The following is a 239,311-nucleotide window of genomic DNA, read 5'->3' as shown; positions in this document are numbered from 1 at the left end:
GGGGCATAATAAATTTAAAGATGACATGAAGAGAAATTATTTATATCTGTCCCGGTGCCTATTAACAGTAAAATGTTTTAGAGATTGTACCAATAACTCCGTTTTACAGGTCAATTCCTGTGCCTAACTTCCATTAGACCTCACCAAAGTCACCTAGACTAGTAACAATCAGATAACAAACTTCATGTTGCAAGAGGAAAGGGCATAATTGATTGATGATATATATTGACAATACCATGTTAATTATTAGGAGATATATTCAATTGGTGATTTAATTATGTTGGTGAATTAATAATACATAGACATTATAGGTGGTACAGCTCCACATTTAGATGCAATTAATGGGAATTTTAATTTTGTGGAGGTTAATTAAGTTCTACATTAATTCCATGTATAGAAATTTGATATGCACAATATGACATCTGTATGCAAAGGCCCAACTACCAGTCTTACCCATCTATCACGGGTGGACCTTAATTTTGTGACTCCCCTAAATACTTGACCTTAGGTTTGTCTATTTTATCTCCATAATGGACCACTTGTATAGTATGGTTAGTGTAGATGATGGAATTCCATACATCAAAACAAACTTGTCTGCTACATTGATCAATCAAAAATTTAAGATTTTTGCCTTTTTTTGACCACCGAATTAGAAATTGACCTCGTGCAAAAAGGGTATAGTTTGAGAGGGTTGTCAAAAATACAGTAAACTAAAGGAAAAAATGCAAGTCGGACAGACATAAAGTCAGCAAGAATAAATGCAATTAGACTGGAGCAAGAATGTAATAATTTTGGGGCATATAAATAATCTTCATTCTTATTCTTATATTAAGCATGTAGATGTCTTGAGCGAACAGTTTTGATTAAAATATGAAATTTTGAATTGAATATCATCTCTCTCATCAAATATTTCTATTCTATATGTAAATGTTTTTGATGTTTTTTACGTGTAAAGGTTTTAATTTATTTATACACGTACCCGCCACACGTACTCGCCACATGCAATTTGTATCATCTTTCTGATTGGTCCTGATTTCTTTCTATTTTTTATTTCATTTAAGGAATATTATTTGTCGTTTTATATGTCAAAAATTATCAAATTAATATATATGTCATTTAAAAAAAATATATATTTACGTGTAGATATCTTTTAATATGTCATTTAAGAAATACTATTTGTTATTTAGTCTAATTATTTTTATATAAATATGAGATTTGTTTTGTTATCTTATAATATGTCTTTATTGCAACGCATAGGTACAATACTAGTTAAATATTGTGTATGCTGTCTATGTAAATGACAATTACATAGAAAATTCATACCAATATTACTAGACTATCAGAGATGAAGAAGAATGTCACATGTACTATATAGCAACGGAAGCAAAAGAAAAATAACTAATATTGTAAATGAAATAATTGTTCATCATCTAATATCCATATATATAAGAACATACAGATTCCTTAGAAAGAATATTATAGAATGGGCATTGGACATGCATGCCATACCAACTATACATAATAAGTAGCATTTACTTAGTGCCAACATTCCCGATTTTTTTATTTATATCCAAAAAAATATATAAATTTAAAAAACTAACCAAACTCCCTGTTAATTTCCAAATCTACCCAAACCGGAAAAAAAATTTCCGGTTTCAATACCAATTTCCGGAAAAAAAATTTCTGGAAATTGGATCCTAAATCCGGAATAATTTTTTCCGGATTTAGGATTTCTTTTTTTTTCCTAAATCCGGAATAATTTTTTCCGGAATTAGGATTTTTTTTTTTTTTAGGAAATTTTTTTTTTCCAAATTTTTTTTTTCATTTTTCAATTTTTATTTATAATTTATTTATTTATTGTATTGAAGTATTACAAATATTTAATATATTTTTTAAAAAATAGATGGAATACTATATAATTTGATTTATTCGAACGACTACTACAAATAATCCGGATCAACATTTTTCATGCCGGATTTTTTACGGCCGTAAGAAAAAATAATATAATATAATATAATATATGTATATGTATATGTATATATATGTATATATATGTATATATATGTATATATAATATAAGAGGAGGGTTCCAATGCCTCATTTTTTTCAGAGTAAAACTAGGGTGTGACGTGCTCACCAAGAGAGTTTGGTCAGCACAACTCCAAAAGTTCATCGGATCGACTTCAAACGCAAAATCCAAACCGTTGAAATCCATGTGCTTCATGAGTGATGCATGTGCATGCAAAATTTTGAATGTTTTGAGTTTATTTGCTACACGGTCAAGCGGTCAAAGAAATAATAAAAATTGACTATATAAAACAACTTATAAATTAACTTAATAAAATGTTCATTTCTTTGACCGCTTGACCATGTAGCAAATGAACTCGAAACTTTCAAAATTTTGCATGCACATGCATCACTCATGAAGCACGTGAATTTCAACGGTTTGGATTCGGCATTTGAATTCGATCCGACGAACTTTTGGAGTTGTGCTCACCAAACTCTCTTGGTGAGCACATCACACCCTAGCTTTACTCTTTTTTTTCATACCTCATCATACCTCATATTTTATATTTTCGTTTTCAAAGTCCAAATTGTCGATCCAAACCGTTCAATAAAATATTTATACTAAAATATGCATGGAGATGAAATTTTATATTTTTTGGATTTTTTTTGCTATTTTTTAAGATAGGTACAAAATCACTGTTTTTGAACCGTTCATAAAACAGTGATTTTCTACCCATCTTAAAAAATATATTATATTATATATACATATACATATATTATATTATATGTATATTTTAAAATGTGCATATTTTAGTATAAATATTTTAAAATAGCAAAAAAAATCCAAAAAATATAAAATTTCATCTCCATGCATATTTTAGTATAAATATTTTATTGAACGGTTCGGATCGACAATTTGGACTTTGAAAATGAAAATATAAAATATGAGGTATGATGAGGTATGAAAAAAATGAGGCATTGGAACCCTCCTCTTATATTATATATACATATATATAAATATATTATATTATATATACATATACATATACATATATTATATTATATTATTTTTTCTTACGGCCGTAAAAAATCCGGCATGAAAAATGTTGATCCGGATTATTTGTAGCAGTCATTCGAATAAATCAAATTATATAGTATTTCATCTATTTTTTTAAAAATATATTAAATATTTGTAATACTTCAATACAATAAATAAATAAATTATAAATAAAAACTGAAAAATGAAAAAAAAAATCCTAATTCCGGAAAAAATTATTCCGGATTTAGAAAAAAAAAAGAAATCCTAAATCCGGAAAAAATTATTCCGGATTTAGGATCCAATTTCCGGAAATTGGTATTGATACCGGAAAAAAAATTTCCGGTTTGGATAGATTTGAAAATTAACAGGCAGTTTGGTTAGTTTTTTAAATTTATATTTTTTTTTTTGGATATAAATAAAAAAATCGGCCAACATTCCATTAGAAGAATATTGGATCCATTGTTTGCTTAATCAAAGAAATAATTGTTGAATTTTACTGGAAATGATGAATAAAAGAGAAATTGATGTTGTTAGTATACATGATATTTGCAACCTCTTTACAAGCCTATTTATATGCCCCACCAAACTAACCGTTGCCTATCTCACTAGCTGCTGCCTAGTGTACAACAACTGCTCTATTTCCAAAAAAAAAAAAGGTAAATTGTAGCCTTTCTGCTGAAACTAGGCTCATTGCTATTTCTGTTACAAGGTAGGGTTATTATTTTTTAATTAGCCGATAATGACAAAATGCCTAATGGCTCTGAGGCTAATCATATTATTTCTTAATCTCTTTTCTCAACACTAATGTACTTGTATCTTTTTGTTGTGAGGATTTGGATTATTAATAATAGATTAAGTTTATAATAGAAAATATTGAAATCTGTCCAAAAAGTTTTTAAAAAAAATAGGATAATATTGGTAGGAAAGTTTTTTTTTTTTTTTGAAGGTTGCCAACAATTGTCGGCAACAAATTATGTGTAGGAATGTTATAAGTGCTAGTCTAATAAAATAATCTGTTTTCTATTAAATTTCATATTTTATTAAACAGTACCATTAAATATGTTATTGCAGATTAAAATCTTTTTGTGAAAAATTAAAAAGTTACATCAAATTTTATTATTTGTTATATTTATAATATCCACAAAGTATTTGCTCATATTTAAATTGTCAAATTTCAAAGTAACACAAGTAAACACGTTAGTGGATGATCTCAAATCCTCTTTGTGATATGTAGTTCTATATTCACAACAAGAATGAGACACTTTTCGCGATGACAAAAAAATGACTTTTTGCGACGGACAACCCTTATTGTTCAGTTTTTTTCTTTTTGCAAAGCACGACTGTCATAAATGCGTTTTCTCTTGCAAAAAGTGTCTACTTTATTGTAATGTACGTACAAATAAAAATATCGTAGCCCAAAATTGCTCATATATATACCTCGCAATTCATATGAAGTAATAATAATTCAAATATCAACTTTATTCATAATCATAGGTTTAGTTTATTCGGCAAAAACAGTACTTTCCGTAGGGATTGAGAGATACAGCTCCAAAACCAGTTCAATGGTTTTCAGTCGGGTATTATTAATTTGAGAACTTTGATCCTTCTCTCATTCTTAGAAAAACTTATATCCTCTTATTCAGTAAAAACTCAAGATACAAGCACTTATTGGAATATTACATAAGGTTTTGATACACTACTACTTAGGTGTGCCTGATGATAACATAGTTATTGTATTTATTTTGGTGAATCATAATCCTCTCACTTGAAGTTAATAGAATACACTGGCTGTTTGTTAGGATAGAACAGGCCCCAGTTCTGCTCTACTCCCGCCGCCTTCTGATTTTCATTAAACATTGCAAAGATGTAAGTCTCCAAGGCTGTTGGTCTCTTAGGTGTGCCTTTACCGACATGATTAATCAAATTCTGGTTGTATTTCTGCGCATTGCTTACTGTCGTGCCAGTTCCACCAGCCGATGGCCAACCACTCTCTGAAATAACAAGACCAACTTTTGATCCTCCAACCTTCTCCATTGCCGAGTAAAGCGCATCCACCATTGCATCAAAGAGATTCTGATACTTGTTCGACCCATCTGTCACCACGGTGCCAGACGAGGTGAACAATGCATAGTCAAGGCTAATCTGTGCTGTGTTGCCGGCATAACTGAAGTATGGGTATACATTTGCTAGGAGGGGTGAATTTATTGAAGCAAGGTACTGTACTATTGATGTCATGTATGAAGCATCCGAAGAGAATGCACCCGCTGAAGGAGGGTACGAGGTACCCAATACACTAGTCGCGACTGAAGTCGAGACCTTGATTGAGTTTTGAAGGCCGGCAGAGGATAGCGCACTGTAGATGTTTTTCATTGCTGGGAGGATTTTTGAGACGTCGCTACCACTAATCTCGTTGCCTACTGCAATGTATCTGTTGAAGGAACATTACATATATTAACATTTGTGTTATTTTACGAGCAATGAAGTGATGAACAAATAATTTTTTATGAATTTTTAGCTAATATTAATTACTAATAAAATATTCTGAGATCTAAATTTTAGGATTTTCTTCTAGGATTTGCACTGAACTTGTAGTAAAATACTCATATTATTAATTTTGAATGGAAAAAAAAATACTCAGATCCGTACTTAAAAGAGACATCAGGGTAATAGGGTTTGACATTGTTGTTCACCCAGGTGGAAGCAGCTGAAGAGCTCGAAGCATCAGAGAGGCCGACATCCATGATGAGATTGATTTTGGTGCCTTTGAGTGCATTCAGAGTGGCACTGTCGGCGTTGTAGATACGCATTCCAGAGATACCATAGGACTGGTACATCTTTACCACATCAGATTTTGATGGAAGGTTGTTACCGAGCATCCCGTTGCATACACCTATTGATTGCGCACCTGCAGAAGTATGACGTATATATGTAATTTTCAGTAGGTTGTTTTCAAGCAATGCATTGTGATGATTCTATAGTCTATATGGGACAAGCTGTGATAACTGAGCTAATTAAAGGATCTGTTTGGTTGATTCTTGAAATTTAAATGGACATTCACGTCTGATGTACAAGGATTTGTAATACCAAGCTAGGAACCGATGCTATAGATATATATATATATATATATATATTTCATAAATTGATATTGTTTTCCAAAATTTAACTATGTAATCAATAATCTATCGATGATATACGCTCTCTAGCAAGTCTAGATGGCACAATAAGTTTGTGTGTGTGTGTGAGCAATAGAGAAAGAAAGAAAGAGGAGAGAGACTCCTGGGGTAGCTAGCAAGGATGCTAACAAGCAATGCGAGTACCGCCACCATGGAAAGAGCATCTGATCTATGTGCCATGGAGAAGATACAATAAGCTCACTCTTGTTCAATTATTTCAATTTCTTAAAATGGAAATCAGTTTGATCCTTGTTATGGATAATCGATTCGTCTGAACTCCTTATATAGACAACCCTGGAAAGAGCAAGAATAATTTCATCTTTATCCATATATTTCAATGCTGGACTAAAAGAGTATAGGACAATACTTAGTTAGCACATCCAGCGCCAATTAAGGTTTGGAAGCATTGTCAATTTGCAATTTTCCAAGAGTCCCATGGATCCTCTACAAACACTAGTTTCCTGTAACCACGGTCTCACTTGATCAAATATAATTACTATTTTCATCAAGGTTCTAAATAGCTAGCTATAGCATCGCTATAGCTACGCTATAGCTTTTTCGGACCATAAACGCTAAGCTATGAGATAAAAGTGCGCTAACTCAGCTACGACCGCTATAGCTATAATAGCTGATTGCTATTACCGCTATATGTGACCCGCTATAGCTACCGCTATGTTACATGATCTTTTTTTTACAATTTATACGGACTTCTATACTTCTATTCTTATTTCTAATGCTACATGGTCTTTTATAATAAGTATGCTAAACCAAACTATGTGTTTTTGTTTATTTGTGATTTATTCTCTCATTCTGTATTGAGAAATATTCAAATATTAATTCTAGCTTCATTTTGATTGCTCTTCACATAGTATTCCTTTATAAAATTATTATCATTTGTTTCAATTGAAAGTTGATTTTGATTATTATTATAATATATAAAATGTTTAAATATGTATATTGACTTCATTTACCTTATAAAATTAATCGCTCTTTGTCTATAATATGTAATACTATGAAGTATGAACTATTAAATAATATTACTTTTTTTATTTTATTTTTTTCTTCTTATTTGGATAATTGATAAAAAGTATAGACTTAGATTAGTTGTCATTTAGTTGTTATATCAATTATCTAATATTAATTATGTTGATAATTAGTAGAAATATAGAATATAAAATTTGAAAAGGGAAAATCGCTATGTATGATAGCTTCTGCTATAGCTACGCTATTCACAATAGCTTTTTTTTTTTTGTCTCTCCGCTATGCCGCTATAATCGCTATTTAGAACCTTGATTTTCATGATGGAGCTGTTTCAGATTCTCGGTTCAGTGCTCATCGGACCACATTTTGGATCTCATGAGCCGCTAGTCAATTAGTTTGAAAGACTGATTAATTTGAGTGCTGTACTAAAATGTTTCTCTGAGATTAATCTGAAAACAGGTCATCTGGCAGCCCAATCAGACTGCAACTGCTTAGTTTTGTAATACCAATTTATTTGATGACATGCAAGTATATATGACACAAGCCAACTAACAGAGTTCATCACTTTAGAAGATGTCATAGTGTATATGTATGATAATTATGTGTACATTTTTTTGTCATAAAAGCATATTATCATATAATAAGAAACAGGGCAGTTACATCACATTAGTTCAATCTATTTATTGTTCATCAATAAATAGAATATTAACACTAGCAACACTCAACAGGATATTAACACTAGACAATCTGATTAGAAAAGGCTGGGGCGAACAGATTTGTATTATGTCAAGTAGACTCTGAAACAGTGCACATATACTCAATGATTGCTCATTTACTCGGGCATTGTATCAAGAATTGAAAGTCAGATTTCACACAAGACAGCCATCACTTGGGGCATTATTAAGCACCGTGTACTATGAAAATGAGAGATCCCTGTTTCTTATAGCACAGTTCATAATTTGGAGGGAACGGTGAGCTAGAATATTCAGAAATTCAACAGCCACAGTGCGAGATTTGAGGGAGTAAATAGCGGTGCAACATCAATATCCACAGATAAAAATTAATGCATGAGATTGCATCGCTACAAGCAAGGAGGTGCACACTGCAATTCTGTTTCAATTTTTCTTTTTTTCTTTCTTTATTTCTTTATTTTTCCATTTTGACCCTTTCTGTTTTACTTTACTTACTGCACCTCTTTTTTCTTTTCTTTTTTAGCTTAAGCTCATCATCATGAGCTACATTGTTTTTCCATTTTTCTTACGGCACCCTGTAACAACCTTTTTATCAATTAAATGGGAGCATGACTCCTATTTTTTCTCAAAAAAAAAAAGTTATGTTCCATATATTTATGTGTAAATAGTATACATTACAATTTGTTGTTGAAGGTCACTCTCATACATGTACAGGATCTAGTACAGAAGAACAACTACCAGTCTGCCTGGTATATCACAGTTAGATTTATCAGAAAATACAAAAACTAATTAAAATCTAGACGGCGACCTCCTACATATATACAAGCAAGGTCAATCCCTTTGCCTAACTTTTACTGTTCCTAACAAAGCCACCGAGACATGGAATGAAGAAGGAAAATAGAAAGTATCATATGTGGCGCTTCTTCAACATGGAAGTGCTGGCAGGTGCATAATTGATCAAAAGATGATATGAAGAGAAATTTTTACATTTGTTCTTGTGCCTATTAGCAATAAATGTTTTAAAGATGCATATGGTATACACATGAGAATGGTAAACATAATTCCATTTCACAGGTCAATTCCTAGACTAAAAAAATTCAAATTACAAACTAGAAAGGGGCATAATTAATGGGTGATTATATTGTCGAGTAGAACTAGGGTGTTCTTAAGTTCACCCAACCCTTTGGTGAACTCAAGTCTAAAATCCATCAAATCGGTTTCAAATGATGAATCTGAACCATTGCAGCCCGCCTACTTTAAGAGTGATGCGTCTACATGTGATAATTTTAAACATTCAAATTAATTTAATATAAAGTCAAGCAGTCAAAATTAGAAGGTTAATAAATTAATTTTAATACATTCATTTTTTGAACGTTTTTTGACCGCTTGTTTTTATACTAAATTAATTCAAATGTTTAAAATTTTCACATGTAGACACATTACTCGTAAGATAGGCGAGTTTTAACAGTTCGGATTCGTCATTTGAAGCCGATTTGATTGGTTTTAGACTTGAGTTCACTAAGGAGCTTGGTGAACTTAAGAACACCCTAGTTCTACTCTATATTGTCAATACAATGTTGTGAGGAATATTTACTTGGTGATATATGTTGGTGAATTAACAATACATACACAATTACACATTAATTACAGGTGGTACAGCTCCAAATTTAGATGCAATTAATGTGAGCAAAAATTCTACATCCCATTTCACATGTATAGAAACTTGATCTGCACGATATAACGTGTGTATGAAGAGGCCCAACTACCAGTCTAGCCCATCTATTACGATTGGACCACAATTTTGTAATCCGTACTTGACCTTAGGCTTGTCTATTTTATATCCATAGTGTACCACTTGTAGTGTTGTCTATTTTATAACCATAGTGGATCACTTCTAGTTAGAAGGTAGAACCCCTTCTCTAACATTCTCTCGTTGTTTTGCAGAAATTCCATGCATAGAAACAAACTTGTATGTTAGGTCGATCGAGTCAAAATTCAAAAATTTTGATGGTTTTTGACCACCGAATTAGATATTAGGAAACAAGAATATGACGCACTATTTTATGGCTATAGACTTGACCTCGTGCAGAAGAATAATTATTTTAGTGCTACAGTACCCGCACAGTACTCGTGCTACAGTATTCACACTTAGAGAAATAATGTATTATGGTTCCCACTAATTATATATATATATATCACTACAACAATGTAGATACTTTTTGCGAGAGAAAAAGTAAATTTATGGCGGTACTCCCTCGCGAAAAGTACCGTCGCAAAAAGAAAAAGCTGAAGAATGAGAGTAGTCCGTCGCAAAAAGTCACTTTTTTATCCTCGCGAAAGGTGTCTCATTCTTGTTGTATATAGTCTCAACTAATTATTATTTTAAAATCTGAGCAGCATCATTTCTCTAGTCCCCACTAATTATATAGTTTACCTTTTACAATCCTCGCACTCGTTCTCGCATCAATCTTTCTCTAACAAAAAAAGTTTACTTCATAGAAATAAATACTTCAAAGCATAGATATAAATACTTTTAGTACTTAGATATTAATACTTTCAGTGTCATATGTAAAAAATACTTAGATATGTATATTTTCGTAGTTATAAATACTTTGATGCATGACTTATTATGATTATTCATTTTCGAGTTCTCCAATTATCCTCGCGTCACCCTTCCTCTAACAAAAATATTTCAATGTATAAGTATAAATAATTTCAATACCTAGATATTAATACTTTCAGTGTCATATGTAAAGAATACTTGCAAGTATAGGTATAAAGACTTGTACAGCGAAGTATAAATACTTGCGGGATGATGAGTCGAAAAGTACATCATCATGGATTTCATTTGAAAGAAAAAATTACGTAGGTGTTAATAATTTGGAAAAAACATAAAATTGTGGAGATTTTGCAGCCCCTGCAAGAAGTTAATTTTCTTCATTTAATTTTCGGTGGTCCCCCCGTGGGTATAGTGTGGGTACAGTGCTGAGGGTACTATTATCTCCGTGCTACAGTACCCGCACAATAAATAATTGTTCACCTCATAGCTATAAATACTTCCGTATATATGTATAAATGCTTATGTGCATAGATATTAATACTTCAGAAGAAAAAAAATTCGAATTGTGGAGTTTTTGCGATCCCCACAAAAAGTTATTTTTCCACATTTAATTTTTGATGGTCTCCTGTGAGTACAGTGCAAGTATTGTACGTAGCGTAGATACTGTTATCAGCTTTCCGTGCAAGAAGAAGGGAATATACGGATAACAACAATACCCATACTGCCGTTTGTGGGGTTGTCAAACATACAGTAAACCTAAAAAAATACAAATATATATATGTAATTAGACTGAGAGCAAGAACTGTGTTTTTGTCAAGCATATATATGTAATTAGGGATAATTAATTCCAGTGTGCTCATATAAATTTTTAAAAGAGTTAGGCTATGGTACACTGAAATCCGAACTAATTATTACATATATTTGATATGTTATAATTTGGGGCATATTGGCCCACGCTATGAATTCAAATCTTTGGTTTGAAAATCCTAACGGTCGATCCAAATCATTCAACATAATATTCATATGAATATGTACTTGTAAAGAATTTTTTTGCTATTTTTTTTAGATAGGTAGAAAATCACTTGATATGAAAATTCCGGACCATCGATCCAACAACAGTGATTTTTTTTCCCATCTAAACAAATAGTAAAAAATTCTAAAAAATGTAAATTTTAGTTAACAAATACATATTAAAATAGAGACCATGTTGAACAGTTCGGATCGACTGTTAGAATTTCAAAACAAAAATATTGATCCGTAGTACGGACCAATCCGCGCTATGTATAGTAACATAGCCTCACTTTTTTTTTTTAAATATCCAATTTTTCCATAAAATCATCATACTAATATAATATTCAATATCTCCACAAGAGCCTTAATATTTTTTTCTTCTATCCTCTTTTATTTATTTAATCTTTTATTTCCAGTGTGCCAAATAGTAACATAGTTCTTCTTTCTTTTGATGAATCATAATCCTCTCAATTGAAGCTAATAGAGTATACCGGCTGTTTGCTTGGATAAAACAGGCCCCAGTTCTGTTCTACTCCCGCTGGCTTCTGATTTTCATTAAACATTGCAAAGATGTAAGTCTCCAAAGCCATCGGTTTCTTAGGCGTACCCTTACTGACATGATTAATCAAATTCTGATTGTATTTCTGCGCATTGCTTACTGTCACAGCGGTCCTGCCAGCTGATGGCCAACCGCTCTCAGAAATAACAATACCAACATTCGACCCGTCAACCTTCTCCATTGCTGAGTAAAGCGCATCCACCATTGCATCAAAAAGATTCTGGTACTTGTTCGACCCATCAGTCACCACGGTGCCAGGCGAGGTGAACAATGCATATTCAAGGCTGATCGATCCTTGGCTGTCGACATGACTGATGTAGCTAGGGGTATATATTTGCCAGGAGTGCTGCATTTATTGTTGCAAGGTATTGTACCACGGATGCCATATATGATGAGGCACTTGGAGAGAATGCACCATGTGAAGGAGGATACGAGGTACCCACTTCACCAAAGGAGATCGAAGTCGAGACCTTGATTGAGTTTTGAAGGCCGGCAGAGGAGAGTGCACTGTAGATGTTTTTCATTGCTGGGAGAATTTTTGAGACATCACTCCCGCTTACCTCGTTGCCTACTGCAATGTATCTGTTATGAGCGACAGGCACATATTAGTAATGATTGATATCGATCATGAAATATAGGAAATTGAGCATCTTCTTCTTGGTTATGCAGTTGTGGTTTTGTAAAGTTTAGTATTTAGCGTTCAAGTGATAGATTCTCCTATATAGTGGAATTCCATCCATTAATTTTTTAGCAAACTGAATTGTTTCATGTTGCAAATTATCAAGCCAATGACCAATCCGTAAAATATTTTAGATTAATTATGCATTAATATAAGATACAGCTAATACAAATAATGTTACCGACTTGAAGCGCTTGAAGCAATGGACATTCTTCATCACTCATGATGCAGCAGTGGAAGCGCTTGAAGCAATGGATGCGAGGTCGGAGTTGGCGACATCCATGATGAGCTTGATATTGGTGCCTTTGAGTGCGATTAGAGTGGCACTGTCGGGGCCGTATATACGCAGACCAGTGATGCCATTGGACTGGTACAGCTTCACCACATCAGCTTGCAAAGGAAGGTTGTTGCCAAGCATCCCATAGCATACGCCTATCGATTGCCCACCGGCTGTGATAATTGAGGAATTTAAGGATCTATTTTTCTTGAAATTGAAATTAAAAGGATTAATAAAATGCAATTGATGTTGTATATTTATGTATGTTATCATGATTGTGTTCATGCTTCCATTATTATCTAAAATCTTTTTTTTTTTTTTTGATGGTTAACTGGCAAGTGCCAGGTTAACAAGTATATTATAAGAAATATCTAAAATCTTTTACTTCATTTGGAGATAGTTAGTGTCACACCAGAACTAGAATTACGATTTAGGCGTGATTAATCCCCGCCACATGGTTACGAACTTTCCTAAACTCGAAAAGCTAAATGAATAAAATCAACAGCGGAAGCATCAATAATACAAATAATAAGTCATCCATCGATACCAACAAAATAAACATTTTTTTTAGACTATGTATGTAAATTTAAAAGAAATAAAGTAATACTTAATATTTTGTTTTAGTTGAAATGAAAAAAAATAAAAATAAAATGCAACTAGCCGATCATGATTTACTTTTAAAAGGAATGTCAACATGCAAAGTTTACCCAAAAAGAAAAATATGAGGATAATATAATAATACGCAATGTTGAAGCATCTGTACGTGTTGTGTAAAGGTGTTAACCTCATTTCGAAGCGTCTTACCTCGCTTATCATTACAAAAAAAAAAATATGAGGACTGCCCAAATTAATATAGTAATTTTATACATTGTTATCGCATAAATTATTTTCAACTTCTCATAAATGTAATTATATTACGTACATCACATAAAATGAGTTGGGTTACTTTCTTTCGCGAAGTAAAGCGAGTGTTTTACTTCACATATATATTTTCAATTCTAAAGTTCAAAACGTTGATCAAAACCGTTTAAGTTGATCTTCATATTAAATTGTACTTGGAGACCAAATTTTACAATTTTTTACTATGTTGTTTAGAATTTTCGAAAATCACTGTTTTTCAGAGAATTCTAGACCATCAAAAACAGAGATTTTCAAAAATTCTAAAAAATAGTAAAAGATTTCCAAAAAATGTAAAATTTGATCTCCAAACACAATTTAATATGGATATCAACTTGAATGGTTTGAATCGACATTTTGAACTTTAAAATCACAAAATATGAGTGTGAAGTAAAATACTCATTTTACTTCTAGAAGCACCATAGCCCATCTCCACATAAAATAATAATTAATGCACAAATTATCACCAATTGTATATCATAAAAAAATCACATATCTAACATCTCATAAAATTTAACTCAAAATTTTCATTTCACAATTCACACCAAAACATTGCATTATTCCATATAACTTGAAATATAAGAACCGGATATATATATATATATATATATATATATATATATAGCTGCTGGTAATCACAAATTTAACATTAAATTTTTGTTGGAGGTACGAAATTTGAGGACAACATATACAATATATATTCAAAATCTCTCAGCACTCACCAAATGCGTATCAGCGTATGTGCATAATACTTTTGTTGAAAGTACATAAAAATAGCGTAGAACTAGGGTATTATTAAGTTTATCAAGTCTAAAACTTATCAAATCGGTTTTAAATGACGAATCCGAAATGTTGAAACCCGACTACCTTACAAGTGATGCGTCTACATATGAAATTTTTAAATATTCGAATTAATTTAGCATAAAGTGAAGCGGTCAAAATTAGAAGGTTAATAAATTAATTTTAATACATTCATTTTTTGAACATTTTTTTATCACTTGACTCTGCAAAATTAATTTCAAAATTAAAAATTTTCACATGTAGATGCATCACTTGTAAGGTAGGCGGGTTTCAACTGTACGGATTTGTCATTTAAAGTCGATTTGACGGGTTTTAGACTTGAGTTCACCAAGAGCTGAAAATTTTAAAAATACCATACCCCAAAAATGAATAAACCAAAATACCACAATTTTGCAGAATTTTGAATTTTGACAAGGCTGCATCTAGGCAGAGCGGACAAGCCACAACTAGGGGAAGCAACCACCCAGTTTTTTTTTTTCAGAATTAGCATATTTTGTTTTGTTTTGATTTTTTGTTTTGAAAATAGTTGTAGTTGTAGTTGTGTATCAGAGCAAACGTAAATTCATATAAGATGCAATAATTTTTTTTTACAAAATTGATTTTCAATGGTTCGTATAAAAAATATACAGATTCAATTAATTTTATGCATAAATATTTTATAATAATTTTTTGACGAAAATTTTAAAGGAAAATTTTATTCTCTATTATGTATCCACATATATATATGTTGATCAAATGTATTTTTATTGGAGATGCAATATGTTGGAGACATTTAACAAAGAGGCATCATGTCATGGATCACATAGGAACTCCTTTTTCATATGTTGGATGTAATACAACTAGTTTGTATGAAATTCTGGTCCAAATTAGATCATAATCAAGAGTTTTGGCAATATAAGTCCAATCCTTGATCACATGGTTACTAAGTTGTAAGGACATAACTTTTAAACAAATGACTTAAAAAAAGATTAATTATGGTACTGTTCGCTGTAATACTAGTATATACATCAAGAGTCCCTAAGGACTACATTTGGTTCCCATACAAACTATTTTTGTACAAATTGTAATCAATTATAAAATATTAGAGAAAATATTTCTATCCACAACCTTTTGTCCACACTTTTTTCACAAATATTTGAATAATGTTTCATAACAATCTTGTAAGTAACTTTCTCTATTTTCTCTCCTTTTCTCATATTTCTCTCCAGGCCCGACCCTAGTCCAGGATACCCAGGGCGATGGCTCCGGACCTCAAAATTCAAGAGGACCCAAAATAGAAATTAGTTGTATATAAGAGTTCAAAATAATATAACATCTCAAAATTCAAGGAGGCCCAGAAAGAATATTAGTTGTATATAAGGGCCAAAATAGTATAACATCTATTGACATATTACTTATCCGAGGAGGGTTCAAATGCACCCAAATTTTTGTGCACCCAAATGCACCCTATCCTTTTTCTCCGTTTTCAAAGTCCGAATAGTCAATCCGAACCGTTAGATGCGATCTATATATTAAGATGTGCTTGGAGACCAAATTTTAATTTTTTTGAAATTTTTTTACTATTTATTAAGCCACTTTGAAAAATCGCTAATCCAATGGTCCAGAAAATGTAAAATCAGCGATTTTCAAAGTGGCTTAATAAATAGTAAAAAAATTCCAAAAAATGTAAAATTTGGTCTCCAAGCACATCTTAATATATAAATCGCATCTAATGGTTCGGATTGACCATTCGGACTTTGAAAACGGAGAAAAAGGATTTGAAATATATGGTGCATTTGGGTGCACAAAAATTTGAGTGCATTTGAACCCTCCTCTAATTATCCAATAGCTAGTACAGCTAGAATTGTCATAGATTGCGTCAGGCGCGTGAATCAAAAGATGTAGTCATGCAGCCATGATCGATGTAATCGATGGATCCCTCTCAACTCATACAAAAGATGTACTCATGCAGCCACATCAGACAAATCAGAAAAATAGAAATCAACTTGGAGCCTCCGCACACAAAAGACTACACATATACATGCACGGAATAATTCGTGATAAGAATAAACTTCTTTATTCTCGCTTGATTAAAATCACCAAGTTTTTTGGCTAAAAAAATCTTCATAAATAAGCTTATGATGAAGATATTTTATTCCCACAACGAAATAGATTTAAAGAATTGAAATCAGTACAATATATACATAAGAAGCTTTGATTATGTTCATGATGTCGATTTGTATACTTGTCATTTATCGTTCATGATATTTAATTTTTTTAATATCATATTAACAATGTTATGTAAAATTATAGTATATCCTGCATATAATCTATTCTGAACAATAGAAGTAAGAAAGTTTATTTGACTTATTTTACATGAAATAATTAAGTAAATAATTGATATTTTCTCTCCGTGTGAAAGTCGTAGAAACCCGAAAAGGCAAAAGAGAAATTTGTTATACTGAGCAATATATACATAGAGGCTGTGGCTACCTGTAGAGTGGAAAAAACGTGTCGTGCGCCGTCACATTACTAACACGCTGTGATTTTGGTCTCATGCCATGTCATACCGTAACCAAGTGAACAGCGACCCGTGCCGTGCCGTGACTATTCGTGTACCGTGTCCAAACGTAACTGGTCACGTTTCTCACGTTTAACTATTTTTTCATAATTTAAGTTAGTTTATTCAAGATTCACCATTTGATTAAGACCTAACGGTCCTAATTACACGTGACTCGCGTGATTATGTGCCGTGCTGTGCTAGCTGCGACCGGATCTTTCACGTGATGTGCCGTGTCAAATTTTCTACAAGCTGGTCACGATGCGCGAATGGTCACGGCACGGAACAGAAACACGTTCCATGTCGTTTCATGCCGTAACCGTGCCGTTCCGTGATGGAGCCGGCTCCGCTGTGCTATTTTTTCCACTCTAGCTACCATACTACATTTTATATATATTTAATGTGGGGGTTGTTAATGGCATAAGGCAACAATATCAAGGTGCGCCACATTTGATCGTGTTATGAATAGAAACTATTGAGTCATCTCCATATCATTGGATCGGATTCAATAAATCTGATCTTTCTATATTTATTGAAAACGAGATACTCTTTCTATTTTCATACTACTGAATTTAATAATTTCTATATATAAAAAATTTGCATCTGAATTATGAAAAAAAATATGTGATGCAAGTTGCAACGTTTTAGTATGACGATAGGAAAAGTGCTTTTATTTTTTCATATTGGATGTTAACTTTCTATTGATTCATTTAGAACTTTTTAACTATTAGTTTACAAATTTAATAATCTATTGGCATATTAATAAAAAAAATTGTGTATATAAGGGCCAAATTTTTTTTTTGCCCCGGGCCTCAAAATCTTCAGGACCGACTCTGTTTCTCTCTCTCTCACCCACACAAAAACAAAACCCTTTTTAGATTGAGAACTCCACCTCTCACGTTGCTTTCTTTTCGGCCGCCTCCGCCACCCACCTCCATCCCTCCGCCTCCCATCTCTGTCCCTCCACCTCTTCTCCACCTCTTCCTCTTCTCCATCTATTCCTCGTGTCATGTGTGTCCTTTCAAGCTGCGCGAGCCGTTGGAATCCGCAACAATTGTCGGCCCAATCATTGCTCTAACCACGTAGATATGAAGAGATCATCTAAGAGAGGTGATCTAGAGGAGAGAGATAAGGGCGGAGGCGATTTGGAGCATTATTGGGTTGTTTTACAGTATTCACTTTGTGGTTTTAGAATATGCATCTTGTGGCAATCTGGACGAGAGAGATAAGAGCGAGGCGATAGGGAGGAGATATGAGGAGACGATCTGAGAGATGCGATATAGAGGAAAGATGAAAGTGAGGCGATCTAGAGTATTGGTCATTTACAGTATTCACCTTGTAGTTTTACAATATGAATCTTGTGATTTTACAGTATTGATCTTGTGAAAATCTGGATGTAAGAGATGATGGAGAGGTGATCTGGAGAAGATAAGAGGAGACGATCTGGAGAAGAGAGATGACATAGAGGCGATATGGAGTATTAATCTTGTTGTTTTATAGTATTCGTCAAAGCTTACCACTTCCCTATCCCCCACACCACCTCTCCAACGCTATTGCGACGTCCGATCAGATTAGGTATGTTGTTTCTTCTAGTTGTTTCTTTCTATTTAGATATGTCTAGATCGTTCTTTTACATCTATTTATTTTCTTCTATTTATATCTATTTATTTTCTTCTATTTACATCTATTTATATCATTTTTTTACATGTTATATGAATTAAATCGAGGATCATATCTATTGTGATCTTAATTAATCTTTATTATGCAATAGTTTACAAGATCTATGCACTAGTTTTCATATCTTTATTTGTTTTCATATCTTTATTTTACATATCTTGATCAATTCATGCATCTTGTTGAGTTAGTATTATAGCTGTTGCAATTGTTTTACAGGATTCTTGTAATTGTTTTATAAGATTCTTGCACTAGTTATACATGATTCTTGAAATAGTTTTACAAAAAAATTGCAATTATTTCTAATATTTATTTAAATTTTCAGTATTTTTCTAATAGATTTACAGGATCTATACAGTATTTTACATGATATATAACTCAGGTTTAAAGGTTATGTAGAGTATTTTACTGGGTATAATTCATAGTTTTACATGATATATGCATTATTTTACAATATCTATTACTATTGATGTTTAAAGGTTTACATTATATAGTTCATAATTTTACAGAATATAGTTTACAGTTTTACATGATATGTAGATTGTTTTATATAATAGTTCACAGTTTTATAACCTTTTTTATTTTTATTTTTTTGCATGATGATATTTCTAAAGAATGCATTGTTCGAGTGATGAGGCTTCTAACTCATCCAAACAATACTAAACAAAGGGTTATGAAGTAAAAGTTTTTGTATGTTGAATAGTATGCTTGTGTGGAATGTATGAATTTGTATTTAGAATGTTATTGTTTGTTTTTGTTAGTATTTAACAGTGATGTTTTCAATAGTAACAGTTTATGCTTGTGAACAGTTACTAATGTTTAACAATGTAGTTGTTAATAGTTGATTTATTAATGTTTTATAGTTTGCATCTGTTAGTTTTATTGTTTATATATTTTAAATTTATAGTATTGAAGTTTGCAGTGTATTTATCTCAATTTTATAGTGTTTTTTAGATTTTAGATTTATAGTTTCATAGTTTACATCTGTTAGTTTTATAGTTTATATTTGAGAATTTTATAGTATTGAAGTTCTATAGTTTGCATATGTATGTTTTACAGTATCTATAGTGTTAATTTATAGGATATAGATGTATATATAAATATTAATAATTGAAGAAAAAATTAAAACTAATTTTAATTTCGGAAAAAAATTTGATTAAAAAAAAAATTTGATGCAAAAAAACTAATTTTGCATAATTTCCGGGATTATATTGAAAAAACTGCAAGTTTGAGTGGTCCGGTTTTAAAATGTTCTAGAAAGTTTTAAATATGTCATTAATTGTAAGTTAGAGAAGTACACCAAGTGGTCTCGCAGCAAATACAGTTAGTTTGACAAGTTGTGCAAGTTGCAAGAACACAAAGTGGTTCCGTTTGATGTTAGAATTTTAAAGGGTGTTTTATATATGATTCATTATATGAGATTACAGTACATAATTGAAAATTTACAGGATTCACGCAAGTTAAATGACAATTTTTTTTTAAAAAACTATGGATAATTAGTTGTGGACTGTTGTACCCGAAAAAGTTGTCATTTAGAAATAAATAAAAATGGCTAAAATAAGAAGAAATGGAGATGACCATTGACCAATTAAATGGAGCAGGTTTGATGGACTCTTCATAAAAAAAATAACAAAAGCATCAATCCTTCAACAAAAGCATCAATCTTTTTCTGTAGCAATCAATGCAACAGTAAAATGATTGTGCATATAAAAATAAGTCCAAAATGCATAAAGATGTCTTTTCTCTCTTTTTTCTTTGTTATAAAAAGAAATATAATAAGTTTTTTCTCTTTGCTGGTCCAATTCAAGAAAAATGTAATATAAGCACGTTCTTCAAAAAATTATATGAATTTCATCTTTTATTCTTTTCTTTTCTTTTGATCTTTTCTTTTCTCCCTCCCCCGATTATTTTTATAACTTGATTAGAGGTAAAGATGAGTGTAGGGAGCCAGCTGGCATCCTTGGTCATCAGACTCTCATGATCTCTTTATAAAAATGATTAATAAAAGGGAAAAAGTGACTTAATCAAAATATAAACACACAAAGACTGTTTAAAGTTGAGTCAGCTAACATCCTTTGGAATTCTCAATCTAATGACCACTTGGAACGACTTATTTGCAAATAAAGAAAGCAAAACAGTGAGATTATACTGCCAAAATGGCTAATTTTACTGTTTTGGAGGGTTTATTTGCAAATAATGAGAAACTGAGGTTCAAGATGTAAAAATGCAGCAGCTATAACTATCATATGCCATTTACATCCTTTGCCTATGAAGTTTCAATGATCTTGTCCTTTGAAATCAAGTGAGAAGGTATAAAAACATGATTTTCAAACAACCAGGGACTTTCCTATAAATTTCAAAGTTCTGACATGTTTCAAATATGTTAAAAAGATGATTTGATGAATTTTAAGCCTTTTGATCTTCATTTCCCTTGTTGCTGGTAAAAAAACAGTGACTTAAGGCTGTTAAAATGTGTTTAAACCATATACTATACCTCTCTATCATGATTCAGATGTTTGAAAGAGTCCCTGGTGCCAAACCAAGCAAGGACTCAGTACCAAATGGCCATATAAACCTAACTGGTACAATGAAATACTTTGAATGCATAAAATGATCCCTGTTGACAGAATGATTAGTGTAGATCAGTACAGGGGCCAAATTGAAAAATGGACTTCACAGCTAGATAGAGGATTCAAAAATACATGAAATGGACACTAATTTCATATTTTTTGGATTTTTTTACAATTAGTTATGATTTTCTGAAATTCAGCCTTTGAAATATAAAACCAGCAAAAATAACAGTGATGTTCCATGTCTGCCCTTTTGTTTAACCTTCTGTCTGGTCCAGCTAGGTAGCTCCAAAATTTATGAAATTTTACCATAATATAGAGCACTCTATCCTGAGAATTTTCATATAAAGAATACGAAATTTGGCTTAGCAGAACTCTTCTAATTAATTTTTAAAGTTGGTTACCAGCATGGTAACAACAACCATTTACCAGCAAATTCCCCTGTACAAAAACAAATGTTTCATATAGCTCTGGATTGATTTTTACAAAACTGTTTTATGTGCATACAGATCATGACTCAAGGAAGATTTTCATGTGAATAACATAAAATTTGGTGTAGTCAATTGACGGGAATTAATCTCCAAATTTTAGCTGTTCAGAAAAATGCTGCTGAACCATTTGTCAGAAAAATGGACATTTGACCCCTGACAGCTGCATTGCCAGTTTGAGACCCCTAAAAGGGTTGAAATATTAAATAAATTGCATATTCAGAAACTAGACTTCAAACCAAGCAGGATAGACACCAAATTTAAATTAATTGAGTTTGTATTCAGCTCTGAATTTAATTTCAAAGTTAATCAAATAAAAAATATAAAAATACAGCAGCACAAGGACATTTCTACCCCTCTTCAGAAACAAAATCCTTAGAAATATAAATAAATTCTCTAAAATCATAAAAATTGGTATACAAGTTCTTGATATATATATCTTTGATCCTGTAAAACAAAAACTACAACTCATGTACAAAATTCATGAGGAAATGGATCAAAAAGGGGCTGAATATATGCTGAATATATGTTTTCATGCTCCTATGTGACCCAAATTCTGATTCAAACCAAATTGAGACTCCTGTCTTGTCCCAATCCCTTCAGGATGGTCTAATTGTCTCTATCCAGTACTTGAATTAAACTCAAAGCTCCTGTACCAGTCATCGGTACCATTCTGGTACCTGTTCATGATGCAAAGTACTCAATCCGAGCTCAAATGTTAATCAAACTTCGAACTGATGCTTCTAACGTCCTTTGTGTCTCCATGTAACTTCAAATGGTTGTTTGATTGAAGAAAACCACAAGGGAATCGATCAAAATCGAGTCAAGAACTTGTTGGTACCGATAGACACTATAGAAGCCGAGGCCGCCGGCCGCCGATAGTAGGTCGAATGGAATCTTAACGTTAAGACAACCTCAATGGTGCCTTTGGTCAGCGCTGCCATGGCCGGAGTCGGCCGGATTTAGTTTGTCAGATATGAACCCTAGCCCGATATTAGCTTAAGCATGAATTTCAAAGCATGTATATCTCAAAGCAAGGGAATGAATCTGATGGTCTATATTCAAACCAATGAAATCAACGGTTCACTGACAACATGGGGCCCTCTCTATCAGTGATTAAAATGAGTTAAATGGATTAACCCGAGCCTAGGTGTCTCATCTCAATGCCCGTTCAACCAAATCATGTCTGCACTAATCTCAAAGCACAATAATTTAAATCTAAGGCCCAATGCACATCTCAAAGGCCCAAGATCCAAATCTTGAAGGCCCAGCACAAATTAAAGGCTAGAAATAATTAAATAAATCCTTTTTGCATGAAAACCCCTTTGTTGATATAAAACTTGCAGAGAAGCCGTTGGAACTTTACAAATCAGTCCCTGGCAGCATAAAATCCTTTCAAACAAGCCCTTGAAAGCTCAATTTACACTCCTACTCTGTAAAAAGCTCAAATTACAGCCTCAAGTCCCTGAAAACTTGCAAATAGGTCCCTAAAAGTACAAAAATTTTACAAAGAGCCATTTTCAGTCCTTTTTTGCCATATTTCTTTGCAATTAAGTCCAAATCGACTCCAACTAGTCCAAAAGGAATCCAAATTCAATTATCTAAACTTCTTATAGAATTCATTTGTGTATCCATCAAGCCCTGGTGCTTTGTTTGCTGGCAATCCATTTATTGTCTGCAATAGCTCCTCCTAGGTAAGCCTCTGTGTGAGATGGGAAGGCCTCTTTGCCTGACTGTCATATAACACAGTATAATCAAACTGCATCTCCTATCTGTGTTGTGTGCCTATGAGACCCACAAAATGGTTGAAGAAAGCCTTTGCTTTATCTGCATGTTGAAGCAACTACACCTCCCCTTCCATTATGACATCAATATAGTTAGGGGTGTTCATTGGATCCGGTTTATTTGGTTTTTAACCGAATCAAAAAACTTTGGACTAATTGGTTCGGTTTTTCGGTTTAAATGGACCGGTTCGGTTCAATTTTTGATATAGTTTGGGTTTCTTTAATTGGTTAATTCGGTTTATAACTTTTCAAAACTGACTGAACCAAACTGACCGAACTAAGTTTTCTTCAATTGGTTTGGTTTTCTTTAGTTGGTCCGGTTTATTTTCCTCTTTAGATCTGTATTGGTTCTCTCTCGATCTGCGGACTTCTCTTTTGCTTTTTTGAAAAATCAATTTGCGTGCTTCACCTAATCTCCGCTCTCTCTCTCTCTCTTTCTCTTTCTCTCCGCTGCATCTATCTCTCTTCGCTCCCTCTCTCACTTTCTGTCCATCTCTTTTATTATATTTTTCTCTCAATCTCGATCTGTTCTCCTTTTTTTTCTGTTTTCTCAAATTCTCCAATACTTACGTGTATTTTATTAAAATAAATTTCAAAGCCCAGCTAGAACTCATGAAACTCAGAATTTTGATTGGTTAATTTTGTATTTGGTTAATACTTGCTAAAGTTAGTGGTGATCTATTGTAAAGTTTTAGATGGTGATCTTGTAAAATTGATTCGGAGTTTTTTCCTCTTCACTGGTCTTAGAATTTTTTGGTTATTTCGGTTTAACCGAATAAACCGAAATTATTCCAGTTCTGTTTTTTTCGGTTTATTAATTTAATTCGGTTGGTTCGGTTATGGTTTTTAAAACTGAACAAAACTTTGGTTGGACTATTTTTGTTCGGTTTTAACCGAACTGAACCGATGAACACTCCTGAATATAGTTGCCCCTTTTCCTAGCTGATGCCATTTGGTGAAAAAACTTGGTGTTTTTATCCCCTGCTTCTATCCAGTTTTGCTTTGCTCTTTGCCTCCATTTTCTCTCCTGGTCCAAGACCAGCTCTGAATGCCTTTGTTTCATGCACTGCTGCAGCAATCTTTTCTTGTAAGTATTTTCAGTGGTACGTACGTACAATTAAAATCAATTGATATTTTCTTGTAAGTATATGTGCCCTCTTATTCATAGTGAATATGCTACATCCTACACATTAATGAACGTTTATTAACTAAAGTTGTGTAATTTTCAGTGGTACGTACAATTAAATATGTTGTCTCGGTTTGTAATCAAAGCGGGGTGAATGGAACTTTTAAAGTTTTTTCGTTTTTAAAATGGTTGTCTTGCTGGCAATAAACTTAATTAATAAATATAGCAGCGGAATCAGTAATTAAAATTAAATAAATAAAGAGATTATTTATATTTTACACTGGTTATGTCTTACTGACAATCAACTATAATAAATATAGCAGTGGAATGCATCACGGGAAATTTGTCTATATGTATATGGTTGTCTTTTTTTTGTGGACAGCAGGACATTATTTGATTAAAAAATACAGCTAGTGAGAAAGTAACATGCACCACTTGGAAATTTGTCTATATGGTGTATTACATTGTAGACATCAATCAATTATTAAGTTTGTTGTAAGACTTGGAAGTATCATATTTAATGAAACGGCCAATGGCCTTTTAAAAAACAAAAAACAAAAATCAATTATTGAGTTCTGATACATACCACCAAATATGCATTATTCTTTTTATTTAAATTTTCCTCGTCAATATCGGATATGCGTTCATATTAAAATATATATATATATATATATATATATATATATATATCCCTACCTTATTAAGGAGCTTAATGTCTAGATCCTGCAAGGGTTCTGATTTACTGTTTTTTTTGTTGATTGAATCTGAGCCATCTAAATCTTTCTTTGATTAAATACATCCTTTATACGTGTAGAAGTTCAAAATTAGTTAAAATTGTACCCGTTACACGTATCGCTACATGTATTACCATAGGTATTTTGATTCTGCATTGTTGGATTTCAATCAAAAATCGTGCAAATTAATCTATGATGTGTAAATTTTTTCGCTGGAGCGCTGCGCCTCTCCCAGCAAATTATCTCTATGCCCCCCTCCCTCCCCGACCCCTTCTTCCAAAGAAAAAAAGAGAGAAAACCTAATCGCCTCAGATCTCTGCCACTCCGTCTCTCTCCCCGATCCCTTCCCCGCTCCCTACACAAACCCGTCTCCCGATCCAAACCCTAGACACCGCCCTCCCCTCCCTCTCCTCTCTGCCTCTCCCTTCGCACTTGTCCCCCTGCACAAGCCCGTCTACCGATCCAAACCCTAGACCCCGCCCTCCCCTGCCTCTCCTATCCGCCTCTCCCTGCGCTCTTGCCCACCCCTTCCCCCGATTCCAAGCAACGAGGCGGACGTTCGCCGAAGACATTTATGGTGCTAATTGTCCTGAGTGGATCATGAGCATGGAGGTACGTTTTTCGTACCTTGGATATGAAATTTAGTTCTTCGTATGAGTGTTATAGTTACAGTACCAAGGAATGGTACTACTGTTCCCAAGCACATTTGTCAGATTTTTTTTTTTTTTGGGTTTGTGGTTTGGGTTTTATGAGTGTATTTGTGTTAATTGAAAGTAGGGACTAAATAATGAAGAATCATACCAGTACAAATTGGCTTGGACAGAGTTTAGTTGATGCTGCTTTTTTCTATTATTGTAGGCTTGAAATGCTCATGGAATTTACTGTGTTCCTTTATACGATACTCTTGGTATATTACCTTACTTTTGTTTATTTTTCAAGTTTTTTATTTTCTGGATGTCTCTGTCACAACACCAAATTAATGATTAATTTTTAAATCGTGTTACCAGGTGCTGGTGCTATAGAGTTCATTTTACGCCATGCAGAAGTTGAAATTGCATTTGCAGAGGGAAAAAAAATCGGAGAGGTACCACTAATCCAAGGATGTCGTCTAATACTGACATATGAAATGTTTGACTAAATTATCGCTTTAAATTTTTCAGTTGCTCATGACATTACCACCTGTAACCGAGTTCCTTAAAAGTAAGTATTCATGCCAAATATCTTAGTTGTTGTAAAGTAATTTAGTGGAATTGGATCCTTTGGTGCCCAATAGTTTTAACATGTCTTGTTTTTTAAAGGTAGCAAGCAGTCACCTACTAATAAAATTTCCTTTAAAAAAAACAAAATATATTTACAACAGCAGTACATCATAAAATTAGGTAAACGTAAATGATCATTAAGTGGGATGAATGTTCGGGTGTAGTTGTTGCCAAACTAGCGATACATAAGAATGAGATACAAATATGTGATTAGTGATAAGTGTATTTTCTTTATGTTTCAGCTATTGTTAGCTTTGGCAAGGTCAAATCTGAAGAAAGAGAAGAGATAGAAAATCATGGCTTGCCAACATATGAACGGAGTGACTTTTTGTTATTGGTATGTTCCAAGTCATTATAATATGTTTCCTTGTCAGTAAATATTTATTTATTCTCATTTTTTATGGTACATAAAACCTGCCAGTGGGATCCCTTAAAATAGCAACTCCCAATTAAAACCCTCTCTTAGCCTTAGTTAAGATCAACAGTGCACTTAGCACTTGACCCAGTATAGTCTTGGTGCTATCGGTGTCAAAAGTGCAAACCTGCACCGTTGCTTGAAATAGAACCCTAACCCTAATCTTGTTTCCTGTTAGACTGCCGCTAACCCCAATTTGAGAAGAAGCCTTAAACTTGAGTTATTTTTTTGTCTAATCTTTGATTTTTTTATCTCTTTTTTTGTTTTCTTGAGGTGAGAAGAAATTGGGAAAGGTCATCATCCAGACAAGTGGAAGGAAGGTGCGAACAACACTACTACAGTGAGGGGTGATCGCAAGATTAATAACAATAAGCTACTCCCTAAGAAGAAAAGGTTTTATCCTTTTTCGAAAGTCTAATTACTTTTTATTTTTATTTTTATTGAATTTTATCTTATGCTAAGATGATAAATCAACTTAAATTAAATATAAATGGAAAATGTTGCAGAAATTTGGACAATTGGTTATGGTTTAATTTACGCGTTCTATTGATGCTGGAATCAAATGGACTGTCATCTTCTGTACAACAAATTCCTTAATTTCATGTTTGTCTTTGCTGTTGTTTTTTTAATTTAAACTGAAACAATGAATTTTTCTGGTACTTATTTGATCTTAAATGTTGAAAGGTTTACTATGCTCTACTTCTATATATTTTCCTTATAACTGACAAAATTTAACCTGGCCCAATTAATAAGCAATTTTAGTTGAATATCATTTAATTAGCTGTCAATTTGTCTGGAGGTATGATGAAATGCAATTTACTGATCAAATATGTGAGTGGAAGTTATTCAATTCTTTTTTAAAGAAAATTCATGAATAACTTCTTATTATCTTTTTTATTTTCTAATGCACCTGCAAACAAAAGTAACATCAGCAAGTCCTAATTAATAGTTTAAAAATCATATGTAAATTTTGTCTTGAAAGAGTAATATGACATGAAAGTTTACGTCGTCTTGAAAGAGTAATATAACATTAATTCTGTTAAAAGAAAATTTTGTTTTCACCAGTATTGATTCAGTAACTCTCTTTATATCGCAGAGATCAATTGGATGGAAATGAATTAAGTGTGAGATCCGGCATCAATTCTAGGGGAACTGCCAGGTCACGGCGGAGGTAGAGGTGTGACAGCTCCTCGATCAGGCCAAGGAGACCTCGCACTTCATCCAGCACATGACCATTCAAGCCAAGTGATCCCTTTCTGGATCCTTCGATGCTGCGGGACAAAGGGGAAGAGCTTGGTGTTGTCGAGGTTTACGACAAGCACGCCAGCTTGTGGGAGTCGGCCGAGCCGATACCAGAAGGATTCGATGGATCGACTTCTGCCACGTGGCTTTCAGCTGCAGCTTCTGATGAGAGGCTTTATTACCATTTCTCTCCTTCTTCTGTTCTTGGAAGTAATTATAGGGTTTACTTTTACTACTTAGTTTATTTAAGTTTTGATGTAATTAGTGTAGTTAATTGTGTTGATTATCTTCTCTCTTGTGTAATGTTAGTAGTTCTGATTATAGAATTATCTGATCTCAGTATAGAGTTATCCTCTCTCTTTTGTGTCGTGGGTCTATTTGTGTCTTTTATTTTTTCCATTCAACCCCAATAATTATTGCAGTTGTTAAAAATTTAAGTTGTCAACATGTCATTGAGAATTTTACAGTCACCTTCAAAATAATGAACTTATTAGTTCATTGCCTTTATCCTTGGTCCACCCCCCAAATCTAAAGGAGCTGTAAGTTATCTTTCGAATTAGTAACTTCGAACTCATGCATCTTCGATTACTTAATAAATAATTTGTAGTAAGTTGCAATTGGAGTGGACATGCATCTTCAATTACACAAGTTGGTATTGCAATTTTCTACAAAGTATAGAACTTACACCATTCATTTTGCATTTGTATTTCAGTTTACAATTGCAATGCTGGCTTGGTTGGCAGACCACAAATTCTATTTTTTGTTGAACAATGATTACTTAGATGCATTTTAATCTTAAAAATTTATTTATGATATAGTTAGTTAATTTCAAAATTTCGGGGCTAGGTTTAGAGGGGAAGCGGATTTCAGACACAGGAGCTCCATTTGTTGTGTGTTAATATGTCATTTAGTTTGAGAATTTTTTTTATGAAAATATGTAAATAAGATAATATATATATATATATATATATATGAGGAGGGTTCAAATGCACCCAAATGCACCTTATCTTTTTTCTCTGTTTTCAAAGTCCGAATAGTCAATCCGAACTGTTAGATGCGATATATATATTAAGATGTGCTTGGAGACCAAATTTTACATTTTTTGGAATTTTTTTACTATTTATTAAGCCACTTTGAAAATCGCTGATCCAATGGTCCAGAAAATGTAAAATCAGCGATTTTCAAAGTGGCTTAATAAATAGTAAAAAAATTCCAAAAAATGTAAAATTTGGTCTCCAGGCACATCTTAATATATAGATCACATCTAACGGTTCGGATTGACTATTAGGACTTTGAAAACGGAAAAAAAGAATTTGAAAGATGGGATGCATTTGGGTGCACAAAAATTTGGGTGCATTTGAACCCTCCTCTATATATATATATAGGCTGTGGCTAAATTGCTGCTGGCAGCATTTCAAGCGGAGGTGCTGCCGGGGCTTTTTTTTATTTTCTGATGTTCAAACAACAAATCCAAACCGTTATATGTTTAATCTATATTATAATCTACTTGGAGACCAAATTTTACATTTTTTGGAATTTTTTTACTATTTATTAAGCTGGTTTGAAAACCGCTGATTTCAATGCTGCAGAAATTTACTGAAATCAGCGGTTTTCAAACCAGCTTAATAAATAGTAAAAAAATTCCAAAAAATGTAAAATTTGGTCTCCAAGTAGATTATAATATAGATTAAACATCTAACGGTTTGAATTTCTTGTTTGGATATCAGAAAATAAAAAATATGGTGGCAGCACCTCCGGCTAAAATGGTGCCGGCAGCAAATTAGCCGGACCCTATATATATATATATATATATATATATATATATATATATATATGATATTTAATATGTTATTTAATGGATGTTAAATAAGAAATATTATTTGTCCTTTAGTCTAATTTTTTTTATGATAATATGTTGTTTTGTGTGAGAATTTTTTTGTTATCTTGTAATATGTTTCCGTTGCAACGCACGGGCACGATACTAGTATATATATATATATATATATATATATATTGGATATGTGTTAGCTCGTCACATCAAGCTTTGAACAAAGGACTACCACATGATTAATTATGGAAATAAATTTGCTACGATCCTAATGGGGATCGTAGGGTCCTACGATTCTAAATCCAACCTTTTATTTGTTTTGAGATTCGTGCATAAAAACAACTTCTACAGAGATTTGTACAACTCAAAAAAAATAAAAGATTGGATTTAGAATCGTAGGACCCTACATTCCCTTAGGATAATAGCATATTTATTTCCCATGATTATACCATGTCTTGCATTCAAAATTGATATTTGTGATTGACATCTGTGTAAGGTGTATTAAATAAGTTGTTCGGACACAGGAAGCAGAATCAGAAAATTTAATTAGATAGTAGGGCAGAAATATAAAATGTATAATGTGTACTGGTAATTGAAACTAATGGCACTTTGTGCAAGCAAGAAAATGATTGCAACTTGCACTGCCCAAAGACGACTACGCATGTCCTTGATGCCTCGGAACTAATGGCACCTTACGCACCACATGCACCTCTTCATTACTCTGAGCATGTTTATTCCGATGGTGGTTAGCAAAATAGAGAAAAATTCAAACTTTATTTTTTCATATTAAGAAAATTTCATTAGAAATAGAAAATAAAACGGAAATATCGAAAAAGTTCTGACAATTTGAAAATATTATTTATTTCAATTCCTAATTTTTAGCTATTTCGTTCTTACACGAGGAAGAACTTGAAGACCTTGTATACTTCTAATGTCGAATCAGGATCAACAAAGACAGAAATCAAGGACATCCACAACTGAAAAAGCTCTTTATATATAAACCCACGAAGAAAAAATAGATTCTAGTAGTATGTGACTATCCTACTGGTCTAAATGTCATGAGTCTCTAAGAAATGAATTTGGTTACCAGAATTATTATTTTAATACAAATTTTAATCTATTATAAAATATTACTGATATGAGTCTATCTTAATTTGCAGAATGGATTCAGAGTACAAAACAAGCAAAGAGTATATTGTAAAATAATATTTTTGAAGAGATGAAAAAGAATATATATCCTATATAGAGGTTGGCTACTCTACTTCCATAAGCATATGAAGGCATTTTTATAAGTTATTTTTGCGTTTTCGATATTCGATCAAATGGTTGATCTGAAGTGCTCAATATGTTTTTCATATCAATGTGTTTGGAAACCAAATTTTACATATTTTTTTGAATTTTTTATTATTTTTCAGAATTTTTCAAAACAAGGTTTTTTCATTTTTTTTATTATTATTTTTAATATTTTTTATGACTGTTTTGAATTTTTTTTTTTTAAATAGTAAAAAATAAAAATCCAAAAAATGTAAAATTTGGTTTTCAAACACATTAATATGGAGAACATGTTGAGCGCTTCAAATCAATCATTTGGACATTGAAAATGCAAAAATGACTTATAAGTATATACCCTAATATGCTTATGGAAGTAAAGTAGTCAACCTCTATATATATTTATATATACTAGTATCGTGCCCGTGCATTGCTACGGATATATATTATAAAGGCATATTTGTTTGTCACGGAATATTATACAATTATTTTGGTTTTGGCTAATATGCTACGGGTAGCTAAGAGGCCTCCGTGCTACGGCTCGGATTTCGAGTTTTCAAAATCCTAACGGTCGATCCGAACCGTTCATCTTGTTCTTCATATTAATATGTGCTTGGAGACCAAATTTTACATTTTTATGAATTTTTTTACTATTTATTAAGCCACTTTGAAAACCGCTGATCCAACGGTAGTTTCTGGTTTTACTGTTGGGTTAAGCCACCGTTGGATCAGGGGTTTTCAAAGTGGCTTAATAAATAGTAAAAAAATTCATAAAAATGTAAAATTTGGTCTCCAAGCACATATTAATATGGAGAACAAGATGAACGGTTCGGATCGACCGTTAGGATTTTGAAAACTCGAAATCGGAGCCGTAGCACGGAGGCCTCTTAGCTACCCATAGCACCGTAGCCACGTCCAATTATTTTTATTAATAAAATTATTAAAAATTAAATTTTTATAAAACTTTATAAAAAATTAATATGTTTTTAAAGTTTTTATGTTTCTTATGTAAGTTGTAATTTTTCATATATTAGTTAAAAATAATTTGTATTAAAAAAATCTATATAGCTTCTCTATTTCAAATGACTCCTGAGTAGGTTTCGCCTTACAATCCAACCCGAAATTTTTATAAATACCCAAAACAAATATAAAATTATGGAATCTACCCACTGTTTGAATAAAATTCGAAAAATACCCAATCCGGTTATCCAATAACCGGATTTGTGACAAATTTCCGGTTAATGGATTCCCGGACTCAAAACAATACATCCGGTTAATGGTTAACTGGAAAGTTGTATTTTTTTTTTTTAAAACAACATATCCGGTTAATGGTTAACCGGAAAGTTGTATTTTTTTTTTTTTTTTTTTTAAAAAAACAACATATCCGTTGGAAATTTGTAATTTTTTTTATTTTTTTTTAAAAAAGAATTTTTTTTATTTTTTGTATTGAAATATTAGAAATGTTGAATATATTTCTTTAAAAATAGATGGAATAAATATAATTTGATTTATTAGAAAGACTGCAACAAATAATCCGGATCAATATTTTTCAGGCTGGATTTTTCGCGGCTGTAAGAAAAATTAATATATTTCTTTATGTGTTATTGGAAAAAAATAAAAATGCTTAGATTCTGAGTTATTGATCCCGGTTCAAAAGTCACTTCTATGTAATCTAGAAAATATTGTGATCCTTCTAGGACATTTAATTTATGAAAAGTTGTATCTATTTTTGAAAAAAACAAAAACTTTAAGTTATTTAATAATTGTTATTCAAAAAGAATTCTCAAAATAAATACAATTTTTTATAAATTAAATGTCCTAGAAGGATCACAATATTTTCTAGATTACATAGAAGTGATTTTTGAACCGGGATCAATAACTCGGAATCTAAGCATTTTTATTTTTTTTCAATAACACATAAACAAATATATTAATTTTTCTTACAGCCGCGAAAAATCCGGCCTGAAAAATATTGATCCGGATTATTTGTTGCAGTCTTTCTAATAAATCAAATTATATTTATTCCATCTATTTTTAAAGAAATATATTCAACATTTCTAATATTTCAATACAAAAAATAAAAAAAATTCTGTTTTAAAATTTTTTTTTACAAATTTCCAATGGATATGTTATTTTTTTTAAAAAAAAATAAAAAAATACAACTTTCCGGTTAACCATTAACCGGATATGTTGTTTTAAAAAAAAATAATACAACTTTCCAGTTAACCATTAACCGGATGTATTGTTTTGAGTCCGGGAATCCATTAACCGGAAATTTATCACAAATCCGGTTATTGGATAACCGGATTGGGTATTTTTCGAATTTCATTCAAACAGTGGGTAGATTCCGTAATTTTATATTTGTTTTGGGTATTTATAAAAATTTCGGCAATCCAACTATATATCAGTAATAAAGATTATATCAAGGTGAGTACTGTTTCAGTTATTTCTTCTTTCTCTTTCTCATATTGGGATTTTTTTACTTTATTAGCAATAAACATACAAGAATGAGATTCGTTTTTAAAATAAAATAAACTATCCTACAATTGGACTTTTGAATCATATTGGAGTATTGGACTCATTGTACCAAAACTAATTATATGGACAATTGCAATTCGATAATCATAATAGTTAACAATCACAACTATATTTTAGAAAAATGAAATTCTGCATTTACTTCTTAAGAACGTCTATTAAATGTCCAACACATATGAATCATCATCTGTATAGCAGACAACAAATTGATTATAATCAAATTTGAACATTTACTTGTTGTATAAAAAGACCAATGGCAGTACATATGTTCTTTTTTTAGCAACAAAATGAAACAAATAAGGTGGTAAATAAATAAATAAATAAATAAATCATTCACATAATTTGTTCGATCAATTCATAAAATTCATATTATTGCAAATCTGGTGGATAAAAAGAGTTGCTATATTTGTAAAATATACAAAATTTGTTTGATGAATTTATAAAATTCATATTATTGCAAATCAGATCTGCCAACGGAAGGTATTTTGATTTCCATTGCCATCGGAAGAAATGGAAAAAAAGAAACAAATTATACAGATAGAGTCGTATCTAATTAGAAAGAGAGAAATAGGGAAAGAAGTAAATAAGGAAACAATACGATTAAAATTAAATTTGAGAATATAATTTTTTGTGTGGCGGTACGTGTGGCGAGTATGTTTTGAGTTAAATTTAGACTTCTACACATTATTCGGATGCATTTAATCAAAAGAAGGCAGATTATGTGATTGAAGGGCTGAGATTGAATCCGAAATTTGAACTTTCAATCGTAGCTGTTGGCGGATCGGACATCCAACGTGCTTAATAATAAAATGGAGATAAAGAGAGAGAGAGAGAGAGAGAGAGATTGGCTAAGATCATAGTGGTATCACTACTACAGAAATGGTCATTGTACACTGCACATTCTACACGGATTTGATAATTTTACCTCAAAACCGTGGAGAAATTATAATTTTTTGGATGCCCGAAATATGTGTGGGATCTCTACACGAATGTTTACTAAAGAATCAATGTAGAAAGCCGTGAGAGAGCTACACAGACGTTTATTAGGAAATGTACACGGATTATTATTTAAATAACAGTGTAGAAAGACTTGAGAGAGCCACACAGATATTTAATTAAAGAACCGTGAAGAAAGGTCGGAATTGTACACGGATGTTTGTTTAAATTAAAGTGTAGAAAGCTTGTGAGAGCTACACGGTCGTTTCATAAAAAGCCGTGTAGAAAGGTGTCCATTATACACGGTTTTTTGTTTAATTAATAGTGTGGATAGCTTTTAGAGAGCTACACGGATGTTTAATAAAAAAAAGCTGTGTAGAAAGGTTATTTTAGGGTTTTGGTTATTAAAGGGCGCGCCTTTTCCATCACCAAGTTGGTTATATAAAATGCCTTCTCCTTCCAGCGCCGATTTGATCAATTCTCTCTCTCTCTATAATCTGATCATTTCAGAGGCGGATGAAAATCATGTTTCAATAAAGAAAGAGCTGATTGAATAAAGAGTCGGATGAAGATTTTCAAAAAAAAAAGGAAGAGGTGAGATGAAGGACCTTTAGAGCCAGATGAAGAGTCGAATGAAGAGTCAGACGACTCTTCATCCGACTCTGAAGGTTCTTCATCCATCTCTTCCCATTTTTTTTGAAGGTCCATCCAACTTTTTATTTTCACCTAGCTCTTTATTTATTAAAACATGTATTTTCATCCTCCAAAAGAAAAGAACCCTAATGGATAATTTCAGAGCCGGCCGAATGAAGAGTTGGAGAAGCACCTTCAAACCGGATGAAGAGGTGGATGACGAAGGACCGTCAGAACCGGATAAAGAGTCGAATGAAGAGTCGGATGGTCCTTCGTTTGGCTCTTTATTTGACTCTTTATCCGGCTCTGACGGTCCTATTGATCAATTTGTACTCTTCCTCTCGCAGTTAACAATTGGGTGGAAATTTAGGTTTATCAATGATTTCGGATCTCAAATCTATAGAGATGAGGTACTATTTTTGGAGCTCATACGATGACCGGTCCGATATAATTGATAACCTACATCTCGAATTCCCATGCGAATTGCTTCATTTCCCCAATTAATTAGTCTGATTTGTGCGCTAAAGTGTTTTTGGAGGATAATTTCAGAGCCAGATGAAGAGTCGGATGAATAATTTTTGGAGGATAATCTTCATATATTCACCTCTTCCAGTCCTTAATAGAATTTTTTAGTTTATATGGATTTAACTTTTGTAATTAATGCTCAATAAGAATTTGTAATTTTTGTATAAATTAGTCTTATTGAAATTTTTGTTCAAATTGCTATATATGTTTTGGAATTCTGGATTTTAAATGTCTCTGTTTTGGAAATTGTTTGTTTTGCCATCTGAAAAACATTAAAAAAAATACAATGCTACACGGACGTTTAATAAAGAGTCGTGTAGAAAGGTAGAATAAAAAAAAGATTTTTTCTTTTAATTAATAGTTAAAAAACAATTATGCACGGCTGTTTATATAAAAGTCCGTGTAGCTCTCTCGACTTTCTACACACATTTTGATTAAATGTCCGTGTAGAAAGGTTTAGGGTTACAAAAAGCTTCTTCCAGCTAGCGCCGTTTTGATCAATTAATACTCTCTCTCTCTCTCTCTGTATTGAATTGGTCTGATTTTTGCGCACAAGGATCGAGACCGGAGCTGAGATCTTTGAAGTTAATTTGCATTTCTCCTCTCTATCCTGCTAGGTTAGTCTTCCTCTTTTCTGTCGCTAATTTTCTGGTACTTATTATTGCTTAATTATTTAGGTCAATTATTTATTAATGCATGCATGCTTGATCTGTTTAGGTAATATAAATAATTAGTATATTGTGGTCCAATAACCGACCTATTGATGCTTTTACGTCCATGCCCGTTCAAAATTAATCCAATAGGGATTAATTTTGGATAGTCCCCCGTTTGGGACTGCTCTTTGAATATTGTGTCTCATTTAGGATGTGAACACGTATTAGTCAGATTTAATTAGTGTTTGAGAAAAGTTCGACAACATTTCTCCTTATTGCTCCTAGGAGTATGTGGTTTTACACATACTTGGGGAGTTAAGGGGAAATGCTGCCGAATTTTTCCCAAGAACTAATTAAATCCCGCTAATTAATGTGTTCACATATGAGGCATAATATTCAAGGAGTGGGTTAGAATTGTAAACCAGCCCCTTTGTAAGCTAAGAAATTGTTCGACCACCATGATTAATTGGAATCATTCATTTAATTTAATTTACAGATGGATCGAAGTTGGATGTACGAATTGCGACGTGATAGTGCAGAATATTTGGCTCGCGTTGATGAGTTCATAAAATGTGCCGAGAGTGATAGAGTGAAGACAAATGATAACGGCATCTTGTGTCCTTGTAGAGATTGTAGCAATTTTAAAAGATTTGGGGACTTAGAAGAAATTAGAACTCATTTGATTTGTTGGGGATTTCAGAAAAGATATACATGTTGGTTTATGCATGGTGAGAAAATTGGGGAATGTAGTATTACCAATAGAAATTTTGTTTTGGAAGACAATGATGATATTAATGTAGAAGTTGTTGATAATTTTGAGCTTTATTCCAACGATGATTTTGAGAATGTTAAAATTTTTGATAATGTTATTGAACTTGATTGCAATGAGGGTGTTTGTGAGATTATTGATGAAAATGTAGAATACGATTTTACTGAAAATCTAGAGGACATGTTACGTGATGTGGAAGATGAAATTAGTGATAAAAATTATAAAAAATTTCAGTATATGTCTAATGAATCCAAAAAGCCGTTATATCCCGTGTGTACCAAATTTTCGAAATTGTCAGCTGTGTTGAAATTGTTGAACTTAAAAGCAGACAATGGTAAGAGCGACAAGAGTTTCACGTCCTTATTAGAGCTTTTACGAGAAATTCTCCCAGATAACAACGAGTTACCCTATACAATATATCAGGCGAAAAAGTTAATCTGTCCAATGGGCTTGAAGGTCGAAAAAATACGTGCATGTCCAAATGACTGTGTATTGTACCGTGGAGAGTACGAGGTCATGCATGTTTGTCCTAAATGCGGTGTTTCACGTTACAAACGTAAGAACCAGGACACTGACGATGGTAACGATGAAGGAAATAGGAGCCGGGCTCCAGCTAAGTCGGTGTGGTATTTTCCGATAATACTGCGAACAATGAAGATGGTAACTTGGTGTTTTTATCCCCTGCTTCTATCCAGTTTTGCTTTGCTCTTTGCCTCCATTTTCTCTCCTGGTCCAAGACCAGCTCTGAATGCCTTTGTTTCATGCACTGCTGCAGCAATCTTTCAATCTCAGTTAAACCCCTTTGTTCAGCCTGCTTTGTTAGCCAGCATACGCAGTCCATACATAGCTTCCTTTGATAATTTGTTCTTTGGTTGAATTCCTACCTAAACTGTGTTATTTTTTTTGTCATTTTTGAAAATTTCTCTGACAAATCACACAGTTGCTCTGCTGTTGGCAGTGATGCCCAAACTTCTTTGACTAACTCCTGGAAGGATTCTTCCTTCAACCATATGTTTTCTATTCTGAATGTATTAGGTGATGGGAATTTCGTTTGACTCTCACAAACAATGGGTGTGTGATCTGACACTGCTGCTATCACAGCCCTTTCCAATGTGTTTGGGAACATGTCTCATGTCTGCCCATTCAGCTGATATTAGGCATCTGCCAATCTAACATAGGTGGGGTCCTCCCTTTCATTACACCATGCATAATTTCTTCCTTGCAGTTACAGATCGATTAGTTGCAGCTGGTCAATGAGCCTTCTGAACTGCATCATGTGCTGTACTGGATATGAGACATTTGATCTGTCCTGTAAATTATGGGTGACATTGAAATCTCCCATTACCAACCATGGCAGTGCCAATTCTAGCTTTGCTTTCTTGAGCTCCTGAAAGAACAATTATTGGAGCATTATTAAAATAAGGAATATTTACAATCCTTTGGCCTTTCAACAGTGCCAAATTTGAAACTAAAACAAATTACAAATATTGGAGCATTATTTAAATAAAGAATATTTACAATTGCTCACCTAGCTAGTGGTCAATATGTTAATTAGACTTGGAATCTTGTATCCTATACAAAATAATATTAATTTCTTTTTTAATTGATTATTGCAAAGCAAAATCAAGATTAAGCCTCAATTATTTAATTCAGTTGGACTTATCCATCTGTTACCTATCCTCCTGTGGGAACATACAAAAAAATCAATAGATATTTTCTTGTAAGTATATCTGCCCTCTTATTCATAGTGAATATGGTACATCCTACACATTAATGAACGTTTATTAGTTAAAGTTGTGTAATTTTCAGTGGTACGTACAATTAAATATGTTGTCTCGGTTTGTGATCAAAGCGGGATGAATGGAACAATTAAAGTTTTTTCGTTTTTAAAATGGTTTTCTTGCTGACAATAAACTTAATTAATAAATATAGCAGCGGAATAAGTAAAATTAAATAAATAAAGAGATTATTTATATTTCACACTGGTTATGTCTTACTGACAATCAACTATAATAAATATAGCAGCGGAATGCATCACGGGAAATTTGTCTATATGTATATGGTTGTCTTTTTTGTGGACAGCAGGGCATTATTTGATTAATTAAGTACAGCTAGTGAGAAAGTAACATGCACCACTTGGAAATTTGTCTATATGGTGTATTATATTGTAGACATCAATCAATTATTAAGTTTGTTGTAAGACTTGGAAGTTTCATATTTGCCAGGCTATGGCCTTTTAAAAAAAAAAAACCAATTATTGAGTTCTGATACATATATACCACCAAATATGCATTATTCTTTTTATTTAAATTTTCGTCGTCAATATCGGATATGCGTTCATATTAAAAAATATATATATTGGATATGTGTTAGCTCGTCACATCAAGCTTTGAACAAAGGACTACCACATGATTCTAATGGGGATCGTAGGGTACTACGATTCTAAATCCAACCTTTCATTTGTTTTGAGATTCGTGCATAAAAACAACTTCTACAGAGATTCGTACAACTCAAAAAAACTAAAAGGTTGAATTTAGAATCGTAGGACCCTACATTCCCTTAGGATCATAGCATATTTATTTCCCATGATTATACCATGTCTTGCGTTCAAAATTGTTATTTGTGATTGACATCTGTGTAAGGTGTATTAAATAAGTTGTTCGGACACAGGAAGCAGAATCAGAAAATTTAATTAGATAGTAGGGCAGAAATATAAAATGCATAATGTGTGGTAATTGAAACTAATGGCACTTTGTGCAAGCAAGAAAATGATTGCGACTTGCACTGCCCAAAGACGACTATTAATATGGAGAACATGTTGAGCGCTTCAGATCAAACATTTGGACACTGAAAATTCAAAAATGACTTATAAGTATATACCCTAATATGTTCATAGAAGTAGAGTAGCCAACCTCTATATATATTTATATATATAAAAAGAGAGAAATTGGCTAAGATCATAGTGGTATGACCAAGACCTTGGTATCTACCAATTCATTTTTGATATTTTTAAAGTTCAAATAGTCGATCAGAAGTGTTTAACATGTTCTCCATATTAAAATGTGCGTGTTGACCAAATTTAAAAAATATTTTAAATAGTAGTTACTAATAAGCACCAACAGAAACTAGACATGAAGCCCGTCTGAGAAGCGCATGGCCAGTATAAATTCCAATTGTTTTAATTTGAAGGATATACAAAAATTAAAGTGGAAGATACAAAGAAAATATGAAATGTTAATTAAGTGTATCATGAGAGATGAATCTAGAACATCATTGTCCTGTGCTTGATCTTTAAGCTGTTTACGGATAAAACATGTATATAATATGTAGGGTTATTATTTTTTAATTAGCCGATAATGACAAAATGCCAAATGGCTCTGAGGCTAATCATATTATTTCTTAATCTCTTTTCTCAACACTAATGTACTTGTATCATAAAATCCACAAAGTATTTGCTCGTATTTAAACTGTCAAATTTCAAAGTTATACAAGTAAACCCGTTATTAGATGGATCTCAATCCTCCTTGTGATATGTAGTTCTATGTACAAACAAAAATATTGTAACCAAAAATTGCTCATATATATATATATACCTCGCAATTCATATGAAGTAATAATAATTCAAATATCAACTTATTCATATGTTTAAGTTATTCGACAAAAACAATACTTTCCGTAGGATTGAAAGATCCATTTCCAAAACCAGTTGAATGGTTTTCAGTCGGGTATTAATAATTTGAGAACTTTGATCCTTATCTCATTCTTAGAAAAACTTATATCCTCTTATTCAGGAAAAACTCAAGATACAAGCACTTATTGGAATATTACATAAGGTTTTGATACACTATCATGGCTTCTCCTATATTTAATTACGGGTATACAATGGATATGCAAAGTTCATTCTGTTTCAGCCAAATAGTGACCAGTATCGGACCAGAATGGCAGAAATTGGACGAAAAATGCCAAATCCGTAGTATCGGACCAGTATCGAATCGGTCAAGGCCGATACCGATACCTATCGGCCGATACTTCCTTCTATGCAAAGAAGTCGATATGTTAATGGAAACAGAGCATGTGGTTCAATCATCTCAGCACCTCTCTAGAAATAGAATATGGTCAAGTGCTCTCCACTCGCATGCCATGACCACCTTCGGAAAAGAATGTCACGGTATGGCACGCAAACTTGCTTGGTCATGGCACGCAGTCGTGTGACCACTATTAATAGTTTTCTTTTTACAACTTTTTAACATTCTTTCTGTTTTTTTTTTCCTTGGAACATTTAAATTTCGAAAAAGTAGTTAAATGTGACTAACTGAGCAGTCACGGCACGTGTGGTCCTGATATGACTAAAGTATCGTGACTATTTTGATAATCTTGGCCACGACACGGCTTGTGAAAACTTAACTTGATTACAGCATGACACATGATCTAAACAACAGCACGTCATGTGATCCAAGCCACGGCACAACATGACAGCACAAACTTTTATCATAGGCATAGGGACGCAAATTGCAACAAAAATATCCAAATTTTATTAACTTCCTCCCAAAGAATAAAACATGCATGCTTGCGTGCACTTATTGAACTATTACATACAATTGGAATAAAGTATTTTGTATGTTCCCATCAACAGCATATATAGTACTCTGTGGCTCTCACGAATGGTAATATTCTCAGTTGAAGGTAATGGAGTACACTGGCGATTGGTCAGGATTGAACAGCCCCCAGTTCTGCTCTATACCTGCCGACTTCTCATTTTCATTAAACATTGCAAAGATGTAAGTCTCCAAGGCTGTTGATCTCTTAGGCGTGCCTTTACCAACATGATTAATCAAATTCTGGTTGTATGTCTGTGCATTACCCATAGTTGTGCCGGTCCCACCAGCAGATGGCCAGCCACTCTCTGAAATAACAAGACCAACATTTGATCCTCCAACCTTCTCCATTGCCGAGTAAAGCGCATCCACCTGTGCATCAAAGAGATTCTGATAATTGTTTGATCCGTCTGTCACCACGGTGCCAGGTGCGGTGAACAATGCATAGTCAAGCCTGATCTGTCCTGTGTTGCTGGCATAACTCAAGTAGGGGTGTATATTTGCCAGGAGGGGGGCATTTATTGATGCAAGGTACTGAACTATGGATGACATGTATGAAGCATCCGAAGAGAATGCACCCGCTGAAGGAGGGTACGAGGTACCCACTACACCAAAGGAGACCGAAGTCGAGACCTGGATTGAGCTAAGGCCGGCAGAGGAGAGCGAGTTGTATATGTTCTGCATTGCTGGGAGGATATTTGACACGTCACCACCACTTACCTCATTGCCTACTGCAATGTATCTGTTAAAGGAACATCAATTTTATTGTGATTTGTGTTATGTTACAAGCAAATAAGTTATATGAATTGTTGGCTAATATTAAATACTAATAAGAGTGAGGCTATATAGTGATATCCATAGCACAGATTGGTCCATACTATGGATCAATATGTTCAATTTCAAACATAATCTTCATACAAAAATGTACTTGCAGACCAAATTTGAAATATTTTTTAGAATTTTTTTTACTTTTTTTATAGATATAAAATCACTACTTTTTATTGGTCTAGAATTTTTAGATCAAGTGATTTTCTACCTTTCTAAAAAAATAGTAAATTTTGATATACAACTAAATTTTCAAATGGAGATCATATTATGAATAGTTCAGATTGACTCTTTGATCTTTCAAAACAGAGAAATTGATCCCTAGTATAGACAAGCCGTGCCACGCAAGTAGTACCATAGCCTCACTCTTACTAATAATATATCCTGGGGAGTAAATTTTAGGATTTTCTTCTAGGATTTTGCACTGAACTTGTAGTAAAAAAATTCAGATCATTATTTCGAATGGAAAAAAAATACTCAGATCCGTACTTGAAAGAGACATCAGGGTAGGGTTTGACATTGTTCTTCACCCAGGTGTCAGCTGCTGAAGGACTCGAAGCTTCAGAGAGGTCGACACCCATGATGAGATTGATATTAGTGCCTTTGAGTGCAGTCAGAGTGGCACTGTCGGCGCCATATATACGCATTCCAGTGATGCCATTGGACTGGTACAGCTTCACCACATCAGCTTGTGAAGGAAGGTTGTTACCATTCAACCCGTAGCATACGCCTATTGATTGCGCACCTGCCAAAGGAAGACATACATACGTACTTTTCAATAGGTTTCTTATTACATGCATACATTAATTTATTGGCTTGGTGGACCAACTGTGGTAATTGAGGAATTAAAGGATCTGTTTGGTTGATTCTTAAAACTAAAATGGACATTCACGTGTGATGTACAAGGATTTGGAATACCTAGCTAGCAACCGATTCCATAGGCATTAAGTGTCTTAAAGGCTAAAGCTTTCTACAACCTAAATATTCAATCAATAAGAGCTATCTTATGATGGTATATGCTCTCTAGCAAGTTTAAACAGAACAAGATGTTTATTGTGTGTGTGAACAAAAGAGATAGAAAGAAAGGAGAGATACTTCTGGGGTAGCTAGCAAGGATGCTAACAAGCAAAGTGAGTACTGCCACCATGGAAAGAGCATTGGATCTATGTGCCATGGAGAAGATGCAATAAGCTTACTCTTATTCAACTATTTTAGTTTCTTAAAAGGGAAATCAGTTCGAAACTTGTCATGGATGATCATGCATATGAACTCCTTATATGGACAACGCCAGAAAGAGAAAAAATAATTTATTCTATATCCATATATTTCATGCTTGACTAATAGAGTTCAAGTCAATTCTTAGTTAGCACGTCCAGCGCCAATTAAGGTTTGGAAGCATTGTCAATTTGCAATCTCCAGCTGTCTCATGGATCCTCTACAAACTATAGTTTCCTGTAACCTCGGTCTCACTTCATTAAATTTTGTTTGCACTAGATGATTACAATTCTGATGATGGAGCCATCTCAGTTCAATGCTACATCAGACCACTTTAAGTTAATGCTACATTGATGAAGATTTCGACACACACATATATATATATGATGGGGTCAAATAACAGAGTATCAATTTTGAAGATGTCATAGTTTATATATAATAATTATGTGTACATTTTCTTTTTTCATGATAAAAGCATATTTATCCAAATAACAAAAAGGCAGGGCAGTGGCAACACCTAAGTTCAATCTATCTATTGTTCATCAAGTTTTTTCAAATATTTAGGTTGATATACATTACAATTTGTTCATGATCATACATGATCTAGTACAGAAGAACAACTACCGGTCTACCCCGTATATCGCGGTGAAATTAATGAGAAAATGCAAAATTAATCAAAATCTAGACGACAACCTCCTACATATATACAAGTGAGGTCAATCCCTGTGCCAAACTTTTATTATTCCGTCCAAACCTACTGAGACGAGGAATGAGGAAGGAAAATAGAAAGTATATCATAATATTATATAAGTCTTCAACTTGGAAGTGATGGCAGGGGCATAATAAATTTAAAGATGACATGAAGAGAAATTCTTTATATCTGTCCCGTTGCCTATTAACAGTAAAATGTTGTAGAGATTGTACCAATAACTCCGTTTTACAGGTCAATTCCTGTGCCTAACTTCCATTAGACCTCACCAAAGTCACCTAGACTAGTAACAATCAGATAACAAACTTCATGTTGCAAGAGGAAAGGGCATAATTAATTGATGATATATATTGACAATACCATGTTAATTATTAGGAGCTATATTCAATTGGTGATTTAATTATGTTGGTGAATTAATAATACATAGACATTATAGGTGGTACAGCTCCACATTTAGATGCAATTAATGGGAATTTTAATTTTTTGGAGGTTAATTAAGTTCTACATTAATTCCATGTATAGAAATTTGATATGCACAATATGACATCTGTATGCAAAGGCCCAACTACCAGTCTAACCCATATCTATCACGGGTGGACCTTAATTTTGTGACTCCTGTATAGTTGACCTTAGGTTTGTCTACTTTATCTCCATAATGGACCACTTGTATAGTATATGTAGATGATGGAATTCCATACATCAAAACAAACTTGTCTGCTACATGGATCAATCAAAAATTTAAGATTTTTGCCTGTTTTTGACCACCGAATTAGAAATTGACCTCGTGCAAAAAGGGCAAAAAGGGTATAGTTTGAGAGGGTTGTCAAAAATACAGTAAACTAAAGGAAAAAATGCAAGTCGGACAGACATAAAATCAGCAAGAATAAATGCAATTAGACTCGAACAAGAATGTAATAATTTTGGGGCATATAAATAATCTTCATTCTTATTCTTAATTATATTAAGTATGTAGATGTCCTGAGCCAACAGTTTTAATTAAAATATGAAATTTTGGATTGAATATCATCTCTCTCATCAAATATGTCTATTCTATATGTAAATGTTTTTGATGTTTTTTACATGTAAAGGTTTAAATTTATTTATACACGTACTCACCACATGCAATTTGTATCATCTTTCTGATTGGTCCTGATTTCTTTCTATTTTTTATATCATTTAAGGAATATTATTTGTCATTTTATATGTCAAAATATATCAAATTAATATATATGTCATTTTAAAAAAAATATGTACGTGTAGATATCTTTTAATATGTCATTTAAGAAATACTATTTGTTATTTAGTCTAATTCTTTTTATAAAAATATTTCATTTTATATGAGATTTGTTTTGTTATCTTATAATGTCTTCGTTCCAATGAATAGGTACAATACTAATTAAATATTGTGTATGCTATCTATGTGAATGACAATTACATAAAATATTCATACCAATATTACTAGACTATCAGAGATGAAGAAGAATGTCACATGTATTGAAGATTTCAGCCAAAAATTATTTTATTGATTAATGATTTGGTCTTATATAGAGCCTTACAAAGCACTATTACAAATAACCCCTAGACTATTGATTAATGGCCTATTTACCGATAGGCCCCCCAAAACTATTCTAATACAATAAACGATAAACATACATAAATCTCAACACTCCCCCTCAAGATGAGCAAAAGATATCCATCAAGCCCGTCTTGTCACAAAACCTATTTAGATCTATTGAGCTAAGTCATTTGGTGAGGCAGTCAGATACTTGATCTCCAGTAGCTACATGACTCAGCTCCAATAGTCCACTTTCTAGCTTTTCCTTTATGAAAAACCTATCGATCTCGACATGCTTGGTTCTATCATGCTGCACAGGATTGTTGGCAATGTTGATCGCTGACTTGCTATCGCACCACAATTTCATTTTAGCTCCATGATTCACCTTGAGCTCTTCCAACAATCTTTTCAGCCACACCATCTCTGCAACTCCCAATGCCATAGCCCTGTACTCGGCTTCTGCTGTTGATCTCGCAACAACTGGCTGCTTCTTGCTCTTCCAAGAGACCAAGTTGCCCCCTACGAACATGCAATAGCCAACTGTTGACCTCCTATCATCTTGGCAACTGGCCCAGTCAGAGTCACAATAGCCCTCAATGTTCATGTACCCATTCTGCCTGAAAATCAAACCCTTCCTCGGTGCACTCTTCAGGTACCTCATAATGTGATACACTGTGTCCATATGGCCCTTCCTAGGGTCATGCATGTAGCGGCTCACTACGTTCACTGCAAATGAGATATCGGGACGAGTATGTGTTAAATAGATCAATCTACCTACCACTCTCTGGTATCTCTCACGATCAACCTGTTCTCCTACCTCTGCACTTATCTTGGCCTTCACATCAATTGGAGAAACTGCAGGCCTGCACCCCAACATGCATGTCTCTGTAAGCAAGTCTAGAACATAGTTCCTTTGGGATAGAACAATCCCTCTGCTTCGCGAGCCACCTCAATCCCAAGAAAGTACCTAAGCTGTCCCAAATCCTTCACCTCGAATTCCTTCCCTAATTTTGCTTTCAACTGTGCAATTTTCCCCTCATCATCCCCGGTAATGATCATATCATCAACATACACAGCCAGCAAAGTAATGTGACCACCATGTTATCGAGAAAACACCGTGTGGTCAGCATTGATTTGCTGATAGCCTATGCCTACCATAGCCTTCCTGAACCTATCAAACCAGGCCCGAGGAGATTGCATCAACCCATAGAGCGACTTCTTGAGCCTGCACACCTTACCCAGTGTCTGGTTTGTGCCAAACCCTGGTGGAACCTCCATGTACACCTCCTCCAACAAATCACCATGAAGAAAGGTATTCTTCACATCGAGTTGGTGTAACTGTCATCCCTCATTCACTGCCATGGAAACCAGTGTCCTCACTGTGCTCATCTTCGCCACGGGTGCAAAGGTCTCATCATAATCAATGCCATAGGTCTGACTGTACCCCTTCGCTACCAGCCGAGCCTTGTAGCGCTCAATCAGACCATCTGGATTCTGTTTTACTGTGAAGACCCACTTGCATCCAACAACCTTCTTGCCTGGTGGTAGTGACACAAGTTCCCAGGTTTTGTTCTTGCAAAGGGCACTGAGCTCTTCTAGCATGGCTGCTTTCCACTTCGGATCTCCTTTAGCAACCTGCCAACACTTAGGGATAGAGACAGTGTCTAATGATGCAATGAATGCTCTATGTACCGGTGATATGTGTGAGTAAGAGACAAACTGAGCAATCTCATGCAGAAAACCATATCGGTCAGGAGGAATGCCCGCATTCTCGCGAGGAGTCCTTCTTACTGAAAGAGGAGTGGGAGGAGTAGAGAGAGGAATCATAGCACCTGTGTATTCTGAGTCTGAGGTGGATGGTGTAAGTGTCTCAGGAGTCGGATTAGACAGGGACAAGGGACTTGGCATAGGTGGCACTGTAGGCACGGCTCCCTCACTCTATTTATTTCTTCTCACATACACCTCACGATATCTCGACTCCCCCTGAGCCTGAGTTCTACCACCTTCGGGCTCATTCCTCTCAACTTCCGGCTCACCCACAGCCGAATCCTCCCTTTGCGGCTCAACCCTGGCCGAATCCTCCTTTTCCGGCTCAACCCTAGCCGAATCCTCCTTTTTCGGCTCAATCCTAGTCGAATCCATCAGTGGGCAAGGAATACCACTCGCACTCACCATCCTCCTCTCACCATCACTACTACTCTCCCCCTCTCGCCTCATACATCCTGTATCGAGTGAGTCTCCAAAGGGTGATGTAGTCTCTGAGGAGTAGTAAGGTTCGAGCTCACGAAATGTAACATCCATACTCACAAACAATCTCCTCTTTACTTGACTCCAGCACACATAACCCTTTTGAGTACCAAAGTAACCCACAAAGATGCATTTCACCGCTCTAGGATCCAACTTTCCCACTGTTAGTCTGTTGTCTTTCACAAAGCACACACAGCCAAATACCTTTGGAGAAATAATACCCCCATTATCTCCTTTCAACATCACACACGGAGTCTACCAGTCCAACACTCTAGATGGCATTCTGTTGATCAATTGTGCGGCTGTCATGACTGCTTGTCCCCACAAATGTTTCGGAACATTCATAGAGATCATCATGCACCGGGCTACCTCCAACAAGTGTCTATTCTTCCTCTCTGCCACTCCATTTTGTGCTGGTGTGTAAGGGCACGTGGTCTGATGATGTATCCCATGAACTGACAAATACTCCTTGAATGCCTTGTTTGTATATTTGGTCCCATTATCGGATCTCAATGCCTTCACCACAGCACCAAATTGAGTCTAAGCTACCTTATGGAAATCCTTGAAGCAAGCAAGTACATCATTCTTGTTCTTCATCAAGTACAACCATGTGACACAAGAATAACAATCGATGAAAGTCACAAAAAATCTATACCCATTCATCAAAGTTGTTGAGCAAGGCCCCCACACATCCGAGTGTACCAGATCAAAGGCATGAGAACTCCTACTTCCTGAGCTTACATACGAACTCCTTGTATGCTTTTCAAACTCACATCCATCACACACAAGTTTCTGTTTGTTAGCTTTCTCATACTTTGATGGAAATAAATATTCCAGTAGGCTGAAGGAAGAGTGTCCCATCCGCCGATGAATAAGAAGCAACTCATCCTCCACACTCACCCCAGATCCTCCTGCCTCCACTCTATCGACCACAGATGCCAGCGTTGTGTCCATACATTTTCTATCCATGTACCACAACTCATCACGCCATGTGCTAGTTCCAAGTATTCGACCTGTCCCCTTCTCCTGAAAGACCATCTTCGGAATATCAAAGGTCACAATGCATTTATGCTCAAGAATAATAGCACTAATGGACACCAGGTTTACGGGAAATGAAGGAGCATGCAACACATTTGTCAGAGTCACTGAATCGGTACATCTCACAGTACCCTTACCAACCACGGGCTGGACAGTACCATCGGCTGTCTCAATGCTATTTGGGACTGCTAGGCGAGTATAGGAAGAAAACTCCCTAACAACACCAGTCACATGGCGAGATGCACCATAGTCTACTATCCAAACTGGTGATCTAGTAGTGGGTTTAGAGGCAAGAGCAAGTGTGTCAGCGACCACACTCTTCCCTTCACTTGCTCCTCTTTGCCTCTCCTGACTATCTCCATGATCAAATCCTCCTCGGATAATCTCACAATAGCTTCTTTCTCTTCCTTTGCAACCATCAGATTTGCCTGGTTGCCTCCTCTTCCACCTCTTCGGCCCCCACAACCGCGTTCACAGTTCCCAGACTGCCCCCTACCACCTGCATCTCTCTCATTTGGTGACTTAGGGAAAACCTTGATCAGATGACCTGTTTCCCCGCAGTTGTAACACCTACGAGTCCCCCCCTGGGCACCTGTCATACCTGATCTCGAGGCAGCCAAAGCTGATTGCGCACCTGGAGGTCCACTTGGCTCAGCATGCATCCTTATGCGACTCTCCTCCTGCATCATCTCAGCAATGGCATCATCATGAGGTGCCAAGGTATTGGTCGAGACAGATCACACACGATTCCTTTCCTTTCTTGATCCGATCACTCGTATCTCTCGTAAAGACCCGATCGTGCTCCCTCAAGACCTGGATCCACCTCATCTCCTCATCTCCCCATCTCCCCCCCTCTTCTTCTTCTTCTTGACCCGATCTTGATCTATCTCATCAAGATTTGAGTTCAAAAAACCCGATCAAACCTCAATCCAAACCCGCTTCTCGGGTACCGTGGGGTAGAGGCCCCCCACGCCGGCTAATTAACACAAAGAGGCCATCTTTGGTGGCCGGCCAACTCTAGAAGAAGAGAAGACCGAGCGGCGGAAGAGAAGATAGGAGCGAGGTGGTACTGTAGCGTCCCGGTACTGTACCTTCGTCGGTTAGTGTAGCGGTGCGGTACTGTAGCAGCTAGGGTTAGGTTTAGGTTTTTTTAAGGCTCTGATACCATGAAGATTTCAGCCAAAAATTACTTTATTGATTAATGATTTGGGCTTATATAGAGTCTTACAAAGCACTATTACAAATAACCCCTAGACTATTGATTAATGGACTATTTACCGATAGGCCCCCCAAAACTATTCTAATACAATAAACGATAAACATACATAAATCTCAACATGTACTATTGCAACGGAAGCAAAAGAAAAATAACTAATATTGTAAATGAAATAATTGTTCATCTAATATCCATATATATAAGAACATACTGATTCCTTAGAAAGAATATTATAGAATGGGCATTGGACATGCATGCCATACTGACTACATAATAAGTAGCATTTACTTTGTGCCAACATTCCATTAGAAGAATATTGGATCCATTGTTTGCTTAATCAAAGAAATAATTGTTGAATTTTACTGGAAATGATGAATAAAAGAGAAATTGATGTTGTTAGTATACATGATATTTGCAACCTCTTTACAAGCCTATTTATATGCCCCACCAAACTAACCGTTGCCTATCTCACTAGCTGCTGCCCAGTACAACAACTGCTCTATTTCCAAAAAAAAAAAAGAAGGTAAATTGTAGCCTTTCTGCTGAAACTAGGCTCATTGCTATTTCTGTTACAAGGTAGGGTTATTATTTTTTAATTAGCCGATAATGACAAAATGCCTAATGGCTCTGAGGCTAATCATATTATTTCTTAATCTCTTTTCTCAACACTAATGTACTTGTATCTTTTTGTTGTGAGGATTTGGATTATTAATAATAGATTAAGTTTATAATATAAAATATTGAAATCTGTCCAAAAAGTTTTTAAAAAAAATAGGATAATATTGGTAGGAAAGTTTTTTTTCTTTTAAGGTTGTCAACAATTTTCAGCAACAAATTATGTGTAGGAATGTTATAAGTGCTAGTCTAATAAAATAATCTGTTTTCTATTAAATTTCATATTTTATTAAACAGTACCATTAAATATGTTATTGCACATTAAAATCATTTTGTGAAAAATTAAAAAGTTACATCAAATTTTATTATTTGTTATATTTATAATATCCACAAAGTATTTGCTCATATTTAAATTGTCAAATTTCAAAGTAACACAAGTAAACACGTTAGTGGATGATCTCAAATCCTCTTTGTGATATGTAGTTCTACGTAAAAATAAAAATATCGCAGCCCAAAATTGCTCATATATATATATATATATATATACCTCGCAATTCATATGAAGTAATAATAATTGAAATATCAACTTTATTCATAATCATAGGTTTAGTTTATTCGGCAAAAACAGTACTTTCCGTAGGGATTGAGAGATACAGCTCCAAAACCAGTTGAATGGTTTTCAGTCGGGTATTATTAATTTGAGAACTTTGATCCTTGTCTCATTCTTAGAAAAACTTATATCCTCTTATTCAGGAAAAACTCAAGATACAAGCACTTATTGGAATATTACATAAGGTTTTGATACACTATTACGGCTTCTCCTATATTTAATTACAGCTACACAATGGATGTGCAAAGTTCATTCTGTTTCAGCCGAATAGTGACCAGTATCGGACCAGAATGGCAGAAATTGGACGAAAAATGTCGAATCCGTAGTATCGGACCAGTATCGGATCGGTCAAGGCCGATACCAATACCTATCGGCCGATACTTCCTTCTATGCAAAGAAATCGATATGTTAATGGAAACAAAGCATATGGTTCAATCATCTCAGCACCTCTCTAGAAATAGAATATGATCAAGTGCTCTCCACTCGCATGCCATGACCACTTTCGGAAAAGAATGTCACGGTACGGCACGCAAACTTGCTTGGTCATGGCACGCAGTCGTGTGACCACTATTAATAGTTTTCTTTTTACAACTTTTTAATATTTTTTCTGTTTTTTTTTTTCCTTGGAACATTTAAATTTCGAAAAAGTAGTTAAATGTGACTAACTGAGCAGTCGCGACACGTGTGGTCATGATATGACTAAAGTATCGTGACTATTTTGATAATCTTGGCCACGACACGGCTTGTGAAAACTTAACTTGATCACAGCATGACACATGATCCAAAACCAGTTGAATGGTTTTCAGTCGGGTATTATTAATTTGAGAACTTTGATCCTTGTCTCATTCTTAGAAAAACTTATATCCTCTTATTCAGTAAAAACTCAACATACAAGCACTTATTGGAATATTACATAACGTTTTGATACACTACTACTTAGGCGTGCCTGATGATAACATAGTTATTGTATTTATTTTGGTGAATCATAATCCTCTCACTTGAAGTTAATAGAATACACTGGCTGTTTGTTAGGATAGAACAGGCCCCAGTTCTGCTCTACTCCCGCCGCCTTCTGATTTTCATTAAACATTGCAAAGATGTAAGTATCCAAGGCTGTTGGTCTCTTAGGTGTTCCTTTAGCGACATGATTAATCAAATTCTCGTTGTATGTGTGTGCATTTCTTATTGTCCCGCCAGTTCCACCAGCTGATGGCCAACCACTCTCTGAAATAACAAGACCAACTCTTGATCCTTTAACTTTTGATCCTCCAACCTTCTCCATTGCCGAGTAAAGCGCATCCACCATTGCATCAAAGAGATTCTGATACTTGTTCGACCCATCTGTCACCACGGTGCCAGACGAGGTGAACAATGCATAGTCAAGGCTGATCTGTGCTGTGTTGCTGGCATAAGCGAAGTATGGGTATACATTTGCCAGGAGGGGTGAATTTATTGAAGCAAGGTACTGTACTATTGATGTCATGTATGAAGCATCCGAAGAGAATGCACCCGCTGAAGGAGGGTATGAGGTACCCAATACACCAATCGAGACCGAAGTCGAGACCTTGATTGAGTTTTGAAGGCCGGCAGAGGATAGCGCACTGTAGATGTTTTTCATTGCTGGGAGGATTTTTGAGACGTTGCTACCGCTAATCTCGTTGCCTACTGCAATGTATCTGTTGAAGGAACATTACATATATTAACATTTGTGTTATTTTACGAGCAATGAAGTGATGAACAAATATTTTTTTATGAATTTTTAGCTAATATTAATTACTAATAAAATATTCTGAGATCTAAATTTTAGGATTTTCTTCTAGGATTTGTACTGAACTTGTAGTAAAATACTCATATCATTAATTTTGAATGGAAAAAAAAATACTCAGATACGTACTTGAAAGAGACATCAGGGTAATAGGGTTTGACATTGTTGTTCACCCAGGTGGAAGCAGCTGAAGAGCATGAAGCATCAGAGAGGCCGACATCCATGATGAGATTGATTTTGGTGCCTTTGAGTGCATTCAGAGTGGCACTGTCGGCGTTGTATATACGCATTCCAGTGATACCATAGGACTGGTACATCTTTACCACATCAGATTTCGATGGAAGGTTGTTACCAAGCATCCCATAGCATACACCTATCGATTGCGCACCTGCAGAAGTATGACGTATTTATGTAATTTTCAGTAGGTTGTTTTCAAGCCATGCATTGTAATGATTCTATAGTCTATATGGGACAAGCTGTGATAACTGAGCAAATTAAAGGATCTGTTTGGTTGATTCTTGAAATTTAAATGGACATTCACGTGTTATGTACATTGATTTGTAATACCTAGCTAGTAACCGATGCTATAGATATATATTTTCATAAAGGTCATATTGTTTTCCAAAATCTAACTATGTAATCAATAATCTATCGATGATATACGCTCTCTAGCAAGTTCAAATGGCACAATAAGTTTGTGTGTGTGTGAGAGAGAGTGTGTGTGTGTGTGTGTGTGAGCAAGATAGAAAGAAAGAAAGAGGAGAGAGACTTCTGGGGTAGCTAGCAAGGATGCTAACAATCAATGCGAGTACCGCCACCATGGAAAGAGCATCTGATCTATGTGCCATGGAGAAGATACAATAAGCTCACTCTTGTTCAATTATTTCAATTTCCTACCTTGTTATGGATAATCGATTCGTACGAACTCCTTATATAGACAACCCCGGAAAGAGCAAGAATAATTTCTTCTTTATCCATATATTTCAATGCTTGACTAAAAGTCTAAAAGAGTACAGGACAATTGTTAGTTAGCATTGTCTTTTTTTTTTTTTTTGAAAATGCTGACAGTGGCTGTCGTTAGTTAGCATTGTCAATTTGCAATTTTCCAACGGTCCCATGGATCCTCTGCAAACACTAGTTTCCTGCTGTAACCACGGTCTCACACTCTCTCACTTGATCAAAGATAATTACTATTTTCATGATGGAGCTGTTTTGGATTCTCGTTTCAATGCCTATCGGACTATATTTTGGATCCCAAGAGCCGCCTATAGCCGATTAGTTTATAAGCCTGATTAATTGGAGTGCTTTCTCTGAGATTAATCAGAAAATAGGTCATCTGGCAGGCCAATCAGACCGAATGAAACTGCTTAGGTTTTGTAAAACCATTTTATTTGACGACATGCAGGTAAGACACGAGCCAACTAACAGAGTTTATCACTTTAGAAGATGTCATAGTGTATATTTATTATAATTATGTGTACATTTTTTTTGTCATAAAAGCATATTATCCCATATAAGAAACAGGGCAGTTACATCACATTAGTTCAATCTATTTATTGTTCATCAATAAATAGAATATTAACACTAGCAACACTCAACAGAATATTAACACTAGACAATCTGTTATTCTTTTTCGGTTTCAGCTTACTTATGTGCATAGTATTGTAAATAAGCCTTTGATTTTCTTATCAATATATTGTTGGCAATGCCAACCTTCAAAAAAAAAACACTAGACAAATCTGATTAGAAAAAGGCTGGCAGCTGGCAAACAGATGTGTATTATGTCAAGTGGACTCTGAAACAGTGGCACATATACTCAATGATTGCTCATTTACTCGGGCATTGTATCAAGAATTGAAAGTCAGATTTAACACGAGACAGCCATCACTTGGGGCATTATTAAGCACCGTGTACTCTGAAAATGAGAGATCCCTGTTACTTATAGCACAGTGCACTTCTTTTTTCTTTTGCTTGGCTTAAGCTCATCATCATGAGCTACATTGTTTTTCCATTTTCTGTTACGGCACCCTGTAACAACCTTTTATCAATGAAATGGGAGCATGACTCCTATTTTTTCTCAAAAAAAAAAGTTCTGTTCCATATATTTATGTGTAAATGTATACATTACAATTTGTTGAAGGTCACTCTCATACATGTACAGGATCTAGTACAGAAGAACAACTACCAGTCTGCCTGCCTGGTATATCACAGTTAGATTTATCAGAAAATACAAAAACTAATTAAAATCTAGACGGCGACCTCCTACATATATACAAGCAAGGTCAATCCCTTTGCCTAACTTTTACTGTTCCTAACAAAGCCACCGAGACATGGAATGAAGAAGGAAAATAGAAAGTATCATATATGGCGCTTCTTCAACATGGAAGTGCTGGCAGGTGCATAATTGATCAAAAGATGATATGAAGAGAAATTTTTACATTTGTTCTTGTGCCTATTAGCAATAAATGTTTTAAAGATGCATATGGTATACACATGAGAATGGTAAACATAATTCCATTTCACAGGTCAATTCCTAGACTAAAAAAATTCAAATTACAAACTAGAAAGGGGCATAATTAATGGGTGATTATATTGTCGAGTAGAACTAGGGTGTTCTTAAGTTCACCCAACCCTTTGGTGAACTCAAGTCTAAAATCCATCAAATCGGTTTCAAATGATGAATCTGAACTATTGAAGCCCGCCTACTTTACGAGTGATGCGTCTACATCTGATAATTTTAAACATTCAAATTAATTTAATATAAAGTCAAGCAGTCAAAATTAGAAGGTTAATAAATTAATTTTAATACATTCATTTTTTGAACGTTTTTTGACCGCTTGTCTTTATACTAAATTAATTCAAATGTTTAAAATTTTCACATGTAGACACATTACTCGTAAGATAGGCGAGTTTCAACGGTTCGGATTCGTCATTTGAAGCCGATTTGATTGGTTTTAGACTTGAGTTCACCAAGGAGCTTGGTGAACTTAAGAACACCCTAGTTCTACTCTATATTGTCAATACAATGTTGTGAGGAATATTTACTTGGTGATATATGTTGGTGAATTAACAATACATACACAATTACACATTAATTACAGGTGGTACAGCTCCAAATTTAGATGCAATTAATGTGAGCAAAAATTCTACATCCCATTTCACATGTATAGAAACTTGATCTGCACGATATAACGTGTGTATGAAGAGGCCCAACTACCAGTCTAGCCCATCTATTACGAGTGGACCACAATTTTGTAATCCGTACTTGACCTTAGGCTTGTCTATTTTATATCCATAGTGTACCACTTGTAGTGTTGTCTATTTTATAACCATAGTGGATCACTTATAGTTAGAAGGTAGAACCCCTTCTCTAACATTCTCTCGTTGTTTTGCAGATATTCCATCCATAGAAACAAACTTGTATGTTAGGTCGATCGAGTCAAAATTCAAAAAATTTAATGGTTTTTGACCACCGAATTAGATATTAGGAAACAAGAATATGACGCACTATTTTATGGCTATAGACTTGACCTCGTGCAGAAGAATAATTATTTTAGTACTACAGTACCCGCACAGTACTCGTGCTACAGTATTCACACTTAGAGAAATAATGTATTCTGGTTCCCACTAATTATATAGTCTCAACTAATTATTATTTTAAAATCTGAGCAGCATCATTTCTCTAGTCTCCACTAATTATATAGTTTACCTTTTACAATCCTCGAACTCGTTCTCGATCGCATCAATCTTTCTCTAACAAAAAAAGTTTACTTCATAGAAATAAATACTTCAAAGCATAGATATAAATACTTTTAGTACTTAGATATTAATACTTTCAGTGTGATATGTAAAAAATACTTAGATATGTATATTTTCGTAGTTATAAATACTTTGATGCATGACTTATTATGATTATTCATTTTCGAGTTCTCCAATTATCCTCGCGTCACCCTTCCTCTAACAAAAATATTTCAATGTATAAGTATAAATAATTTCAATACCTAGATATTAATACTTTCAGTGTCATATGTAAAAAATGCTTGCAAATATAGGTATAAAGACTTGTACAGCGAAGTATAAATACTTGCGGGATGATGAGTCGAAAAGTACATCGATCATCATGGATTTCATTTGAAAGAAAAAATTACGTAGGTGTTAATAATTTGGAAAAAACATAAAATTGTGGAGATTTTGCAGCCCCTGCAAGAAGTTAATTTTCTTCATTTAATTTTCGGTGGTCCCCCCGCGGGTATAGTGTGGGTACAGTGCTGAGGGTACTATTATCTTCGTGCTACAGTACCCGCACAATAAATAATTGTTCACCTCATAGCTATAAATACTTCCGTATATATGTATAAATACTTATGTGCATAGATACACTAGTGGAGAACTTGGAATTAGTGTCGGCTGTTTATGGGTATTAGTGTCGGACATTAGGCAACACTAATCGGGCTGATACTAATACTTTGTAAATAGCCGACACTAAAAGTAAGGCATTAGTGTCCGCTATTTGTTAAATGGCCGACACTAATACTAACTTTTAGTGTCGGCTATTTATTAAAAAGCCGACACTAATAAGTATTAGTGTCGGCTATTTAATAAATGGCCGACACTAACACTTATTAGTGTCGGCTTTTTAATAAATAGCCCACACTAATTTTTTTTTTTTTTTTTAAATTTCAAAAATTCACTATAAATCATAGAAAATTCTAAAAATAAAAATTTTTGTTCTGGAATGCTCATATATTTTTGCTGAACTATATATAAAACAAAGATATCAAATAATTCATCATAATTTACAAATAACACTCACTAAATAAAATATCATCCAAATTGCTCATTTATTGTTATCATACAAACCCTAAAACAGAAAATACACAAAAGATACATAAAAGACCCTAAATAAAATATCATACAAACCCTAAAACAAAAAATACATAAAAGATACATAAAAGACCCTAAAAACTCTAAAATTATAAAGACTATATCAAAAGTCCATGAAGGAAGACTTGGATCGCGAATCTGAGCCTGCAAAATGGTGAAACAAATCTTAGATTGGTTTCTGATCCGGTTTTGTGCTGTGGAGTTCCTATCAAAATTTCAGCCCGATCCGACGGACGGATCAAAAGTTACGCCCCTTTTCGTGAAGCATGCACAGGACCATATTGCATTACATCTTCTGGTATTCGCCTAGAAGCAGCTCGGTTTGAGAAGATCATATCGGAGAGAAGCGTGAAGCGAAGTGAATGAGATGTTTTAAACCCTAGGCGTGCCTTTGAAAGAGGTGCGCGGGACTTAAAATGAAATTTTTTTAGCTTTAGTGTCGGCTGTTTATAAATAGGCGACACTAATAACTGAGAATTAGTGCCGGCTGTTTATAAAAAGGCGACACTAATGTATTAGTGTCGGCTGTTTATAAATAGGCGACACTAATATATTAGTGTCGGCTGTTTATAAATGGCCGACACTAATTGTTAAGTATTAGTGTCGGTTGTTTATAAACAGCCGATACTAATACATTAGTGTCGCCTTTTTATAAACAGCCGACACTAATTCTCAGTTATTAGTATCGCCTACATATAAATAGCCGACACTAATATTATTAGTGTCGGGTTTTTGTAAACGACCGATACTAAAGTATTAGTGTCGGTTTTTTAAGGCGACACTAATTGTATGTTCTCCACTAGTGATATTAATACTTCAAAAGAAAAAAAATTCGAATTGTGGATTTTTGCGATCCCCACAAAAAGTTATTTTTCCACATTTAATTTTTGATGGTCCCCTGTGACTACAGTGCAAGTACTGTACGTAGCGTAGATACTGTTATCAGCTTCCCGTGCAAGAAGAAGGGAATATACGGATAACAACAATACCCATACTGCCGTTTGTGGGGTTGTCAAACATACAGTAAACCTAAAAAAATACAAATATATATATGTAATTAGACTGAGAGCAAGAATTGTGTTTTTGTCAAGCATATATATGTAATTAGGGATAATTAATTCCAGTGTGCTCATATAAATTTTTAAAAGAGTTAGGCTATGGTACACTGAAATCCGAACTAATTATTATATATATTTGATATGTTATTATTTGGGGCATATTGGCCCACGCTATGAATTCAAATCTTTGGTTTGAAAATCCTAACGGTCGATCCAAATCATTCAACATAATATTCATATGAATATGTACTTGTAAAGAATTTTTTTGCTATTTTTTTTAGATAGGTAGAAAATCACTTGATATGAAAATTCCGGACCACCGATCCAACAACAGTGATTTTTTTTCCCACCTAAACAAATAGTAAAAAATTCTAAAAAATGTAAATTTTAGTTAACAAGTACATATTAAAATAGAGACCATGTTGAACAGTTCGGATCGACTGTTAGAATTTCAAAACAAAAATATTGATCCGTAGTACGGACCAATCCGCGCTATGTATAGTAACATAGCCTCACTTTTTTTTTTTAAATATCCAATTTTTCCATAAAATCATCATACTAATATAATATTCAATATCTCCACAAGAGCCTTAATATTTTTTTCTTCTATCCTCTTTTATTTATTTAATCTTTTATTTCCAGTGTGCCAAATAGTAACATAGTTATTCTTTCTTTTGATGAATCATAATCCTCTCACTTGAAGCTAATAGAGTATACCGGCTGTTTGCTTGGATAAAACAGGCCCCAGTTCTGTTCTACTCACGCTGGCTTCTGATTTTCATTAAACATTGCAAAGATGTAAGTCTCCAAAGCCGTCGGTTTCTTAGGCGTACCCTTACTGACATGATTAATCAAATTCTGATTGTATTTCTGCGCATTGCTTACTGTCACAGCGGTCCTGCCAGCTGATGGCCAACCGCTCTCAGAAATAACAATACCAACATTCGACCCGCCAACCTTCTCCATTGCTGAGTAAAGCGCATCCACCATTGCATCAAAAAGATTCTGGTACTTGTTCGACCCATCAGTCACCACGGTGCCAGGCGAGGTGAACAATGCATATTCAAGGCTGATCGATCCTTGGCTGTCGACATGACTGATGTAGGGGTATATATTTGCCAGGAGTGGTGCATTTATTGTTGCAAGGTACTGTACCACGGATGCCATATATGATGAGGCACTTGGAGAGAATGCACCATGTGAAGGAGGATACGAGGTACCCACTTCACCAAAGGAGATCGAAGTCGAGACCTTGATTGAGTTTTGAAGGCCGGCAGAGGAGAGTGCACTGTAGATGTTTTTCATTGCAGGGAGAATTTTTGAGACATCACTCCCGCTTACCTCGTTGCCTACTGCAATGTATCTGTTATGAGCGACAGGCACATATTAGTAATGATTGATATCGATCATGAAATATAGGAAATTGAGCATTGGTTATGCAGTTGTGGTTTTGTAAAGTTTAGTATTTAGCGTTCAAGTGATAGATTATCCTATATAGTGGAATTCCATCCATTAATTTTTTAGCAAACTGAATTGTTTCATGTTGCAAATTATCAAGCCAATGACCAATCCGTAAAATATTTTAGATTAATTATGCATTAATATAAGATACAGCTAATACAAATAATGTTACCGACTTGAAGCGCTTGAAGCAATGGACATTCTTCATCACTCATGATGCAGCAGTGGAAGCGCTTGAAGCAATGGATGCGAGGTCGGAGTTGGCGACATCCATGATGAGCTTGATGTTGTTTAGAATTTTCGAAAATCACTGTTTTTCAGAGAATTCTAGACCATCAAAAACAGAGATTTTCAAAATTTCTAAAAAATAGTAAAAGATTTCCAAAAAATGTAAAATTTGATCTCCAAACACAATTTAATATGGATATCAACTTGAATGGATTGGATCGACATTTTGAACTTTAAAATCACAAAATATGAGTGTGAAGTAAAATACTCACTTTACTTCTAGAAGCATCATAGCCCATCTCCACATAAAATAATAATTAATGCACAAATTATCACCAATTGTATATCATAAAAAAATCACATATCTAGCATCTCATAAAATTTAACTCAAAATTTTCATTTCACAATTCACACCAAAACATTGCATTATTCCATATAACTTGAAATATAAGAACCGGATATATATATATATATATATATATATATATATATATATATATATATATATATATAGCTGCTGGTAATCACAAATTTAACATTAAATTGTTGTTGGAGGTACGAAATTTGAGGACAACATATACAATATATATTCAAAATCTCTCAGCACTCACCAAATGCGTATCAGCGTATGTGCATAATACTTTTGTTGAAACACTACAACAAATTAGGCAATTAACGGCGCTAAGACGGTCGGCGCGATAGAAAACGCCGGTATATGTATTAGATCGGCCGGCGCTAGTACTTCGGCGCGATAGAGAGCGCCTGCTTAGGTTTTCGCGGCGCGAATGAAATCGCCGTCTAAATCGATCGCTGTAATTTGTCCGTCAATAAAAATTACCGGCGCCATAGGTACATGTCTCTAGCGTCGATCTAATTTGGGCGATCTCTTAATTAATATTTCTCTTCATCTAATTTGGGCGATCTGCAGTATATATCCATCTAATTTGAGCAATCTATTATCTCTCCATCTAATTTGGGCGATCTAATTCCAGCGCGATAGGTTCTCCGCAATATATATCCGCTTGTTTCATATATATTGGTTTTATTGCCAATCAAAGTACAATACTTATTCAACGAGATAAAAGGTAAAAGGTACTTTTGCTAGTAATTAAGTCAATTTCATTTCTAAACTATGCCTCTCTGCCAGCTTATTCAACGAGAAATTAGGATTTATGCTCAATTTTTTCTTGGAGCCAAGTATTTCTCAATTTTACCCCAATCTCTTCTCTCTGTTCATCCTAATTTGGGCAATTAATCGAGAAAACCTTGGAAGGTAGATGAGAGGTCTTTCTACACCTTCAAATTAATTTACTATTATACTCTAATTGAAAGTCAAGCTTCACTTAATCAACTCGGCTTAGCTGATTTTTTTTTATTGAAATTGCTAGTTCATTTGATCCTATGTTTGAATGATTTCTATTGCGTGGCCGAATTTGTTAGGTGTGTGGTGAAGTTAAACAAATCAACGCTGGTAGCAGAACAACTTCTGAGCACAGGTATGTATTTCTTAATTCTCAATTTTGCAATTTGTTAGGCATTCCGATGCCCATCAGACCAAGTCTGGTCCGATGGGCATATAGACCGTTTGGGTACTCGCCATATTGCTTCAATGTGTAGGTTCAAGTGGTGTAATTTTGAGCAGCTTGAACAGGCAGCCCCCAAATCGTTCTACACTTGTTTGGAAGTAAGTAAATACACACAAACACAAACACAAACACTTCTAATGGACAAGACTTGGATAAAACTGCCAAGGTATGAAACATATATATAGTTCCTTTGTATTTGTTAATCACTTCGATAATTACTTGTGGTTCACTAATTAGGTAATTCTTTAATACAATAAATCCAAACATGCAGGGTTACATCTGATTACCAATCCGGGTGTGAACAATTTATTGAGTTTGCATTTAGAAACAAATCTAGAGATAATATGATACTTTGTCCTTGCAATTTTTGTGTGAATACTTGTTGGTTGGATAGAACTGCAATTCGTGATCACATTATATGCAACGGATTTACGAAAGAGTACACCAATTGGGTTTTTCACGGTGAAAACATTTCAATTCCACAAAATATGTCCAGTAGTAATGTTCAAAATGAGCCGTCAGAAGGTGATCATATCGATAGTATGTTGCATGATGCATTTGGGATGCACCCTATAGGCACTGAATCAGAATTCGGAGTCAATGACTATGATGAGATTCCTGATGAGGAAGTGAGGAAATTTTATCGACTTTGTGAAGATGGTGATAAAGAACTATACCCAGGATGCAAGAAATTCATGAAGTTGTCATTTTTATTAAGACTTATGCAGCTGAAATGTATGGGGGGCATAAGCAACAAAGTTTTTGAACAATTGCTTGAATTAATTAAGACTGCATTACCTGACCTGGATACCCTTCCGAACAGTTTTTATGAAGCTGATAAAATTGTTAAAGATCTAGGCCTAGGATACGAAGAGATTCATGCATGCCCTAATGATTGCATGTTATATCGAAAAGAATTTGCTAATGATACCACATGTCATGTGTGCGGTGCATCTAGGTACAAGGTGATCAAAAGGAAAAAAATCAGTTGGAAGATGCAAGCTCAAGTTGGGAAAAAAGATACTCGCTAAGGTATTGAGGTATTTTCCTTTGAAATCACAACTACAAAGGTTGTTCATGTCTTAAAAAACAGCAGCTAACATGAGATGGCACAAGGATGGTCGCACTAAAGATGGGTTGTTGAGACATCCTGCGGACTCCCTAGCATGGAAGGATTTTGATTTGAATCATCCCCAATTTTCATCAGATTCACGCAATGTAAGACTTGGTTTGGCAAGTGACGGATTTAACCCTTATGGTATGATGGTACCATATTCCATATGGCCTGTTGTTTTAATTCCATATAACCTCCCTCCTTGGTTGTGCATGAAGTCATCCAACTTCATTTTGTCCATGATCATTCCTGGTAAGACTTCGCCTGGAAATAACATCGATGTCTATCTCCAGCCTCTGATTGACGAGTTGAATGAACTGTGGACCGATGGAGTAAGAACCTATGATGCATCCAAAGGTGAGATGTTTCAACTGCATGCTGCCCTTTTGTGGACCATAAGTGATTTTCCTGGTTATGCATCACTATCTGGCTACATGACAAAAGGAAAACATGGGTGTCCTGATTGTGCTGGCAACACTCATTCAGAATATTTGAAATACAGCCATAAGACAGTTTATAGAGGACATCGTAGATATCTTGAAAGGACCCATAGATTCAGACAAGATGCCAGAACATTTGATGGTACGCAAGAGTTTCGAGAAGCACCCAAACTGCTCACCGGATCAGATGTTTTGGAGCAAGTAAGACATTTGAATGTTACATTTGGGAAGTTGCAACCAGACTTGCGCGAAAGAGGGAAAAAAAGGGAGTTGTTGTCTAACTGGACAAAGAAGAGCATCTTTTTTGAGTTGCCATACTGGGAGACCAATTTGTTACGCCACAACCTGGACCCAATGCATATCGAGGGACATTTTGCTGAGAGCTTGGTGTATACATTTTTGGGTATGGCTAAGTCAAAAGACAATACAAAATCCCGTTTGGATCTTGTAGCAATGGGTGTTGGAAAGGAACTTCAGGCAGTGGATAAAGAAGGTAAAACATATCTTCCACCAGCTTGCTTCACTTTGAGTCCGGAGGAAAAGGTTTTATTATGTGAATTCCTTGGGAGTGTGAAATTTCCTGATGGATATGCTTCTAATATATCTAGTCGTGTTCGTGTTAAAGAAAAGAAGATTTTGAGTCTTAAAACTCATGATTGGCACATTCTGCTACAGTACTTGTTGCCGCTCGTAATAAGAAAGATTACACCAACAATTGTCAGTAGACCGATTATTGAAATCAGTAATTTCTTTAGAGAATTGTGTTCTAAGGTACTTCGTGTATCAGACTTGAAAGATTTGGAGAAAAGAGTGGCATTGACTTTGTGTCAACTTGAGCGAATATTTCCGCCATCATTCTTTGATATTATGATCCATTTGCCAATTCATCTCGCCACAAAGGCTAAAATTGCTGGGCCAGTCCATTTTCGATGGATGTATCCCCCTGAAAGGTATGACATCCTTCATATATTTTTTTGACTTATTATCTTCTATCTGCCATTACTTATAATTAACAAAATATATGAATTTATCCTTTGATAGGTTCCAAATGATTCTCAAGTCGTATGTGCGAAATATGACTCGACCAGAAGGTTCAATTGCTAAAGGCTACTTAATTGAAGAGACCTTGACGTTTTGCTCGCGGTATTTGACAGGAGTTGATACAAAGTTAAATCGTTTGAGACGAAATGATGATGGCAATGAACTCCAGCAGCATGAATGCATCTTTCCACAAGCCGGACGTCCTTTGGGTGGTGTAACATCAGTCAATTTAGATTACACGAGCTACGCGCAAGCACACAGACATGTATTGTTTAATTGTGGTTCTCTTGACTATTATATTGAGTAAGCATCTTTTACAATAATTGACATTCTTTTACTTTAATTGTAATTCTTTTGACTCTTGTATCTCTGGATTGTGAGTAATTGACATTCTTTTACAGTAAGCATCTTAGAGAACTCCGTAGCAAAAATCGTCGGGCTCGACCGAAAGATATTGAGCGAACTCACAATGAGACATTCCATCATTGGTTGAAAGACTATGTATGAAGTACTTCATCCCTTTTGAATGTTCAATCCTCATATTTGCAATTTAGTTAAAAGGCTATTGTTGTTTTTTTCCTTGTGCATATGCTAGGTTTTGATGTTGGTTGAGAAAGGAGAAACTATTTCTGAAGATATCAAGTTATTGGCAAGTGGACCGACATGGGATTGCAAGAGTTTTAAGGGCTATCTGATCAATGGTTGTAGATTTCACATAAAAGATGTAGAGGAAGGCAGAACTACACAAAGTAGCGGCGTCATGGTAATTGCAAGTACTTCTAGTTTCTCCAGTTCGAAGGATAACAACCCCATGAGAGGTGATGTCGTATACTATGGAGTGTTGAAAGAAATACTCGAGTTGAATTATGGTGGAAGAGAGAAATTTGTGTTGTTTAAATGTGATTGGGCTGATGTGAAGCGTATTGGTAGAGGAACAAAAAAGGATCAATTTGGCTCCACATTGGTAAATTTTAGTGAGCTAATGTACAATGGCAATTTATCAGATGAACCGTTTGTTTTTGCATCACAAGTCCGTCAAGTTTTCTATGTGCAAGACCCTATAGATACAAGCTGGCATTTTGTAGTTCCCACAACACCAAGGGATTTTTTTGATATGTCTGCACAAAATTGTGAAGATGAGACAGAAGAACATATTGCAGATGGATTGGATGAAGTCCCAACAATGACAGAATTTAGTGTGAATGAAGATGAAGATCTGAATTTGACAAGGAGCGATATACAAGGAAGAACTATTGATACTCCTTTGAAGAAGTTGCTCAAAGAAAAGGAAGATGTGGAAGATGTGATGAATGTCGAACCACCTTAATTGTAATTATTACTCTATTTTATTTTTACAAATTATTTATCAAGATTATCAAAATAACCATTGTCCAAGTCAGTTTGTACTTTTCTTTGTGAACAAATCAGTTTGGTTACTGGTACGAGTGTTTCATTATGATTGATTGTTAATTTTATAGTGTTTCTTTTGCAGGTGTCAGATTAATTTTCCATTTGAAGAATTGAAGTGACCCGAGCTGATTTCAATTTCCTTCCAAATCGTTTGCATGTCAGGATAATTCTCATGTACAATATGTGTGCAATTGTGAATACTTACATGGTTCTATTTGTATAATTCTAGTTTAGTTGTGCTGATTTCTATTTTGTATGGAAAATGATGTGTGCAACTGTGAATATTTACAAGGTTCTATTTGTAAAATTATAGTTTCAGCTGATTTCTATTTTGTTATCGAAAATGATGTTGAGAACATGCCACTTTTTGTACAGTACATTTGTATAATTCTTTTAGACTGAGTTTAAATCTGTAATTAGAGAGAAACCCAACTCAGTGACTGACTTGACATATATTGGATCTCTGAGTTTGGATAAAGAAATTAGAATATAAAGTCTTTAATTCAAGAATAGTTGATTCAAAGTCTCTGGAAATAAAAAATAGGTTCAAGCATTTTTTTCAACCTTTAGACTCATTCTGTATATCAGGAAGGCATTTTTGAATAAATATAAAAATAGAGTCTAAAGTGAAAAATAAAATGAACACTCAACACTAGCCCTAATGGATGATGAGGATGCTACGGATCAAGATTATGGGTTAAAAACCTTAATTTTAGTGCATTCTGTGAATTTCTGAAAGGTCAAGGTCATATGTGCAAATTTCTCATAAGGGCACTGTCAGAGTTCTAAAAATAATATAACAATATGGCTAATTAAGTCCTTCATATTCATAATATTTAATTCCCTAAATTCCAATATTCAAATATTTCTAACTGTTTAAAATTTTCCATACTAGTGTTATAATAATTTGTATTAAATTTCTACTAGTAGCTTAGTTAAAATTTCTCAATTATGTGTTTATGAAAATCCTAGTGTAACAGATACCACCAAAAAAAAAAAAACATTATTGAGGGCAAATTAAGGTTTCAACAGGATGAAAATGAAAAATGAGCCACATAAAGGGTAAAAATGCATAAAAATTCATATAGCTCATACAGGATATATTAAAGAATGCATTTTTTTTTTTGACAAGTATTAAAGAATGCATACATGCATGCATTTGGATAGTCTCTGGAAAGTAATCAATGATGATCGAGTTCATCTTTTGAAATATTGATGGAAAGTCAACTATGGTCAACTGACCAAATTTATAATAAAATAAGAATTGCAAAAATCTTAGTAATGCATGGATGAGTGCTAACACATATTTGAACTTATAAGCATCATAGACCCAAAAGAAACAATCAAATAAAATGAATAACAAATAAATCAGAGAAAAAGAAAATAAAAAAGTCAAAATAGTAAAAGAACAATATAATCTGCAATATCATTGTACAGCTGCTTCAGAAACTACTCAGGTTTTCGTGTTTTATCAAAATCTAGTTAAAATGCAAATTTTTTTTGCATATTTAGCCTGAATTACCGTACAAAAATTACGATTTAAAACTTTGAATTCCAAAATTAACCTCAATTTTTTTTGCCTTTTATTGTTTTTAATATTATTTTTTATTAAACATAAATATTTAAAATTAACCTCAATTTTTTTTTGAAACATTAAAAATATTTTTATATTTCTTTGAAAATAGATGGAATACAATTTGAATTATTAGAAACACTGCGAAAAATAATTCATATCAACATTTTTCATGTCAGATTTTTTGCGGTTTGTGAAAAAATTAACCACTTTATGAAAATATAATAAAGTTGCATAATAATTAATTAATATTAATAATATAACAATATGAGTTTTGAGATATAGACGACTAGACCTGAACTAGAAACATAAAATCAAAATATATTAATTGTATATACCTTAGCCAGAGTATGAGTTAACATATATATCCAATCGCGCGTTAATTTAGAAGAGGTTTTAGATTTTTTTTCCGTGAATATAAAAGTATTAAAAATATCATACACCTGTTTCATAGTTTTGTTCCGTAATATATATATGTTTCTGCAATAGAGGCCCATCTGTCAGAATCTCACAGTTTATAATTAAAACTCTACTCCTAGTTTAGACGTCGCCGCACCACTTCATTTTTTTTCGCAAAAGATCCTGTCTCCCGCGCGAAAATCTCTAGAAAATCTATTTCTCCCGCGTGGCTGCACGAAAATCTATTTTACTCCTGTCAAAATTTCACCTCAAAAAAACAAAAACAATTAAATTGGAGAAGTCGGTCGATTGATCGGAAACTGCCGCTCACCAGCCACTGCGACTCACCGGCCACTGCGACTCATCGGCCACTCCCCTGCAACTCACCGGCCACTGCCGCGACTCCGCGATTCCCCCCTTGCCGGCTGCCGCTCTTCTCCGCGACTTCGTCCACCCACTGTCAGTAATTAAATTGTCCTTTTCTTTATTATTAGTATTTTATTGAGTTTCATTTAGTCGTAAGGAAGGGTTTCTATTGTCCGTAAGCTTTATTTTATGAGAATCCTGTGGACATTGAATTAACGGGAAATTAATTACAGAATCCATTTACATTTGAGAAACAAAAGGATTACCTACCAAATAAAAAGAAACCAAATTAATATGAAAAAGATAGAAATTTTGAACATATCTTTGTAGAAAAAACCAAATTAATCTGATTTTTTTTTTAAGAATTTGATATTGGGCTAAAATTGTTGCAGTTAATGCAAATTGTAGTTATTTTGGTTACTTGCAAGTGGAATTGCTTGGAGTATATATATATTGGAATATCTTATTAGCAATCTACGTGTTTAGAAAAATTTGATCTGAATTTCTTGTTGTTATGGCATAGTGGCTAATTATCCATTGTTATGGCAAGTATTATAAGACCCATTGGATTTTAGTAATGTTGGTACACATGCAACTTAGGAAATTAAAATGTAGCAAAGATAAATAGAAAATATGTCTGCAAGACAGAGGGGTTTAGTTATCGGGGACTTTGCTAAGTTCATCATTATTTTAAAAAATCAATCACTGCGAACAATTGAACCATATAGAAATTTTTCTATAAAATGTACATGTCACTGAAGTTTTTTGGGATACATCCAACTTTGTTCAAAATCAAGGTCATATTTGTTATCCAGTCATGATTTTTATGTATTATGTTAAAATAACTTGTGTAGGTTAAACAAAATGCACACTCCAAGCGGACGACCAGTACGGCAACAAACCCACTCAAATGAAGATAGTCACGATGAGTCAGCAAGTATTACAATTAGTTTGGTTCTTTCAATTCATCTAGTAAATTTTTTTTTTTTACATATGTATCATCTTTGCATCTGACCTTACTGTACAAGTTGAAAGAAGATAGGTATGCATGTACTATATACCTTGAAATTACTTGGCTTTTTGTCTAATGTATGGACTGTGATGCTTATGCAATTTACAAATTATCAGATGATACCCAAAAAGAGCCAGCAAAAAGAGGCTATACGAAAATGAGGAAAATTGCCAAAATGGCGGATGGAAAGCAACTAGATGTCAATGTTAACAGTTACAACCAGTTTAACTGTCAAGATGCGACAACATTTGCAAACTATTTGGGAACTTTAGTACGGAATAGTGCGGAGGTTCCATTAAATTACATGAACTGGAAAGATGTGCCAAAAGATAAAAAGAATCGACTATGGGATCTAGTGAAGGTACTCCAAATCACAAACTACATCATGTTCGTTCTATATTTTATTGTTCAAACCCTTATTCCATATAAGTTAACATCACAATATTATTTTGTTTTAGATTAAGTGGAATGTCCAAGAGCAACAGAAGGACCAAGTAATGAAAAGCTTTGGTAAAAAGTTGAGGGAATTTAGATACAGCTTGAAGAAAAAGCACTATGATATCCATGACAGCTATGATGCACGTATTGCAGATCGGGACGAAAGAGTCTTACCTGATCATTGGAAGTTCTTAATCGATATGTGGGATAGTGAAGACTGGCAGGTACATTTGGTTTTACCTGAGTTATTTAATTTCTTTTTCGATGTCTTTCTCTATGTATACAACAATATCTCATGTATATGCATAATTGCAATAGTAATACCAAATGTACAGAATAAAAGTAAGATAGGTAAAGCTAGCAGGGCGAAACAAACCACAACTCACTGTGCGGGCTCAAAAAGCTTTGCCAGGATTGCTCAGGAAGAGGTAATTACTTTTATATTCCTGATTTGATTGTTACAATGAAATTGACTATGTGCTTCTTTCTTCTACACATAAAAGTTTGTTTTTTCTTAAATTGAATCCAGCGTGTGCGCCTGAAACGAAGTCCCACTAGAGCTGAGATATATATCACCACTCATTGTGATAAGAGCAATCGACCGATGAACGGGAACGCTGCCTCTCTAATGGTTAGAGCTAATTATCAAAATTTTATAATCATACAAAGTAATTGAACTTGCATGCAATGGTGATAGCATTATGCTTTTTATTAATGTTTTGACAGAGGAAGATGACTGACGTGTGCGAGGATCAACCAGAACTTGAATTGAGAAACATAAAAGATGGTGATCTGTATAGTGAGATATTTGGGAAAGAAAAAAATGGGCGTGTACGTGGCCTTGGGTTAGGTCCTGCTCCAACAGATGTTTGGGGTGATCGTGCCAACACCCATAAACTGGTTAAGGAGGCAAGGGAAGCCCAACAAAAAGCAGAGGAGGATAAACGAAAAATGGAAGAAGAGCGAGAAGAAGAGCGGGAAGAAATACGTGCAATGAGGGCACAAATGGCCGATATGAAGGCACAAATAGAAAAACTTGCTAATGAGAAGCATGGTCATCCTCATGTTCCCGTGACGGACAAAGGAGAGGTACAATCATACTCTAGTAATTCATATTTTCATTATGTCATATAATTCAGATTACTGGTTTTCAATGCAGGACAACTACAATCAGAACAATATAGGAGTCGATGATGATGCATCCTCTGCAGCATCACACCATACTTACAACATGGTAGTTTGTTATTATAATTTGACAGATTAATACTTATTCATTACATTTATGTGTTTGTCCTTTTACATTTGTAGGATTCAATTAGGATCAGAAGAGAGAAACTCCTCAGCATGGTAGTTTTCATTATTAATTATTCATGCATCGTACTACATAAATATGTGAATATAATATTTGGATCTTTTTCAATACTTTCTAATTTATTTTTTTGTAAACAGGCTCGTAAAAGGGAGAGTCCTGTTTTGAAGCAGGTTGGGCACACTTTGGTTTTACTTTTCATTTTTATCTATTAAAGAGTTGGTCATTATTCTACTTTGTTTTATTATCGATATGTGGATCGACAGGAGAATCATGGTGATGGTTATCAAAAAAATCGTCCTCCTATTCCTAGGACTGACAAAGGAGAGGTACAATCAACTCTAAGAAAAAAAGGAGAGGTACAATCATACTCCAATAATTCATGTTTGCATTTTTCTTTTTCAATACCTACAAAAAAAAAAAAAAAATCTCGAAGCAGAAAAAGTCTGCATTCTTTTCTAGTTTTCTAGTTTTTTTCATATAAATTTGTGAATACTATATTTTCTTTTTCAATACCTTCTAATATTTTTTTTTCTTTTGAAACAGGCTCGTAAAAGGGAGGCACATGTGGGGAAGCAGGATGCTGATAAAAGGGTGAAACATGTTGTAAATCAGGTTAGGCACACATTGGTCTAAATTGCAAATAAAATAAAACAACACTAAGGTCTAAATTGCACTTTCGAACTTGACTTTCTGTCAGCGAATTGAACCCTCATTTTTTCTATTGAACATGAGTTTTGATAGGGAATTGAACCTAGCTATTGGTCACGTAATTATTTGATATTGCATACACAGTTAGAACATGATCTGACAAGTGCTCTTGTACCAAATTTACCATTTTTAGGATTTTAACTATATATAAGTCAATTGTTGAATCTTAGCTGATAGAAAAAAAAATAATGTGTGAAATAGCAAATTGGTATAGGTTCTGTCTCTCACAAATCAGAGAATCCAACATAGCTCCTGACTTTTATAATTTTTTAAACTTTTTGAGCATATACTACATGAGCTGACCATGATTTCGATGTAAAGAACCAAAATTTTGGTTAAGCCAATTGCCCACAATAATTTTTTGAAAGTCAGCTGTTTAGAGTGGGCAAAACTGTCAAAAGAGCTAGCTTATACAAAATTCTGACTTAATGAGATACCAATATATGCTTTCATAGGCTTTATAGCTTGTTACATTTCAAAATTGTGTAGTAGCAATATACTTCAATTGGTCTTTGAATTGATAGGATTTGGCAAGGTACCGCCTGTATTCGATTACGAGGAAGAGTGTTGTCGCTGAAGGGTGGATTATTATGGATGATCCAGACTTTACAATTGGTGGACAAAAACTTGGGACACAATACGTTGAAGTTCTTATTGATAAAGTGATAGTTCCAGACGAACCGTTGATACGCCCCTATGGAACGTACGAAGTTATGGATCAGGTTGATGGGACATATATTGCATGGCCAAAATCCTTGGTAAGCTCAAAATTATGTAATAAGTTATCCTTTTAGAAGCACACCCTTTAAGTCTGTAAGCCACGAGCTTCACTTTCTTCCAACTAGCTAGAGAAAAAAATGTACTGCCTAAACAACCTAAATTAGCTTGGGTTACCATGCATTTCTGCAATTCAATCTCAATTAGGCTTCTGTGTACCATAGTTGACCATAGTTGACTTTCCATCAATATTTCAAAAGATGAACTCGATCATCATTGATTACTTTAATTCTAGAGACTATCCAAATGCATGCATGTATGCATTCTTTAAGGGTTTAGGGTTTAGGGTTTAGGGTTTAGGGTTTAGGGTTTAGGGTTTAGGGTTTAGGGTTTAGGGTATAGGTGACGCCTAAACCCTAAACCCTAAACCCTAAACGCCGGGAAAGGCTATAGGTGACGCTCTCAAACGCCGGTAAAGCTTACTCTAAACGACGGTAAAATGCCCAAACGCCGGGAAAGGATCATTTAGGGCGGCGTTTACCAAGCGCCGGTAAAGGCATCTGGCGACACTCCCAAACGCCGGTAACGCTTAAACTAAACGCCGGTAAAACAACCAAACGCCGGGAAAGGATCATTTCGGGTGGCGTTTGCCAAGCGCCGGTAAAGGCTGCCTGAACGCCGGCAAAAGAATTGCAGGCGCCTTCAAACGCCGGGAATGGTGATTTCGGGTGGCGTTTGGCAAACGCCGGTAAAGGCATCTGGAAGCGCCGGGATAGACTTTTGCCGACGGTAGTATTGCTGGCACTTGCCCAAGCGCCGGCAAAGGTCTTTAGTGGCGTTTTTGATTGCTTTTAGCGGCGTTTGTAAGCGCCGGGAAAAGGTTGTTTTCTTGTAGTGAAAGTACATAAAAATAGCGTAGAACTAGGGTATTATTAAGTTTATCAAGTCTAAAACTTATCAAATCGGCTTTAAATGACGAATCCGAAACGTTGAAACCCGACTACCTTACAAGTGATGCGTCTACATATGAAAATTTTAAATATTCGAATTAATTTAGCATAAAGTGAAGCGGTCAAAATTAGAAGGTTAATAAATTAATTTTAATACATTCATTTTTTGAACATTTTTTAATCACTTGACTCTGCAAAATTAATTTCAAAATTAAAATTTTTCACATGTAGATGCATCACTCGTAAGGTAGGCGGGTTTCAACTGTACGGATTTGTCATTTAAAGTCGATTTGACGGGTTTTAGACTTGAGTTCACCAAGAGCTAAAAATTTTTAAAAATACCATACCCCAAAAATTAATAAACCAAAAGACCACAATTTTGCATAATTTCGAATTTTGACAAGACTGCATCTAGGCAGAGCGACCAGGCCACAACTAGGGGAAGCAGCCACCCAGTTTTTTTTTTTTTTTCAGAATTAGCATATTTTGTTTTGTTTTGATTTTTTGTTTTGAAAATAGTTGTACTTGTAGTTGTGTATCAGAGCAAACGTAAATTCATATAAGATGCAATAATTTTTTTTTACAAAATTGATTTTCAATGGTTCGTATAAAAAATATACAGATTCAATTAATTTTATGCATAAATATTTTATAATAATTTTTTGACGAAAATTTTATTCTCTATTATGTATCCACATATATATATGTTAATCAAATGTATTTTTATTGGAGATGCAATATGTTGGAAACATTTAACAAAGAAGCATCATGTCATGGATCACATAGGAACTCCTTTCTTCATATGTTGGATCTAATATAACTAGTTTGTATGAAATTATGGTCCAAACTAGATCATAATCAAGAGTTTTAGCAATATAAGTCCAATCCTTGATCACATGGTTACTAAGTTGTAAGGACATAACTTTTAAACAAATGACTTAAAGAAAGATTAATTATGGTACTGTTCGCTGTAATACTAGTATATACATCAAGAGTCCCTAAGGACTACATTTGGTTCCCATACAAACTATTTTTGTACAAATTGTAATCAATTATAAAATATTAGAGAAAATATTTCTATCCACAACCTTTTGTCCACACTTTTTTCACAAATATTTAAATAATGTTTCATAACAATCTTGTAAGTAACTTTCTCTATTTTCTCTCCTTTTCTCATATTTCTCTCCAGGCCTGACCCTGGTCCAGGATACCCAGGGCGATGGCTCCGGACCTCAAAATTCAAGAGGACCCAAAATAGAAATTAGTTGTATATAAGAGTTCAAAATAATATAACATCTCAAAATTCAAGGAGGCCCAAAAAGAATATTAGTTGTATATAAGGGCCAAAATAGTATAACATCTATTGGCATATTAATTATCCGAGGAGGGTTCAAATGCACCCAAATTTTTGTGCACCCAAATGCACCCTATCCTTTTTCTCCGTTTTCAAAGTCCGAATAGTCAATCCGAACCGTTAGATGCGATCTATATATTAAGATGTGCTTGGAGACCAAATTTTATTTTTTTTGAAATTTTTTACTATTTATTAAGCCACTTTGAAAAATCGCTGATCCAATGGTCCAGAAAATGTAAAATCAGCGATTTTCAAAGTGGCTTAATAAATAGTAAAATAATTCCAAAAAATATAAAATTTGGTCTCCAAGCACATCTTAATATATAAATCGCATCTAACGGTTCGGATTGACTATTCGGACTTTGAAAACAGAGAAAAACGATTTGAAAAATATAGTGCATTTGGGTGCACAAAAATTTGAGTGCATTTGAACCCTCCTCTAATTATCCAATAGCTAGTACAGCTAGAATTGTCATAGATTGCGTCAGGCGCGTGAATCAAAAGATGTAGTCATGCAGCCATATCAAAACAGAAAAGATGTAATCAAAAGATCGATGTAATCGATGGATCCCTCTCAACTCATACAAAAGATGTACTCATGCAGCCACATCAGACAAATCAGAAAAATAGAAATCAACTTGGAGCCTCCGCACACAAAAGACTACAGATATACATGCACGGAATAATTCGTGATAAGAATAAACTTCTTTATTCTCGCTTGATTAAAATCACCAAGTTTTTTGGCTAAAAAAATCTTCATAAATAAGCTTATGATGAAGATATTTTATTCCCACAACGAAATAGATTTAAAGAATTGAAATCAGTACAATATATACATAAGAAGCTTTGATTATGTTCATGATGTCGATTTGTATACTTGTCATTTATCGTTCATGATATTTAATTTTTTTAATATCATATTAACAATGTTATGTAAAATTATATATAGTATATCCTGCATATAATCTATTCTGAACAATAGAAGTAAGAAAGTTTATTTGACTTATTTTACATGAAATAATTAAGTAAATAATTGATATTTTCTCTCCGTGTGAAAGTCGTAGAAACCCGAAAAGGGCAAAAGAGAAATTTGTTATACTGAGCAATATATACATAGAGGCTGTGGCTACCTGTAGAGTGGAAAAAACGTGTCGTGCACCGTCACATTACTAACACGCTATGATTTTGGTCTCATGCCATGTCATACCGTAACCAAGTGAACAGCGACCCGTGCCGTGCCGTGACTATTCGTGTACCGTGTCCAAACGTAACTGGTCACGTTTCTCACGTTTAACTATTTTTTCATAATTTAAGTTAGTTTATTCAAGATTCACCATTTGATTAAGACCTAACGGTCCTAATTACACGTGACTCGCGTGATTATGTGTCGTGCTGTGCTAGCTGCGACCGGATCTTTCACGTGACGTGCCGTGTCAAACTTTCTACAAGCTGGTCACGATGCGCGAATGGTCACGGCACGGAACAGAAACACGTTCCATGTCGTTTCATGCCGTAACCGTGCCGTTCCGTGATGGAGCCGGCTCCGCTGTGCTATTTTTTCCACTCTAGCTACCATACTACATTTTATATATATTTAATGTGGGGGTTGTTAATGGCATAAGGCAACAATATCAAGGTGCGCCACATTTGATCGTGTTATGAATAGAAACTATTGAGTCATCTCCATATCATTGGATCGGATTCAATAAATTTGATCTTTCTATATTTATTGAAAACGAGATACTCTTTCTATTTTCATACTACTGAATTTAATAATTTCTATATATAAAAAATTTGCATCTGAATTATGAAAAAAAATATGTGATGCAAGTTGCAACGTTTTAGTATGACGATAGGAAAAGTGCTTTTATTTTTTCATATTGGATGTTAACTTTCTATTGATTCATTTAGAACTTTTTAACTATTAGTTTACAAATTTAATAATCTATTGGCATATTAATAAAAAAAATTGTGTATATAAGGGCCAAATTTTTTTTTTGCCCCGGGCCTCAAAATCTTCAGGACCGACTCTGTTTCTCTCTCTCTCACCCACACAAAAACAAAACCCTTTTTAGATTGAGAACTCCTCCTCTCACGTTGCTTTATTTTCGGCCGCCTCCTTCACCCACCTCCATCCCTCCGCCTCCCATCTCTGTCCCTCCACCTCTTCTCCACCTCTTCCTCTTCTCCATCTATTCCTCGTGTCATGTGTGTCCTTTCAAGCTGCGCGAGCCGTTGGAATCCGCAACAATTGTCGGCCCAATCGTTGCTCTAACCACGTAGATATGAAGAGATCATCTAAGAGAGGTGATCTAGAGGAGAGAGATAAGGGCGGAGGCGATTTGGAGCATTATTGGGTTGTTTTACAGTATTCACTTTGTGGTTTTAGAATATGCATCTTGTGGCAATCTGGACGAGAGAGATAAGAGCGAGGCGATAGGGAGGAGATATGAGGAGACGATCTGAGAGATGCGATATAGAGGAAAGATGAAAGTGAGGCGATCTAGAGTATTGGTCGTTTACAGTATTCACCTTGTAGTTTTACAATATGAATCTTGTGATTTTACAGTATTGATCTTGTGAAAATCTGGATGTAAGAGATGATGGAGAGGTGATCTGGAGAAGATAAGAGGAGACGATCTGGAGAAGAGAGATGACATAGAGGCGATATGGAGTATTAATCTTGTTGTTTTATAGTATTCGTCAAAGCTTACCACTTCCCTATCCCCCACACCACCTCTCCAACGCTATTGCGACGTCCGATCAGATTAGGTATGTTGTTTCTTCTAGTTGTTTCTTTCTATTTAGATATGTCTAGATCGTTCTTTTACATCTATTTATTTTCTTCTATTTATATCTATTTATTTTCTTCTATTTACATCTATTTATATCATTTTTTTACATGTTATATGAATTAAATCGAGGATCATATCTATTGTGATCTTAATTAATCTTTATTATGCAATAGTTTACAAGATCTATGCAATAGTTTTCATATCTTTATTTGTTTTCATATCTTTATTTTACATATCTAGATCAATTCATGCATCTTGTTGAGTTAGTATTATAGCTGTTGCAATTGTTTTACAGGATTCTTGTAATTGTTTTATAAGATTCTTGCACTAGTTATACATGATTCTTGAAATAGTTTTACAAAAAAATTGCAATTATTTCTAATATTTATTTAAATTTTCAGTATTTTTCTAATAGATTTACAGGATCTATACAGTATTTTACATGATATATAACTCAGGTTTAAAGGTTATGTAGAATATTTTACTGGGTATAATTCATAGTTTTACATGATATATGCATTATTTTACAATATCTATTACTATTGATGTTTAAAGGTTTACATTATATAGTTCATAATTTTACAGAATATAGTTTACAGTTTTACATGATATGTAGATTGTTTTATATAATAGTTCACAGTTTTATAACCTTATTTATTTTTATTTTTTTGCATGATGATATTTCTAAAGAATGCATTGTTCGAGTGATGAGGCTTCTAACTCATCCAAACAATACTAAACAAAGGGTTATGAAGTAAAAGTTTTTGTATGTTGAATAGTATGCTTGTGTGGAATGTATGAATTTGTATTTAGAATGTTATTGTTTGTTTTTGTTAGTATTTAACAGTGATGTTTTCAAAAGTAACAGTTTATGCTTGTGAACAGTTACTAATGTTTAACAATGTGGTTGTCAATAGTTGATTTATTAATGTTTTATAGTTTGCATCTGTTAGTTTTATTGTTTATACATTTTAAATTTATAGTATTGAAGTTTGCAGTGTATTTATCTCAATTTTATAGTGTTTTTTAGATTTTAGATTTATAGTTTCATAGTTTACATCTGTTAGTTTTATAGTTTATATTTGAGAATTTTATAGTATTGAAGTTCTATAGTTTGCATATGTATGTTTTACAGTATCTATAGTGTTAATTTATAGGATATAGATGTATATATAAATATTAATAATTGAAGAAAAAATTAAAACTAATTTTAATTTCGGAAAAAAATTTGATTAAAAAAAAAATTTGATGCAAAAAAACTAATTTTGCATAATTTCTGGGATTATATTGAAAAAACTGCAAGTTTGAGTGGTCCGGTTTTAAAATGTTCTAGAAAGTTTTAAATATGTCATTAATTGTAAGTTAGAGAAGTACACCAAGTGGTCTCGCAGCAAATACAGTTAGTTTGACAAGTTGTGCAAGTTGCAAGAACACAAAGTGGTCCCGTTTGATGTTAGAATTTTAAAGGGTGTTTTATATATGATTCGTTATATGAGATTACAGTACATAATTGAAAATTTACAGGATTCACGCAAGTTAAATGACAATTTTTTTTTAAAAAACTATGGATAATTAGTTGTGGACTGTTGTACCCGAAAAAGTTGTCATTTAGAAATAAATAAAAATGGCTAAAATAAGAAGAAATGGAGATGACCATTGACCAATTAAATGGAGAAGGTTTGATGGACTCTTCATAAAAAAAATAACAAAAGCATCAATCCTTCAACAAAAGCATCAATCTTTTTCTGTAGCAATCAATGCAACAGTAAAATGATTGTGCATATAAAAATAAGTCCAAAATGCATAAAGATGTCTTTTCTCTCTTTTTTCTTTGTTATAAAAAGAAATATAATAAGTTTTTTCTCTTTGCTGGTCCAATTCAAGAAAAATGTAATATAAGCACGTTCTTCAAAAAATTATATGAATTTCATCTTTTATTCTTTTCTTTTCTTTTGATCTTTTCTTTTCTCCCTCCCCCGATTATTTTTATAACTTGATTAGAGGTAAAGATGAGTGTAGGGAGCCAGCTGGCATCCTTGGTCATCAGACTCTCATGATCTCTTTATAAAAATGATTAATAAAAGGGAAAAAGTGACTTAATCAAAATATAAACACACAAAGACTGTTTAAAGTTGAGTCAGCTAACATCCTTTGCAATTCTCAATCTAATGACCACTTGGAACGACTTATTTGCAAATAAAGAAAGCAAAACAGTGAGATTATACTGCCAAAATGGCTAATTTTACTGTTTTGGAGGGTTTATTTGCAAATAATGAGAAACTGAGGTTCAAGATGTAAAAATGCAGCAGCTATAACTATCATATGCCATTTACATCCTTTGCCTATGAAGTTTCAATGATCTTGTCCTTTGAAATCAAGTGAGAAGGTATAAAAACATGATTTTCAAACAACCAGGGACTTTCCTATAAATTTCAAAGTTCTGACATGTTTCAAATATGTTAAAAAGATGATTTGATGAATTTTAAGCCTTTTGATCTTCATTTCCCTTGTTGCTGGTAAAAAAACAGTGACTTAAGGCTGTTAAAATGTGTTTAAACCATATACTATACCTCTCTATCATGATTCAGATGTTTGAAAGAGTCCCTGGTGCCAAACCAAGCAAGGACTCAGTACCAAATGACCATATAAACCTAACTGGTACAATGAAATACTTTGAATGCATAAAATGATCCCTGTTGACAGAATGATTAGTGCAGATCAGTACAGGGGCCAAATTGAAAAATGGACTTCACAGCTAGATAGAGGATTCAAAAATACATGAAATGGACACTAATTTCATATTTTTTGGATTTTTGTACAATTAGTTATGATTTTCTGAAATTCAGCCTTTGAAATATAAAACCAGCAAAAATAACAGTGATGTTCCATGTCTGCCCTTTTGTTTAACCTTCTGTCTGGTACAGCTAGGTAGCTCCAAAATTTATGAAATTTTACCATAATATAGAGCACTCTATCCTGAGAATTTTCATATAAAGAATACGAAATTTGGCTTAGCAGAACTCTTCTAATTAATTTTTAAAGTTGGTTACCAGCATGGTAACAACAACCATTTACCAGCAAATTCCCCTGTACAAAAACACATGTTTCATATAGCTCTGGATTGATTTTTACAAAACTGTTTTATGTGCATACAGATCATGACTCAAGGAAGATTTTCATGTGAATAACATAAAATTTGGTGTAGTCAATTGACGGGAATTAATCTCCAAATTTTAGCTGTTCAGAAAAATGCTGCTGAACCATTTGTCAGAAAAATGGACATTTGACCCCTGACAGCTGCATTGCCAGTTTGAGACCCCTAAAAGGGTTGAAATATTAAATAAATTGCATATTCAGAAACTAGACTTCAAACCAAGCAGGATAGACACCAAATTTAAATTAATTGAGTTTGTATTCAGCTCTGAATTTAATTTCGAAGTTAATCAAATCAAAAATATAAAAATACAGCAGCACAAGGACATTTCTACCCCTCTTCAGAAACAAAATCCTTAGAAATAAAAATAAATTCTCTAAAATCATAAAAATTGGTATACAAGTTCTTGATATATATATCTTTGATCCTGTAAAACAAAAACTACAACTCATGTACAAAATTCATGAGGAAATGGATCAAAAAGGGGCTGAATATATGCTGAATATATGTTTTCATGCTCCTATGTGACCGAAATTCTGATTCAAACCAAATTGAGACTCCTGTCTTGTCCCAATCCCTTCAGGATGGTCTAATTGTCTCTATCCAGTACTTGAATTAAACTCAAAGCTCCTGTACCAGTCATCGGTACCATTCTGGTACCTGTTCATGATGCAAAGTACTCAATCCGAGCTCAAATGTTAATCAAACTTCGAACTGATGCTTCTAACGTCCTTTGTGTCTCCATGTAACTTCAAATGGTTGTTTGATTGAAGAAAACCACAAGGGAATCGATCAAAATCGAGTCAAGAACTTGTTGGTACCGATAGACACTATAGAAGCCGAGGCCGCCGGCCGCCGATAGTAGGTCCAATGGAATCTTAACGTTAAGACAACCTCAATGGTGCCTTTGGTCAGCGCTGCCATGGCCGGAGTCGGCCGGATTTAGTTTGTCAGATATGAACCCTAGCCCGATATTAGCTTAGCATGAATTTCAAAGCATGTATATCTCAAAGCAAGGGAATGAATCTGATGGTCTATATTCAAACCAATGAAATCAACGGTTCACTGACAACATGGGGCTCTCTCCATCAGTGATTAAAATGAGTTAAATGGATTAACCCGAATCTCAAAGCCTAGGTGTCTCATCTCAAAGCCCGTTCAACCAAATCATGTCTGCACTAATCTCGAAGCCCAATAATTTAAATCTAAGGCCCAATGCACATCTCAAAGGCCCAAGATCCAAATCCTGACAGCATAAAATTCTTTCAAACAGGCCCTTGAAAGCTCAATTTACACTCCGACCCTGTCAAAAGCTCAAATTACAGCCTTAAGTCCCTCAAAATTTACAAATAGATTCCTAAAAGTATAAAAACTTCACAGAAAAGCCATTTTCAGTCCTTTTTTTGCCATATTTCTTTATTTTAAGTCCAAATCAACTCCAACTAGTCCAAAATAAAACCAAATTCAATTCTCTAAACTTCTTATAGAATTCATTTGTGTATTCATCAGGCCCTGGTGCTTTGTTTGCTGGCAATATATATACTTACAAGAATTCATTATGAATAAGAGGGCAATATACTTACAAGAATTCTTATAGAATTCATTTGATTACAAACCGAGACAACATATTTAATTGTACGTACCACTGAAAATTACATCGCTTTTATTAACTAAAGTTGTGTAATTTTCAGTGGTACGTACAATTAAATATGTTGTCTCGGTTTGTAATCAAAGCGGGGTGATTAATGGAACTTTTAAGGTTTTTTCGTTTTTATGGTTGTCTTGCTGACAATAAACTTAATTAATAAATATAGCAGCGGAATAAGTAAAATTAAATAAATAAAGAGATTATTTATATTTCACACTGGTTATGTCTTACTGACAATCAACTATAATAAATATAGCAGCGGAATGCATCACGGGAAATTTGTCTATATGTATATGGTTGTCTTTTTTGTGGACAGCAGGGCATTATTTGATTAATTAAGTACAGCTAGTGAGAAAGTAACATGCACCACTTGGAAATTTGTCTATATGGTGTATTATATTGTAGACATCAATCAATTATTAAGTTTGTTGTAAGACTTGGAAGTTTCATATTTGCCAGGCTATGGCCTTTTAAAAAAAAAAAACCAATTATTGAGTTCTGATACATATATACCACCAAATATGCATTATTCTTTTTATTTAAATTTTCGTCGTCAATATCGGATATGCGTTCATATTAAAAAATATATATATTGGATATGTGTTAGCTCGTCACATCAAGCTTTGAACAAAGGACTACCACATGATTCTAATGGGGATCGTAGGGTACTACGATTCTAAATCCAACCTTTCATTTGTTTTGAGATTCGTGCATAAAAACAACTTCTACAGAGATTCGTACAACTCAAAAAAACTAAAAGGTTGAATTTAGAATCGTAGGACCCTACATTCCCTTAGGATCATAGCATATTTATTTCCCATGATTATACCATGTCTTGCGTTCAAAATTGTTATTTGTGATTGACATCTGTGTAAGGTGTATTAAATAAGTTGTTCGGACACAGGAAGCAGAATCAGAAAATTTAATTAGATAGTAGGGCAGAAATATAAAATGCATAATGTGTGGTAATTGAAACTAATGGCACTTTGTGCAAGCAAGAAAATGATTGCGACTTGCACTGCCCAAAGACGACTATTAATATGGAGAACATGTTGAGCGCTTCAGATCAAACATTTGGACACTGAAAATTCAAAAATGACTTATAAGTATATACCCTAATATGTTCATAGAAGTAGAGTAGCCAACCTCTATATATATTTATATATATAAAAAGAGAGAAATTGGCTAAGATCATAGTGGTATGACCAAGACCTTGGTATCTACCAATTCATTTTTGATATTTTTAAAGTTCAAATAGTCGATCAGAAGTGTTTAACATGTTCTCCATATTAAAATGTGCGTGTTGACCAAATTTAAAAAATATTTTAAATAGTAGTTACTAATAAGCACCAACAGAAACTAGACATGAAGCCCGTCTGAGAAGCGCATGGCCAGTATAAATTCCAATTGTTTTAATTTGAAGGATATACAAAAATTAAAGTGGAAGATACAAAGAAAATATGAAATGTTAATTAAGTGTATCATGAGAGATGAATCTAGAACATCATTGTCCTGTGCTTGATCTTTAAGCTGTTTACGGATAAAACATGTATATAATATGTAGGGTTATTATTTTTTAATTAGCCGATAATGACAAAATGCCAAATGGCTCTGAGGCTAATCATATTATTTCTTAATCTCTTTTCTCAACACTAATGTACTTGTATCATAAAATCCACAAAGTATTTGCTCGTATTTAAACTGTCAAATTTCAAAGTTATACAAGTAAACCCGTTATTAGATGGATCTCAATCCTCCTTGTGATATGTAGTTCTATGTACAAACAAAAATATTGTAACCAAAAATTGCTCATATATATATATATACCTCGCAATTCATATGAAGTAATAATAATTCAAATATCAACTTATTCATATGTTTAAGTTATTCGACAAAAACAATACTTTCCGTAGGATTGAAAGATCCATTTCCAAAACCAGTTGAATGGTTTTCAGTCGGGTATTAATAATTTGAGAATTTTGATCCTTATCTCATTCTTAGAAAAACTTATATCCTCTTATTCAGGAAAAACTCAAGATACAAGCACTTATTGGAATATTACATAAGGTTTTGATACACTATCATGGCTTCTCCTATATTTAATTACGGGTATACAATGGATATGCAAAGTTCATTCTGTTTCAGCCAAATAGTGACCAGTATCGGACCAGAATGGCAGAAATTGGATGAAAAATGCCAAATCCGTAGTATCGGACCAGTATCGAATCGGTCAAGGCCGATACCGATACCTATCGGCCGATACTTCCTTCTATGCAAAGAAGTCGATATGTTAATGGAAACAGAGCATGTGGTTCAATCATCTCAGCACCTCTCTAGAAATAGAATATGATCAAGTGCTCTCCACTCGCATGCCATGACCACTTTCGGAAAAGAATGTCACGGTATGGCACGCAGTCATGTGACCACTATTAATAGTTTTCTTTTTACAACTTTTTAACATTTTTTCTGTTTTTTTTTTTCCTTGGAACATTTAAATTTCGAAAAAGTAGTTAAATGTGACTAACTAAGCAGTCACGGCACGTGTGGTCATGATATGACTAAAGTATCGTGACTATTTTGATAATCTTGGCCACGACACGGCTTGTGAAAACTTAACTTGATCACAGCATGACACATGATCTAAACAACAGCACGTCATGTGATCCAAGCCATGGCACAACATGACAGCACAAACTTTTATCATAGGCATAGGGACGCAAATTGCAACAAAAATATCCAAATTTTATTAACTTCCTCCCAAAGAATAAAACATGCATGCTTGCGTGCACTTATTGAACTATTACATAGAATTGGAATAAAGTATTTTGTATGTTCCCATCAACAGCATATATAGTACTCTGTGGCTCTCACGAATGGTAATATTCTCAGTTGAAGGTAATGGAGTACACTGGCGATTGGTCAGGATTGAACAGCCCCCAGTTCTGCTCTATACCCGCCGACTTCTCATTTTCATTAAACATTGCAAAGATGTAAGTTTCCAAGGCTGTTGATCTCTTAGGCGTGCCTTTACCAACATGATTAATCAAATTCTGGTTGTATGTCTGTGCATTAACCATAGTTGTGCCGGTCCCACCAGCAGATGGCCAGCCACTCTCTGAAATAACAAGACCAACATTTGATCCTCCAACCTTCTCCATTGCCGAGTAAAGCGCATCCACCTGTGCATCAAAGAGATTCTGATAATTGTTTGATCCGTCTGTCACCACGGTGCCAGGTGCGGTGAACAATGCATAGTCAAGGCTGATCTGTCCTGTGTTGCTGGCATAACTCAAGTAGGGGTATATATTTGCCAGGAGGGGGGCATTTATTGATGCAAGGTACTGAACTATGGATGACATGTATGAAGCATCCGAAGAGAATGCACCCGCTGAAGGAGGGTACGAGGTACCCACTACACCAAAGGAGACCGAAGTCGAGACCTGGATTGAGCTAAGGCCGGCAGAGGAGAGCGAGTTGTAGATGTTCTGCATTGCTGGGAGGATATTTGACACGTCACCACCACTTACCTCATTGCCTACTGCAATGTATCTGTTAAAGGAACATCAATTTTATTGTGATTTGTGTTATGTTACAAGCAAATAAGTTATATGAATTGTTGGCTAATATTAAATACTAATAAGCGTGAGGATATATAGTGATATCCATAGCACAGATTGCTCCATACTATGGATCAATATGTTCAATTTCAAACATAATCTTCATACAAAAATGTACTTGCAGACCAAATTTGAAATATTTTTTAGAATTTTTTTTACTTTTTTTATAGATATAAAATCACTACTTTTTAATGGTCTAGAATTTTTAGATCAAGTGATTTTCTACCTTTCTAAAAAAATAGTAAATTTTGATATACAACTACATTTTCAAATGGAGATCATATTATGAATAGTTCAGATTGACTCTTTGATCTTTCAAAACAGAGAAATTGATCCCTAGTATAGACAAGCCGTGCCACACAAGTAGTACCATAGCCTCACTCTTACTAATAATATATCCTGGGGAGTAAATTTTAGGATTTTCTTCTAGGATTTTGCACTGAACTTGTAGTAAAAAAATTCAGATCATTATTTCGAATGGAAAAAAAATACTCAGATCCGTACTTGAAAGAGACATCAGGGTAGGGTTTGACATTGTTCTTCACCCAGGTGTCAGCTGCTGAAGGACTCGAAGCTTCAGAGAGGTCGACACCCATGATGAGATTGATATTAGTGCCTTTGAGTGCAGTCAGAGTGGCACTGTCGGCCCCATATATACGCATTCCAGTGATGCCATTGGACTGGTACAGCTTCACCACATCAGCTTGTGAAGGAAGGTTGTTACCATTCAACCCGTAGCATACGCCTATTGATTGCGCACCTGCCTAAGGAAGACGTACATACGTACTTTTCAATAGGTTTCTTATTACATGCATTCATTAATTTATTGGCTTGGTGGACCAACTGTGGTAATTGAGGAATTAAAGGATCTGTTTGGTTGATTCTTAAAACTAAAATGGACATTCACGTGTGATGTACAAGGATTTGGAATACCTAGCTAGTAACCGATTCCATAGGCATTAAGTATCTTAAAGGCTAAAGCTTTCTACAACCTAAATATTCAATCAATAAGAGCTATCTTATGATGGTATATGCTCTCTAGCAAGTTTAAACAGAACAAGATGTTTATTGTGTGTGTGAACAAAAGAGATAGAAAGAAAGGAGAGATACTTCTGGGGTAGCTAGCAAGGATGCTAACAAGCAATGTGAGTACCGCCACCATGGAAAGAGCATGTGATCTGTGTGCCATGGAGAAGATGCAATAAGCTTACTCTTATTCAACTATTCTAGTTTCTTAAAAGGGAAATCAGTTCGAAACTTGTCATGGATGATCAATGCATATGAACTCCTTATATAGACAACGCCAGAAAGAGAAAAAAATAATTTATTCTATATCCATATATTTCATGCTTGACTAATAGAGTTCAAGTCAATTCTTAGTTAGCACGTCCAGCGCCAATTAAGGTTTGGAAGCATTGTCAATTTGCAATCTCCAGCTGTCTCATGGATCCTCTACAAACTATAGTTTCCTGTAACCTCGGTCTCACTTCATTAAATTTTGTTTGCACTAGATGATTACAATTCTGATGATGGAGCCATCTCAGTTCAATGCTACATCGGACCACTTTAAGTTAATGCTACATTGACGAAGATTTCGACACACACATATATATATATGATGGGGTCAAATAACAGAGTATCAATTTTGAAGATGTCATAGTTTATATATAATAATTATGTGTACATTTTCTTTTGTCATGATAAAAGCATATTTATCTAAATAACAAAAAGGCAGGGCAGTGGTAACACCTAAGTTCAATCTATCTATTGTTCATCAAGTTCTTTCAAATATTTAGGTTGATATACATTACAATTTGTTCATGATCATACATGATCTAGTACAGAAGAACAACTACCGGTCTACCCCGTATATCGCGGTGAAATTAATGAGAAAATGCAAAATTAATCAAAATCTAGACGACAACCTCCTACATATATACAAGTGAGGTCAATCCCTGTGCCAAACTTTTATTATTCCGTCCAAACCTACTGAGACGAGGAATGAGGAAGGAAAATAGAAAGTATATCATAATATTATATAAGTCTTCAACTTGGAAGTGATGGAAGTGGCATAATAAATTTAAAGATGACATGAAGAGAAATTCTTTATATCTGTCCCGGTGCCTATTAACAGTAAAATGTTGTAGAGATTGTACCAATAACTCCGTTTTACAGGTCAATTCCTGTGCCTAACTTCCATTAGACCTCACCAAAGTCACCTAGACTAGTAACAATCAGATAACAAACTTCATGTTGCAAGAGGAAAGGGCATAATTAATTGATGATATATATTGACAATACCATGTTAATTATTAGGAGCTATATTCAATTGGTGATTTAATTATGTTGGTGAATTAATAATACATAGACATTATAGGTGGTACAGCTCCACATTTAGATGCAATTAATGGGAATTTTAATTTTGTGGAGGTTAATTAAGTTCTACAATAATTCCATGTATAGAAATTTGATATGCACAATATGACATCTGTATGCAAAGGCCCAACTACCAGTCTAACCCATATCTATCACGGGTGGACCTTAATTTTGTGACTTCCCTATATACTTGACCTTAGGTTTGTCTATTTTAATTATCTCCATAATGGACCACTTGTATAGTATGTGTAGTGTAGATGATGGAATTCCATACATCAAAACAAACTTGTCTGCTACATTGATCAATCAAAAATTTAAGATTTTTGCCTTTTTTTGACCACCGAATTAGAAATTGACCTCGTGCAAAAAGGGTATAGTTTGAGAGGGTTGTCAAAAATACAGTAAACTAAAGGAAAAAATGCAAGTCGGACAGACATAAAGTCAGCAAGAATAAATGCAATTAGACTCGAGCAAGAATGTAATAATTTTGGGGCATATAAATAATCTTCATTCTTATTCTTATATTAAGCATGTAGATGTCTTGAGCGAACAGTTTTGATTAAAATATGAAATTTTGAATTGAATATCATCTCTCTCATCAAATATTTATTTTCTATATGTAAATGTTTTTGATGTTTTTTACGTGTAAAGGTTTTAATTTATTTATACACGTACCCACCACACGTACTCGCCACATGCAATTTGTATCATCTTTCTAATTGGTCTTGATTTCTTTCTATTTTTTAAATCATTTAAGGAATATTATTTGTCGTTTTATATGTCAAAAATTATCAAATTAATATATATGTCATTTAAAAATATATATATTTACGTGTAGATATCTTTTAATATGTCATTTAAGAAATACTATTTGTTATTTAGTCTAATTATTTTTATATAAATATTTCATTTTGTGTGAGATTTGTTTTGTTATCTTATAATATGTCTTTATTGCAACGCATAGGTACAATACTAGTTAAATATTGTGTATGCTATCTATGTAAATGACAATTACATAGAAAATTCATACCAATATTACTAGACTATCAGAGATGAAGAAGAATGTCACATGTACTATATAGCAACGGAAGCAAAAGAAAAATAACTAATATTGTAAATGAAATAATTGTTCATCATCTAATATCCATATATATAAGAACATACAGATTCCTTAGAAAGAATATTATAGAATGGGCATTGGACATGCATGCCATACCGACTATACATAATAAGTAGCATTTACTTAGTGCCAACATTCCCGATTTTTTTATTTATATTCAAAAAAATATATAAATTTAAAAAACTAACCAAACTCCTTGTTAATTTCCAAATCTACCCAAACCAGAAAAAAAATTTCCGGTTTCAATACCAATTTCCGAAAAAAAAATTTCCGGAAATTGGATCCTAAATCCGGAATAATTTTTTCCGGATTTAGGATTTCTTTTTTTTTTCCTAAATCCGGAATAATTTTTTCCGGAATTAGGATTTTTTTTTTTTTTAGGAAATTTTTTTTTTCCGAAATTTTTTTTTTCATTTTTCAGTTTTTATTTATAATTTATTGTATTGAAGTATTACAAATATTTAATATATTTTTTAAAAAATAGATGGAATACTATATAATTTGATTTATTCAAACGACTGCTACAAATAATCCGGATCAACATTTTTCATGCCGGATTTTTTATGGCCGTAAGAAAAAATAATATAATATAATATATGTATATGTATATGTATGTGTATATGTATATGTATATGTATATGTATATGTATATGTATATGTATATGTATATGTATATGTATATGTATATGTATATGTATATGTATATATAATATAATATATGTATATATATGTATATATAATATAAGAGGAGGGTTCCAATGCCTCATTTTTTTCAGAGTAAAACTAAGGTGTTTCATGCTCACCAAGAGAGTTTGGTGAGCACAACTCCAAAAGTTCATCGGATCGACTTCAAACGCAAAATCCAAACCGTTGAAATCCATGTGCTTCATGAGTGATGCATGTGCATGCAAAATTTTGAAAGTTTTGAGTTTATTTGCTACACGGTCAAGCGGTCAAAGAAATAATAAAAATTGACTATATAAAACAACTTATAAATTAACTTAATAAAATGTTCATTTCTTTGACCGCTTGACCGTGTAGCAAATGAACTCGAAACTTTCAAAATTTTGCATGCACATGCATCACTCATGAAGCACGTGAATTTCAACGGTTTGGATTCGGCATTTGAATTCGATCCGACGAACTTTTGGAGTTGTGCTCACCAAACTCTCTTGGTGAGCACATCACACCCTAGCTTTACTCTTTTTTCCATACCTCATCATATCTCATATTTTATATTTTCGTTTTCAAAGTCCAAATTGTCGATCCGAACCGTTCAATAAAATATTTATACTAAAATATGCATGGAGATGAAATTTTATATTTTTTGGATTTTTTTTTGCTATTTTTTAAGATAGGTACAAAATCACTGTTTTTGAACCGTTCATAAAACAGTGATTTTCTACCCATCTTAAAAAATATATTATATTATATATACATATACATATATTATATTATATGTATATTTTAAAATGTGCATATTTTAGTATAAATATTTTATTGAGGTATGATGAGGTATGAAAAAAATGAGGCATTGGAACCCTCCTCTTATATTATATATACATATATAGGCTGTGGCTAATTTGCTGCCGGCGGTGCTGCCACTGTTTTTTCTATTTTTTGATGTTCAAACGACAAATCTAAACCGTTAGATGTTTAATCTATATTATAATCTACTTGGAGACCAAATTTTACATTTTTTAGAATTTTTTTACTATATATTAAGCTGGTTTGAAAACCGCTGATTTCAATGCTGCAGAAATTTACTGAAATCAGCGGTTTTCAAACCAGCTTAATATATAGTAAAAAAATTCCAAAAAATGTAAAATTTGGTCTCCAAGTAGATTATAATATAGATTAAACATCTAACAGTTTGGATTTGTTGTTTGGACATCACACGGCTAAATATAGCCCCGGCAGCACCTCTGCCGAAATGCTGTCAGCAGCAATTTAGACAGACCCTACATATATATACATATATTATATTATATATACATATACATATACATATACATATACATATATTATATTATATTATTTTTTCTTACGGCCGTAAAAAATCCGGCATGAAAAATGTTGATCCGGATTATTTGTAGCAGTCATTCGAATAAATCAAATTATATAGTATTTCATCTATTTTTTTTAAAATATATTAAATATTTGTAATACTTCAATACAATAAATAAATAAATAAATTATAAATAAAAACTGAAAAATGAAAAAAAAAAATTTCGGAAAAAAAAAATTCCTAAAAAAAAAAAAATCCTAATTCCGGAAAAAATTATTCCGGATTTAGGAACAAAAAAAAAAATCCTAAATCCGGAAAAAATTATTCCGGATTTAGGATCCAATTTCCGGAAAAAAAATTTTCCGGAAATTGGTATTGAAACCGGAAAATTTTTTTCCGGTTTGGGTAGATTTGGAAATTAACAGGCAGTTTGGTTAGTTTTTTAAATTTATATATTTTTTTGGATATAAATAAAAAAATCGGCCAACATTCCATTAGAAGAATATTGGATCCATTGTTTGCTTAATCAAAGAAATAATTGTTGAATCTAACTGGAAATGATGAATAAAAGAGAAATATATTGATGTTCTTAGCTAGTATACATGATATTTGCAACCTCTTTACAAGCCTATTTATATGCCCCACCAAACTAACCGTTGCCTATCTCACTAGCTGCTGCCTAGTACAACAACTGCTCTATTTCCAAAACAAAAAAAAGGAGTAAATTGTAGCCTTTCTGCTGAAACTAGGCTCATTGCTATTTCTGTTACAAGGTAGGATTATTATTCTTTAATTAACCGATAATGACAAAATGCCTAATGGCTCTGAGGCTAATCATATTATTTCTTAATCTCTTTTCTCAACACTAATGTACTTGTATCTTTTTCTTGTGAGGATTTGGATTATTAATAATAGATTAAGTTTATAATAGAAAATATTGAAATCTGTCCAAAAAGTTTTTTAAAAAATAGGATAATATTGGTAGGAAAGTGTTTTTTTTTAAGGTTGTCGACAATTATCGGCAACAAATTATTTGTAGGAATGTTATAAGTGCTAGTCTAATAAAATAATCTGTTTTCTATTAAATTTCATATTTTACTAAACAGTACCATTAAATATGTTATTGCACATTAAAATCATTTTGTGAAAAATTAAAAAGTAACATCAAATTTTATTATTTGTTATATTTATAATATCCACAAAGTATTTGCTCATATTTAAATTGTCAAATTTCAATGTAACACAAGTAAACACGTTAGTGGATGATCTCAAATCCTCTTTGTGATATGTAGTTCTACTTCTACGTAAAAATAAAAATATCGTAGCCCAAAATTGCTCATATATATATATATATATACCTCGCAATTCATATGAAGTAATAATAATTCAAATATCAACTTTATTCATAATCATAGGTTTAGTTTATTCGGCAAAAACAGTACTTTCCGTAGGGATTGAGAGATACAGCTCCAAAACCAGTTGAATGGTTTTCAGTTGGGTATTATTAATTTGAGAACTTTGATCCTTGTCTCATTCTTAGAAAAACTTATATCCTCTTATTCAGTAAAAACTCAACATACAAGCACTTATTGGAATATTACATAAGGTTTTGATACACTACTACTTAGGTGTGCCTGATGATAACATAGTTATTGTATTTATTTTGGTGAATCATAATCCTCTCACTTGAAGTTAATAGAATACACTGGCTGTTTGTTAGGATAGAACAGGCCCCAGTTCTGCTCTACTCCCGCCGCCTTCTGATTTTCATTAAACATTGCAAAGATGTAAGTCTCCAAGGCTGTTGGTCTCTTAGGTGTTCCTTTACTGACATGATTAATCAAATTCTGGTTGTATGTCTGTGCATTACCCACAGTTGTGTCGGTCCCACCAGCAGATGGCCAACCACTCTCTGAAATAACAAGACCAACATTTGATCCTCCAACCTTCTCCATTGCCGAGTAAAGCGCATCCACCATTGCATCAAAGAGATTCTGATACTTGTTCGACCCGTCTGTCACCACGGTGCCAGGCGAGGTGAACAATGCATATTCAAGGCTGATCTGTGCTGTGTTGCCGGCATAACTGAAGTATGGGTATATATTTGCCAGGAGGGGTGAATTTATTGAAGAAAGGTACTGTACTATGGATGTCATGTATGAAGCATCCGACGAGAATGCACCCGCTGAAGGAGGGTACGAGGTACCCAATACACCAGAGTCGACCGCAGTCGAGACCTTGATTGAGTTTTGAAGGCCGGCAGAGGATAGCGCACTGTAGATGTTTTTCATTGCTGGGAGGATTTTTGAGACGTCGCTACCGCTAATCTCGTTGCCTACTGCAATGTATCTGTTGAAGGAACATTACATGTATTAACATTTGTGTTATTTTACGAGCAATGAAGTGATGAACAAATAGATTTTATGAATTTTTAGCTAATATTAATTACTAATAAAATACTGAGATGTAAATATTAGGATTTTCTTCTAGGATTTGCACTGAACTTGTAGTAAAATACTCGTATCATTAATTTTGAATGGTAAAAAAAATACTCAGATCCGTACTTGAAAGAGACATCAGGGTAATAGGGTTTGACATTGTTGTTCACCCAGGTGGCAGCAGCTGAAGAGCTCGAAGCATCAGAGAGGCCGACATCCATGATGAGATTAATATTAGTGCCTTTGAGTGCAGTCAGAGTGTCACCCTCGGCGCCATATATACGCATTCCAGTGATACCATTGGACTGGTACAGCTTTACCCCATCAGCTTTCGATGGAAGGTTGTTACCGAGCCCCCCGTAGCATACACCTATTGATTGCGCACCTGCAGAAGTATGACATATATATGTAATTTTCAGCAGGTTGTTTTCAAGCAATGCATTGTGATGATTCTATAGTCTATATGGGACAAGCTGTGATAACTGAGATAATTAAAGGATCTGTTTGGTTGATTCTTGAAATTTAAATGGACATTCACGTGTGATGTACAAGGATTTGTATTTTGTAATACCTAGCTAGTAACCGATGCTATAGATATATATATATTTTCATAAATTGATATTGTTTTCCAAAATTTAACAATGTAATAAATAATCTATCAATGATATACGCTATCTAGCAAGTCTAAATGGCACAATAAGTTTGTGTGTGTGGGCAAGAGAGAAAGAAAGAAAGAGGAGAGAGACTCCTGGGGTAGCTAGCAAGGATGCTAACAAGCAATGCGAGTACCGCCACCATGGAAAGAACATCTGATCTATGTGCCATGGAGAAGATACAATAAGCTCACTCTTGTTCAATTATTTCAATTTCTTAAAATGGAAATCAGTTTGAACCTTGTTATGGATAATTGATTCCTCTGAACTCCTTATATAGACAACCCCGGAAAGAGCAAGAATAATTTCATCTTTATCCATATATTTCAATGCTGGACTAAAAGAGTACAGGACAATACAATTAGTTAGCACATCCAGCGCCAATTAAGGTTTGGAAGCATTGTCAATTTGCAATTTTCCAAGAGTCCCATGGATCCTCTGCAAACAATAGTTTCCTGTAACCACGGTCTCACTTGATCAAAGATAATTACTATTTTCATGATGGAGCTGTTTCAGATTCTCGGTTCAGTGCCCATCGGACCACATTTTGGATCTCATGAGCCGCTAGTCGATTAGTTTGAAAGACTGATTAATTTGAGTGCTGTACTAAAATGTTTCTCTGAGATTAATCTGAAAACAGGCCATCTGGCAGCCCAATCAGACTGAAACTGCTTAGGTTTGTAAAACCAATTTATTTGACAGAGTTCATCACTTTAGAAGATGTCATAGTGTATATGTATGATAATTATATGTACATTTTTTTGTCATAAAAGCATATTATCATATAATAAGAAACAGGGCAGTTACATCACATTAGTTCAATCTATTTATTGTTCATCAATAAATAGAATATTAACACTAGCAACACTCAACAGGATATTAACACTAGACAATCTGATTAGAAAAGGCTGGGGCGAACAGATTTGTATTATGTCAAGTGGACTCTGAAACAGTGCACATATACTCAATGATTGCTCATTTACTCGGGCATTGTATCAAGAATTGAAAGTCAGATTTCACACAAGACAGCCATCACTTGGGGCATTATTAAGCACCGTGTACTATGAAAATGAGAGATCCCTGTTTCTTATAGCACAGTTCATAATTTGGAGGGAACGGTGAGCTAGAATATTCAGAAATTCAACAGCCACAGTGCAAGATTTGAGGGAGTAAATAGCGGTGCAACACCAATATCCACAGATAAAAATTAATGCATGAGATTGCATCGCTACAAGCAAGGAGGTGCACACTGCAATTCTGTTTCAATTTTTCTTTTTTTCTTTCTTTATTTCTTTATTTTTCCATTTTGACCCTTTCTGTTTTACTTTACTTACTGCACCTCTTTTTTCTTTTTTTTTTAGCTTGAGCTCATCATCATGAGCTACATTGTTTTTCCATTTTTCTTACGGCACCCTGTAACAACCTTTTTATCAATTAAATGGGAGCATGACTCCTATTTTTTCTCAAAAAAAAAAAGTTCTGTTCCATATATTTATGTGTAAATAGTATACATTACAATTTGTTGTTGAAGGTCACTCTCATACATGTACAGGATCTAGTACAGAAGAACAACTACCAGTCTGCCTGGTATATCACAGTTAGATTTATCAGAAAATACAAAAACTAATTAAAATCTAGACGGCGACCTCCTCCATATATACAAGCAAGGTCAATCCCTTTGCCTAACTTTTACTGTTCCTAACAAAGCCACCGAGACATGGAATGAAGAAGGAAAATAGAAAGTATCATATATGGCGCTTCTTCAACATGGAAGTGCTGGCAGGTGCATAATTGATCAAAAGATGATATGAAGAGAAATTTTTACATTTGTTCTTGTGCCTATTAGCAGTAAATGTTTTAAAGATGCATATGGTATACACATGAGAATGGTAAACATAATTCCATTTCACAGGTCAATTCCTAGACTAAAAAAATTCAAATTACAAACTAGAAAGGGGCATAATTAATGGGTGATTATATTGTCGAGTAGAACTAGGGTGTTCTTAAGTTCACCCAACCCTTTGGTGAACTCCAGTCTAAAATCCATCAAATCGGTTTCAAATGATGAATCCGAACCATTGAAGCCCGCCTATTTTACGAGTGATGCGTCTACATGTGATAATTTTAAACATTCAAATTAATTTAATATAAAGTCAAGCAGTCAAAATTAGAAGGTTAATAAATTAATTTTAATACATTCATTTTTTGAACGTTTTTTGACCGCTTGTCTTTATACTAAATTAATTCAAATGTTTAAAATTTTCACATGTAGACACATTACTCGTAAGATAGGTGAGTTTCAACAGTTCGGATTCGTCATTTGAAGCCGATTTGATTGGTTTTAGACTTGAGTTCACCAAGGAGCTTGGTGAACTTAAGAACACCCTAGTTCTACTCTATATTGTCAATACAATGTTGTGAGGAATATTTACTTGGTGATATATGTTGGTCAATTAACAATACATACACAATTACACATTAATTACAGGTGGTACAGCTCCAAATTTAGATGCAATTAATGTGAGCAAAAATTCTACATCCCATTTCACAAGTATAGAAACTTGATCTGCACGATATAACGTGTGTATGAAGAGGCCCAACTACCAGTCTAGCCCATCTATTACGATTGGACCACAATTTTGTAATCCGTACTTGACCTTAGGCTTGTCTATTTTATATCCATAGTGTACCACTTGTAGTGTTGTCTATTTTATAACTAAGTGGATCACTTATAGTTAGAAGGTAGAACCCCTTCTCTAACATTCTCTCGTTGTTTTGCAGAAATTCCATGCATAGAAACAAACTTGTATGTTAGGTCGATCGAGTCAAAATTCAAAAATTTTGATGGTTTTTGACCACCGAATTAGATATTAGGAAACAAGAATATGACGCACTATTTTATGGCTATAGACTTGACCTCGTGCAGAAGAATAATTATTTTAGTGCTACAGTACCCGCACAGTACTCGTGCTACAGTATTCACACTTAGAGAAATAATGTATTATGGTTCCCACTAATTATATAGTCTCAACTAATTATTATTTTAAAATCTGAGCAGCATCATTTCTCTAGTCCCCACTAATTATATAGTTTACCTTTTACAATCCTCGCACTCGTTCTCGCATCAATCTTTCTCTAACAAAAAAAGTTTACTTCATAGAAATAAATACTTCAAAGCATAGATATAAATACTTTTAGTACTTAGATATTAATACTTTCAGTGTCATATGTAAAAAATACTTAGATATGTATATTTTCGTAGTTATAAATACTTTGATGCATGACTTATTATGATTATTCATTTTCGAGTTCTCCAATTATCCTCGCGTCACCCTTCCTCTAACAAAAATATTTCAATGTATAAGTATAAATAATTTCAATACCTAGATATTAATACTTTTAGTGTCATATGTAAAAAATACTTGCAAGTATAGGTATAAAGACTTGTACAGCGAAGTATAAATACTTGCGGAATGATGAGTCGAAAAGTACATCATCATGGATTTCATTTGAAAGAAAAAATTACGTAGGTGTTAATAATTTGGAAAAAACATAAAATTGTGGAGATTTTGCAGCCCCTGCAAGAAGTTAATTTTCTTCATTTAATTTTCGGGGGTCCCCCCGCGGGTATAGTGTGGGTACAGTGCTGAGGGTACTATTATCTTCGTGCTACAGTACCCGCACAATAAATAATTGTTCACCTCATAGCTATAAATACTTCCGTATATATGTATAAATATTTATATGCATAGATATTAATACTTCAGAAGAAAAAAAATTCGAATTGTGAAGTTTTTGCGATCCCCACAAAAAGTTATTTTTCCATATTTAATTTTGGATGGTCCCCTGTGAGTACAGTGCAAGTACTGTACGTAGCGTAGATACTGTTATCAGCTTCCCGTGCAAGAAGAAGGGAATATGCGGATAACAACAATACCCATATTGCCGTTTGTGGGGTTGTCAAACATACAGGAAACCTAAAAAAAAACAAATATATATATGTAATTAGACTGAGAGCAAGAATTGTGTTTTTGTCAAGCATATATATGTAATTAGGGATAATTAATTCCAGTGTGCTCATATAAATTTTTAAAAGAGTTAGGCTATGGTACACTGAAATCCGAACTAATTATTACATATATTTGATATGTTATTATTTGGGGCATATTGGCCCACGCGATGAATTCAAATCTTTTGTTTGAAAATCCTAACGGTCGATCCAAATCATTCAACATAATATTCATATGAATATGTACTTGTAAATAATTTTTTTGGTATTTTTTTTAGATAGGTAGAAAATCACTTGATATGAAAATTCCGGACCATCAATCCAACAACAGTGATTTTTTTTCACATCTAAACAAATAGTAAAAAATTCTAAAAAATGTAAATTTTAGTTAACAAGTACATATTAAAATAGAGACCATGTTGAACAGTTCGGATCGACTGTTAGAATTTCAAAACAAAAATATTGATCCGTAGTACGGACCAATCCGCGCTATGTATAGTAACATAGCCTCACTTTTTTTTTTTAAATATCCAATTTTTCCATAAAATCATCATACTAATATAATATTCAATATCTCCACAAGAGCCTTAATATTTTTTTCTTCTATCCTCTTTTATTTATTTAATCTTTTATTTCCAGTGTGCCAAATAGTAACATAGTTCTTCTTTCTTTTGATGAATCATAATCCTCTCACTTGAAGCTAATGTTGGGATAAACTCAGTAATACTGCACTGCTTTGTGCCAGTATGCAAAAGATTGAAGAGAGAGGAATATTTTTCTGAATAGAAACAATGCTTTATTTCCTTTCTCTCTTACTCAATTACATAAAGTTCTACAATATTTATGACAGTACAATGTTTCTAAAATAGACACCCACAACTCTCTAAATTAAGCACCCACTACACAACATGCTAAAAATAACTAACCACTACTCTAACTAATCCTAAAATAACTATGCTTAAAATAACCAATGCCTAAATAGTCATTGTAGTTTTCATACGTCTAAAAACTGATTCTAAATAAACTAAACCTATGCAGAGATTAACTAAAAATAATTTTGAATTAACTTTCAACAGCTAATAGAGTATACCGGCTGTTTGCTTGGATAAAACAGGGCCCAGTTCTGTTTTACTCCCGCTGGCTTCTGATTTTCATTAAACATTGCAAAGATGTAAGTCTCCAAAGCCGTCGGCTTCTTAGGCGTACCCTTACTGACATGATTAATCAAATTCTGATTGTATTTCTGCACATTGCTTACTGTCACAGCGGTCCTGCCAGCTGATGGCCAACCGCTCTCAGAAATAACAATACCAACATTCGACCCGCCAACCTTCTCCATTGCTGAGTAAAGCGCATCCACCATTGCATCAAAAAGATTCTGGTACTTGTTCGACCCATCAGTCACCACGGTGCCAGGCGAGGTGAACAATGCATATTCAAGGCTGATCGATCCTTGGCTGTCGACATGACTGATGTAGGGGTATATATTTGCCAGGAGTGCTGCATTTATTGTTGCAAGGTACTGTACCACGGATGCCATATATGATGAGGCACTTGGAGAGAATGCACCATGTGAAGGAGGATACGAGGTACCCACTTCACCAAAGGAGATCGAAGTCGAGACCTTGATTGAGTTTTGAAGGCCGGCAGAGGAGAGTGCACTGTAGATGTTTTTCATTGCAGGGAGAATTTTTGAGACATCACTCCCGCTTACCTCGTTGCCTACTGCAATGTATCTGTTATGAGCGACAGGCACATATTAGTAATGATTGATATCGATCATGAAATATAGGAAATTGAGCATCTTCTTCTTGGTTATGCAGTTGTGGTTTTGTAAAGTTTAGTATTTAGCGTTCAAGTGATAGATTCTCCTATATAGTGGAATTCCATCCATTAATTTTTTAGCAAACTGAATTGTTTCATGTTGCAAATTATCAAGCCAATGACCAATCCGTAAAATATTTAGGATTAATTATGCATTAATATAAGATACAGCTAATACAAATAATGTTACCGACTTGAAGCGCTTGAAGCAATGGACATTCTTCATCACTCATGATGCAGCAGTGGAAGCGCTTGAAGCAATGGATGCGAGGTCGGAGTTGGCGACATCCATGATGAGCTTGATATTGGTGCCTTTGAGTGCGATTAGAGTGGCACTGTCGGGGCCGTATATACGCAGACCAGTGATGCCATTGGACTGGTACAGCTTCACCACATCAGCTTGCAAAGGAAGGTTGTTGCCAAGCATCCCATAGCATACGCCTATCGATTGCCCACCGGCTGTGATAATTGAGGAATTTAAGGATCTATTTTTCTTGAAATTGAAATTAAAAGGATTAATAAAATGCAATTGATGTTGTATATTTATGTATGTTATCATGATTGTGTTCATGCTTCCATTATTATCTAAAATCTTTTTTTTTTTTTTTGATGGTTAACTGGCAAGTGCCAGGTTAACAAGTATATTATAAGAAATATCTAAAATCTTTTACTTCATTTGGAGATAGTTAGTGTCACACCAGAACTAGAATTACGATTTAGGCGTGATTAATCCCCGCCACATGGTTACGAACTTTCCTAAACTCGAAAAGCTAAATGAATAAAATCAACAGCGGAAGCATCAATAATACAAATAATAAGTCATCCATCGATACCAACAAAATAAACATTTTTTTTAGACTATGTATGTAAATTTAAAAGAAATAAAGTAATACTTAATATTTTGTTTTAGTTGAAATGAAAAAAAATAAAAATAAAATGCAACTAGCCGATCATGATTTACTTTTAAAAGGAATGTCAACATGCAAAGTTTACCCAAAAAGAAAAATATGAGGATAATATAATAATACGCAATGTTGAAGCATCTGTACGTGTTGTGTAAAGGTGTTAACCTCATTTCGAAGCGTCTTACCTCGCTTATCATTACAAAAAAAAAAATATGAGGACTGCCCAAATTAATATAGTAATTTTATACATTGTTATCGCATAAATTATTTTCAACTTCTCATAAATGTAATTATATTACGTACATCACATAAAATGAGTTGGGTTACTTTCTTTCGCGAAGTAAAGCGAGTGTTTTACTTCACATATATATTTTCAATTCTAAAGTTCAAAACGTTGATCAAAACCGTTTAAGTTGATCTTCATATTAAATTGTACTTGGAGACCAAATTTTACAATTTTTTACTATGTTGTTTAGAATTTTCGAAAATCACTGTTTTTCAGAGAATTCTAGACCATCAAAAACAGAGATTTTCAAAAATTCTAAAAAATAGTAAAAGATTTCCAAAAAATGTAAAATTTGATCTCCAAACACAATTTAATATGGATATCAACTTGAATGGTTTGAATCGACATTTTGAACTTTAAAATCACAAAATATGAGTGTGAAGTAAAATACTCATTTTACTTCTAGAAGCACCATAGCCCATCTCCACATAAAATAATAATTAATGCACAAATTATCACCAATTGTATATCATAAAAAAATCACATATCTAACATCTCATAAAATTTAACTCAAAATTTTCATTTCACAATTCACACCAAAACATTGCATTATTCCATATAACTTGAAATATAAGAACCGGATATATATATATATATATATATATATATATATATAGCTGCTGGTAATCACAAATTTAACATTAAATTTTTGTTGGAGGTACGAAATTTGAGGACAACATATACAATATATATTCAAAATCTCTCAGCACTCACCAAATGCGTATCAGCGTATGTGCATAATACTTTTGTTGAAAGTACATAAAAATAGCGTAGAACTAGGGTATTATTAAGTTTATCAAGTCTAAAACTTATCAAATCGGTTTTAAATGACGAATCCGAAATGTTGAAACCCGACTACCTTACAAGTGATGCGTCTACATATGAAAATTTTAAATATTCGAATTAATTTAGCATAAAGTGAAGCGGTCAAAATTAGAAGGTTAATAAATTAATTTTAATACATTCATTTTTTGAACATTTTTTTATCACTTGACTCTGCAAAATTAATTTCAAAATTAAAAATTTTCACATGTAGATGCATCACTTGTAAGGTAGGCGGGTTTCAACTGTACGGATTTGTCATTTAAAGTCGATTTGACGGGTTTTAGACTTGAGTTCACCAAGAGCTGAAAATTTTAAAAATACCATACCCCAAAAATGAATAAACCAAAATACCACAATTTTGCAGAATTTTGAATTTTGACAAGGCTGCATCTAGGCAGAGCGGACAAGCCACAACTAGGGGAAGCAACCACCCAGTTTTTTTTTTTCAGAATTAGCATATTTTGTTTTGTTTTGATTTTTTGTTTTGAAAATAGTTGTAGTTGTAGTTGTGTATCAGAGCAAACGTAAATTCATATAAGATGCAATAATTTTTTTTTACAAAATTGATTTTCAATGGTTCGTATAAAAAATATACAGATTCAATTAATTTTATGCATAAATATTTTATAATAATTTTTTGACGAAAATTTTAAAGGAAAATTTTATTCTCTATTATGTATCCACATATATATATGTTGATCAAATGTATTTTTATTGGAGATGCAATATGTTGGAGACATTTAACAAAGAGGCATCATGTCATGGATCACATAGGAACTCCTTTTTCATATGTTGGATGTAATACAACTAGTTTGTATGAAATTCTGGTCCAAATTAGATCATAATCAAGAGTTTTGGCAATATAAGTCCAATCCTTGATCACATGGTTACTAAGTTGTAAGGACATAACTTTTAAACAAATGACTTAAAAAAAGATTAATTATGGTACTGTTCGCTGTAATACTAGTATATACATCAAGAGTCCCTAAGGACTACATTTGGTTCCCATACAAACTATTTTTGTACAAATTGTAATCAATTATAAAATATTAGAGAAAATATTTCTATCCACAACCTTTTGTCCACACTTTTTTCACAAATATTTGAATAATGTTTCATAACAATCTTGTAAGTAACTTTCTCTATTTTCTCTCCTTTTCTCATATTTCTCTCCAGGCCCGACCCTAGTCCAGGATACCCAGGGCGATGGCTCCGGACCTCAAAATTCAAGAGAACCCAAAATAGAAATTAGTTGTATATAAGAGTTCAAAATAATATAACATCTCAAAATTCAAGGAGGCCCAGAAAGAATATTAGTTGTATATAAGGGCCAAAATAGTATAACATCTATTGACATATTACTTATCCGAGGAGGGTTCAAATGCACCCAAATTTTTGTGCACCCAAATGCACCCTATCCTTTTTCTCCGTTTTCAAAGTCCGAATAGTCAATCCGAACCGTTAGATGCGATCTATATATTAAGATGTGCTTGGAGACCAAATTTTAATTTTTTTGAAATTTTTTTACTATTTATTAAGCCACTTTGAAAAATCGCTAATCCAATGGTCCAGAAAATGTAAAATCAGCGATTTTCAAAGTGGCTTAATAAATAGTAAAAAAATTCCAAAAAATGTAAAATTTGGTCTCCAAGCACATCTTAATATATAAATCGCATCTAATGGTTCGGATTGACCATTCGGACTTTGAAAACGGAGAAAAAGGATTTGAAATATATGGTGCATTTGGGTGCACAAAAATTTGAGTGCATTTGAACCCTCCTCTAATTATCCAATAGCTAGTACAGCTAGAATTGTCATAGATTGCGTCAGGCGCGTGAATCAAAAGATGTAGTCATGCAGCCATGATCGATGTAATCGATGGATCCCTCTCAACTCATACAAAAGATGTACTCATGCAGCCACATCAGACAAATCAGAAAAATAGAAATCAACTTGGAGCCTCCGCACACAAAAGACTACACATATACATGCACGGAATAATTCGTGATAAGAATAAACTTCTTTATTCTCGCTTGATTAAAATCACCAAGTTTTTTGGCTAAAAAAATCTTCATAAATAAGCTTATGATGAAGATATTTTATTCCCACAACGAAATAGATTTAAAGAATTGAAATCAGTACAATATATACATAAGAAGCTTTGATTATGTTCATGATGTCGATTTGTATACTTGTCATTTATCGTTCATGATATTTAATTTTTTTAATATCATATTAACAATGTTATGTAAAATTATAGTATATCCTGCATATAATCTATTCTGAACAATAGAAGTAAGAAAGTTTATTTGACTTATTTTACATGAAATAATTAAGTAAATAATTGATATTTTCTCTCCGTGTGAAAGTCGTAGAAACCCGAAAAGGCAAAAGAGAAATTTGTTATACTGAGCAATATATACATAGAGGCTGTGGCTACCTGTAGAGTGGAAAAAACGTGTCGTGCGCCGTCACATTACTAACACGCTGTGATTTTGGTCTCATGCCATGTCATACCGTAACCAAGTGAACAGCGACCCGTGCCGTGCCGTGACTATTCGTGTACCGTGTCCAAACGTAACTGGTCACGTTTCTCACGTTTAACTATTTTTTCATAATTTAAGTTAGTTTATTCAAGATTCACCATTTGATTAAGACCTAACGGTCCTAATTACACGTGACTCGCGTGATTATGTGCCGTGCTGTGCTAGCTGCGACCGGATCTTTCACGTGATGTGCCGTGTCAAATTTTCTACAAGCTGGTCACGATGCGCGAATGGTCACGGCACGGAACAGAAACACGTTCCATGTCGTTTCATGCCGTAACCGTGCCGTTCCGTGATGGAGCCGGCTCCGCTGTGCTATTTTTTCCACTCTAGCTACCATACTACATTTTATATATATTTAATGTGGGGGTTGTTAATGGCATAAGGCAACAATATCAAGGTGCGCCACATTTGATCGTGTTATGAATAGAAACTATTGAGTCATCTCCATATCATTGGATCGGATTCAATAAATCTGATCTTTCTATATTTATTGAAAACGAGATACTCTTTCTATTTTCATACTACTGAATTTAATAATTTCTATATATAAAAAATTTGCATCTGAATTATGAAAAAAAATATGTGATGCAAGTTGCAACGTTTTAGTATGACGATAGGAAAAGTGCTTTTATTTTTTCATATTGGATGTTAACTTTCTATTGATTCATTTAGAACTTTTTAACTATTAGTTTACAAATTTAATAATCTATTGGCATATTAATAAAAAAAATTGTGTATATAAGGGCCAAATTTTTTTTTTGCCCCGGGCCTCAAAATCTTCAGGACCGACTCTGTTTCTCTCTCTCTCACCCACACAAAAACAAAACCCTTTTTAGATTGAGAACTCCACCTCTCACGTTGCTTTCTTTTCGGCCGCCTCCGCCACCCACCTCCATCCCTCCGCCTCCCATCTCTGTCCCTCCACCTCTTCTCCACCTCTTCCTCTTCTCCATCTATTCCTCGTGTCATGTGTGTCCTTTCAAGCTGCGCGAGCCGTTGGAATCCGCAACAATTGTCGGCCCAATCATTGCTCTAACCACGTAGATATGAAGAGATCATCTAAGAGAGGTGATCTAGAGGAGAGAGATAAGGGCGGAGGCGATTTGGAGCATTATTGGGTTGTTTTACAGTATTCACTTTGTGGTTTTAGAATATGCATCTTGTGGCAATCTGGACGAGAGAGATAAGAGCGAGGCGATAGGGAGGAGATATGAGGAGACGATCTGAGAGATGCGATATAGAGGAAAGATGAAAGTGAGGCGATCTAGAGTATTGGTCATTTACAGTATTCACCTTGTAGTTTTACAATATGAATCTTGTGATTTTACAGTATTGATCTTGTGAAAATCTGGATGTAAGAGATGATGGAGAGGTGATCTGGAGAAGATAAGAGGAGACGATCTGGAGAAGAGAGATGACATAGAGGCGATATGGAGTATTAATCTTGTTGTTTTATAGTATTCGTCAAAGCTTACCACTTCCCTATCCCCCACACCACCTCTCCAACGCTATTGCGACGTCCGATCAGATTAGGTATGTTGTTTCTTCTAGTTGTTTCTTTCTATTTAGATATGTCTAGATCGTTCTTTTACATCTATTTATTTTCTTCTATTTATATCTATTTATTTTCTTCTATTTACATCTATTTATATCATTTTTTTACATGTTATATGAATTAAATCGAGGATCATATCTATTGTGATCTTAATTAATCTTTATTATGCAATAGTTTACAAGATCTATGCACTAGTTTTCATATCTTTATTTGTTTTCATATCTTTATTTTACATATCTTGATCAATTCATGCATCTTGTTGAGTTAGTATTATAGCTGTTGCAATTGTTTTACAGGATTCTTGTAATTGTTTTATAAGATTCTTGCACTAGTTATACATGATTCTTGAAATAGTTTTACAAAAAAATTGCAATTATTTCTAATATTTATTTAAATTTTCAGTATTTTTCTAATAGATTTACAGGATCTATACAGTATTTTACATGATATATAACTCAGGTTTAAAGGTTATGTAGAGTATTTTACTGGGTATAATTCATAGTTTTACATGATATATGCATTATTTTACAATATCTATTACTATTGATGTTTAAAGGTTTACATTATATAGTTCATAATTTTACAGAATATAGTTTACAGTTTTACATGATATGTAGATTGTTTTATATAATAGTTCACAGTTTTATAACCTTTTTTATTTTTATTTTTTTGCATGATGATATTTCTAAAGAATGCATTGTTCGAGTGATGAGGCTTCTAACTCATCCAAACAATACTAAACAAAGGGTTATGAAGTAAAAGTTTTTGTATGTTGAATAGTATGCTTGTGTGGAATGTATGAATTTGTATTTAGAATGTTATTGTTTGTTTTTGTTAGTATTTAACAGTGATGTTTTCAATAGTAACAGTTTATGCTTGTGAACAGTTACTAATGTTTAACAATGTAGTTGTTAATAGTTGATTTATTAATGTTTTATAGTTTGCATCTGTTAGTTTTATTGTTTATATATTTTAAATTTATAGTATTGAAGTTTGCAGTGTATTTATCTCAATTTTATAGTGTTTTTTAGATTTTAGATTTATAGTTTCATAGTTTACATCTGTTAGTTTTATAGTTTATATTTGAGAATTTTATAGTATTGAAGTTCTATAGTTTGCATATGTATGTTTTACAGTATCTATAGTGTTAATTTATAGGATATAGATGTATATATAAATATTAATAATTGAAGAAAAAATTAAAACTAATTTTAATTTCGGAAAAAAATTTGATTAAAAAAAAAATTTGATGCAAAAAAACTAATTTTGCATAATTTCCGGGATTATATTGAAAAAACTGCAAGTTTGAGTGGTCCGGTTTTAAAATGTTCTAGAAAGTTTTAAATATGTCATTAATTGTAAGTTAGAGAAGTACACCAAGTGGTCTCGCAGCAAATACAGTTAGTTTGACAAGTTGTGCAAGTTGCAAGAACACAAAGTGGTTCCGTTTGATGTTAGAATTTTAAAGGGTGTTTTATATATGATTCATTATATGAGATTACAGTACATAATTGAAAATTTACAGGATTCACGCAAGTTAAATGACAATTTTTTTTTAAAAAACTATGGATAATTAGTTGTGGACTGTTGTACCCGAAAAAGTTGTCATTTAGAAATAAATAAAAATGGCTAAAATAAGAAGAAATGGAGATGACCATTGACCAATTAAATGGAGCAGGTTTGATGGACTCTTCATAAAAAAAATAACAAAAGCATCAATCCTTCAACAAAAGCATCAATCTTTTTCTGTAGCAATCAATGCAACAGTAAAATGATTGTGCATATAAAAATAAGTCCAAAATGCATAAAGATGTCTTTTCTCTCTTTTTTCTTTGTTATAAAAAGAAATATAATAAGTTTTTTCTCTTTGCTGGTCCAATTCAAGAAAAATGTAATATAAGCACGTTCTTCAAAAAATTATATGAATTTCATCTTTTATTCTTTTCTTTTCTTTTGATCTTTTCTTTTCTCCCTCCCCCGATTATTTTTATAACTTGATTAGAGGTAAAGATGAGTGTAGGGAGCCAGCTGGCATCCTTGGTCATCAGACTCTCATGATCTCTTTATAAAAATGATTAATAAAAGGGAAAAAGTGACTTAATCAAAATATAAACACACAAAGACTGTTTAAAGTTGAGTCAGCTAACATCCTTTGGAATTCTCAATCTAATGACCACTTGGAACGACTTATTTGCAAATAAAGAAAGCAAAACAGTGAGATTATACTGCCAAAATGGCTAATTTTACTGTTTTGGAGGGTTTATTTGCAAATAATGAGAAACTGAGGTTCAAGATGTAAAAATGCAGCAGCTATAACTATCATATGCCATTTACATCCTTTGCCTATGAAGTTTCAATGATCTTGTCCTTTGAAATCAAGTGAGAAGGTATAAAAACATGATTTTCAAACAACCAGGGACTTTCCTATAAATTTCAAAGTTCTGACATGTTTCAAATATGTTAAAAAGATGATTTGATGAATTTTAAGCCTTTTGATCTTCATTTCCCTTGTTGCTGGTAAAAAAACAGTGACTTAAGGCTGTTAAAATGTGTTTAAACCATATACTATACCTCTCTATCATGATTCAGATGTTTGAAAGAGTCCCTGGTGCCAAACCAAGCAAGGACTCAGTATCAAATGGCCATATAAACCTAACTGGTACAATGAAATACTTTGAATGCATAAAATGATCCCTGTTGACAGAATGATTAGTGTAGATCAGTACAGGGGCCAAATTGAAAAATGGACTTCACAGCTAGATAGAGGATTCAAAAATACATGAAATGGACACTAATTTCATATTTTTTGGATTTTTTTACAATTAGTTATGATTTTCTGAAATTCAGCCTTTGAAATATAAAACCAGCAAAAATAACAGTGATGTTCCATGTCTGCCCTTTTGTTTAACCTTCTGTCTGGTCCAGCTAGGTAGCTCCAAAATTTATGAAATTTTACCATAATATAGAGCACTCTATCCTGAGAATTTTCATATAAAGAATACGAAATTTGGCTTAGCAGAACTCTTCTAATTAATTTTTAAAGTTGGTTACCAGCATGGTAACAACAACCATTTACCAGCAAATTCCCCTGTACAAAAACAAATGTTTCATATAGCTCTGGATTGATTTTTACAAAACTGTTTTATGTGCATACAGATCATGACTCAAGGAAGATTTTCATGTGAATAACATAAAATTTGGTGTAGTCAATTGGCGGGAATTAATCTCCAAATTTTAGCTGTTCAGAAAAATGCTGCTGAACCATTTGTCAGAAAAATGGACATTTGACCCCTGACAGCTGCATTGCCAGTTTGAGACCCCTAAAAGGGTTGAAATATTAAATAAATTGCATATTCAGAAACTAGACTTCAAACCAAGCAGGATAGACACCAAATTTAAATTAATTGAGTTTGTATTCAGCTCTGAATTTAATTTCAAAGTTAATCAAATAAAAAATATAAAAATACAGCAGCACAAGGACATTTCTACCCCTCTTCAGAAACAAAATCCTTAGAAATATAAATAAATTCTCTAAAATCATAAAAATTGGTATACAAGTTCTTGATATATATATCTTTGATCCTGTAAAACAAAAACTACAACTCATGTACAAAATTCATGAGGAAATGGATCAAAAAGGGGCTGAATATATGCTGAATATATGTTTTCATGCTCCTATGTGACCCAAATTCTGATTCAAACCAAATTGAGACTCCTGTCTTGTCCCAATCCCTTCAGGATGGTCTAATTGTCTCTATCCAGTACTTGAATTAAACTCAAAGCTCCTGTACCAGTCATCGGTACCATTCTGGTACCTGTTCATGATGCAAAGTACTCAATCCGAGCTCAAATGTTAATCAAACTTCGAACTGATGCTTCTAACGTCCTTTGTGTCTCCATGTAACTTCAAATGGTTGTTTGATTGAAGAAAACCACAAGGGAATCGATCAAAATCGAGTCAAGAACTTGTTGGTACCGATAGACACTATAGAAGCCGAGGCCGCCGGCCGCCGATAGTAGGTCGAATGGAATCTTAACGTTAAGACAACCTCAATGGTGCCTTTGGTCAGCGCTGCCATGGCCGGAGTCGGCCGGATTTAGTTTGTCAGATATGAACCCTAGCCCGATATTAGCTTAAGCATGAATTTCAAAGCATGTATATCTCAAAGCAAGGGAATGAATCTGATGGTCTATATTCAAACCAATGAAATCAACGGTTCACTGACAACATGGGGCCCTCTCTATCAGTGATTAAAATGAGTTAAATGGATTAACCCGAGCCTAGGTGTCTCATCTCAATGCCCGTTCAACCAAATCATGTCTGCACTAATCTCAAAGCACAATAATTTAAATCTAAGGCCCAATGCACATCTCAAAGGCCCAAGATCCAAATCTTGAAGGCCCAGCACAAATTAAAGGCTAGAAATAATTAAATAAATCCTTTTTGCATGAAAACCCCTTTGTTGATATAAAACTTGCAGAGAAGCCGTTGGAACTTTACAAATCAGTCCCTGGCAGCATAAAATCCTTTCAAACAAGCCCTTGAAAGCTCAATTTACACTCCTACTCTGTAAAAAGCTCAAATTACAGCCTCAAGTCCCTGAAAACTTGCAAATAGGTCCCTAAAAGTACAAAAATTTTACAAAGAGCCATTTTCAGTCCTTTTTTGCCATATTTCTTTGCAATTAAGTCCAAATCGACTCCAACTAGTCCAAAAGGAATCCAAATTCAATTATCTAAACTTCTTATAGAATTCATTTGTGTATCCATCAAGCCCTGGTGCTTTGTTTGCTGGCAATCCATTTATTGTCTGCAATAGCTCCTCCTAGGTAAGCCTCTGTGTGAGATGGGAAGGCCTCTTTGCCTGACTGTCATATAACACAGTATAATCAAACTGCATCTCCTATCTGTGTTGTGTGCCTATGAGACCCACAAAATGGTTGAAGAAAAGCCTTTGCTTTATCTGCATGTTGAAGCAACTACACCTCCCCTTCCATTATGACATCAATATAGTTAGGGGTGTTCATTGGATCCGGTTTATTTGGTTTTTAACCGAATCAAAAAACTTTGGACTAATTGGTTCGGTTTTTCGGTTTAAATGGACCGGTTCGGTTCAATTTTTGATATAGTTTGGGTTTCTTTAATTGGTTAATTCGGTTTATAACTTTTCAAAACTGACTGAACCAAACTGACCGAACTAAGTTTTCTTCAATTGGTTTGGTTTTCTTTAGTTGGTCCGGTTTATTTTCCTCTTTAGATCTGTATTGGTTCTCTCTCGATCTGCGGACTTCTCTTTTGCTTTTTTGAAAAATCAATTTGCGTGCTTCACCTAATCTCCGCTCTCTCTCTCTCTCTTTCTCTTTCTCTCCGCTGTATCTATCTCTCTTCGCTCCCTCTCTCACTTTCTGTCCATCTCTTTTATTATATTTTTCTCTCAATCTCGATCTGTTCTCCTTTTTTTTTCTGTTTTCTCAAATTCTCCAATACTTAAGTGTATTTTATTAAAATAAATTTCAAAGCCCAGCTAGAACTCATGAAACTCAGAATTTTGATTGGTTAATTTTGTATTTGGTTAATACTTGCTAAAGTTAGTGTTGACCTATTGTAAAGTTTTAGATGGTGATCTTGTAAAATTGATTCGGAGTTTTTTCCTCTTCACTGGTCTTAGAATTTTTTGGTTATTTCAGTTTAACCGAATAAACCGAAATTATTCCAGTTCTGTTTTTTTCGGTTTATTAATTTAATTCGGTTGGTTCGGTTATGGTTTTTAAAACTGAACAAAACTTTGGTTGGACTATTTTTGTTCGGTTTTAACCGAACTGAACCGATGAACACCCCTGAATATAGTTGCCCCTTTTCCTAGCTGATGCCATTTGGTGAAAAAACTTGGTGTTTTTATCCCCTGCTTTTATCCAGTTTTGCTTTGCTCTTTGCCTCCATTTTCTCTCCTGGTCCAAGACCAGCTCTGAATGCCTTTGTTTCATGCACTGCTGCAGCAATCTTTTCTTGTAAGTATTTTCAGTGGTACGTACGTACAATTAAAATCAATTGATATTTTCTTGTAAATATATGTGCCCTCTTATTCATAGTGAATATGCTACATCCTACACATTAATGAACGTTTATTAACTAAAGTTGTGTAATTTTCAGTGGTACGTACAATTAAATATGTTGTCTCGGTTTGTAATCAAAGCGGGGTGAATGGAACTTTTAAAGTTTTTTCGTTTTTAAAATGGTTGTCTTGCTGGCAATAAACTTAATTAATAAATATAGCAGCGGAATCAGTAATTAAAATTAAATAAATAAAGAGATTATTTATATTTTACACTGGTTATGTCTTACTGACAATCAACTATAATAAATATAGCAGTGGAATGCATCACGGGAAATTTGTCTATATGTATATGGTTGTCTTTTTTTTGTGGACAGCAGGACATTATTTGATTAAAAAATACAGCTAGTGAGAAAGTAACATGCACCACTTGGAAATTTGTCTATATGGTGTATTACATTGTAGACATCAATCAATTATTAAGTTTGTTGTAAGACTTGGAAGTATCATATTTAATGAAACGGCCAATGGCCTTTTAAAAAACAAAAAACAAAAATCAATTATTGAGTTCTGATACATACCACCAAATATGCATTATTCTTTTTATTTAAATTTTCCTTGTCAATATCGGATATGCGTTCATATTAAAATATATATATATATATTGGATATGTGTTAGCTCGTCACATCAAGCTTTGAACAAAGGACTACCACATGATTATGGAAATAAATTTGCTACGATCCTAATGGGGATCGTAGGGTCCTACGATTCTAAATCCAACCTTTTATTTGTTTTGAGATTCGTGCATAAAAACAACTTCTACAGAGATTTGTACAACTAAAAAAAAATAAAAGATTGGATTTAGAATCGTAGGACCCTACATTCCCTTAGGATAATAGCATATTTATTTCCCATGATTATAGCATGTCTTGCATTCAAAATTGATATTTGTGATTGACATCTGTGTAAGGTGTATTAAATAAGTTGTTCGGACACAGGAAGCAGAATCAGAAAATTTAATTAGATAGTAGGGCAGAAATATAAAATGTATAATGTGTACTGGTAATTGAAACTAATGGCACTTTGTGCAAGCAAGAAAATGATTGCAACTTGCACTGCCCAAAGACGACTACGCATGTCCTTGATGCCTCGGAACTAATGGCACCTTACGCACCACATGCACCTCTTCATTACTCTGAGCATGTTTATTCCGATGGTGGTTAGCAAAATAGAGAAAAATTCAAACTTTATTTTTTTATATTAAGAAAATTTCATTAGAAATAGAAAATAAAACGGAAATATCGAAAAAGTTCTGACAATTTGAAAATATTATTTATTTCAATTCCTAATTTTTAGCTATTTCGTTCTTACACGATGAAGAACTTGAAGACCTTGTATACTTCTAATGTCGAATCAGGATCAACAAAGACAGAAATCAAGGACATCCACAACTGAAAAAGCTCTTTATATATAAACCCACGAAGAAAAAATAGATTCTAGTAGTATGTGACTATCCTACTGGTCTAAATGTCATGAGTCTCTAAGAAATGAATTTGGTTACCAGAATTATTATTTTAATACAAATTTTAATCTATTATAAAATATTACTGATATGAGTCTATCTTAATTTGCAGAATGGATTCAGAGTACAAAACAAGCAAAGAGTATATTGTAAAATAATATTTTTGAAGAGATGAAAAAGAATATATATCCTATATAGAGGTTGGCTACTCTACTTCCATAAGCATATGAAGGCATTTTTATAAGTTATTTTTGCGTTTTCGATATTCGATCAAATGGTTGATCTGAAGTGCTCAATATGTTTTTCATATCAATGTGTTTGGAAACCAAATTTTACATATTTTTTTGAATTTTTTATTATTTTTCAGAATTTTTCAAAACAAGGTTTTTTCATTTTTTTTATTATTATTTTTAATATTTTTTATGACTGTTTTGAAATTTTTTTTTAAAATAGTAAAAAATAAAAATCCAAAAAATGTAAAATTTGGTTTTCAAACACATTAATATGGAGAACATGTTGAGCGCTTCAAATCAATCATTTGGAGATTGAAAATGCAAAAATGACTTATAAGTATATACCCTAATATGCTTATGGAAGTAAAGTAGCCAACCTCTATATATATTTATATATACTAGTATCGTGCCCGTGCGTTGCTACGGGTATATATTATAAAGGCATATTTGTTTGTCACGGAATATTATACAATTATTTTTATTAATAAAATTATTAAAAATTAAATTTTTATAAAACTTTATAAAAAATGTTAAAAAATTAATATGTTTTTAAAGTTTTTATGTTTCTTATGTAAGTTGTAATTTTTCATATATTAGTTAAAAATAATTTGTATTAAAAAAATCTATATAGCTTCTCTATTTCAAATGACTCCTGAGTAGGTTTCGCCTTACAATCCAACCCGAAATTTTTATAAATACCCAAAAAAAATATAAAATTATGGAATCTACCCACTGTTTGAATGAAATTCGAAAAATACCCAATCCGGTTATCCAATAACCGGATTTGTGACAAATTTCCGGTTAATGGATTCCCGGACTCAAAACAATACATCCGGTTAATGGTTAACTGGAAAGTTGTATTTTTTTTTAAAACAACATATCCGGTTAATGGTTAACCGGAAAGTTGTATTTTTTTATTTTTTTTTTTTAAAAAACAACATATCCGTTGGAAATTTGTAATTTTTTTTATTTTTTTTTAAAACAGAATTTTTTTTATTTTTTGTATTGAAATATTAGAAATGTTGAATATATTTCTTTAAAAATAGATGGAATAAATATAATTTGATTTATTAGAAAGACTGCAACAAATAATCCGGATCAATATTTTTCAGGCTGGATTTTTCGCGGCTGTAAGAAAAATTAATATATTTCTTTATGTGTTATTGGAAAAAAATAAAAATGCTTAGATTCTGAGTTATTGATCCCGGTTCAAAAGTCACTTCTATGTAATCTAGAAAATATTGTGATCCTTCTAGGACATTTAATTTATGAAAAGTTGTATCTATTTTTGAAAAAAACAAAAACTTTAAGTTATTTAATAATTGTTATTCAAAAAGAATTCTCAAAATAAATACAATTTTTTATAAATTAAATGTCCTAGAAGGATCACAATATTTTCTAGATTACATAGAAGTGATTTTTGAACCGGGATCAATAACTCAGAATCTAAGCATTTTTATTTTTTTTCAATAACACATAAACAAATATATTAATTTTTCTTACAGCCGCGAAAAATCCGGCTTGAAAAATATTGATCCGGATTATTTGTTGCAGTCTTTCTAATAAATCAAATTATATTTATTCCATCTATTTTTAAAGAAATATATTCAACATTTCTAATATTTCAATACAAAAAATAAAAAAAATTTACAAATTTCCAATGGATATGTTGTTTTTTAAAAAAAAAATACAACTTTCCGGTTAACCATTAACCGGATATGTTGTTTTAAAAAAAAATAATACAACTTTCCAGTTAACCATTAACCGGATGTATTGTTTTGAGTCTGGGAATCCATTAACCGGAAATTTATCACAAATCCGGTTATTGGATAACCGGATTGGGTATTTTTCGAATTTCATTCAAACAGTGGGTAGATTCCGTAATTTTATATTTGTTTTGGGTATTTATAAAAATTTCGGCAATCCAACTATATATCAGTAATAAAGATTATATCAAGGTGAGTACTGTTTCAGTTATTTCTTCTTTCTCTTTCTCATATTGGGATTTTTTTACTTTATTAGCAATAAACATACAAGAATGAGATTCGTTTTTAAAATAAAATAAGCTATCCTACAATTGGACTTTTGAATCATATTGGGGTATTGGACTCATTGTACCAAAACTAATTATATGGACAATTGCAATTCGATAATCATAATAGTTAACAATCACAACTATATTTTAGAAAAATGAAATTCTGCATTTACTTCTTAAGAACGTCTATTAAATGTCCAACACATATGAATCATCATCTGTATAGCAGACAACAAATTGATTATAGGGATCAACTAACAGTCCCCCTACTCTAGTCCCCTAAATGTCCCCCTAACTAACTGATATATAAAGTACGACAGGGACCACTAACTATATAGGAGACTACTAACTACTTAGGAGACCACCTATATTTGAAAAAATTTATAACTGGCATGTGCATGTATGTATACTTATATGTGCAAGTATTATCATATAATATATTAAGTATTCATACCTAAGACATTAAGTATTAAAAATAAAAACTGGACATCAACTTTCTTTTGTACACCCATCTTTTACACGTTTTTAGAAGCGGATTTTTTTTGTTCGTTTAATATCATCAATATTTCTAACGATTTGTGAGAAATTTTGCGAATTTAAAACCACAAACATCTTCTACATAATTTTCTCTTTCAAATGAGATCCATGATGAAGTACTTTCGGGTTCTTCGTCCTTCAAGTATTCATACTTCAGTGTGAAAATATTCATACCTTGTCAAGTATTCTTCTTTAAAATGCCGAGTATTCATACTTATTCAGTAAAGTGTGAATATTTATGTTGTAAATTATTTCTGAGAAACCGACAGATGTGTCTTTGGCATTAACTACCTAGGGGATCACTACTGACTTTGGGGGGCCACAAACGTCGCTTGAAAGCGACTACGATAGGGACCACATGCAGAAAACCAAGGACAAGCGGATTCGTAATAACCATCTCAAGTGTCGGCGTTGTAATTATTGTAAACATTCATTTTTAAAATATCAAGTATTCATACTTACACATTAAAGTGTGAATTTTTATATTGTAAAATATTTGTGAAAAATTCCTAAATGTGTTTCATGAATTAACTACCTGGTTGGACTACCACTACACAATCACCAGTACGGTAGTTTTTGTAATATGAATTGTTTACATATGACATTTATATTTCCAAAAAAATATATAACACATTAAGTGTTCATACTTACACATTGAAGTTGAATTGTTATGTTGTAATGTAACTTAAATCAATTAATTTGTTTGGTACTTGAACATATTGATAGGTACCCAGAAAAATATTCATACTAATAATTGAAGTATGAATTGTTACATTGTAATGTATCTTAATTTAACATTTTTTAAAATTAATGATATTCAAGCTATTAATATATCAAACGGTAAATAACAATAGTTAAGACAACAAGTATTCATATCTAGTTGGTCAAATTTTGTTGTTACTGTGATGCATATGTTTTTACTAATTTTTAAGACATGAAGTATTCATATCTACTTATACAAATTTTGGTGTTACTGTGATGCATATGTTTTACCAATAGTTAATACATGAAGTATTCATATCTAGTCATTTATGTTATTATTTTTTTCATACATGCTTTATTTGATTTATTGATATCTAAAACACCTAGTATTCCTACTTAAGCGTGAAGATGTGTATTGTTATTTATAGATAATAGTAATCATATTAACAATTGTGTACATACCTATGAATTTATGTACAAATATTAATGTTAAAAAGAAACTTTAATAAACATCAACCATCTCCAATATGTATCAACAAATTTGTACATGCTAGTAATAAACACCTAGACGCTCCCAGTACCTATCAATACATTTACACTTTACAATATAAATATTTACACTTTACTTATTAATTAAGTATGAATACTCGACATTTTAAAGAAGAATACTTGACAAGATATGAATATTTGCACACTGAGGTATGAATACTTGAACGACGAAGAACCCGAAAGTACTTTATCATGGATCTCATTTGAAAGAGAAAATTACGCAGAAGATGTTTGTGATTTTAGATTCGCAAAATTCATCACAGATCGTTAGAAATATTGATGAGATTAAACGGACAAGAAAAACCCACTTCTAAAAATATATAAAAGATGAGAATGTAAAGGAAAGTTAATGTCCAGTTTTTATTTTTAATACTTAATGTATTAGGTATGAATACTTAATATATTATATGGTAATACTTGCGCGTATAAATATCCATACATGTGTGCGCCAGTTGTAATTTTTTTCAAATATAAGTGATCTCCTAAGTAGTTAGTAGTCCCCCCCATGTAATTAGTGGTCCCCATCGTACTTTATGCATTAGTTAGTTAGGGGGACATTTAGGGGATAGACTCAAGGGGGACAACATCTTTACTCTTGATTATAATCAAATTTGAACATTTACTTGTTGTATAAAAAGACCAATGGCAGTACATATGTTCTTTTTTTAGCAACAAAATGAAACAAATAAGGTGGTAAATAAATAAATAAATAAATCATTCACAGAATTTGTTCGATCAATTCATAAAATTCATATTATTGCAAATCTGGTGGATAAAAAGAGTTGCTATATTTGTAAAATATACAAAATTTGTTTGATGAATTTATAAAATTCATATTATTGTAAATCAGATCTACCAACGGAAGGTATTTTGATTTCCATTGCCATCGGAAGAAATGGAAAAAAAGAAACAAATTATACAGATAGAGTCGTATCTAATTAGAAAGAGAGAAATAGGGAAAGAAGTAAATAAGGAAACAATACAATTAAAATTAAATTTGAGAATATAATTTTTTGTGTGGCGGTACGTGTGGCGAGTATGTTTTGAGTTAAATTTAGACTTCTACACATTATTCGGATGCATTTAATCAAAAGAAGGCAGATTATGTGATTGAAGGGCTGAGATTGAATCCGAAATTTGAACTTTCAATCGTAGCTGTTGGCGGATCGGACACCCAACGTGCTTAATAATAAAATGGAGATAAAGAGAGAGAGAGAGAGAGATTGGCTAAGATCATAGTGGTATCACTACTACAGAAATGGTCATTGTACACTGCACATTCTACACGGATTTGATAATTTTACCTCAAAACCGTGGAGAAATTATAATTTTTTGGATGCCCGAAATATGTGTGGGATCTCTACACGAATGTTTACTAAAGAATCAATGTAGAAAGCCGTGAGAGAGCTACACAGACGTTTATTAGGAAATGTACACGGATTATTATTTAAATAACAGTGTAGAAAGACTTGAGAGAGCCACACAGATATTTAATTAAAGAACCGTGAAGAAAGGTCGGAATTGTACACGGATGTTTGTTTAAATTAAAGTGTAGAAAGCTTGTGAGAGCTACACGGCCGTTTCATAAAAAGCCGTGTAGAAAGGTGTCCATTATACACGGTTTTTTGTTTAATTAATAGTGTGGATAGCTTTTAGAGAGCTACACGGATGTTTAATAAAAAAAAGCTGTGTAGAAAGGTTATTTTAGGGTTTTGATTATTAAAGGGCGCGCCTTTTCCATCACCAAGTTGGTTATATAAAATGCCTTCTCCTTCCAGCGCCGATTTGATCAATTCTCTCTCTCTCTATAATCTGATCATTTCAGAGGCGGATGAAAATCATGTTTCAATAAAGAAAGAGCTGATTGAATAAAGAGTCGGATGAAGATTTTCAAAAAAAAAAGGAAGAGGTGAGATGAAGGACCTTTAGAGCCAGATGAAGAGTCGAATGAAGAGTCAGACGACTCTTCATCCGACTCTGAAGGTTCTTCATCCATCTCTTCCCTTTTTTTTTGAAGGTCCATCCAACTTTTTATTTTCACCTAGCTCTTTATTTATTAAAACATGTATTTTCATCCTCCAAAAGAAAAGAACCCTAATGGATAATTTCAGAGCCGGCCGAATGAAGAGTTGGAGAAGCACCTTCAAACCGGATGAAGAGGTGGATGACGAAGGACCGTCAGAACCGGATAAAGAGTCGAATGAAGAGTCGGATGGTCCTTCGTTTGGCTCTTTATTTGACTCTTTATCCGGCTCTGACGGTCCTATTGATCAATTTGTACTCTTCCTCTCGCAGTTAACAATTGGGTGGAAATTTAGGTTTATCAATGATTTCGGATCTCAAATCTATAGAGATGAGGTACTATTTTTGGAGCTCATACGATGACCGGTCCGATATAATTGATAACCTACATCTCGAATTCCCATGCGAATTGCTTCATTTCCCCAATTAATTAGTCTGATTTGTGCGCTAAAGTGTTTTTGGAGGATAATTTCAGAGCCAGATGAAGAGTCGGATGAATAATTTTTGGAGGATAATCTTCATATATTCACCTCTTCCAGTCCTTAATAGAATTTTTTAGTTTATATGGATTTAACTTTTGTAATTAATGCTCAATAAGAATTTGTAATTTTTGTATAAATTAGTCTTATTGAAATTTTTGTTCAAATTGCTATATATGTTTTGGAATTCTGGATTTTAAATGTCTCTGTTTTGGAAATTGTTTGTTTTGCCATCTGAAAAACATTAAAAAAAATACAATGCTACACGGACGTTTAATAAAGAGTCGTGTAGAAAGGTAGAATAAAAAAAAGATTTTTTCTTTTAATTAATAGTTAAAAAACAATTCTGCACGGCTGTTTATATAAAAGTCCGTGTAGCTCTCTCGACTTTCTACACACATTTTGATTAAATGTCCGTGTAGAAAGGTTTAGGGTTACAAAAAGCTTCTTCCAGCTAGCGCCGTTTTGATCAATTAATACTCTCTCTCTCTCTCTCTCTGTATTGAATTGGTCTGATTTTTGCGCACAAGGATCGAGACCGGAGCTGAGATCTTTGAAGTTAATTTGCATTTCTCCTCTCTATCCTGCTAGGTTAGTCTTCCTCTTTTCTGTCGCTAATTTTCTGGTACTTATTATTGCTTAATTATTTAGGTCAATTATTTATTAATGCATGCATGCTTGATCTGTTTAGGTAATATAAATAATTAGTATATTGTGGTCCAATAACCGACCTATTGATGCTTTTATGTCCATGCCCGTTCAAAATTAATCCAATAGGGATTAATTTTGGATAGTCCCCCGTTTGGGACTGCTCTTTGAATATTGTGTCTCATTTAGGATGTGAACACGTATTAGCCAGATTTAATTAGTGTTTGAGAAAAGTTCGACAACATTTCTCCTTATTGCTCCTAGGAGTATGTGGTTTTACACATACTTGGGGAGTTAAGGGGAAATGCTGCCGAATTTTTCCCAAGAACTAATTAAATCCCGCTAATTAATGTGTTCACATATGAGGCATAATATTCAAGGAGTGGGTTAGAATTGTAAACCAGCCCCTTTGTAAGCTAAGAAATTGTTCGACCACCATGATTAATTGGAATCATTCATTTAATTTAATTTACAGATGGATCGAAGTTGGATGTACGAATTGCGACGTGATAGTGCAGAATATTTGGCTCGCGTTGATGAGTTCATAAAATGTGCCGAGAGTGATAGAGTGAAGACAAATGATAACGGCATCTTATGTCCTTGTAGAGATTGTAGCAATTTTAAAAGATTTGGGGACTTAGAAGAAATTAGAACTCATTTGATTTGTTGGGGATTTCAGAAAAGATATACATGTTGGTTTATGCATGGTGAGAAAATTGGGGAATGTAGTATTACCAATAGAAATTTTGTTTTGGAAGACAATGATGATATTAATGTAGAAGTTGTTGATAATTTTGAGCTTTATTCCAACGATGATTTTGAGAATGTTAAAAATTTTGATAATGTTATTGAACTTGATTGCAATGAGGGTGTTTGTGAGATTATTGATGAAAATGTAGAATACGATTTTACTGAAAATCTAGAGGACATGTTACGTGATGTGGAAGATGAAATTAGTGATAAAAATTATAAAAAATTTCAGTATATGTCTAATGAATCCAAAAAGCCGTTATATCCCGTGTGTACCAAATTTTCGAAATTGTCAGCTGTGTTGAAATTGTTGAACTTAAAAGCAGACAATGGTAAGAGCGACAAGAGTTTCACGTCCTTATTAGAGCTTTTACGAGAAATTCTCCCAGATAACAACGAGTTACCCTATACAATATATCAGGCGAAGAAGTTAATCTATCCAATGGGCTTGAAGGTCGAAAAAATACGTGCATGTCCAAATGACTGTGTATTGTACCGTGGAGAGTACGAGGTCATGCATGTTTGTCCTAAATGCGGTGTTTCACGTTACAAACGTAAGAACCAGGACACTGACGATGGTAACGATGAAGGAAATAGGAGCCGGGCTCCAGCTAAGTCGGTGTGGTATTTTCCGATAATACTGCGAACAATGAAGATGGTAACTTGGTGTTTTTATCCCCTGCTTCTATCCAGTTTTGCTTTGCTCTTTGCCTCCATTTTCTCTCCTGGTCCAAGACCAGCTCTGAATGCCTTTGTTTCATGCACTGCTGCAGCAATCTTTCAATCTCAGTTAAACCCCTTTGTTCAGCCTGCTTTGTTAGCCAGCATACGCAGTCCATACATAGCTTCCTTTGATAATTTGTTCTTTGGTTGAATTCCTACCTAAACTGTGTTATTTTTTTTGTCATTTTTGAAAATTTCTCTGACAAATCACACAGTTGCTCTGCTGTTGGCAGTGATGCCCAAACTTCTTTGACTAACTCCTGGAAGGATTCTTCCTTCAACCATATGTTTTCTATTCTGAATGTATTAGGTGATGGGAATTTCGTTTGACTCTCACAAACAATGGGTGTGTGATCTGACACTGCTGCTATCACAGCCCTTTCCAATGTGTTTGGGAACATGTCTCATGTCTGCCCATTCAGCTGATATTAGGCATCTGCCAATCTAACATAGGTGGGGTCCTCCCTTTCATTACACCATGCATAATTTCTTCCTTGCAGTTACAGATCGATTAGTTGCAGCTGGTCAATGAGCCTTCTGAACTGCATCATGTGCTGTACTGGATATGAGACATTTGATCTGTCCTGTAAATTATGGGTGACATTGAAATCTCCCATTACCAACCATGGCAGTGCCAATTCTAGCTTTGCTTTCTTGAGCTCCTGAAAGAACAATTATTGGAGCATTATTAAAATAAAGAATATTTACAATCCTTTCGCCTTTCAACAGTGCCAAATTTGAAACTAAAGCAAATTACAAATATTGGAGCATTATTTAAATAAAGAATATTTACAATTGCTCACCTAGCTAGTGGTCAATATGTTAATTAGACTTGGAATCTTGTATCCTATACAAAATAATATTAATTTCTTTTTTAATTGATTATTGCAAAGCAAAATCAAGATTAAGCCTCAATTATTTAATTCAGTTGGACTTATCCATCTGTTACCTATCCTCCTGTGGGAACATACAAAAAAATCAATAGATATTTTCTTGTAAGTATATATATCTGCCCTCTTATTCATAGTGAATATGGTACATCCTACACATAAATCAACGTTTATTAGTTAAAGTTGTGTAATTTTCAGTGGTACGTACAATTAAATATGTTGTCTCGGTTTGTGATCAAAGCGGGATGAATGGAACAATTAAAGTTTTTTCGTTTTTAAAATGGTTGTCTTGCTGACAATAAACTTAATTAATAAATATAGCAGCGGAATAAGTAAAATTAAATAAATAAAGAGATTATTTATATTTCACACTGGTTATGTCTTACTGACAATCAACTATAATAAATATAGCAGCGGAATGCATCACGGGAAATTTGTCTATATGTATATGGTTGTCTTTTTTGTGGACAGCAGGGCATTATTTGATTAATTAAGTACAGCTAGTGAGAAAGTAACATGCACCACTTGGAAATTTGTCTATATGGTGTATTATATTGTAGACATCAATCAATTATTAAGTTTGTTGTAAGACTTGGAAGTTTCATATTTGCCAGGCTATGGCCTTTTAAAAAAAAAAAACCAATTATTGAGTTCTGATACATATATACCACCAAATATGCATTATTCTTTTTATTTAAATTTTCGTCGTCAATATCGGATATGCGTTCATATTAAAAAATATATATGTTGGATATGTGTTAGCTCGTCACATCAAGCTTTGAACAAAGGACTACCACATGATTCTAATGGGGATCGTAGGGTACTACGATTCTAAATCCAACCTTTCATTTGTTTTGAGATTCGTGCATAAAAACAACTTCTACAGAGATTCGTACAACTCAAAAAAACTAAAAGGTTGAATTTAGAATCGTAGGACCCTACATTCCCTTAGGATCATAGCATATTTATTTCCCATGATTATACCATGTCTTGCGTTCAAAATTGTTATTTGTGATTGACATCTGTGTAAGGTGTATTAAATAAGTTGTTCGGAGACAGGAAACAGGAAGCAGAATCAGAAAATGTAATTAGATAGTAGGGCAGAAATATAAAATGTATAATGTGTGGTAATTGAAACTAATGGCACTTTGTGCAAGCAAGAAAATGATTGCAACTTGCACTGCCCAAAGACGACTATTAATATGGAGAACATGTTGAGCGCTTCAGATCAAACATTTGGACATTGAAAATTCAAAAATGACTTATAAGTATATACCCTAATATGTTCATAGAAGTAGAGTAGCCAACCTCTATATATATTTATATATATAAAAAGAGAGAGAAATTGGCTAAGATCATAGTGGTATGACCAAGACCTTGGTATCTACCAATTCATTTTTGATATTTTTAAAGTTCAAATAGTCGATCAGAAGTGTTTAACATGTTCTCCATATTAAAATGTGCTTGTTGACCAAATTTAAAAAATATTTTAAATAGTAGTTACTAATAAGCACCAACAGAAACTAGACATGAAGCCCGTCTGAGAAGCGCATGGCCAGTATTAATTCCAATTGTTTTAATTTGAAGGATATACAAAAATTAAAGTGGAAGATACAAAGAAAATATGAAATGTTAATTAAGTGTATCATGAGAGATGAATCTAGAACATCATTGTCCAGTGCTTGATCTTTAAGCTGTTTACGGATAAAACATGTATATAATATGTAGGGTTATTATTTTTTAATTAGCCGATAATGACAAAATGCCAAATGGCTCTGAGGCTAATCATATTATTTCTTAATCTCTTTTCTCAACACTAATGTACTTGTATCATAAAATCCACAAAGTATTTGCTCGTATTTAAACTGTCAAATTTCAAAGTTATACAAGTAAACCCGTTATTAGATGGATCTCAATCCTCCTTGTGATATGTAGTTCTATGTACAAACAAAAATATTGTAACCAAAAATTGCTCATATATATATATACCTCGCAATTCATATGAAGTAATAATAATTCAAATATCAACTTATTCATATGTTTAAGTTATTCGACAAAAACAATACTTTCCGTAGGATTGAAAGATGCATTTCCAAAACCAGTTGAATGGTTTTCAGTCGGGTATTAATAATTTGAGAACTTTGATCCTTATCTCATTCTTAGAAAAACTTATATCCTCTTATTCAGGAAAAACTCAAGATACAAGCACTTATTGGAATATTACATAAGGTTTTGATACACTATCATGGCTTCTCCTATATTTAATTACGGGTATACAATGGATATGCAAAGTTCATTCTGTTTCAGCCAAATAGTGACCAGTATCGGACCAGAATGGCAGAAATTGGACGAAAAATGCCAAATCCGTAGTATCGGACCAGTATCGAATCGGTCAAGGCCGATACCGATACCTATCGGCCGATACTTCCTTCTATGCAAAGAAGTCGATATGTTAATGGAAACAGAGCATGTGGTTCAATCATCTCAGCACCTCTCTAGAAATAGAATATGATCAAGTGCTCTCCACTCGCATGCCATGACCACCTTCGGAAAAGAATGTCACGGTATGGCACGCAAACTTGCTTGGTCATGGCACGCAGTCGTGTGACCACTATTAATAGTTTTCTTTTTACAACTTTTTAACATTCTTTCTGTTTTTTTTTTCCTTGGAACATTTAAATTTCGAAAAAGTAGTTAAATGTGACTAACTGAGCAGTCACGGCACGTGTGGTCATGATATGACTAAAGTATCGTGACTATTTTGATAATCTTGGCCACGACACGGCTTGTGAAAACTTAACTTGATTACAGCATGACACATGATCTAAACAACAGCACGTCATGTGATCCAAGCCACGGCACAACATGACAGCACAAACTTTTATCATAGGCATAGGGACGCAAATTGCAACAAAAATATCCAAATTTTATTAACTTCCTCCCAAAGAATAAAACATGCATGCTTGCGTGCACTTATTGAACTATTACATACAATTGGAATAAAGTATTTTGTATGTTCCCATCAACAGCATATATAGTACTCTGTGGCTCTCACGAATGGTAATATTCTCAGTTGAAGGTAATGGAGTACACTGGCGATTGGTCAGGATTGAACAGCCCCCAGTTCTGCTCTATACCTGCCGACTTCTCATTTTCATTAAACATTGCAAAGATGTAAGTCTCCAAGGCTGTTGATCTCTTAGGCGTGCCTTTACCAACATGATTAATCAAATTCTGGTTGTATGTCTGTGCATTACCCATAGTTGTGCCGGTCCCACCAGCAGATGGCCAGCCACTCTCTGAAATAACAAGACCAACATTTGACCCTCCAACCTTCTCCATTGCCGAGTAAAGCGCATCCACCTGTGCATCAAAGAGATTCTGATAATTGTTTGATCCGTCTGTCACCACGGTGCCAGGTGCGGTGAACAATGCATAGTCAAGCCTGATCTGTCCTGTGTTGCTGGCATAACTCAAGTAGGGGTATATATTTGCCAGGAGGGGGGCATTTATTGATGCAAGGTACTGAACTATGGATGACATGTATGAAGCATCCGAAGAGAATGCACCCGCTGAAGGAGGGTACGAGGTACCCACTACACCAAAGGAGACCGAAGTCGAGACCTGGATTGAGCTAAGGCCGGCAGAGGAGAGCGAGTTGTATATGTTCTGCATTGCTGGGAGGATATTTGACACGTCACCACCACTTACCTCATTGCCTACTGCAATGTATCTGTTAAAGGAACATCAATTTTATTGTGATTTGTGTTATGTTACAAGCAAATAAGTTATATGAATTGTTGGCTAATATTAAATACTAATAAGAGTGAGGCTATATAGTGATATCCATAGCACAGATTGGTCCATACTATGGATCAATATGTTCAATTTCAAACATAATCTTCATACAAAAATGTACTTGCAGACCAAATTTGAAATATTTTTTAGAATTTTTTTTACTTTTTTTATAGATATAAAATCACTACTTTTTAATGGTCTAGAATTTTTAGATCAAGTGATTTTCTACCTTTCTAAAAAAATAGTAAATTTTGATATACAACTACATTTTCAAATGGAGATCATATTATGAATAGTTCAGATTGACTCTTTGATCTTTCAAAACAGAGAAATTGATCCCTAGTATAGACAAGCCGTGCCACGCAAGTAGTACCATAGCCTCACTCTTACTAATAATATATCCTGGGGAGTAAATTTTAGGATTTTCTTCTAGGATTTTGCACTGAACTTGTAGTAAAAAAATTCAGATCATTATTTCGAATGGAAAAAAATACTCAGATCCGTACTTGATAGAGACATCAGGGTAGGGTTTGACATTGTTGTTCACCCAGGTGTCAGCTGCTGAAGGACTCGAAGCTTCAGAGAGGTCGACACCCATGATGAGATTGATATTAGTGCCTTTGAGTGCAGTCAGAGTGGCACTGTCGGCGCCATATATACGCATTCCAGTGATGCCATTGGACTGGTACAGCTTCACCACATCAGCTTGTGAAGGAAGGTTGTTACCATTCAACCCGTAGCATACGCCTATTGATTGCGCACCTGCCAAAGGAAGACGTACATACGTACTTTTCAATAGGTTTCTTATTACATGCATTCATTAATTTATTGGCTTGGTGGACCAACTGTGGTAATTGAGGAATTAAAGGATCTGTTTGGTTGATTCTTAAAACTAAAATGGACATTCACGTGTGATGTACAAGGATTTGGAATACCTAGCTAGTAACCGATTCCATAGGCATTAAGTGTCTTAAAGGCTAAAGCTTTCTACAACCTAAATATTCAATCAATAAGAGCTATCTTATGATGGTATATGCTCTCTAGCAAGTTTAAACAGAACAAGATGTTTATTGTGTGTGTGCGTGTGTGAACAAAAGAGATAGAAAGAAAGGAGAGATACTTCTGGGGTAGCTAGCAAGGATGCTAACAAGCAAAGTGAGTACCGCCACCATGGAAAGAGCATTTGATCTATGTGCCATGGAGAAGATGCAATAAGCTTACTCTTATTCAACTATTTTAGTTTCTTAAAAGGGAAATCAGTTCGAAACTTGTCATGGATGATCAATGCATATGAACTCCTTATATAGACAACGCCAGAAAGAGCAAAAATAATTTATTCTATATCCATATATTTCATGCTTGACTAATAGAGTTCAAGTCAATTCTTAGTTAGCACGTCCAGCACCAATTAAGGTTTGGAAGCATTGTCAATTTGCAATCTCCAGCTGTCTCATGGATCATCTACAAACACTAGTTTCCTGTAACCTCCGTCTCACTTCATTAAATTTTGTTTGCACTAGATGATTACAATTCTGATGATGGAGCCATCTCAGTTCAATGCTACATCAGACCACTTTAAGTTAATTCTACATTGACGAAGATTTCGACACACATATATATATATATATATGATGGGGTCAAATAACAGAGTATCAATTTTGAAGATGTCATAGCTAGTTTATATATAATAATTATGTGTACATTTTCTTTTGTCATGATAAAATCATATTTATCCAAATAACAAAAAGGCAGGGCAGTGGCAACACCTAAGTTCAATCTATCTATTGTTCATCAAGTTCTTTCAAATATTTAGGTTGATATACATTACAATTTGTTCATGATCATACATGAACTAGTACAGAAGAACAACTACCGGTCTACCCCGTATATTGCGGTGAAATTAATGAGAAAATGCAAAATTAATCAAAATCTAGACGACAACCTCCTACATATATACAAGTGAGGTCAATCCCTGTGCCAAACTTTTATTATTGCGTCCAAACCTACTGAGACGAGGAATGAGGAAGGAAAATAGAAAGTATATCATAATATTACATAAGTCTTCAACTTGGAAGTGATGGCAGGGGCATAATAAATTTAAAGATGACATGAAGAGAAATTCTTTATATCTGTCCCGGTGCCTATTAACAGTAAAATGTTTTAGAGATTGTACCAATAACTCCCTTTTACAGGTCAATTCCTGTGCCTAACTTCCATTAGACCTCACCAAAGTCACCTAGACTAGTAACAATCAGATAACAAACTTCATGTTGCAAGAGGAAAGGGCATAATTAATTGATGATATATATTGACAATACCATGTTAATTATTAGGAGCTATATTCAATTGGTGATTTAATTATGTTGGTGAATTAATAATACATAGACATTATAGGTGGTACAGCTCCACATTTAGATGCAATTAATGGGAATTTTAATTTTGTGGAGGTTAATTAAGTTCTACATTAATTATTCCATGTATAGAAATTTGATATGCACAATATGACATCTGTATGCGCAGGCCCAACTACCAGTCTAACCCATATCTATCACGGGTGGACCTTAATTTTGTGACTCCTGTATACTTGACTTAAACAAATGGACCACTTGTATAGTATGTGTAGTGTAGATGATGGAATTCCATACATCAAAACAAACTTGTCTGCTACATCGATCAATCAAAAATTTAAGATATTTGCCTGTTTTTGACCACCGAATTAGAAATTGACCTCGTGCAAAAAGGGTATAGTTTGAGAGGGTTGTCAAAAATACAGTAAACTAAAGGAAAAAATGCAAGTCGGACAGACATAAAGTCAGCAAGAATAAATGCAATTAGAATCGAACAAGAATGTAATAATTTTGGGGCATATAAATAAGAGTGAGTCTATGGTCACCAGTGGAAAATATGGAATCAGGATCGGTTATATACGCATATTAGTATCGGAATACAACCGATCCTGATGAAGGCGATACTGATAATTCAATAATCTGCATCGGTTGTTTAAACAACCGATGCTGATACTATATTTTTTCAAAGATGGTTCTGAAAAAAAAAAAAATAGTATCAGCATCGGTTGTTTATAAACAACCGATGCTGATACTATTTTTTTTTTTTTTTTGGTGCAGAACCAATTTTGAAAAAAAAAATAGTATCAGCATCGGTTGTTTATAAACAACCGATGCTGATACTTTTTTTTTTTTTTTTTGTGCAGAACCTCCAATTTTCTTTATAAATGGAGAGTAAAGCTGAAACCAATTTGTACCAGTACATCTAAACTGATAAGTTACCAAATGTAAGTGGTATGGTATATCACCTTGAAATATCTGAAAAATAGAGATTTAACAAGTTCTTGAAGAACTCCATCCAAGACTTCCTTATTTATATGATTGACGGTCTCATAATCGCAACAGCAATCCTCCACCATACGAGAATAATTCCTTGCATCCTATTTCAGAAAATAAGCATGAAAAATTTAGATGAATTGTTGTTAATTCGTGCATTACTTCACAAAATTCGTACTTAATATGGAAAAGAAGGTTTCACACTTTCACCCACGGGGCATTTACAGCTGTTGCTCGATATCCAAAGCATCGGGAAGCTTCTAGAACTGATAGCTGTCGCCAAGAGAATCGCTGACACTGCACCGACCACCACCGTCAGGCGCCATAAACGGCGACTCTGCGGCGTCTTCTCCCTGCCTTCTCGCTGACAAAGAGTACTGAGGATTTTGAGAGGGAGATACGGAGACAGAGAGAGACGCTAAGTTGAAAATGAGAGGCGCGAAATGAAAATAAGAAGAACCCTAAGCAGGTTTTATAGGGAGTTATCATTAGGATCGGTTGTTTTTTCAAAGTTAGTTCTGCAAAAAAAAAAAAAGTATCAGCATCGGTTGTTTATAAACAACCGATGCTGATACTTTTTTTTTTTTTTTTTTTTTTTTTTTGCAGAACTAACTTTGAAAAAAAAAAAAAAAAAAGTATCAGCATCGGTTGTTTATAAACAACCGATGCTGATACTTGATAATTAGCATCGGCTTTTAGTTTAGAACCGATGCCGATACTATCAGCATCGGTTTTAATCTTAGAACCGATGCAATTAGCTTAGGTTCTGTGGTTTCAGTCGATATTAGTATCGGTTTTAGTGATAGAACCGATACTGATAGTTATGAGTATCGGTTGGTTTTTACAGCCGATTCAGATAAGCCGATTTTGATTTCAGTTTTTCCACTAGTGGGTACTATGCATATCACGGGTTGTTACCGTGCTACGGCTCTATATTCGAGTTTTCAAATCCTAACGATCGATCTGAACCGTTCATCTTGTTCTCCATATTAATATGTGTTTGGAGACCAAATTTTACATTTTTTGAAATTTTTTTTACTATTTTTTTAGATTTATTGAAAATCACTGTTTTTGGATGGTCCAGAATTTTCAGATCAAGTGATATTCTAAATATCTAAAAAAATAGTAAAAAATTTTCAAAAAATGTAAAATTTGGTCTCCAAACACATATTAATATGGAGAACAAGATGAACGGTTCGGATCAACCGTTAGGATTTGAAAACTGGAATATAGAGCCGTAGCACAATAACAACCCGTGATATGCATAGTACCATAGACTCACTCTATAAATAATCTTCATTCTTATTCTTATATTAAGCATGTAGATGTCATGAGCCAACAATTTTGATTAAAATATGAAATTTTAGATTGAATATCATCTCTCTCATCAAATATTTCTATTCTATATGTAAATGTTTTTGATGTTTTTTACGTGTAAAGGTTTAAATTTATTTATACACATACCCGCCACACGTACTCATCACATGCAATTTGTATCATCTTTCTGATTAGTCCTGATTTATTTCTATTTTTTACATCATTTAAGGAATATTATTTGTCATTTTATATGTCAAAAAATATCAAATTACTATATATGTCATTTTAAAAAAAAATATGTACGTGTAGATATCTTTTAATATGTCATTTAATAAATACTATTTGTTATTTAGTCTAATTCTTTTTATAAAAATATTTCATTTTGTATGAGATTTGTTTTGTTATCTTATAATGTCTTCGTCCCAATGAATAGGGACAATACTAGTTAAATATTGTGTATGCCATCTATGTGAATGACAATTACATAAAATATTCATACCAATATTACTAGACTATCAGAGATGTAGAAGAATGTCACATGTACTGAAGATTTCAGCCAAAAGTTACTTTATTGATTAATGATTTGAGCTTATATAGAGCCTTACAAAGCACTATTACAAATAACCCCTAGACTATTGGTTAATGGCCTATTTACCGATAGGCCCCCCAAAACTATTCTAATACAATAAACGATAAACATACATAAATCTCAACACTCCCCCTCAATATGGGCAAAAGATATCCATCAACCCCATCTTGTCACAAAACCTATTTAGATCTATTGAGCTAAGTCATTTGGTGAGGCAATCAACTACTTGATCTCAAGTAGCTACATGACTCAGCTCCAATAGTCCACTTTCTAGCTTTTCCTTTATGAAAAACCTATCGATCTCGACATGCTTGGTTCTATCATGCTGCACAGAATTGTTGGTAATGTTGACCGCTGACTTGCTATCGCACCACAATTTCATTTTAGCTCCATGATTCGCCTTGAGCTCTTCCAACAACCTTTTCAGCCACACCATCTCTGCAACTCCCAATGCCATAGCCCTATACTCGACTTCTGCTGTTGATCTCGCAACAAATGGCTGCTTCTTGCTCTTCCAAGAGACCAAGTTGCCCCCTACAAACATGCAATAGCCAGCTGTGGACCTCCTGTCATCTTGGCAACTGGCCCAGTCAGAGTCACAATAGTCCTCAATGTTCATATACCCATTCTGCTTGAAAATCAAACTCTTCCTCGGTGCACTCTTCAGGTATCTCAGAATGTGATACACTGCGTCCATATGGCCCTTCCTAGGGTCATGCATGTAGCGGCTCACTACGCTCACTGCAAATGAGATATCGGGACGAGTATGTGTTAAATAGATCAATCTGCCTACCAGTCTCTGGTATCTCTCACGATCAACCTGTTCTCCTGCCTCTGCACTTATCTTGGCCATCACATCAATTGGAGAAACTGCAGGCCTGCACCCCAACATGTCTATCTCTGTAAGCAAGTCTAGAACATACTTCCTTTGGGATAGAATAATCCCTCTGTTTTGCGAGCCACCTCAATCCCAAGGAAGTACCTAAGCTGTCCCAAATCCTTCACCTCGAATTCCTTCCCTAATTTTGCTTTCAACTGTGCAATTTTCCCCTCATCATCCCCGGTAATGATCATATTATCAACATACACAGCCAGCATAGTAATGTGACCACCATGTTGTCGAGAAAACACCGTGTGGTCAGCATTGATTTGCTGATAGCCCATGCCTACCATAGCCTTCCTGAACCTATCAAACCAGGCCCAAGGAGATTGATTCAACCCATAGAGCGACTTATTGAGCCTGCACACCTTACCCACTATCTGTTTTGCGCCAAACCCTGGTGGAACCTCCATGTACACCTCTTCCAACAAATCACCATGAAGAAAGGTATTCTTCACATCGAGTTGGTGTAGCTGTCATCCCTCATTCACTGCCATGGAAATCAGTGTCCTCACTGTGCTCATCTTCGCCACGGGTGCAAAGGTCTCATCATAGTCAATGCCATAGGTCTGACTGTACCCCTTCGCTACCAGCCGAACCTTGTAGCGCTCAACCAGACCATCTGGATTCTGCTTTACTGTGAAGACCCACTTGCATCCAACAGCCCTCTTGCCTGGTGGTAGTGACACAAGTTCCCAGGTTTTGTTCTTGCAAAGGGCACTGAGCTCTTCTAGCATGGCTGCTTTCCACTTCGGATCTCCTTTAGCAACCTGCCAACACTTAGGGATAGAGACAGTGTCTAATGATGCAATGAATGCTCTATGTACCGGTGAAATGTGTGAGTAAGAGACAAACTGAGCAATCTCATGCGGAAAACCATATCGGTCAGGAGGAATGCCCGCATTCTCGCGAGGAGTCTTTCTTACTGAAAGAGGAGTGAGAGGAGTAGAGAGAGGAATCATAGCACCTGTGTATTCTGAGTCTGAGGTGGATGGTGTCTCAAAAGTCGGATTAGACAGGGACAAGGGACTTGGCACAGGTGGCACTATAGGCACGGCTCCCTCACTCTATTTATTTCTTCTCACATACACCTCAGATATCTCGACTACCCCTGAGCCTGAGTTCTACCACCTTCGGGCCCATTCCTCTCAACTTCCGGCTCACCCACAGCCGAATCCTCCCTTTGAGGCTCAACCCTGGCCGAATCCTCCTTTTCCGACTCAACCCTGGCCGAATCCACCTTTTTCGGCTCAATCCTAGTTGAATCCATCAGTGGGCAAGGAATACCACTCACACTCACCATCCTTCTCTCACCATCACTACTACTCTCCCCCTTTCGCCTCATACCTCCTGTATCGAGTGAGTCTCCAAAGGGTGATGTAGTCTCTGAGGAGTAGTAAAGTTCGAGCTCACGAAATGTAACATCCATACTCACAAACAATCTCCTCTCTACTAGACTCCAACACACATAACCCTTTTGAGTACTAGAGTAACCCACAAAGATGCATTTCACCGCTCTAGAATTCAACTTTCCCACTATTGGTCTGTTGTCTTTCACAAAGCACACACATCCAAATACCTTTGGAGGAAGAATACCCCCATTATCTCCTTTCAACATCACACACGAAGTCTGCCAGTCCAACACTCTAGATGGCATTCTATTGATCAATTGTGCAGCTGTCTGGGCTGCTTGTCCCCACAAATGTTTCAGAACATTCATGGAGATCATCATGCACCGGGCTACCTCCAACAAGTGTCTATTCTTCCTCTCTGTCACTCCATTTTGTGCTGGTGTATAAGGGCACGTGGTCTGATGATGTATCCCATGAATTGACAAATACTCCTCAAATGCCTTGTTTGTATATTCGGTTTCATTATCGGATCTCAGTGCTTTCACCACAGCACCAAACTGAGTCTGAGCCGCCTTATGAAAATCCTTGAAGCAAGCAAGTACATCATTCTTGTTCTTCATCAAGTACAACCATGTGACACAAGAATAACAATCGATGAAAGTCACAAAAAATCTATACCCATTCATCGAAGTTGTTGAGCAAGGCCCCCACACATCCGAGTGTACCAGATCAAAGGCATGAGAACTCCTACTTCCTGAGCTTACATACGAACTCCTTGTATGCTTTTCAAACTCACATCCCTCACACACAAGTTTCTGTTTGTCAGTTTTCTCATACTTTGATGGAAATAAACATTCCAGTAGGCTGAAGGAAAAGTGTCCCATCCGCCGATAAATAAGAAGCAATTCATCCTCCACACTCACCCCAGATCCTCCTTCCTCCACTCTATCGACCACAGATGTCAGCGCTGTGTCCATACATTTTCTATCCATGTACCACAACTCATCACGCCATGTGCTAGTTCCAAGTATTCAACCTGTCCCCTTCTCCTGAAAGACCATCTTCGGAATATCAAAGGACACAATGCATTTATGCTCAAGAATAATAGCACTAATGGACACCAGGTTTACGAGAAATGAAGGAGCATGCAATACATTTGTCAGAGTCACTGAATCGGTACATCTCACAGTACCCTTACCAACCACGGGCTGGACAGTACCATCGGCTGTCTAAATGCTATCTGGGACTGCTAGGTGAGTATAGGAAGAAAATTCCCTAACAACACCAGTCACATGGCGAGATGCACCATAGTCTACTATCCAAACTGGTGATCTAGTAGTGGGTTTAGAGGCAAGAGCAAGTGTGTCAGCGACCACACTCTTCCCTTCACTTGCTCCTTTTTGCCTCTCCTGACTATCTCCATGATCAAATCCTACTCGGATAATCTCACAATAGTTTCTTTCTCTTCCTTTGCAACCATTAGATTTGCCCGGTTGCCTCCTCTTCCACCTCTTCGGCCCCCACAACCGCTTTCACAGTTCCCAGACTGCCCCCTACCACTTGCATCTCTCTCATTTGGTGACTTAGGGCAAACCTTGATCAAATGACCTGTTTCCCCGCAGTTGTAACACCTACGAGTCCTCCCCTGGGCACCTGTCATACCTGATCTCGAGGCAGCCAAAGCTGATCGTGCACCTGGAGGTCCACTTGGTTCAGCATGCATCCTTATGCGACTCTCCTCCTGCATCATCTCAGCAATGGCATCATCATGAGGTGCCAAGGTATTGGTCGAGACAGACCACACGCGATTCCTTTCCTTTCTTGATCCGATCACTCGTATCTCTCGTAAAGACCCGATCGTGCTCCCTCAAGACCTGGATCCACCTCATCTCCCCTCTCTTCTTCTTCTTCTTGACCCGATCTTGATCTATCTCATCAAGATTTGAGTTCAAAAAACCCGATCAAACCTCAATCCAAACCCTCTTCTCGAGTACCATGGGGTAGAGGCCCCCACGCCGGCCAATTAACACAAAGAGGCTATCTTTGGTGGCCGGCCAACTCTAGAAGAAGAGAAGACCGAGCGGCGGAAGAGAAGATAGGAGCGAGGTGGTACTGTAGCGACCTGGTACTGTAGTGTCCCGGTACTGTACCTTCGTCGGTTACTGTAGCGGTGCGGTACTGTAGCAGCTAGGGTTAGGTTTAGGTTTTTTTAAGGCTCTGATACCATGAAGATTTCAGCCAAAAATTACTTTATTGATTAATGATTTTGGCTTATATAGAGCCTTACAAAGCACTATTACAAATAACCCCTAGACTATTGATTAATGGCCTATTTACCGATAGGCCTCCCAAAACTATTCTAATACAATAGACGATAAACATACATAAATCTCAACATGTACTATAGGAACGGAAGCAAAAGAAAAATAACTAATATTGTAAATGAAATAATTTTTCATCTAATATCCATATATATAAGAACATACTGATTCCTTAGAAAGAATATTATAGAATGGGCATTGGACATGCATGCCATACCGACTACATAATAAGTAGCATTTACTTTGTGCCAACATTCCATTAGAAGAATATTGGATCCATTGTTTGCTTAATCAAAGAAATAATTGTTGAATTTTACTGGAAATGATGAATAAAAGAGAAATTGATGTTGTTAGTATACATGATATTTGCTACCTCTTTACAAGCCTATTTATATGCCCCACCAAACTAACCGTTTCCTATCTCACTAGCTGCTGCCCAGTACAACAACTGCTCTATTTCCAAAAAAAAAAAAGGTAAATTGTAGCCTTTCTGCTGAAACTAGGCTCATTGCTATTTCTGTTACAAGGTAGGGTTATTATTTTTTAATTAGCCGATAATGACAAAATGCCTAATGGCTCTGAGGCTAATCATATTATTTCTTAATCTCTTTTCTCAACACTAATGTACTTGTATCTTTTTGTTGTGAGGATTTGGATTATTAATAATAGATTAAGTTTATAATAGAAAATATTGAAATCTGTCCAAAAAGTTTTTTAAAAAAATAGGATAATATTGGTAGGAAAGTTTTTTTTTTTTTTTTTTTAAGGTTGTCAACAATTGTCGACAACAAATTATTTGTAGGAATGTTATAAGTGCTAGTCTAATAAAATAATCTGTTTTCTATTAAATTTCATATTTTACTAAACAGTACCATTAAATATGTTATTGCACATTAAAATCATTTTGTGAAAAATTAAAAAGTAACATCAAATTTTATTATTTGTTATATTTATAATATCCACAAAGTATTTGCTCATATTTAAATTGTCAAATTTCAAAGTAACACAAGTAAACACGTTAGTGGATGATCTCAAATCCTCTTTGTGATATGTAGTTCTACGTACAAATAAAAATATCGTAGCCCAAAATTGCTCATATATATATATATACCTCTCAATTCATATGAAAGTAATAATAATTCAAATATCAACTTTATTCATAATCATAGGTTTAGTTTATTCGGGAAAAACAGTACTTTCCGTAGGGATTGAGACATACGGCTCCAAATTCCAAAACCAGTTGAATGGTTTTCAGTCGGGTATTATTAATTTGAGAACTTTGATCCTTATCTCATTCTTAGAAAAACTTATATCCTCTTATTCAGTAAAAACTCAAGATACAAGCACTTATTGGAATATTACATAAGGTTTTGATACACTACTACTTAGGTGTGCCTGATGATAACATAGTTATTGTATTTATTTTGGTGATGAATCATAATCCTCTCACTTGAAGTTAATAGAATACACTGGCTGTTTGTTAGGATAGAACAGGCCCCAGTTCTGCTCTACTCCCGCCGCCTTCTGATTTTCATTAAACATTGCAAAGATGTAAGTCTCCAAGGCTGTTGGTCTCTTAGGTGTGCCTTTACCGACATGATTAATCAAATTCTGGTTGTATGTCTGTGCATTGCTTACTGTCGTGCCAGTTCCACCAGCCGATGGCCAACCACTCTCTGAAATAACAAGACCAACTTTTGATCCTCCAACCTTCTCCATTGCCGAGTAAAGCGCATCCACCATTGCATCAAAGAGATTCTGATACTTGTTCGACCCATCTGTCACCACGGTGCCAGGCGAGGTGAACAATGCATATTCAAGGCTGATCTGTGCTGTGTTGCCGGCATAACTGAAGTATGTGTATACATTTGCCAGGAGGGGTGAATTTATTGAAGCAAGGTACTGTACTATTGATGTCATGTATGAAGCATCCGAAGAGAATGCACCTGCTGAAGGAGGGTACGAGGTACCCAATACACTAGTCGCGACTGAAGTCGAGACCTTGATTGAGTTTTGAAGGCCGGCAGAGGAAAGCGCACTGTAGATGTTTTTCATTGCTGGGAGGATTTTTGAGACGTCGCTACCACTAATCTCGTTGCCTACTGCAATGTATCTGTTGAAGGAACATTACATATATTAACATTTGTGTTATTTTACGAGCAATGAAGTGATGAACAAATAATTTTTTATGAATTTTTAGCTAATATTAATTACTAATAAAATATTCTGAGATCTAAATTTTAGGATTTTCTTCTAGGATTTGCACTGAACTTGTAGTAAAATACTCATATTATTAATTTTGAATGGAAAAAAAAAATACTCAGATCCGTACTTGAAAGAGACATCAGGGTAATAGGGTTTGACATTGTTGTTCACCCAGGTGGAAGCAGCTGAAGAGCTCGAAGCATCAGAGAGGCCGACATCCATGATGAGATTGATTTTGGTGCCTTTGAGTGCATTCAGAGTGGCACTGTCGGCGTTGTAGATACGCATTCCAGAGATACCATAGGACTGGTACATCTTTACCACATCAGATTTTGATGGAAGGTTGTTACCGAGCATCCCATTGCATACACCTATCGATTGCGCACCTGCAGAAGTATGACGTATATATGTAATTTTCAGTAGGTTTTTTTCAAGCAATGCATTGTGATGATTCTATAGTCTATATGGGACAAGCTGTGATAACTGAGCTAATTAAAGGATCTGTTTGGTTGATTCTTGAAATTTAAATGGACATTCACGTCTGATGTACAAGGATTAACTATGTAATCAATAATCTATCGATGATATACACTCTCTAGCGAGTCTAAATGGCACAATAAGTGTGTGTGTGAGCAAGAGAAAGAAAGAAAGAGGAGAGAGACTCCTGGGGTAGCTAGCAAGGATGCTAACAAGCAATGCGAGTACCGCCACCATGGAAAGAGCATCTGATCTATGTGCCATGGAGAAGATACAATAAGCTCACTCTTGTTCAATTATTTCAATTTTTTAAAATGGAAATCAGTTTGAACCTTGTTATGGATAATCGATTCGTCTGAACTCCTTATATAGACAACCCCGGAAAGAGCAAGAATAATTTCTTCTTTATCCATATATTTCAATGCTTGACTAAAAGAGTACAGGACAATTGTTAGTTAGCACTTCCAGCGCCAATTAAGGTTTGGAAGCATTGTCAATTTGCAATTTTCCAACGGTCCCATGGATCCTCTGCAAACACTAGTTTCCTGCTGTAACCACGACCTCACACTCTCTCACTTGATCAAAGAAAATTACTATTTTCATGATGGAGCTGTTTCGGATTCTCGGTTCAATGCCTATCGGACTATATTTTGGATCCCGAGAGCCGCCTAAAATGTTATAAGCCTGATTAATTGGTGTGCTCTGTTAAAATGTTTCTCTGAGATTAATCTGAAAATAGGTCATCTGGCAGGCCAATCAGACCGAACGAAACTGCTTAGGTTTTGTAAAACCATTTTATTTGACGACATGCAGGTAAGACGCGAGCCAACTAACAGAGTTTATCACTTTAGAAGATGTCATAGCTAGTGTATATTTATTATAATTATGTATACATTTTTTTTGTCATAAAAGCATATTATCCCATAATAAGAAACAGGGCAGTTACATCACATTAGTTTAATCTATTTATTGTTCATCAATAAATAGAATATTAACACTAACAACACTCAACAGAATATTAACACTAGACAATCTGTTATTCTTTTTCGGTTTTAGCTTACTTATGTGCATATTATTGTAAATAAATCTTTGATTTTCTTATCAATATATTGTTGGCAATGCCAACCTTCAAAAAAAAAAACACTAGACAAATCTGATTAGAAAAAGGGTGGCAGCTGGCGAACATATGTGTATTATGTCAAGTGGACTCTGAAACAGTGGCACATACACTCAATGATTGCTCATTTACTCGGACATTGTATCAAGAATTGAAAGTCAGATTTAACACGAGATAGCCATCACTTGGGGCATTATTAAGCACCGTGTACTATGAAAATGAGAGATCCCTATTTCTTATAGCACAGTTCATAATTTGAAGGGAACGGTGCACTAGAATATTCAGAAATTCAACAGCAACAGTGCAAGATTTAATGGAGCAAATAGCGGTGTAACACCAATATTCACAGATAAAAATTAATGCATAAGATTGCATCGCTACAAGCAAGGGGTGCACACTACAATTCTTTTTCAATTTTTCTTTTTTTCTTTCTTTATTTCTTTCTTTTTCCATTGTGACCCTTTCTGTTTTACTTTACTTACTGCACTTATTTTTTCTTTTTTTAATTAGCTTAAGCTCATCATCATGAGCTACATTGTTTTTCCATTTTGCTGTTACGGCACCCTGTAACAACCTTGTATCAATGAAATGGGAGCATGACTCCTATTTTTTCTCAAAAAAAAAAAAGGTTCTGTTCCATATATTTATGTGGAAATAGTATACATTACAATTTGTTAATGGTCATACTCGTACAGGATCTAGTACAGAACAACAACTACCAGTCTGCCTGGTATATCACAGTTAGATTTATCAGAAAATACAAAAACTAATTAAAATCTAGACGGCGACCTCCTGCATATATACAAGCAAGGTCAATCCCTTCGCCTAACTTTTACTGTTCCTAACAAAGCCACCGAGACATGGAATGAAGAAGGAAAATAGAAAGTATCATATATGGCGCTTCTTCAACTTGGAATTGCTGGCAGGGGTATAATTGATCAAAGGGGAAATGGAGAGAATTTTTTTACATCTGTTCTTGTGCCTATTAGCAGTAAATGTTTTAGAGATGGTATACACATGAGAATGGTAAAAATAATTCCATCTCACAGGTCAATTCCTAGACTAAAAAAAACCGAATTACAAACTTCATGCATGTTGCAAGAGGAAGTGGCATAATTAATTGGTGATATATATTGCCAATACAATGTTGTGAGGAATATTTTATTGGTGATTAGAGGTGCTATCGGGTCGGGTCAGGTCTGGATACTATTATATTTGGATCCGTACCCTAAAAGTGTTAGGGTCCGAATTTTCATATACTTAATTGTTTCAAATCGGGTCGGATCCGGATACCTATCTACTCGTTTTTGGGTCCAGTTTTTCGGTTTCAAGTAGATAGATACTTATAACTTGTTTGTGGATTATCGAATCCGATTCGGATATGGAGCGGTTCTAGATCCGGAGCGGGTATATGTCACAACTCCCAAACATTTGAGAAATCATGATATATATTTAAATATAATTATAATTTCTTCAACATCTCACATAATAAATCATTATAATATAAACTAAAAATTGCTACAAAATAAAAATTATACTATTATTCTTGTTCATAAATAGATATTAATATTTATTTCAATTAGTAAATAGAGCAATAAATTTCAATATTTGTGTAAAAAGACAAATATGGTATACAAAGAGATCAAGAAAGATATGCGGTAGATATTTGATTTCAATGAGATTTATTACGAAGGACATATGAATGAGAAGTTGAGAACAATAAATTTTCATGATTATGCCGACAATATACAAGACAAATATTTAAGGATATATTCATGGCAATAATTTTTATTTAAAAAATTAATATACAAAATATGATTATTGCCGTGACATTTTGTTGATTTGATTATATGCAAAATTATATTTTCATAGTTATTAATATATGTTTTATTGGATATTTATACAGGTATCGGGTCAAGTTCGGTTATGAGTCGGATAATCAAATCAAACCCATATCCTATTCATTACCATATCGGTTCCGGTTCGGATCCAGATCGGATATTGAATTATTAATTTTGTAACTATACTCATAATTTAACCGGTTATATTTTCTAAACTATACCCTATCCAAATTCATCAGATCCGGGTCGGTTTTGGATCGGATCTGATTCGGTTCTGGATCAAATCCGAGTAGTCAGGTAAAAGTAGCACCTCTAGATACATACACAATTACACATTAATCAAAGGTGGTACAGCTCCAAATTTAGATGCAATTAATGTGAGCAAAAAGTCTACATCCCATTTCCAATGTGTAGAAAATTGATCTGCACGATATAACGTGTCTATGAAAAGGCCCAACTACCAGTCTAGCCCATCTATTACGATTGGACCACCATTATTTTGTAATTCGTACTTGACCTTAGATTTGTCTATTCAATACCCATAGTGTACCACTTATAGTGTTGTCTATTTTATACCCATAGTGGATCACTTATAGTTAGAAGGTAGAACCCCTTCTCTAACATTCTCTCGTTGTATTGCAGGAATTCCATGCATAGAAACAAACTTGTCTGTTACGTCGATCGAGTCAAAATTCAAATTTTTTGACGGTTTTCGACCACCGATTTGTATATTAGAAAACAAGAAAATGACGCACTATTTTATGGCTATAGACTTGACCTCGTGCAAAAAGAAGGGAATATATATATATATACGGATAACAGCAATATCCATACTGCATGCCGTATTGCCGTTTGTGGGGTTGTCAAACATACAATAAACCCAAAAAAAAAAATACAAAAGTCGGATATATGTATAGATGTAAAAGTCACAAAGATAAATGTAATTAGACTCAGAGCAAGAATTGTGTTTTTGTCAGGCATATATATAATTAGGGATAATTAATTCCAGTGTACCCATATAAATTTTTAAAAAGTTAGGCTATGGTACACTGAAATCCGAACTAATTACATATATTCAATATGTTATTATTCGGCCAATATTGGACCATACTATGAATTCAAATATTTGGTTTGAAAATCCTAATGGTCAATCCGAACAATTATAAAACATTGTATCCATATGAATATGTACTTGTACTATTTTTTTAGATGGATAGAAAATCACTTAATATGAAAATTATGGACCATCCAACAATGGTGATTTTTTTCTCATCTAAACAAATAGTAAAAAATTCTAAAAAATGTAAAATTTAGTTAGCAAGTACATATTCAAATGGAGACCATATTGAACGGTCCAGATTGACCGTTAGGATTTCAAAATAAAAATATTGATTCATAGTACATACCGATCCGCGCTATGCATAGTAACAAAGCCTCACTTTTTTTAAAATATCCATTTTTTTTCATAAAATCATCATACTAATATAATATTCAATATCTCCACAAGAGCCTTAATATTTTTTTGTTCTATCCTCTTTTATTTCCAGTGTGCCAAATATAACATAGTTCTTCTTTCTTTTGATGAATCATAATCATCTCACTTGAAGCTAATAGAGTATACCGGCTGTTTGCTTGGATAAAACAGGCCCCAGTTCTGTTCTACTCCCGCCGGCTTCTGATTTTCATTAAACATTGCAAAGATGTAAGTCTCCAAAGCCATCGGTTTCTTAGGCGTACCCTTACTGACATGATTAATCAAATTCTGGTTGTATTTCTGCGCATTGCTTACTGTCGCAGCGGTCCCGCCAGCTGATGGCCAACCGCTCTCAGAAATAACAATACCAACATTCGACCCGCCAACCTTCTCCATTGCTGAGTAAAGCGCATCCACCATTGCATCAAAAAGATTCTGGTACTTGTTCGACCCATCAGTCACCACGGTGCCAGGCGAGGTGAACAATGCATATTCAAGGCTGATCGATCCTTGATTGTCGACATGACTGATGTAGGGGTATATATTTGCCAGGAGTGGTGCATTTATTGTTGCAAGGTACTGTACTACAGATGCCATATATGATGAAGCACTTGGAGAGAATGCACCATCTGAAGGAGGATATGAGGTACCCACTTCACCAAAGGAGATCGAAGTCGAGACCTTGATTGAGTTTTGAAGGCCGGCAGAGGAGAGTGCACTGTAGATGTTTTTCATTGCTGGGAGAATTTTTGAGACGTCGCTACCGCTTACCTCGTTGCCTACTGCAATGTATCTGTTATGAGAGACAGGCACATATTAGTAATGATTGATATCGATCATGAAATATAGGAAACTGAGCATCTTCTTCTTGATCATGAAATATAGGAAATTTAGCGTTCAAGTGATAGATTCTCCTATATAGTGGAATTCCATCCATTGATTTTTGAGCAAAATGAATTGTTTCGTGTTGTAAATTATCGAGCCAATGACCAATCCGTAAAATATTTTAGATTAATTATGTATTAATTATTAATATAAGATACAACTAATACAAATTAATAATGTTACCGACTTGAAAGAGACACTAGGATAATAGGATTGGACATTCTCCTTCACCCATGATGCAGCAACGGAGGAGCTCGAAGCAATAGATGCGAGGTTGGAGTTGCCGACATCCATGATGAGCTTGATATTGGTGCCTTTGAGTGCGGTTAGAGTGGCACTGTCGGGAGCGTATATACGCATGGCAGTGATACCATTGGACTGGTACAGCTTCACCACATCAGCTTGAGAAGGAAGGTTGTTGCCAAGCATCCCATAGCATACGCCTATCGATTGCCCACTGGCTGTGATAATTGAGGAATTTAAGGATCTATGTTTCTTGAAATTGAAAAGGATTAATAAAATGCAATTGATGTTGTATATTTATGTATGTTATCATGATTGTGTTCATGCTTCCATTATTATCTAAAATCTTTTACATCATATATTTCTAGATAGTTAGTGTCACATCCAGAGCTAGAATTACGATTTAGGCCGTGATTAATCCCCGCTACATGGTTACGAATTTTACTAAATAAGAAAAGCTAAATAAATAAAATCAACAGCGGAAGCATAAATAACACAAATAGTACAAGTCATCCATTCATTGATTGATACCAACAAAATAAATAAAATGACACATCAACAGCGAAGCGATGTACAAGATATTAGCGAGTCCGGTACACCTCACCAAAAGTACCAGTACTCATCAAAACTAAACAAAAGTTCTCAGAATAAACTTATAAAAACAATACAAGCTCAATAATAATTATGTAATATATAAGTATATATAAGTATAGTAATATTTATGAATTTTTTTTAGATTATGTGTATGAATTTAAAAGCGATAAAATAATATTTAATGGTTGTCTTAAGTTGAAAATAAAATAAAAATGTAACTACCCGATTATGATTTACTTTTAAAAAGGGATGTCAACATGCAAACTTTACTCTAAAAATTAAAGAAAAATACAAGGAGAATCCTTCAGGCCGCTGCACCGTTCATATATATATATATATATATATATATATATATAGATATATATATATAGAGCTAGGCTACGGTGAGTTGCGAAGTAAAACGCGTTTCTACTTCACGCCGTATTTTAATTTTGAAAGTCCAAATTGAGCTTGGAGACCAAATTTTACATTTTTTGGAATTTTTTTACTATTTATTAAGCATTTTTAAAAATTGTTGTTTTGCTGTGAACAGTAAAAAAACAGTAAAATTTTCTGGACCATCAGACCAGCGACTTTCAAAATTGCTTAATAAATAGTAAACAAATTCCAAAAAATGTAAAATTTGGTCTCCAATCACATTTCAATATGAAGAAAAAGATGAACGGTTCGGATCGATGTTTTGAACTTTAAAATCGCAAAATATGAGCGTGAAGTAAAATAGTCGCTTTACTTCGCAACTCACCGTAGCCTGACTCTATATATATATAGAGAGAGAGAGAGTAGAACTAGGGTGCTCTTAAGCTTACCAAAGTTTTGGTGAGCTTAACTCTAAAACTCATTAAATCGATTTCAAGCGACGAATCCGAACCGTTGAAACCCACCTACCTTACGTGTGATGCATCTACATGTGAAATTTTTAAACATTCGAATTAATTTAGTATAAAGTCAAGCGGTCAAAAACGTTCAAAAAATGAATGCACTAAAATTAATTTATTAACCTTCTAATTTTGACCGCTTGACTTTATACTAAATTAATTCGAATGTTTAAAAACTTCACATGTAGATGCATCACACGTAAGGTAGACGGGTTTCAACGGTTCGGATTCGTCGTTTGAAATCGATTTGATGAGTTTTAGAGTTAAGCTCACCAAAACTTTGGTGAGCTTAAGAGCACCCTAGTTCTACTCTATATATATATAGAGAGAGAGAGAGAGAGAGAGAGAGAGAGATGGGTTATGGTGCATTGCAATGCATGGAGGGGTTTGTGCATTGGACCATAAATTTAAAATTCAAAATTCAAATGGCCGATCCAAACCGTTTATCTTGTTCTCGGTATTAATATGTGCTTGGAGACCAAATTTTACATTTTTCTGAATTTTTTTACTATTTATTAAGTATTTTACAAAATTGTTGATCCAACGGTGGCTGCTGATTTTACTGTTTTGTTAAGCCACGTACCGTTGGATCAATAATTTTGTAAAATACTTAATAAATAGTAAAAAAATTCAGAAAAATGTAAAATTTGGTCTCCAAGCACATATTAATATGGAGAACAAGATGAACGGTTTGGATCGGCCATTTGGATTTTGAATTTTAGATTTATGGTCCAATACACAAACCCCTCCATGCATTGCAATGCACCATAGCCCATCTATATATATATATATATACATGAGTACAACTAGCTAGGGTGTTCTTAAGTTCATCAAATTTATTGGTGAACAGAAGTCTAAAATCTATCAAATCGGCTTTAAATGAAGAATCTGAACTATTGAAACCCGCCTACCTTACGAGTGATGTGTCTACATGTGAAAATTTTAAACATTCGAATTAATTTAGTATAAAGTCAAGCGGTCAAAATTAGAAGGTTAATAAATTAATTTTAATGCATTCATTTTTTAAACCTTTTTTGACCACTTATCTCTATGCAAATTAATTTTAAAATTAAAATTTTTCACATATAGATGCATCACTCGTAAGGTATGCAGGTTTCAACGATACGGATTTGTTATTTAAAACCAATTTGATAGGTTTTAGACTTGAGTTCACCAAGAGTTCACCAAGAGACTTGATGAACTTAATAACACCATAGTTCTACTCCATAAAAATATATTGATAAATATTAGTATCTTAAATACTAAATTCTCTATACTCTCGTAGAGAATTATTAAATCTACTTACTTTAACCTAATAAAAATAATTAATTACACTACACTAGCTAACAATAAAATAGATTGTTTTGAGTGTCGGAGTTCTACGAATCACTAATTGCAATGAAGAAATGAATTCATCCATCAGAGCAGAAAGAACCCTAAACTAAAGTGTTAGAGGAACCAAGGTAAAAATACCAAATCAGCAATTGCGTAGGTAGATGTCAGAAATTAACGCATCCAGTACACTTTATAATTTCAATCAATTCAACAAATCATGATAGAATAATCGGGTCAAGCATATATGATACCATCCATTCAATTAATGCAACCCGATATGAACAATTCAAGAGGTGAAACTTCTACTTTTCAGGTCAATTAAAGGCCAAATAATGCAGCAAGCTTTGAAAAAGATGGTACTATTTAGATACCGGAAATCGCTCCAATCAACGACATGGAGGAGTCAACCGGCCCCGAAGAACAGCCCTTTGCACCTTGGTTTCTTGTTATTTTCCGGCCAAGAGATAAAGGAGTAACAAAAGATAATAAGAAAAGTGAGAAAAAGAGTTGAGCAAGTACTGCAAACTCAATATAAATTCAGGGACAAAGAGTGTTTCAAACAGGAGAGAGGAGAGAGCCAAGTCAAAGGAAGGGTTAGGTTGACCCATATTTTTATTGATAACAATAAAAATGAATAAATGAAATCGGTAGCATCATTTTTAATTTTTTTTTTTTAAATAACAAAACTGGAATGAAGGGTATCGGTCAACCGGTTGTGACGAAACGTTCCGCCCATACTCCAGCCACGACAAGATGTTCCGTCCAAATCTGCATTATAATAAGATACCACAACTTTGAATTGTGGATGGTAGGTTTCATCATGGCCTGAAACCGAAACACTATGTTTCGCCTCCGTCGGATGGCCGGAACACTTCATTCCGATTTTGCTATTTTTAATTTTTATAGAAAAATGATGCTTCAGCATTTTATTTTTTTTATTTTTTAATGCTATGAATAAAAAACGGAAATTTATCATGGGAGGAACCTATTTGAAAGCTATTTGTAACAACTAACAAGAAATCAATGTCATCATTGAACAAGTCATCAGAAATTTTTAATGCTATGAATATAAAAATCAGGAAAAAAAATGGTCTCTTTCAAAGAATGGTTCTCCTATAGAAGAATGGTGCTCTCTGACGTTTTAATTCCAACAACTCTATCCAACTTTTGAATAACAATAGAAAGATAACCTATCATCGTCATCAATCATTGAACAAGTCATCTGGTGATCCATTTTACTTGCTTAGTTCGTTTCCGTATTCTCTTTTGAGTCATTATGTGATGTTCATGAAATGATCAGGTTGGAAAATTTTCTACCGTCCGATCAAACATATGAATAGATTTTTCAGAGAAGTGAGAGATTTCAAATTCGCAACGGATGATTGGAGTTTGAAGGAGTCCATGCTATACATAGTTACATACAAGATATCAGAAACTACAATAAAAATGATTCAGAAAGAAGAGAAGGTTACCAAATATATATGTAATATGCAGAGATAAATGAAAGGGAAGACAAACAAAAATTTATATGTTCTCCTGTAAGGGCTTGAATCTAAGGTCTAAACTGAGCACTTTTCATAACCAAAAGATTTTATAATTAGAATCGAACTCCCAAAATTTTACATGAAAGTTGAAACTTACCTACAAAGCGCCCAAGTATATAGTCCATTTTTAATAGATTTAATTCAAACTGATAAAGAAGTTCCACCATTTCTAACATGGAGAACAGTACAGAATTTCAGATTTTCAGTACAAGAAATAAATTTATTACAGCACAACATAAGAAAAATGATCAAGATCAACTGCAATATAAAAGAATGGTCTACTATATTACATATTACACCAATATAAAAGCACACATTCCAGCACTTTTCACCTAAGCACAAGGAAATGTTTATTACTCAGCATTTCAATCAATTCTTTTGTAATGCTTGCCATGTGGCAGTCCGTGTAGCAATTCGTGTTGTAGTCACAGTCATTCTTTTATTTGTCCTCTCTTTCCCAGGTGCTCCATTTATCCTTCGTGGTTCACTTTTCGTTATTCCTAATTTCCACCAGAGCAGTGTGTAAATAAGAATCTCAAGTTGCCTTCTCAAATAATTGCTTCCTCAAGGTACACATAAGCTCATCACAAATGTCACTATTTCTAGCCAAGTAGGACTCGGCCTCGTATTTATCTTCAAAATGATCTCCATTTATCCAATAACTGCCGTCTCCATTTTCTTCTCTCATTATGACTCCATGCACACTGGCCATCTCCAGTAGCTCAGCCTCACGGCGAATTCCAGTACCAAATCCAATCTCAAGCTCAGCTTTCTTCATAGCAGGGGATAACTTATTCTTTATCACTTGTACTGCTATGTTAATTCCAGTGACCTGTTAAATTTTGAGTAGAATATCATACATCAGCAAAAGAGTAAAATATTTTACAGAACGTTTTGTTTTCTCTGGAGTGTCACACTTTTGTGTATATGTTTTGTTCCTTTTTGCAAGAGCAAACATAGCACATTAAAATACAGTCAGTTCTTATTCAGGGGCAGAACTAGAAAAATTTAGATAAGAGGGGCTGAAACGTAAAATGCATAATATGTGCAAGTACATAATATGTGGTCACTAGGATTTAAACCCAAGTCCCCACAACCACTAGACTACAAGCACACATGCAGCATAGGAGACTGAAAAAACTTTAAGAAAAATGAAAATTCAATTAAATTTCATTATACATGATTAAAAATTTGGAATCATGGGGGTAGCTAAGCACCCCCTTGGATATACCTAGATCCGCCCCTGTATCTTATTTAACTTGGAGAATAAGTACCTTATCATTAGTTTGTATTAAACCCCTTCTGGAGATTCTCAATCGAACAGCCGCATAGAACTTTAGTGCATTTCCACCACAGGTTACCTCCTCTGCAGACAGGTATGATTTAGGTTTTTCTCTAACCTGCGTGACCAAGATTAACCTTTTCTTTCATCAATTTGTTCAAATCATTAATTTGTCTATAGAAAATTGGCCTCTTTTCATACTGAGATCATTGTGTCAAATAAATAACACTTAAAAATATATGCAGCTCATTTAGCAAATTACACTGCATTATTGTACAACTGCAGCTAGCATCTAACTTTCCAGGTAAATTTGCAGATACTTCCAAAAAACACCAGTAACATTAAATAAATAATGATAAAATCATTTCACTTAAAACTCCAGAAAGTTGCTTGATACAATGTTTGTGCAAAAACAAAAACTACAAACTAAATTTAGGTTGGCATAGCTTTTGCTCAATTACCTTTTAACAAATTAAAAGTTATTAGAAGTAGAGTCAAAGCTGATTCTGAAATAGTCCAATTAGGCCAGAATGCAATTAAAAAAAGTACAAGAAAAGGGTAAACATATAGTACTGAACTCAAGGATAAACACGAGTGATGAGGCTATGATTTGGTAGTAATAAAAAGAAAATTGGCTGTGATTTGCACATAAATTCAATTTGGTAGAAGAATGAGGCTATGGTACTATGCATATTACATAGAGGACCGCGCTATGGACTCATATCTTCATTTTTTAAATTCAAATAATCGATCTGAACCGTTCAACATCATCTTCATATGAAAATGTACCTACATACCAAATTTTACATTTTTTAGAATTTTCTTACTATTTTTTCAGATAGGTATTTGAAAATTCTGGACCATCCAAAATCAGTGATTTTCTACCTAACTAAAAAAATAGTAAAAAAATTCTAAAAAAATGTAACAAGTAAAGCTTCATATGGAGATCATGTTTCACGGTTCCGATCAACTGTTTGAACTTTCAAAATAGAGATATGGATCCATAGTACAGCCCGATCCGTAATATGCATATTACCATAGGCATAGCCTCACTCTTTGGTAGAAATTTTGTTTACAGAATACCTGATTAACAAAAATGACAATACATCGAGAGCGGCCTAGCGAACATTGGATTTTTCGAAGAGCCTTTGTCATGAGCAGAGATTGTGTTTCCTCTAAATTCATGTCGAGTGTACCACAAATCTCTGCTTGTGGTACGAGTGCTGCAACCTATTTTCACAATAACAAAAAATTCAGAGAGGAAAAACAAATCAGCACCATTTTAAATAAATCCAAGATAACTCAATGCAGTAAGTAGATGCAAGAGAGCATATGATGCTCAATCTAAATTCAATTCTCAATACAAAGTTCAAGTTTACAAGTTTTGTTCCTTTACAAAAAAAATTTAATTGTTCTATTTTATTTGTAATTCTAATCTCTTGTTTGTTTGATATATTAAGTTTGTGTGCAAAGTAAAAGCAATTTGAAACCATAAACTAACATAATCTTTAAATGTAAGTATAAAAAAAGAAAGGAAACAGATTAATAATTCAGTACAGAAAGGTTGATTAATAAATGGGGAATGTAGGATAGAGCTTACACTGTCGACAACTATCACATCAACCGACTCGGTGTTAATCAAAGTATTAACTATGCTTAACGAACTTTCAGCACAAACCGGATGAGTGATGAGAAGCTTCTCAGTATCTACACCTATATCTTCGGCAAAGTAAGGGTTGAATGCATTCTCCGCATCTATATATGCACAACATCCTGTAAAACAAAACGGGAAAATAATGAGGGATCATGTGGCAAAACAATGATTTATGAAATGAAAACAATATTTCATCTACAATTCTTATGATAACTTAGTATGTCAAATTTGAAGAGTGAGGCCATGGTACTATGCATAGCTCATACGATTCTGTACTATGGAACAGTATCTCCATTTATAAAGTCCAACTAGTCGATCCGAACTGCTCAACATGATCTTCATATTAAAATGTACTTGTAGACCCAATTTTACATTTTTTTTTGTAATTTTTGTTACTACTTTTTAGATAGGTAGAAAATCACTACTTTTGAACGGTCCAAAATCTTTACATCGAGTAATTTTCTACCTAATTAAAAAAAATAGTAAAAAATCTAAAATTCAGTCTCCACGTACATTTTCATATGGAAATCGTGTTGAACGGTTCAGAATGAATGTTTGAACTTTAAAAACGGAGAAATTAATCCATAGTACATACCAATTTGTGCTATGCATAGTACCGTAGCCTCATTCTATTTTTTAAACTAACACAACAGACCAATTGTGAGATTAATAGAGAAACAGTATTGTATGTTAAAACACTAACACTTAGCTACCAAGTAAATTTGTTTCTTTTTTCAATCGTCAAACCCCAAGTAAAACTAAACATTATGTTTGGCTTCGGGTTAGATCAAATAATCATCAGAGATTCCAAAGAAGGGCATGGCATTCTTTTTTTCTTTTTAACATTTCATCTTGTGTAATTGATATATCTGTACCTCCACTCTTCTGAGCTTCTCTTATGATGTGAAGAGCAAGAGTAGTTTTGCCGCAAGCCTCTTTCCCAAAAATTTCAACCATTCTTCCCTATAAAACACAAAAAGGATAAAAAGTTGCAGTTGAGAGCATCTAAAAAATAGCACAACTCGGTTTTAGATGCAGTTTTGGTTTCCTTTGCAATCAATATAGCATTCAACATAACTTTTATCTATTTATTTGCTCAATTCAACCTTTACCACCATTTTTATCTCTTTTTTTCACAAGTTTAATTTCTTCAGCTCATCTATTGCTTATTGATGGAATCAAGTTGTAATTGACTTGACCACAATCTCTGTTAGCAAAACAAAAGCACTTTCAGTTAACAGGTTAAAACTACAGTAAAAGTACCTTTGGAAGCCCTCCAATGCCAAGAGCTTGATCGAGTTTAACAGAACCAGTGGAGATGACTGAAGTGTACCTTGTGCAAAAGAATCTGTTCAGAGTCAGATTTGATTCTCTGTCAAAATCACATGCAAGTTGAGATAATGCGAAGTTCAGAGATGAATCTTTTTTGGTTGCCACGTCATCATCCAAAAGGTGATCCTTTTCGTACTCTAGATGTGCATCAGCTGAAATAAAGGGCTTATGTGAAAAACACACTAAGAAACAGATCTAAGTTACAGCTCATGTACCACGTGTCATTGGTTTTTGGCTTTTAAATCTAGTAAGAAGAATCATGAGAGGGCTCATGTTGCACTAATTCAATCAGGAAACCATAAATTAAAACAAACAAAAAGAATCGTGTGCTCAGACCTTTTAAGCTATGTAATTGGGTTGGAATAACAGGTTTAGAAATTTCAAACTGTAAACCCACAATTTAAGCACATAGATCCGTGCATTAAAAGTTATACTAACCCTAATTGCTACTACATACAGACCTCTAATTCCTGCCTCGACGCCAATGATTAAGTGATAGTAGTAAAATTCTAAGGTATCCTATATCTATTATAAAGATGACCTCCACAAGATTTAATTAATTTGCCCATAAAGAACCAGAGCAGACAAATTAAGTTATTTCATGATTAAAAGTTATAATTAAGTAGTTGTACCATTCTACTCTTAGTTGGTACTTGCATCTAGCAAAATAAGTGCACAAAATTGCAGTACTTTGTGATGCAGCATAATTTGATTCAAGTCTTATTCTGTAAAACCATCGGGACCAACAAAATCCAACCCACAAAATTGAACAGCAGAAACATGAATATATTGCAATTGAACTCAAGTAAAATCGCCCCCAACTTAAATGGGAGCAAGAAAGGGACTGGAAAATTCTGGTAAATTGAAAGCTTACTATTACTAAGGTATAAAAGAAAGCTCAAATTAGGCTCTACAACCATGAATGCAAATCTGATGCTTGGCAAAGAAGAATTAAATACATATACAAACAGACGGTGTACCTGTCGAAGATAAAAACTGAATTCTGGACCAAAATGGAGACACTGGTTTTGCTATCTCCTCCTATAAAACCATGAAAAACAAAAACATTGTCATAAAACAGGAAGGAACTCCTCCAATTTTATCAAAGGGTATGATTTGGCAACTACAAAAAATCGGAGAAAGACAAATTGAAACATTAAAAAGAGAATAAACATGAAACTCACCCAAGAGAGAAAACTGGGAGGCGGAGGAGACGAGAGAAGCCTCTCTCCGGAGGCGGCGTTAAAAGGTGGCCGGAGAAGAGAGGAGGAGAGGCGGAGAGCTCGTATTAGGGCTCTCATTTCTCGCTACACTGTAAAACACTGGAGAGAGCGGCTCTTGATTTCAGTAAGAGCAACACACGAATTCATATCATATAAGGTAACAGGCTATTTATTTTTCGATACAGAACGACCGATCAGAATCCGAATTGCTCTGATTCTGATCAGACGGTTCATATCTAAACGGAAATATTATTTTACCTCAGAGGATTGGGGATCGCACAAGGATTTTGTTAGGTTCTGATAATCTGCGTCGAGTATTGACTTGAAACCTGTACAACGAGTCTAATAGTCAAACGTAAATGGTTACTACATCAGATCAGTGACTCGTTACATGATTAGAAACACTTACCAACTTAAAGCAACAGATTTGACCTTCTTTAAAGCATTTTTGTTCATTCTTTCCTTGCAAAATTTGGAGGCGCGCGGCGCGCGCCCGCCCCATTTTTAGGTTAAGGTCGCATTCAAATTGAAATTTTAAATTTTCATCGTGCTTTAAAACTACAGCTGCACTTTTAAACTCCGACCGTTGATATTTTGCAAAAATGTTGATCTAGATTCTATAATTACGGTCGAAATTTTGAAACATGAAAAATGACAAATGAACAAATTTATTACTTTGGGTTTAGAGCAGTTAGTGTTTATTATTTTGTGTCAAACATGGTATATAATTATTTTTTATATTATGTATATTTTCTAAATTTTTAGACAAAAATATAAAAACAAAAGCGTATTTCGAAAAAAAAAATTAGGATGTGGGATAATTTTATAACTTTTCAATCTTTAGTATAATTTTGTAAGTTTTTTTTTTTCAATTATAACATATATTTAAAAAATAATAATAACCAAAGGTACCTTTTTTTGTGGCTCCACCATCGACCGACCGACTGTGAATCTATTGCCATCAAAAAGTGATATCACATCAACTGTAAATAACTAAAGATGAAAATCAAATAAGTCAAATTGCTTTTTTTTTTGGGTCTTTAAGGATTGTTCTAGAACCACGGACTTAGTACAGTGTCGTGAGTCTTGTCTTTCTATGAAGTGATACAAATGAGTTTAGCTAATATAACATTAGTGTCATTTTAGTCTATATAACATCGATTCTAAAACCTATCAAATCGACTTTGAACGACTAATTCAAATCGTTCAAACCGATTTATATTATGAGTGATGCGTTTACATACAATTTTTTTATATTTTCGAGTTATTTTAGTATCAAATCAAGCGGTAAAAATATTGAAAAATGAATGTATTAAAATTAACTTAAAAACTCACATATTTGACTGCTTGACTTAATACTAAATAAATTCAAAAAGTTATAAATTTTACATGTAAACGCACAACTAATGAAGTAGATCGGTTTGAACAGTTTGGATTCACCGTTTGAAGTCGATTTGATAGATTTTAGAGTTGGTGTTATATAAGTTGAAATGACACTAATATTATACTAGCCAAACTCGATACAAATTGTCAAATTCAATTATCAAGAATAATATCAAGATACTGAGATGTATTGGAAATCCGAAATCCTTTAATAAAAAAATAATAAAGAAGGATTCTTCTATTGGGTGACCCAATATACCAATATCATTATTGTTGAGTAGAATTAAGATGTTCTAAGTTTATCAAATCTCTTTTGTGAATTTAATTTTAAAATTTATTGGATTGATTTTAAACAATAAATCTCAATTGTTGGAACCGATCTACTTTAGAATGATGTGTCTAAATGCAAAAATTCTAAAATTTTGAATTAATTGTATATAGAATGAAGTGGTCAGTAATTGTTCAAAAATGAATACATTAAAATTAATTTATAAACATTTTAATTTTGACCGCTTGATTTTATACTAAATTAATTCTAAAATTAATTTTTTTTACATGTAGACGCATCACTCGTAAGATAAAATCGGTTTCAACGAATTGAATTTTGTCATTTAAAACCAATATGATAAATTTTAAATTTTAAAATTTTAAAACCAATTAAAAATTTACAAGTAGACGCATCACTCATTAGATAGGCAGGTTTCAACATTTAAATTCGTCATTTGAGGCCAATTCGATGAGTTTTTATACTTTAGTTTACCAAGAAGCTCGATGAACTTAACAACACCCTAGTTTTACTCCATAAAATAGTGCTACAACATAAAACATAGTTTTGATCTGTACAGCCCATTATCTACTCTATAGCTATTCCTTCCAGATCTTAAAGTTGTGTATTGAACTTTTGATCGTTAGAGAAATAGTATAAAAATAGTTAGAATAACATGAAAAGAGTGCTAATTTGAGTAATGTGAAAAGAGTACTCGTTTGAATTGTAGAGCGAGAATTATATTATTTTCCTTTTAGAAAATAAAAAATTAATTCTTTAGGAAAGGGAATGAATATTTCTTTTTCAAAAAATGGATGTACCTGCAGAGTGGAAAAAACGTGTCAAAAACGTGTCGTACCGCCGTGACTTTGGTCTGGTGCCGTATCGTGATTAAGTGAATAGTGACACATGCCGTGCCATCACTAAAATGTTAAGGAGTGGTCACGGCATGCAAATAGTCACGGCACACGAGTCACGTCATGACTCGCGTGTTGTGTTCAAACATAACTGGTCACGTCTCTCACGTTTAACTATTTTTTTTCATAATTTAAGTTAGTTTATTTAAAATTCATCATTTGATTAAGACCTAACGGTCCTAATTACACGTGACCGGATCACGACACGCTAATGATCACGACACGATATTGATTACCGTGACCGGATCTTTCGCGTGACGTGCCATGCCAAATTTTTCAAAAGCTGATCACGACACGCTAATGATCACGACACGGGACACGCAAGTTACGGCACGAAACAGTCACACGTGTCGTGCCGTAACCGTGCCGTGCCATTTTTCCCACTCTAACTGCACAGAGTTACACCAGGTGCAAGTTTTCAGAACCGCACTAATGGGGATACTCAGTGTTATACAGATGTTAAACCCTATCTTGACCATAGACTTGTCCGAGTACTAGGAACCACACCAATTCCATCTTTTCTTCGAGAAAAAAAAAAAAAAACAATCAATCTCCATTTTTGTTTTTGAAAACTTGCCAGCAGCTGACAAGTGAAAAAAAAAATCAATATCTTTTCTGAAGATTTTATATTTCTTAATTTATATAATAAAAAAATCCTAGAATTATGTTGGAGAAAAGAGCAGGGCGAGTGCTAACCTTGTACTGTTACAGGAAGACTGAGTTCACGGAAAAGTGCTAATCCAGTACTATCCTAGACCTTTATTTAAACACGATTCAAAAATGGGAAGTTCTAAAAAAAATGTTACCTGTCTTCTATCTCATGTTTTATTTAAGTGTAGAACAGCAATTATTTTGATCTCTGGCCCTGTGTATATTTACAATTAGTGTACAAATACAATCGCTAAAAAAGGGAGAGAGATAAAAGAGAATCATGCACACAAGAAAACCAATGACCTCAGACCTTGATGCATCATTTACCCAAACGGCTGAAACTAACAAACATCATTACTTACGCGGTTAAGTTCAATAATCATATGGTAATATTCTCAGCTGGTATATGCAAAATCTCTGCTGGTACAGAACCACCTATCTCCCCTCCCAAATCTGGGAAAGTCTTACAGCCTGGCAGGGATGTTACCTTGCCCCTGCGGTCCACATTAAGAGGATACTTTAGGAGGTGGCCTCTCATATCTGTTACTTCATCTGAGACAAACTGCTTCCAGTTGAGTTCTCCCATGCTGCGTACCCTTCTTACACATTCAATGCTCTGCGGTTGGTTGAAAATTTCCTCACTGGTACCGGTGTGCTCGGCCCATAATGACATTCTGTACCCATATATCTGCATTTAATATATTTCATCAGATTTGTATGTGCTAAGTTCAGGCGAGCACTGACTCTGTGAAATATCACGAGATAATGCAAAAGAACCCCTGAAAAATGAGAAATATCTTCTCCCTCAAAAAGGTTTAAAGTGAACAAACACCATCTATATCTAAGACTCACATAATTACGCCTCTTTCTATTTATGTATAAATATGCAATTATAAATGAATGTGGACCGAGTTTGGTTCAAAGCCCAGTCTAAACCATCTGATCTGCATTTAGATTCGTATAGATGGCCATGTCAGATTGTCCCTAAATGTGGCATGAAAGGATATGATTTGTGAAGGAGTCGGTTAGGTGAGTTAGCCCAAAATGGGCTTTAATCATAATCCTATTAATAAAAGTAAAAGGCTAAGCACCCTTACAACATTACCCCCCCCCCCCCCCCCCCCCCCCCCCCAACCCCCACACCCAAAACAAATTCCTACCGAACAAAAGTTAACGACTTACCTGACCATGCGGAGCAGATTGCTTTATAGCCCAAGTGTAATGCGGCTGGTACACACCCATTGCAATCTCTGTATCTCTGGTTCCTTCAAGAGATCGCTGGTTTATATTGGCTGATCCAATTATCACATACTCATCATCCACTATCATACCTTTCGAGTGAACGTATATCATAAACCTCCTATTTTTCCTTGCACTTACCTGACCATAGCAGCAGATGTCAACATAACAAAGCATTCTGGGTACCTTCTATTATTCGCCTAAACAGTTATGGTTCTCAGTAAAGGTCTCTAATGATACATGCAGTATCACTCAGATCAAAACTAGTAGGTCCCTGTCCTTTTAAAAGTACATTTTTCATTATTAAGTCTCTCACAATTTGGTTGCCTAGCTAGTACTAATCATGACCTATTTCTTTATGAATACAACGAATGAAAACAAAACACACAATTTACCTGTGTGTTATTTGAATTTGAACTTTTTTCTGGTACTCGGTCTAGAGGCTCACGGTTACCAAGGCAAAAGAAATTCAGGTAATCTTGTGGCTCATACTTGTCCTCCAGGCCAGCTTCCTTTAGAGCCCTGTAGATTGTCTCATACATCATCTGCATTGTCTTCTTCTGCAATCAAAGAACTAGATCTACTTAAGTACATTAACTGCAATATTGTTTTATGAGTGAGGCTATGGTAGTATGCATAGCGCGGATTGGTCCGTACTATGGATCAATATTTTTGTTTTCAATGTTCAAACAATCGATCTGAACCATTTAACGTGATCTTCATATGAAAATGTAGAAAATCACTAGTTTAGAATGGTCTAGAACCATTAGGTTCTAGATCAAGTGATTTTCTAACTATCTAAAACATTAAAAAAATATTCTGAAAATATAAAATTTAACCTACAAGTACATTTTCATATGGAGATCATGATGAACGGTTCATATTAACTGTTTGGACTACGAAAATAGAGATATTGATCCATAGTACGGACCAACATGCACTATGCATAGTACCCTAGCCTCACTAAAATTGTTTTATTGCCAAATTGCCCATTTACTTCACTACAAAAGAACCAAAGAAATCTTAAAGAAATTGCAGTTCTAGTCAGAAGTGGTTCAGAATCTGTCAGGTTATACAGTTATACTACTAAATATCTCAGCTAAGCTAGACTTTGTCCAGCATTTACCCAAAACAAACCAATCGCAAACTTTGGCAAACAACAACTGATTTAACCTAATTTGCCTCTTTTAACACTTTAGTCTGCAATAATGCCTCAGTTTACCCATAATAGCTTAAATATCACCCAAGCCTAGAAAAGGCAAGAAAAACCAAACACAAACACGAAACAACCATCAAAAGGTCAAAACTCAGAACCATGGTTCAACTCATGGCATCACCATACCTGCTTGTAAAATCATGTATTGACAACAAAAACATGGTCTCTGTCCGGTTCTCAAAAAAAAAAATAAGACATCAAAAACATGGAATGAAATCAGATTTGAGTCAGCTAGTACTCATTAAGTCGAAATTGTAAATACTTGCAATATTATAATATAAATCAGGGAACTCCAAAAAATATAAAGCTAACCTGCCAATATAGAATTCTCTGTGTAGCGAAACTTGTTGGAATGCCCTCTGGCCACATTGGAATTACAATGTATGCAGCGAACCTCTCATTTGCTTTTATCTTGTTTGCAATTTTTAAGGCAATCTCAATTGGTATCAGATTATTGGCACCTGCAGTTGAAGAATTGATATCAAACTAATTATCATATCAATGCACAATTTCCTTGGATAGAATCATTTTATGTGGAGACACAAATGTAAAACTGTGACACTCTGTGTATTGGAAAGTCATATAACTTGCTCGTATAAGATAAACAATTACTATAACTTCTTTTCATATTAAAAGGGTTGTGGTACTGATCCAAAGTAAAGCAGACCAAGGGAAGTGTTGCTATCTTCAACCAATAACTAACTATTAAACTTTTTCTTTACATTTTTTTGTGATTTTCTAAGCTGTCGTTATCAGAAAAATCCAGTCATTGACTAAATATGCAATTAGTATTGCATGAAGTAATATCAATATTTACCTGTTTCTTTGTTGGAATCCCAGTGGAAGGAAGAACCGACAAAATACTGATTTTCAATGTAAATGAAGTGCTGGGCTTGCACGGATGGCATTTACATAAGCAGTATGTATGCTCGTATCAATCAAAACATTCTTCCCACACACAAGGTTCTGCAATTCAAGAGAAAGTTTTTAAATGCTTTATGATTATGATTGGGTTGTTGTTGTTGTTGTTGTTGAAAAAGAAAAGGTCTTCTCTTTAGAATTACATACACTTAGGCTTGCTTCCCTTGGATCCTTCGGAAAACCTTCAGCCGAGCTTGAGTCAATAGATCTGAACATCTATTTCGTCAATCACAAGGAAACAACAAATATATGATTAAATAACAGGTGTTCACATGTCAGTAAGGTACAGTATCAATCAGGACCTGTACTGGACTTCTGGTGTGTAGTGGCATATCTCAATAATGGAGTACGTCCGATGCCCATTTGGACCAACTTTTGGGTCCAATGAGCTCCAAGACCGTCCGATCAGTTTTCACATCTGTGCACACATTGAAGCTTACACGCACACATTTTAAAGTGGAGTGCACGCATCTTGAAGCAGATCGGACAGTGATTGAGCCCATCAAACCAAAGTAGGTCCGATGGGCATCAGACCTGCTCTCAATGCTTAGCTCAGCTCTCCCTGCTAGGGGTGTTCAAACAGTTGGTTCGGTTACGATCGAATTAAAATTGTCAAATCAAAATTTTAATTGGTTTCAAAAATCTAACTGAATTAAACTTGTCAAGCGAACCAAAAAAAAACCGAAGTAAATAAGGAAGTCGATATTCGTGGTCCAAGAGAGATCAAATTTCAAAAAAACAATTCAATACACAAATACAGTTAATAATCAGAGCAATAAATATCAAGGTATAAATATCAGTCAAACCGAAATAAGAGAGATTAAACCAAATCAAATATACAAAATCGAAATAATTCAAGTAAATATCAAGTAATTCGGTTTGTTTGGTTGAGCCGAAATAAGAGAGATTAAACTGAACCAAATATAAAAAACCAAAATAATTCAAATATTCAACCGAACTGAATCATTTAACTGTAATACCGAACCATTTTATCCAAAATTTGTCGGTTTGGTTGAAAACCAAATAAACCGGATCCAATGCACACCCCTACTCTCTGATCCATCCTCTGGGTATCTGAATTGAGGCTCATTAAAACTCTAAAAATGTTTTGCCACAATGGTTGGTTTGGCTGACTGGTATTAATGGTGTTTAGTAGGTGGCTATTGGTAAGTAGATTGTATGTTAGTGTAATCTAACTAGCCACAAAAAAATGCAAATTCACCAAATAAGAACTTGTTTAGCTAGCATACAGATTAAATATCGTACTGGCAGCAACAGAGCCAGAATATATGGTACTTATTTTGATAGCCATTAAATTAAAGAGGAGGGTTCCAATGCCTCATGCCCTTCATACCTCATCCTATCTCATATTTTATATTTTCGTTTTTAAAGTCTAAATTGTCAATCCAAACAGTTCAACCTAATATCCATACTAAAATATAGTTGTAGATGAAATTTTATAATTTTTGTAATTTTTTTACTATTTTTTAAGATGGGTTGAAAATCACTGTTTTTTAACAGTCCAAAAACAGTCATTTTGTACCTATCTTAAAAAATAGTATTTTTTTTTTTTAAATTATAAAATTTCATCCCTAGGCATATTTTAGCATACATATCATGTTGAACAGTTCGGATCAACAATTTGGACTTTGAAAACAAAGATATAAAATATGAGATATAATGAGGTATGGAAAACATGAGACATTGGAACCCTCCTCTAAATTAAATTAACCAACATTTAGTTTCAATCTTAAAATGCCGTACTTGCAGCCTTTTTAAAAAAGTTTCTAATGTTTCTCACATTTGTCTAATAAAAGCACAAAATTTTCAAAGACCTTAAAGTACATTTTTCAAATGATTTTTTTATCAGGGAGGGTGGGTCCCTGGCCACCCTTCCATCCCTCACTGCATACTGTAGAACTATTTTATGACCAGATTGTACCTTCGTCCCATGAAATTGTTTATTTTTTATTTTTTGCGTGTTCCATGAACTTGTTAAAAAAAAAAAATTAACAAATTAATTAGGATGATGGAGCATACCTGCACGTGCCAAGATTCTGGATCATTGTCACTTATGTAAGGCGTATCATCAAGTAATATCTCTGGAATACTCTTAAGATTAAGCAACACGTCATCATAAGACTTCACCATTTTCTTAAGACCGTGCCGTTCTGCCGCTTTTCGCCAGCGCTCTTCAAAATTTCTCAGCACATCATATGCTGCTGGACCATCGATTTTAGAGTGCAAGTCATGCCATGGCTCTCTTGGACCACGAGTATCGACCTCCTGCAGATGCGAAGGAAAATAACATACAGCATATGTTTGTACTTATTTAGTTATTCATTTTTTTTAAGAGTGAGGCTACGGAACTATGCATAGTACACTTTGGTCCGTACTACAGATTCATATCTTCATTTTGAAAGTATAAAGTCGATCCAAACTGTTCATCATGATCTTGCATATGAAAATGTACATGGAGACCAAATTTTATATTTGTAAGATTTTTTTTACTATTTTTTTAGATAGGTAGAAAATCACTACTTTCGAATGGTCTAGAATCTTTAGATCAAGTAATTTTGTACCTATATAAAAAAATTCTAAAAAATGTAAAATTTGGCATCCAAGCAAATTTTCATATGGAGATCACATGTTGAGCAGAATGGATCGATTGTTTGAATTTTGAAAATGAAAATATACATCCATAGTACTAACCAAAGTACGCTATGCATAGTACCATAGCCTCACTCTTTTGTTAATGGTCTTTTTATGAAGATCAAATTAGGGGCAAGACGAACGTTTTCTTTTGCTCAATTGAAAAGCTTAATTAGTCGACATATTTCCCATTTTTTTAAATTCTATCATAAATTATCCCACTTCAATCAGACTTTCTACCCAAAGCTCCAACTTCCACTTTCCAATAACCAATTTGTAACACCAAATTCAGAAATGACACAAATCTAGTCTTGGAACCATTTACTATACTAACCAAAGTTACCTAACTATAAATAAATCAGGATTCAAAAGGCAAAAAGTTAATTACCTTAAAGTTGGGGTTGTAATAATCATCCTTGTGTAATGTGTCCAGAGTCCTAAATAAAGGATGTGTTGGGGTATCATACCGGCCTCCACATAGATCAAGCCCTCCAACAAATGCAATTATTTTTCTTCTGTAGTTCCCAGCATCAGCATCTACCACAACAGTTTTCTGATGATGTGTAAAGATAGCTCCAATTTCCTGCACTCTCCCATAGAAAATAATAAAAAAAATTGAATGAAGCAGTTCTCGATGAAGCAGTTTCATGATAGAAACAACAGTTACACAAAAGAAGGCAGTTCTTAACTTCTGTCAATCAGTGCTATTACCATACGAGTCATTACCCCTTACTGGGAAAGAAAATAAAGGGCTTTGAGGTCAATTGAACACAAAGCATAACTAGTCTCTTCTTCTATGAGCAAGTTCTGGATTCACCACATGATTTTGTATCGATCAATCTTTGTTTTTGTGTGTGTGTCAGTCACCTCTCCTTTTTTGGTTTTATAAGTCCTATGCAATTATACCTTTGTATTTGTTTTTCTGAAGGTAAAGAATATGCTCTACTTCCTCTCATTTTAGATATTTTTCTTGATATGTGAAAATTCTATAATGTAGCAAATGAAAAAAAAAATATATATGGGCAATCCTTTTTGTTACGATTGATCCAATGTCACCATTAATTTTATTTAACTACCATAAAAGGTTAATTCAGATGACCTTCTTTTTAACAAAGCTGTGCTTTTTGCCAGCAGCACGAGGGCAAACCAACACATTGACTGATGAATGCTTAAAGAAATGCCGTGTCACCTCGTCATTTGTGCCCATAACCCCAGCCTGCCAAGAAGTCTCAACTCATAGATCAGTATGTTTGTCTAGACAAACTAAAGACACAGTAATTAACATGAGTTATCCAGACAAAATGAAAACTTACAGTTTTTAAACCAAGAAAGCTCACAGAGAATGGATCATCCCAAATGAGGAGGCAAACCCTAGCCCCTTCTTGTGATTTGCGCTTGAGGAGTTCACCCAATGTAACCATATTCCCTTTTCCTCCATCACGAACTAGAGTGACTGTGTGAAAAACCGACCAACCAACAATATAAATCAACCTGGTAGCACCACTAATCGCATCAAAGACATCTCTCCAACACTGCCCATGCTTATACTTCACTCCGTTTTCAAGCCAGAAGTTTGGCAAGCAATTGTCAGGCACGTGTGCATCTTGGTACAACGTTACCTTACCTCCCCTTCTAAGAGGAAAGTATGTATTGGGCACGCCTTTGAAATCCAACCCCACAGTAACACCGCGGTGGTACATTGTAAGCCTCGCAACCGGGATGTATTGTATTGAGAAACTCAACACGGCTCCTTGGTTGCACGGCTTTCCATTTGGCCCGAGAACTGGAAATGTGCCATCGATCCTCTCCCCTGTGTAGATCTTTTCAGCGGGGATTGACACAGTACCAATAATCTGTGCACGGACTACGTCATTATCTTTTACTGTGAACAACACCCTAGTATCCTCATGCGCCACCGGAACATAGAAATGCTGGTCCCATGTGGGGTTCTCGTTGTTGTCAATCACATATGTACGTGCTATAACAGCATTGCAAACAGAGACAGTTACATATGGGTCACTAGTGATGGTTATGCGGGGCCCAATAAGATCATTAACAATCTTGTGAAACATATCCTTATTGGGCAAATTTTTCGCACATTTGATAAATATGTCTAGACTTCCATGAAGGAGAAGAACCTTCATTGATGACTTCCCTTTGCCGCTTGGAGATCCGGTATATGGTACAATCTGACTGGTACCATACTGTGAACCAGAAAAGGTGCCACCATGTTCTGATAACGGAGAGTTAGCATAACTGCCAAACGAATCATACCTCTGGACCTGGTGGTGCGACAATGATGATGACGTGGCCAATCCATCATGGGCCGAGGAAGGGGGATAGCACAAATGGTTGGGGTTGTCATAATGGCCGCTTCCAATGTGGTGAAAGCTGGATGGTAGCGGATGCGGGTAGAGATTCGGATTCAGGTAAGTGGGAGGAGAGGGAGGGTAGGGATCGTATGGATTAGGTGCGTTAACAGGTAGAGGGTATTGCAATTTACCGGAAGGGCTGAATTGCAAGGCTAGGTTATGCAGATGAGAGGGTAAAGAGACAGAGGAGCTGAGGTACGGGCTAATTGGATGCGGGTTCGGATCAGGGTTGGGATGATTTGGTGGCGGGTATCCGTATGAGAACTGGTTCGGATCAAGGTCAGGCTTGTTTGGTGATGGGTTACGTGGGTACCCGTAGGGGAGCTGGTTCGGATCAGGGTTGGAATAGTTTGGTGACGTGTATCCATATAAGAGCTGGTTCGGATCAAGGTCGGGCTTGTTTGGTGGTGGGAAGCCGTATGGGATCTGGTTCGGATCAGGGTATGACTGGTTACGTGGCGGGTATTCTTCGTATTGTGGGTATAGTGGATACGGATTTCTATAATTATCCATTGCGGAGAAGGAGAAAGCGCTGAGGAGGTCTAGGCTGTTAGGCCTCTTTTGGGCTCAAATTCGGCCCAACACAGTAATTATGTATGCAAAGCAGAGAACTAGTCGGGCTTCAGTTGGGCCCTGACTTTGAGCAGAAAAATTCTAACTCATTTCGGATTATTTGAAATCCAAAAACACTGTCATTCTCGGATTATTTGAAGCTCTCGATATTTGTAACTGGGCAACGTAGTGACAAGATATCTGAATAATTTGTGAATTTTACGAAAATTTTTTAAAATTTTACGAATTATTGACGAATTTTTTCTAAATTTTCCAAGAACAAATTTTTTTTTGTTTCCTTGCAGGACTGAGATTTCTGATCCGAATAACTCCGAATCATTCCCGAATAACGAATTTTTGATCTCGCCGAACCAAACCCGAATAATTCATTTGTCACTATGCTGGGCACCCTGGTTTTCTCTATTCACAAACCTATTTGATAAGAATATTTAAACTGTAAAGTATGAGAAATCAGTATATATAACCATGTTAGAAGTTTGTCATGACTAATTACATGATAACATGGAGCATGGAAGTAAATTAATCTGCTTTGATTCTGGAGAATCACAGAACCCTTAATTCAATCCTAAATCTATCCATTCATCAATTTTAAAATTCGTGCATCTAAATTATTTGTTTTTGAGATTCGTGCATAAAGAGAAATGATTGCAATGGATTGGGAATTGCAGAAGTTCCTGTGATTCTCCAGAATCACAGCAGATTTATTTCCCATGGAGCATACCAAGAATTAAAATTTTTGCAGATTAGACCTTCCACTTTCTCTCTCTTTCTGCTCAATCCCAATTAATATTGATGTTAACCATTTATGGAGACTTCCTTCTTTCTGTTATTGCTCCTTTTTTTTTTTGGCAATATTAGCCTTATAATTGTATAAACTACGTACCTTCAGCCCTTGTTATGAAGTCGATCCTTTGCTCTTTGCTCTAGAGGAAACCCATGCAGCATTTGGTGGGGATGCAACCTAAATACAAGTAACCCTTTCATTCCACATTCATTCGTCCATATTTTTGCTCTATCTACAAAGGTGGAGAAGAGCAATTGCTTGGAAGTTCTTGTTGACCTGAGGTGCAAGGATTCTTTGGTCAGATTCAATGTTTTAAGTGCGTGCTTGATCCTGTCTTTGGTTTTTAAAGGCAGAGGCGTTTGCTAGGGAATTGATAGCTAGACACAACTAATCAACAATTAAATTTAGAACACACAATTGGGATATTCTTAATTTTATAGACTTTGACTCGTAAAATTATAAATAAATTAATAATGAGCATGACATTTCCAATGCCTTCATTTTTTAAACATTAATAAATTAAAATTTAAAACTCAAATTCTAAAATAAAACCATTAGATCTGATCTATATTATTTTTTCTATGCATATATAAAATATTATGACATTTCAACTTGCTCTCATCAGTATCAAGAGCTTGTAAAAATACATTCATATAGATAAATTTTGAACGTTGAATTTTTTTAATTATTGATTCATATAAAACAAAACTAAAAATAATAAATTTATAATGTGCATGTAAAGAAAATAATATATTTTACATCTAATGTTTTATTTTGACATATAAGTTTTAAAATTTATACTATCAAAAAACTAAAAACAAAAATAAAAGTATAATGGAAATACATATAAAAAATAGGAGCCTGATAATTGTATCTCAAACAAAATCCTCAAGCATGTCCCCCGAGTAGTTTAACAAAAAAAAACTTCAAATGTTATCTAACTTTCATTTTTAGCGCTAATATCCAAGCATTTAAAGCACTGTTTATAACATTTCACAATGCTACTCACAAGCATTTAAACATCTGTCTGCAAGCATTAAAATTCTAAACCTGTATAGTTTTAACTCCTAACTACTTTTGTTTTCAAGCCAAAAACGGAAAGATTCCTTTCACAAATTTTTTTAATTTTTTTTTCTGATCATTCTCATCCATTTTCTCGACGATCCGTGATGAATTTTGTGAATCTAAAAATATGAACATTTTTTATCCGATTTATATTTATGTCGTAATTTTTTTTACCACTTTAAATCTTTGTGACTTTCATTTTTTTTTATTTTACTTCAAAATAATTTAAACCTCTGTTTACAAGCATATAAACCTCATTAATAACACTTTAAATCTCTAGAATAAAACATATAAACCTCATGTACAAAGAATTAAAATTTCAACAATAACATTTCAAAGCATATAAACCTCATGTACAAAGAATTAAAACCTCAACAATAACATTTCAAAGCATATAAATCTCAACAATAACACTGCATTTACAAAACATATAAACCTCATGTACAAAGAATTAAAACCTTAACAATAACATTTCAAAGCATATGAACCTCAACAATAACACTGCATTTACAAAGCTCATTTACAAAGCATATAAACTTTATGTACAAAGAATTAAAACCTCAACAATAACATTTCAAAGCATATAAACCTCAACAATAACATTGCATTTACAAAGCATATAAACCTCATGTAAAGCCTTGAAAATTTTAATGGTTGTAGACTGAGATATAAAAACTTGATGACTTTAAAATTACTCAAAAGTATTTCTTCATGGATCTTATTTGAAAAATAAAATCGAATATAAAACATTCGTATTTTTAAATTCGTAAAATTCATCACGGATAATCGGGAAAATAAATTATAATGATCAGAGAAAAAATAAAAAAGAGTGAGGTAAAAGAATCTTTCCGTTTTTGGCTTGAAGATAAAAGTAATTAGGAGTTAAAACTATGCAGATTTAGAATTTTAATGCTTTCAGTCAGAGATTTACATGATTGCGAGTAGTATTGTAAAATGTTATAAACATAGCTTTAAATATTTTGATATTGGTGCTGGAAATTGAAGTTAGATAACATTGGAAGTTTTTACTATTAAACTACTTGAGAGACGCGCTCGGGTATGATGGCTCGGGATACAAGAACATTTCTCTAAAAAATAAAGGCATTTAAACCCTCTTGCCACTATTATTCCTTTGCTCTCCAGTTCTTTAAACTGGACGTTGTCTGTTACATTGAACATTTAGGTATATAATAATATAGTTCAAGATTAACGCCAAGCCCAAAGAAAAATTAGCGTCAGACTCGGGACCGAATCGTCTGCCCCCCCAGAGTTACTGTAGAGTGGGGCCCCATTTAACCCTAAACCCAAAATCATTTTAACCCTAAACCCTTTAACAGTAACCGGGCCCACTCCGCAGTGACTTTAGGAGCAGGAATTTCCTGCACCCCAGAGGGCAGGAGATCTGATTCCATCAGACTCTTTGTCATATAAAAGATATTAGTCACATCACTACCGATTTTGTTACAACACGTTATGTTATGTGTATCAGCTAATTAAATGAGTCACGTGACATATCTTTTTTTGGTTAAAAATACCTCATCAATACGATACATCACGCAAACTGACATAGTCACGTCACGTTACGTCACTTGATACATTATATGATCAGTTCAATTCCAATCCAACATCATTTTCCTTAAATTTATTTTGCAAAAAAAAAAAAAAAAAAAAAAAAAACATATTTTTTAACATTTTTCTGAAAAACTTGACCAGTACTATTTTTTAACATCATTTCATTTTTAGTTTGCAATTTATGTGATTAGTATTTCTAACGTCATTTTTTTCAATGAACTACTTTAAAATATGATATAAAAGTAGTTATACATGACCAGTCACATTTGATTATGTATGTTATGTATGTTACGACGTGACATTTTGAGTTTAGATCTGGACCGTGCAAATTAAATCTGCACGAAGATTAAAGGATCCCGTGTATTCCAGATAGTGGTTTGCTAACGGGTAGGGTACGGGTACCTCGGGTATACCCGGGTCGGGTAGTCGGGTAGGGCGGGTACGGGTAGGACGGGTAGTCGGGTAGACGGGTACGGGTAGGTCGGGTAGGTTTTTAAAAGAGTGTACCCTACCCGTTTCAAACCCGTGCCCGTCTCGGGTAACGGGTACGGGTACCTCGGGTACGGGTAGTCGGGTAGGACGGGTAGGGTACGGGTATTTTATTTTTTTTTCGTTTTTTAATATTATTTTTTCTGTTTTTTAGTTATTTTTTCTATTTTTAATACTATTTTTTTTTGCGGCAAAATAATTTTGAATTTTGAATTAAAAAAAAACGGGTAAACGGGTAAAGATACACGGGTAAACGGGTAAAGGTACACGGGTAAACGGGTAAAGTTGGTCGGGTAAACGGGTGCGGGTACGGGTAAAACGGGTGCGGGTAGGCGGGTTTCGGGTACGGGTTGGGCGGGTTTTTTTTTCCGAATCCTTGAGTCTGGTTCGTCTCAAATCCGTACCCGTTTACCCGCCTATACCCGGGCACGGGTACGGGTACCTCGGGTAACGGGTACGGGTCGGGTAAAACGGGTCATACCCGTTCGGGTTTTAGCAATTGTCTAATTCCAGATGTGGGCTAACGGTGCGTTAATGCAGATGCTGCAGACTCGTACGGTCTACGAGACATCGTTACTGTTTCTTCTTTTCTGGCAATGAATATGAAACCGTGGTAGACAGCGTATATAGTTAGTTCTGATCCGTACAGTCCATTATCTACTCTATAGCTTGTTCACTCAAGATCTTAAATATGTGTTTTGATCATCAGAGAAATAGTTATAATAACATGAAAAGAGAGTACTAAATACTAATTTAATTGAATCATGTGAGAAAATATTAATTTTTCGTTGTTTGATTTGTATATCTTTTTGAGTTAAGATTGGATGTTAAGTCATTCAACTATTTAATATCTACAGGTAATTTTTTAATCTGGGTTTCAAAACCTTCTACACGGAGGGTATTGTCTTTGCTACTAGATTAATGACTAATTCTCTGATTTGTATATCTAGAATTAGATTTTTTTATTTAGAAATTAAAATTTTAATTCTTTGAATATTAGATAGAACTGCACCAATGATGCAATTCTAGTGTTTTTCTTTTCAGACGTTAAACTCCATTTTGATCACAAATTTGAACGAAAACTGTTGTGAATAGTGTGGAATTCCATGATTCCATCTACTTTTCAATTTGAAAAATAAATACTAGAATTATGTTGGAGATAAGAGCAGGACGAGTGCTGACCTTATACTGTTACAGCGCAACACTTAGTTGACAAAATTAATTAAAAAATGGATTTTTTTTTTTTTTTTTTTAAGTTACCAGTCTTATATGAGTCTATTTCATGTTTTATTCAAGTGTACATCAGCTATTGTTTGGATCTCCATATTTTCACAATTAACTGTACAATCACAATCGCAAACAAAATCCACTAATTCTACAGTAAAAGGGGGGAAAGAGATAAAACAGAATCATGTCCACAAGAAAAACAATGACCTCAGTTCTTAATGAATCATTTACCTCACATTTATTATATACATTTAGCTTGTATAAAGGACCCAAAAGGCCGAAACTAACAAACATCATTACTTGAGCGGTTAAGTTCAATAATCATATGGTAAGATTCTCTGCTGGTATGTGCAAAAGCTCTGCTGGTATAGACAAAAACTGTGTTGGTATATGCAAAAACCCTGCTGCTTGTACAGGCAAAAACAATGCACCACCTATCTCCCCTCCTAAATCCGGGAAAGTCTTACAGCCTGGCAGGGATGTTACCTTGCCCCTACGGTCCACGTTAAGAGGATACTTTAGGAGGTGGCCTCTCATCTCTGTTACTTCATCTGTGACAAACTGCTTCCAGTTGAGTTCTCCCATGCTGCGCACCCTTCTTACACATTCAACGCTCTGCGGTTGGTTAAATATTTCCTCACTGGTACCGGTGTGCTCGGCCCATAATGACATTCTGTACCCATATATCTGCATTTAATATATTTAATCAGATTTTTTTTATGTGTTAAGTTCAGGCATGCCCTGCTTCTGTGAAATATCACGAGATAACGTAAAAAACACCTCTGCAAAATGAGAAATATCTCATGTGACTCTCAAAAAGGTTATAAGTGAACATGAACATCTCTAGTTAGTATGTCATAAAACGTGAAAAAACTGAAAATGTCTTCAGTATGTAATCAATTCTGATGGGCATCGGACCAAGTTCAGTTTGATGCCCTGTCTAAACCGTATGTTCTGTATTTAGATTTGTAGGCGGATTTAGATACACAATACAATGGGACAGTTTTAACTGGGCAAAAATTAATGACTTACCTGACCACGCGGAGCAGATTGCTTTATAGCCCAAGTGTATTGCGGCTGGTACGCGCCCATTGCAATCTCTGTATCTCTGGTTCCTTCAAGAGATCGCTGGTTTATGTTGGCTGATCCAATTATCACATATTCGTCATCCACTATCATACCTTTCGAGTGAACATATATCATAAACCTCCTATTTTTCCTTGCACTTACCTGACCATAGCAGCAGATGTCAACATAACAAAAGCATTCTTGGTACCTTCTATTATTTGCCTAAACAGTTTTGGTACTCATTAAAGGTCTCTAATGATACATGCAGTATCACTCAGGTCAAAAACTGGTATCAAATGGCCCTTCAAAGTACAATTTTCATTATTAAATATTAAGTCCCTCACATTTTTGTTGCCTAGCTAGTACTTACCGTGGTCTATTTCTTTATTAATGCAGCGAATGAAAACGAAACACAATTTACCTGCGCATTATTTGAACTATTTTCTGGTGGTGCTCGGTCTAGAGACTCACGGTTACCAAGGCAAAAGAAATTCAGGTAATCTTGTGGTTCATACTTGTCCTCCAGGCCTGCTTCCTTTAGAGCACTGTAGATTGTTTCATACATCATCTGCATTGTCTTCTTCTGCAATGGAAGAACAATATCTAGTTTTATGTACACTAAATGCAATATAATTTTATGAGTGAGGCTATGGTACTATGCATAGCGCGGATTGGACCATACTATGGATCAATATCTCCATTTTCAAAGTCCAAACGGTTGATCTGAACCATTCAACATGATGTCCATATGAAAATGTACTTGTAGATCAAATTTTACGTTTTTTACATTTTTTACATTTTTTTACTATTATTTTAGTTAGCTAGAAAATTACTTGATATAATTTTTATAGACCATTCAGATGTAGTGATTTTCTATCGATCTAAAAAATAGTAAAAAAATTCTAAAAAATTTAAAATTGAGTTTGCAAGTACATTTTTATATGGAGATCACGTTGGATGGTTCATATAGGCTATTTGAACTTTGAAAATGAAGATAGCGATCCATAGTACGGACAAATCTACGCTATGCATAATACAATAGCCTCAATCTTGTTTTATTGTCGAATTGCCCAACTACTTCACTATGGAAGAACCAGGGAATGAAGTATTATAGAAATTGCAGTTCTAGTCAGAAGTGGTCCATAATTTGCTAGGTTCTATGATTATACTAAAATCTCAGGTAAGCTAGACTTGTCCAGCATTTACCCACAACAAAACCAATCGTAAACTTTAGCAAACAAGGACTGATTTAACCGAATTTGCCTCTTAGAACCCTTAAGTCTGCAATAATGCCTCAATTTACCCACAATAGCTTAAATATCACTCAAGCCTATTAGAGAAGGAACTGGGGGCAAGCAAAAACAAACACAAACACAAAGCAAACAACCATGAAAATGTCAAAACTCAAAACCATTGCTCAACTCACGGCATCACCATACTTGCTTGTAAAATCAGGTATTGACATCAACAACATGGAATGAAAATCATCAGATTCGTGTCAACTTGTACTGATTAAGTCGAAATTGTAAATATTTGTAATATTATAATATAAAACAGGGAATTTCAGAAAGCTAACCTGCCAATATAGAATTCTCTGAGTAGGCAAACTTGTCGGAATGCCCTCTGGCCACATTGGAATTACAATGTATGCAGCGAACCTCTCATTTGCTTTTATCTTGCTTGCAATTTTTAAGGCAATCTCGATTGGTATCAGATTATTGGCGCCTGCAGTTGTAGTATTGATAACAAACAAATTATCATATCAATACACAATTTCCTTGGATAAAATCATTTTATGTGGAGACATAAATATAAAACTGTAACTCTCTGAGTATTGGAAAGTGCTATAACTTAATTACTCGCATCAGATAAGCAATTACTGTAACTTCTTTTCATATTAAAAGTGTTGTGGTACTGATCCAAAAGTAAAGCAGACCAAGGGAAGTGTTTCTATCTTTAACCAATAACTATTAAACTTTTCCTTTACTATTTTTTTTGTGATTTCCCTTTTCTAAGCTGTCATTATCAGAATCTAAAAATAGAAGCACATGCATGGTATTGCGGACTTAATCCAGCCATTGACTAAATATGCAATTAGTATTGCATGAAGTGATATCAGCATTTACCTATATCTTTGTTGGAATCCCAGTTGAAGGAAGAACCAAGAAAATACTGATTTTCAATGTAAATGAAGTGCTGGGCTGCACAGATGGCATTTACATAAGCAGCATGTATGCTCCTATCAATCAAAACATTCTTACCACACACAAGGTTCTGTTATTCAAGAGAAAGTTTAAAAATGCATTTTAGAAAATTGAAAAAGAAATACGTAGGCCAAGCCAAGAACACCACGAACAAAAGAAAAGGTCTTCTTTCTAGAATTACATACCCTTAGGCTTGCTTCCCTTGGATCCTTCGGGAAACCTTTGGCTGAGTTTGAGTCAATAGATCTAAACACCTAATTTGGCACTCATCAAAGAAAACAACAAGTATATGATTAAATAATAGTTGTTCACATCTAAGGTATGGTATCAATCAGGGTGCTTAATAGGTGGCTATTGATAAGTAGTTTGTTGCTAGTGGAATCTAACTAGCCAAAATATAAAATGCAAATTCCACAATTAAGAACTTGTTTAGCAACAGATTTGATACAATTCTGGCAGCAACAGAGCAGAAAGTTTACATACTGGGGGTCAAATTTATATGGAAATTAAAAGCCATTAAATTAAATTAACCAACATTTAGTTTCAATCTTAAAAAGTCATACTTGCTGCCTTTTATATAAGTTTCTAAAGTTATCACATTTGTCTAACAAAAGTATAAAATATTGAAAGACTTTAACATTTACAAATGATTTTTTTTTATCAGGGAGGGTGGGGCCAGTCTGTAGCACTTTTTTATGACCAGATTGTACCTTCAGTCCCATGAACTTGTTTAAAAGCATGAACAATTTAGTATGATTGCGCATACCTGCACGTGCCAAGATTCTGGATCATTGTCGCTCAGGTAAGGCGTATCATCAAGGAAAATCTCTGGAATATTCTTAAGATTTAGCAACGTGTCATCATAAGACTTCCCCATTTTCTTAAGCCCATGCCGTTTTGCCGCTTTCAGCCAGCGCTCTTCAAAATTTTTCAGCACATCATAGGCTGCTGGGCCATCGATTTTAGAGTGCAAGTCATGCCATGGCTCTCTTGGACCATGAGTATCGCCCTTCTGCAGATGCGAAGGAAAATAACATACAGCGTATGCTTGTACTTATTTTAGTTATTCATCTTTTTAATATTATTTTTATGAAGATCAAATTAAGGGCAAGGCAAATGTTTGCTTTGCTCAATTGAAGAACTTAATTCGTCAACATATTTCCCATTTTTTTTTTATTCTAACCAATTTGTAGCATCAAATTCAAAAATGTCACAAAATCTAGTCTTGGAACCATTTAGTATACTAACCTAGCTATTAATAAATCAGGATTCAAAAAAGGCAAAAAGTTAATTACCTTAAAGTTGGGGTTGTGATAATCATCCTTGTGTAATGTGTCCAGAGTCCTAAATAAAGGATGTGTTGGGGTATCATACCGGCCTCCACATAAATCAAGCCCTCCAACAAATGCAATTATTTTTCTTTTGTAGTTCCCAGCATCGGCATCCACAACAACAGTTTTCTGATGATGTGAGAAGATAGCTATAGTTTCCTGCACCCTCCCAGAAAAAACGATGGAAAATATTTAATGCATGAACCAGTGCTCGATGAAGCTGTTTCATGGTACAAACAACAGTTATACAAAAGAAAGCAGTTCTTGGCTTCTGTCGACCAGTGACATTATAAAGGGCTTTGAGGTCAATTGCACCCAGAAGCATAACTTCAATCGAGATCGGTCTCACCTTCAGTTGACCTGGAAAATGTGGGCTCATCATAGGTGCTGGTACAACACCATGTTTCCTCTTTCCTACCAAAACTAGTCCCCTTCTTCTATGAGCAAGGTCCATGGTTTGAATAAAGTTCTGGCTTTGCCACATGATTTTTGTATCAACCAAGAAGAGCCACTGTTGTCTTTGTTTGTATGTGTGAGTGTGTCAGTTACTTCTTATTTTTATTTTTTGGTTTTTATGTCCAATGCAATTGTACCTCTGTATTTCTTTTCTAATGGTAAATTATGTGCTCTACTTCCTCTCATATTATATATATTTCTTGATATGTGAAAATTCTATAATGTAGCAAAAGAAAAAAAAAGAATATGACTTTGGACAGTTCTTTTTCTAACAACTGATCCAATCTCAAAGTAAATTTCTTTAACTATCATAAAAGGTTAATTGAGATCACCTGTTGTTTTACAATGCTGTGCTTTTTGCCCGCAGTACGACGGCGAATCAACACATTGACTGAAGAATGCTTAAAAAACTTCCGTGTCTCCTCGTCATTAGTATGCATGACCCCATCCTGCCAAGAAGTCTCAACTCACAGAATGGCAATGTTTCTCTAGACAAACTAAGACAGTGATTAACATGAATAGATATCCAAACAAAATGAATTTACCTTTTTAAAACCAAGAAAGCTCACAGAGGATGGATCATGCCAAATGAGGAGACAAACCCTAGTCCCTTCTTGTGACTTGCGCTTGAGGAGTTCACCCAAGGTAACCATATTCCCTTTGCCTCCGTCACGAACTAGAGTGACTGTGTGAAAAACCGACCAACCAACGATATAAATCAACCTGGTAGCACCACTAATCGCATCAAAGATATCTCTCCAACATTGCCCATGTTTATACTGCATTCCATTTTCAAGCCAGAAGTTTGGCAAGCAATTATCAGGCACGTGTGCGTCTTGGTACAACGTTATCTTACCTCCCCTTCTAAGAGGAAAGTATGTATTGGGCACGCCTTTGCAATCCAACCCCACAGTAACACCGCGGTGGTACATTGTAAGCCTCACAACCGGGATGTATTGTATTGAGAAACTCAGAACGGCTCCTTGGTTGCATGGCTTTCCATCTGGCTCGAGAACTGGAAATATGCCGTCAATCCTCTCCCCTATGCAGATCTTTTCAACCGGAATTGACACGGTACCAATTATCTGTGCACTGAACACGTCATTATCCTTTACTGTGAACAACACCTCAGCAGCCTCGTGGGCCACCGGAACATAGAAATGCTGGTCCCATGTGGGGTTCTCGTTGTTGTTGATTACATATGTACGTGCTATAACAGCATTGGAAACAGAGACGGTTACATATGGGTCACTAGTGATGAAGTTAGTTATGCGGGGCACAATAAGATCATTAATAATCTTGTGAAACATATCCTTATTGGGCAAATTTTTCGCACATTTGATAAATATGTCTAGACTTCCATGAAGGAGAAGAACCTTCATTGATGACTTCCCTTTGCCGCTTGGAGATCCGGTATATGGTACAATCTGACTGGTACCATACTGTGAACCAGAAAAGGTGCCACCATGTTCTGATAACGGAGAGTTAGCATAGCTGCCAAACGAATCATACCTCTGCACCTGGTGATGCGACGATGACGATGACGATGACGATGACGTGGCCAATCCATCATGGGCCGAGGAAGGGGCATAGCACAAATGGTTGGGGTTGCCATAATGGCCGCTTCCAATGTGGTGAAAGCTGGATGATAGCGGATGCGGGTAGAGATTCGGATTCGGGTAAGTGGGATGAGGGGGAGGGTAGGGATCGTACGGATTAGGTGCGTTAACAAGTAAAGGGTATTGCAATTTCCCGGAAGGGCTGAATTGCAAGACTAGGTTATGCAGATGAGAGGGTAAAGAGGCAGAGTTGCTGAGATACGGGCTAACTGAAGGCGGGTTTGGATCAGGGTTGGGATAGTTTGGTGACGGGTACGGGTACCCGTATGGGATCTGGTTTGGATCAGGGTTGGGTTGGGTTGGTGGCGGATATCCGTATGGGAGATGGTTCGGATCAGGGTATGACTGGTTAGGTGGCGGGTATCGGTAATAGGGATTCCCATGAGCATCCATTGCGGAGAAAGCGCCGAGAGGAGGAGGTCTAGGCTGTTAGGCCTTTCTTGGGCTCAAACTTGGCCCAACGTAGTGATTATGTATGCAAAGCAGAGAACTAGTTGGGCTTGGGCCCTGACTAATTACAACTGGGCACCCTGGTCTTCTATTAACAAACCTATTTGATAAGAATATTTAAACTGAAAAGTATGAGAAATCAGTATAACTATGTTAGAAGTCTGTCATGACTAATTACATGTATTGTAATACATAAATTTTGTACATGTATGTACACAAACATTGCTTGTGCTTACGATCGAGTTACTGATGATTTATCGAGCAGCTGTTATTAGATCAAGTTTATATTCTGATGTTAAGAGGTAACCACTGAAACATAAATCCATTGGAGATCGTTAACCAATACATGGTGAGAGATTCAATACATGACATGGAGCATACCAAGAATTGGAAATTTTGCAGATTGCAACTTCCCCTCTATTTCTGCTCAATCTAGGGGTGCAAACAGATCAGATAATATCCGATCGTATTCGGATCCGTATCTGAAAATTAGATACAGATATCCGATATTCGGATATCCATGCGAATACGGATACATATATGATTTTGAATTTTAATTATCTGTATCTGAATAATAGATATATACTATATAGTTTAGTATATATTATGAAAATATTTATGTTTATATCTACGGATATCCGTACATATCCGTCTAATATCCGGTTCGAATCCGTATCCGAAAAATAAAAACAGATACAGATATGATTTTACCACTATCGATCCGATCCGTTTGCACCCCTAGCTCAATCCCAATTAATTTTGACAAAAACGGCTAAGTTAGCCTTATAATTATATAAACTACGTCAATAAGCAATTAATTCATTCAATTTGATAAATTTTGTCGTACCTGCAGCTAGTCCTTGACTATTATGAAGTCGATCCTTTGCTCTTTGCTCTAGAGGAAACCCATGCAGCATTTGGTGGGGATGCAACCTAATTAAATACAAGTAACCCTTTCATTCCACATTCATTCGTCCATATTTTTGCTCTACAAAGGTGGAGAAGAGCAAATGCTTGGAATTTCTTGTTGAGCTGAGCTGCAAGGAATCTTTGGTCAGATTCAATGTTTTCCCAAATTCCAAGTGCTTGATCCTGTCTTTGGTTTTCAAAGGCAGAGGCGTTTGCTAGGGAAGTGATAGCTAGATAGAAGTCACAGAATTATTCAACAATTAAATTTAGAACACACAATTGGGATATTCTTTTATAGACTTTGACTCGTAAAATTATAAATAAATTAATAATGAGCAGAACAATTCAAATATCTTCATTTTTTAAACATTAATAAATTATTTAAATTTCAAAATAAAACCGTTAAATTTGATCTATATTATTTTTTCTATGCACATGCAAAAGTTTACGATATTTTAACTTTGTTTTGATTGGTATCAAAAGCTTGCAAAAATACATTTATATGGATAAATTCTGAACGTTGATTTTTTAACTTATTGATTCATATAAAATAAAACCGAAAAGTGATAAATTCGTTATGTGTGTAGAGAAAATAATATAAATGACATTTAATGGTTTTATTTTGACATATAAGTTTTAAAATTTATGCTATTAAAAAAATCAAAAAATCAAAAATATAAATGAGACAAAAAAAATATAGGCATTTAAATCCTGCTCGTATTAGTATTGCCACTATTATTCCTTTGCTCTCCAGTTCTTTAAACTGGACGTTGTCTGTTGCATTGAACAATTAGGTAGATAATATAGTAATGGGGTCTTGATAATTTGCTCACCTATGTTGTCCACTATCTTGCTCCAAACTCGTATTGAGAAAGTTCAAGATTACAACAAGTCACCAAGCCCAAAGGAAAATTAGCGTCAGACTCATTATCATATAAAAGAAATTAGTCACATTCTTACTGGTTATGTTACAACACGTTACGTTACGTTATGTGTATCAGTTAAGTGATGAGTCACGTGACATATCATTCTTCGGTCGGAAATAGCTTGATACGATACATCACGCAAACTGACATAATCACATCACGTCATTTGATAAGTTACGTCATCAATCCAACATCATTCCTTTAATCTATTTTGCAAAAGAAAAAAAAAATTTAAAACATTTTTCTGAAAAACATGACAAGTATTTTTTTTAACATCATTTCATTTTTATTTTGCAATTTATGTGATTAGTATTTCTAATGTCATTTTTTTCAATAAACTAACTTAAAATATGATATAAAAGTAGTTATATATGACGATCGAGTCATGTTTGATCATGTTATGTACAATTATGATGTGACATTTTGAGTTTAGAACTGGACTGCGCAAATTAAATCCGCATGAATATTAGATAGAGCTGCACCAATGATGCGATTCTAGTGTTTTTTTTTTTCAGACGTTGAACTCCATTTTGATCACAAATTTGAACGAATACTGTTGTGAATAGTGTGGTTCCATGATTCCATCTACTTTTCAAAGAAAAAAACAATCAATTCTTTATGTTGGAGACGAGCAGGACGAGTGTTAACCTTATACTACTGTTACAGCGCAACACTGAGTTAACAGAATTGATTAAAAAATGGAAATATTTTTTTTTTAAGTTACCAGTCTTATATGAGTCTATTTCATGTTTTAGTCAAGTTTACATCAGTTATTGTTTGGATCTGCATATTTTCATAATTAACTGTACAATCACAATCGCAAACAAAATCCACTAATTCTACAGTAAAAGGGGAGAGAGATAAAATCATAAAAGAGAATCATGCCCACAAGAAAACCAATGACCTCCGTTCTTAATGAATCATTTACCTCGCATTTATTATATACATTTAGCCTATATCAAGGACCCAAATAATCATATGGTCAGTATTCACTATTTATCACTAAAAAAAGTTGTAATTGAATCCCTCGTCTTCTTTTATATTCTCGATGGTGTTGTTCATTTTTTGTAGAACATAATAAAAATAAATTCAAAAATTATTATTAAAAAAATTGACATTGTTTAAAGAATAATTATTTTTTAAAATACAGAAATAGTTATTTTTGAAAATTCAGGAATAATTATTTGTCAGAATGTCACTTGCAAATTATTTTGAATGATATTCCTGAATATTTTCAAATTATTTGAAAAATATATAAATGTCAACCAGTAATTCAAATATAATAGACACTAAATATGTCAGACAATGAATTTAAATTTTAGATGCAGTTAATATAAGTTTAGACATTGTATTTTGTTATAATATGAATTATTATTTTATTAAACAATTTTATGTGTTAATTTAAAGCTTCATTTAATCCAAACGGAAGGAATCACTTGATAATAAATTATCTTTACACTCTTGACAATAGAATATAGACTTAGAATTTAACATTGTAAGTACAATTTATTATATAATAAATGTATTATATCAATAAAAATAATAAGACTTAGTTCATATTTTGTTGTCCATTAACAAATTTAAATATTTTTAAAAACCTAAAATTCATGATTATTATTGTTGTATTATCAACTATACTAAAAAGTGTCGATTTGTTTAAGAATTTAATTGCAAGCTATGCATATGTCAAATAACATAGAATATATAGTTTGTAATTATAAATAATGTTAAATTCGATTTTAAAAAATATTGTTAAGATTGTCAAAAATAAAAAAAAACTTAACTAATACTTCCGATTCTAATTTGAAAACAATTTATAATTTAAATATAATTCTTTCTGAATAATGTTTTTAATTTTCTACGAACTAAACTAAATTGGTCGGTTTACAGTAAAAAAAATGTTGGACCAAATTGCATCATTACAGTCGTGCCTTTTACAAAATTGTCCTCAAACTGATGCCACTAATTTAGTTTTTTTTTTTTTTAATGCTATGATAAAATAATCATGATGACATTTTCTGCTAGAGAAAAAAAAAAAAAAATATCAAGTGCCATCACTTGATTCCTTTTCTTTTCTTTTTTTTTAAAAAGTCTGATAGTAGACTTGATTTTTCAATAAAAGAAAGTCTCAAGTCATTGGAAAAACTAAATCAATTTCAAAAACTACGTACACAGCAACGTATATACAGTAGTTTACTAATGATGACGTGGCAAAGTTTTATTAGATCTTTTTGTTTAATGCCTACTCTCCAACCAATGTACGGTTACGGTTTCAAGTTAGTACACATACTAAAGATGACGTGGCAAAGTTTTATTAGATCTCTTTGTTTAATGCCTACTCTCCAACCAATGTACGGCTGCGGTTTCAACTTAGTACACATACTAAAGATGACGTGGCAAAGTTTTATTAGATCTCTTTGTTTAATGCCTACTCTCCAACCAATGTACGGCTGCAGTTTCAACTTAGTACACATACTAAAGATGACGTGGCAAAGTTTTATTAGATCTCTTTGTTTAATGCCTACTCTCCAACCAATGTACGGCTGCGGTTTCAACTTAGTACACATACTAAAGATGACGTGGCGAACCAATGTACGGCTGCGGTTTCAACTTAGTACACATACTAAAGATGACGTGGCAAAGTTTTATTAGATCTCTTTGTTTAATGCCTACTCTCCAACCAATGTACGGCTGCAGTTTCAACTTAGTACACATACTAAAGATGACGTGGCAAAGTTTTATTAGATCTCTTTGTTTAATGCCTACTCTCCAACCAATGTACGGCTGCGGTTTCAACTTAGTACACATACTAAAGATGACATGGCGAAGTTTTATTATAATGCCTACTCTCCAACCAATGTACGGCTGCGGTTTCAACTTAGTACACATACTAAAGATGACACGGCGAACCAATGTACGGCTGCGGTTTCAACTTAGTACACATACTAAAGATGACATGGCAAAGTTTTATTATATCTCTTTATTTAATGCCTACTCTCCAACCAATGTACGGCTACAGTTTCAAGTTAATACACATACTAAAGATGACGTGGCGAAGTTTTATTAGAGCATCTACATCCCAGCAACTCACATGAGTTTCTAAATAACTGTTAACTGCTTTTTAGAAATTAAAATATCTAAAGTATCTAACTCTCACATTCTTGAAATCAATTTTAGAGTTTCTATTAAGCCACGTTAGCAACAAATTAAAAAGGAGAAACAATTTCAGCCAATTATTTGGTCAGCATAGAGTTTATAAACAGTTTCTTAATAAAAAAAAACTTTATGAGTAAAGCTAGGGTGTGATGTGCTCACCAAGAGGGTTTCGTGAGCACAGCTCAAAAAATATATCAAATCGGTTTCAAACGATGAATCAAAACGTTGAAATCCAAGTACTTCATGAGTGATGCATGCATATGCAAAATTTTGAAAGTTTCAAATTCATTTGCTACAAGGTCAAGTGGTTAAAAAAATGATGAGAAAATTAATATATAGAACAACTTATAAAATAACTTATAAAAGATTCATTTCTTTGACCGCTTGATCTTGTAGCAAACGAATTCGAAACTTTCAAAATTTTACATATACATGCATCACTCATGAAGTACATAGATTTCAATGGTTTAGATTTGTCGTTTGAAGCCGATTCAATATACTTTTAGAGTTCTGCTCACCAAACCCTCTTGGTGAGCACATCACACCCTAGTTTTGCTCAAACTTTATTGCATAGTTTCTAAATAAGAAACTCCCTCATATCCTTAAAACTGAATTAGAAATTTCCACATCAGATTAGAAACTCTAATAATTTCAGAGATATAGATGCTCTTATATCTCTTTGTTTAATGCCTACTCTCCAACCAATGTACGGCTGTGGTTTCAAGTTAGTACACATACTGTGGGTAATCAATTGATTCTTTTCACTATCTGACAAAACTGGGTGACGACCGACCGTTGCTGGAATGGTCATGACAGATCGAACGGCTTAGATCTTCCACCCGTATGCAAGTATTGGGGTGGATTAATTAAGACAAAAAAACCGGCCCAATATATGATTTTTTATTTCAAAATTTGTGGGTTTTTTTTAAGATGGGAGAAAAAAATATCGGTTGTTGTTTAATTACTACACGTTGTAATGATCTAATTGAAGTATATTTTAATTAATTAAATATTGGTTCGGGTGTTATCAATCAATCTAAAAAATTAATCAGAAATTTAAAAATGTACGGTACGTGTGTACGTAATGACCCATCAATTATCAATTAATCTAAAAAATCTTTAATTTAAATAGAAAGAAATCATAATCAATCAGAAAGATAAATATATACAATTTGTATATGGCGAATACCAAACATCTACCAAATTCTACAATTCATACAGATCTGGGGAGCAAATTCAAAGAAAAATTTAGTTTAAGACTAGAAAAAATAATAATTCAAAATTATAAAAAAAAATTATTAAGAATTTAATATTCCTAAGGAAAGGTTGGAAGTCAAGACTTTATTTTAAGATAAAGATTTGTACATAATCATTAAACTTTACAAGGAATTTCAATCTGGATCTCAAACTTGCAATTTCTCAAACATACAACTTAATTAATAGTTGCCAAACTTTTTTTTTTTTATAAAGATAATATTGCATGAATTAAAATAAAGATATTTTTTAATCTTAAACAAATAATTAGGTGACTATGCACGACTTTAATTAAAAAAACAAAGACTCGACTTCTAATTTTCTTCAGAAAATATTTCAGTGATTTAGAGGAATTAGCTATGCGATGCGATCAAGTGTAACTTCGTCAAAGCAGTTCAAATTGGTTTAGAAGGGTTGGATATGATCAAGTTCCTTAAAAGTTGGTCTAAGAGATCACGGAATGATGTTGAACTTGAGCTCATAAATTTGATTTTGTTTAACAATTTGTCGATGGCTAATCAGTAATCACGACATGTCGAACGTAACTGTTTATCGAGGCCGAAAATGTTCCACGTGATGGCCGATCACATGAGTTCAGAGTTGTATGAAATTCGAGGGTTAGAGCATCTTCAACAATGATTGCTTATGGATTGCTTATGCTGATGTGTCAATTGTTTTTGTAATTGCTGGAGTTGTATGGCTATTGCTTATTTAGCAATTGTTGAAAAAAAATTGCTTAATAAGAAATCATTTTCTAAAGATCAGTTGACCAAATGTTTAATTCTTATTGGTCAAAAGTTTAATTCTCAATTGTTTGGTTGATTGCACCAATGTAAGAGTGGATTGCTTAATTTTTAAAATTTTCATAATTGCTAATTTAGCAATTAATTTCAATTGCTGGATTGGAGATGCTCTAAGGCAGTCTATGCATTGTCCTTCAAATCGAACTGCTAAGATCGACCACACGAACAATCCAATGTAATGGGAAGCACAGTAACAAATGAATTATTCGGATTTAGGTTTGGTGAATTATTCGGGTTTAGGTTTGGTGAGGTTAAAAATTTGTGATTCGAAAATAATTCGGGTATAATTCGGAATTATTTAGATCAGAGATCTCAGTCTTATAAGGTAGCCAAAAAAAAAAAGTTCTGAAAAAAATTGAGAAAACATTCACGAATAATTCAGAAAAGTTGATAAAATTCACAAATTATTCCGAAATAATTCGATCAAAGTTCAGTCAACTGAATAATTCGGCATTGGATTCGTCATCACCAAAAAACTAATTATTGACAAACAATTCGCCAATAATTCGCAAATCTTATGACTACGATAGAAAGTGCTTTGAAAAGTATCTCCAATTTGCGTTACAAATAAACCATGATGACGAAACAGAAGAGAATCTGCTTCTTTTCTCATCCAAATTATTCAAAAAAACTTATGCACAAATTTGGACGAAAATCAGCATTGGATGAGAAAAAGAAGGTTTCTGCCTTTTTTTTTTAAAAAAAAAGAAAAAGAAAAAGAAAAAGAAAAAGAAAAATAGATGTCACTACAATGAAAACTACTTGTGATTGAACTAGAAGGGGACTCTAGCTAGAGGTTTAAATTAGGAATAGAAATCTAGCCGAAATTTTTATTTTTACCATCTTGAAAAAATAAAAAAATCCATTAACCTCTTTTTTTTCTGAGAATTCTATAAAATTTTTTTTTTTTTTAAAACTGAGAGTGGTTATCAGTAAGAGAATTCTATAAATATCAGAGTCGTTGTTTCAAAGGGGTTGCAGTTTGAAACTGCCACCAATTTTGTTTTTTCCTCCTAATTAAGCAATTGTTATTTCAATTGATTTTGAACAGTTTTAAATATTTAAGTGGGACCCACCCTCATTTCTACCAGTTATTGGCTCCAATTTTCCTCTTGGCTTTATATTTAAGTGGGGCCATGCACCCTCATTTCAATTGTATGTTTTTTTTTTTTTTTTTTGACAAAAGTACTATTTTACCACTGGTTTCATTATGAAACAAAAAGTTTATACAACATGTCCAAAATAAAGCGCTAGCATACAATCCATCGACATCTAATAACCAAAAAAGTTTTAAAAAAACAAACTAACAACAAAAGCATACTAGCATAACATGAAATAGTAATACTAAATGAAATCAGAAATGACTATATCATTAGAAGAGGAGGCACTAGCTGATGAAGATGAAATACTGAGCAGAAGACCAACAGCACAATCAATAACATCAATAACGGCTCTGTCACTCAAATAATCAGCTAGGTCCAACCCTTCTAAACCAATTTCAATTGTATGGTTGGAAAGGAGATGAACAGTCCTCCTTTCTACCAACTGAGCTAGGGCTGCTAATGAGTCGAGCCGGCTCGCGAATCAATGAGTTGAGCAGCTCAATATTTCATAATGAATCGGACTCGAAACTAAAAAATGCCCTAACTCGACTCGGCTCACTTTTGAAAGAAAAAAGCTCGGCTCGGCTCGGCTCGGCTCGACTCGACTCATGTAAACACTTGGCTCGACTCGCGAGCTCGCGAGTCGGCTCGTGAGCCGGCTCACATTACATGTTAAAAAAATGATCATTTAATTATTTTAAAGAAATGATTGAAGTGGGATAGAGATATTCTTGTGACTTTAAATTACATGTTGAAAAACTTTGATTATTTTTTAAAGAAATGATCTAAAGAAATTTGAAAAAAATATCATTTTTTAAAAATAATTTCAAAATGCCGGCTCATATTACATGTTGAAAACTTTGAAATTTGAAAAAGGAAAAATTTGAAATCTGAAAAAATTTGAAATCTGAAAAAAAATTGAAATATGAAAAATTTTGAAAAATTTGAAATCTGAAAAATTTTGAAATCTGAAAAATTTGAAATCTGAAAAAATTTGAAATCTGAAAAAATTTGAAATCTGAAAAATTTGAAATCTGAAAAAATTTGAAATCTGAAAAAATTTGAAATCTGAAAAAAATTTGAAATCTGAAAAAAATTTGAAATCTGAAAAATTTTGAAATCTGAAAATTTTGAAATCTGAAAAAAAATTTGAAATCTGAAAAATTTGAAGGTAGACCTCATGGCAAATGAAGATATACATGTATTACAAATTTGAAAAAATTCGTCTCTACATGCAAATTAATTAAACATCAGCATGAAGGTAGGCCTCATAGCAAATGAAGATATACATGTATTAAAAATATGAGTCGGCTCGTGAGCCGGCTTGCGAGTTCGTGAGCCGAGTCGAGCGTTTTCTTTTATGAGCCGAGTCGAGTCGAGCTTTTTCTTTCATGAGCCGAGTTTTTTCTTTCAAAAATGAGCCGAGTTAAGAGCTGAATCATTGGGCTACAATTGACGAGCCGAGTCGAGTTTGAGCCGAATCTTAATCATTAGCAGCCCTAAACTGAGCTGAGGTCGGTTTGTTAGGTAGTACAAGCTTTTTTTTTTTTTTATTGACTTCACAAATTTAACAAACGAGATTCATCTCTCTGTAGTCTGTACTTGATCTGTACATAAAAAAATAATTATCTTTGTTAATAGAAAACATTATATATTCACATCTGATTGTATACATGAACGAAACAACCAACGCCGTTAGATTCGAGCTTCTATCATAATTGTATAAATTAGAGATTTAGGAGCTTGTGAAAAAAAAAAATATGCCACGAAATTCAAGCTGGGAATAGTATTTTCTTAGAAAATGTTGAATATGCAGATGAGAACAAAGTGCAACGTTACGTACTCGTTGACTTGTGCACTAAAATTCACATTCACTTCTTCCTTAGTTCACACTTTACATTGTCCTTTGGGCCCACCCTCATTTCATCAGTGTCCTTGAATATATATTGAACAAAAAAAAGAAAAAGAAAAAAGAAGATAGGATCCCTGTTTCAAATTCCGATCCAATAAAGGGATAGCACTTTTAGAGTAAAGCTAGGGTGTGACATGCTCATCAAGAAAGTTTGATAAGCATAACTCTAAAAGTATATCGAATCGACGTCAAATGTCGAATCCAAACCGTTGAAATCCATGTACTTCATAAGTGATGCATATACATGCAAAATTTTGAAAGTTTCGAGTTTATTTACTACACGGTCAAGTGGTCAAAGAAATAATAAAAATGAAATATGTAAAATAACTTATAATAAAATGTTCGTTTCTTTGACCTCTTGACCGTGTAGCAAATAAACTCGAAACTTCAAAATTTTGCATGTATATGCATCACTCATGAAGTACATGGATTTCAACGGTTTGGATTCGGCATTTAACGTTGATCCGATATATTTTTGGAGTTATGCTCACCAAACTTTCTTGGTGAGCATGTCACACCCTAGCTTTACTCGCACTTTTAATCTGTGATCCTGTTAAAACTATAATTCCTAGTGAAAACTGGTTATTGAGTTTTTTTTTTTTTTTTTGAAAGATGGCAAAAGTTAAAATTTCTCGGTTCATGATGTATTGCAACATGATCCCTCCACCATCAGAGAGAAACTAACTTAATTATACTTTCAATTTTAATACAAACATACCTAAACTATATCATAGAATGATATATATATATAATCCATAATGGATGAAACCACACGTCCTTCTATCACAATCGTAGCAATTAGTACTCAACAGTGTCCTTCCCCACAATTCCTTCACCCACATGCCTTAGTGAACTAGATCTGATCACCCCATATATATCCATGTAAATGAGAAAATAGAATTAATTTATTGAAAATAGCATATGTCATATCCAACGTCTCTCATAGAAAACAATATTATCGCTGGTGAGGGCGACAGCATTCCGGCCAGCTTGCCTCCTAATATTATTAAGCGCATTCGAAGCCATCAGCTCCCCTTGGAGACGCATCATTTCCAGCTGTGTAGCTTCATGTGGTTGTGGTTGTGGTTGTGGTGGTGCTTGCGATGACTGAAGACCAGGTGACAGCACTTCTAGTTTCTTAGGAGAGAAGCATCCAACATGACCACCAAAATTACAACTTTTACAAAGATAAAACCATTTGTTAACTTCCAGGTACTTATTGCACAAGTCACATGTTAAGCATCCAAGGTTGGGAGGATAGGGATTCTTGTATACAAGAATGAGCGGGTGATGGTGCGAATGGTGGTTGATTTCGTGAGGGATAGCGGCACAAGGGAGGTGTAGATCGTAGCTGCATTCTCTGCATCTTAAGCAGAAGGAGCTACCAGCGACCCCGCAACCATCGCACCCGTATTGTCCGTGAGGGTAAGCTGGAGTTAGCTCAAGATTCAGAGTGTGGTATGGGTGAGAGGGGTGGTGCACGCTTCGGACGGTAGTGGCGCAAGTAATATGAAGAAAGTAGTGGCAATGAACGCAACCGTAAGACTGATCGGCACATAGCATGTTGCATGCGTGACATATCGGTTTTGGTTCCGGAGACACGACGAGTTTTAGCGGGTGGAGGTGGCTGATATGGATCAAGGTTTTGCTTACATTGTTCAAGCTCTCCATTTTTTCCTTTGTTTTTCCTTTTTTTTGGCTTATGCGCTATGATCTTAAAGAAGCTATTTATAGAGATGAGCCAAGAGCATAATTGAAATTAGAGGCTAGGGGGTTTTCGCCGCTACAAAATTATGTCTCTCAAACTAATTATTGTGAGGGTATATAATATGAGGAGGGATTCAATTACATTTTTTTTTTTGTGACACAAAATTACATTTTTGATTTTCAAAATTTTCAAAGTTCAAATAGTCGATCCAAACCGTTCATCATAATGGATATATTAAAATGTGCTTGCAGATCAAATTTTACATTTTTTGAATTTTTCTTTACTATTTATTAAGTATTTAGCAAAATCGATATATCTAGACCATTGAATTTTTTTACCCATCTTATTAAATAGTAAAAAAATTCAGAAAAATGTAAAATTTGATTTACAAGCACATTTTAACATATCCATCATGTTGAACGGTTTGAATCGACTGTTTGGACTTTAAAAATGTAGAGTGTAATTTTGTGTAACAAAAAAAGTGTGTAATTGGATCCCTCCTCATATAACATTGTTATTTTTAAATATATTGGTGTTATCGATAGAAATATCTGCGAAGATATTGTCAGTAAAAAGCACTTTTACTTTTGTGAATAGTAACAGATTTTTGCACTTATTTTGAAGATAAAAACTTGACGAGAGTACACCAACAACAATTGTTATTTTTAAATATATCAGTGTTACCGACATTTTCAGTAAAAATCACTTTTACTTTTTGTGAATAATGATATAATTTTGCACTTATTATAAAACAAGTGTGTAATTCCATTTGTAGGATTCAACATTTTTTATTAACTTTTTTCAAATGAATTAAACTTACTCTATTTGTAGGAACTACCGTCGGAGTCTTAGAGAGATTCATTTCTCAAATTATCTCCTCTCATTAATTAGTTGATAATTTAAACTGTAACTTAAAATATAAGAAATAAGATATTTTAATCAACTTAATATTTCTTAAATTTAAATAGCAATCAAACGTACATGACCTTCAAATATTGTCATTTTTGTCAAAGATTTCTGCTGTCGTAGACCGTAAGTGCCAGGAAAAATTAAGTGGCAGACAAAGTGCTATTCTGGATACTGTGATCAAGCTGTCAAGCACTCAAGCTCCTATCAAATCAATACATTTGCAATTGAAGAGGATCCAAACTGACGAGCGCACAGATGAATAATATTGAGCTCTAAATCAAGTGTAAAATATTTTAAAGTAACCGAAGAAAAAATAAAAAATATATTGAATTCTAATATGAATGCAATATATTTTACATATTATAAGAATATATGTTACACAGAGAAAATTGTTTTTCCATTACCATATTTTATATAACAAGTAAAAAAAACATTATATATTACTTGTAAACATAGTCACAAGTAGGGGTGGCAACGAATCAAACCGAATTCAACTCATCCTAGTTTGAATTTGAATTTGAATAAGATTCGAATCGAACTGGATTTGATTTATTTCGAATCAAACTAATTTCAAATCGAATTAATTGTGAACTACACATTTTTCAAACCGAAGTCAATCGAATTACAAACTACAATTTTTTTTGGCAGCCCTAGTTATACTGGTAACATAGCAATTATACAAACCGTTAGAGTTCAAACATTAAATACTACAGTAGCATACAATCCAGACTAAGGCTTACGAGCTGAGGAACTTGCTCCCTTCTTTTCCTCAGCCCGACGGACGCACGCAGGAGAATCTCACTTAGTGAGACGAGCGTCATTCACCGGATCTACATACGGTTCCATGCAATTGGGGTCAACAGCTATGCCACATTTATAACAAAAGAACATATCCACCATATCTCCCTTTGTCGCACAATTTATGATTTTATTATATTAATAACTAAGTTGTGTTGTTATGTTCAGATGTCATAAACGAACGCAACGAAAGAGAAAATACTAGAGTTGTTGCTGAAGCAACTGGTAGAACACAACCCTCTCCTCCTGCGAGCCAACCATCTAGTAGCCAAGCATCTACAAGTAATGCTGCATCTGCAGCTGGTACCAGAAAATCTAGTCATTTTTTAGGTATATTTAACCGTCGTGGCATATAAACTTGCTATTTTGCTTATGTTAACTTATTTGTTTGGTTGAACTAAGTTATGAACTTTAATTGTATTGTTGAACATTAAGTGTATTGTTGCGCTTTTGATTGTATTGTTCAACTATGTTAGACCATTTTAGAACTACACTTATTTCTAGCATATTCAAAAATAATGCACCCCATATACAACATAAATACTACAACATAAAATTCATAAAATCCAGATACAATACAAAATGATACAATACCGTCGAGTCCATAAAATAAAACAACATAAAATTCATATAGCAACAACCAGTTCAAACATAATTTAAATATTTTTAAATTTATATATTTTTTAATTATTTTCTAATTAGTTGTTAATTACTATACAATTAGTCTATTTTTACTGTACAATTAGTCTTTAATTATTGTCATAATTAGCTTTTCAATTGCTATTTAGAATCAATCGATTATCCTATAATTCTTATTTAGAATCAATACAAGTCTAATCCATTAGGACCATTACTGTCATTTGAAACGCTAGTTACAATGGCACCCAAAGTTGAAAAAAATAGGGTCCCTCCACCTGGATGGAGACAGTGCTGCTTTTGTACATTAGTTTTATTCTCGCAAAACAAAATTCACACAGTTTCCTTTTACCTTTCACGAATTCACACTAATGAATTATGAACCAGTTCAAGATTTTCTTACCTTTTACGCTGCTGGATTGATTAAAATCACGGCATGAACCTAGTCAAATGGAACTTATTCTATTGTTAATTTGTTACGCTGCTGAAATATTTTCCTATTATAAATTACCATTATATTAACAATTTTGAGTTGTGATATAAGTTTGGTTCCTGCATTATTAAAGATTAATGGTTGATTCCATTAGTTGTATTATTTGAGATTCGAACCTAAATAGTTTGCGAATCAATTTCGAACAAATTATACCCAGTTTGAGTTTGATTTGAATAAGATTTGAACCTAACTGGTTTGATTTGTTTCAGAACGAACTAATTTCGAATCAAACTCAAATCAAATCACGAACTATGAATTTTTTTTGCCACATCTAGTCACAAGATTTGCAAATTATTAGCGAATAATTTATTTTTTTAGTGGTGGCGAACCAAATCCCAAATTATTCGATGGACTGAACTTCGACCAAAATTTGCAAATTTTACAAACTTTTCTCGAATTTTACGAATTATTCGTGAATTTTTTCCAAATTTTTTTTTTGGGGTTTTCTTTTTGCTTCCTTGTGGAACTAAGATCTCCTATCCGGATAATTATGGATCATTCTTGAATTATATTCAAATTATTTCTGAATCACGAAATTTTTACCCTGTCCAACCGAACCCGAATAATTCATTTGTCACTATACTTGTAAACAATTATCTGCATATTTAAATACCTCATGGAAACACTGATCACTCACTACACCGTGGTTGCAACAGAGAATCTGCACTAAACACTTCGTAGTCTAAAGGTATCCTCCTATTGTCAAATTTTCTACACTGGTAGTACAAGCAATTGAATACTCCAACAAATGCATTTTTGTCCACTATAGTAGACCTTGACTTCATATAATTTCATAACCCAACAATAAAAATGGCATCCGTTGCATCACCTCTGTTTCGATAAAGACACCGGAGGACTGATTTGGGTGGATCCTATTGACAGAGAATTTTTTTTTTTTTCATGATTAGAGAGCCAATAAAGACGGTTGTTGCTACTTCAGTTGTTCTTTTATTTTATTTTATTTTATAATCTTGTTAGTATTTTGTATTTTAATTAGTGAGATTATATAATAAAAATGAATTATTTGTACTTTTGTTAATATTTTGTGTCTACTTCTGACTGAAATTCTAGATCTGCTCCTGATCGGTGCCATCATTTAAGAAAAATGTTAAAAAATAACATGGAGGGTAATGATTCATCCCATCCATTTTATTTTATTTAATTTGTTTAATGGTGTTCATTTTTTTTGGGTGGTGGTGGGATGGAGTCTGTATCCTCTGAGGTATTTCATATTTTGCGTGACCGGCGTGTCCAGTGCTTATTCAGGGATAGCGCAGGGCCCAGCATTATAAGAGCTTTGAGATTTGTGCAGAACGTTTCTGAACGGTTGAGATTTTTCAAAAAGTCACGCAACATATTAGATATCTTAGAGCATCTACATCTTTGAAACTATTAGAGTTTCTAATCTGACGTGACAGTTTCTAATTCAGTTTCAGGGATGTGGTAGAGTTTCTTATTTAGAAACTATGCAGGAAAATTTCTTATTAAGAAACTGTTTATAAATTCTATGTTGGTCAAATGATTGGCTCAAATTGTTTCTCATTTTTTAATTTGTTGCTGACGTGACTTAATAGAAACTCTAAAATGAGTTTCAGAGATGTGAGAGTTAGAAACTTTAGAGACCATAATTTCTAAAAACTGTGGATGGATCAAGTTCCTTGAAAGTTGATCTAAGAGATCATGGAATGATGTTGAACTTGATCTCATAGATTTGGTTTAGTTTAATAATTTTTCGATGGCAAATCGCGACACGTCGAACATAATCGTTTGTCGAGGCCAAAAATGTTCCACGTGTTGGCCGATCAAATGAGTTCACAGTTCTATGAAATTCTAGAGTTTGGCAATCTATGCATTGTGATTAGTAATAATTAAAAATAAATGAATACATAAATAAACACCACTGGGTCACTAACCATTTTCAGAAAATAACCTAAAACTTGTACGCATCCTTTTTTCTTGGAGATAAGTGGGAAGTCAGCCCACCGATTTCCTTCATTACAAAGAAACCAGTTACAATGTACTGGTACCACAACTGGTACCAGCTTACAATAAAAAAAACCACAGTTTATCAAACATAGAAAACATAGTAAATAGGATAATAGTCTTCACAAAAACCAGCTAATATCCAAAATTAGTTGCTGCCATTGTCTTCAAAAAGACAAAAACGCCCTCCATCTCTGCTCCAGAAATAAGGTCTGTAGCCTCCACCATAGCCCCTTGGCCCCCTTCCGAAATTGCCCCTAAACAAATAAAGAGTACAACAGGATAAATAATTTGAGTTTGAATATTGCCTCTGAAATAACCTCTGGAATTTCCAGAAATAATGGAATGTAATTAAGAAGACAAGGTACAATGAGAAGAGGAAATGCTCTACTTATATTATTGGAAAGAGGAGGGTTCAAATGCCTCCATTATGTCTCTGTATTTAAAAACTTTAATAACTCAAAACTTATATCTTAAAATTCAAAATAAAACCGTTGGATATAAACTACATCATTTTATCTATGCACGTGTAAAAAATTATGGCATTTCAACTTTGTTTTGGTTGTCATCTTGAGATTGTAAAAATGTATACTAATGTGGATAATTTTTAGACATTGATTTTTTAATTTATTGATTCACATAAAATCAAAATGTGATAATTTTTTATGGACACATAGAGAAAATAACATATATCACATTTAACGGTTTTATTTTAATGTTTAAGTTTTAAATTTTAAGTTATTTAAGTTTTTAAAAAATGGAGACATGATGGAGGCATTTGAACCGTCCTCTATTGGAAATTGGGTACATGGATGTTCTTTCCTATGCTTTATTTTATTTATTTTTCTCATCAGAATCTGCTGTCGGTGTTACCAAAATTTTTAACCTATAAATGATAATATAAATATATGACTGTGGGGCCCTATGATTTTAAAATTGATTTAGATCATTAAATGCACATTGCGGAGCAACTACTTTCATTATTACTGAGAATGAGGGTCTGTTCGGCTTTTAATTGGAAATGTGCATGGGCACAAGAATTGAACTAAAAAGTATTATTTCGTGAGAAAAAAAAAAATTCAGTTGAACAGGACCTGATGGAACGAACCCTAGCCTCCTATTTTTTTTCTGTCAATTTGGACTGACTCTTAGTACCTTGTACAATTGTGCAAGTTTTTTTGGGGATCTGGTTGATAAAATATGATGTATGCTGGTTGAATTTCCTGATCATTATTAAATTTAAATGAGTAGAGTTAAAATGTTTAGTTGGTTTTGTACTCAATTATGTTTCAACATTATTATCTCTATTTTTAAAGTTTAAATAATCGATCCGAATTGGTCAATATGTTCTTCATATTAAAAGGTGCTTGGATAATAAATTTTGTAATTTTTATAATTTTTTTACTAATTGTTTAGAGAGGTACAAAATCACTATTTTTGAATGGTCCAAAATCGTTTAAAAACAGTGATTTTGTACTTATCTTTAAAAATAGCAAAATAAATTCAAAACTTATATAATTTTGTATCCAAGCATATTTTTAATATGAAGACCATATTTAATGGTTCGGGTTAACTGTTTAAACTTTTCAAATTAAAATAATGATGTTTGGGTATGATGAAGCAGAAAACTAATAATGCATTTTAACCCCTAATCTTATTAAATATCAAATTGAGAATTCAAATATGTGGATGTGGACAAAGAAATGTGTAAGATGATGACATTGGTTGAATATTGAAATTCGGTCTAGTATGTAACATGCTTTTCAAATAAACTTTGAGTTACGGCTTGTTCCAATTAGGTATAGAACATACATGAGACCAAAAAAGATTTATAGCTTTTACCATCTCTCGGAGGTAAAATCTTCTTTGACCGTCTGAATTTGGAATTTTCAAGGATATATATGAAATTGTGCATTGCCCTTATACTTTCAGGTTATATCCTTCAACTAAGTATTCTATGCATCTCTCAATGGCTACTAGACAATTTTGTAAAATTAAGTATACTGTGCATTTCTCAATGACTAGTAGACAATTTTGTAAAATATTATGATTAGTGTTTGTTTTGATGGGGCAGGTGAAGAGGTCAGGCATGAATTTGATGTGGTGTACAAAAAACTTCAATATAGTTGGTTTAATTTTCCATCACAGTATAAAACATTCACGGAAATTCCATCACAGTATAAAGCAACATTTGCTCATGTGTTGGTTTAATTTTCAATTTCAATATAGTTATGTTTTTGTAATGTATTTTGGTACAATGTATGATGATTATATTATGTTAATGTGAATTAGTTGCTTTTGATTGATATACATATATATATATCAATGTGTTGGTTTTTATCTGGTTTATTGGAAAGTGGGGAATATGTAACAGTACCGAGTAGTACCGGGTTGGTACAGGGAGGATTGTAGAATGGGGATGTACCAATATAATGCTATTTAGGCTTGCATTTCCATGGAATAACGAAAATAATCTTCCCATGAAAATATTAGTGCATAGAAGAAAACAAGTGGGCTTCACATTTAGTTGCCTTGGAAATACTCTGGTGGGACCCACTTACTCACCCTTGGAAATAACAAAGTGGGCCCCACCTTAACCATCCTTGGAAATATAGAGTGGGTCCCATATTGACTACCCTTGGAAATAATCAGGTGGCCCCCCATTAACCAGCCTTGGAAATATTTAGTGGGTCCCAGGTCAGCTACCCTTGGAAATAAATCAAGTGGGTTCCACACGATTCCCTTGAAAATAAATCAAACAGGGGCCAAGTGTGAAACTATTTCCAAGCGTCCTATTTCCAAGGGCTTCTCATGGAAAAAGTCTATTTTCAAGGGTAACCGTTGGAAATGACTAAATTTTTGACTATTTCTAAGTCGACTATTTGCTACGGTAGTATTTCCAACAGTAATCATTGGAAATAGTGTTTTTTGGACCTGTTCCATGGATAACCCATTGGAACAGGCCCTTTTCTGGCCCTTGGAAAAAGTTAGGATTCTAGTAGTTTTTCATGTGTACATCTTAACCACCGAAATTTTTAAAAATACCATTTTATTAAAATTAATAAACCAAAACACCAAATTGGACTGGAATTATTAAATTTCGCATGGCCGCTGCGAGGGGAAGCGGCCAGCTAGAACCGGGCCGCTGCGAGGGGAAGCGGGCACTTATTTGGGCCGCTTCTGGGCCTATTGGGCACCTTGATTTTGCTTCTTTTTTCTTTTTTCTTTTTTTTTGGAAAACAGATTTTTTTTTGTATTAAAATATTAGAAATGTTGAATATATTTCTTTGAAAATAGATGAAATACAATATAATTTGATTTATTAGAAAGACTGGAACAAATAACCCGGACCAATATTTTTCAGGCCGGATTTTTCGCGGCTATAAGAAAAATTAATATATTTCTTTATGTGTTATTGGAAAAAAAATAAAAATAATTAGATTCTGAGTTATTGATCCCGGTTCAAAAGTCACTTCTAGTTAATCCAGAAAATATTGTGACCTTTCTAGTACATTTAATTTATAAAAAGTTGTATCTATTTTGATAATTCTTTTTGAAAAACAATTATTAAATAAATTAAAGATTTTAATTTTTTTCAAAAATAGATACAACTTTTTATAAATTAAATGTACTAGAAGGATCACAATATTTTCTGGATTACCTAGAAGTGACTTTTGAACCGGGATCAATAACTCAGAATCTAAGTATTTTTATTATTTTCCAATAACACATAAAGAAATATATTAATTTTTATTACAGCCGCGAAAAATCCGGCCTGAAAAATATTAATCCGGGTTATTTGTTGCAGTCTTTCTAATAAATCAAATTATATTGTATTTCATCTATTTTAAAAGAAATATATTCAACATTTCTAATATTTTAATAAAAAAAATAAAAAAATAAAAAAATAAAAAAAGCAAAAAAGCAAAATCAAGGTGGCCGCTGGCCCCCAAGCGGCCCAAATAAGTGCCTGCTTCCCTCCGAAGCGGCCCGGTTCCAAGTGCCCGCTTTCCCGGGAAGCGGCCATGCGAAAAATATAATTTCCAGTCGAAATTAGTGTTTTGGTTTAATAATTTTAAAAAAATGGTATTTTTAAAAATTTCGTTCTTAACTATTAATAGTTTTTCATGTGTGCATCTCAATGAAAGAATTTTTTCATACACAAATCTCAACAAAATTGAATAGTTGAGATCAGAATAACAGAACCATGTTATTCCATTGGAATCATAGCAGATTTATTTCCGATCCCTGCAGTTGCCTTTCTCACCTAGTTCGTTAAAAAGAACGACGAACAGCGAGATAGATTGTCCCGTTCGATTTTTTTTTTAGAGTTAGCGAGTTTATGTGATAAGAGACACAATTAATTAGATGTGATGGTTTATTTTGTCCAACGGATGAGATAATTCGTCTCGTTCTTCTTATATTTTGAAAATTTTGAAAATTCTACTTTTATTTCGATATTTTATTTTATTTTCTATTAATAAAAAAATCGAATAATAGTATCTTTCTTTGGATTAGTGTATGTGGGCTCACCTAATACCGTAATTTAAAAAAGGGAGAATTTCACGTATACCCCTCAAAAACTTTAAAATTACGTTATTTTCCCTCTAAATTTTAGAATTACGTATTCCTCTTCTAAACTTCAAAAACTCACATATTTACCCATTTTATTATTTTATATTAAAACTCATTCTAAATTTATAAAATATCTATTTTACCCTCCATTAAAAGTATAAAACGCCCCATCAAACTCAAATTTGAATCTTAAGGTTCCTCTACCATCCGATCTGAGCACATCTCAATAAGATTATTACGAGTTCACTTTAAGGTTTGTGCTAATCTAGCCCGCACGAAGCTCCAAGCAATTTTGATTCATATGCATCGCATTAAGATTTCTGCACATTGCAATTCGGACAGTAGAGAGACCTTTAGATTCAAATTGGAGTTAGATGAGTGTTTTATGTTTTTAATAAAAGGGTAAAATAGATATTTTATAAATTTTGAATGTGTTTTAATTTAAAAGACAATGAAATGGGTAAATATGTGAATTTTTGAAGTTTAATGGGGAAAATATGTAATTTCAAAATTTAGAGGGGGAATACGTAATATTGAAGTTTTTGAGGGGTACACATGAAATTCCCCCTAATTTAAAAAACTTGATAATACCTTTAGGGGTAAGGGGGGTGTCTGATGGGCATCGGACCAAATCCTGTTCGATGAGCTGTTAGAACCGTCGGATCTGCTTTAGAATTCGCGCCCGCAATTTCGCATCTGCTTTAAAATCCGTACACACGAATCCTAAAGTAGATCCGACAATTCCAACAGCCCATCGAACAGGATTTGATCTGATGCCCATCGGAAACCCCCCCTCTCCCTACCTTTAGTCGTGATACTGTGAAATTATTGTTCTTTTATCATTCGATTTGTATTGGACGGTCAAGATATAGTTCTTTGATCGTCGCTGAGTCTAATTCCTCTGTTAAACCTTTCCTCAAACCCTTCTCCTCCCTACCTCGGTATCCTTCCACCCGTGCGCACCTTCTACTTCCCCACTAGATTCGACGGCGATATTCTCGGATTAGAGCACCGATTGTATCAGGTCTCTTTCTCTCTCTACTTGGAGGTTTTGTTTTGTTCCTGGCGAGCTTAGGGTTCGAACCAGAAAGATCTATTAATGAATCAAAAATTAAGCATCCTTATTTATGTTAGTGTTTAGATTGTAGTTATCTGGCACTTGAGACTATTTTTGCAATCTGAAACAGTACACAGTTTTCTGTATTCTGTAGCTTATGACCTTAATTAGTTTTTGTTCTGTATAATTTTCTTATATTAACTTTCTATATGCTTTCCCTCTGGTTCAACAGCCATTTAGGGTTGAATTCCTGATCTGTTTCCCAATATCCGAGAAGAAAATTTGCTAGATTTAGTTTGGACTACTGTTTATATATACATCTATTGATTTAGCTTGAGATAACTTATGGATGGTTTGTGTGTTTTTCTTACATTTTAATACAGAGATCGTGCATGTAAGGTGTTTGAGTGAATGATGGAGGGTCAAGATTTAGCCATAGACAGAATTAGTGATTTGCCTGACCCGCTTCTTACCCACATCCTCTCTTATATACCTACCGAAGAGGCTGTGTGCACATGCATATTGTCCAAACGATGGATAAAGGTTTGGCCTTCATTGCGTGTTCTCGTCTTTGATGACTATATACCCCAATCTGGTTATCTAACAGAAGGAGAGTACCGACAACGTGAAGCTAAGTTTCTAAGATTCCTTGATGGAGTCATGTTCAATCGAGAAAGCACACCCCTGGATACCTTCAAACTGGCATGGACCGTAAATCAGTGGAATACTCATATTCTTGTATGTCGAATTCTTCGCTGTGCAGTCATGAGTAGACCTCGCCTACTATCAATCCATATCAATACTGACACAGTTTTCGACCTGCCTAATTCAATTTACACATGTACATCCATAGAGGAGATGTCATTGTGGCTTGAACCTGAAAGGCATGATCCTCATAATGATAATTTTATTGGACTGAGATCAATAAACCTCCCATTCCTCAAAAAGCTGGAGCTTGGTAACATAAATTTGGATGATAATTTAATGAGAATGCTTCTATCGGGGTGTCCTTTACTTGAAGAATTGGTTTTGCTGGGTTGTTTTTTGGAAATGAATATGATTTCCTTTAATGTGCTAAAGAAGTTGGTATTAAATTATTGCTGTCAATGTAGTACTCTATTGGAGATTTCTTGTCCAGGAGTTGTGACTCTGATCATTAGATCTAAAGGTACGGAAGGGATTACATTGAAGAATATGTCATCTCTTGCCACGGGTGACTTTTCTTTTGAAGTTGAGAATGAACATTTATCTAACTTGAGGCTTCTCGGTGGTCTTTCAAATGTCACAACTCTAAATCTAGACATAGATAGTGAAAACGTTATGGTATTCTTCATTCTAGCTTTGTCATGTAATATTATATATCATTGGAAAGTGGAAACATCAACTAATATTGAAAATAATAAAAATAATTGTTATTAATTAATTCATATAATAGTCAATAAGAAAAAGCTGAAGGGTGAGATATAAAAAAAATATTCTTCTATGAATGCTTTTGAGCAATTTTGTTGGATGGTAAAGGAAGGCAAAACTCGTGATTGGTTGGGTTGGATTCCTCAAACATGCTATCTCTAAGCTATATCTTTAGGGTACCAGATCTGAGAAAATATTTTCTCTTACTTTGATGCTAGGATTGGTAAAAAACTGTATTAGCAGCAGTTTGATTTATTGAATAATTTGTCCAATTTTAAATTCATACTTTTCTTTTAAACTATGCAGGATTTTCTGCTAGCAGATATTCCAAACTGCCCAACCTTAAAAAACTTAAAGAGCTTGGAGCTTGGAGTATTGCATATGATGTATGATTATGACTGGAATTTAGTGGCCTGTCTCCTCCAAAATTCAACCAATCTGAAGGACCTTACGTTGCACTTCTATGTACTCTCTCTCTCTCTTTTGAAATAGTTGGTAGAGGCTGCCACACATTTTATTGAAATAAAAAATAGAGTTACAGCATTACATCATACACTGATTTAAGCTTCACATGAGGTATCAACTGTCCTGCTTAAAATTTGCTAATGTAGCCAACTAAACGGATATCCCCCCCCAAAAAAAAGAACCTGCCAAGAACAACAATATGAATCATAAAACTATACCCTCTGTTCTGTGAAAAATACTAAAACCAGTCAAGAGAAATAGTAAAATACAAAAATAGATTATGCTCTATGCCATAGAAAAATACAAAATTAACGGATCAAAATACTTGTTTCATGTAAAACCAGGCTAAAACTTTAGTTATAAACTGTTATCTGCAATCTGATTGTGAACTTTTGAATTTTTCACCAACAAAGCCAATTGAAGATGATTATAATGCATTCCGATATGAGTGTCTTGAAGTGGTGAAGTTAAGCTTCCCGGGGAAGACTGTTAAGTTGGTCAATGAGCTAGTTCGCGATAGGGAAGATGTAGAGGGAACAGCAAGTGTAGAGATAACAGCAAAGATTATTATATTGTAAGATTGTTTGACATTTTGGCTAGATGCTTATAAGTAGGTGTTGTTAGCTTTCTTTTCTTCTGGGTAAGTACTTATATTAATTTACATCATAATTTTTTAGAAGGTATCTTTTGTCTTTGGCTTTGTTTAGTGCACTTAATATTGTGTGCAGCTTGGCTAATATGATACTATCTAGAAAATATATGAATAATTTGTCCATGTGAATTAATTGTCCAATTTATCAACAAATTTTCGTTCTTCATACTCTGCAATGAGGCATTTTTCATAAATCTCACTACCACAAATACATATGCCAACATAACATAATACTGTCATTACTCTCTTATTGGTCAGGGAATGTGAGGGAGAAGATCAAGGAAGCAGCTCAGCAATGGTGCCGACTGCCGAGAGGACCTGACAGCTATCCCAGGCTACTGATACACAACTGGTAGAATGGGTGGAACTGGAACCTATCTACTCCTTACTAGAAGTTTTAGAATATCTGACATAAGCCCCCCATTGTTTGTCATTTATTTTGTGGTGGGTACATTTTGTGAGATTAAATTGACTGTGAAGCTTAGAACTGATGGCAGTTGGGTGAACCCGTCAATTATGGATCCAATTGGGGATTAATGAACAATATTCTGAGTAGTATCTAGGGCTAGATTGTACTTTAATAAATGAAACGGGGCAAACATGCCTTTTTATCAAAAAAATTACATAACATAATATACGATGCATATGATATTTAACAAAATCACGCTTGACATTGCTCTTGTACCAAATAATTGATGGTCAAGATCGTTCAATTCATGAAGGACCAAAATTAATTTCTATCATGAGCACATTTTATCTGTGTTGGTCAAGAACTTTGAAAAGTATCTCAAGTTTGTGTTACAAACAAGCCACATGATAGTGACGATGAAAAGGACTTGTGGTTGAACTAAAAGGGGACTCTAGATGTTTAAATTTGGAATAGAAATCTAGTTTGAAAGGGGAGGTTTGATGCTCTTCGTTTTTATTTGTTTAAAACTCCTTTTCTTTTGTTTAAAACTCCTTTTCTTTTGTTTGAATTGCCATACATATTTCATGAATAGTTGGTGAGCATCTATCAGAAATGGAACCTCTTAGTTGACTTGTCTTGCTAAATGCTTGCTTGTAAAACATTTATTGCAATCAAGATTTATAATTAATAAAATGTGAGAAAGAAAATTGTTTTATTAAATTTTGAGCTTGGAATAACTTGTCTCATATTTGGATTTCAACCTACTTTGGATTTGCTTCTGGGTCCAATAATTTGGATTTAAATATAAGAAGTTACAAACAATTCACCAGCCATTACAGCTATTTAAGGCTTTTCATCTAAATTTGGGCTTATACCTTCTCAAATCATAAATATAAGATACAATGCTTTGGAAAGCCTAAATTGGAAGCTGAAGTCTAAAGCCCAAATAACTATTATTCATTTTAAACCCAAAAATAGATGGACAAGAAATAGCTCACGGTAAATTTAATTTGTTGTTTAGACCTGTGCTTCTAGAATAACCCCATTTACTCAATGTTGATCGGTTGATCCCGCAACCTACTACTATGTTCCACCAGAAACTAATAGACCAGGTCCAGCTAATTATTTATCTAAGCATTTTCTCAATTTTACTTTTCACTTCCCTATTTGTTTCCATTTCATTTCTTCTTTCCAAAGAAAGCCTCAGACTCGGATACCCTCAAATCTCTCTTCCCATCGATTCCCATCCAACAAACCCTTCTTCAGTTCTCCTTTTAATAGCGGATTCATACTGCACGCTATCTCCATATCTCTCTTACGATCATCAATCAATCGCATCCACCTTCGCCTTGAAACAATCGAATCGGTAAAAAATCAAATCTTACTATTTATGTTTTGCTGGAAATACAACCTGGTTTTGGTCGTAACCGGTATGCAATTTTCGTAGATTAGTGTCTTTTTACAAGGAATTTGAAGCTATTTGCAATTTCAGAAGATACTTTTGCAAAAATCAATTAAAAATTGCAAAATAATTCGGTGAAAACTGCTCCTTTTATGCAAAATGTAGAAAGGTTATGTATAATGCTAAACCCTATTTATTCGGAAAAACATCGGACAGTTGAAAAACTGTTAAAACAAGTGCTACCAGTAAATTGGGGTGAGTATCCCCTGCGGTACCCTATTGTGTAGAATAATTCCCAGCTAAGCCAAAATCATTTCAGTGCTTGCTTAGATTATAGAGGGTCCGCTTTAAGATTAGTGCCAGGTTAAACGGACGATGCAGATCTCCTTCTACACAGTAGAGTACCCACACTGTATCTGAACTCAGTAAATTGACCCTAGATTTAAGTTTTTAACTTTCCCTTTTGTAGGAACACTAGGCAGATTACTTCTGACTTCTGTGCTGAGCCTTTGATCATCATGGTATGCTATAATTTAAATATATTTATTGCCTTGTTATATACATTTTCCTGTATAAATATTTATCACTACTGTATGTTTATTTATATTATTGCATTATTTATGTAGTATTACGAAGGATATGGATACCATAATGGTCCTTTCGAGCAGACCTACCGTTGCTACCCAGCGTCCTTTATTGACAAGGTTCCCTCTTGCCTAGATTTTGAATCAAACTGTTTTTCAATTTATGACTTTCATTTCATTATTGAAATTTTTTAACTGAGATACTCTTTTGTTTGCTCTCTTTTACAGCCACTACTTGAAGCTGGAGACAAGAGTACGCCATTTCATTTCTTATTTTATATATTTTTTGTTGCATGATTCATTTGTGTTGTTACTAGTTAAAAAGTAACTCACTATTGTTAATTTTCAGTTATGATGCCGCCATCTGCTCTTGACCGTCTCGGTACACTACTGCTAATGACCCTTGATATTTTTATTCAATTACACCATAATTAATAGTTTGAAAATTATGATTTTGTTGTTTATAATTTCAGCACATCTCAATGTTGAATACCCAATGGTATTCGAACTACGCAATGTTGCAACCTCTAGAACTTCGCATTGCGGGGTATTAGAATTCACTGCAGAGGAAGGGATGATCTATATGCCCTACTGGGTATGTTTGTCATAACATCCTCGAGTCGCATTCATTTGCTGTTACAATATAAGTTGGGTTTCATTATATATTTCCTCTTTGTTATCTCCTTTGGTTTTGTAGATGATGCAAAATTTACTACTACAAGAAGGAGATATAATCATGGTTAAAAACGTTACTTTGCCGAAGGGCACATACGTCAAGCTCCAGCCTCATACCACTGATTTTCTAGATATTTCCAACCCAAAAGCAATGTTAGTACTTAGTATTTTCATTGTCAAGTATATTATAATTTTCAAAAATCCTTTTAATTTTCCTCCATCAGACCATCACGCCAGATTATTTTTTTTTATTTATGTGCTTTGAAGGTTTATATTTTAGAAGTTCCTCACGATATAATGTCCCACATATTTCCCTTGTTTTATACATGTATTTTAGATTGGAGAAGACGCTGAGGAGCTTCTCATGTTTAACCACAGGAGATAGCATAATGGTGGCGTATAATAATAAGAACTATTATATAGATATAGTTGAAACAAAACCTTCTCCGGCAATCAGTATCATTGAGACAGATTGTGAGGTCGATTTTGCCCCTCCACTTGACTATAAGGAGCCTGAGCGTGTCAAGCCTGCTGATCCCGTTGGTCCTGCAGGTACAGTTGTCAAAATGGTGCTTTTGATTTTTGAGCATATACATATATTTTCAGTATGGTTTGTCAGTATGGTGTGCCCGTATGGTTCTGTGAAAGTATTCAGTTTTCTTTTTTGTATTTATTACTTTTATGTGCATATGTTTTTAATAGATGTGCCTCATCTCTATGTTTAAGCATCCCGTGTTTATTTATTGAACTGGAAATGATCAAAGATTCAAAACGTCTCCTACTGATCATACGAGGGGCAGTAAATCACGATAAGATTATTGTTAAGTATGTATAATGTTTACTCAAATGTGTACTCAACATTTGTTTCCACTTTCCAACTAACACTCAGCATCTGTGAGATTTGCTACAAAGAATTAGGGAGTATTTAGGTGTAGTAATGGAGGCATTATATTAGATTTTGGAAATTTTTACCCTTTATCAATGAGCCTTAATCTTTAAGCCCGAACTGTAATGAATATGTTCTTAACAAAAATTTAGATGCTGACTTTATTAATTTTGGTTAATTTTCCTATTTTAAGTTTTAACAATTCATCGGTGTTGGCATCGTTATAGTTCTCTGTCTAATTTACTTATAATCTCAGCACAAGAAGATGTACCAGAGGAGCCGAAATTCTCAGCCTTTACTGGTACTGGGAGGCGCTTAGATGGCCGACCAGCCAAGCAAGAAGATAGTGTACCAGTTGCAGTACCATCTACTGTGAATCACCAGGCTAAGTCTACAACTGGTAACAAATCTGGTTCTGGTTCCTCTGCTGAAGCGAGCACCTCTACCAGTAAGACAGGTCGACCAAGTGGGAAGCTTGTTTTTGGTGCAAACTCAGGTCGCCCTTCGAAAGAGACTCAAAAGGTTTGTAAGTTTGTTACATTATTAGTTCCCTAATTCTATTTGTCTATCATATAAATCAATGATCTAAATTATTTAGCTTTTAAAGTATGATATACAGTATAGTCAAATATTTTTATGTGCACTGGTACCATTCCATTAGACATTGAAACAAAAGATAGAATAATGCTAGATGCGAATCCTGTAATGCCGTCTCTGTGTGCACTTGGGAGTATATATCATTTTGTCTTTTATTGTATACTTTTCACAAGTGAGGTTATGGTACTTTGCAAACTGCGGGTCGGTCTGTGCTATGAAAATGTACTTGGAGACCAAATTTTATATTTTTCTAACTTTTATTTTTTATTTTTTTTAGACAAGTAAAAAATTGCTCGATCAAAAAATTCTGGACCATCAAAATTAGTGATTTTCTACCTACCTGAAAATTTCTAACAAATATAAAGTTCGGTCTCTTAGTACATTTGACATGGAGATCATTTTAAATAGTTCAGATCTACTATTTGAATTTTAAAATTTGAGATATGGATACATATCACGGACCAATCCGTGCTTTGCAAAGTACCATAACCTCACTCTTTGCAAAGCACCTTTTATTACTGCCAAAAATTACTGGAAGATTATTCTTAGTTCTGGGCAGTTAAAGTACCAACCAAGAGACATTGTGTAGCAAAAAAAAAAAATTTTATTCATCCAAAGATCAACCTTTATATTGATATAACATTGTACAAATACTGATATCATTATAGGTAGCACCAAAAGAGGAAAAGCAAGAGGCCCCAAAGAAAGAAGAGCCGAAATTTGCAGCCTTCACAGGAAAGAAGTACTCATTAAAAGATTAATTTGTCAAACAGAAGGGATCTAATTTATCTTTCGAGAACCTTTTGTCTAGTAGAACATGTGTTTTATCTTGTAAATTATATCCTTAAATTGACTTGTTCAGTTTAATGGTGAACGTGATATTTGTGCTGATGAAGAATCTGTTGTCTGATCGAGTGACCCCACAAGATGATTTTGCAAAACGGGTACGGATTTTGGTTACTTTTATAAAGATTAGAATCTGCATGGGGTGTCATACAAATTTGAAATTCTAATATTGACAATAGATATCAGCCCCATCAAAACTGGAATTCAGATCCGATGCAATACACAACTGTGTAGAATGTGATCTCAGTCATCCGTTTTTATCCGGCATGAATCTCAAAGCAGACTTAGGGTCTGATCGGAAACCCCACTCAATAGTTCAATTCATTTCAATTCATTTCAATTCAATAGAGTTCAATAGAGATGAATTCCAATTGAATTTTGGTGATCGGAATAAAAATAAAAAAGAATTGAATTCTTTTCACATTTTTGATTGGAAAGTGTACATAATACAAGAAAATGATTTCATTTAAATTAAAATGACACTTGTGCCCTCAAACATATGATTAGTAATGATATGATGATTTGTCTCATATTAACACAAAAAGATATTTATTCGGTACCGAGTCATCGATTGTACCAGTAAATACCATAAGAAATCAGGTTCGGTACTGTGCTTTTGGGGCCCTCTTCCTCAGCTTCACCATCTAGCTAGATTTTTATAGTGCATATTGCTTCATAAGAACTTAACCTTAAAATATAGTACAGTTAACATTGTGCTATTGGTTCATTATACAAACAACCATCCGAACAACAAAAAAAATATAACAGCAATTGAACCTCCTATAGCAAAATAGATAATACAAACAACTCTGTGCTATTGCTTGTTATTCTGTTGGACTCCGCAACACCTGAGCCATATCTCCTTGTCTCCACAGCACCTGTCCAAATTTTCTAGAATTACCACATTTTCAGCTTGAAGTTGGTCCACCTCATCAATTGTATTAGTCTCTTCCCATTGACGGAGTCTCTCTTTTGCAGTCCTTGCCTTTGTCCCAGTTGCTCGATCCTTCTCATAAATGTCACGAAGGAGCTCCAAATTGGGAATCTCCTTGTCCCGAATACGCTTCATTTTTGGTTTTGCCTTACAAGAAAAAAATAGCACATGATTAAGTGATATTCGATTAACTTGGTACCAGATTTTTAATTGTACCAAAAATGAGCAATCAAGGGCAGTACCGGTATGAATATGGTACAGGTTCAGTTTATGGCACCAGAGTAAGTTTGAGTTCAATTAAAAGCATACATGGCAATACTATTTCAGATAAATGGCAATACCATTTTTAAGACTGCTCGAGTTCAGATTAATCCAAATTAAAAAATAAGCATCAAATATATACTACATACCTTAATTAGTTCATTCCAAGTCTCCGGTCCTGCTTCTATCTTCTTTGTGGTATCATTCCATGATATACCACTCTTTTTAAGTGCATCTAAAGCAAGATGCATTATGTCTTTTAAAGTCTTCAAACGGTTAACAATTTTCTCTTTTGTAATATTGCATTTAAATTGTTTGTTGATGGCATCGATTGCAACCCTATAAGCTTCTCCTTGAAAGTTCCTGTCATCTTTTAAACCTTTTATCTTTTGCTCTCGCAAAATTTCGAGAAGAAGAGTATCCATTGCCCTTGGCCATGAAAAGTATCCACCTTCTGATTGCTTCTCACCATGCTCAACTCCATCAAACATCTTTTCATTGCTTCTGTCATGTTCATCGAACAAACCATCAAGCTCCATGATGCTCTGCAATTGAAGACAAAAAATTATGTAAGCTTCAATTTGAGTACCATACAATATCATACAATATGCAAGTACTGGTAATTAAACATGGTGAATGCATTAAAAATATAAAATTAGTCTTAAAAGTACAAAATCAGTAAATTAGTCTTAGAAGTACAAAATCAGTACTACAAGTCACAAGTACAAATTCAGTAATATAAGTCACAAGTACAAAAATCAAAATACTACTATTACGTTTGATGATCAATAATATAAACTAATGTCTATTAGAAATATAATCTCGCCACATCATAAAAGCAATATTATCTCTAATCCTTTCCCCACACCTATACTCATTATTTCTAGTAGTTGGTGGCGTGTCATCTTCCTCTTCACTATGCATAAGCTCATTGTCGACTTCATCAATTAGTTCTTCATCAGGGTCAACACCCATTAGAAAATTGTGGATAATGCAACAAGCAATAAACACATCTGACATAGTATCCTCATTATAATGAGGCTCAGTGCCACTGGCTATAATCGGGAATCGCTTTTTCAAAACACCAATGCACCTTTCAACTGCATTTCGTAGGGAGGAGTGTCTGAGATTGAACAGTTCCATCGGATTTTCTGGAGCATGATTTGTGTACTCCTTAAGATGATATCTCATACCACGATAAGGGGTAAGGAATGAAGGTGTTAACATATATCCAGCATCAGCTAGATAGTACTTACCTAAAAAAAAGGCAAAAAAATGAGTTTTAAGTTTTTATTATGCTAGATAACTATGTCTAACTAAAAATTACTATTATCAAAATCATTACCTTGAGGTATCTTTAATTTATCTGCTCGAGTTAAGGCATCCTCAAGTATCCTTGAGTCATGTGCTGAACCCTCCCAACCCGCTAAAACATATGTAAATTTGAGATCAAAAGTACATGCTACTAAAATATTTTGCGTAGGAAATTGCTTTCTGCTTCTATATTTCCTAACATCATCACCAAATATTTTAACCCGCATGTGAGTTCCATCGATTGCTCCAATGCATTTCTGTAAAACAAATGTATATATACATAACTTAGACAATATTTTTAGAAAATCTGCTAATTTGGTATAAAAGAGGGAAATGCAATGTCCATACCTCAAAATATGGGAAAATTTTTCCTTCTTTCATCAAAATCTCGTTCGGGATTGGACAATCATCCATTGGTTGAACTAAAAATCTATCTTCAAGTGATATCAATGCTCTAAGTACATTGTGGAAATGACTACTGATGGTTCCAAGTGATCGTCCAAAGAAAAACCTAAGTGTGCGATTCCTTACATTATGAGATAGAACATGCAAAAACTTGGCCACTTGTTCCTCAACACAACTGTATTGATTATCTCTAAGGCGACCCGTGCCTCGAAGAATATAGCACAACCTTTGAAAAGCATGCGGCCTCATGCGTATGACATCACGAGAATCTTCAAGCTTGTTTAAGTCGTTTATCAAACGATCACGGGCTTTTTTTCGTTCAAAATTAGCCTCGGCTCTGGCTTCTAAAATCAGATTCTTATTGTACTCAATAAAAACCAGAATATTCAAATATGCGACATACGCAGTAAAAGCTGCTATAAAAATAGTCCTATCACCTTCAAAATCATTCATCCTTTTCCTAAAACCAAATGAACAATATTATGGCTAAGAAGCAATTACTAACTATCAACCTATATGAAATAATCTAATTCTTAATGAAATGAGCATAAATTTGATTGCCAATAAGTAGAACTAAAAATCGACAATACAGCTATGTTAACAGTACCAAAAAATTAAAAGTGTGCCACAATTTTGCTCAATAAATTGCAATATCAAAATCTTAGAAGAGGGAGATGCAATTCGGGACCAAAAGAACTCAAAAATCAAATGAAAGTTATAATAGAAAAGAAGAGGTGTTTCAACCTGAAGTTGTGAAGTATCCAGAGTTTAATGGAATCGTAGGATTGGCTCGTTTTTCCTCTTCAAATGGTTCTCCTACTTCCACCACAAAAGTATTGTTTGAGTTCTCAAACTTGTTTTCCTTCTTTCTCTTTCTTAGTTGCTGTGATCGAGCTGTTAGAATGGAAGAAATATATAAAAGAGAAGTCGGAAAACGAAGAGTCACGAAGGGTATTGCTGGAAATAAAAATGGCGCCACTTCTAGCGAAATGAACTCCCGCCGAATCTCACCCATTTTCGCGAGAATTTGTTGGAGCCAAAAATTCCCTTCAAATCGCCTCAAAAGAATTCGTTTCTCGTCGCTGCCGCTCATCCGATCAGAGAATTTCGGAAAAATCCAATTCTATTTCTCGTTTTAATTGGAGAAAGGGGGTTCCGATCAGACCCTTACCTATATTCTAAATGAGAATTGAGAAGGGTTCAAATGCCTTCATTTTTTGTGCCTCCATTATGTATCCATTTTTAAAAATTTAAGTAACTCAAAATTTAAATCTTAAAATTCAAAATAAAACTGTTGGATATGAGCTACATCATTTTATTTATGCACGTGTGAAATTCAAAATAAAACTGTTGGATATGAACTATATTTTATTTATCCACGTGTAAAAAATTATGGCATTTCAACTTTGTTTTGTTTGTCATCTTGAGCTTATAAAAATGTATACTAATATGGATAATTTCTGAACGTTGATTTTTAAACTTATTGATTCACATAAAAGCAAAATTGAAATGTGATAATTTTTTATGAGTACATAGAAAAAATAACATAGATCACATCAACGGTTTTATTTTAACATTTAAATTTTAAATTTTGAATTATTTAAGATTTTTAAAAATAGAGGCATTTCAACCCTCATTCTAAATAGACATCAAATAGATATTTGACCTCGCTGTGATTATTTTACACGATTAGGTACCTTAGGGGATGCTCTAAAAACTATTAGAAAAACCAAACAGTCTCAGATTTCTGTTTTCCTTTTTTGTTTACAGTCTTCATTTTTCTTTGTATAAACACCTAAACGCTCAAATACTTAATACATATTACACCTTGATGTATCATATTAAGGTAGTTTTCACAGGAAATTGCCCAACTTTTCTTTTGCTGATGGAAATGTCGATGCTAATGACATCACTGATTGAAACAGATTAAAAGTTGCAGCTTCGACAAACAAATTAAAGTTTAGTAAATAGCTTGTGATATAGTACGAAGTTATGTAACCTCGAGAAAAATTTATTAATTTATGAGAAGAGTTCAAGCCCCTTTTTAGTGCTCTCGATGTCTTTATTTCGCTATAAAAAATGTAAAGCTCAACTGCTTAAAAAGCTCCAAAAATTATGGAAATGGGTAGTCTTTAAGGATGATGTACTTGCTATCGTTGAGACTTGAGACAATTCTACCCGCATTTCTAAATAATAATGATAATAATAATAACAATAATAGTAATAAATAAATAAATACATACATACATACATAAATAAACACTACTGGATTACTAACCCACTTTCAGAAAATAACCTAGACTTATCATATACAAATAAGGAGTTAAGAACAGATTGTATAAATTGAATATGGCATTAAATGATAATTTACATGCACACTTCTCAATATGACCGGGTTGTGACTTGTGAACTTGCATCAATGGTGATACATACTTTGTAACAATCAGAGAGAGATTAAAGATAATTCAGTGCAGTACAAATAAAAAGATAACAAGCATAACTTCCCCTACAAAAACACCTCAACCTGTATGGCCTCATCTCAAACCCCCGAGCGAATCAAAAAGGGACACCCCAAAAAACAAAAACAAAAAAATCAAACTGTACCACCATTGGTCGTTTCTCTAAATGTTTGCTTGGAGAGCTAGTTCTATCCGGGTTTAGGCTCCATTCCTCGTAACTAATCTCCGTATCTTAATTATCAACAGATTTGCATCTTTTCACCGGTATTCATTTTTGGTAAAGCTCTCTTCACAAAAACAATTTACCAATAGTAGTCGTCAGACCAGTGGTGATGGGGCTTCCAACTATTCCTCGAGCTGGACCTCTCGTTATGCCGTTTGCTGTTGTACTCTTCATACTCGTTATAATGGCTTCTTTTCCCTGACCGGATTTCCTCGTCTACATCATATTTTAACCTCTGCAAAATGCACATTGTAATAAATTGAGCATATAGTAGGAACCTAGTTGTTTCTGCACTACGTGTGATACACTGCATCTAGGGATGTTCACTGGGTCCAGTTTATTTGGTTTTCAACCGAACTGAAAAAGTTTGGATAATATGGTTCGGTTTTTCCGTTTAAACTGATCAGTTCGGTTGAATTTTTGAATTACTTTGGTTTTTTATATTTGGTTTGGTTTAGATTTTTCAAAACTGAAAAGACCAAACCGACCAAACGCTATATGGTTCAAATCCATGCTTTGGCTTTTGGACTTAAAATGAAGTAAATTTTTTGGTTTAGATATTTTAGAACATCTATATATTTCGTATGGAATAAACAATGTGTAATGTCAACAACTAATATATATATTCTTATTTATTTCTATGATTATTAAATGATATTTGTGTATGTATTGAGTTTGGACCTTTTAAAATTTAATCTCTTATATCAGTTCAACCAAACAAACCAAAATTTACTTTAAATATTTTGGTTCGGTTGTCATTTGGTTGGTTTGGTTATATTTTGAAAACCAAATAAAATTTTAGCTTGACTATTTTAATTTGGTTAACCGAACCGACCCAATGAACACCCCAAATTGCATCAACAGCATCATCCTTTTCTTTGATCTTTTATTTCTCCTAGAATTTACTTTTGTTGGAGCTTTTGCAAATAAAGCTAATATTTAATATTATTTGCACATTACACCTCACATGTTTGGGACCAAGTATCACTAGCATTTTCACATTAATTCAAATGAAAAAGTCGAAACAACATCTAAAACTTCTGATTTGGATTTGGTCATAGTTGTGATCAAGGTTCTAAATAGTGCGCTATAGCGCCGCTATAGCGTTTTCGGACCATAAAAGCTATGACGCTATCAGCGCTATAGTGCCGCTATTTGAGTATAGCGCTGTTTTTTTAGCTAATCCGCTATGATGCGATAAACGCTATTTAAACCTTTGGTTGTAATTATCGTTATTCGGAGTTGCTTGCAAAAAAGTTCAAGGTGCAGCATTTCTTGGTTCCAATTTAAAAAACACAAATATTTTAATTGAAAGAAAAGAAAATACCTTGGTTTCATCAGAAAGTACATTATAGGCTTCGCCAATAGTTTTAAATAAATGATCGGCATCTTTGTGTACTGCTTGCACAATCTCATTCCAAAGTGAGTCATCTAGAGTTTCGCTTCTCACAAGGAATTGTCCAGCCTAAATTAAAAACCAATACTTCAATAAAGAAAAAAAAAACATTTAAACGGAAAAAAGCAATAATAAAAATGAAGAAATGGGAACCTTGTCAGGATGATGCCGCAAGGCTGCTTTACGGTAAGCCTTCTTTATGTCAGCAGCAGAGCTAGTTTGCTCAATCCCCCTGTTGTTTTATACACATGAAAGAAAAATTAGTGTCATATTTACTTAAAAGAGTTAATTTTCACTAAAGCCTCTGCCGCAACACTAAATTGCAGAAATGTCCCTCTGTTTCTACTGTTTGCAAGAAGCTCATAAGAGTATTAAAAAAAAAAAAAATCAATTGTTTGCTGGAAAATTTATTCAAGCTTGTCTTGATAAAGTTAAAAGTATTAGGACGCATAAAAAAGGTTCCAATTAGCAAGTACTAATCTAGGACTATGTATTGGTAATTATATAAAAATGTACAGCTATTGCTACATGCACACGTCTTGTATTTGCTAACATTCGTTAGCATTCTATGTACTTTCACACATAACCTTTATATTTATTAAAGAAGGATACACTGAGAATGAACGTGATACAAAGGTTAATAATTTTGTAATTCTAAAACAATACTACATCTTGACTCTCAATTCTGTACTTAGTGGCCTTTAAAATTACAGTCTGTGCACTTGTGAGTATTTAATCTAAGAAGTTATCTTATGCAATTGAAAAAAATAATAATAATTGAACGGAATGAGTTAATTTATCTAAATCCCTATCATCAATTAATCCTAATTAACCACAGGATTCAAGTGAAAGGGCAACTATGTTTAAACTCCAACTTATTCAAGTGAAAAGGCAACTTTGTAGAGAAAATAGAGAAAAAATTAGATGGATGGAAGGGGAAGTTGATCTCAAGAGGAGGCAGATTACAATTGGTTAACTTGGTATTATCCTCTATTCCTATCTACTTCATGGCATGCTTTCAGCTTCCAAGATGGATTCTTAAAAGAATTGACATGATACGAAGACAATTCCTATGGGGCAAAACAGATGGTAGCGTGAATGGAACGTCTCTAATGAATTGGGATATGGTCTGCTTACCTAAACACTATTGAGAGGAACTCTGTGTCAGAGCTACTGGAGGGCAGTGACACTATGCTACACCCAAGCATCTCTCTCAGAGATGCACACCCCATAATTCACATACTGAAGCCAGACCTTGACCAATAGGTGAATTTACAATTCACTGATGCAAGGGATGAAATCATGTGGAGATGGGAGAACACTAGACTCTACTGGGCAAGGTCAGCCTATAACACCATGATAGGAGGAAAAATCGGTTGGCATTTCAAACAAATGGGCATTGAGGTTTCTATGCGTATGCTGGCACATTTGGAAACAGCACAACATGGTGATGTTTGGTGGCCATCGGATGCAGCACGACCCCCCTTGCTGATCGAATTCTAGATGAGATTACACTGTGGAGGAGATACTGCCAGCACTAGGGGAATCAGAACATACATACTGGTACAAGTAATCTAGGAGTTAGGGTGGCTGTGTTGTTTGTAATTTAGTTGAGGTAAACTGGGAACTTAGAAGTAAGATGGAGGGTATAATGTGTTGTTTGTAGAATGGATGTGTCTGTGGTGTACATTTTAACTTTATCAATATAACACTCGGCAGCCACTGCCGATTTTCTAAAAAATTATATTTCCAACTGAATTGAGAAAGGCATTAGATGGCACTTACAGAATAAGGTACATGTTCAAGGGAGTTCTCCTTCGTGACTCGTCCTCCATTGAACAAAGCCTGGCTGAGGCACGGTGAAGTTCCGTGTTGCCTTTCGATGATTTCCCGTGAGAGGCCGGCTGAGACGGTTTTTCAAGAAGTGAGATCAAGATACGGAGATCACTTGCAGCCTGACCATACTCCCGAATTGTTTCATATAAGGTAGCCCTCCTGGAAATTGCCTAACAAAATAGAAAAGAACTGTTACTTCTTGTCCATTTTACTATTGATTCTTTGTTTCATCAGTTTACGAGTATTACTGTTTTACTTTTTCCAGGTGGTAACCACGCCAAAAATAAATTTGCATCCCCTAAGATATCTCAAATTTTGTGTTGATCCATACATAATCTGAACCATTCAGCACGATCTTAAAGCAACCCATTTAATATTAACAATTCCCATGCATCTCAATAGACACCGAAAATACTTTTTGACCCAGTTTTGACATAAACTGAAAAGTTGAGATAACTCGGAGGATACGGACCCACCAAAAATGGCCTCTATATACTTGTTTAAACTGATGACAGAAACACAGATAACCAAGCACAAAAGATAACAAAAATCAGGAGAAAAGGAAAGGAAAAACCAATCTTACCAGTATGCTAACTTAAATTAACCCTAGCATCATAATCTAAGATACGAATTATAAACAAATCGAGCTTATTGTCTGTATGTATAGTAAATACCAGAACAAATCGGTGACACATAACCCTAAAAATACAAACGAAAACCTCTATCTGGAGAGCATTTACAGAAAATCAGACACGTTCAAACTACTTGGGCCAAAGGACCAGCATAGAAACAAGAGGGTTCAAATACCTCCAATTTTTTGTGCCTTCATCATGCCTCCATTTTTAAAACTTTAATAACTAAGAATTTAAAACTTAAACGTCAAAATAAAAGCAGTTAGATGTGAGCAATGTTATTTTCTCTATATGCACATACAAAATATCATTTTTCAATTTTATTTTTATGTGAATCAATAAGTTGCAAAATCAACATCCAAAAATTATCCACATGTGCATAGATAAAATAATGAAGATCATATCTAATGGTTTTATTTTGACATTTAAGTTTTAAATGTTGATTTATTAAAGTTTTTATAAAATGGAGGCATTTGAGTCCCTAGTCAATAAACAATCCCAGTTTTCGTAAAAATGCAACAGACCTTGGCATAATTGGGATCCAGAGCTATGGCCAATGAACAATCGGCGATGGCATCCATGATCTGGCCTTGGGCTTGGTAGGCAGCTGCACGGTTTCCAAAGCATATGGCAGTGAAAGGGCAAGAGCTTCCATTGTATGTCAGAGCTGCAGTATAACTCTCAATTGCCTCGGCATATCTCCTTGCTTGAAATGCTTCGTTGCCACTTGCCTGAAAAAAATTTGGAGAAGACAGCTTAAAAACAAATTTTGGAGGCAAGCCTTGAGAGTGGTCAAATTATATTGATTTTGGACGTAAGCCTTGACAGCTTAAAAATTGAGAAGACAGCCTAGAAAACAAACGCCCCTTATTTTTTTGCCCCAATCATGCCTCACACTCTTATCTCTGTTTTCAAAGTTCAAACTATCGATCCGGACCGTTCAACAAGGTATCCATATTTAAATGTGCTTGGAGACCAAATTTATATTTTTTTACATAGGTACAAAATCGCTTTTTTCAGAAGATGTTGGACCATCCAAAAACAGTGATTTTGGACTTGCACAAAATTAGTAACAAAATCTAAAAAACATAAAATTTGATCTTCAAGCGCATTTTAATATGGAAATCATGTTGAGCGGTTCGGATTGACTATTTGGACTTTGAAAATGGAGCTGAGGATGTGAGGCATGATTGGTGCATGAAAACAATGGGGCATTTTAACCCTACTCATTTTTCAATAAATTTTCGAACATCCAAACTGAGGACTGCTTATGAAAGTAAAGCTAGAATGAGCATAGGCTAGCTAATAGGGTTTATGAGCTTATCCTAAAGTACATCAGACCAGCTTCAAATGACGAATTTAAACTGTTGATCTCAACATACATTTATGAGCTTATCCAAGCATTTATGTTCCATATTTTTCATATTTTGAGAACTCTGTGTATTCAAGAGATTGTATAATGAAGTATTTTGGTGCATTCATTTTCAACACTTTTCAGTCTCTTTATCTCACATAGAGAACTCGCAAAATAGAAACCTGGAACGGAAACACTTCACTTCAAATGTAGATCAAGGTCAACCATTCAAATCACAATTTGAAGTTGACCTGATGGTCTTTAAAGTTAGCATTACCCATGCTTGCAAAGTCAATTGACCCAATTTACCCTCAGCTGATTTAAGAAAGAGAGATGTTCAAATAACCCAAGTTTTTTAGTTCCACAACGCTTGGGAAGAGAAATCATAGATAACCAATCCTAGTTAATTCCAAGGAATTATACTTTTCTTGGCAAACAGGAATTTCATCTGGTGCTGGCCCACATCAAAAAATTACAAACCATTTGAGGTGATACTTTTTAAATTATGTGATTACACCAAAACCAAAGCCAATTTAGGATTTATATTATAAGCTAAGCATCAATTCATTATTTTGTACCAACTATAAGTCTATAACTAATTAAGGCTCAATTAAACACAACATAAAAATCGACTATGCAAATTGCTAAGGAAAAAGCAAGACCACAAAAAGAAAAACGAACAAGAATCAAAACTGAAGTCTGACATTAACCATACCGATTCCAAAATAGTTACTGCTGCTGTGATAGGAAAAATTACTTCCTTCAATTAAGCTGGAGATAAGAATAGAAATAGAGTACCTTGAGGCGCAAGAGCTCACAAATAACAGCAGGAGATGGATAAATTTCCGAAGACCTATAAAATCACAAGTGCTTTTATTACAAAATGCAATGATAAAGAGGCACATTTATGCACTGGTTCATGCACATAAACTGACAAATGAAAGCAAAAGGGAAAAAAAAAATTCAATGACACAAATAATCTCCTATAAAATCCTAATCAATTCAGGATGCAAGCAACAATGCATCTAGGTCAGGTCAGAAGTTCCTTTCCACATTTCTTGTCAAAAATGAACAAATTCAGAAGAATACCTCTCATCAATAGGTTTTACTTCCTCATACTTCTTCAGTACCTGGAGCGCCTCTTCAAGCTTACCCAGATAAAAGTAAGACTTAGCAAGGAGAATCCATCTCCAAAGCCGTGGGTCCCGCACACCAGACCTCCCAAAGTTTGAATTTTTCCCAGCCAATTCTGAACTTTGGTCGCATAGTTGAATAACTTCTTCATATCTACGCAACTGCAATTCGCAACAAAAAAGGGGGGAAATATATCTGTCTTCTATTTTGAAATGACCTTATTTTTAATTCAAACAATGAGGTAATCATAAATTGTATTGTACCAGCAAAAGAGCCTTCGCTTTCATCTCTGTTAGATTATCGGAATTAGTACCGATTAGCATGGCATCAGATATCAATTCCAATACCCTTGTTACTTCAGCTGATGTTCCTTTCTGTAAGAGTTGAGTGGCTTGGTCCACATAGTGAGTGAATTTCTATAATAAAAGAAAAGAAATGATATTGTAAGTTAAAAGTTTCTTGCTTCTGTATAGCTTCACTTATTTATTCTATTGTAATTAATTTAGATACTCTCTATTTAATGAGAACATTTTGAAAACTTGTGATAAAACAACATTGCATAAAAGAATACCATTGCCTTGCCAGCCATTTTGGCCTCGATTTAGTGGTTGAGTCATTGTTTAATTGGGACTTTAGTTGATTGGAAAGCTACAAAATAGCTTATGTTTTGCTGTACTATACTCTGTCGGGCACGAAAGATGCCCTATGCAAAGAACTACCAAAACAGCATGCCAAACATGGAGAAGGAACACCAAACATGGATAAGGTGTCCTGGTATGTTCCAGCAGGTATAGAGACACCAAATTACAAAATAAGTAGAGCCAGAACCAAATTACAAAACAGATAAATTAATAAAAGGCACAAGATCATATTGTTACCTCAGTTTTACCAAGACCTTCTCTCGCCTCCGCCAAGATCTTTGAATCAGCACTGTCAGATTTAATACACTGGTTGTAGTACTTGATCGCCTCATCAACCTCTCCCAAGGCAAGCAGACAACTGGAAGTAGAAGTACGTTAATACCCTTTCTTTATAAATACAAAACATGAGATAGTATGATGGTTCTCCCAAAGAAAAAAGACAGGGCACTGAATGCTATTATTTATCTGTTATTTTTAAGATTTATGGGGCGCACACAGTGTTCTAAATAGCTAGCTATAGCGGTTTTGGACCTAAAAAACTAAGCTACAGAGTAAAACTGCGCTTATCGAGCTACGGCCGCTATAGCAGCAATAGCGGTCCGCTATGCTACATGGGCTTATTATTATTATTTTGCAATTTAAATGGGCTTTAAAGTCCAAACTGAAATTAAATTACATGGGTTCTTTTTTTTTTAATTTAAGAAGCTATATCAATAAATTTGAACATTGTGTGTTGGGCCATATCAATTAAATTATTTGTATCATGCATTATGCGTTGGGCTCTCCAGAAATTAAAACAAAATGTAGTCCCGAGATAATTTTAGAACTTCTTAATCAATTTGGTGTTTTTTTCTATGGGACTTTAGATAATGTTTATTACTAGTAGAAATATGAAATATAAAATATAATTTTTTAAAAGAAAAAAACGCTATGTATGAGAGCTGCGCTGTTCGCTAAAACTTTTTTTTTCTCCCTGCTATGCCGCTATTAACGCTATTTAAATGTAACTGGTTCCACATAATTAGTTGTCTCAACTGTGTGTCAATTTTGAGGTCACACTGCCCCAACCACATATGGTCTAAGAGAGTTGAGGCTGCATCCAATGAGAAATCTAGTCTGTGTTCCCCAAATTATTACATACTTACTTTGCAGCTCGAACACGAGCTCTGAGAAACCCAGGATCAGCTTCCAAGGCAATAAGACAGTCAACAAATGCTTCCCTCATTCTTCCTAGTGACATGCGTGTTGCTGCACGGTTGCTGTAACAAAGCATCAGCGCCCGGGCACAGCTTCCGGAACGTTCTTCAGAAGTAACAGAGTTTATCCCTCGAGTGTAATACTCCTCCGCCTTTTGTAGACGCCCATCTGCATAGGCCTGATTTCCCCTGGTTAATATTAAAACAGATATTAGGCAAAAATGATTAGAACTAAAAGGAAACTCAAACATGCCCTATAATTGAACAGTACATTAATATTTCCAAAAGGAAAGATGATGATGTATCATTACAGAACTGGTATTGCAAAGTACCATTTCGGAGAGGCCCGGGATTGGTATGATACAGATACATAGTGTTGGGACCAGATTAGTACCAGCATCCATAACAGTGCAGAGCAAGAAAATGTACCAAGTTTTTATAAAGCAGACTAATGTTTAAGCCTCAACCAACTACTAACAAAAATAAGGTGAAACAAATAAAAATCTTCCTGGAACTGACTGGTACAATCATGGTAATATATGTTGCTTTACATGCTTGATAACGACTAAAAAATATGTCAAGTACAGCACCTTGTGCGCCATTTTTCACAAGCCTCCAGCGCACCACCACTTGTTCCTGCCATCTCCTTCTTTGTCTCCACTCTACTCCTCGTTTCCTGTCTTCCACTGTCAACACTCATTCTGACAGGTGAAGTGCTGGCATCGGTCCATTCGCTACTAGGCTGCACAGAGCTACTGGTAACCCTATTTTTCCTCCTAAAATGCCTTCTGATTACTGGTACAGGGCCTTGAGTGGAAGTCGATGCAGTAAACCTGAAACTGGATCCAGATACAGTACTTCCTGTTTCAGCATTAACTGAACTGCTTCCCACATAATCCATGCCGCCTTCTACAGCCTCTTCATTGGTTCCAGCATTAAATGCAACAGATGTTGTTCCAGAAGCCGAAATTTCATCACCTTCACCTTTAACTTCTTTCTCCTCTGCTTCTTTGCTCCTAGGATTTTCATTTTCATTTAGGGTTTCCTGCTTTATCTCAAGCCGCTCAGCTGCAAAAGCAAGTCCAATTTCTGCTTCTACTTCCAGGGAAGTAGAATTGTGTGTTTCATCAGATGCGTAATTCTCTCGATATGGTGAACAATCCATGGGAGAATAACCAGCTGGTGAACCCAGTGCTGGTTCTGTTACTGGTATTTGTTCATCTTTTTCTGATGAACTTGCTCTGTCGCTGTATTCTGGTACCAAGGAAGGGATCCCAGGCTGGGCCATTTTAGGTTTACCCAGCCTATTTGGCTTTTTCTTTCCCTTCTTATCCCTCAACCCAGCTTTTTTACTGGCACCGATTCCCAATTTCTTCATTGCATCAGGAAGTGCAGTTTCCGGGATTTTTGTTTCTGTTTCCCAATCTCGGAAATTAAAAGAGAATGTGCTATGACTCTCTGCCTCTTTGCTTGTTTTGAAATTCTTCGTGTTGTCACCAAATGTATTAGCTGAAGAACCAAAAACAAATTTTTCCGCATAAGTAGACTCACTGGAAGTCTGCCTAGAGCCGGTGCTTTCATTTACCTTAGTTCCAAATATATATACTGGCGGCTTAGATTCTAAATTCCCACTTCCACTTCCTAAATTCAATCTTTCCACCTTTTCTGGCAAAACATCAGCATCTCCATTTGCTATACCATCACCAGTCTTTGCATTTTGTAAGTTGAGTTTCTTCATTTCTTCTGGAAGCGTTGAAGCAGGACCCTCATTACAGCCAGGAACAAAACTACCTGGTTTTTGCTTTTCATTGGTTGAATTCTCCTCAGCAAATTTGCCAATTACATTCTCAGCCTTCTCCTCGGCCACAGAAGAACTACTTATATAAACTGTCTTTTCCAGTTTTTCCCTCAAAAAATCAGCATTTGCAGTGGCATCCTTACTTTCAGGAACAGAAATACTACCCCCAAAAGTGAAATTCCTGTCCAAATCGGAGCTACCATTTTCATTAGCGGTCCCATTTTCCACTGGGATTTTCTCTTGGGTGCCATGGTTTCCCTTTGATTTCTCTCCAAATACAAATCCATCACCTTGGCTAGGAATACCTTTTGATTCAGTATCTGAATTAAATGGATGCCAAGTTTGCACCTTCTCAGGTAAATTCGAAGTACCTAACGTACTTTCAGAAGCCCCGAAAACAAAAACTGGTTTGTTTTCCTTTCCATCTTTCAAATTATTTTCTGGTGGTTTCTGGGTCGAACTACCAAAAATAAAGGGACCCCAACCAGTCTGATCACTTCCTTTATTAGCAGAGCTATTAGTTCCTTTAACAGAGTTTAAACTTACATTCTCTTCTTCATCTTTATGTTTACCAACATTGGTCGATGAACTGAAACCAAACACAGAAGTAACGGATGGATCCGAGAATGTGGCACCAGAATCAAACGGGCGCCAGGATTGGATCCGCTCGTGAACCGGGTCAGAATCCGACTCAAGACTAAATGGGTTGTAACCCGAAACGGGAGGCTTGGGCGCTCGGGAAACGGACCCGCCACGACTCCTTAACTTAACGAAGCGAGGTCTACGATCCATCGGCTTCGGGTCGGGTAAGTGGTCGGGAGGGAGACCTACGATCGCCGGTGGCATCGAGCGGAGAGCAGCATGAAATGAAATAAGACGAAGGGAGGGTTTGCTTACGATGAAGATATTACGGACGCGTGTCGGTTTGAAATAGGGGTTAGTACCGACAGTTGTCGGTCACCGGCGATGAAGGGAAACGGGAAAAGGAGAAGTGAGGAGAGTTTTGATTTGGGGGTGGGAGGGATTGAGTGATGATTGCGCAAGGCGGCGAGGTTTCGGGTTTGATCCTCTCCATTTTAAAAACTGGAAGAAAATATATCACCGTCATGATCCTCTCTTTTTCTTAAAAACTGGAGTTATCATGTCTATTGACAACCGTTGGATCAAGACTCCAAGAGAAATTCGGAGGCACAGATGATTCCCGCCCATCTTTTGGCGAATGGAGGAGGATTGAGAAGGTGGCAACACCTCCATTTATTTATTAATAGAGAGGAACTTATGCCGCTTTTGAGCTTGTTCTGATCGAAATTAGAAATTTTGATTTGAATTTGTTTTGTTCTTTTATTTGGGGATTACACTTACACAGTTTACACTTGCGTTGCCATCAAACTGGAAGCAACGGATGTTAACTACCAGAGACTTATTTACGGGCCGGAGTTCTTCCTTGGGCCTAGATCTGGCCCATTTTTGAATTCCTTTTTAGAAATTTTGATTTGCATGTAAAATAAGGAAATTGTTACCGTTGGTCAGGATTTAAATAAAGTAAGGTTGATTTCGAAGTATAATTCTAATTTTAATTATAACATTTACATTTAGAAATATTCGAGTTATTTCAATATTTTGAATTAATTAAGAGGATATAAACTAGATACAGAGGACTTCATGTATGTCGAACTCTTAATTATCACAAAATATTATATTATATTTTATAAAAAAAATTCAAAATTGATTTTCTTTTTTCGTATTGTTTTGCTTAGACGAATGGCTTAACATGGACCGAATAGTGGTGTGCCAAAGTAACATTCATAATTAATCACAACATTTAAAAAATTTAATTTAGTATTACAACATTTCTTTAATTTACAGAAATAAACTTACATTTTACATTCTTTAAAAAAAAACATATTCTGTCCAATCTCTCTCTTACATTTTTCTTTAATTTACCTAAAATAAACTAGATCATATAAAAATTTCAAATTTAAGTTAACATTTTTTTTAAATTAAAAATTACTAGATAAATGATAAAACTTATATTGCAATTTTATTATTTTTCATGACATGGTATAAATTTAGTATAAATTGACTTGTCCATGTTGAATTTTAAAATTAAATTTTATTTTAAGCTATCGTCTAGTAAGGGTGTTTCCAGATAAGAATCCAGATACACTACTTGTATAAGTATACCAGAGCATATACTTATAAGTCATATGACTGTGTTCAAAGTTTAACCTGTTGATTCGAATTATTCAACATGATCTTCATACTAAAATGTACTAGGAGATCAATTTTACATTTTTTGGAAAAAAAATTTACTAATTTTAGATTTTTTGGAAAAAAAAATTACTAATTTTACATTTTTTGGAAAAATAAATAAATAAAGAATTTTTAAAAAATATTGCATCAAGATGCGCACAAAAACTATCATTTTTTTACCAATTGACTTGATATTAAATAATTTAGGAAATTTAAAAATATATAAAAACAAAGCTCTCAAGAAGATTTGTTGTTTGAATTTTGAAAACATATATATGACTTATAAACAGATGTTATAATATGTTTATATAAGTAGAGATAAGATGAAACAAAGAATGATCAAATACAGATATTCATTTATATCTCTTTTTGAAGTTAAAATCATATATGAGTGCGCATAAAGCAATAAACATGTGCATATATATTTGTAAAGGGTGCGAAAATATTCATAAAAGATATTTATGTTATACTTTTAGTAGCCCTTTGACGACTTATTTGTTATGTCATTATATTATTCCAACAAAACAAAGTATATCAACTATGCATGCAACAGAGACATCTTGGATAGAAGTTGGTGTGACTTGTGAAGATACGCTCTGTAGAATTCTAAGATTTTGTGAGTGTGATAGTTGCATTTGTTTAATAAATAGACAAGCCAAATTCTTTGAATATCTATAGTTGGTAGAGAGATGTCAATTTTTGTCAGGACTGAAAACCACTGGAGAGAAAGCACCACTAGCTATATTTATATATGTAATAGACATATATAGTTTAGTCTCTAGTTTCATTTAAGAGTTAGGCTGGGGTGCTATGGATAGCATAGAGGCCTCTATGCTACGGCTCAATATTCGAGTTTTCAAAATCCAAACGGTCGATCCGAACCGTTCATCTTATTCTCCATATTAATATCTGCTTGGAGACCAAATTTTACATTTTTCTGAATTTTTTTACTATTTATTAAGTATTTTACAAAATTGTTGATCCAACGGTGGCTGCACAAAACAGTAAAACCGTTGGATTAGCGATTTTCAAAGTGGCTTAATAAATAGTAAAAAAAATCAGAAAATTATAAAATTTGGTCTCCAAGCAGATATTAATATGGAGAATAAGATGAACGGTTCGGATCGACCGTTTGGATTTTGAAAACTCGAATATTGAGCCGTAGCACGGGAGGCCACTATGCTATCCATAGCACCCCAGCCTAACTCTTCATTTAATTCTATAACATATATATCTCTACAGTCTACACTATACATCTCATTGTATCAGAATAAAGCAAATAGCATATAATCTCCACAAGGCAACCAAAAGCCATCATCGGCTGTCATGGTTGTCTTGTATTGAGTTTAGAACATAGTTAAATTCCATTTAAATATAGGATCCTTTTGAAAAACAATTTTAAGAAAATTTATATATTAGGTATGAAAGATTGCGTTGTTTTGCCGAATTAATAACTAGTATTGTTTCCATGTGTTGCAATAGGAACATGTTATAAATAAATAACAAATAGCATTAATTACTAAATGGCATGTGCACGTAAATAATTTTCTTAAATAACATATTTCAATGAATAACATACATATTTTTTATTTTTTTTTGACATTATTTCATACAAAATGACATATTAAATAACAAATAACATTTCTTAAACGATATAAAGAAATGAAAAGAAATAAAGACATGATCAATCAATCTAAAAACTCTTTAAATAACATTCAAGAAATAGAAATAAATGATGATCAATCAGAAATATGATACAATTTACATGTGGCGAGTATGTGTCTAAATAAATTTAGATTTCTACGTATGAAAAACATCAAAATAAGGAAGACTATTTGATTGGATGACTAATATTCACTCCGAAATTTCATCTTTTAATCACAGCCATTGACAGATCAAGACATCTACATGTTTCTACATGTTTAATATAAGATAATAGATATCATTTAGTCCCTCTTGTAACATAGAATTACATTACATGTTATTAAGTCTTATCAATCTCATTTTTATTAATTTCGTCCCTAATTTATACACCAATAAAGACAAAACCTATTGGATTTTTTTTTTTAAAAAGAATCCATAGTTTTATCTTATGCTAGTGTTATTGTTGTAGATATTTCTTAGCTAGCATGACACTATGACATGGTAGAGATCTATGCACATCATGTCAAACTACAAAATAGGAAACATATAGCTCTAATCTAACAATATTAAATTAATCCAACCTGTTCTTGCTCAATTGAGATGAGACAAAGCAAAATAAAGTTCAGATTTGACCTTCAACCGTTGTAAATAAAAGAAAAAAATTTGAAGGTTTACCTTTGAAATAACACTTTGTACAATTACCACATCAATCCATCTATGCTTTTACTAGACAAAATCATGCTATATAAAGAGGAACACATCATTTATCCAAATCAACAAAGTTGAACAAATAACAGCCCCAAAATTATGATATTAAAACTTAAAAAGCAATCAGCAATCACTTCCAAGAGATTTGTTCAATCATGGATCTAACAATTTTGTTAGATGTAGGAAGGATGTAGGGCTCCCAAGTGGGCATTGTGTTGGGCCTTTATGGGCCTTAACCAGACAAGAGATGTGGCATGTTTTGAATTGGTGGGGAGCGGGGACACATGGACAAACTTATTACTTATGTTTTAGATTTTTACTGTTTTACCCCTGTTAGAATCAGCTATATCCTAATTAATGTTGAGTTATTTATTTATTAATAGCTATATGTAAAACCAATAATTGACTATAACCTTAGCTTATCTAGTTTCTTGGTATGGTCACGAGCTTACTATTCAATACATCATTTGCTAAATTGAGCAATCCCCTGAAGTATCGTAATTATTCAGCACTATGTTAGTCTATAATATAACTAGAGCTCACACATAATGCACTAGGTTTAATTTTGTGAATAATAAAGTCATAGATTTTGCTCGAGCAATCAAGTATCTTGTAGACAACAAGACCAATTTCAGTTCCTCACTAAGGGTGCAAGTTGTACTCGTGTAAAGATTTCAGTTATTTATTTATTTATTTTTATTTTTTTATAAAAGTGGGTGACTCCTACTGATTTTTTTTATTGAAAATCAAGCGTTTAGGGATTGGTACCAAACTACTGGTACCACACTCCTTACAAAAATCAATCTAAGATATTAATTACATCATATATGCATTCATAAAGAAATGTCAATTAACAATAAAACAACTATAAAATGCAAAACAAAACACCATAGCAGAATTCAACAACTAATAAGACTTCAGTTATAACGACCTTAATTGGACAACTGATCTATTATGTAAATTCAGAAATAGTTTTCAAGATTTGATTTTGGACTTTTATCCCATTCTGAAAAAAAATACGCTCTACTTTAAATTCAATTTAAATCTTCGAACTCTAATTGATTGTTAGATTGAATTTATAATTCGTAAATTGAATTTTTAGATCTTAGAATTCTAAGAAGTTTGAATCCAATTAGCTATTTAAATCTAATTCAATAATTTCTTGCTCTAATAAAAATCCTACATCTGCCTCTAGACCTTTGACCGGATTTTTTTTATCTCTATCATGAACTGGTGAAATTGTTTTTTTTGTCCCTCCTCCCATTGCGCACATCCGAAATTTTTAAATATACCATACCTCCAAAAAGGAAATCACCACGGTATTTGAAAAATTCGAATTTTGACACGGGCGCATTCCCAAGATGCGGCCACCCCTTTTTTCGTTCAGATTGAACTGCCACACAAGAAGGAGAACAACACACAAAAAAAAAATGGGCCGCATCCCCTAGATGCGGCCGTGTCAAAATTTGAAATTTTCAAAAACCGTGGTGGTTTGGTTTATCTTTTTGGGGTTATAGTATATTTAAAAATTTCGGCATATCTACTACTACTTTTTTCACATCTACGGAATTATTGTGGTTAGGAGTATTTATTGATTCACTTCGGCTAAAATTAAAATAAATTTATCAACCGAATTAAAAACAAACTGAATAAACCGAACTAAATTTTAATTTGTTCGATTGAACCAAAATAAGAAGATTAATTATATAAAAAAAAATTCTAAGTTTTTTGAATTTTTATAAGATGAATTGAAATTTTTAATTTGGTTCGGCTTAATCAGTTTAAAACCAAACCAAGCAATATATATTATAGAATTTTTGAATTTTTTATAAATGTTAGGTTCTGACGGGGAACATGTTTAAAAATTTCAGTCGGTTTGATCTAACCGATTTTAAAATTTCTAAACTTAATCAAACTCAACAATTTAACCGATTTTAAAAAAAATGAACCGATCCAATCTATTTAACTAGAAAAACTTAACTGTTCAATCTTTTTCTTTTTTTGATAAGAGTGGTATTAGACCACCTGTTTCATTTAGAAACTGGAAATTGTCTTACAATCATAGTCTAAAGACAGCTTACGCAACATATTACAAAAGACCACGCTAACTGTTAAGCAGTTAGGAGGTATCTAAACAACAATAACAGCAGTAGTAAACGAAAGTTGATAAATGAAAGCTGATAAAAGCTAGGTAGATCTAACAGTGGCAGCTATGGAATACTAAGTAATAGAAGTAGTAGCAGAACTGGCATGAGAAGAAGAAGTGTTAACTGTTCAATCTAAACTCTCTCGGTTCAGATTAAAACCGATGAATCCAAACCCGGTGAACACCCCTATTTGTGGTTCGTATCGATTGTACTCTGTTCCAAGATTTCCATAAACGATGCCATAAATTTAACTTTTTAAAAAAAAATGCCATAGATAAAAAAAATCTTGGACCTCAATGTCCAATCAACTAAAGTGGCATCGGTGGATGCAAGTTGGAGCAGCCTAACAATATCATAGTGATATCTAGTACCTTTTAAGCATTGTTACTTAGCCTCAACTATAAGGAGCAGGGTTCTAAATAGCTAGCTATAGCAGCGCTATAGCTACGCTATAGCTTTTTCGGACCATAAATGCTAAGTTATGAGATAAAATTACGCTAACTCAGCTACGACCGCTATAGCTATAATAGCTGACCGCTATTATCGCTATATGAGACCCGCTATAGCTACCGCTATGCTACATGGTTTTTTTTTTGCAATTTATATGGACTTCTGTACTTCTATTATTATTTCTAATGCTACATGGTCTTCTACGATAAGTATACTAAACCAAACTATATCCTTCTATTTTTATTTGTGATTTATTCTATCATTCTATATCGAGAAATATTCAAATACTAATTCTTCATTTTGATTACTCTTTTTATAATATTCATTTGTAAAATTATTATCGTTCGTTTTAATTGAAAGCTGATTTTGATTATTATTATAATTATAAAATGTTTAAATATGTATATTGACTTCATTTACCTTATAAAATTAATTGCTCTTTGTCTATTATAATATGTAATACCATGAAGTATAAACTATTAAGTAATGTTACTTTTTAGATTTTTTTCCTTCTTATTTGCGTAATTGATAAAAAGTATAGACTTAGATTAGTTGTCATTTAGTTGTTACATCAATTCTCTAATATTGATTATGTTGATAATTACTAGAAATATAAAATATAAAATTTGAAAAGGAAAAATCGCTATGTGTGATAGCTTCCACTATAGCTACGCTATTCGCAATAGCTTTTTTTTTTGGTCTCCCCGCTATGCCGCTATAATCGCTATTTAGAACCTTGATAAGGAGTATATTCCTTCCACCATTGTTAATTTTCTTATAATCATTCGAGTCTACTACAACAACAACAATATATATATATATATATATATATATAAGAAGAAAGATTTATTAAAAACATTATTCATTGGAGAATCGGTCTTTGATCTAGTGACAAAGATAATACTCTCTGTACAGAATGTCACGTGTTCAAAATTCATTTCGATATTCATTGCGAATATCTATATATAAATAAGAACTTGACCCTTAGTCTTTCTCAAAAGAAAAAATAGCATCAATTAATGATATATTATTGGTAAATCACGAGAGGCAATCAGCGAACTATGATTAACATGCAATCAGCGACAAGATCTCTCAGCAATTAACTTATTACAATTTTAATACTCAAATTATAATCTAATATGTGCACAAAATTAATTAAGACTCATAAAGTTGGCATTCGTTTACAAAATATTGTGAATGTTTTTTTTTTTTTAAACCTTCACAGAGATGTGATATCGTGAGAGGGAATTAAACTCTCGATCTTTAAATACAACAACTCTATAACATTTTCCAAGCCAATTGTGCTACCTCATCTGTCTCAAACATTGTGAATGTTTATTAATGCTTAATTAATAAGAAATCGGATCTCCTGTCCACATGGAAGTTGAATTTTCCTGCCCCATGTGTCACTAACAGGTGGAATCTGACGGATTTAAGCATTTAAATATTATTATAGTTTTGCTCTGAATTCACATGTCAGTGACACATGGATCTGGAAATTCCTGCCCTCATGTGAGCAGCAGATTCTAACAATTAATGGAGACTTCATTTCAAGTACTAATATCCCCAAAATTTACAGATATAATCTAACTTATGGTCACTACATGTTCAAGAATTTCTTCTTGCAAAATCAAACAAATATATCAAATGTGCTTAATTTTTTTTTCCAAAAATGCATTTTTAGTAAGTTTGAATGTGTTTGTTGATGTTTATAATAAAGTGGCTGAATTTATTAATCTAAAATTTACAAAACCCACATATCAACTCTATTTTTTTTTTTTTACATGTTCATGAACTTATTCGTGCGAAATCAAACAAATACATCAAATATATTGTAATTCATAAAAAAAAAAAATTAAATTATAGTGTGATATGTATACTGATATCTTTAAACAGTTTGGGATGTTAAAAAAATTCCTTCAATCTAAAATGGACAGTTCAGATTTCCAAATTATCACAATTTAGTTCCCTTCGTTTTGATTCGGCTAAATACTTTAACAGAGTAGTTTCGACTTCATGCAGCGAACAAACCATATGTGGCACTGTTATTATTCTTTGGTCAGTGCGCTGCATGAAGCCAAAGCTATGTTAAAATGTTTACCCTTTTTGATTCCCTCTAAATTGGGCCTCAGGTGCGGCCCACAAGATATGCTATTACTAGAAGAAACTACCCAACTAACAATGCCCAATCTCTCTCGTACATTTTTGCTAAGGCCTAAGGATGGTCTAAGGGGAATTCGCATCCTCTAAGATACCTCATATTTTGGGGAGAGGGGGGCGTCCGACGTCTATCAGACCACTTTTGTGTTCGATGAGTTCGCTCACCGTCAGATTTGCTTTAGGATTCGTGTGAACGGATTTTAAAGCAGACGCGAAATTGCGGGCGCGAATCCTAAAGCAAATCTGACGGTGAGCGAACCCATCGAACACAAAAGTGGTCCGATGGACGTCGGACGCCCCCCTCTCCCCATATTTTGCGTGACTTTTCGGAAAATCTCAACCGTTGCAATACGTTCAGCGCGAATCTCAAAGCTCAAATAGTACTGCCCCCACGTCACAGAGATATCTCAGAGGATACGCACCCATCTAAGGGGAATCCGTATGTGTTGCAGAGGATCAGTGAAGTAACCCAACTTTTGGGTTTTAAATCCAGACCGTCCGATTTTAATCCGTAATAATCCATTCTAAGTGGATGTACAGATTCCAAGTAACGAATCCGAATCCCGAAGTGATCTCCAGTGATGAATTCGAATCAGACGGTCTTGATCCAAAACCTAAAAGTTTGGTTATTTTAGGGGATCTGGACCCGAGGATCACCCTCGCTTTATGGTTTGAGATTAAATCTCAACCGGTTTGGAATTTGGGTCACATAGGGGGCAGTATTTTTGGGCTTTGAGATTCGTGTCAAGTTAAAAAGAACGGTCCAGATCTAGTAATTGTAAAAGATTCCCTTATCAGGTATTGGAGAGGACGTGTAAACGGAGCAAATTTATCAGGTGGTCCGGTTATAAAATGCATTAATATGTGCATACACATATTATTTTTTTGTATTCATATCAGCATTAATTAATTATGTATTTTTTCCTTCTACACAAATTGTATTCATAAATGAATATAACATCGATATCATTTCAGTTTATATAACATTAACTCTAAAATCTATCAAATCGACTTTAAACGGTGAATCCAAACTGTTCAAACCGATCTACTTTATTAGTTGTGCGTTTAAATATAAAGATTATAACTTTTGAATTTATTTGATATCAAGTCAAGCGGTCAAATGTGTGAGTTTTAAAGTTAATTTTAATACATTAATTTTTCAACATTTTTACTACTTGATCTGATACTAAAATAACTCGAAATTATAAAAAAAAAAATTACATGTAAACGCATCACTCATAAAGTACATTGATTTGAATTAGTCGTTTAAAGTCCCTTCAATCAATTTTGAAGTTAATATCATGTGACACCGATATCATACTAGCCAGACTTCTCATAAATTTACAACTTTGTTTAAAGTCTATCCATCACAATATGCATGTTTTCTACATTAACCACGAAATTTTAAATATATTTATTATCTTGTAATAATTCTCACGTGCGGCAATTATTATTAATATATTGTCAAGACAAAATTAAGTCCACACACACATGTTTGTCCATACACATAACACATCTACTTTATCCGACAAGGAGAGATTTATTTAACAGTTTGATCTTGTTTATTATACTATAATATATCCATCAATTTAAAAATACAATGTCGTAGAAAAATATATCACTAAAGAGATACGCTCACACGCTTGATTTGACGATTAACGCGCTTTATGAAACGTGAGACGCACAGTATATAAAATGAGATCGAATTCTCTGCCCCACGGGGTAGAAAATTCCTGTTGCAGAGAGTCACTGTTAGTGGACCCAAAATTCAAAAATGGACAATGACCGATCCCCTTTAAGAGTGACCGGTCCCAGTTGCAGAGATAGAGGGAGCAGGATTTTTCTGCACCCCGGAGAACAGGTGATCTGCTCTCATATAAAATTCAGAATTTGATAAATTCATTAAACATATATTTCACCATCTAAAAAGTAATAATTACCATTTAGATATAGAAAATACAATGTCCAGTAATGAAGAACTAGATAAATTTTTATTTATAACAAATATTATAAAATAAAATAGAGAAAAATAGAAAGAGTGTTTTGAAATTTAGATGCATAGGACCTGAAAATTTCTCCCGATTCAAAGTGTATATATATATATATATATAGGCTGTGGCTAATTTGCTGCCGGCAGCATTTCTGCTGGCAGTGCTGCCGCTGTTTTTTTTATTTTGTGATGTTCAAACAATAAATCCAAACCGTTAGATGTTTAATCTATATTGTAATCTACTTGGAGACCAAATTTTACATTTTTTAGAATTTTTTTACTATATATTAAGCTGGTTTGAAAACCGCTGATTTCAATGCTGCAGAAATTTACTGAAATCAGCGGTTTTCAAACCAGCTTAATATATAGTAAAAAAATTCCAAAAAATGTAAAATTTGGTCTCCAAGTATATTATAATATAGATTAAACATCTAACGGTTTGGATTTGTTGTTTGGACATCACACGGCTAAATATAGCCCCGGCAGCACCTCTGCTGAAATGCTGCCAGCAGCAATTTAGACAGACCCTATATAAATATATATATATATATATATATATATATATATTTTTTTTTTTTTTATTTCAGATTGTCTTGAAACCTCTGTAGCCTCCCACAATGGTAAGTGGGTCCTACTTCTCATTCTTTGTGTAATGTTATTGTACAATATATTATACCATTGTCCAAGACCACAGAAAATCCAAGACAACATAAAAAATAAAAAACTTTTGGAGCGAGATAAATTTTTCCTGTCTATCTATAAATCTAAATTTCAAAACACTCTTTCTCTTTTTCTCTATTTTTTTAATCTTTTCTATAAATAAAAATTCTCAAAAAAACTACATTAGAGACGTATTGCAGATTATTATTTTTTAAATAGAACTAAATAAAATAGTTTAAACGAAACCAAAACAAAAATTTTAAAAATTACAAAAAAAACAAATCCACCATAGCAGTGCTACAGTGGAAGGAGAATGAATGATAATGAGTCAATAAATCATCCACTGTAGCAGTGTAGCACACTGCAGTGCTACAGTGGAGCTGTTTTTTGTAATTGTCAAAATCTCTGTGCTGGTACTGTTACACTAGAGCTGT

General features: G+C 34.1%; 13 protein-coding genes, 2 long non-coding RNA genes and 4 pseudogenes across 26 annotated transcripts; 6 read left to right on the top strand and 13 right to left on the bottom strand.

The window, feature by feature from the left end:
* Window positions 1-4,658: 4,658 nt before the first annotated feature.
* LOC144554075 (glucan endo-1,3-beta-glucosidase-like) lies at window positions 4,659-88,566 on the bottom strand. Of its 7 annotated transcripts, none has more exons than XM_078302299.1 (3): window positions 88,421-88,527; window positions 5,693-5,951; window positions 4,659-5,474 (listed from the first exon to the last, which is right to left on the bottom strand). In XM_078302299.1, exons 1-3 carry the CDS (start codon window positions 88,497-88,499, stop codon window positions 4,808-4,810), a joined length of 1,005 nt encoding a protein of 334 aa, XP_078158425.1. In that variant the 5' UTR covers window positions 88,500-88,527; the 3' UTR covers window positions 4,659-4,807. The 7 variants fall into 7 exon arrangements, with proteins under 7 accessions (XP_078158425.1, XP_078158424.1, XP_078158423.1 ...); XM_078302298.1 differs by lacking the exon at window positions 88,421-88,527 and adding an exon at window positions 44,171-44,264; XM_078302297.1 differs by lacking the exon at window positions 88,421-88,527 and adding an exon at window positions 6,321-6,525.
* On the bottom strand, window positions 11,716-13,756 carry LOC144554084 (glucan endo-1,3-beta-glucosidase-like; annotated as a pseudogene).
* Window positions 25,570-28,833, top strand: LOC144554544 (uncharacterized). 3 transcript variants are annotated; one of them, XR_013511640.1, is made up of 7 exons: window positions 25,570-26,203; window positions 26,450-26,498; window positions 26,599-26,675; window positions 26,752-26,791; window positions 27,093-27,187; window positions 27,539-27,658; window positions 27,772-28,339. It is a non-coding gene; the product is annotated as an uncharacterized LOC144554544 (long non-coding RNA). The 3 variants fall into 3 exon arrangements; XR_013511641.1 differs by lacking the exons at window positions 26,752-26,791; window positions 27,772-28,339 and adding an exon at window positions 28,362-28,833 and having other exon boundaries at window positions 25,572-26,203; XR_013511639.1 differs by lacking the exon at window positions 26,752-26,791 and having other exon boundaries at window positions 25,573-26,203; window positions 27,772-28,338.
* Window positions 42,254-86,800, top strand: LOC144554085 (uncharacterized). The gene is made up of 3 exons (XR_013511531.1): window positions 42,254-42,338; window positions 53,285-53,408; window positions 86,713-86,800. It is a non-coding gene; the product is annotated as an uncharacterized LOC144554085 (long non-coding RNA).
* Window positions 47,347-136,289, bottom strand: LOC144554082 (putative mitochondrial protein AtMg00820). Its single transcript, XM_078302313.1, has 2 exons — window positions 136,167-136,289; window positions 47,347-48,759 (listed from the first exon to the last, which is right to left on the bottom strand). The coding sequence occupies exon 2, from the start codon at window positions 48,460-48,462 to the stop codon at window positions 47,896-47,898; it is 567 nt and encodes a 188-aa protein (XP_078158439.1). The 5' UTR covers window positions 48,463-48,759; window positions 136,167-136,289; the 3' UTR covers window positions 47,347-47,895.
* On the bottom strand, window positions 60,525-61,656 carry LOC144554420 (glucan endo-1,3-beta-glucosidase pseudogene; annotated as a pseudogene).
* On the top strand, window positions 63,279-67,266 carry LOC144553690 (uncharacterized; annotated as a pseudogene). Its single transcript, XR_013511439.1, has 5 exons — window positions 63,279-63,428; window positions 63,534-65,766; window positions 65,858-66,160; window positions 66,259-66,358; window positions 66,453-67,266. The product of XR_013511439.1 is annotated as an uncharacterized LOC144553690 (transcript).
* Window positions 70,697-73,869, top strand: LOC144554418 (uncharacterized). The gene is made up of 7 exons (XM_078302739.1): window positions 70,697-70,978; window positions 71,076-71,279; window positions 71,391-71,483; window positions 71,585-71,686; window positions 71,782-72,144; window positions 72,911-72,979; window positions 73,600-73,869. The coding sequence occupies exons 1-7, from the start codon at window positions 70,697-70,699 to the stop codon at window positions 73,867-73,869; spliced, it is 1,383 nt and encodes a 460-aa protein (XP_078158865.1).
* LOC144554079 (glucan endo-1,3-beta-glucosidase-like) lies at window positions 94,302-96,161 on the bottom strand. The gene is made up of 3 exons (XM_078302310.1): window positions 95,999-96,161; window positions 95,379-95,637; window positions 94,302-95,163 (listed from the first exon to the last, which is right to left on the bottom strand). The coding sequence occupies exons 1-3, from the start codon at window positions 96,075-96,077 to the stop codon at window positions 94,497-94,499; spliced, it is 1,005 nt and encodes a 334-aa protein (XP_078158436.1). The 5' UTR covers window positions 96,078-96,161; the 3' UTR covers window positions 94,302-94,496.
* LOC144554080 (glucan endo-1,3-beta-glucosidase-like) lies at window positions 127,907-130,070 on the bottom strand. The gene is made up of 3 exons (XM_078302311.1): window positions 129,920-130,070; window positions 129,306-129,561; window positions 127,907-128,734 (listed from the first exon to the last, which is right to left on the bottom strand). The coding sequence occupies exons 1-3, from the start codon at window positions 129,996-129,998 to the stop codon at window positions 128,071-128,073; spliced, it is 999 nt and encodes a 332-aa protein (XP_078158437.1). The 5' UTR covers window positions 129,999-130,070; the 3' UTR covers window positions 127,907-128,070.
* A 3,604-nt stretch (window positions 136,290-139,893) lies between the features above and the next one.
* LOC144554083 (glucan endo-1,3-beta-glucosidase-like) lies at window positions 139,894-150,202 on the bottom strand. Its single transcript, XM_078302314.1, has 6 exons — window positions 150,017-150,202; window positions 146,786-147,059; window positions 145,841-146,506; window positions 141,467-141,477; window positions 140,932-141,190; window positions 139,894-140,712 (listed from the first exon to the last, which is right to left on the bottom strand). The coding sequence occupies exons 1-6, from the start codon at window positions 150,039-150,041 to the stop codon at window positions 140,046-140,048; spliced, it is 1,902 nt and encodes a 633-aa protein (XP_078158440.1). The 5' UTR covers window positions 150,042-150,202; the 3' UTR covers window positions 139,894-140,045.
* A 1,232-nt stretch (window positions 150,203-151,434) lies between these two features.
* On the bottom strand, window positions 151,435-156,795 carry LOC144554576 (DNA repair protein recA homolog 2, mitochondrial-like). The gene is made up of 8 exons (XM_078302890.1): window positions 156,642-156,795; window positions 156,438-156,498; window positions 155,389-155,609; window positions 155,001-155,088; window positions 154,072-154,244; window positions 153,555-153,701; window positions 152,464-152,589; window positions 151,435-152,021 (listed from the first exon to the last, which is right to left on the bottom strand). Exons 1-8 carry the CDS (start codon window positions 156,756-156,758, stop codon window positions 151,725-151,727), a joined length of 1,230 nt encoding a protein of 409 aa, XP_078159016.1. The 5' UTR covers window positions 156,759-156,795; the 3' UTR covers window positions 151,435-151,724.
* Window positions 156,796-159,993: 3,198 nt separating this feature from the next.
* On the bottom strand, window positions 159,994-168,842 carry LOC144554073 (phospholipase D gamma 1-like; annotated as a pseudogene). Its single transcript, XR_013511530.1, has 10 exons — window positions 167,238-168,842; window positions 167,024-167,140; window positions 166,313-166,507; window positions 165,313-165,558; window positions 163,420-163,488; window positions 163,169-163,317; window positions 162,664-162,812; window positions 161,531-161,695; window positions 161,079-161,276; window positions 159,994-160,584 (listed from the first exon to the last, which is right to left on the bottom strand). The product of XR_013511530.1 is annotated as a phospholipase D gamma 1-like (transcript).
* A 5,351-nt stretch (window positions 168,843-174,193) lies between these two features.
* Window positions 174,194-182,254, bottom strand: LOC144554074 (phospholipase D gamma 1-like). Its single transcript, XM_078302293.1, has 11 exons — window positions 181,982-182,254; window positions 179,611-181,234; window positions 179,398-179,514; window positions 178,574-178,768; window positions 178,045-178,290; window positions 177,464-177,532; window positions 177,201-177,348; window positions 176,651-176,799; window positions 175,496-175,657; window positions 175,039-175,236; window positions 174,194-174,693 (listed from the first exon to the last, which is right to left on the bottom strand). Exons 2-11 carry the CDS (start codon window positions 181,075-181,077, stop codon window positions 174,328-174,330), a joined length of 3,117 nt encoding a protein of 1,038 aa, XP_078158419.1. The 5' UTR covers window positions 181,078-181,234; window positions 181,982-182,254; the 3' UTR covers window positions 174,194-174,327.
* A 9,867-nt stretch (window positions 182,255-192,121) lies between these two features.
* On the bottom strand, window positions 192,122-192,868 carry LOC144553856 (protein VACUOLELESS GAMETOPHYTES-like). The gene has a single exon (XM_078302045.1). It carries the CDS (start codon window positions 192,866-192,868, stop codon window positions 192,122-192,124), a length of 747 nt encoding a protein of 248 aa, XP_078158171.1.
* Window positions 192,869-203,180: 10,312 nt separating this feature from the next.
* Window positions 203,181-206,530, top strand: LOC144553922 (F-box/LRR-repeat protein At4g14103-like). Its single transcript, XM_078302099.1, has 5 exons — window positions 203,181-203,323; window positions 203,740-204,679; window positions 205,073-205,231; window positions 205,645-205,805; window positions 206,142-206,530. Exons 2-5 carry the CDS (start codon window positions 203,768-203,770, stop codon window positions 206,203-206,205), a joined length of 1,296 nt encoding a protein of 431 aa, XP_078158225.1. The 5' UTR covers window positions 203,181-203,323; window positions 203,740-203,767; the 3' UTR covers window positions 206,206-206,530.
* A 950-nt stretch (window positions 206,531-207,480) lies between these two features.
* Window positions 207,481-211,356, top strand: LOC144554301 (uncharacterized). Of its 2 annotated transcripts, none has more exons than XM_078302624.1 (10): window positions 207,481-207,658; window positions 208,173-208,215; window positions 208,321-208,398; window positions 208,507-208,531; window positions 208,628-208,660; window positions 208,752-208,873; window positions 208,976-209,106; window positions 209,291-209,505; window positions 210,096-210,361; window positions 211,105-211,356. In XM_078302624.1, the coding sequence occupies exons 2-10, from the start codon at window positions 208,213-208,215 to the stop codon at window positions 211,195-211,197; spliced, it is 966 nt and encodes a 321-aa protein (XP_078158750.1). In that variant the 5' UTR covers window positions 207,481-207,658; window positions 208,173-208,212; the 3' UTR covers window positions 211,198-211,356. The 2 variants fall into 2 exon arrangements, with proteins under 2 accessions (XP_078158750.1, XP_078158749.1); XM_078302623.1 differs by having other exon boundaries at window positions 207,520-207,658; window positions 208,164-208,215.
* A 740-nt stretch (window positions 211,357-212,096) lies between these two features.
* LOC144553855 (uncharacterized) lies at window positions 212,097-214,737 on the bottom strand. Its single transcript, XM_078302044.1, has 6 exons — window positions 214,140-214,737; window positions 213,823-214,048; window positions 213,346-213,733; window positions 213,177-213,186; window positions 212,627-213,022; window positions 212,097-212,363 (listed from the first exon to the last, which is right to left on the bottom strand). Exons 1-6 carry the CDS (start codon window positions 214,647-214,649, stop codon window positions 212,097-212,099), a joined length of 1,797 nt encoding a protein of 598 aa, XP_078158170.1. The 5' UTR covers window positions 214,650-214,737.
* A 1,793-nt stretch (window positions 214,738-216,530) lies between these two features.
* LOC144554062 (uncharacterized) lies at window positions 216,531-227,939 on the bottom strand. Its single transcript, XM_078302272.1, has 11 exons — window positions 225,658-227,939; window positions 225,017-225,256; window positions 224,109-224,229; window positions 223,494-223,646; window positions 223,186-223,391; window positions 222,895-222,949; window positions 221,267-221,473; window positions 220,060-220,280; window positions 218,428-218,506; window positions 218,206-218,343; window positions 216,531-217,113 (listed from the first exon to the last, which is right to left on the bottom strand). Exons 1-11 carry the CDS (start codon window positions 227,709-227,711, stop codon window positions 216,958-216,960), a joined length of 3,630 nt encoding a protein of 1,209 aa, XP_078158398.1. The 5' UTR covers window positions 227,712-227,939; the 3' UTR covers window positions 216,531-216,957.
* Window positions 227,940-239,311: the final 11,372 nt, after the last annotated feature.

The sequence above is a fragment of the Carex rostrata genome, chromosome 5 (assembly GCF_964058835.1).
Source record: "Carex rostrata chromosome 5, lpCarRost1.2, whole genome shotgun sequence".
In the NCBI taxonomy this organism is placed as follows: Eukaryota; Viridiplantae; Streptophyta; class Magnoliopsida; order Poales; family Cyperaceae; genus Carex; species Carex rostrata.
This window is presented reverse-complemented; position numbering and strand designations above follow the sequence as displayed.

Coding starts and splice junctions, on each gene's coding strand:
- LOC144554082 (XM_078302313.1), bottom strand. CDS start 48,462: ATGCCAAGTCCCTTGTCCCTGTCTAATCCGACTCCTGAGACACTTACA.
- LOC144554418 (XM_078302739.1), top strand. CDS start 70,697: ATGGACTGTGATGCTTATGCAATTTACAAATTATCAGATGATACCCAA. Junction 71,280..71,390: donor GGGATAGTGAAGACTGGCAG/GTACATTTGGTT, acceptor CCAAATGTACAG/AATAAAAGTAAGATAGGTAA. Junction 72,980..73,599: donor TGAAACATGTTGTAAATCAG/GTTAGGCACACA, acceptor TTGAATTGATAG/GATTTGGCAAGGTACCGCCT.
- LOC144554075 (XM_078302296.1), bottom strand. CDS start 88,499: ATGGCACACAGATCACATGCTCTTTCCATGGTGGCGGTACTCACATTG. Junction 54,434..88,420: donor CCTTGCTAGCTACCCCAGAA/GTATCTCTCCTT, acceptor ATACTTCTGCAG/GTGCGCAATCGATAGGTGTA. Junction 53,957..54,174: donor TACCCTGATGTCTCTTTCAA/GTACGTATCTGA, acceptor TTCCTTCAACAG/ATACATTGCAGTAGGCAACG.
- LOC144554079 (XM_078302310.1), bottom strand. CDS start 96,077: ATGGCACATAGATCAGATGTTCTTTCCATGGTGGCGGTACTCGCATTG. Junction 95,638..95,998: donor CCTTGCTAGCTACCCCAGGA/GTCTCTCTCCTC, acceptor ATACTTCTGCAG/GTGCGCAATCAATAGGTGTA. Junction 95,164..95,378: donor TACCCTGATGTCTCTTTCAA/GTACGGATCTGA, acceptor TTCCTTCAACAG/ATACATTGCAGTAGGCAACG.
- LOC144554080 (XM_078302311.1), bottom strand. CDS start 129,998: ATGGCACATAGATCAAATGCTCTTTCCATGGTGGCGGTACTCACTTTG. Junction 129,562..129,919: donor CCTTGCTAGCTACCCCAGAA/GTATCTCTCCTT, acceptor TTCCTTTGGCAG/GTGCGCAATCAATAGGCGTA. Junction 128,735..129,305: donor TACCCTGATGTCTCTATCAA/GTACGGATCTGA, acceptor TTCCTTTAACAG/ATACATTGCAGTAGGCAATG.
- LOC144554083 (XM_078302314.1), bottom strand. CDS start 150,041: ATGTCGTTGATTGGAGCGATTTCCG. Junction 147,060..150,016: donor GTTGATTGGAGCGATTTCCG/GTATCTAAATAG, acceptor CAATTATCACAG/CCAGTGGGCAATCGATAGGC. Junction 146,507..146,785: donor TATCCTAGTGTCTCTTTCAA/GTCGGTAACATT, acceptor CTCTCATAACAG/ATACATTGCAGTAGGCAACG.
- LOC144554576 (XM_078302890.1), bottom strand. CDS start 156,758: ATGAGAGCCCTAATACGAGCTCTCCGCCTCTCCTCCTCTCTTCTCCGG. Junction 155,610..156,437: donor TCAGTTTTTATCTTCGACAG/GTACACCGTCTG, acceptor CCTTTATTTCAG/CTGATGCACATCTAGAGTAC. Junction 154,245..155,000: donor AGAAGCTCAGAAGAGTGGAG/GTACAGATATAT, acceptor TTTGTTTTACAG/GATGTTGTGCATATATAGAT.
- LOC144554074 (XM_078302293.1), bottom strand. CDS start 181,077: ATGGATGCTCATGGGAATCCCTATTACCGATACCCGCCACCTAACCAG. Junction 178,769..179,397: donor ACAGCATTGTAAAACAACAG/GTGATCTCAATT, acceptor GGGAGGGTGCAG/GAAACTATAGCTATCTTCTC. Junction 177,533..178,044: donor CAGAATCTTGGCACGTGCAG/GTATGCGCAATC, acceptor GTGCCAAATTAG/GTGTTTAGATCTATTGACTC.
- LOC144553856 (XM_078302045.1), bottom strand. CDS start 192,868: ATGGAGAGCTTGAACAATGTAAGCAAAACCTTGATCCATATCAGCCAC.
- LOC144553922 (XM_078302099.1), top strand. CDS start 203,768: ATGATGGAGGGTCAAGATTTAGCCATAGACAGAATTAGTGATTTGCCT. Junction 204,680..205,072: donor TAGATAGTGAAAACGTTATG/GTATTCTTCATT, acceptor TAAACTATGCAG/GATTTTCTGCTAGCAGATAT. Junction 205,232..205,644: donor ACCTTACGTTGCACTTCTAT/GTACTCTCTCTC, acceptor TCACCAACAAAG/CCAATTGAAGATGATTATAA.
- LOC144554301 (XM_078302624.1), top strand. Junction 208,661..208,751: donor ATCTGCTCTTGACCGTCTCG/GTACACTACTGC, acceptor TTATAATTTCAG/CACATCTCAATGTTGAATAC. Junction 209,107..209,290: donor ATTTCCAACCCAAAAGCAAT/GTTAGTACTTAG, acceptor CATGTATTTTAG/ATTGGAGAAGACGCTGAGGA.
- LOC144553855 (XM_078302044.1), bottom strand. CDS start 214,649: ATGAATGATTTTGAAGGTGATAGGACTATTTTTATAGCAGCTTTTACT. Junction 213,734..213,822: donor TAAATTAAAGATACCTCAAG/GTAATGATTTTG, acceptor CCTTTTTTTTAG/GTAAGTACTATCTAGCTGAT. Junction 212,364..212,626: donor CTTGGAATGAACTAATTAAG/GTATGTAGTATA, acceptor TTTTCTTGTAAG/GCAAAACCAAAAATGAAGCG.
- LOC144554062 (XM_078302272.1), bottom strand. CDS start 227,711: ATGCCACCGGCGATCGTAGGTCTCCCTCCCGACCACTTACCCGACCCG. Junction 225,257..225,657: donor TGTGAAAAATGGCGCACAAG/GTGCTGTACTTG, acceptor AATATTAACCAG/GGGAAATCAGGCCTATGCAG. Junction 221,474..222,894: donor GTGAGCTCTTGCGCCTCAAG/GTACTCTATTTC, acceptor AATTTTTTTCAG/GCAAGTGGCAACGAAGCATT.